Source organism: Anomaloglossus baeobatrachus, chromosome 2, assembly GCF_048569485.1.
Source record: "Anomaloglossus baeobatrachus isolate aAnoBae1 chromosome 2, aAnoBae1.hap1, whole genome shotgun sequence".
NCBI classification, from domain to species: domain Eukaryota; kingdom Metazoa; phylum Chordata; class Amphibia; order Anura; family Aromobatidae; genus Anomaloglossus; species Anomaloglossus baeobatrachus.
In genome coordinates this window covers 251,472,131-251,760,488 of record NC_134354.1, presented here as the reverse complement: position 1 = coordinate 251,760,488, position 288,358 = coordinate 251,472,131, and the positions used below count along the sequence as shown (strand labels likewise).

The 288,358-nt window shown below is 45.1% G+C and overlaps 1 protein-coding gene across 2 annotated transcripts; it reads left to right on the top strand.

Annotated features, from left to right (window-relative positions):
• Positions 1-56,352: 56,352 nt before the first annotated feature.
• SLC6A17 (solute carrier family 6 member 17) lies at positions 56,353-177,806 on the top strand. 2 transcript variants are annotated; one of them, XM_075335742.1, is made up of 12 exons: positions 56,353-56,432; positions 92,165-92,547; positions 109,040-109,197; positions 122,910-123,036; positions 126,525-126,706; positions 133,578-133,688; positions 133,775-134,016; positions 138,600-138,792; positions 153,570-153,762; positions 160,133-160,292; positions 163,980-164,142; positions 167,818-177,806. In XM_075335742.1, exons 2-12 carry the CDS (start codon positions 92,265-92,267, stop codon positions 168,184-168,186), a joined length of 2,181 nt encoding a protein of 726 aa, XP_075191857.1. In that variant the 5' UTR covers positions 56,353-56,432; positions 92,165-92,264; the 3' UTR covers positions 168,187-177,806. The 2 variants fall into 2 exon arrangements, with proteins under 2 accessions (XP_075191857.1, XP_075191856.1); XM_075335741.1 differs by lacking the exon at positions 56,353-56,432 and adding an exon at positions 56,448-56,588.
• The last annotated feature ends 110,552 nt before the right edge of the window (positions 177,807-288,358 follow it).

Genomic DNA, 288,358 nt, shown 5'->3' with positions numbered 1-288,358 from the left:
GCTGGACTGCATCCTCCCCGCACTCTCATGGCTGTCCATGAGCTCCTCTGCCTCCTCCTCAGGGCCTGTGCACACCACACAGGTCCTCCGGGAATGTGCTTAGGGTGAGTGCATGCCTGCACCGCTCTTAAGGGGCCAGCATGCCATTTCCTGGATGTGCCCCTCAACTTATGGCTTAGAGGCACTAGGTACTTAAGGCACACTAAGGGAGGTACCTGAGCAACATCTGCTAGCTAGTTGTCAGTTTCCGTACTCCTGTCCCATTATATATACCTGTGTCTGCCTTCCTATACTCATCTGACCCTGTCTGCTCCAGCCATCCTATCTGTCTGATCCATCCCGACTACACATGCCTGCATCAGAGACTGTACCAGTCTGCACTTGTGTCTGTCCCTGAGTTCCAGGTCCTGTGGGTCAGCTGCCACAATCCCAAACACTTCCCTTTGAGTAGCACCTGGCGTCTACTTCATTGGTCACTTAGTAAAGCCCCTCCCATGTCAGGGTAAACCTGGGATTCTCCTGTAGTCTAGTGGGTCCACTCCTATTACTGCTCGCCCAAACACTGGCGAGCATTACAGTAATAAAAGTGCTAGAATAGCTCAGCCAATCACCTGACCTGAATCCAGTAGAACATTTATGGAAGGAACTAAAGCTCAGAGTTCATAGAAGGAGACCATGTAACCTTCAGCATCTGAAGAGTGACTGTGTGGAAAAAGTAGCCAAAATCACACCTGAGCAATGCATGCTACTAATTTATCCATACAGAATCCTGGATTCTTGAAACTGTCATCACCATCAAAGGCTTTTGTACAAAGTATTACATTTCAGTAAGCGTGTCCAATACGTTTTCCCTCTGTCACTTCTCATTATTACACATCACTTAATTTATGGACATGTATGGTTTGATTTTTTTGTATGTGTGAATTGGATGGGCTGTTACCGACATCTGGGGGGTGATTTATGTCAATTGCACCTTTAGAAATATATTTACTTACAAAATTTGTGATGTGTTCATTACATATTTCACCTGCTGTACATAAGAAAGCAGAAAGCAGAAGGTAAGGTCCTGTATGGCAGGTATATGCCATTAAGAAGGCTGGTTATGGTAATGCAAATCTCAGGAAGTCTTTACCAGTAACACTAGGCTACTGTGAGCGTTTTGACTTGACTAGATTTTGGGTCCAGGATTTAGGAGCTCCCAAATGAGTACTTTATGCAAGGTCAAAGTAATGAACCAATTTGAACCAATCTTGCCTCAGAAGGTTTTACACTAGGATTTAGCTTTCTAGGATCTACTGTTCTCGAGATATTCACCAAAAAAAGTAATTCGCTGCCCATTGCTTGCATGCTTAAGTCAGCTACCAGCTTCTGCTCCAGCTGCAAAAGAGTACACCATCCGTCATAGGAGTGGGGGAATGTGAGTAGAATTATTTAATTTTTTTTATGCGTTACAGAACAGCAGCAGAATGCGTGATATATATACCAGGATGGGAGACATATTTACCAGGAAGGAGTCCAGTATGGGGGACGTATATAACAGGAAGGGGGACATACAGTATATACCAGAATGGGCCAAGATTGGGGTCATATATACCAGGGTGGGATACATATATAAAAGGATGGGGGATATGTATACCAGTATACCAGAATAGGCCTTGCAGCAAAAGCAAGCAATATACACAGTATAAACTTCAAATTGCTTTATTAACAATAGATTTAGGTAAAATGAATTAAATGGAACCACCCAGATGACGGATGGAATAATACACATGGGGGATATGGCACTAGTGGTGAAAAATACACACCAACATATACCAGCAGGATAGTAAGACGGATAGTTGTTAAATATGTGCTTAGCAGTAAGAGTCACAGTCAATTCGGTAATATGAATTGTGCCTTGCAATCTTAACCTCACTGTCCTTATACATAATAACTTCTTATTTATATATCTTGCAATAGACTGACTGTGACTCTTACTGCTAAGCACATATTTAATAACCATCTGTCTTAGTATCCTGCTGGTATATGTTGGTGTGTATTTTTCACCACTAGTGCCGTGTCCCCCATGTGTAATTATTCCATCCGTCATCTAGGTGGTTCCATTTGATTCATTTTACCTAAATCTATTGTTAATAAAGCAATTTGAAGTTTATACTGTGTATATTGCTTGTATTGGCTGTAAGATTGGTGTTATTTTATGTAGCAAGCTATTGTTGATTTTGTGGTGTTGGTGTTAGGATTTAGAATGCTACAAGAGCCCATACATCTAACCAACATGGAGGGGGAGGCCAGGTCCACATTTTGCACAGGGGCCCATCATACTCTGGGTATACCACTATGGGAATAACCGTTCATGAAGTATTGCAAATGGATGTTTATCATCATAACACAGCCATTTACAATCTAACAATTGCTTCTGTTTTTCAATGCCGATTTGACAATTCACATTTGCTGTTGCTTCAGGTAAAACATTTCTGTACACATGGATTAGTTCTTCTGTATACATGCACCTACTGGGCGCATGATTTCTTATAGCTTCTCATAATTCTCTCCTGGATGTCTGCAGTAATGACGGGTGTCAGATTATGTGGCTGTCTTTTCTTTTTTGGCCATGGATCTAGTCTCACACCACCTTTGCACCAACATACATACTGCATTTTGTTGGAACGGGACAGCTCTGGAATGGTCCTCTGTTTCGGTGATGAGCCTGTTCGTACATACTTCAGACCACCACCAATATGTGGCTGTCTTTTCTTTTTTAGCCATGGATATAGTCCTATACACCACCTTCGCACCAACCATACATACTGTTTTGTTGGAACGGGAAGCTCTGGAATGGTCCTCTGTTTCGGTGAATTAGCCTGTTCGTACATACTGCAGACCACTACCAATATGTGGCTGTCTTTTCTTTATTGGCCATGGATCTAGTCTCACACCACCTTTGCACCAACCATACATACTGCATTTTGTTGGAACGGGACAGTTTTGGAATGGTCCTCTGTTTCGGTGAATGAGCCTGGTCGTAGATGCTGCAGACCACCACCAATATGTGGCTGTCTTTTCTTTTTTGGCCATGGATCTAGTCTTACACCACCTTTGCACCAACCATACATACTGCATTTTGTTGGAACGGGAAAGCCCTGGAAAGGTCCTCTGTTTCGGTGAATTAGCCTATTCGTACATACTGTAGACCACTACCAATATGTGGCTGTCTTTTCTTTTATGGCCATGGATCTAGTCTCACATCACCATTGCACCAACCATGCATACTACATTTGGTTGGAATGGGAAAGCTCTGGAATGGTCCTCTGTTTCGGTGAATGAGCCTCGTCGTAGATACTCCAGACCACCACCAATATGTGGCTGTCTTTTCTTTTTTGCCATCGATCTAGTCTCACACCACCTTTGCACCAACCATATATACTGCATTTAGTTGGATGGGAATCTCTGGAATGGTCCCCTGTTTCAGTGAATGAGCCTGTTCATACAAACTGTAGACCACCACCAATATGTGGCTGTCTTTTCTTTTTTGGCCATGGATTTAGTCTCACACCACCTTTGCACCAATCATACATACTGCATTTTCTTGGAACGGGAAGCTCCGGAATGGTCCTCTGTTTCGGTGAATTACCCTATTCGTACATACTGTAGACCACTACCAATATGTGGCTGTCTTTTCTTTTTTTGGCCATAGATCTAGTCTCACACCACCTTAGCACCAATCATACATACTGCATTTTGTTGGACGGGAATCTCTGGAATGGTCCTCTGTTTCGGTGAATGAGCCTGGTCGTAGATACTCCAGACCACCACCAATATGTTGCTGTCTTTTCTTTTTTGGCCATAGATTAATAATTTTATTATTAGGGCATACACCATACAGTGCCATAGATTAGTCTAAATTTTATTTGCCACTTGAACCAATAGAAGAAGCAGACCACTGATGTAAAAAAAGATATTTAATGCATGTTATATTGGATACTTACATTGCTGTAATAAATGACATTGGATTTACCAAATGACCTCTGCTGCCTTTGCATTATTACATTAATAGGCATAGATGTAAGGGTTTATCGCCAACGACTGTAAAATGATACATCAGCCACTTCTCATTTTAATCTGCATTCAGTGGAAGTTATTTAAAGAAATGGCTTAGAGATAAATTGAAGAATGCATGAATGAATGAAAAACCAGATCTATATAATGTTCTTACTTACCACGGATCGTACCCTGGGAACATACCCCTGGAATATTTGATTATTTTTAGTAAAAATTGGCAATTAAACGTATACTTATAATGCAAATCCGCTAAGTGTAGTGCCTTGTTTAGTAATTATTTTTTATTGTACATATGTTATCACATTTCTGCATTCAAATTCTGGAATTTTGATTTGTTTCTGTTCTTCTTCACAACAGAGATGCTTAATCTTCATATTCTAATCTGTTTAATCTTCCATGTGCAGAAATCTCCGGCTCTCTGCCGAGGATAATCTGTATGTTAGCTTTTTCGGCTGCTATTTTATCGGGTTTGATGTGTTATGGAAAGCTCCCTGTTAGCTCACTTATTCGCCAGCTGGTGTTTCTCAGACACAGGAGCATCTGAAAGATGCTGATCGGGTTTCCATGGTGACGGATCCTCGGCTCTGGATGCTCGGAGTCAGAAGGGTTGAATTCACGGCACTATTTATAGCTTGCCATCAGGGCACTTATGGAAATAGGTCTGCGGAGGACACGTGTACGGGGGTCTTGTTATCAGTCCCAGGGCACGGTATCTGCAGCCAGTCACATGGGAGCGCGTCTTACAAACCATCATTTCTTTAATAACACACATATTGTGGTAGCGCCAAGATACTCATTAACGTGATAATTGTAGATTTCACGACGAGAGAGCATGAAACCCCTGAAGTTCAGTTTACTCATGCTGTGACTCAATATGTTCATGATCCAGGGCAGCATTTCTGTACACATTATTATAAACCAGCCATTATGTTTCCAAATCAATGATCTGTGAATTTCATTAGCATCGTCAGCTCATTTTTAGGATGATAAAACAGGTAAAACAAATAAATACTATTGCTCTAACAGCAAAAGGTGGTAGAATATGGGCAACAATGATGTATATAAAGACATAGTATTGCTTCCTAACTAGAGATTAGCAAGTCTATTAGAGCAAGAACCCTTTATACTCACCTGTCCACAGCCTCCGCCACAGCTCCTCAGTATTTCATTGTTACAATGCTTTACTTGCTCCGTTCCCATCCTGGAGCCAATCACAGGCCTTAAATTGACCCCATACAGTCATGTGTGGGGGCGACTCACATCATGGCCTCAGCGCTCATTGTTACCCTAACAGAAGTCTGTCCTTGAATGTTAATAGCACAGGTACCTGTGAGCATGTGCACTAGGAAGCTTATTTGCTGTGACCTTGAGATAACCTATACCACATACTGTCAAGTTCTCTCCATGTCACAGCAGTCTGTCAGAAATTTTGAAAAACTGGGTGGACAGCAGTGTAAGCTGCCTCTTCTAAACCTTAGCACTCCTGGTATTTCCAGTATTAGACCAGAAAGACATGGTGGACAGTAGTGTGAGCATCCTCTTATTACCTCTACACTTCTAGTATCTCTAGTATTAGATCAAGAAGACAGAGTGGACAGACGTGTGATCAGCTTCTTCTTACCTAGGCACTCCTAGTATCAATAGTATTAGATCAGAAAGACATGGTGGACAGCATTGTGAGTGGCCTCTTCTTACTGTTACGTCGCCACCGGAGTCTGCTCCAGCGACTTCTGCTCCGGTCACCAGGCGACACCGTGTTCCTGCCATGGATGGTGCTGGTGATGGGAGAGGAGTCGATGCCAGCGGCACCGGTAGACGCAGGCTCCGATCATCCACTGTGCTGGGTTATCTTGGGATCTGCAGTACTACTGGCTGACTGTGGGTGGCGTGTGTCTTCCAGCTGAAGTTGCCAGCGTTCAGCTACAGCCAATGGGAAGACACCACACCCTTCTTAGTTCCCCTCCTGTCTGCTGACCTCTGCCAGAGACAGTTCTCATTTCCTGACTCCTGGTCTACCCTATTCTGCTTTGTGATTCCTGTGTGCTGACTTCTGCGTGTTTTCTGACTACCCTTCTGCCTGCTGTTCTTGTACCTCGCTGCCCGATCCGGATTTGACCTCTGCTACGTTTTCTGATTATGTCCTTGTCTGACGATTCTGTCCCTGTTCTGCTATTCCTGGTTTGACCCTGCCTGACGACTATTCTCATCGGACTGCTGCCTTTCACAGGTAGTGATCTCCAGGGCCCTGTGTAATTCCAATTCCCTGTATAGGAGTTAAAGGGTTTCAGGGTTCGGGGGGTCCTGCTTGGTGAGTTGCTTGCCTCTAGTCTGTCCATTACATCCCACCTGAGTCTGTTGATCCAGGCAGGCGTTACATTTACCTCAGCACTCCTAGTATCTCCAGTATTATATCAGAATGACATGGTGAACAGTGGTGTGAGAAGTTTCTTATTACCTAAGCACTCCTACTATAACCAGTATTAGATCCAAAGAAATGGTGGACAACAGTGTGAGCAGCCTATTCTTACCTACTCCAAAGACATACTGATAGGGAATGTAGATTGTGAGCCCCAATGAGGACTGTGTTGCTGATGTATGTGTAGCATCATGGAATTAATGGTGTTATATAAGTGAATAAATATTTTTAATATTTCCTCAGCACTCCTAATATCTCCAGGATTAGAAAAGAAAGACAGAGTGGACAGCAGTGTGAGCAGCCTCTTGTTACCTAAGCATCACCAGCATTTGATCCAAAAGGCAGGGTGAAGAGCAGTGTGAGCAGCCTCTTCTTTTTGACATTTGTGCTAGTGCAATCATTGGAATATACATGTACGTAGTTAATGAAGGGAGTTCTCCTTCAATTGTGCAATCACATACCTGAGGCTATTTTTCTCATGGTCAACTGAGCTTGTTTTTTCATTACAGATCTTTTGTGTTTATTTCCCCATTATAGGGTACATTATCACAATTGTGTCCCATGTACTTTTTATTATCTCTATTTTATTTTTGTTATACAGATTATCTTACTTGCTATATTGAGGTATTTTTACAGGACCATTTTTTTCCCTTATTGCTTAATAGTTTATACCACTGTTTGGAACTGTCTGTTACAAGTCCTGTGGGTCAAAAATGTATTTTATTTTAAAGAGTACTATGTTATGTGATACATTATTATTGGAGGGGATAGGTTATTACCTTATTCAGGGCATATTGTACTGATTGCTGCCTATTTGCTCTACAAGTGAGCAGTGTGAGCAGCATTGTTTTACCACACCACTATTGGTATCTCCAGCTTTGGATTAGATAAACAGGGTGGAGAGCAGTGTGAGCACCATCTTCTTACCTCAGCACTCCTGGTTTAAAGGGAATCTGTCAGCAGGTTTTTGCTACTTAATCTGAGAACAGCAGTGGGACTTATTCCAGGGATGTGTCATGTAGCGCCCCTGAAGCCATCAGGGAGCTACAAGGTACTGCACCCCCACCGGGATGCAGGGCCTACCCTCTAGGGACTCGGAAGCCCAGTGCCAGTAACACACAAACACTCCAGGTAATCCCAGTTTTCCCCAACAATCCCACACAGAATGGTACAAGGCTAGGGTCAGACCAGTGGATGGCCGCCTAGAGGTGGAGCTAGTCCAGTCCACTAGTTGACCAGGTGGGAGGGGCACACTGTGGACGGTCAGGAAGACAGTAGTCAGTCTAGTGTCGCGGGCGGAGGAGGGGACGCTGCGCTCTCCCAGTGCTCGGGTCCGGCCGCTGCTGCGGCTGCTCGGTGGTGGCTCGAGCGGTGGGCCGGGTCCCGGGAACTCGAGCGGCGTTCCTCGCTCGTGAGTGAAAAGGGAGATTGTTTGGATGGTGGGGGATTTGGTGATTGTCCGTGACGCCACCCACGGTTGTGGTGATATTGGTGACACCACCGCTGCTCTAGACGGGGATCCCGGGAGCGGTGACAGGGAGCAGCTTTGTTGCTAGTTCTCCCCTCCGTGGGTAGGGCTTGGTTGTCCCGGGGCCCGGTAATGGGGTAGGAGTGGATGGCAGGCGGGTTACAGGGCCTGGTGAGGTGCAGGGTCGCAGGGGCAGCGCTGTGCCGCACGGCACGGTGGTACTCACTCAGCCAATGATGAGGACACAGTTCTCGGTAAAACACACAGCTGGATGGACGGGTCCCACAGACGGCTGCGGTGTTGTTTCTCCCGGCAGGTTGATGGTGACTGCCTTTCCCTGCACCTATGTACGGTACACGGTTCCAATGGGTTCCCACCGGTAACCCGCTCCCCAGCTTGGATATGGGCTGGAGGAGCCCCTTTTGCCCGCAGGCTCTGGCCCTGGGAACGGTAGCCTTGGCGGTGGCTGTGTTTCCCTCTCACAGTTGGACTGTTGCCTTCTGTCGGGACTTGGCTGCTGGGAAACCCAGGAGGTTCCCTTCGCTGATGGATTTGGCAAATTCACGGCGACTCCTAGCCTTGCCGGGGTCCGTAAGCCCCTGCCAGATGGTGCTGACTTCTCTTTGTGTACCGATCCGGTACCGCCGGGCCACCGCCCGTCCACGGTCCTTACGGTAAACTCCGATAGGCCACTCCTGCAGACGGTCACCACCGTCTGCCAACCTTGCTGTACCGCCCGGGCCACACACCCGGACGCTGTCAGTTAGTTGCTCCACTACTACTTTCCTCCCTTCCACTTTCACCTCCAAAACTAAACTGTCTGCTTTTCCCGCCTCCAGGACTGTGAACTCCTTGGTGGGCGGGACCAACCGCCTGGGCCACCTTCCTGGTGTGAAAATCAGCCCCTGGAGGAAGGCAACAAGGGTTTGTGTCTGACTTCGGTGTGCCTGACTGGGAGTGTGGGGTGTGTTGGTGTTGTTCTCTGTGGCCCCTGGCTTGTCCAGGGCACCACATTCCCCCTTAGTAAAATGCAGACCGTCTGCGGGCTGCCCGTCCATCACCGGTTTTATTTTCACAACTGAAAAGATAAAACGGTAAAACAGAATACATTTATAATAACATCTTCCCACATCGGGAGGTACTCTTACTTAAAACGTTGCGTAACGGTTACGGCTTCCGCTCTCTCCCACCCAAGCAACCTGGCCCTGATGCTGCCCCTAAGCAAACAGGCAGCACCCCTTGACCCCAGTCCAGCACAAGTTGCCCGAGCGGGTTCTGTCCTTTTCAGGGGACCCACGTCCATGGGGAACCCCTGAAAACCCCAGAGGATCGCCACCAGTTCCGGTGGTGGCTGGGCCCCAGCCTGCTCCACTGCGGGCCCTTTCTCCAATCTGCCTCTCCAGAGGCGGTAACGGTGAAAGCCACAAAACATTTTTATTTACATGCCACAAGTTTGTGGTTGCCCTGCTAGTTCTCGGGCCTGTTCGTAGTAGTTTCTATGCATAATTTGAAAAAGGGGGTCCCAACGGGGACCAGTTGCCTGCAACGACCGGTTCTAATCAAGTTTGTCAATCAGGTGAATCTTCGGTTAATCATTTGAAGAAACTTTAAACAGCACTCTGGTGGTCCCAACGGGGGACAATTGCAATGGTACTCCATTGCCATCACTCGGATTCTTCGGCGTCGGCTGGGGGAGGGGACGCGGTGGACACCCGGGTCTCCTGGCTGCCCCTCAGCTTGGCATCCAGCGCAAACCACCCCCTCTCCCCACAGTGCCGGGTGTACTGTACCAGGTCGCCCGGCATCAGGTTACGGCCGGGGTGCTCCTCCGGCAGGTGGGCATTAACATCCCGCCGGGCTATGAAGACTTCAGCCTCCAGGCCCGGTTCGTATATAAAGCCATAGCCCCGGCGGACATCGAACCGCCTCACCTGCCCTTCATACAGGGGGCCCCAGACACGGAAGGTCGCTTGGCGGAGGCTCTCTTTCTCCCAGATCGTACGGGCCACCAACTCCGCCTTCTTCCTTTCCCTTTCTGCGATCTCCGGGCCCAGCGGTGTCGGATCCCTGTCCCAATACGGGGCTGCTGCGAGCTCCGGCGCACGGGACGGGCCCCGCGAGGCCTTCTGGACACTGCCCACCACTGGCAATCTGGGTGGAAGGTCCCGTGGTGACTTGGCCTGGAGTGCTGCTTTGCAGCGGCAACCCGGCGCAACCTCAGCCGAGGTGTGTGGGATGGGCACAGGGGCTTTCCTCCGCTGGGCCTTCTGCACGGAGCGGCCTGTCGGCTCCGGCTCGGGGGGAGTCTCTGTAAATGCCTCTGGCTCGGGCTTTTGTACTTTCCAGGGCAGCACTTCCGGTCGGTCACGGGCTCCGGCTACAGGTCGATCCGCCTGGGCGGACATGCAGGGTACCGCTACCGGTTGCGGGGGTAGCGGGCCTAGTGGCGGGGTCACGGCAGCCGATACGGGTAGTGAGGGAGGTAGCAGGGCGAGCGGGTTCAGACCGGGTCCCGCAGCCACGATGACCGACCCACTAGGGGTACCGGGGCGTGGGTCACTCACCCTCCCTTCTGAAGCTCCCTCCTCTTCGCGTCTCCGCACGGTCGCTATAACCTCCGCCATGTCGGCCTCCCACTCCTCCAAGAGGAGCTGCATCTTGACCTGCAGCCGTTGTTGGAGCTGCGCGGTCCGGATCTCCACCCACGCTGCGGTTCCAGGCGCGGGGGCTACGGTGCTACGGGACGGCATATACATCTTGCTGGCGGCCTTTCCCAGGAACAAGATGGCCGCATGGTCCTGGCGTCGCTGCTTTTATAGCCGCACTCACATGCGACCAGTCGCCATTTCGTCCCCCTTAGTCTCTTTCCGGCTCCTCCTCTACAGGGGCGGGGTTTTGGCCTTCGCGCCTCTACTACTCGAGGAGACGCTTGAGCGGGAATTCTTCACGCCCAAGATGGCAGCTTCACAAATTTTTCGGCCGGACACCTCCGGCGGTCACACAAGGCGCACTTCCACCAGTTGGTAGAACGGTAGGATCCTGTTCGTGATGCCAAGTTGTCGCGGGCGGAGGAGGGGACGCTGCGCTCTCCCACTGCTCGGGTCCGGCCGCTGCTGCGGCTGCTCGGTGGTGGCTCGAGCGGTGGGCTGGATCCCGGGGACTCGAGCGGCGTTCCTCGGGAAAAGGGAGATTGTTTGGATGGTGGGGGATTTGGTGATTGTCCGTGACGCCACCCACGGTTGTGGTGATATTGGTGACACCACCGCTGCTCTAGATGGGGATCCCGGGAGCAGTGACAGGGAGCAGCTTTGTTGTTAGTTCTCCCCTCCGTGGGTAGGGGGTTGGTTGTCCCGGGGCTCGGTGATGGGGTAGGAGTGGATGGCAGGCGGGTTACAGGGCCTGGTGAGGTGCAGGGTCGCGGGGGCAGCGCTGTGCCGCACGGCACGGTGGTACTCAATCAGCCAATGATGAGGACACAGTTCTCGGTAAAACACACGGCTGTATGGACGGGTCCCACAGACGGCTGCAGTGTTGTTTCTCCCGGCAGGTTGATGGTGACTGCCTTTCCCTGCACCTATGTACGATACACGGTTCCAATGGGTTCCCACCGGTAACCCGCTCCCCAGCTTGCATATGGGCTGGAGGAGCCCCTTTTGCCCGCAGGCTCTGGCCCTGGGAACGGTAGCCTTGGCGGTGGCTGTGTTTCCCTCTCACGGTTGGACTGTTGCCTTCTGTTGGGACTTGGCTGCTGGGAAACCCAGGAGGTTCCCTTCGCTGATGGATTTGGCAAATTCACGGCGACTCCTAGCCTTGCCGGGGTTCGTAAGCCCCTGCCAGATGGTGCTGACTTCTCTTTGTGTACCGGTCCGGTACCGCCGGGCCACCGCCCGTCCATGGTCCTTATGGTAAACTCCGATAGGCCAAACAAGGGTTTGTGTCTGACTTCGGTGTGCCTGACCGGGAGTGTGGGGTGTGTTGGTGTTGTTCTCTGTGGCCCCTGGCTTGTCCAGGGCGCCACACTAGCAGCGACAGTGAACAAGAGCAGACGCACTGCCTAGGAGTGAACAGTAACCTGGTGCCCAGGAGGGTAGTTACCGGTGGAATACTCCCAGAACTACGCACCAATGGGATACAGGACCCTAAGTCAGGCAGAAGCTCCAGGCAGGCCTGATAATACCTGCACAGTGAGGGGACCATCAAGGACCTCAACTGACCTTGAAGTCCGGGACTCAGAAGCAAAGGGAGAACCGGGGACAGGACCAGAGACTCCAACCCCAAAGGGTTAACGCTACCATCATACGGACTGCAGTGGAAGACCACCAGATGGGGACCCCCAACTGCTCTACGCCACGGGGACTCATCAACCAGAGACAGTTGCAGGGGAAGAAGGCATCAGATCACTAAATTGGCACTGGGACTCAGGGGATCTGAAGTTGAAACAAGCCGGCCTCGGCAGACCAGTTACCACCAGAAAGTGAGTAAAGATCCATTTGCACTGAACCCTTTGAGTGGACTACCTTCTTCCGACACCTGTCATTACACCTACCCTCTGGGGCCTGGCCCTGCTTGCGGAGGGCCTAACATCCAGGCTGCCATTAACACCAGCCCAAGTAGTGGACATTGTGCAGCGGCAGCTCCAACCACATACCCGCAACACCGCAAGTGGCGTGTGAACATTATTCTAATCCTCGGTAAATATTCCCCTTTTCAAAAAGGACCCAGGGCACAGGACTGGGCAACGGCCACCAAAGTGATAATCCCCAGTTATACACCGCCCAGGACCGAGAACCCCATAACCCTGGGTAACACATGTCACATGTTAAGTTGTGTGTTGTAGTTTCAACACAATCAGAATTTTATGAGAAGGGGATTATCACTACAGGACTACATCTCACATGCAGAGCAGTCAGGCCAATTTATGTACCACCACTCCCACCACTGATTAGCAGCTTGCTGACATTCACAGTGTACATAGGAAGCTGCCAGTCATGAGTGTTGACGGAGTTATACACGGAGCAGAAGACTTAGCTCTTGTATATCTACATCAGATAAAACAGGAATTTTATTAAAACTACACCCAGCAGCCCAGTAAGTCATACATCCCTGGACTCAGGCTTTATTGTCCTATGTTATGCTGCTCTCAGGTTATATAGCAAAAACCTGGTGACACATTCCTTTTTACCACTTACAACAGGAAACTTACCGGTACGTCCTATTTTGGCTCCCTGACTTTGATGTGTGCTCACACACTGAGCTTGCATCTTTCCCTGCACATGTCAGCTGATCTGATCAGTTGACATGTGCCTCTAAGGCGGGCTTTGCACATTGCGACATCGCAAGCCGATGCTGCGATGTCGCACGCGATAGTCCCCGCCCCTGTCGCAGGTACAATATCTTGTGATAGCTGGCGTAGCGATAATTATCGCTACGCCAGCTTCACATGCACTCACCTGCCCTGCAACCGTCGCTCTGGCCGGCGACCCGCCTCCTTCCTAAGGGGGCGGGTCGTGCAGCGTCACAGCGACGTCACACGGCAGGCGGCCAATGGCGGCGGAGGGGCGGAGATGAGCAGGATGTAAACATCCCGCCCAACTTCTTCCTTCCTGCTGGCGGCAGGTAAGGAGATGTTCCTCGCTCCTGCGGCTTCATACACAGCGATGTGTGCTGCCGCAGGAACGAGGAACAACATCGTACCTGTCGCGGCACCGGCATTATGGAAATGTCGGAGCCTGCACCGATGATACGATAACGACGCTTTTGCGCTCGTTCATCGTATCATCTAGGATTTACACACTACGACATCGCAAGTGACGCCGGAAGTGCGTCACTTTCGATTTGACCCCACCAACATCGCACCTGCGATGTCGTAGTGTGCAAAGCCGCCCTAACAGCTGTGTTAAATCCTGCTTTCAATCTCTGTTGGGAGATTTAATGACGTCAGCAAGTAGAACATCATTCCCCGCTCCGCGGCCTCAGGGTGCCGATGGATTGTGATGACAGCCGGGGGTCAGCTGATGAGCTGGCTGTGAATGCTGGCTGTGAGCTGGCGTTCATAGGAGATGATGATTTCTACTGATGTCCTGCTCTGTACAGCACAAGCGATCAGACGATCGCAGCTTCAAGTCCTCTAAGTGAACTAGTAAATACAATAAAAAGTGAAAAAAAAAAAAAGTTTAAAAAATATGAAACTCCTCTCACAAAAGTTCAAGTTACCCCCCTTTTGTCCCTTAAAAATAAAATAATAATAATAAAAAAAAGTTACCCATATTTGGTATCACCTCTTTCAGAAATGCCTGATCTGTCAAAACATAAATAAATTAATATGACCAGTAAAGGGTATAATGAGAACAAAAATCAAGACACCAGAATTACGTTTTTGGGTAGTCGCAACATTGCAATAAAATGGTATATCTTAACATATTTATTTTAATTACTTACATAGCGCCATCATATTCTATAGTACTTTATAGACATTCTCAACACTGTTCCCACTGGGACTCGCAATCTAAATTCCCTATCAGTATGTCTTTGGAGCTGGGGCATACCGCTAATGCAACAGATCATGCGGCCGCTATGGGGCCAGTGGGATGAGGGGGCCCGATGCCAGTGCTGGCATCGGACCCTTTACCCCTGCCTGTTCAACCGTATTAGCATACAGATGTCGATAGAATTGAAAGCAATAATGAAAGGAAGAGGTCCTCAGACACTCTCTTCTCCATCATTCACTCTCTGTCTGATCTCTCAGTGCAGCGGGTGAATTATATTATATGGAGGACTATGGGGTGTGCATTATGATATATGGATGACTATGGAGTGTGCATTATACTATATGAAGGACTATGGAGTGCATTATACTATATGGAGGACTATGGGGTATGCATTATACTATATGGAGAACATTATTCCATATGGAGGAGTATGGGGGATTTTTTGTATTATATGGAGGATTATGGGGTGTGCATTACATAACATGGATGACTATGGGGTGTGCATTACTTTCTCTCAGTACAGCAGGTGCATTATTTTATATGGAGGACTGTGGGGTGTGCATTATGCTATATGGATGACTATGGCATGTGCATTGTACTATATGGAGGTCTATGGGGTGTGCATCGTACTGTATGGAGGACTATGGGGTGTGCATTATTCTATATGGATGACTATAGGGTGCATTATACTATATGGAGGATGATGGAGTGTGCATTATACTATATGGAGGATGATGGAGTGTGCATTATACTATATGGAGGACTATGGAGTGTGCATTACATGATATGAAGGACTATGAGGTGTGCATTATTTTATATGGAGGACTAAGGGGGTGTATTATACTATACGGAGGACTATGACATGTGCATTATTCAATATGGAGGACTATGGGGAGTGTATTATTCTATATGGTGGACTTTGGGGTGTGCATTATTCTATATGAAAGACTATGGGGGTGCATTATTATTATTATAGCGCCATTAATTCCATGGCGCTTTACAAGTGAAAAAGGGTATACATAAAAACTAGTACAACAATCCTTAACAGTAATAAACAGACTGGTACAGGAGGAGAGAGGACCCTGCCTGAGAGGGCTCACAGTCTACAGGGAATGGGTGAGGGTACAATAGGTGAGGACAGAGCTGGTTGCGCAGTGGTGTACTGGACTGAGGGTTACAGCAGGTTGTAGGCTTGTCGGAAGAGGTGGGTCTTCAGGTTTCTCTTGAAGCTTTTCACGGTAGGGGAGAGTCTGATATGCTGGAGTAGGGCGTTCCAGAGTATGGGGGAGGCACAGAAGAAATCTTGTATGCAATTGTGGGAAGAGGAGATAAGAGAGGAGTGGAGAAGGAGATCTTGTGAGGATCTGAGATTGCCTGCAGGTAGGTACCGGGAGACTAGGTCACAGATGTAAGGAGGAGACAGGTTGTGGATGGCTTTGTAGGTCATGGTTAATATTTTGAACTGGAGTCTTTGGGCAATGAGAAGCCAGTAAAGGGATTGGCAGAGTGGTGTGGCTGGGGAATAGCAAGAGGAGAGGTGGATTAAGCGGGCTGCAGAGTTCATGATAGATTGGAGGGGTGGAAGAGTGTTGGAACGGAGGCCAGAGAGCAGGAGGTTGCAGTAGTCGAGGGGGAAGATGATGAGGGCATGTACTAATGTTTTTCGCTGATTCTTGGTTAAGGAAGGCACGGATCAGGGAGATATTTTTGAGTTGGAGTCGGCATGAGGTGAAGAGGGCTTGGATGTCCGGCTTGAAGGATAGAGCAGAGTCGAGGGTTACTCCAAGGCAACGAGCTTGTGAGACTGGGGAGAGTGAGCAGCCATCAACTTTGATGGATAGGATTGGTGGAGGAGTTGAATGAGGAGGAGGAAAGACAATAAATTCTGTTTTGTCCATGTTAAGCTTTAGGAATCACGCAGAGAAGAAGGATGAAATAGAAGAGACATTGTGGGATTTTGGTTAGTAGGTAGGTAATGTCAAGTCCAAAGAGTATCATCGGCATAGAGATGATACTGAAAGTCATGGGACTCTATGAGCTGTTGAGAACTATACTTTGTGTATTATTACACAGCACAACAAATAAACACTTTTTGTCTGCTACTTGGCAAAAACCATGTGCGCTATACTAAATCGAATGCGCTGAATCCAAATCTGAAGTTAGTTTTTTTGTAGCACGTCAGGATATTAAGTTATTCCAATTTTTGTGAAAATTAAAATAAGCAATTAATAAAGATACAGAATCGTTATGTCCCACAGTTTCACAACATGTATTATCATTTTTATTGAAAAAGAAGTATAGGTAAATAAACCAAAAAACTTAAAAATCACTTATAGTAGCTTAAGAAATCGCCTTGAACTCAGCAGAGTACTTTTAAAAGTGCTTCAGGCACTTGCTTTTGCGCTTCTGAGTGGTCCTAGTGGCCCGTTGCAAAAACCAGCACTAATCGCCCATCATGTTGGGGTTAAAGCGACCTGGGTATCTTTTTTCCATAGTAGAAATGTCCTGGTGGAATCTCTCACCATGTTCGTCACTGACATTACCCATATTTGGAGGAAAGAAGTCAAGATGTGAATGTAGGAAATGCATTTTCAATGACATTCGGGCACCATGCATTTCGTATGCTTGAAGCATATTGTCTATTAGTTCAGCATAGTTTTCTGCTCTTTCAGTTTTGAACTACTACTATAAATGCATCCCATGCAGTTAGTTCAAGTGGGGTGAGTTCTTTCTTGAAGATTTCATCATGGATTAGTTGGTGGATTTCAGGACCAATAAAGATTCCTGCTTTGAGTTTGGCCTCAGTTTTCAATGCACTAAACTTTTCCTTCAGATACTTAAATCCATTCCCTTGACGATCCATTGCTACTACAAAATTTTTCATTAGTCCTAGTTTAATGTGAAGAGGTGGAAGATAAACTTTAAGTGGATCGACAAGTGATTCGTGTTGAACATTGTGCTTACCAATCTTATGTTCATCTCTATTGGGCCACCGTTTAATTTTATAATGGTTGTTGTCATCTCGACTGTTCCATAGGCACAGAAAGCACATATGCTGCCCCCTTTCCATACTGAGTCTTCACACTGCCCCTCCCCATATTGAATCATCATGCTGTTGACTCGCCCACCCCAGGGCTATGGGACACCCGGTGCCGGGCCGGACTAGTCCGGTGGTAGTCAGTGGTGGCTGGGCCCGGCTCCGTGGCCCTGGTGGGTGTCAGTTGAATATGTGGCTGATGAGTTAAAGTTAATGTTCGTGACGCCACCTGTGGTATGCGGCTATTAAGCCGCCGCTGCTATGGGAGAACTCCGGGGTGATGTTATGGCAGCTATGATGGTACTGCTCCCCACAGGTGGAGCGATGCCCCGGGATACCGTTGGTGCCCGTGAAAGTCTATGGTGTTGTGTGGCTAACACGGTGCAGGGCCGACAGGCGAGGAAAGAACCAGGCACAAACAACAGTCTCTTTACCTTCTCCTCTTTTACTCTGGGAACAGTCCAGTCCTGGGAGACCGTTACAGGTGGTGATGGGGATCCGGTCGGCCTGGAAGTACTTGGGATGATCTTTCTGGCCAGCTGAGTATGAGGCCTACTCCTGTACTTTGCTTTGTGATGATAGGACCCTGCTTCTCTGAATCCAGCAATGGCCCTCTTCGCTGCTGGGACCAATAGCACGTCCCTTCTTTCTGTAGGTGGCTGCGCAGACCCTCTCTCTGGTGCTTCTCCGCTGGAGTCCACACCGGGCCCTGATGCTACAGCTGTACCTTGGATGTTTCTGGGCCAGGGGCTTGCAGCTCTCCTGCCCTTCGGACTCGGCTACCAGGGACGGATTTTATACCCTGGCAACCACAGACTCCGATGTCTGAGTCTCTCTGCTGCCTCTCAGCTATTCCTGCTTCTCTGGGCCAAGCTGCTCCAGCTCCAGGCCCCAGATTCACAGGACAGCTCACTCTGCGTCTGTTCACTTCCACTACTCCCTTCAGACTGACTCCACTTCCTCCCTCTGGTCAGGTAGAGGAAGGCTCCCTGGAATTCCAGGTTCAGAGCTCCCCCTGCTGGCCGGAGGGAGAACTGTGTTGGGTGTTAAACCTGCTGGCCAATGGATCTCCCAATTACCTCCAGGCTCAGCATTAACCCTTTGGGAGGGCAATGCTGTTGTGGCGACCAGGTCCTAGGGCGCCACACTCCCCCTTAGTTAAATTCAGTACTCCCGGACTGTGGAAACAACACATAACATGTCATACATTTCATCCCAATATGGGAGGCACATTCTCTTTAACGTTACAAATTCAAACAGTACTATAAGAGTCCAGTGTGGCTCCCTGCCGGGTGTCCATTACACTGCTCCATGGGGGACCCGCCGCGATAAAACCCCCAACGTAGGCTCTGGGCGTGCGTCAGAGCATTGATGACCCCACTCTATGCACGCCGGACGGGTTTTTCTTCAGGGGTGTCGAGCACACTGGTGCTAACTATGAACAATTTAGGTGTTGGCCACCCATAGTCCAGTGGCCCAATTGTCCATTTTCACAATCAAAGAAAAAGAAAAACATTTTGTACACAACATTACAGACATTTCGCATAACTATTTACATTCCAATAAATACTCTTTCTTTCTCCTTTATACATTTGATTCCCTATACCTTAGAGGGGGTTGTCCCCGAGTGCTGCGTTGGGACCTGCGTAGCTCTGGTGTTTGTCCCTGACTACTTAGTGTGTCTCCTATCTCAGCACTACCGGTAGGCCTAACCCCAATAGGTATGCATGATGATCGCCCATGTGGTCTAAGAGTCGCCAAGGGTATGACAGGTTCACCACTGACAGGGGGTTGATCCTCCTGTTCCACTGCTGGCGTGTCACCTCGTGTCGGGGCGGACGGTTCTTTGGGTGGATCCGGAACCTGTTCTGTTTCTGGCTCGACCAACTGTGGGAACGTCAGGACCGGTACCACTACGGCACCATTTATGCGGGTCCAAGTCTTGGGGAATTTGCCGAGGATTGTTTGTATCATCTCTTCCCCCTCTTCTCGAACTTCCTCCACTTCCTTTTGAACTTTGCACCGCTCAGGGCACGTCTTCAGGCGGTCTCTGGATACTGCTTGACAAGTCTTGCCTTCATCCTTGCTTATGAGGCACACCTTACTGTTGTCAAAGTTGGAGGGGATAATGGTGTAGGGCTCGTTTTCCCACTGATCATCCAATTTATGCGTCCTCCGCTTCTTCTTGAGGACTTGTTCTCCAGGTGCTAAGGGAGTTGCTGGGGCCGTTTGATTGTACTGCTGTTCTTGTCTCGTTCTTGCTTGAGACAGGCTCCTTTCCACGCACTCCTGGACCTTACGGTACCGCTGCTGCCGTTCTGCATCCCAATCCTCTATTTCTTGAACCGCCTCAGGCGACACAGTCCCCATCTCAAAGTCTACAGGCAACTTGCCTGGTCTGGCTCGCATCAGGTAAGCGGGGCTGCAGTTGGTCGAATTCACTGGGATGTGGTTGTACAAGTCTACCAGATCTGGCAACTTTTCTGGCCATTGGTTCCTCTCTTCCAGCGGTAGGGTCTTCAGCATATCAATAACCACATGGTTCATTTTCTCGCACAGTCCATTGGTCTGGGGGTGGTACGGTGTGGTTCGAATTTTCTTACAACCGTACATGTTACAGAACTCTTGGAACACTTCAGCCTCGAATGCAGGACCCTGATCCGTCAGTACCCTTTCCGGATAGCCGTGCGGTCGACAAAAGGATGCCTGGAACGCTCTAGCTGCCGTCCTGGCTGTCTGGTCCTTCACAGGCACTACTACCAGGAAACGAGAGTAATGGTCCACAATGGTGAGGGCGTACACATAGCCTGACCGGCTTGGTGTTAACTTCACGTGGTCCAGGGCCACCAACTCCAGGGGCTGCTTCGTGACAATTGGCTGTAGGGGAGACCTTTGGCTGGCATCATCCTTCCGCCTCAAGTTACACGGGCCACAGTCTCGGCACCATTTCTCGATCATCTTTCTCATGTGCACCCAGTAGAACCGATCACGGAGTAAGGCCTCCAACTTCTTCCACCCGAAGTGCCCGGCGTTATCATGATACGCTGCTAGGACCATTGGAGCATCCCTCTGCGGAACCACTATCTGCCAGACAAGTTCATTTGTTCGATAGTTGACATATCTCTTGCAGAGCTTGCCTTGGTAGGTGAACAGTCGTCCCCTCTCTTTCCACAACTGCTGGGCTTCTTCTGGAGCATCTGGGCCAAGATGAGTCTCAGCTTGTGCTAGCTTTTCTTTGACCAATCGCACAGCCGGGTCACCGTTCTGTGTCTCTTCCCAATTATGGTGGAGTAATGGGTTAACCGAGACCTCGTGTTGGCTCGAGCGCTTCACTCCCACAGCATGCTCACACTGGGAAACACCCTGATGATGGAAAGCCGGTAACTCTATCTCTTCGAGTTCATCCAGGTCTTCTCCAGATTCGGGTAAGTGAGGCATTCTGGACAGCGCATCAGCATTGTTATTCTTCTTGCCAGCCCGATACTTGATGGTAAAGTCAAAGTTAGACAGCCGGGCCATCCACCGCTGTTCCAACGCACCTAACTTGGCTGTTGCCAGGTGTGTCAACGGATTGTTGTCCGTGAAGATGGTGAACTTGGCCGACGCCAGATAGTGCTTGAAGCGTTCAGTCACTGCCCAAACAATAGCGAGGAACTCCAGCTTGAAGGAACTGTAGTTTTCTGGATTCCTTTCTGTGGGCCGAAGCTTCCTACTGGCGTACGCTATCACCTTCTCTCTGCCTCCCTGCACCTGGGACAACACGGCTCCCAGGCCCACGTTGCTGGCGTCTGTATACAGTACAAACGGCTGGCTGTAGTCAGGGTAGGCCAGAATTTCTTCTCCCGTGAGAGCCCCTTTCAGCTGGACAAAGGATGTTTCTAGTTGGCTGCTCCATTCAAAGGGAGGGCTCTGCTTCTTAGCCTGCTTTGGCTGGCCCACCAGGAGATCTTGAAGGGGCGCTGCTATCTTGGTGAAACCATCAATGAACCTTCGGTAGTAGCCCACCAGCCCCAGGAACTGCCGCACCTCCTTTACCGTGGTGGGTCTTGGCCAGTCCTTGATTACGGTGACTTTCTCCGGATCAGGTGCCACACCTTCTGCGCTGACCACATGACCCAGGTACTGTACCTTTGGCTTCAAGAGGTGACATTTGGACGGCTTGATCTTCAGGCCATATTTTGACAAAGACTCAAACACTTCTGCTAAGTGCTTCAGGTGGTCTTCATAAGTCTTGGAGTAGACTATGACGTCATCCAGGTACAACAGCACGGTTTCGAAGTTGTGGTGGCCCAAGCAGCACTCCATCAACCGTTGGAATGTCCCTGGGGCGTTGCAGAGCCCGAATGGCATACAGTTGAACTCGCAGAGGCCCATTGGCGTCGTGAATGCAGTCTTCTCCTTGTCCGCCTCTGCCACGGGAACCTGCCAATACCCACTGGTGAGATCCAAGGTGGAGAAATAGTTAGCTGACTTTAAGGCTGTTAGTGACTCCTCTATTCTGGGTAGTGGATAAGCATCTTTATGTGTAATGCGGTTAATTTGCCTGTAATCTACACACATTCTCATTGTACCATCTTTTTTCTTTACGAGCACTAGTGGAGCTGCCCAGGGGCTACAACTATCTCTGATAACCCCAGCCTCCTTCATTTCCCGTAACATTTCTTTGGCACGCTGATACTGTGCGGGGGGTACAGGGCGGTATCTCTCTTTAACGGGAGGATGATCACCCGTGGGGATTTGATGTTTAACCCCTTTCACCTGCCCAAAATCTAGGGGGTGTTTGCTGAAGACCCGCTCGTACTCCTGTACCACCCGGTAAACCCCATGCTTTTGGTGTGAGGGGGTGGAGTCGGTGCCCACATGTAAGTTTTGGCACCAGTCTTCCAGCTGCCCCTTGGAGCCATTGTCTTCCGCCTGGTCGGACGGGATCAAGGGTTCCACTGCTTTGATGGTGTTGTTGCTGACAGTGTACAATTTTGCTACAGTGGCGTACCGGGGCAATTTGGCTTCCTCCTCCCCACAATTCAGGACACGGATGGGCACTCTCCCCTTGCGGACGTCTGCTACCCCTCTGGCTATCAGGACTCCAGGCCTGCTGTCTGAATACACCGGTTCTACCAAGGCATGGTAATCCTGACCCTTGAGGCCTATTGCTGCCCGACACCATATCAACATTTCACTTCTTGGGGGTATTGCAATGGGGAGGGGGTCACTTACCCTCACACTGCCAATTTCTCCTCCGGCCAGCTCTACCTGCTGCCTCCTCATCAGGGCTCTGATCTCCCTCTGTAGGGCACGCTGCTGCCCGGAGCTGGCAGTTTCAGACGCCTGTTGCAACAAAATTATCACTTCGGCAACACAATTTTCTATCACATTTGTACCAATGGTTACCAATGGGTCAGATTCTTTGCGATCAATATCTACAATTATCATCCCCTGACATGGCAATTCTACCCGCCCCACTTTAATGGTTACTTCTTTGTACCCAATTTGAGGTAAGGGCTGACCATTACTGGCCACAATTGTTAAATCATCATCTGGGCCATGGTCAATGTCTGAATCAGCCCAATATCTTTTGTACAGTTTGTAGGGGATGGTTGTTACCTGGGACCCCGTATCCAGGAGGGCATTCAAAGGGATCCCATCCAGCACAATAGGAAGGACCGGTCGTCCTCCCACATACTTGCTGCGGCTGGGTGTTGAGCCGGGCTTCCTTACACCTGGGGGTCGGCTCCTGGCCCCAGGCTCGGCCCATTTAAAGGACAGTATCGTGCAATGTGGCCCGCCTGGCTGCAGCGGCGGCAGATCGGTTGTCCCGTTGAATCATACCGGTCTGTGTCTCTGCCTCGGGTCGGCGGAACCCTCCTCTGTCGCATCCATGGGACGTCATCTGGGCTGGAGGCCAACTCGATTCTTGCAGGCGATGGGGTCACTTGTAGAGACTGCACGGTCTTGGCAAGGGCAGCTACAGTCTTGGTCAGCTCCTGGACCTGCTGTCTGAGCTCTGCAGTGGGATCCTTATCCAGGGACTGCGCCTCAGCCCCTGCAGTGGCTCGTGTTGCAGGCACCACCCCGGGGTACGTGATAGCAAGAGGCCGGAGGGGTACTGGGTCATTCGGTGTAGATTCTCTCAGTACCCGGATGGCCTGGTCCTTAAACTTTGCAAAGTCCAGAGCAGGGTTCTGCAGGACCATGATACGCAGCTGGGTCCTGTGGGCATCTGACAGGAGCCCCTCTATGAACTGCTCAGTTAGGAGTTTGTGTTCCTCACGTACACTCTCTGGGTCCACTTGTTTAACCGCTTTCAGGGCCTCTTGCAGGTTTAGGGCATAGTCCCTTATGCTGTCTGTGGCCCGCTGCTTGCACCCAAAGAATCTCATCTTTATCTCTGCTGCGGTGCGGGTGTCAAAAGTACTCTTTAGCTTGGCCAGTATCTGGGTTACTGTCCCTTTATCTGTATCAGGCCAGGACTTCACTTCACGCTGGGCTGCGCCGGCTAGCTGTCCCATTAATATGCCCACCTTCTGGCTCTCAGTCAGCGGATACACCCGGAACAAGCTGTGCAGGCTTTCTCTGAAGTCGCTCAAGGTATGGGACTCCCCGGAGTACTGCGGCAGCCATTCTGCGCCCGGTATGTACGGCATGGTGATCGGCATTACCGGCGCTACAGCGGGGGATGGGGCGACGGCGACAGGGATCGCTTCGGCTGGTGCTGCGGCGTCTCGGGCTATGGCAGCCACCTGCCCTCCCTCTGCGTCGGACATCTTCCTCCCCCTTAGTGAACCTTACCAGGCTCCGTTCACTTTTCAAATTTCCTTCTGGGTCGCGCGGGGTTAACAGCGCTCTGCTCTGATGGCGCGCTCCCTTCGCGCTCTTTGTCAGGCACGCCCCCCTTCTTCCTGCGCTCAGTGAGGCTAATGGCGGCGGCAGTTTTCAAACAGTGAAACACGCAGTAATACAGTCTTTAAAGCGCAATTCTTCAGGCGCACAGTACCCGGTGTGACCGGGCACGAAATCCTGTTCGTGACGCCAAAGTTGACTCGCCCACCCCAGGGCTATGGGACACCCGGTGCCGGGCCGGACTAGTCCGGTGGTAGTCAGTGGTGGCTGGGCCCGGCTCCGTGGCCCTGGTGGGTGTCAGTTGAATATGTGGCTGATGAGTTAAAGTTAATGTTCGTGACGCCACCTGTGGTATGCGGCTATTAAGCCGCCGCTGCTATGGGAGAACTCCGGGGTGATGTTATGGCAGCTATGATGGTACTGCTCCCCACAGGTGGAGCGATGCCCCGGGATACCGTTGGTGCCCGTGAAAGTCTATGGTGTTGTGTGGCTAACACGGTGCAGGGCCGACAGGCGAGGAAAGAACCAGGCACAAACAACAGTCTCTTTACCTTCTCCTCTTTTACTCTGGGAACAGTCCAGTCCTGGGAGACCGTTACAGGTGGTGATGGGGATCCGGTCGGCCTGGAAGTACTTGGGATGATCTTTCTGGCCAGCTGAGTATGAGGCCTACTCCTGTACTTTGCTTTGTGATGATAGGACCCTGCTTCTCTGAATCCAGCAATGGCCCTCTTCGCTGCTGGGACCAATAGCACGTCCCTTCTTTCTGTAGGTGGCTGCGCAGACCCTCTCTCTGGTGCTTCTCCGCTGGAGTCCACACCGGGCCCTGATGCTACAGCTGTACCTTGGATGTTTCTGGGCCAGGGGCTTGCAGCTCTCCTGCCCTTCGGACTCGGCTACCAGGGACGGATTTTATACCCTGGCAACCACAGACTCCGATGTCTGAGTCTCTCTGCTGCCTCTCAGCTATTCCTGCTTCTCTGGGCCAAGCTGCTCCAGCTCCAGGCCCCAGATTCACAGGACAGCTCACTCTGCGTCTGTTCACTTCCACTACTCCCTTCAGACTGACTCCACTTCCTCCCTCTGGTCAGGTAGAGGAAGGCTCCCTGGAATTCCAGGTTCAGAGCTCCCCCTGCTGGCCGGAGGGAGAACTGTGTTGGGTGTTAAACCTGCTGGCCAATGGATCTCCCAATTACCTCCAGGCTCAGCATTAACCCTTTGGGAGGGCAATGCTGTTGTGGCGACCAGGTCCTAGGGCGCCACACTGTCCCTTCTCTATAATGAGCATTATACTATATGGAAGACTATGGGGTGCATTATACTACTATACAATGTATACACCCATATCCTGTCCACCGCTATTAACTTGAGAACGGCGGCAGCTATAGGCATAGATTTGGTGTCTAGCTATAGTAAAGTAGCCATGCGGTATGCAAGGAAACCACCTATAGTGCCATGAGTTAGCATTTTTATCTCAAAAACGGAACGAGATAGAGAAAAAAGGTGAATTAAAAAATTGTAGGCCATGATCAATTCAATATCAATCAACACACTGTATGTAGGACTATTGTACCGCCCTGCAGGCTTGGCTGCGACCGCCGAGCTGCTTGGATCCGTGCTCGCACTGCGGGTGGTGGCTCGAGCCTCTCACGGGATTTGGGGTGTTTGGTTTGAAATGATAGTTCGTGACGCCACCCACGGGTTGTGGTGATTGTAGACACCACCGCTGTGGTGAAGGTGTGGGGGCCCCTGGGAGCGGTGTAGTAGTGCAGCTAGGTGTTGACCCCTCCGTGGGTAGGGGATGTTGGTCCAGGGGTCCGGTGGGCTGGGGCCCGGGTGCAGGGTGTAGTGTTGCGGTGCAGCGCGTCGCGGTGCCGGATGGCACTGGTGTACTCACTCTGACACAAGACACTGGGGTCGCTGGTAAACCAAACAGAGTGATGAACGGGGCCCGCAGCCGCCTGCAGCTTTTCCCAGATTAGGTTGGTAATGTCCACCTTTCTCCTGCACGTCTGTATGTGAATCTTGACTCCTGTGCCTAGGCACCGGTAGTCCGCTCCCCAATGTGTATCTGTCGTAGGAGCCCGTTTGCCCGCAGACGCTGGCCCTTTGGATCTCTGGCCCTTGGCGGTGGCACTTATCCGAAATGGTGTGGCTGTTGCCTTCAATCGGGACTTAGGTGGGAATGAACCCCTGAGGTCCAGACCGCAATCAGTTAATTTGACTATGGTGGTGGCTTCTAGCCTAGTTCGGGGTCTGAGTACCCTGCTTTGTGCTCCGGTATCCAGTTGGCTCCCCGGTTCGGTTCCGGCAGGCCACTACCCTGTTCCGGTCCCTTACGGTTCCACCGGTTGTCTTCCTGGTCTCCTGCAGGCGGCCACTACCGTCTGCCTCCTTGCCAATGGTGACTGGGCTCCAACCCAGCCACCAGAGCAGTCCTTGGCAGGCCTGAGCACAGGTCTGCTTCTGGACTTGAACTTGACTCCTTCCAGAGCCTGAGCTTGACTTCAACTCCTTTGTTTTCCTGCCTCCAGGCATGTGAACTCCTCGGTGGGTGGAGCCAACCACCTGGCTCCACCCCCCCTGGTGTGGACATCAAACCTGGAGGGTGGTGACAAGGCTTTTAGTTTGACTGCTGTTACCTAACTGGGAAGGGGTGTGTGTAGTGTTGTTGTGTCTACCTGGGACGACCTGGATTCTATATGGAGGACTGTGGTATGCATTAGATTATATGGAGGACTATGGGGGAGTATTATGTTATATGGAGGACTATGGGGTGCATTATATTATATGTAGGACTATTGGGGGTGCACTATATGATATTGAGGACTATGGGGTGTGCGTTATTCTATATGGACGGCTATGAGGGGCCCATTATATTATATGGAAAGCTGTTTAAGAGCCATTATACTGTATGCAAGCAATTGTGCAGTGTGAAGGATTGTGTGGGGTCCATTATACTGTGTGGAGTGCTGTGTGGAGGCCAAAATACTGTTTGGATGGCTACTGGGAGTCATTATACAGTGTGAAGAGGTGTGGGGGCCATTATAGTGTATGTTATCCTATTATACTGTACGGAGGGCTGTGGGGGGGGTCACAGTTGGGGGATCACACTTTGTTGGGGTCACCATACTTGGCAGGGTAGTTGAGGGGTTATACAGTAGGGTCTTCATACTCAGTGTGTGGAGGCTACTGTGGAGGAAATCACTATGGGGTTATTGTACAGTATTTGTGGGACATTTTTGTTGGCTACCCACTATGCGTGCAATGATAGGTGGTTTTAGAGGCTTCAATTGAAGGAAAATTACTTTGTAAGGGCTGTAAAGTTGTGGGGTATGCTCTTCTGTGACCTAGCCAAAAAATTAACTATTTTGAGGGGGGAAGCCCCAATTAGAACTAGTACTATGGGGCCCCATGATTTCTATGTATGTCCCTGCTTTGGAGTGTATGAGTAAATGATAGTATCTACAGCAGGGGTCTCAAACTCGGCTGAGTTTAAGGGCCACACATAGAAAGAAAAATTATTTGAGGGGCCGCATTCTTTGCTGGACCCAGTGCCATTTTTAGAGATCGCATATTTTTTTCTATGCACCTTTGGGTCACGTTTTTTGGACATTTTTCGCTCGTTTATTATAACAAACGTGCACTTTTTTATTTCAGTTTATATAAAAAGTATTTATTAATGGGAAAAATAAAATCATTCTTTATTTTGAATTTTTTTTTTTTTACATTTTATCCCCTTCTTGTAAGTAATATCATTTTTCAATTACCACCATATAGTAATTTTGGCCAATATTTTGTAGTAATATTTCCATCCTGGTCCTCATCTTTTAGTAATGTCCCTATCCTATGGTAATGTGCCCATATTGTCCCCCGTGTTAGTAATGTGCCCATATTGTCCCCCGTGGTAGTAATGTGCCCAAATTGTCCCCCGTGGTAGTAATGTGCCCATATTGTCTCCCATGGTAGTAATGTGCCCATATTGGCCCCCGTGGTAGTAATGTGCCCATATTGTCCCCCGTGGTAGTAATGTGCCCATATTGTCTCTTTGTAGTAATGTGCTCATATTTTCCCCTGTGATAATGTGCCCATATTGTTTATTTATAGTAATGTCCCATATTGTCCCCTTGTAATAATATGCCCATATTGCCCCCTTGTACTAAGGTGCCCATATTGTGCCCTTGTAGTAAGGTGCCCATATTGTGCCCTTGTAGTAAGGTGCCCATATTGTGCCCTTGCAGTAATATAAGTATATTGCCCTATTGTACCAATGTCCCTATCCTGTAATAATATCCCCTGTTGTGACATTGTTCACATACAAAAAGAAAAAAAAAAAAAAGATTCTTCTCACCTCTCCTCCGTTCCCTCAGTGTCTTCCTTACCTGCTTCTTGCAGGACTCAGGCATCTAGATCCCGTGAGGGCTGTGACGATTGCTGTCCGGTACACGGGACCGCCGCCATCAGCGCTTTCCTTCTGGGGAACGATTTACGGCACTGCTGCTCTACTCACATCATTACTAATAGCAGCCGCACCGGCAAATCAGAATATACCCCCGCTAGCTGCTAGCCTCTGACTGGCCGGCAGCAGCTGCCATTAGTAAAGCGGTGTAGAGACGTGCTGCAAGTTTTACTCACCAGAAGGAAATCGCTGACGGCGGCGGCCCCGTGTATGTACTGAGCGCAATCGTCATGGGGTGTAGGTGTCTGCGGGCCGCAACAAGCAGCCTCATGGGCTACATGCAGCCCGCGGGCCATGTATTTGAGACCTCTGATCTAGAGGAAATGTGGCGCCGCTGAGGCTTCAGTCGCCACATAGTATTGCACCCAAATTTCGGTGTAATGCTAAACCCGGATCCTAAAGAGGTCAGTCCCGGTTTCACCACATTACACACTCAAATACAGGTTGCCCTGTTCCCACCGGGGACTGGCCTAGGGTAAATGTGGCATTTACAGGATGCCCTCACACAGGGGCCCTAGTCCCACTAGTTTAGGACCTGGGGGGGCGGGGGAATGTGCAGCCATCAGGGGGAGTCAGGAGCCAACACAACAGTTAGGGAGTTCTCCAGCAGGAGAAGAACGGAGCAGTCGCATCTTACAGGTTCTCCGGTGGGAAAGAGCAGAAGTTCACACGATTGCTGTGGGGAGAGTGAACCTGCTCCCCACGGAATCAACGCCACACAGGGCGGCAGGACCCTAGGGAAGATCATACTCCATGTTAGTTTTCCAGAATCTGCCTGGACGGGGAAAGTTTCAAGCTTCCTGACCACAAAGCGCCCTAGAGAACAGTGCCATATAGGATCCGGATCCTAAGATAACGCCAGACCCCACATCGTAACCGTGGCACCTGCATATAGGGACAAGAGTTCTACTCGTGAAACCCAGGGTGCCCTCGTACCTTCAAGCCAGGGGGATCCACAGACAGGCGTTACAAGGAGGAAACCCACCGAACACCCAAACCAGACTGATCTCTAATGGGTTCGGGTTCGACAGAGCCAATCATAGCAAGTGACTAGTATAACCCAGGTGAGCGTCATAGTACTAAAAGTGAGTAAACAACCTGGAACTGCAGCCATAGACTGTCTCTTCATTACAGTCACTGCCGCTCCACCCTTCGGCGCCCGCCATTACTACTCCCCTCATCATCTTCCCCGGAGCCTGCTCCTCCTGTGGGGAGTGATACCATCCATAGCTGTTACCATCATCTGCCCTGAAGGACAGCAACAGCAGCGGCGGCCCATTCCCTCGTTGCCATGCCACAAGTGGCGTCACGACATTCACCTCACTACTTACCCCCATCATCCTTCCCCAGCCATCTTCTGTACGCCTCGGGGCAACTTCAGTCGACGGCCTGGTAACAAGTAGGTTAACCGCCTGCCACGTGGGGCACTACAGAAACACACGCAAACAAGGGGAGAACATGTATGTTACCAAGGATCACAGCGCTGCAAAGCAACAATGCTAGCCACTGAGCCACCATGCTGCCCTGCAAAGTGATGGTATATAACGGTATTGACTCGCCCACCCCAGGGCTAGGGGACACCCGGTGCCGGGCCGGACTAGTCCGATGGTAGTCAGTGGTGGCTGGGCCCGGCTCCGTGGCCCTGGTGGGTGTCAGTTGAATATGTGGCTGATGAGTTGAAGTTAATGTTCGTGACGCCACCTGTGGTATGCGGCTATTAAGCCGCCGCTGCTATGGGAGAACTCCGGGGTGATGTTATGGCAGCTATGATGTTACTGCTCCCCACAGGTGGAGCGATGCCCCGGGATACAGTTGGTGCCCGTGAAAGTCTATGGTGTTGTGTGGCTAACACGGTGCAGGGCCGACAGGCGAGGAAAGAACCAGGCACAAACAACAGTCTCTTTACCTTCTCCTCTTTTACTCTGGGAACAGTCCAGTCCTGGGAGACCGTTACAGGTGGTGATGGGGATCCGGTCGGCCTGGAAGTACTTGGGATGATCTTTCTGGCCAGCTGAGTATGAGGCCTACTCCTGTACTTTGCTTTGTGATGATAGGACCCTGCTTCTCTGAATCCAGCAATGGCCCTCTTTGCTGCTGGGACCGATGGCACGTCCCTTCTTTCTGTAGGTGGCTGCGCAGACCCTCTCTCTGGTGCTTCTCCGCTGGAGTCCACACCGGGCCCTGATGCTGCAGCTGTACCTTGGATGTTTCTGGGCCAGGGGCTTGCAGCTCTCCTGCCCTTCGGACTCGGCTACCAGGGGCGGATTTTATACCCTGGCAACCACAGACTCCGATGTCTGAGTCTCTCTGCTGCCTCTCAGCTATTCCTGCTTCTCTGGGCCAAGCTGCTCCAGCTCTAGGCCCCAGATTCACAGGACAGCTCACTCTGCGTCTGTTCACTTCCACTACTCCCTACAGACTGGCTGCACTTCCTCCCTCTGGTCAGGTAGAGGAAGGCTCCCTGGAATTCCAGGTTCAGAGCTCCCCCTGCTGGCCGGAGGGAGAACTGTGTTGGGTGTTAAACCTGCTGGCCAATGGATCTCCCAATTACCTCCAGGCTCAGCATTAACCCTTTGGGAGGGCAATGCTGCTGTGGCGACCAGGTCCTAGGGCGCCACACTCCCCCTTAGTTAAATTCAGTACTCCCGGACTGTGGAAACAAAACATAACATGTCATACTTTTCATCCCAATATGGGAGGCACATTATTTTTAACGTTACAACTTCAGACAGTACTATAAGAGTCCAGTGTGGCTCCCTGCCGGGTGTCCATTACACTGCTCCATGGGGGACCCGCCGCGATCAAACCCCCAACGTAGGCTCTGGGCGTGCGTCAGAGCATTGATGACCCCACTCTATGCACGCCGGACGGGTTTTTCTTCAGGGGTGTTGAGCACACTGGTGCTAACTATAAACAATTTAGGTGTTGGCCACCCATAGTCCAGTGGCCCAATTGTCCATTTTCGCAATCACAAAAAAAAACATTTTGTACACGACATTACAGACTTTTCACATAACTATTTACATTCTAATAAATACTCTTTCTTTATATAGTTGATTCCCTATACCTTAGAGGGGGTTGTCCCCGAGTGCTGCGTTGAGACCTGCGTAGCTCTGGTGTTTGTCCCTGACTACTTAGTGTGTCTCCTATCTCAGCACTACCGGTAGGCCTAACCCCAATAGGTATGCATGATGATTGCCTATGTGGTCTAGGAGTCGCCAAGGGTATGACAGGTTCACCACTGACAGGGGGTTGATCCTCCTGTTCCACTGCTGGCGTGTCACCGCGTGTCGGGGCGGACGGTTCTTTGGGTGGATCCGGAACCTGTTCTGTTTCTGGCTCGACCAACTGTGGGAACGTCAGGACCGGTACCACTACGGCACCATTTATGCGGGTCCAAGTCTTGGGGAATTTGCCGAGGATCGTTTGTATCATCTCTTCCCCTTCTTCTCGAACTTCCTCCACTTCCCTTTGAACTTTGCACCGCTCAGGGCACGTCTTCAGGCGGTCTCTGGATATTGCTTGACAAGTCTTGCCTTCGTCCTTGCTTATGAGGCACACCTTACTGTTGTCAAAGTTGGAGGGGATAATGGTGTAGGGCTCGTTCTCCCACTGATCATCCAATTTATGCGTCCTCCGCTTCTTCTTGAGGACTTGTTCTCCAGGTGCTAAGGGAGTTGCTGGGGCCGTTTGATTGTACTGCTGCTCTTGTCTTGTTCTGGCTTGAGACAGGCTCCTCTCTACGCATTCCTGGACCTTACGGTACTGCTGCTGCCGTTCTGTATCCCAATCCTCTATTTCTTGAACCGCCTCAGGCGACACAGTCCCCATCTCAAAGTCTACAGGCAACCTGCCAGGTCTGGCTCGCATCAGGTAAGCGGGGCTGCAGTTGGTCGAATTTACTGGGATATGGTTGTACAGGTCGACCAGATCTGGCAGCTTCTCTGGCCATTGGTTCCTTTCTTCCAGAGGTAGAGTCTTCAGCATATCAATAACCACATGGTTCATTTTCTCGCACAGTCCATTGGTTTGGGGGTGGTACGGTGTTGTTCTGATTTTCTTACAACCGTACATGTTACAAAACTCTTGGAACACCTCCGCCTCGAACGCAGGGCCTTGATCGGTCAGTACCCTTTCCGGATAACCGTGAGGCCGGCAAAAGGATGCCTGGAACGCTTTAGCTGCTGTTCTGGCTGTCTGGTCCTTCACAGGCACTACTACCAGGAAACGAGAGTAATGGTCCACAATTGTGAGGGCGTACACATAGCCTGACCGGCTTGGTGTTAACTTCACGTGGTCCAGGGCCACCAACTCCAGGGGCTGCTTCGTAACAATTGGCTGTAGGGGAGACCTTTGGCTGGCATCATCCTTCCGCCTCAGGTTACACGGGCCACAGTCTCGGCACCACTTCTCGATCACCTTTCTCATGTGCACCCAATAGAACCGATCACGGAGTAGGGCCTCCAACTTCTTCCACCCAAAGTGGCCTGCGTTATCATGATAAGCTGCTAGGACCATTGGAGCATCCCTCTGCGGAACCACGATCTGCCAGACAAGTTCATTTGTTCGCCAGTTGACGTGTCTCTTGCAGAGCTTGCCTTGGTAGGTGAACAGTCGTCCCCTCTCTTTCCACAACTGCTGGGCTTCTTCTGGAGCATCTGGACCAAGATGAGTCTCAGCTTGTGCTAGCTTTTCTTTGACCAATCGCACCGCCGGGTCACCGTTCTGTGTCTCTTCCCAATTATGGTGGAGTAATGGGTTAACCGGGACCTCGTGTTGGCTCGAGCGCTTCACTCCCACAGCATGCTCACACTGGGAAACGCCCTGATGATGGAAAGCCGGTAACTCTATCTCTTCGAGTTCATCCAGGTCTTCTCCAGATTCGGGTAAGTGAGGCATTCTGGACAGCGCATCAGCATTGTTATTCTTCTTGCCAGCCCGGTACTTAATGGTAAAGTCAAAGTTAGACAGCCGGGCCATCCATCGCTGTTCCAACGCCCCTAACTTGGCTGTTGCCAGGTGTGTCAACGGATTGTTGTCCGTGAAGATGGTGAACTTGGCCGACGCCAGATAGTGTTTGAAGCGTTCAGTCACTGCCCAAACAATAGCGAGGAACTCCAGCTTGAAGGAACTGTAATTTTCTGGATTCCTTTCTGTGGGCCGAAGCTTCCTACTGGCGTACGCTATCACCTTCTCCCTGCCTCCCTGCACCTGGGACAAAACGGCTCCCAGGCCCACGTTGCTGGCGTCTGTATACAGTACAAACGGCTGGCTGTAGTCAGGGTAGGCCAGAATTTCTTCTCCCGTGAGAGCCCCTTTCAGCTGGACAAAGGAGGTTTCTAGTTGGCTGCTCCATTCAAATGGAGGGCTCTGCTTCTTAGCCTGCTTTGGCTGGCCCACCAGGAGATCTTGAAGGGGCGCTGCTATCTTGGTGAAACCATCAATGAACCTTCGGTAGTAGCCCACCAGCCCAAGGAACTGCCGCACCTCCTTTACCGTGGTGGGTCTTGGCCAGTCCTTGATTACGGTGACTTTCTCCGGATCAGGTGCCACACCTTCTGCGCTGACCACATGACCCAGGTACTGTACCTTTGGCTTCAAGAGGTGACATTTGGACGGCTTGATCTTCAGGCCATATTTTGACAAAGACTCGAACACTTCTGCTAAGTGCTTCAGGTGGTCTTCATAAGTCTTGGAGTAGACTATGACGTCATCCAGGTACAACAGCACGGTTTCGAAGTTGTGGTGGCCCAAGCAGCACTCCATCAACCGTTGGAATGTCCCTGGGGCGTTGCAGAGCCCGAATGGCATGCAGTTGAACTCGCAGAGGCCCATCGGCGTCGTGAATGCAGTCTTCTCCTTGTCCGCCTCTGCCACGGGAACCTGCCAATACCCACTGGTGAGATCCAAGGTGGAGAAATAGTTAGCTGACTTTAAGGCTGTTAGTGACTCCTCTATTCTGGGTAGGGGATAAGCATCTTTATGTGTAATGCGGTTAATTTGCCTGTAATCTACACACATTCTCATTGTACCATCCTTTTTCTTTACGAGCACTAGTGGAGCTGCCCAGGGGCTACAACTATCTCTGATAACCCCAGCCTCCTTCATTTCCCGTAACATTTCTTTGGCACGCTGATACTGTGCGGGGGGTACAGGGCGGTATCTCTCTTTAACGGGAGGATGATCACCCGTGGGGATTTGATGTTTAACCCCTTTCACCTGCCCAAAATCTAGGGGGTGTTTGCTGAAGACCCGCTCGTACTCCTGTACCACCCGGTAAACCCCATTCTTTTGGTGTGAGGGGGTGGAGTCGGTGCCCACATGTAAGTTTTGGCACCAGTCTTCCAGCTGCCCCTTGGAGCCCTTGTCTTCCGCCTGGTCGGACGGGATCAAGGGTTCCACTGCTTTGATGGTGTTGTTGCTGACAGTGTACAGTTTTGCTACAGTGGCGTACCGGGGCAATTTGGCTTCCTCCTCCCCACAATTCAGGACACGGATGGGCACTCTCCCCTTGCGGACGTCTGCTACCCCTCTGGCTATCAGGACTCCAGGCCTACTGTCTGAATACACCGGTTCTACCAAGGCATGGTAATCCTGACCCTTGAGGCCTATTGCTGCCCGACACCATATCAACATTTCACTTCTTGGGGGTATTGCAATGGGTAGGGGGTCACTTACCCTCGCACTGCCAATTTCTCCTCCGGCCAGCTCCACCTGCTGCCTCCTCATCAGGGCTCTGATCTCCCTCTGTAGGGCACGCTGCTGCCCGGAGCTGGCAGTTTCAGACGCCTGCTGCAACAAAATTATCACTTCGGCAATACAATTTTCTATCACATTTGTACCAATGGTTACCAGCGGGTCAGATTCTTTGCGATCAATATCTACAATTATCATCCCCTGACATGGCAATTCCACCCGCCCCACTTTAATGGTTACTTCTTTATACCCAATTTGAGGTAAGGGCTGACCATTACTGGCCACAATTGTTAAATCATCATCTGGGCCATGGTCAATGTCTGAATCAGCCCAATATCTTTTGTACAGTTTATAGGGGATGGTCGTTACCTGGGACCCAGTATCCAGGAGGGCATTCAAAGGGATCCCATCCAGCACAATAGGAAGGACCGGTCGTCCTCCCACATACTTGCTGCGGCTGGGGGTTGAGCCGGGCTTCCTTACACCTGGGGGTCGGCTCCTGGCCCCAGGCTCGGCCCATTTAAAGGACAGTATCGTGCAATGTGGCCCGCCTGGCTGCAGCGGCGGCAGATCGGTTGTCCCGTTGAATCATACCGGTCTGTGTCTCTGCCTCGGGTCGGCGGAACCCTCCTCTGTCGCATCCATGGGACGTCATCTGGGCTGGAGGCCAACTCGATTTTTGCAGGCGATGGGGTCACTTGTAGGGACTGCACGATCTTGGCAAGGGCAGCTACAGTCTTGGTCAGCTCCTGGAACTGCTGTCTGAGCTCTGCAGTGGGATCCTTATCCAGGGACTGCGCCTCAGCCCCTGCAGTGGCTCGTGTTGCAGGCACCACCCCGGGGTACGTGATAGCAAGAGGCCGGAGGGGCACTGGGTCATTCGGTGTAGATTCTCTCAGTACCCGGATGGCCTGGTCCTTAAACTTTGCAAAGTCCAGAGCAGGGTTCTGCAGGACCATGATACGCAGCTGGGTCCTGTGGGCATCTGACAGGAGCCCCTCTATGAACTGCTCAGTTAGGAGTTTGTGTTCTTCACGTACACTCTCTGGGTCCACTTGTTTAACCGCTTTCAGGGCCTCCTGCAGGTTTAAGGCATAGTCCCTTATGCTGTCTGTGGGCCGCTGCTTGCACCCAAAGAATCTCATCTTTATCTCTGCTGCGGTGCGGGTGTCAAAAGTACTCTTTAGCTTGGCCAGTATCTGGGTTACTGTCCCTTTATCTGTATCAGGCCAGGACTTCACTTCACGCTGGGCTGCGCCGGCTAGCTGTCCCATTAATATGCCCACCTTCTGGCTCTCAGTCAGCGGATACACCCGGAATAAGCTGTGCAGGCTTTCTCTGAAGTCGCTCAAGGTATGGGACTCCCCGGAATACTGCGGCAGCCATTCTGCGCCCGGTATGTACGGCATGGTGATCGGCATTACCGGCGCTACAGCGGGGGATGGGGCGACGGCGACAGGGATCGCTTCGGCGGGCGCTGCGGCGTCTCGGGCTATGGCAGCCACCTGCCCTCCCTCTGCGTCGGACATCTTCCTCCCCCTTAGTGAACCTTACCAGGCTCCGTTCACTTTTCAAATTTCCTTCCGGGTCGCGCGGGGTTAACAGCGCTCTGCTCTGATGGCGCGCTCCCTTCGCGCTCTTTGTCAGGCACGCCCCCCTTCTTCCTGCGCTCAGTGAGGATAATGGCGGCGGCAGTTTTCAAACAGTGAAACACGCAGTAATACAGTCTTTAAAGCGCAATTATTCAGGCGCACAGTACCCGGTGGAACCGGGCACGAAATCCTGTTCGTGACGCCAAATGTTGACTCGCCCACCCCAGGGCTAGGGGACACCCGGTGCCGGGCCGGACTAGTCCGATGGTAGTCAGTGGTGGCTGGGCCCGGCTCCGTGGCCCTGGTGGGTGTCAGTTGAATATGTGGCTGATGAGTTGAAGTTAATGTTCGTGACGCCACCTGTGGTATGCGGCTATTAAGCCGCCGCTGCTATGGGAGAACTCCGGGGTGATGTTATGGCAGCTATGATGTTACTGCTCCCCACAGGTGGAGCGATGCCCCGGGATACAGTTGGTGCCCGTGAAAGTCTATGGTGTTGTGTGGCTAACACGGTGCAGGGCCGACAGGCGAGGAAAGAACCAGGCACAAACAACAGTCTCTTTACCTTCTCCTCTTTTACTCTGGGAACAGTCCAGTCCTGGGAGACCGTTACAGGTGGTGATGGGGATCCGGTCGGCCTGGAAGTACTTGGGATGATCTTTCTGGCCAGCTGAGTATGAGGCCTACTCCTGTACTTTGCTTTGTGATGATAGGACCCTGCTTCTCTGAATCCAGCAATGGCCCTCTTTGCTGCTGGGACCGATGGCACGTCCCTTCTTTCTGTAGGTGGCTGCGCAGACCCTCTCTCTGGTGCTTCTCCGCTGGAGTCCACACCGGGCCCTGATGCTGCAGCTGTACCTTGGATGTTTCTGGGCCAGGGGCTTGCAGCTCTCCTGCCCTTCGGACTCGGCTACCAGGGGCGGATTTTATACCCTGGCAACCACAGACTCCGATGTCTGAGTCTCTCTGCTGCCTCTCAGCTATTCCTGCTTCTCTGGGCCAAGCTGCTCCAGCTCTAGGCCCCAGATTCACAGGACAGCTCACTCTGCGTCTGTTCACTTCCACTACTCCCTACAGACTGGCTGCACTTCCTCCCTCTGGTCAGGTAGAGGAAGGCTCCCTGGAATTCCAGGTTCAGAGCTCCCCCTGCTGGCCGGAGGGAGAACTGTGTTGGGTGTTAAACCTGCTGGCCAATGGATCTCCCAATTACCTCCAGGCTCAGCATTAACCCTTTGGGAGGGCAATGCTGCTGTGGCGACCAGGTCCTAGGGCGCCACAGTATGCCAGATCATAAGTCTGTCTACTCAGTTGTCAGGCAATTAAGGCATAGCGAAGTATTTGAATGCCATGAACAGTGTTAATTGTGAAATTTAAATGGTTAAATGACTGATCTCTGCCTTTATAGCAGGCTTGAGGTTGTATATCACAGATGATGCCCTGCAGTGGAAGTGAGGTCATCAGGCTAAGTAAGATCATCCTAAGGCAACAAGACCAGTGGGCTACTAAAGCAACCAGCACATACAGTGCCTACAAGTAGTATTCAACCCCCTGCAGATTTAGCAGGTTTGATAAGATGCAAATAAGTTAGAGCCTGCAAACTTCAAACAAGAGCAGGATTTATTAACAGATGCATAAATCTTACAAACCAGCAAGTTATGTTGCTCAGTTAAATTTTAATAAATTTTCAACATACAAGTGTGGGTCAATTATTATTCAACCCCTAGGTTTAATATTTTGTGGAATAACCCTTGTTTGCAATTACAGCTAATAATCGTCTTTTATAAGACCTGATCAGGCTGGCACAGGTCTCTGGAGTTATCTTGGCCCACTCCTCCATGCAGATCTTCTCCAAGTTATCTAGGTTCTTTGGGTGTCTCATGTGACTTTAATCTTGAGCTCCTTCCACAAGTTTTCAATTGGGTTAAGGTCAGGAGACTGACTAGGCCACTGCAACACCTTGATTTTTTCCCTCTTGAACCAGGCCTTGGTTTTCTTGGCTGTGTGCTTTGGGTAGTTGTCTTGTTGGAAGATGAAATGACGACCCATCTTAAGATCCTTAATGGAGGAGCGGAGGTTCTTGGCCAAAATCTCCAGGTAGGCCGTGCTATCCATCTTCCCATGGATGCGGACCAGATGGCCAGGCCCCTTGGCTGAGAAACAGCCCCACAGCATGATGCTGCCACCACCATGCTTGACTGTAGGGATGGTATTCTTGGGGTCGTATGCAGTGCCATCCAGTCTCCAAACGTCACGTGTGTGGTTGGCACCAAAGATCTCGATCTTGGTCTCATCAGACCAGAGAACCTTGAACCAGTCTGTCTCAGAGTCCTCCAAGTGATCATGAGCAAACTGTAGACGAGCCTTGACATGACGCTTTGAAAGTAAAGGTACCTTACGGGCTCGTCTGGAACGGAGACCATTGCGGTGGAGTACGTTACTTATGGTATTGACTGAAACCAATGTCCCCACTGCCATGAGATCTTCCCGGAGCTCCTTCCTTGTCCTTGGGTTAGCCTTGACTCTTCGGACAAGCCTGGCCTCGGCACGGGTGGAAACTTTCAAAGGCTGTCCAGGCCGTGGAAGGCTAACAGTAGTTCCATAAGCCTTCCACTTCCGGATGATGCTCCCAACAGTGGAGACAGGTAGGCCCAACCCCTTGAAAAGGGTTTTGTACCCCTTGCCAGCCTTGTGACCCTCCACGATCTTGTCTCTGATGGCCTTGGAATGCTCCTTTGTCTTTCCCATGTTGACCAAGTTTGAGTGCTGTTCACAAAAGTTTGGGGACGGTCTTAATTAGTCAGAAAAGGCTGGGAAAATAGATAATTAATCCAAACATGTGAAGCTCATTGTTCTTTGTGCCTGAAATACTTCTTAATACTTTAGGGGAACCAAACAGAATTCTGGTGGATTGAGGGGTTGAATAATAAATGACCCTCTGAATAAACGTTTCACAATTTAAAAAAAAAGAAATAACATTCTTTTTTGCTGCAGTGCATTTCACACTTCCAGGCTGATACAGTCCAAATGTCACAATGCCAAGTTAATTCCGAATGTGTAAGGGTACCTTCACACTTAGCGATGCAGCAGCGATCCGACCAGCGATCTGACCTGGTCAGGATCGCTGCTGCATCGCTACATGGTCGCTGGTGAGCTGTCAAACAGGCAGATCTCACCAGCGACCAGTGAACAGCCCCCAGCCAGCAGCGACGTGCAAGCGACGCTGCGCTTGCACGGAGCCGCCGTCTGGAAGCTGCGGAGACTGGTAACTAAGGTAAACATCGGGTATGGTTACCCGATGTTTACATTAGTTACCAGTGTGAGCAGGGAGCAGGGAGCCGCGCACACTGAGCGCTGGCTCCTTGCTCTCCTAGCTACAGTACACATCGGGTTAATTAACCCGATGTGTAATGCAGCTACATGTGCAGAGAGCAGGGAGCCGCGCACACTGCTTAGCGCTGGCTCCTTGCTCTCCTAGCTGCTGTACACATCGGGTTAATTAACCCGATGTGTACAGCAGCTACATGTGCAGAGAGCCGGAGCCGGCAGCACAGGCAGCGTGAGAGCTGCAGAGGCTGGTAACTAAGGTAAATATCGGGTAACCACCTTGGTTACCCGATGTTTATCTTGGATACAGCTTACCTCAGCTGTCAGACGCCGGCTCCTGCTCCCTGCTCGCTTCATTTGTCGCTCTCTTGCTGTCACACACAGCGATCTGTGTGTCACAGCAGGAGAGCGGCTTTGAAGAAAACGAACCAGGGCTGTGTGTAACGAGCAGCGATCTCGCAGCAGGGGCCAGATCGCTGCTCAGTGTCACACACAGCGAGATCGCTAATGAGGTCACTGCTGCGTCACAAAAAGCGTGACTCAGCAGCGATCTCGGCAGCGAGCTCGCTGTGTGTGAAGCACCCCTTAACCTGCTAAATCTGCAGGGGGTTGAATACTACATGTAGGCACTGTAAATACTGTGCCATATGGTTAGTAGCTTCTACCACAACAGAGTCCATTGTGTTTGGGAGATGTGTCATCACCCTGCCCCCTCTTACCCCATCACCATTGACTGTAAACTGCTGTATATACGTTCTGGTGGAATGGGCCCTAGAAATGAACTGATTCTAAGATACATGGGGTGTAAGCGTAATTGTTACACAACGATCATCGGTTATGTATAAGGCTGCTTTCATACATCCGGTTTTTGCAGTGCGGCTCAATCCGGCTTAAAAACCTATGCAACGGATGCGGCGAAAAAAACGGATCCGTTGCATAAGTTTTTCCATGCGGCTCGGCCATTTTTTGCCGCAGGACGCCGCATCCAACATCCATAGGCTTGCACTGTAAATCGCGCCGCATCGCGCTGGATCTGGCGCAATGCGTTTTTTTGGCCACACAAAAAACGTGCCAGGCAACGTTCCATCCGGCCGCCGCATGGGCTAAATATGCCGCATCCGGCAAAAAACGGACGCAACGCAAGGCCATGCAGCACAATACGGCGCTAATGCAAGTCCATGCGGAAAAAACGCAACCGGCGTAAAAAAAAAAAAACAACAGAAAACGGTTGTGTTTTTTCTGCAAAGCGCCATATTGTGTGCTCAGCAAAAAACGGATGTGTGAAAGCAGCCTTAGGCTATGTGTCCACGTTGCTTTTTACCTGCTTTTTTGCTGCTTTTTCAACTGCAGCGTTTAATGCCAAAATGGATGTGTTCTGCTTTTCAAGCAAAGTCTATGGCAATTTGGGTTTCTTGTGCCCACTATGCAGTTCAAACTGCTGCTTTTTCAGGCAGAAATTTGGGCAAAAACTCTGCTTTGCAGTGCAAAACCCAAATGGCAAAAACAATTGACATGTCAATTGTTTTTGCCATTTGGGTTTTGCACTGCAAAGCTGAGTTTTTGTCCAAAGTTCTGCCTGAAAAAGGCTGCAGTTTGAACTGCATAGTGGGCACAAGAAACCCAAATTCCCATAGACTTTGCTTGAAAAGAAGTCATCCATTTTGGCATTAAACGCTGCAGTTGAAAAAGCAGCAAAAAAGCAGGTAAAAAGCAACGTGGACACATAGCCTTAGAAGGGTTTTAAAGGGCCTGTCCACTTTCTAGACAAGTACTTTGTAAATTAAAGGGGTATTCCCATCTCCGAGATCCTATCCCAATATGTTTTAGGTATAATAATAATAATAATAATAATAATAATAATAATACTATTAGCAAATACCTCCAATTAGAAATGTAGTATAGTTCTGATTCACTAAAGGGGGCTTTACACGCTACGATATCATTAATGTTTTGTCGTCGGGGGTCACGTTTTTAGTGACGCACATCCGGCGTCATTAACGATATCGCAGCGTGTGACACTGACCAGCAACCTTAAGCGACCTCAAAAATGGTGAAAATCGTTCACCATGGAGAGGTCGTCCCAAACTCAAAAATCGTTAAGGGTTGTTTATCCAGGTGGTTCATCGCTCATGCGGCAGCACACATCGCTATGTATGACACCGCAGGAGCGAGGAACGTCTCCTTACCTGCCGCCGGCCACAATGCGGAAGGAAGGAGGTGGGCGGGATGTTACGTCCTGCTCATCTCCGCCCCTCCGCTTTGATTGGCCGGCCGCTTAGTGACGTTGCGGTGACGTCGCTGTGATGCCGAACGTCCCTCCCCCTTGAAGGAGGGATTGTTCGGCAGTCACAGCGACGCTGCCGACCAGGTAAGTATGTGTGATGCTGCCGTAGCGATAATGTTCGCTACGACAGCGATCACAAACAATCGCATGCGCGACGGGGGCGGGTACTTACACGCTCGCTATCGCTACAAATTGCTAGCGATATCGATACCGTGTAAAGCCCCCTTTAGTCTCTTACCTTATGTAGGGCATTGCAGGACCTTAGGTATCCATGGTTACAACAGCAAATACCTTCACTTACAGTGGGTATAGAAAGTATTCAGACCTTTTAAATTTTTCACTCTTCGTTTCATTGCAGCCATTTGGTAAATTCCTTGGACAATTCCTTTGACCTCATGATTCTCATGTGGTCTGACATGCACTGTGAGCTGTGAGGTCTTATATAGACAGGTGTGTGCCTTTCCAAATCAAGTACTATCAGTTTAATGAAACACAGCTGGATTCCAATGAAGGAGTAGAACCATTTCAGGCCTAAGGCCTCTGCCACACGTACGTGACAAAACGTAACGTTTTTGTCACGTACGTGTAAGGCTGGAAACACATCTATGCGAGTAAAATCGGTCCGACTGGGCTGAAAAAAACTCGGCTGATTTTAGTTCACGTTAGGTCCGAGTGCAACGCAAGTGCGATGCTTTTTTTGAATAAATTAATGATTTTGCTCTCGTGTGCGACGCGTGTGTGTCGCGATAGCGATGCTAGTTTCCTGCAACATCTTAACTACATTAAATTGATTACACATGTGTCATTTATTTTACCTTTGGGAATGGGATGTCACATTCATCTGTTGAATATTTAATGAGCGTAGTTCCTGCTACACTCGCAAATGTGAACGCTGGTGCGCGTGTGTGATCCTACTTTTAATCCCCTTCCATAGGAAATCATTGGGACAAATGGTGCGAGAAACTCGCAAAAAAGCAGCATGCTGCGATTTTTTTCTCGGTCCGATTTGGACTGAGAAAAAAATCGCAAATGCGAGCTGAATCATTGACTAACGTGTCCGATTCCAATGCGAGTTTTTCTCGCATTGCTCTACTGCAAGAAACTCGCAAGTGAGAAGCAGCCCTTAAAGGGGTGGTTTTGTCCCCGTGTGCCGTGTTTATGGCACGTACGTGTTCTCCGTGTGTTATACGTAATAACACACGGAGAACGGAAAGCCCCGCCTTACCTGCTTCATCCGGCGCTGTCTGTGGTGCTGAATGACAGTGTCCGGCACAGGCCACGCCCCGTTGATGCTGCTTCCGGCCCCCAGTGAAGAAGAAGCGTTGTTCAAATTCACTGGGGGTCGGATGCAGGTGACAGCCACAGCAGAGACTGCAGGGCTAGTGGAGGTGAGTATGTGTTTTTATTATTTTTACACTGACACGTGTCTTTCTCCGGCGCATGTCACATTGGCCCGCATCCACACTACATCCGTGTGGTACAGGTGCGGGCCGTGTGACACCCGTGCTGCCGGAGAAATACGGACATGTCAGCGTTTTTAAAAAACGGACACACGTAAGTACGGAACGGACATACGTTCCATTCCTGAATACTTATGTGTGTCCAAAACAATAACAATACATAGGACCACGTGGGCCCGTGTCTCCGGTACGTGAAAAAAAAGGCACACACGTACCGGAGGCACGTGAGTGTGGCAGAGACCTAAGACACACATCCGTGCCGCCGGTACGTGTTTGGCAGTTTTTTCACGTACCGGCGGCACGGAGACACGTGGACCTATGTTTTCATTATTGTTTGGACACACGTACAGTCATATGAAAAAGTTTGGGCACCCCTATTAATGTTAACCTTTTTTCTTTATAACAATTTGGGTTTTTGCAACAGCTATTTCAGTTTCATATATCTAATAACTGATGGACTCAGTAATATTTCTGGATTGAAATGAGGTTTATTGTACTAACAGAAAATGTGCAATCTGCATTTAAACAAAATTTGATCGGTGCAAAAGTATGGGCACCCTTATCAATTTCTTGATTTGAACACTCCTAACTACTTTTTACTGACTTACTAAATCACTAAATTGGTTTTATAACCTCATTAAGCTTTGAACTTCATAGGCAGGTGTATCCAATCATGAGAAAAGGTATTTAAGGTGGACACTTGCAAGTTGTACTCCTATTTGAATCTCCTATGAAGAGTGGCATCATGGGCTCCTCAAAACAACTCTCAAATAATCTGAAAACAAAGATTATTCAACATATTTTTTCAGGGGAAGGATGCAAAAAGTTGTCTCAGAGATTTAAACTGACAGTTTCTACTGTGAGGAACATAGTAAGGAAATGGAAGAACACAGGTACAGTTCTTGTTAAGCCCAGAAGTGGCAGGCCAAGAAAAATATCAGAAAGGCAGAGAAGAAGAATGGTGAGAACAGTCAAGGACAATCCACAGACCACCTCCAAAGACCTGCAGCTTCATCTTGCTGCAGATGGTGTCAATGTGCATACAGCGCACGTTGCACAAGGAGAAGCCGTTTCTGCAAGCACGCCACAAAGAGAGTCACCTGAGGTATGCAAAGGCACATTTGGACAAGCCAGTTACATTTTGGAAGAAGGTCCTGTGGACTGATGAATCAAAGATTGAGTTGTTTGGTCATACAAAAAGGCGTTATGCATGGAGGCAAAAAAACACGGCATTCCAAGAAAAGCACTTGCTACCCACAGTAAAATTTGGTGGAGGTTCCATCATGCTTTGGGGCTGTGTGGCCAATACCGGCACCGGGAATCTTGTTAAAGTTGAGGATCGCATGGATTCAACTCAGTATCAGCAGAATCTTGACAATAATGTGCAAGAATCAGTGACAAAGTTGAAGTTACGCAGGGGATGGATATTTCAGCAAGACAATGATCCAAAATACTGCTCCAAATCTACTCAGGCATTCATGCAGAGGAACAATTACAATGTTCTGGAATGGCCATCCCAGTCCCCAGACCTGAATATCATTGAAAATTTGTGGGATGATTTGAAGCGTGCTGTCCATGCTCGGCGACCATCAAACTTAACTGAACTGGAATTTTGTAAACAGGAATGGTCAAATATACCTTCATCCAGGATCCAGGAACTCATTAAGAGCTAAAGGAAGCGACTAGAGGCTGTTATTTTTGCAAAAGGTGGATCTACAAAATATTAATGTCACTTTTATGTTGAGGTGCTCATACTTTTGCACCGGTCAAATTTTGTTTAAATGCGGATTGCACATTTTCTGTTAGTACAATAAACTTCATTTAAATCCAGTAATATTACTCAGTCCATCAGTTATTAGATATATGAAACTGAAATAGCTGTTGCAAAAACTCAAATTATTATAAAGAAAAAGGGTTAACATTAATAGGGGTGCCCAAACTTTTTCATATGACTGTAGATATTTTGGAATCGAACGTGTGTCCATTCCGTACTTACGGGTGTCCGTGATTTTCTCACGCTGACATGTCCACGTATTCTCCGGCAGCACGGGTGTCACACGGCCCGCACCCGTACCACACGGATGTAGTGTGGATGCGGTTCCGTGTGACACGCACCAGAGAACACGTGTCATTAATTTAAAAATATAAAAAACACATACTCACCTCCACCAGCCCCGCAGATTCTTTCGCTGCAAAATGTTCGTGCCGGCCGCCGCTCGTTATGAGCGTGTAAAGGAGGTGGGCGTGCTGTCACGGGTGCTAATCTCCGCCCCTCCGCTCGGCTGGAAGCAGCGTCAGCGGGGAGTGGGCGGGGCTGGAGCCGAAGATCAGAACCCTGGACAGCAGCGTGGACCATGTGAGTATGCATATAACCGGTTCTCCGTGTGCTATCGCGAATAGCACACGGAGAACACACGTGGACCGCACGTACCCAAGAGACGTACTTACCACACGCAACACGCAGGGAAAATACGTGTCTCGCGGCACGTGCGTATTTTTAACGGATGTATGTTGGAGGCCTCAAGAAGGACCACAAGGAAATGTGTCGTGGGCGGAGGAGGGGACGCTGCACTCTCCCACTGCTCGGGTCCGGCTGCTGCGGCTGCTTGGTGGTGGCTCGAGCGGTGGGCCGGATCCCGGGGACTCGAGCGGCGTTCCTCGCCCGTGAGTGAAAAGGGGATTTGATTGTGGGGATTTGATATTGTCCGTGATGCCACCCACGGTTGTGGTGAGTTCGGTGACACCACCGCTGCTCTGGACGGGGATCCCGGGAGCGATGACAGGGAGCAGCTTGGATGTTGGTTCTCCCCTCCGTGGGTAGGGGGGTTGGTTGTCCCGGGGCCCGGTGAGGGGGTAGGTTTGGATGGCAGGCGGGTTACGGGGCCTGGCGAGGTGCAGGGTCGCGGGGGCAGCGCTGTGCCGCACGGCACGGTGGTACTCACTCAGCCAATGATGTACACAGAGTCTCCGGTAAAACAAGCGGCTGGATGGACGGGTCCCACAGACGGCTGCGGTGTTTCTCCTCCCGGCAGGTTGATGGTGACTGCCTTTCCCTGCACCTGTGTAGTGTAAACGGTTCCAATGGGTTCCCACCGGTAACCCGCTCCCCAGCTTGGATATGTGCTGAAGGAGTCCCTTTTTCCCACAGGCTCTGGCCCTGGGAACTTTAGCCTTGGCGGTGACTGTGTTTCCCTCTAACGGTTGGACTGTTGCCTTCTGTCGGGACTTGGCTGCTGGGAAACCCAGGAGGTTCCCTTCGCTAACGGATTTGACAAATTGCACGGCGACTCCTAGCCTTGTCGGGGTCCGTAAGCCCCTGCCGGATGGTGCTGGCTTCTCTTTGCGTACCGGTCCGGTACCGCTGGGCCACCGCCCGTCCACGGTCCTTACGGCTAGCTCCAATAGGCCTCTCCTGCAGACGGTCACCACCGTCTGCCAACCTTGCTGTTCCATCCGGGCCACACACCCGGACCAACTTCAGACTCCTCAACTGCCACTTCACTTCCACCACTCAACTCCACTGCCCACTAACTATCTGCTCTGCTTTTCCCGCCTCCAGGACTGTGAACTCCTCGGTGGGCGGGACCAACCGCTTGGCCCACCCCCTGGCGTGGACATCAGCCCCTGGAGGGAGGCAACAAGGATTTTGTTTGACTTATGTGTGCCTGACCGGGAGTGTGGGGTGTGTTGGTGTAGTACCTGTGACGTCCTGGCTTGTCCAGGGCGCCACAAATGGATAGCATGTGACTTAAATATGAGTGTCTGAGCAAAGGGTCTGAATACTTATGACCATGTGATATTTCAAGTCTTTCTTGTTTAATAAAATTGCAAAAATATCTACATTTCTGGTTTCTTTATGACAAGATGGGGTGCAGTGTACATTAATGAGAAAAAAATTAACTTTTTTTTGAATTTACCAAATGGCTGCAATGAAACAATGAGTACAAAATTTAAAGGGGTCTGAATACTTTCCGTACTCACTGCAGAAAGGTAGTATATCTCCTACTATAGCTGTGTCTCTTACCTCATGTGCAAGGCTTTGCAGCTTAGGTATCCATGGTTACGTCCACTCACTGTCTCTGGAGCAAATTCTGAGGGCACCAGGTCTCTGATGTTACCTGGATATTGTGACCATGAAACTTTCACACCACTAATCTGATTAAGGCTATGTGCCCACATGTTTGGTTTTTTTTATGCGTTTTTCTTTGCTTCTTTTAACCAATAAAAGCAAGGAAAAAGCATCCCAGCAAAGTCTATGAGAATCCTGACTTGCTGTGCACACATTGCTTCTTTTTTCCTTGCAGATTTTGTTGCTGAAGAAAGAAGCAGCATGTCAATTGTTTCTGCGTTTCTATAATCCCCTGCAATGCTTTATCACAGGGGTGGGGAACCTTTTTACTACCGGGGGCCATTTGGCAATTTCTACGAACCTTCGGGGGCCGCATCAAATTATCAATGTGAAAATAACCCTGCTATATATGGTCAATTAACTCACCCTTACTGTGGTGGCTGGAGCTGCTTCTCTTTGGTGCGGCTGTGATGTTTGATGATACTAATCATGTTGCTTCTGACAACTGCTTTTCCAGGTTTGTCTGGGTGTGGAGCGCAGTCAACTCTTTGTATATACATTACAGGAGACGCTGGAGGAACATACCTCACTGGAGGGGCTGAGGGCATATACATCACATAGGAGACGCTGGGACTGACGTATACACATCAGATAGGAGACGCTGGGACTGACGTATACACATCAGATAGGAGACGCTGGGACTGCTGTTTATACATCACAGGAGATACTGGAGGCACATATATCACATGAGGAGCTGGGGACATATATATACCCCCTGTCATGTAAATGCCCCCAGCCCCTCCTGTGTTGTGTATGTCCCCAGTGTCTCCTGTGATGTGTATGCCCCCAGCATGTCCTGGGCATACACATCACAGGAGACGCTGGAGGTAAACACAACAAGAGGGGTTGGAGGCATAAACAACGCAAGAGGGGCTGCTGGGGCGCACACAACGCAAGAGGGGCTGCTGGGGCGCACACAACGCAAGAGGGGCTGCTGGGGCGCACACAACGCAAGAGGGGCTGCTGGGGCGCACACAACGCAAGAGGGGCTGCTGGGGCGCACACAACGCAAGAGGGGCTGCTGGGGCGCACACAACGCAAGAGGGGCTGCTGGGGCGCACACAACGCAAGAGGGGCTGCTGGGGCGCACACAACGCAAGAGGGGCTGCTGGGGCGCACACAACGCAAGAGGGGCTGCTGGGGCGCACACACATCACAAGAGGGGGGGGAGACATCACTAGGGGTGGGCAGAGACATCACTAGGGGTGGGCAGAGACATCACGGGGGAGGGCAGAGACATCACTGGGGAGGGCAGAGACATCACTGGAGGGAATGGGAGCACGGACAGCACTTTTAGAGCAAAGACATGACTGGGGGACACACAACACTGGGGGTTATACACAGCATTAGGAGGGCACGGGGCAGGCTGCACAAAGCACTTGCAGAGCCCTGACATCACTGCGGGGACACAGCACTGAGCGTTGCACACATCTCTGGAAGGGGGTGGTACACAGAATTGGACGGTCACAGAGGGCAAGCGCCGGGCACACAGTGCGGGAGTGCGGGCGCCAGGCACACAGCGGCGGTAGTGCGCGCAGCGGGCACACAGCGGCGGGAGTGCGGGCAGCGGGCACACAGCGGCGGGAGTGCGGGCGCCAGGCACACAGCGGCGGTAGTGCGCGCAGCGGGCACACAGCGGCGGGAGTGCGAGCAGCGGGCACACAGCGGCGGGAGTGCGAGCAGCGGGCACACAGCGGCGGGAGTGCGGGCAGCGGGCACACAGCAGCAGGCACACAGCGGCGGGCAGCAGGGGTGCGGGCAGCGGGCACACAGCGGCAGGCAGCGTGGGTGCGGGCAGCGGGCACACAGCGGCAGGCAGCGTGGGTGCGGGCAGCGGGCACACAGCAGCGGGCACACAGTGGCGGGCAGTGGGGGTGCGGGCAGCGGGCACACAGCGGGGGTGCGGGCAGCGGGGGTGCGGGCAGCGGGGGTGCGGGCAGCGGGCACAGAGCAGCGGGCACACAGCGGCGGGCAGCGGGCACACAGCGGCGGGCAGCGGGGGTGCGGGCAGCGGGCACACAGCGGCGGGCAGCGGGCACACAGCTATAGTGCTGTACAGGAGGAGGCGGCACTATCTGTACCTACATCTTGTACAGGGGGGAGGAGGCAGCACTCTCTTCACCTAGATCCCGTGGAGGGGGAGGCGGCACTTTTCACAGAGGGGCGGGCACACACACATGCTGAGCATGCTGACACTGGACAGCGGCAAATGTGATGAGGCCGGCAAACTACAAGACAGCGCCAGACCCAGAACTGCAGCCCCCGGGAATCTGCCCGGGGGCCGCATAAAAGGTCATCGCGGGCCGTATGCGGCCCGCGGGCCGGAGGTTCCCCACCCCTGCTTTATCACTACAGTGGATTATAGCGCAGCACTTCACGTCACACACCGTACTTACAGCATGGTGTGTGAGGCTATCCGTAGCTCAGTAACCCAGGGTTGTCATGGTGATGACCGAGGGTTGCTATGGCAATGATCAAGTCCCTGTGTTCGCATTCTAAGGACCCGATCACCAGGAAGAAGTAAGTGATCCCTCTCCCTGCCTCCTGAATGCTGCAATCGCACTGTGAGAGCCTGGTCCGGCTGTAATATGAGCCGGAGACCCAGTGGTGTTGTCAGGGGAACAGCGCAGGACCCCCGCGATCACCATGACTATCAAACGCACAATAAGAAGCAGGAAATAACGCAAGTGAAAAAATAATGCACATGTGGTGCCCCTGAGGCCTCAGTTGCCACAAGGTACTGCACCTCACTTAAGGTGCGGTGCTCAACCCGTATCTAGAGGAGGTTGGTACCGGTTTCACCACTTACACAACTCAAACACACAACCAGGTTGCCCTCCCCACTGGGGATCGGGCTAGGGTAGGGTCCTAAGGCAATCTCCAAACATGGGGGGCAGCCACCCACTAGTGATAGGGACCCGGGGAGGAGCAGCCACCAGGGGGAGTCAGGAGCCAACACGACAGTTAGGGAGTTCTCCAGCAGGAGAGGAAAGGAGCAGATGGTCTCACCGGTGGTTCTGGTGGGACACAGGAGTTCATGCGGTTGCCAAGGGGAGAGCTTCATTGCTCCCTCGGGACTGGCACCACACAGGGTGCAGGACCCTAGGGAAGATCATTTTTCAAGCTGGATTTCCAGAATCTGCTGGGACGGCGAGATTGCACGTCTCCCTGGAAAAACACAGTGCCTTAAGCACAGTGCCATATAGGATCCGGGGCTTTGATCAGAGTCGGGCCCCATTGTGGAACCACGGCACCTGCAAACGGGACGGGAGTTTTTCACTTGGGACTGACTGGGGTCCCCAAGAAGCTTTAAGCTCAAGGATCCACCTTACACGGCACTAGGAGGAAGGGCCCACCGACCACCACACCGGACTGACCTCCAATGGGATCCAGGGTTGACGGGGCCCATCACAGCGGGTGACCAATACTACCCGGGCGTGCGGCATAACAGTGAGTAAAAACAACCTGGACCCGCAGAGACAGTGTGAGCTTGTTATTGGAGCCCAAGGAGTACAGACTTACTGGGACCACCTGAGGCGCAGGGTGTCAGCAATGGCAAACCCTGGCCGTAATGGGGCAACACCGGTGCGCCCTGTCTTCTGGAGTGCTCGGGACATGGAAGGTGGCTCGGGCGAGCCAGATACTGCGGAGGGTGCAAATGGACGCCATCTGTGGCTGGGAGGCATCCATGATGGGAGCGGTGGGAGTCATGCGGGCTCACGAAGAACGGGAGCCATCAATCCTGGAAGAGGAAGAGCCTGTAGCGGAGGCTGCAGGGACCCCGATCACCCCTGCAATCGGTGACACCTTCCAGTCGCCATCAAGCCGTCCACAACCCTTGGCCGTAGGTTCACCTGACCTGGCCGCCGACGCCCAAGCATCAGAAGACCCGGCTACCCACACCCAGGCAGCCGAAGACAAGGCTACTGACCCCCAGGCAGCTGAAGACCCAGCTACCTTCCCCCAGGCATCTGAAGACCCGACTACTGACCTCCAGGCAGCCAATGACCTGGCTGATTACCTACAGGCGGAAAAAAACCCAGCCACCTGGAACCTGGCCGCCTTTGACCCGGGGCCAGAGACGGAGACTTTGACCGGTGAGCTAGAAGGCGCTCTCCAAGGGATTGCATGGGGGGAGTACCCTGCTGTCCAGGAAACCCCCTCTGCCATGTCAAGCGGTGAGAGGGATGACAAGTGGACTGTTTCACAAGCCATGATTGCCCATCTGGCTGCTGAAGACCGACAGCGCCAAGAAAAGATGTCAGAGGCCCGCAACTTGGCAGCAAAGCAGCGGCTCCTGAAGGCTAGTCCTGCGGTCCAGGGACTGCTACGGATGGGGATCTGTTATGATCTGGTCACAATGGATGATCACAAAAAATCCCATCAGCAAAAAAAACCCCACAAGAGTAGTTGGAACTTGAGCTGACCGCAATCCCCTATCTATCGGACAACACTAGAAGTAGCCGTTGAGCGTTCCTAAACACACCTAGATGCCTCGTCACAGCCAGAGAAACTTACTACACCTCACAGATAGAAATGAGGAAACCTATCTTGCCTCAGAGTAGTCCCCAAAGGAATAGCAAGCCCCTAACATATAAAGCCAACGGTGATGTAAGAAAACACAATAAAACAGATAGTAAATATAGATTAGCAAAGGCGAGGCCCAACTCCCTAGATAGAACAGAACAGGACAGAAAACTGATTGCGGTCAGTGTAAAACCCTGCGGAAAAATACCAATCTCGTGATATCAAAAAAATCTTGAGACCATACGGTCTCTACCCCACTATATCAGGTACTTTTGTAAATAATGGGAGAAACAAAATACCAAAAAAACAAAAGAAATACAAAAGAGCAAATAATCAAGAAGAACAGGGAGAATCTCCCTTTTCTTGCAGTGGGACTTACAGAGGGGGAACCCCCATGCTCGTCAAAACAGAAAGACAATTCTTCTCCTGCAAGAAAACAGACTTTAAGCAAAATGAAATGAAATACAAACACACTTAGGTGTGGATCAGGCAATAAAGCAAAGAACTTGCAACTTAGCTGGAAAAGGACAGGCACAGGTTAAATGGAAGGTCAACTCCAAGCCAATTCAGAGAAAGAGGAACAACATCTATAACCGGCCCCAGCCAGCAGACACTGCTCTTCTATATAGCCCAGGCTGATCTGCAATTGGGCTTCCTAAACTCCCAACTAACTCCCACACCTGATGAGTCACATTCAGCTTTACCTCCAGTCCTGACCACCAGAGGGAGCTCCAAACCATCACCCCCTCGCATGACATTGACAATAGGGATCGTTACCCCTTTTGACCTAGGGTGGGGGTGGGGCTTCATCTTGGAAGAGGGACTGTCCAAGGAAGTTTTTCTTTCCCGCCGAGATGTTGAATCCCATCTCCGTAAGGGTCACTCTGGTAGGAACCTGTATCCTGGACACAAGGTAACCTACACCCGCCACAGGATAGAGCAGGGCTGGTACGTCCTGGATGTAGGACTATGTCGTTTGGAAACTGCAGCTTTAGTGTCAACGCCTGCTCCAGAGGTATGTCCAGATCCAGTTCCCGCTTCCTGCCAAACCTCTAGTACACTCGGCAAACAGGACAGACTCTGGGAGAGAGCTCTTTGGGACCGGCCGGTCAGGAGCTCCCTTACCCCCAATGATGGAATTGTTACCCTTTAACCCTTTAATCATGGTTGATTTTTGCTTTATCTTCGGTTTATTTTTGCGTCTTGATAACGGTTGATTTTTGTGTTGAATGGATAACCGGGCCACAGAACTGACAGTGGTCAAAACTGATTTGTATATAGTTGCACCAGTTGTGCACCCTACCAGAATTAGGGTGGCTCGTAAGCTTAAAATATTGAAAGAACTGTCTGTTGACCAGGAGCAGTGCACCGTCGGTTGGCACAAAGGGACTCGGACAATTTTGAATTCTTTTATCGTGACATAGTAATCATGTTTTACCTGTTTAATATGTATACAAGTTTTATAATGCTGACCAGAATATTTTATATTTGCACTAGTTTCATAATGATGATTTTCTGAACAAGTTTGTAAATGCTGAGAATTTTATGCTGCTAATGACCAGTGTTTGAAAAATGCTTTTCTTACCATGCGGATCAGTGAACCGTATGGAGTTAATATGTTTTGCAACATTTATGTAATATGCCTCCCATAAAGGGAAGAATGTTACCTGTTATATTGTGTATTGAAAAAAAAAATTGCAGTGTACTAACTTTGCTTAGTTGCAGCCCAGGAGTACTGCCATTTGCTGTGGGGGAATGTGGCACACCTGAGGCCTCAGTCGCCACAGCGTACTGCACCTCACTTAAGGTGCGGTACTCAACCCGGATACAGAGGAGGTCGGTACCGGTTTTACCACTTACACAACTCAAACACACAACTCGGTTGCCCTCCCCACTGAGGACTGGGCTAGGGTAGGGTCCTAAGGCAATCTCCAAACATGGGGGGCAGCCACCCACTAGTGAGAGGGACCCGGGGAGGAGCAGCCACCAGGGGGAGTCAGGAGCCAACACGACAGTTAGGGAGTTCTCCAGCAGGAGAGGAAGGGAGCAGACGGTCTCACTGGTGGCTCTGGTGGGACACAGGAGTTCATGCCGTTGCCAAGGGAAGAACTTCATTGCTCCCTCTGGACCGTCACCACACAGGGTGCAGGACCCTAGGGAAGATCATTTTTCAAGCTGGTTTTCCAGAATCTGCCGGGACGGCGAGATTGCTCGTCTCCCCGGCCAACACAGTGCCTGAAGCACAGTACCATATAGGATCAGGGGCTCTTATCAGAGTCGGGCCCCGTTGCGGAACCTTGGAATCTGCAAACGGGACGGGAGTTTTCACTTAACACAGGCTGGGGTCCCCAAGAAGCTTTAAGCTCAAGGATCCGCCTTACACGGCGCTATCAGGAAGGGCCCACCGACCACCACACCGGACTGACTTCCAATGGGATCTGGGGTCGACGGGGCTCATCACAGCGGGTGACCGGTAAGCGGTACTACCCGGGCATGCTGTATAACAGTGAGTAAAAACAACCTGGACCCACAGAGACTGTGTGAGCCTGTTATTGCCAGCGTCGCCACCCTGCAACTTGGCGCCTGCCGTTACTACGCCCCTCATCATCCTCCCTGGGGCCTGCTCCACCTGTGGGGAGGGCAACCATCTTTGCTGCTACTACCATCCGCCCCGGAGGACAGCGACAGCAGCGACGGCTAATCCCTGGCCGCGTACCACAGGTGGTGTCACAACAACAACCCCCATCATCACCTCCTATCCCCCATTTATTGTGGACACCTCAGTGCATGAAACCAGGCAGGCCACTGCGACTTCCCAGATCTCCACACCGGCCCGGTGACGAGTAACAGGTACCGTACCGCACCTGAGCCCCTGGGTTCCACACACATCCCCCCCAAAAATGTGTGTTTTTTCAGCTGCTTTTTTTCCTGCCAAAGCATGCGTTTTTATGAGCAGATTTTCTGCACACAAAAACGCAATGTGGGCACATAGCCTGAGGATTCCCTCTCTACGCTCAGTGTTTATTATGCCGCCGCTCTTATTGTGTATATATCTGTGTTTCTTCACATACTTTCTTACACCTTGCCTGATGAACAGACCTGAGGAGTCTTGGAAGCTTGCTTTATCATTTCTATGTTAGCCATTAAAAGGATTCATAACGACAAGATTATTTCGTTTTTCTCACTGAGAACCATCTTGTTCATTGTTCTGCCCCCAGAGGCTCAGTAGTGGCCACATCCATGAATGACGGCCATTAATGTCCCCACACCTTTCTCTGGCCACTGTTATAGGTGGCTGTCATAGACAATGAATGGGGACGTGTGTCTGTGCTCATCCATGCTGCAGAGGACCCCACTCCAGAGATCAGTGCTACTCCCAGCAATCAGATATGTGGAAATATCTTTATACATCCCCTTTAAGTAAATACAAGGTCACCTATATCTGAATAACCAGTTTAAGAAGCGGTAGCTCATGATTGAGGTGGCAGCAGAATTCAGATCGCTGCTCCTGAGTACATGCAGGCTGTCACATCCCAGCAGGGCTGCAGCCCCGTGACTGTCCTCCCCCCATCCCCTCCATTCACAAGTGACAAGCATCTCTGGATGACTCAAGCCTGGCGTCAGCAGCCTCCATCACTGGCGTCTTCGGGCAGGTAAGCCGATCCTCAGCGCTGGGAGTGCCCCCGGTGCTGACGTCACGCCTGCGTGCTCCTAGTGAATGGATCTGGTCCCTCTCCTCCGAGCTGGCGCACAGTCCCTCCTACCTGCATTAATCCAGGCGCAGCCGTCCGCGCAGCATCACATGTCGGGTAAGGGCTCGCGTTCTCCTCCGGGCTGTGCCCTGCTGGTGTGTGGGGTGAGGGCACACACCTGGCAGTGTGCTGATATGTCTGCCGTCCCCAGGGTGACACTGAGGGATGCCCTCACCTGCACGGGGCTCGTCCTCCTGCACTGGTACCAGTACGCCTGGTATGGAGGGATGGGGCATGTGCCACCTGCAGGCCTGGGCACCAGCCCATGACACCTTGGAGCAGGGATGTGCCCAGCCTCGCCTCTCATTGTGTGACCTTGAGTGCTATTCTCAGCTCTCTGAATATTTAATACCGCTGCCATGGCATTGGCATTGGGTGACATTTGCAGCAGTCTGGGCAGTGGGGTCTTATATGTTATATGGTGCTGGGCTGGAGGTTAGTACAGCTGTGCTAGAAGTTCTGGCTATGGCATCAGCATGGGCACTGTGCCCCTCCTGTATCACCTGTAGCTGGCAGCAGACTGGTGGGCACAGAAGAGGGTCCTGGTGCAGGGACAGTATAGGGGCCCTTTGCAGCCCATTAGCTCCTCATAGAGCACAGTTCCACCTGCTGTGGGGTGCACATCAGCCCCCCAACACAGGATGCACCTCTGATATGTCCGCCCCTGTGTAGATACAATGTATGTGGGAAGAGGTAACGTATCCCCGTCTCCTGGTCGTCCTCTGTATGACTAACACCCGCAGGCCTCCGGGATTTGCTTTCCTATCATGCCCACGTCACGGGCTGTGTTTTCCTATAGTGGATTTTGCTGCCCTTTTTAATAGCAAGTTAATGGATGCTATAGCATTCACAAGAGCTGCTTTGTGGGTAAATGTGGCCCCTGTGCGGGGAGCTGCTTTATGCGTAGTTGTTGCCCCTCACCTCTGAGGCTCCTGTGTGTTTGCACCAATGAAATGCCCTCCTCTGCTTTGTGAACACACGTGGCCCCTCACCTCTGTGGCCCCTGTACGGGGAGCAGCTTTGTTCGTACACGTGGCCCCTCACCTCTGTGGCCCCTGTACGGGGAGCGGCTTTGTGGGTACACGTGGCCCCTCACCTCTGTGGCCCCTGTACGGGGAGCGGCTTTGTGGGTACATGTGGCCCCTTACCTCTGTGGCCCCTGTACGGGAAGTGGCTTTGTGGGTACACGTGGCCCCTCACCTCTGTGGCCCCTGTACGGGGAGCGACTTTGTGGGTACATGTGGCCCCTCACCTCTGTGACCGCTGTACGGGGAGCGGCTTTGTGGGTACATGAGGCCCCTCACCTCTGTGACCACTGTACGGGGAGCGGCTTTGTGGGTACATGTGGCCCCTCACCTCTGTGGCCGCTGTGTGGTTGCACCAATGATATGTTCTGCCTGCTTTGTAGGTAGATGTGGCTCCTATTTTGGTTCCTGTGTGGTTGCACCAATGATATGCCCCCCCCCCCTTTGTGGGTAAATGTGGCCCCTCACCTCTTGGGCCGCTGTACAGGGAGTGGCTTTGTGGAAACATGTGGCCCCTGACCTCTGTGGCCGCACCTATGATATGTTCTCTCTGCTTTGTAGGTAGACGTGGCCCCTCTTTTCTTTTGGTTCTTGTGTGCTTGCACCAATGATATGCCCCCTCCCCCCCGCTTTGTGGGTAAATGTGGCCCATCACCTCTTTGGCCCATGGGCTGGGAGCTGCTTTGTGTGTAGATGTGGCCCTTGGATGGTTACACCAATGATATGTCCTACTGCTTTGTGTGTAGATGTGACCCCTGTGTGCTTGCACCAATGATATGTCCCCCCTGCTTTGTGGGTAGATGTGGCCCCTCTTTGGCCCCTGTGTGGTTGCACCAATGATATGTCCCCCCCCCAACTTTGTGGGTAGATGTGGCCCCTGTATAGTTACACCAATGATATGTCCTATCTGCTTTGTGGGTAGATGTGGCCCCTGTGTGGTTGCACCAATGATATGCCCCCCTGCTTTGTGTGTAGATGCTGTCCCTCTGTGGCCCCTGTGTGGTTGCACCAATGATATGCCCCCTGCTTGTGTGTAGATGTGGCCCCTCTGTGGCCCCTGTGCAGGGAGCTGCTTTGTGGGTAGATGTGGCCCCTCTGTGGCCCCTGTGCAGGGAGCTGCTTTGTGGGTAGATGTGGCCCCTCTGTGGCCCCTGTGCAGGGAGCTGCTTTGTGTGTAGATGTGGCCCCTCTTTGTCCCCTGTGCAAGCAGATGCTTTGTGTGTAGATGTGACCCCTCTGGTCCCTGTGCAGGGAGCTGCTTTGTGGGTAGATGTGGCCCCTCTGTGGCCCCTGTGCAGAGAGCTGCTTTGTGGGTAAATGTGGCCCCTCTGTGGCCCCTGTGCATGGAGCTGTTTTGTGTGTAGATGTGGCCCCTCTGTGGCCCCTGTGCATGGAGCTGCTTTGTGTGTAGATGTGGCCCCTGTGCAGGGAGCTGCTTTGTGGGTAGATGTGGCCCCTCTGTGGCCCCTGTGCAGGGAGCTGCTTTGTGGGTAGATGTGGCCCCTCTGTGGCCCCTGTGCAGGGAGCTGCTTTGTGGGTAGATGTGGCCCCTCTGTGGCCCCTGTGCAGGGAGCTGCTTTGTGGGTAGATGTGGCCCCTCTGTGGCCCCTGTGCAGGGAGCTGCTTTGTGGGTAGATGTGGCCCCTGTGCAGGGAGCTGCTTTGTGGGTAGATGTGGCCCCTCTGTGGCCCCCTGTGCAGGGAGCTGCTTTGTGGGTAGATGTGGCCCCTCTGTGGCCCCTGTGCAGGGAGCTGCTTTGTGGATAGATGTGGCCCCTCTGTGGCCCCTGTGCAGGGAGCTGCTTTGTGGATAGATGTGGCCCCTCTGTGGCCCCTGTGCAGGGAGCTGCTTTGTGTGTAGATGTGGCCCCTCTGTGGCCCCTGTGCAGGGAGCTGCTTTGTGGGTAGATGTGGCCCCTCTGTGGCCCCTGTGCAGGGAGCTGCTTTGTGGGTAGATGTGGCCCCTCTGTGGCCCCTGTGCAGGGAGCTGCTTTGTGGGTAGATGTGGCCCCTCTGTGGCCCCTGTGCAGGGAGCTGCTTTGTGGGTAGATGTGGCCCCTCTGTGGCCCCTGTGCAGGGAGCTGCTTTGTGGGTAGATGTGGCCCCTCTGTGGCCCCTGTGCAGGGAGCTGCTTTGTGGGTAGATGTGGCCCCTCTGTGGCCCCTGTGCAGGGAGCTGCTTTGTGGGTAGATGTGGCCCCTCTGTGGCCCCTGTGCAGGGAGCTGCTTTGTGGGTAGATGTGGCCCCTCTGTGGCCCCTGTGCAGGGAGCTGCTTTGTGGGTAGATGTGGCCCCTGTGCAGGGAGCTGCTTTGTGGGTAGATGTGGCCCCTCTGTGGCCCCTGTGCAGGGAGCTGCTTTGTGGGTAGATGTGGCCCCTCTGTGGCCCCTGTGTGGTTGCACCAATGCTATGATATGCTTTAGGTGAATGTGACCTGTGGTGATATGTGTACCGTGCAGCAGGATCTGTGGGAGCTGCCCCACTGCAGAATTCAGGGCAGCGTATTGGGAAGTTATCCCATTATACACACAGGGATCTATCCCATAATATTACATGACATTGCAGGCGTATGAGCCCAGCCCGGTGCCTAGGAGTTTCTGAGTTATGGGCTCCGGTGTCCACCAGGCCGTTTGATAGTAAATTCATGGCCTATAATTCAGTAATTGCTTTGTTGCCTGGTGACTGTCATAGACTTGTACACGTTTGATGTACAGCGTGTGCGACTCCAGCTCACAGCCGTGGTCCTCGTGTGTTGGTCTGTAGCCTGGGAATCCATGTGCTTTTCACTATGGACAGATATATGGAATAATTCAGTTATTAGTAGCGGACAGTCATCGTTTCACTTGTGCAGCCAAGCGGCTCCTGGAGATCTGCCATGATTAATACTACAAATGAAGTGTTCTGAGTGTCTGAAGAATTAACACATTGTTACAAATACATTGGTTTTGTTTTCTTTTTATGTGTTCATATATTTGCTAATAGCTCCACAATTCCCTAGAGGAGCCTGGTAGAGACTCGCACATTGCATGCAGATTGCTTTTATGTGTATGGATCCAGTATGGTGCCCTTATCTCACTTTGGGGAAACATAATACCTTTGTAATAAGACATTATGCATGCCTCCTCCTGTGGCCACCTCTGTGCCTCTTCCTGTGCCTGCTCCTGTCTCTTCCTGTGCTTCCTCTTGTGACTTTTCCTATGCCTGTACTTGTGCCTGCTCTTGTGCCTACTCCTGTGCCTCCCACTGCGCCTACTCCTGTTCATTCTCCTATGTCTCCTCCTGTGCCTCCTCCTGTGCCTGCTCCTGTGCCTTCTCTTGTGCCTCCTCCTGTGTCTCTTCCTGTACCTCCTCCTGTGTCTCCTCCTGTGTCTCCTCCTGTACCTCCTCCTGTGCCTTCTCTTGTGCCTCCTCCTGTGTCTCTTCCTGTACCTCCTCCTGTGCCTTCTCTTGTGCCTTCCCCTTTGCCTGCTCCTGTACCTCCTCCTGTGTCTCCTCCTGTACCTCCTCCTGTGCCTTCTCTTGTGCCTCTTCCTGTACCTCCTCCTGTGTCTCCTCCTGTACCTCCTCCTGTGCCTCCTCCTGTGCCTCCTGTGTCTCCTCCTGTACCTCATCCTGTGCCTTCTCTTGTGCCTCCTCCTGTGTCTCTTCCTGTACCTCCTCCTGTGCCTTCTCTTGTGCCTTCCCCTTTGCCTGCTCCTGTACCTCCTCCTGTGTCTCCTCCTGTACCTCCTCCTGTGCCTTCTCTTGTGCCTCCTCCTGTGCCTGCTCCTGTGCCTCCTGTGCCTGCTCCTGTACCTTCTCCTGTGCCTTCTCTTGTGCCTCCTCCTGTGTCTCCTCCTGTGCCTCCTCCTGTGCCTTCTCTTGTGCCTCCTCCTGTGTCTCCTCCTGTACCTCCTCCTGTGCCTTCTCTTGTGCCTCCTCCTGTGTCTCCTCCTGTACCTCCTCCTGTGCCTTCTCTTGTGCCTCCTCCTGTGCCTCCTGTGTCTCCTCCTGTACCTCCTCCTGTGCCTTCTCTTGTGTCTCCTCCTGTGTCTCCTCCTGTACCTCCTCCTGTGCCTTCTCTTGTGCCTCCTCCTGTGCCTGCTCCTGTGCCTCCTGTGCCTGCTCCTGTACCTTCTCCTGTGCCTTCTCTTGTGCCTCCTCCTGTGTCTCCTCCTGTGCCTCCTCCTGTGCCTTCTCTTGTGCCTCCTCCTGTGCCTCCTGTGTCTCCTCCTGTACCTCCTCCTGTGCCTCCTCCTGTACCTCCTCCTGTGCCTCCTCCTGTGCCTCCTGTGTCTCCTCCTGTACCTCCTCCTGTGCCTCCTCCTGTACCTCCTCCTGTGCCTCCTCCTGTGCCTCCTGTGTCTCCTCCTGTACCTCCTCCTGTGCCTTCTCTTGTGCCTGCTCCTGTGCCTGCTCCTGTGCCTCCTGTGCCTGCTCCTGTACCTTCTCTAGTGCCTTCTCTTGTGCCTCCTCCTGTGTCTCCTCCTGTGCCTGCTCCTGTACCTTCTCCAGTGCCTTCTCTTGTGCCTCCTCCTGTGTCTCCTCCTGTGCCTGCTCCTGTACCTTCTCCAGTGCCTTCTCTTGTGCCTCCTCCTGTGTCTCCTCCTGTACCTCCTCCTGTGCCTTCTCTTGTGCCTCCTCCTGTGTCTCCTCCTGTGTCTCCTCCTGTGCCTTCTCTTGTGCCTCCTCCTGTGCCTCCTGTGTCTCCTCCTGTACCTCCTCCTGTGCCTTCTCTTGTGCCTCCTCCTGTGTTTCCTCCTGTGCCTGCTCCTGTGCCTCATTTTTTGCCTGCTCCTGTGGGCATCATTTTACCTTTTCATGAAGTAATTCTGTTATATTACCATGTATATAACGCTATCCTTGAAAATGCCATAGGACAAGTGACTGAGGCAGAGTGGGGGGTTGGGAGGCAATCTAGCAAATCAATGTTCCTGGGAAGACACCAAGGCCTCATTTTCACTTCAGTTTCCGTTTAAACCTCGGCACTCTAGACGGGATGGTGGCTGGTAGGGGCTCAGCCCTAGTATACTGCACTCTGAGGGCTCATTCACACGTCCGATGCTGTCGTACGAGCGCTATCTGTGGTTTTGACGTATAGCTTTCACCCCTGTGATACTCTTATAGGGCCATTCACAAAATTCCAAAATTTGTAAAAAAAATAAATAAATTGCGCTTTTGGCTCCATTTTCCAAGACCCGAAGCGTTCTCATTTTTCGGGATCTGGGGCTCAGTGATGGCTTATTTTTTGCACCCTAAGCCGGCGTTTTTAATTATACGGCAGATGCGATGTTTTGATCACCTCTTATTGCATTTTATTGCAATATTGCGGCGACCCAAAAATTGTAATTCTGGTGTTTTTTTTCTCCTCATTACTCCCTTTACCAATCAGATTAATTTATTTGATATTTTTGATAGATCGGGCATTTCTGAATTGAGCAATACCAAGTATGTGTATATTTTATTTATTTTTTAATTGTTTTATTTTCAATGGGGCTAAAGGGGGTGATTTGAACTCTTGTGCTTTTTTTTAATTTTTGTTTATTTGTAAAAACTTATTTTTTCACTTATTATTGCATTTACTAGTCCCCTTAGAGGACATGAAGCTGCGATCTTCCAATCGCTTGTGCTGTACATAGCAGTGCACCAGCACTACCCTGTATCGCAGAAATCATGACATCCTATGAACGCCGGCTCACAGGAAGATCATCATGACAGACACAATGGTCATCAGCTGACCCCTTTCTGTTATGATGAACCTATCGGAACCTCATGATCACGTCACAGGGCCGCCGATGGGAGCGGAGAATGGGTCGCTTTCCATTGTCATAGACTGACAGCAGGATTTAACTAGTTAACAGGTGCGGGCAGATCTCCGATCCACACTCTCGTATTAGAGGCACATGTTAGCTGATTGGATCAGCCGTCATCTGCAGGGAAAGATGCGGGCACAGAATGTGAGCCCCTATCAAAGTCAAGGAGCCGATATAAGACATTCCTATGGTCCTTCTGAGGTTGGGGCAAAGAGGGAATGTGCATGTTGGATTTCAGCATGCCCCATCATTTGTTCCCTGACAGAGTTATCTGAAAGTGGCTTATATCTATATATCTTCCATTGAGATATTGGTGGAGTTGGATGGGATGGTTCCGCCTAAGATAAGCCCAGATAATTTCACCTGCACATCTTTGATGGTGTATAGAACATTTACTTGTGAAACTAGAGTTGACAGTCCCATAAATAGTAGGTGTTATATGACACATCATTGCATAAAGCTTTACATAACGGAACCCGTGGAGCACAAGCCAGACTAGTCATGAGCAGATCACATCAATGGAGTTTATTCATAAGCTGTAATTCTCTAATCAAACAGTGGAGAGAAGATCAAATATGGGAAGCCACACAATAGAAAGTAGTCAGAATTACAGACACGGGGAGCTGTAACCTTGACTTTCGAGAAAACATGTTGTGGCAGATGCAGCTCGCACACCAGCAATATTGATCATCTGCTCGGGATGCACACAGAGAGGTTGGTGATTAATATGGCATCCGCTGTGTTCAGTATAATTAATAGATTTTTTTTACCAGTTGCCATACGATTAAGAGTTAATTTATTTAAAGTAGATGTAAAAAATTGTGACTAATATCTCATTCTAGTGTCGAAGCTGTAGCTCCATTATTCTGATACAGTGCTCCAAATTTCCTATTTAGTCATAAATTAAATGGAATCTTTCACTAGTTTTTGCTGCTTCATGGGAGAACAGCCTAACGTAGTGGCAGAGATCCTGATTCCAGCAATGTGTCACTTACTGGGCTGCTTTCTGTAGTTTCGATAAAATCACTGTTTTATCAGCAGGAGATTACCAGTAGAGCAAGTTCAAATTGCCACTCTTTTGTCCCATGGAGAATAAAACAATAAAAAAATATACACATATTTGGTATTGCCGCCATATGAAATTTCTGATCTATCAAAATATAAAATCAATGAATCCAATCTGTAAACAGTGTAACAAGAAAAACCTCAAAATGCCAGAATCACGATTTTCATGCAGCCACAACATTGCAATATAATACAATAAGAGGCGATCAAAACATTGTATCCACCCACAAATGGTATCCATAAAAACGTCAGCTTAGGGCGCAAAAAAAGCTACAACACAGCCCAAGATCTCGAAAAATAAAACCGTTAAAGTTTTCTGAAAATGGCGCAAAAAGCAAATTATTTTTATTTTTTTATTTCTTTATTTATTGTTTTTTTTACAAATTTCTGAATTTTCTTTCACCATGTAAAATGAATGGTTTCATTCAAAAGTACAACTCGTTCCGCAACAAAAAGAACCCCATCATACCGCTATATTGATGGAAAAATGAAAAAGATATGACACTTGGAAGAAGGGGAGGAAAAAATGAAAATGAAGAAATGGCAATAGGCGGGGTAATGAAGGGGTTAATGGACAGCACTTGGACAAATGTTATTCAATAGGGCAGAGCGGAGATGATCTTTATTTTATCATACTTATTCAGCATGCTGCAGTTTGACTCTGAAATCGGATGAGACTCCACCATTCTAGTCTATGGGTGTGAGAAAATAATCTGATGCCACAGTATAGCTTTTGATTTTTACGCATATATTATAATTCTATAAAGTAAGAAACTTTAAATTCTCCTGTAAATGATTAATCCCTGCTGAGAAAAAAACCCATAGTATACGGATTGCACATGGACGACAAGTGAGGAAAAAATTGTCCTTTTGTTCTGGATGAAATTCGGCCCATTTTTTTTATACTGTCATGGGATCCCAGCCTTAGAGATGTTGTATTTCAGCAGCCCCATGAAATATTAAGTTATATATAGAACATCTTGCCATTTCTTATCCCTCTTTCTGTCGTGCTTACAGTGTCATCATACACTAATGTGACATCTAGTACTGTTTGTCCTGGATCTTGGTTCAACGTAATTTTAGAACCATCAAAACTACCTGGACATTTAAATAAGCAAAGTAATGAAAGAGGGAAGAGGCCAAGGTCAGCTAGATTTGTTTTTCTAGGTAAAATAGCTATGAACCAAGATTTCAGGTGCCACGTTAGTATCAGAAATATGAAAAGTATTTTGTTGGAATCTTGGCGAGGTGGCAAATGCAGAGCACCGTTTTGCTTTGCTGGGTGATTGCTGGAATCCCATTAAATGGATATTGGCCAATAAAATCATGTCAGATTGTCGTGTTTCATATCCATGTGAAGGTAAAATCATGATAGAAAATATGATGCTAATGTTCCTCACCTGTGAGTCCCAGGGGCAAAAATATACAGGAACCTGAAATTTCATAATTTTCTGAAGCTCTGAGCACAGCCCACAAAACATCCCCATTTTGAGGTCATAGAGGAGAGGGGGATCTGAGGTCATAAAAGTCAGCTCCCACATTTTTGCCTTGTTCATTTCTGGAGGACACAGATAAGCTATTCTGCTGTCCATTTGTATTCTCAGAGATCCTCCCTCCATAAACCCGGAAGTCGTATGAGGCACGAGCTTAGTAAGTTTCATGTTTATCTCTTTTATATTTATGTAATTGTCTATACAGTATTGTATTGTTCCTTTTGTAAAATCTTGTATATTTTTTATAAGCACTGCCTACTCTTTCAGATTAAATATATAAAATTGAATAGCTTCATTCCTTTTGCTCTGAATCACAAACCCAAATATGCCTTAGGCTATGTTCACACACTGCATCTTTTTTCTGAGTGCATCTTGACTGCATCTTTTTCCTGTGGTCTCAAAAAATGCAGCTTGCGGCCCAAAAAACGCATGACGTTTTGCTGCGTTTTGTCGTATTTTTGTTAATGTGTTTTTTAAAGTAGAAACAATGATAGAATATTATAATTGATAGATAGCCAGAATAGATGGATAGAGAATAGATAGATAATAGATAGAACATATAGAATAGATAATAAGAAAGAACTGATAGAAAGAAATAACAGAACAGCTTGATAGAGGGATAGCCAGCTTGGCCAGCTGTTTTTTCTTTATTTTTTGGGATAAAAAAATAACGTGTGGTCACCACCATTTTTTAAATCCAGCACAGGAACAGCAGCAGCTGCAGGCTGCAACCTTTAGCTGTCTTCTCTTCATTGGCTGGTTATGAATAATAGAGGGAGTCAGACACTTTTTTAAATTATTTAATAAATAAATAAATAAAATAACGTGGGGTCCCCCCATTTTTTATCTCCAGCCAAGGTACAGCAGACAACTAGGGGCTGATATTAATAGGGTGGGAAGGGCTATCTTTATCTGGCCCTTACCAGCCTAACATTAGCCTAAAGCTTCCCCGGAAGTAGCGCATCCTTAAGATGCGCCAATTCTGGCACTGGGCCCAGCTCTTCCCATTGCCCTGGTGCGGTGGCAATCGGGGTAATAAGTAGTTAATAACAGCCCACAGATGTTACTAAGCCCTAGCTTAGTGATGGCAGGCATCTGAGACACCCCCGTCACTAATCTGTAAGTGAAAGTAAATAAACACAAACACCCAAAAAATCCTGTATTTGAAATAAAAGACAAAAAAGCCCACTCTTTCACTACTTTATTAATCCCCAAATACCTCTCCAGATCCGAGGTAATCCACACAAGGTGCCACGACGCTTCCAACACTTCTACATATCTAAAGTTCACAGTGATCGCCATAGAACAAGACTGACCACTGTGAGCTCCATGCAGCAACTGAAGTGAGCCGATCGATATGTGGTGACGTCACACAGGTTACATGCGGCCACAGCTGTGGAGTCCTCCACCTGTACCCAAGTGACTGAAGTGAGCCGCACGATCAACGGGACATCACTCAGGTCATTTGCTGTAACAGGTGGAGGCCGGGGCCATGCTATGGTCGCGACTAACCTGAGTGACGTCACCGCTGAGCGCGGCTCACTTCAGTTGCGGCCTGAAGTTCACAGCTGACAGTCTTGTTCTATGGTGCTCACTGTGTGCTTCAGATATGTAACAGTGCTGGAAGCGTGGGATCTCGTAGATTATGTCGAAGCTGGAGGATGTGATGGGGTTATAAAGTAGTGAAAGAGGGTGCTTTTTTGTCTTTTATTGCAAATAAAGCATTTTTTCGGTGTTTGTGTTTATATCATTTCACTTACAGATTAGTGATGAAGGGTGTCTCGGGTAAATGCCTTCCTTTACTAAACTAGGACTTGGGGTCAGCTATGGGTTGCCATTAACTCCTTATTGCCCCGATTGTCACCGCGTCAGGGCAATCGGGATGAGCCGGCAAAAGTCCCGGGACTGTCGCATCTAATGGTGTGGCAATTCCAGATGGCTGCTGGCTGATATTTTTAGGCTGGGGGCTCCCAATAATGTGGGTTTCCCCAGCCTGAGAATACCAGTCCTCAGCTGTGAGGCTTTATCTTGGCTGGGTATCAAAATTGAGGGGGGACCGCACACTGTTTTTTTAAATTATTTATTTATTTTATTGTACTGTACGATATAGACCCACCCACCGGCAGCTGAGATTGGTTGCAGTCAGACAGCTGTCACTCAGCATGGGGACGCATCTGACTGTAACCAATTACAGCCACCGATGGGCAGGGGAAGCAGTGCATATTCAATGAAGGTAATGATTGGCCTGGGAAGTGAATGACCAGCCACAGCAGCAGTGTGACAGCCACGCTGGTGATTCAGTAAGTATGAAGCGCTTACTCCTACCCCTTTGCGCCAGATTCTGGTCTCCATTGACTTTATGGGAACCGGCATCTAGCCAGATAGGGATCAATCCACCATCGCCCCCGAGTCAGCGGGGGATTGAACTGCCAGTCCTCCAAAAAAAAGATGCACTGTGCAGACAGCAAAATAGAAATCTCATAGACTTTGCTGTGAGAAGAAAAACGCATGTATTTAGGTGCCTCTTTGTGACTTCAAAAATGCACCAAAAACGCAAGATGCAGCGTGTGAACATATCCTACACTATCTAATGGGTGTCCAGACTAAATATAAACAACTGGTGGTGGCAGCGAGTATTTTGCTTGTATTAATGTGGGGCTTGGCAGAGATCATATCGGTGGTATATATATATTCCATGAGCTGGAACTGGTTATATACATACAGTACCCTCAATGTGGGACCCTCATTAATAATCATATTAGCCAAACAGCTGTGGCTTCATTTACTCATGGTCTGTCAATTCCGTAATTGTCCTGATGCTGAGGGGATGCTAGAGAGCTGTTTTGTGACAAATTCATGAACAGAGGTGGGATGGTTGTGTGAGTCCCCCCGACTATTCATGACACCCAGAAATAAAGTACATCAAGTCAATCAATAGATCTTGGAATAATAATAAGCGTCACAATTTGATGTTGTTTTTTTGTTTAAAAATGTTCTTGTGCTGTGGAAATCTTATGAATGTGCCCCTGCTATGTGCTGTGTAATGGCTGTGTTTGACTATACAAGGACATGGTCTAACCATACCACATCTCAGGGGAGGGGAGGCTGTAAAAGAATATTCAGACATTACAACATTGGATCACAAATAATTCTTTCTTTGGGGTAAAACATTTTTTAAAAACAGGCAGGGAAATGTTTTACCTCACAAAAAAAAATCAGCTATAATCCCCCCTGCCCAGGAGATGTGGAATGATCACACCATGTCCCTGTACAATCAGACACGGCATGACACAGTATATAGCAGGGCACATATATAAGACAATGTCAGCAGAGGAACATTTTTTTTTAAACCCATGCAATTGTGGAACTTATTCTTACTCCTGTCTCGATGACTATGGAATAGCGGGGATCCAGGATTCTTAAGCTGTCCCTCTAGCTAGGGGGCCTTATGCTATCCTTAATCTCAGGCATACTCCTGATGGTGGAGAGGCCTGAATCTCCTTCCTGGCCCTGCTACTGACCAGTCCTGATCTAATTCACCTTCCCCCCAAGGAGGGATGGGAGAGGAGTGTGATGAAACCTACAGATAAAGACAGACAAGGAAAAACCAAACTCTGTCACCTCTGTCACCTGGCAAGCACACACATAGGTAAAGACAATAACACATTCAGGAGGGAAAACAAGAGCATGAAGGAAGCTAGAAAACAACAGGGGTAAACTTCACAAGAGTACCAAGCAAAAAGCAGAACTTTCCCCAGAAAGTCTGGGACAGCACACCTCACAGACCAACATAGAATAACTATAGCTGGCATGGGTGAAAGGATTCAACTAGCATAAATAGTAGGGGAGCAAATGTGATAGGTCTCCCCACAACATGTGATCAATGGAACAAGCAGACCAGCAGAGATTTAAGCGGGCTTTACACGCAATGACATCGCTAACGAGATGTCGGGGTCACGGAATTCGTGACGCACATCCGGGCTCGTTAGCAACGCTGTTGCGTGTGAAACGCACGAACGACCGTTAACGATCAAAATTACTCACCTAATCGTTGATCGTTGACACGTCGTTCTAATCCAATTATCGTTGCTGTTGCAGGAAGCAGATTGCTCGTTGTTCTTGCGGGAGCACACATCGCTATGTGTGACACCGCAGGAACGAGGAACATCACCATACCTGTGGCCGCCGGCAATGAGGAAGGAAGGAGGTGGGCAGGATGTTCCGCCCGCTCATCTCCGCCCCTCCACTTCTATTGGGCGGCCGCTTAGTGATGTCGCTGTGACGCTGCACAAACTACCCCCTTAGAAAGGAGGCGGTTCGCCGGCCACAGCGACGTCGCTATCCAGGTAAGTACGTGTGACCCTTCCTAGCGATGTTTTGCGCCACTGGCAGTGATTTGCCCGTGACGCACAACCGACGGGGGCGGGTGCTTCACCAGCGACATTGCTAGCGATGTTGCTGTGTGTAAAGCCCGCTTAACTCTTGCTAGCCTGCCTAGGAATCAGCACAAAGCCGTTCGATGGCCGAGTCTACCTGTGTTGATCCCAGACACCAGAGAAACCATTGAGCGAAGTGTCTGCAATCTGAACAGAGCTCAACACCACCATGACAGTTGGCGTAAGTTTGTGCAAAACTCTTTTTGAAAATTCCAAGATCTTTTGAATAAAATGAACTTTACAATTAACTTTGTTAATGGGAAAACACCTTTAAAGAAGACTTGTTACCAGGTCAAAAGTGGGCTAGTTTGCTCTTGTTTTAATCATGCTGCTCCCATGACAAGTACAGTTTTTTTTTTAAAAAATAATAAAATTTAGTTTGCAAATTTTGGTCTTTACAAGGGGGTGTGTCTCTCTGGAAAATTTGGTGACAGTTTTTTTAAGCTGATCTGCATAACTACCCTGAGAGCAATGACCTTTCGGTAAAGATGATAAAAATTTGCAATTAATGAAAAGGTCTACACTACAGTTCAAAAGTTTAGGGTCACTTAGATATTTCCTTATTTTTGAATGAAAAGCAATTTTTTTTCAGTGAAACTAACATTAAATTAAACAGAAGTACACTCTATACATTGTTAATGTGGTAATTGACTATTCTAGCTGCAAATGTCTGGTTTATAATGCAATATCTATATAGGTGTATAGAGGCCCATTTCCAACAACCACCACTCCAGTGGTCTATTGATACATTGTGTTTGCTGTGTTAGAAGGCTAATGGATGTTTAGAAATACCTTGAAAACCCTTGTTAAAGTATGTTAGCACAGCTAAAAACAGTTTTTCTGATTAGAGACGCTACAAAACTGACCTTCCTTTGAGCTAGTTGAGAATCTGGAGCATTATATTTGTTGGTTCCATTAAACTCTCAAAATGTCCAGAAAAAGAGAACTTTCATGTGAAACTCGGCAGTCTATTCTTGTTCTTAGAAATGAAGGATATGCCATGCGAGAAATTGCCAAGAAATTGAAGATTTCCTACAACGGTTACTACTCCCTTCAGAGGAGAGCACAAACAGGCTCTAACCAGAGAAGAAAAAGAAGTGGGAGACCGCGCTGCACAACTGAGCAACAAGACAAGTAAATTAGAGTCTCTAGTTTGAGAAATCGACGCCTCACAGGTCATCAACTGGCAGCTTCATTATATAGTACCCGCAAAACGCCAGTGTCAACATCTACAGTGAAGAGGCGAATCCGGGATGCTGGCTTTCAGGGCAGAGTGGCACAGAAAAAGCCATATCTTAGACTGGCTAATAAAATAAAAAGATTAATATGGGCAGAAGAACACAGACATTGGACAGAGGAAGATTGGAAAATAGTGTTATGTACAGACAAATCGAAGTTTGAGATGTTTGGATCACACAGAAGAACATTTGTGAGAAGCAGAACAACTGAAAAGATGCTGGACGAGTGCCTGAAGCCATCTGTCAAGCATGGTGGAGGTAATGTGATGGTCTGGGGCTGATTTAGTGCTGGTAAAGTGTGAGATTTGTACAAGGTAAAAGGGATTTTGGATAAGGAAGGCTATCACTCTATTTTGCAACGCCATGCCATACCTTGTGGACAGTGTTTGATTGGAGCCAATTTCATCCTACAACAGGACAATGACTACACCTCCAAATTATGCATGAACTATTTAGGGAAGAAGCAGGCAGCTGGTATTCTATCTGTAATGGAGTGGCCAGCCCAGTCACCAGATCTCAACCCTATTGAGCTGTTGTGGGAGCAGCTTGACCGTATGATACGCAAAAAGTGCCCATCAAGGCAATCCATCTGGTGAAGGGGCTTCTGGAAGCATGGGGGGAAATATCTCCAGATTACCTCATCAAATTAACAGCTAGAATGCCAAAGGTCTGCAAAGCTGCAATTACTGCAAAAGGAGCATTCTGTGACAAAAGCAGAGTTTGAAAGAGAAAATTATTATTTCATGTAAAAATCATTATTACTAACCCATTCAATGTCTGGACTATATTTTCTACTAATTATGCAACTCATTTGATAAATAAAACTATGTCTTTTCATGTAAAAGACAAAAATTGTCTGGGTGACCTCAAACTTTTGAACTGTTGTGTATATCTATTGTACCATATAGTGGATTTAAAATAAAAAAAGAACAAAATACTCAGGGGACCAGCAGGAATAAAAAAAAGAGGAAAGTCTATCAACTTTTGACCTGGTCACATGTCCCGTTTAAGCAAACTCTACATGTCTGCAAGGACCTATGTTTTTTCCTGCAGAGTATTGAACTATAGCATCAACTTTTTTTCATTACAATAAATAACATCACGCTCTCCCCAGCACCCAAAGTTAGGTGCCTCGGAGTGACCTTTGACTCTGCCTTGTCCTTCATACCACACATCCAATTCCTCACCACCTCCTGCCGTCTTCAACTCGAAAATATTTCCAGAATCTGTCCTTTCCTCAATTCTCAATCTACAAAAATGCTAGTGCATGCTCTCATAATCTCCCGCCTCGACTACTGCAACATCCTCCTCTGTGGTCTCCCTGCTAACACGCTTGCCCCTCTCCAGTCCATCCTTAATTCTGCTGCCCGAATGATCCACCTCTCTCCTCAATACCACCCTGCTTTTCCTCTCTGCAAATCCCTCCATTGGCTCCCAATCTTCCATCGTATCCAATTCAAACTACTAACACTGACCTACAAAGCCATCCATAATCTGTCTCCTCCGTATATCTCTGAACTAATCTCTCGCTACACTCCAAAACGTAATCTTCGGTCCTCCCAAGATTTCCTTCTGTCCTCCTCTCTGATTCGCTCCTCACACAACTGACTCCAAGACTTCTCCAGAGAATCCCCAGTCTCCTGGAACTTGCTGCCTCAACACGTCAGACTATCTACTACACTTACAAACTTCAAACGGAACCTGAAAAATCACCTGTTCAGAAATGCCTATAACCTTCAATGACCCCACTGCCCCACCACCGAGCGGAGCTGCCGCCCCACCACCGTGCGGAGCTGCCGCCCCACCACCGTGCGGAGCTGCCGCCCCACCACCGTGCGGAGCTGCCGCCCAACCACCGTGCAGAGCTATACCCCACCTACTGTCTCCTCCCCAAAATCCTTTAGAATGTAAGCCCGCAAGGGCAGGGTCCTCTTCCCTCTGTACTAGTCTGTCTATTGAAACTTGTATATGTATTCTGTATGTAACCCCCTTCTCATGTACAGCACCATGGATACAATGGTGCTCTATAAATAAATAATAATAATAATAATAATAAATAGTAGTACATCCTGGTGCCATGTCTTCCCCATGTAATTAGAAAATCTCAGTATTGATAAGCCGTGGGAGTAAATGCTTTTTGTGTTATTACGAAAACGCAAGTGAATCCTCATCCATGGGATAGGGGATGGCTTGCTGATTGCTGCACACCTTAACTTTTGATTGAGTGAATGGACCAATGCTACAGTATCTTGCTGTGCTGCTACTAAGTAGATAGTGTGCAAGGTGGAACAATTTACAACATAAAATAGGTACAGTAGCCGCCACAGGGCTGAAGGCGAGTATGCAAACAAGGCTGTCGGAACGAAGTGCCTCGATTTAAAATGTTTTTGGGTAAATTGTAGGGCCATCGTCATGCACTTGCATTGAGCACACCAGGAACAGTCTTGTTGAACAGCGCTTGCAATGTGAAGATTCACTAGTCTGCAGTGACATAGAGTGACACACAGGGTGACTGCAGACTTGTCATTTTAGACCGGACAACCCATGGAAACAAGGTAGACTGTGGTAGACGTTTCTAATGACTAAATAGCTCACAGGCAGAAGTCACCACATGTACCCTCTTCACCCTGTTGTTGAGTTAACGGGAACGTATGATGTCCCTTATGCCCTACAACCCAGCAGCATTCACATGTGTATGCCAAAATTCCCACCTAACTAGCCCTGTATAATGATATGTATTAAAATCAATATTTAAAAAAAAGCGTTTATAAAGTGCGCTGTTCCTATGATAGCTAGGCCTGTGACTAGTCGAAGTCGCATTGTTTCCTCAGACTAGTCGGCCATCTTTCCATGTTATTATACCCCTGTAGGTGGGATAACATTATTTCCATGAGCCGCCATCCCTCACCTCCTTGAAATCTTGCACGTGTGCGCATCTTATTTTGGCAGCGTCAGTGTGCCTCAGAAGCCAGGTGTACACGCGGTGGCTTCAGAGAAGTGTGACGCCCTGGCAAAACCAGGTAGTCACAAATAGGCCCCCGCATAACACCTTCCCTCACTTAGGAAACACACAGCCAACCAGATACCCTAGTCACCCCCCTTAGGGAAAGATAGACACACCAGTGGGTGTGACCAGGTGGTTGGGACACGCCCACCCAGGGTTCCAGACAGCCCAGGGTGGGAAAACAGTTAGTCTAGTCAGATTAGTCTGAAGTTCAGTTTGGAGAGGAGTATGGGCTGGAGCGAAGTGTAGCTCCAGCAGGAAAGTTCAAGTCGAACGGTACCAGGGTAGGAGCCCTGGTGTCACTGGCTAGGAGGCAGACGGTGGTCTCCATCAGCAGGAGACGGGAAGACGGCTCGGCAGAACCGAGGTGGACCGGGACAGGGTTGTAGCCTGCCGGTACTGACACAGGGAACCGACCCGGAAACCGTAGCACAAAGGGGGGTACTCGGACCCTGAAGCCAGAACCGGCAACAAGCAGACTGGTTAATTCACCGATTGAGGCCAGGACTAGAGGTCCTGTCCCACCCAAGTCCCTCATAGAAGACAACAGCTCACCGACAGGGAATAAGAGGTCACCGCCAGGGCCCATAGATCCCACGGGCCAGCGTCTGCGGGCACGGCTCCTTAGGCCACATCCAGCCAGGAGCGGACTCCTGAGTTTCACACTAGGAAGTCCACCTTACACAAAATAGTGCAGAGGAAAAGGATAGAAACCACCAGCCAGGTGGGGGACCCGAATGCAACCGGCCGCGGCACCGGCCACGATCACCTTGGTTTACCAGAGACTTGTGTGGTTTATTAAGTGTGACTCCCTGCGGTCGCTATCCCATGCACTGTCATCGAGTCCCGGGGCCACCATCCCTACCCACGGAAGGTTAACAACTGGCTGCACAACATCTCCCCCGGGTGCCCCACAACAGCAGCGGTGGTGTCCCACTTCACCACACACTGTGGGTGGCGTCACGAACTTACTACAACCTAGCCCGTACATCTGCGTCCCCCCATTTATTCGGCGTGTCCACGAGACCCCCGGGTCCGGAGACCCTCGAGCCACCACCTCAGAAGGCCCGGATCTGAGCAGCGCTGGCTGCTGGCACGGGGGCGGCACAGAAGTGCATGATCAGAAGTGCAGCAGTTGTTCTTCCAATCATGTGCAGTGAAATGTGCCATGTGCAGAAGTTGTTCTTCCAATCATGTGCAGCTGCCGAAATGAGCCATGCGCGTGCACAAGATGGCTAGGAACTGTGGTGACACCGGCTCTTGGAAATCATGTTATCACGCCAACACTCGCGTGATAATATGGAAAGATGGTTGATTAGTCTGGAGAAACAATGCCTCTATGCCCCTTCTACTAGTCAAAAGCCTAATTACCATAGAAACAGCACATTTTATAAATGCTTTTATTAAACATTGATTACAGTAAATAGTGTTATACAGGGCTGGTTAGGCAGGGAACTTTAGCATACACTTGTGAGTGCTGCTTGATTGGAGGGCAAAAGGGACCTCTTATTTCTCCAATACTGAATGGCCAGTGAGCACTGGTGAATACTGTCAGTAGCCTCTGCCTGCCCTCCACAGAGGGAGGCTGTGCTGACCTGAAATTTCAGACATCAGCAAAGTCTCTGGAGGTTGCTACAGACTACTATATTTACTTTGAGGCGCCACCTTCTCTTACAGCGAACAGAACGGAGCGATGTCATTCTCCAATGAAACCTTTTCTCATAAACCCAGGACTTCAAATAACACAAAAACTTTACTGATCCTTCAATGACACTTAGGAATAGAAGCAGCAGCAATTCAGATGGAAACTATTATTTATGATAGCACTATTTATTCCTTGGCACTTTACATTCGAAAATGGGTATACATATTATAAACAAGTACAATAATTATGAACAATACAAGACACAGACTGGTACAGGAGGTGAGGTCACTGCCCGCAATGGCTGACAGGCTATAGGGGATGGGTGAGGCACAGACTGGTACAAGAGGAGAGAGAACCCTGCCCTCGAGGACTCACAGTCTACAGGTGATGGGTGAGGCACAGACTGGTACAGGAGGAGAGAGGACCGTGTCCGCAAGGGCTCACAGTCTACAGGGCTTTCTGCCATGTTTTTTCCATCTTCTATATAAGAAAGTCCTTGGTTACCCCTCTCCACACACAGCAGTTTTTAATTGCAATGAGATAACACACAGTTAGGGTCACAGAACTAGGGACCCCAAAATAGAGATATACCTTGGCGAGGTATTGGGGCTCGGTTCATTGATCAATGCGATTGCTAAATATCTTTTTTCCTAATAGTCTTGGCAGATATGCATTTCATGATTCACATGTTCACTTTCCAGTTAGCAAATTGCATTTTTCATTATAATTGTCAGCATGCTTGTAGCATTATACCATTATCATATTATTGGATGCGCAGCCTTCATCTTTATTGATTATGTATTTTGTGGCTTCCACTCTGTATACATATATACATATTGGTGCTCACTTCAGTTATCCTTTAGTATTAGAAAATTAGAAAGAGTGAAAAATTGTATCTATAGGCTAAGTTCACACAAGTATGTAAAAATATCGTCAATTTTAATTCAGAAAAACAGATGCGTTTTCATCTCAATTGTCGTTCATATGTAATTTGTCCATATACATCAACATTAAATAAAATTTACTAGACCAAATACAGTTTAATTGAATAACATTGGTCCTAGGGCTGTGTGTGATGTCAGTCTTTTGTGGACATTTTCTGTGACCGAAAATACAATCTTGTGAACTTAACCTTATTGTATCTCAAAGGCAGTGGAATAGGGATTTCCTGATGTGTGTAGAAGATAATGGAGGGTCACAATCTAAAAGGCTTTTTGTAAATGTAATTGTGGCCCGTTAACACCCATGAACCATCGGTTGCTGCTTAACGGATGACACCTCAGATGTAGACATAAAGTTACTTTATTGAGGTAATACCACTACCTACCAAAAAACACATAAACAAGGAGTAATTGTGCATACGATAAAATAACAATTTTTATTAAGACTAATTCATAGACATAATTCTGTGCATAGAACACAACCAAAACAATACATTGAAAATACTTAGAAAATATTTACACATTTAGTGAATCATGAAATCTGTATTGAAAAAGTTTTCAGCTTTCTGTATACCAATACAATATATGGATATAGCTCAATATATTATAAAAGCTCTCAGCTCATAATATATAAATAAATAATCATAAGGTGCAAATAATCACAGTATAGCAGCAATCAAAATATAAGGTACATACAATAAAGTGCATAAGATCTCATTACTTATTTGCTGCTACTAGTTTGCATTTGCACATCTATCCAGCCAAGTATCAACTTTTACCTCATATATAGGAATATACAGTGCCTACAAGTAGTATTCAACCCCCTGCAGATTTAGCAGGTTTACACATTCGGAATTAACTTGGCATTGTGACATTTGGACTGTAGATCAGCCTGGAAGTGTGAAATGCACTGCAGCATAAAAGAATGTTATTTCTTTTTTTATTTTTTTTTTTTAAATTGTGAAAAGTTCATTCGGAGGGTCATTTATTATTCAACCCCTCAAACCACAAGAATTCTGTTTGGTTCCCCTAAAGTATTAAGAAGTATTTCAGGCACAAAGAACAATGAGCTTCACATGTTTGGATTAATTATGTCTTTTTCCAGCCTTTTCTGACTAATTAAGACCCTCCCCAAACTTGTGAACAGCACTCATACTTGGTCAACATGGGAAAGACAAAGGAGCATTCCAAGGCCATCAGAGACAAGATCGTGGAGGGTCACAAGGCTGGCAAGGGGTACAAAACCCTTTCCAAGGAGTTGGGCCTACCTGTCTCCACTTTTGGGAGCATCATCCGGAAGTGGAAGGCTTATGGAACTACTGTTAGCATTCCACGGCCTGGACAGCCTTCGAAGGTTTCCACCCGTGCCGAGGCCAGGCTTGTCCGAAGAGTCAAGGCTAACCCAAGGACAACAAGGAAGGAGCTCCGGGAAGATCTCATGGCAGTGGGGACATTGGTTTCAGTCAATACCATAAGTAACGTACTCCACCGCAATGGTCTCCATTCCAGACGAGCCCGTAAGGTACCTTTACTTTCAAAGCGTCATGTCAAGGCTCGTCTACAGTTTGCTCATGATCACTTGGAGGACTCTGAGACAGACTGGTTCAAGGTTCTCTGGTATGATGAGACCAAGATCGAGATCTTTGGTGCCAACCACACACGAGACGTTTGGAGACTGGATGGCACTGCATACGACCCCAATAATACCATCCCTACAGTCAAGCATGGTGGTGGCAGCATCATGCTGTGAGGCTGTTTCTCAGCCAAGGGGCCTGGCCATCTGGTCCGCATCCATGGGAAGATGGATAGCACGGCCTACCTGGAGATTGTGGCCAAGAACCTCCGCTCCTCCATCAAGGATCTTAAGATGGGTCGTCATTTCATCTTCCAACAAGACAACAACCCAAAGCACACAGCCAAGAAAACCAAGGCCTGGTTCAAGAGGGAAAAAATCAAGGTGTTGCAGTGGCCTAGTCAGTCTCCTGACCTTAACCCAATTGAAAACTTGTGGAAGGAGCTCAAGATTAAAGTCCACATGAGACACCCAAAGAACCTAGATAACTTGGAGAAGATCTGCATGGAGGAGTGGGCCAAGATAACTCCAGAGACCTGTGCCGGCCTGATCAGGTCTTATAAAAGACGATTATTAGCTGTAATTGCAAACAAGGGTTATTCCACAAAATATTAAACCTAGGGGTTGAATAATAATTGACCCACACTTTTATGTTGAAAATTTATTAAAATTTAACTGAGCAACATAACTTGTTGGTTTTTAAGATTTATGCATCTGTTAATAAATCCTGCTCTTGTTTGAAGTTTGCAGGCTCTAACTTATTTGCATCTTATCAAACCTGCTAAATCTGCAGGGGGTTGAATACTACTTGTAGGCACTGTAGCTGCATATATACTTTAAACATTTCAGTTATCTACATAGTGGAGTTGCTGGATAGTGCTGCATGATCAATGCAGTGCACCTTAGGTCAGCCCACCCAGAAACATGAGCTTAAGTCTATAAGGAAAGAGCCTCATATATAGAACGTGGAGTTATTTTACCCATATTGGCTGCTGTATGTTAGCTGAAGTCAGTCTGCCTGTACCCCAATGCACATTTCGCAATGAATGCTTCCTCAGGGGGCTGCTGTTAATCAGTTATGATCCCCCTTACATAATAACACTCACCACATAATCTATCAGTAGCGGTGAGACACCGGCGCATGCGCACTGCCATCCACCCCCACCCCGGGCCTGCTGCTAGTCAACGGAACTTTCGCATGCGCAGTGGCCGAAAAAATTCAGCTAGTGAGCACATGCGGTCCTAGAGACAGTGGCGCAGCCGAGAGGAGAGGCAGAGAACAGCAGGCACGTGCACTACACCGCCACCTGGATGTAAACATAGGTATTAACCATGTGTTTCACCATTCAATTCATTGAAGTATCAGATGGAAAAATACCCTCAATTTCCCTTTATTATTTGGGCAAAAGATATTATATTCCATAATTGAAGTATGATTACATTTGTCACATTAGACATACATGTGGATAGATTATAATAAATTGATAATTATAAAAGGCCACTTATTGTATCTCAATACATTATGCAGGGATCATTTCAATTGAGAATGGATATCTTCAATCGTGATAATGATTCAGTACTTCAGAGGGTGGAGTCATCAATCTCCATAGGGGATTGCTCTGGGGTAACTAGATGTTAGGTGCAGTTTGCACACTACGACATCGCAGCTGCGATGTCGGTGGGGTCAAATCGAAAGTGACGCACATCCAGCGTCGCAGTCGATATCGTAGTGGGTAAATCCTTTTTGATACGATTAACGAACGCAAAAACGTCCAAATCGTATCGGTGTAGTGTCGGTCATTTCCATAATTTCGGAAGGACCAATGTTACGATGTTGTTCCTCGTTCCTGCGGCAGCACACATCGCTGTGTGTGAAGCCGCAGGAGCGAGGAACATCACCTTACCTGCGTCCTGCGGCTCACGCCGGCTATGCGGAAGGACGGAGGTGGGCGGGATGTTTACGTCCCACTCATCTCCGCGCCTCCGCTTCTATTGGCCGCCTGCCGTGTGACATCGCTATGATGCCGCATGACCCGTCCCCTTAATAAGGAGGCGGGTCGCCGGCCAGAGCGACGTCGCAGGGCAGGTGAGTGCATGTGAAGCTGCCGTAGCGATAATGTTCGCTACGGCAGCTATCACTAGATATCGCACCTGCGACGGGGGCGGGGCCTATCGCGCCCGGCATCGCAAGTATCGGCTTGCGATGTCGTAGTGTGCAAAGTGCCCCTTACAGAAAAGTGCATCACTAAAAACAAACTTATAAAAAAATGATTAAAAACATTGAAAAATATATATGAATCCAATGGAGAAAGCAATTAACCATTAACACATAAGGCTAGAAAGAAGGCTGATGCTAGAGAACCAGGATATTCACTATCATACAATTAGTCATGTGCCTAGAGTATTAGCTATGAATCAATAGGTGTACATACTACCAGAGGAGAACAAGCCTCCCTACAGGAAACAAGCAAAGTAATTTGCCTCATTAAATCCATGTGAAGTTCTTGTTCCCAAAATGGTTATCCACTTGCATTCCTGCTGTAATAATAGTCGCTTAATATTACCTCTACGTATCCCTGTCTGAACATGCTCAATGCCTCTAACAACGTACGAGGGTCACTTGCATGTTTCATCTTAAAATGACGGGGCAATGTTTTAAGTTCATCCAAATTAGTTATAGATTTGGCTGCGATGATATCGCGTACGTGTTCCCTGGCTCTAATTCTCAATTGACGAGAAGTTAGCCCAATATAAATTAGATCACAACTACAGGTCAAATAGTATACCACCTATGTGGTGGCACAAGTGATATACTCACAAATCTCATACTCCTTGATACTCTCAGTTGATTTAAAACTCTTGGCTCTGCAAATATTGGCGCATGCCATACAGTCCCCTCATGGATAACAACCTCGCAAGGGGGCACGTATTCCAAAAGGGGCACCTGTAGTGATGACATAATGGCTTTTAACTAATGGATCTTTAAGATTTTTACTTTTTTTAGAGGGTAATCCAAAAGATATTTCCTGAGGGTAGGCTCAGTCTGAAGTACAGGCCAGTGTTTCTTTAAGATATTTTTTGATAGTATACCATTGTGAGTTATATGTGATAATGAATCTCAATTTATCATCTATTTTCTCTGACCTATTAGATGGTTGGAGTAGAGATTCACACGTGGATTTTTTTGCTTGATTATAGCCATTTTTAATGCACCTTCTACTATATCCACGTGACTGAAATCTACCCCTCAGATCCTCAGCCAGCTCCTCAATTTTTTGTTCAGTAGAGCAAATCCGCTTCATTCTCAGGAATTGCCCAAAAGGGATGGCTTTGATGGTTAAAGATGGATGACTTGAACCAGCATGCAACAGGGAAAGGGAATTAACTGCAGTGGACTTCCTGAACACATCCGTTTGCAGCTGTTGATTACGATCTACTTCAATTTTAATATCCAGAAAGTCCACTGCCTCCCTGCTGCATGAATAGGTTAATAATATAATCATTAATGTTAAATTGTCTCATGAACTGCTGAAGGTCATCCTCACTCCCTTGCAATAGAAAATACAATACAGGCGCAATATGAGAGGCACCCGTGGAAATTATTCTGGGTATACTAGAATATTATCTGCTCACCTTTACAGGTTGTGCGCCCCTGCACAACCGCATTGGTGTGTGAAATTTCAGGGATTCCTCCTCTGCTCCAAATGCTGTGATCGCGTTTGCTGTGTGATATATAACTGATGAAAGCAACTTTGATTGCTGAAACGCGTTGTGATAATAGGAGTCCAAACAATAAAAGTACAATATTTAAATTACTGGCATATGGTTCATAAGCGCTATATCAGACCAAAAATACCTTTTCCTATATCCTCACTCCCTTGCCATATGAACAGTATATCATCAATATACCTTAGCCATAAGGGGATATGGTCCGCAGCCTACGCACCCCCGTCCCCCCACAAACCCCTTTCCAGTAACCCAGGAACAGGTTGGCAAATGAGGGTGTACAGGCCATCCCCATAGCGTACCCCGTTTCTGCAGGTAATACTGTTCTTTAAAGATGAAAAAATTATTCGTGAGGATGAACTCCAGTAGCTCAATGACTAACTCACATAATTGGCCATCCCAGTTGCTTGTCCTGAGAAAAAAGCGGACTGCCTCCCCCCTAGTTTGTGATCAATACACGTATACAGTGACTCGATGTCTGCAGTTACTAAATACATATCAGGTTCTAGATGAATCCCATTTATTCTTGTTAATACGTCTGTAGTGTCATGGAGGTATGATGAAATAGCCGTCATCTTTTCCATCAACAACCAGCAATTTCTTATGTTTCGCCTACACCCTACTGCACTTATTGAAGTTGTCATTGTGCCTAACCAGCACAAAGTGTACAGCATTATTATGCAACTAAATGAAAAGGTATATATTCCATCTCAATTGTTTATTTTAATGTAGTAAAGTGAGAAAAATAACCAAACAACTCAAAATGCACAAAAATAAATTTCTTATATTTAAAAAAAAAAATAAAAAAAATCTTAGTGACCAGGATAGACAACTTTCTTTTCATTAACAGTCACAAGACTTTCATCCATGGAGTCTGACAATTTCTTAATACATTCCCAACATTGGATATACTGAGTATGTGAGCTCTGGGTCACCCAGCCTCGGAAAGCCTCAGCAATCATGCCAGGAGCATGATTCCTGATGCTTCTGTCAGTGTAGAACTGATAGTATAATGTATTGCAATGATCGTGCATTGCAATACATTATATCAGTGATCAGGGGAATAAAAAGTAATGTCCCATATAGGGACTAAATAAAAAAGTAAAAAAAAAATTGTAAAAATATAAAAAAAAAAAAAAATAAAGAACAAATAAATATGATTCTAATAAATATGTATATTTATAGTATGTAAGAGAAATAAACAAAAATAAATAAAAATGTTTACATATTTGGTATTGCAGCATAACAACCCGTTCTATAAAACTGTTACACCAGTTAACCCGTTCACTGAACACAGTAAAACAACTAAGTACAAAACATAGGAAAAATAATGTATTTTCATCATACAGCTGACAAAAAAAGCAGAATAAAATGGGATCATTTATATATAAATAAAAATGGTTCTGCTGAAAACAGTCGCTACTTAACCCCTTTAAGTGAACACTGTAAAAAAAAACAAAAAACAAAATGTAAAAAAAAATGGCTTTTCATCATACAGCTGACAAAAAAGTGATGTTAAACACAATCAAAAATGGTATGGCTGAAAACGTTATGTTATCACACAAAAAACAAGCCGCCATACAGCTGTCAGCCCTTTTTCACGTCAGTTCCAGGATTACTTTTTATTGGGCATGTGATTTCCCGGGTTGGTCTTCACCCGCTATTGTAGAGTAGTGGTTTAGTCCTCCGTTACACGGACTGACTATTCATGTGGGTTCTCCCCCTGTGTTTTTTCCCTCACCTGGCTTTGCTGGCACAAGTTAACTAGTAGTAACCCTTGGGTGGTTTTCTGAATCCTTCTACACTTCTTCCACTGAATTATTAATAACACATCTATTTGGATATACCGTATATATAAAGTTTTTTCCTTGTTTATGAAGTCTTATTCCGCGGGCATGAACTTATACTCTATTGTTCTATGCACTCCGTCACTCTCGGATTTCACTATCATCCTGTCCTAATGCTGACTGAGACTCTTGCGTTATGCGGTAGTTGACGCATGCGCACACACTTTTTTCCCACGGGTCTGAACTCTATTCACATTTCTCTTCTGATACTCGCTTCCTGCGCAGCCGCTGTTTGTTTTTTTCCCACGGTGTTGAACTGTATTGAACTCTCACTCCATATGAAAGTCTGGAGCGGTTTCTGTACTTTCAGTGAGGGTTGCACCAGTGGCGAGGGCACCTCCATGTGTGGGCATATGTATATGTATATACATATGTGTATATATGTAGGCATTTGTACAATTAATCAGTTTTCACCCACTTCTGTCACGGTGGATGGGTTTTATTAAAATAGTTCTATATACACAGTTTTTGTCTTGGAGTTCTGTAGTCTTGGTGCAGAATTCTTCTTCTCCATATGGTTAGGATGACTTGTATACACCTTTCTTGGGTTGTCTTTTTCTTTCTCCACATGGCCTGATCTTTCACTATTCCCTTTGGGTGGACGTGCTTGTGCCTCCGCAATTCTGATCCGTACTTACCTATGGTTCTCCGCTTATAAATCTGGGTGAGTTCTAGGCTCTCCCCGGAGGTCTTCACACAAACAGATTCTGTATATACACACTTGCACATCCCGATGCAGTGGATCTTATTATATATATATATTTTTTCTGTCACACACAATTAGATTATGAACATTTTTTAAGTGTCACACAATTTATTATGTCGAGGTAACACCGTGAATGTCTATATGGGACAAGGTTTTATGTTTTGTTCCTTTATTATGTATTCACTTGTATTGCGTCATGTATTGATCACGATGCACCCTTTCCCGCCCGTTTTTTCTATATGGGGCGGTACTCTGACGTCACTGTCTATTTAATGTACACATGTGTCTACCACGGTAGATTTGATGTTGTTTTTTTATGGTCCTGAGGAAGGGGGCAGAGCTCCTGAAACGCGTAGACCTATGCAACAATAAAGCTACATTAATCTGATCCTCAGACTTGTGATCATTGGCGCGGCATTTGAAAACCCTTCCTCTACTTTTCTCTGTTGTCAGCCAAAAAATAAAAAAAGCTTTAGCTCTCAAAATACAGCAATGCAAAAACATTTTTTTTCCCTACAAAATAGTTTTTTGAGTGTAAAAGTGGCAAAACATAGAAAAACTGTATAAATGTGGTATCGCTGTAATCGTAGTGCCCTGACAAATAAAGCTGTCTTATCACTTTTATTGCACAGTGAACAGCGCAAAAAAAACCAAACCAATTCCTGAATTGCTGTTTCTTCTTGATTCTGCCTCACAACAAGTGGAATAGAAAGCAATCAAAAAATATTATGTGGCCTAAAATGGTACCAATAAAAACTCCAACACATCCCGCAAAAATCAAGCCCTCACATGACTCTGTCAGCAGAAAAATAAAAACTATAGCCTTCAAAATTTGGTGATGCAAATAACCTTTATTTTGTAAAAAAGCATTTTTTAGTGTGCTAATAGCCAGGTCTAACAAAACGATATAAACCTGGTATTGCTGTAATTGTCCTGGCCTGAGGAATAAAGCTGCCTAATCACTTATACCACAAAGTGTACAGCATAAAAAAATAGATAAAGCCAATTCTTCAACTGCAGTTAATTTGTTCATTCTGTCTCCCAAAGATGGCAGTATGGTGCTGCTCACATTTATCTTCTGCTCTACCTTGAACGCTTACACCGGGGATTACGTGTAAATTCCTGAAAAATGTGATTCAGACAAAATTCCAACGGAATATTCACTGTAATGAAGCAGAGGGAGTCACTTTGAACTCACATCTAGCCTATGGTCCGGCGGTGTCCATCATTTTATGCCTCTTTTTAGACGTGCACAAAAGTGCAGTCATCAACATTTTTATTCACCTTTGAAATGGCGTACACTGCTGAACAAAGGCTGAATGGAGTCTGGAGTAAAGGGGGCTTTACACGCTACGATATCGTTAATGTTTTATCGTCGGGGTCACATCGTTAGTGACGCACATCCGGCGTCATTAACGATATCGCAGCATGTGGCACTTATGTGCGACCTAAAACGATCGCAAAAGCAGCTAAAATCGTTTGCCGCGGAGAGGTCGTCCTAAAACAAAAAATCGTTTACCTCTCATTAGCGATGTTGTTCCTCAATCCTGCGGCAGCACACATCGCTGTGTGTGACACCGCAGGAGTGAGGAACATCTCCTTACCTGCCTCCACCGGCAATGCGGAAGGAGAAGAGGTGGGCAGGATGTTACGCCCGCTCTTCTTTGCCCCTTTGCTTCTATTGGACGGACGCCGTGTGACGTCGCTGTGGCGCCGCATGACCCGCCCCCTTAGAAAGGAGGCGGATCGCCGGCCAGAGCGACGTCGCAGGGCAGGTAAGCCGTATGACGGAGGAGTTCGATTTTGTGCGCGACGGGCAGCAATATGCCCGTGTCACACAAACGATGGGGGCGGGTACGCACGCTAGCGATATCGGTACCGATATCGCTACCGTGTAAAGCCCCCTTTACTCTGCTGCCTCATTAGTTAATGGATCTGTCTGGGATTTCATCTGAATCATGTATTCTGGAGATGTACATGGAAACACTTATGTAAGTGCTCAGCATAGAACACAGGATTAATGTGAACTGATCCAAAATGTTCTGTATTCTAAATTGCCACCAAATAGAATTCAACTCAACCCACAAAAGCACAAGTCCCACTCAGGTCCGTCATCTGTTAACAAAGTTATATGGGCCTTCCATGTCACTGGCAGCACAATGGCTGTGGAAAAATGCTATGTCTCTCCCCTCAAAAAAGAAATCCAGCAATATATGCGCTCCCAAATCCTAATTTCCCCTTCCTTGTGAGAACCACAATGTGCCTAAACCAAAGTTAATGTCCACATGTTTGGCATAGTTGCAGTGAGGAGAGCCCTCTTAATTAATGAGAAGCAGGTTGCCAGAAGGAAGAGCTAGGCACTACAATGTACTGGGCACGACAAGGACTTATTTGCAATTTTTAATTCTGCAACATTCACTGCGTTTGACTCCATGGGTATTTTCCAGAGACTAAATCATCACTACACCCATACATTGATTGAATTAATTAATTGAATTGATTGAGAGGTGCCGTTTGTAAAATGGGGTCACTTATGGGGGATTTCGGCTATGATAGCACCTCAGGGGTTTTGCCAATGTGACTTGGCACCTGCAAACCATTCCAACTAAATCTAAACTCATTATCCAGGAGACTGCTTCGAGATAGATAAAAGCTAGTCAAAGCTGTTGAAATTATGGTATTCAATAAAAATGATGTACCCATTTCAGAATATGGACAAAGTGAATGTAGCATACTCCTTGTTGGAAAAAGAATACAGAACATGCGATCATTATCCAGTCAGAGTGTGAGGTTAAAGAATGGTGGACTTTAGAAAATGTATATATGAGCTGTATACTTCAGGATTTGGAAATAACATTATCATGTTTTTTTTGTTCTTAAAGAGGTTTTCTGAGATAAAATCGCATCCCTGATATAATTTAAACAGTAACCCGTCCTAGTCACGTGTCAGTACTGGCCACAGACTTAAGATATACATCTCTTGTGTTTCCACTCACAAGAGCTGTACCACTCATACCTCAGCCATCTATGGTGTGTGAAGAAATATTTTAACCCATGTTTTGCTTGATGAGCAGATCTCTAGTTTCATCCCCCTCCTGCATCGGTCTGACAGATTTATAGCAGTGCACAGAGACTGACTGCTCCCAATTGGAAACAAATAAACATTGAGGAGAATCAACCGGTAGATACTCCCTGTTTTGCTCAGTGAGGAAGAGAGATATTTCTTTACATATGACAGCCTGACTGAAGTATGTGTGATATAACTTTTCTGAGTTGACACACAGATCTTGGAAGCTAAATATCTTCAGTCTGCAGCCTGTTCTGATTTGTGACTAGGACGGGCTGCAGTTTGAATCATACCAGAGACGCCACTTTATCTCATTCACGGAGAACCCCTTTAATCAGACTCTTACATTTAGCTTAATCTACTGGGGTCTTAAGTTCACTTAGGATCTTTCACTTGATCAGTAGTAGTTGATGCACACCAGATTTCACAGTACAAACTGCATGCATTATTAAAGAGTAATTGAACTTTTTGATAATTATTTTTTTATGTGGTGTAAACCTATTAATTCTGCACAGATTGGTTGGGATCTTAATCCTGAGACCCCCACTGATTGATGAAAAGACCACTGTGTACAGCTGAAGAGGCACAGAATGGAGTATGGATTGAATAAAAAGTCAAAATCTAGATTTAATAGAAAATCAAGAAGGTGATTGGTCTATTCTGCAACTTCTGTGCGTTATTCTGACATTAACACCATTAATTTAGTTCTTTCTTGGAAATCTTTTTGTAAATGGTAAAGTTTCTTTATTTTTCAGAGTGTGGTCCATATGCTGTTTTGTAGAATATTAACAATGGCACATGGTTCAAGGATGAGATGTCAGTTTTAATTGCTTCAATTTCTCTTTGATCATAGAGAGTTAAGGTCAAATGAAGGGTCTTTCAGATTTTTTTTAAACTACAGACAAATTAGAGGATTGTTTTGTTGGTTGTTAAAGCTCCCCCGGGACACATCCTAGCGGAAACCACTGTCATAGGTCTGGAGGATCTAAAAACAGAATAGTAAGATAGCAGACATGCAGAAATGTGCTGTAATGAAGCTGCAGTCACAGCTGTAAAGGTAGCCATGAGCATATATTGAGTAAAATGTTCTTATTAATGAAAGACATAGTTATGATTTTGAAAGATAATTATATGGTAAATAAAGGCAACAAGAACAAGTGGAATGTACCATAATAATACAGAAGCATGTTAGATCCCACCCAGCCCTTTTGTGTGGGTGCCAGGGCTCCTCTTTTCCCCATTAGGTCCTGATGAATACCATCACTTAAAGGAGGTTGTATTGTTTCCACCCATGTGCCATGATAATTGAGAAATGGAAGTTGGAAATATAATCATCATATCTGGTTATTGATTTTTCTACACCCTTCACAGAAATGTTATACCGGGGCTCAATAGAGCAATTTGTCCCGACATGCTTTGAAAACTGACTATCTGACTGAAATTTTGCTTAATGGTGAAACTGTACCTAAATGACGTAATAACATATCATGGATACATTTCAGAAAATGAAAACTATCCTTGTTGTCAACGAGCTTGTGCCAGCATTGAAAAGAGACGCAGAAATCTAAGCAGAAGCCACACTAATTCTGATGGTGGTATAGCTTTGCTGATCATACACCACATATATCCAAAACTAGGTTTTCACTTGATCTTGTTGAACATTGCACTTGAAAACCACGAGAATTAATAGAGTTGGACGCCCAGCTATAGCAGCCTCCTCTTCTCAAATCAGTTTTTCCACTAGCTTTATGAGTATGTCTAAAGTTGTGTTGGATGTTGGATGGCTTTGAGGTCAGGGCTCCATGCGGGACACTCGAGCACAATCAAACTAAAGAAACCATGTCTTGACGTTACTTCACTTTGTGCACTGACGTTACTTCACTTTGTGCACTGATGTTCATACTGGAACAGTAAAAACTAATGTCACCAAGTTGAAGTGTACAATTGTCTAAAATGTCAAGACGTTTAATCTAGTGATGTACAGATGACATCTCTGAGTCTCTCACCTTCCCTTTAGTTTGCTGTATAACTTAAGCTTTTCACATTTCAGGCACATTCTCAATTTTTACATAAAGTTCCAATCTTGCCGTCCCCTGAAACATTGCCCTGCTGATGCAAAATTAGTGCGGTTTTGCACTTAGCAGTATCCTTTGGATTTTTGATAACCTATACTCTTGATACAGACCTTTCAATGCACCTGCACTTTAATTACCTTTTTTTTTACCCCACACAATAATAGTGCCCCAATAAATCCCTCATATAGTAATATGTCATGCTTAGCTCACCCCACATAGTAATGTTGCCCCCTTAGTGCCCCACACAATAATGCTGTCTTTTTAATATTCACTAAACACTAATAATGTTCCCTCTGTTTCCCAAAAGTAGTAACGATCCTTTTGTACTCTCCAGAGTATGGTTGTCTCTTTTAACATAATAAAATAACATTCCTTTTTTTACTTAGTCCTCATTCGCACAATCAATAGGGCAGCAGTCTACAAGCCTCCTCAAGCCTTCACTGGGGGTAGTTTGGGATGAACAGGCATGATGATGTCCCTTTATTGCCCCACAAGCGCTCGAGTCCTGTGCACCTACTTCTATGGAATCACTCATAGATCACCAAGGAAGGCATAGAGAATTTTGACTGTACTTGGTGGAGCAATAGTACCATAATTTTATATTTGTAGCTCTTAAAAACTAATCTATGAGTAAAATAAAATTATGTGGATTTTTGGATGTTGATATTGAAAGAGTTCCTATCACCCAACTTGAACTGCCCCTTTTAAATAATAAAAAAGTGGGCAGCCCCAGCCTGATGATTAGTACTACTGAGGCATGTTTCTAAGTGTCACCAAACGATATATAACATTACATGTATCTATTAGCTGATCACTTATGTGAACCTTTTTTTAGGTGAATAGTAGAGTAATTGGTGTCCAATGGGACACTAAGTGAAAAATCCAGGGCTTAGATTTCTAGTTGCTTGCTTTTAAATAATCCTAAGCTTGATTATGTCATTATAAAAAAAATATTATGGTTTATATGGGAGAAAAAAATAACATTTTATTTCCTTTAGCCGCTGCTGCTTGGCATTGAGTGTAATTGCCTGGTTTACTATTTACTTTATCCCAAAGTCTTAGTTATTGGGTATGCACCCACACTATTTTTGGTATCTAAATGTCTGCCATTTACCTGCCTATGCCGTTAAAAAGTAGCCTGACTGTACATAAAATAATTGTTTTGATTTTATTTTCTTTAAATCACCATTTACTAATGGAATATTGTTGTAATATTTTAGTGGACTTCTGTTTTACCAAGACTTCCAGAGTAACACGCAAAGCCATATTTGTCTGTCTGCCAAAAAGGAGCATGATGCTATAAACCAGATCAGAACATCTTGTTAATCCATCTGTAACCTGCTGATAGATCACCAAGGAAGGCATAGAGAATTTTGACTATACTTGGTGGAGCAATAGTACCTTAATTTAATATTTTCAGCTCTTGAAAACTAATCTAAGACTAAAATAATGTGGATTTTGGATATTGAAAAAGTTCCTATCACCAGTCTTGGACTGTTCTATTTATTTAATAAAAGAACGGGCAACTCCAGACTGATGATGGTACTATTGAGGCATATTTCTAAGTGGCACCAAAGGATCTATAGTATTTTGTTCTTTTTTCTTTTAACGGACTTCACGGCATGGCAACTTGATGGATAAATTCTCTGTAGGAAGATCAATCTAGTGCAAGTCTACATAGGTCCACCAGGGTCTTCTTCACCGTTATCTTGATAGCATCAAGTCATCAGATGCTGGTCTTCCTCTTTACCTTGTTCCTTCTATTTTTCCAACCATGATGTCCTTCTCCAGTGAGTGCTCTCTTCGTATGATGTGTCCAAAGTAGGCAAGTCGTAGCTTGGTGATCCTTGCTTAGAGTCACTTATCTGACTTTATTTGTTTTGTATTTATTAGGTGATCACTTATGAACTTTATTTTAGGTTATCTGTGACATATTTGAGCATTTTGCAAAAAGTTCATATTCTTCAAGATTTTAAGAATCTGTTTTTTTTCTTCTTTCTAGGTCAATATTGCATGGAAGCAAGTATTAAATAGCTCCTTGTGCTGGATTATTTCTGTGTACCAGCATCTACCTTGGTGATCAGGAACTCACTCATCTCCAAATGCCTAAAAGCAGTAAAGTGACTCAGCGAGAGCACAGCAACCAACATGTCACAGAATCTGTTGCTGACTTATTGGCCCATGAGGAACCAATAGATCATAAAGCCAGTGCACTAAATGTATCTGGCGAAGAGACTAGAGGAAAACCACTGGAAGATATTTCAGAATTAGAGGACAGACCGGCATGGAACAACAAGCTGCAGTATATACTAGCACAAATTGGATACTCTGTGGGTTTGGGCAATGTTTGGCGATTCCCATATCTGTGCCAGAAAAATGGTGGAGGTAAGTGCAGATGCTTGAAAAACAGTATGGCTGATTAATTGTTTTTTTACAGTCTTTTGTATTTATTAGGACATTTGTATGGACTTCTGTTTGTTTGGCACATTAAAGCCTACATTGCATTTTTGTTATTTTTTAAGTTTTACTTAACCAAATCTAAAAATTGATTTAAAAAAAAGAGAGCAAATTTTAAAACTTTCCATTATGCTTCCCTTTCATAAATGCACCATGACTACGTTTTGTCTAAAAATGTTTTCAATAACCTGGTGTCTTGAAATCCTTTTTGCCTTGTTCATTAATTCAAGAAAAGACATGAATAAGGAGGGTTGAAAAGGCCATATACATTGATACCTCTTCAAAACACCACCACTTTGAGAAGACAACCCTCTACCCATACCGCATTTTCTGTTCTTCCATATATTATGAATACTGGTCACAAAGACCTTTTATAATTCACCTATGGTTTTCTTAAATGGGAACTGTACTTTCAAAAAGCTTTGCATAAATGAATAATACAGGTAATGGTAACAAACTTTGTAATGAATCTTATCAGACATATATGCATTGTTCCTCACTTATCAGTCACTTTTTCCCACTCCATCATCTTGCCTTCTGAACTCACTACCCACTTTTAACAAGAACAGCTAAAATCATCATCTTTAGACACAACTGCCATTAGGTCCTGGTGGTGCCATGTCATACAAACCATTATACTCTATTGAGATGGAGTTTAGAAAAGCAGAATGAGAAAACAATCTGAAGAAGAGACAGAGATAGTACTGAGCTTTCTAACAAGTCTTTTACATCATAACAGATCTGGATTCACATCCAGACAGCTCACTAGTGATGTATAATTTCTTCTATGCTACCACTGCTTATTTTATGTGCTAAAAAAAGGAAAGAAGACCAAGAATTCCTCTGTGTATTGTGCTGTGTATTGCAGAGTTCAGAACAGCTAGCATCCTCCCACCAGCTCTGAGTGGATTGTAAATTACAGATAGAGACTTCAGAGGTGAAAATGCAGGATACATGTTATATAATCGCCAGTTGTAGTGGAATTCATCATGAACACACACAGAACAACTTACTCTAAAAAGATACTTGAAAGTGAGGTTAACCTTTAGGCCCTGTGCGCACTAGGCGGTTTTACCCGCGGTTTTACCCGCGGTTTTGCTGCGGAAATTTCTTGAGAAATGCTTGTGATCTTTCTGCAGATATTTCCCAGCAAAACCTATGGGAAAAAAAATAGCTGTGCGCACACTGCGTTTTTTTCTCAAGAAAATTCTTTGTGAAGATTTTCTTGAGAAAATTTCTTGAGAAAATGTGCATGTCACTTCTTTTCCGCAGGTACCTGCAGTATACCCTCAGTATTTCACTCCATTCACTGTAATGTAATCGCGAAATTCCGGGGGTATACCGCAGGTAGCAAATGATATGCGGTATACCCCCGGTATAGCCGCGATTTATCTGCGGTAATGCTCATCGCTGCCTGCGGTTTTGCAGGAAGTGATGTCATTATGACAGAAGAGGAAGCGGAGCAGAGTAAATACAGATGTCACAATCCCTGGACGCCGCACAGAAGCACTTCCGTGTGACCTCCAGGTGCCCGTGCAGTCTGTGTCCCGCTCCGGCCCCGCGGCTGCCTGCCCTGCAGTGTGTCAGTGTCTGCCCGCAGTATCAGCAGCTTGTCACGCTGCAGTGCTGGCAGACACTGACACATAGCAGTGCGTGCAGCCGCGGGGATGACGGGCGCTGCTGTCAGGAGGTGAGATGAGATCATTACCTGCTGTGACGATCTCCTGCCTCCTGACGTCACCGCTGTCACTGCCGTCTATGCCCGCGGCCCGAGGCTGTAACTGGCGGTGACGTCACGGGCTCTCGCGATACTGCTGAGAACGCGGCGGGCATAGAAGGCAGTGACAGCGCTGATGGCATGGCAGCAGGAGATCATCACAGCAGATAATGATCTCATCTAACCTCCTGATGGCAGCGCTCGGCATCCCCTGCAGTGATCTGTGTTGACCTATTGATGTTAGCTCAAGTCACTGCATTACTCTCCCAGCCAATGGGGAACATTCTGTTCATCATTGACTGGGACAGTGACTATGGTATGGATCGTCGTGGGAACCCCCCTTATTGGATTACGCCGGACCCGGATTTGATTGTTCTTGTCAATAAATTGGTGAAAGAGGGAATGTGGGGAGTGTTTTTTCAAATAAAACTTTTTATGTTGTCTATTTTTTATTTCTTACTGACTGGGTTAGTGATGTCGGGTATCTGAGAGATGCGTGACATCACTAACCCCAGGGCTTGATGCCAGGTGACATTACACATCTGGCATCAACCCCATATATTACCCTGTTTGCCACCGCACCAGGGCAACGGGATGAGTTGGGGCGAAGCGCCAGGATTGGCACGTCTAATGGATGCGCCACTTCTTGGACGGCTGCAGTCTGCTATTTTTAGGCTGGGGAGTGTCCAATAACAGTGGACCTCCCTAGTCTGAGAATATCAGACCCCAGCTGTCCGCATTACCTTGGCTGGCTATCCAATTTGGGGGGGGGGGGGCATGTTTTTTGTTTTAAATTATTTATTTAATGTAAAATAACAGCGTGGGGTGCCCTCTGTTTTGGATTACCAGCCAAGGTGAAGCTGCCAGCTGTGGTCTGCAGGCTGCAGCCGTCTGCTTTACTCTAGCTGGCTACAAAAGATGGGGGGACCTCACGTTATTTTTTTTTAAAATTATTTATTTATTTTTTGGCTAAATACAAGGTTAGGCACCCTTTAGTGCCACATGAAAGTCACTAAAGGGTGCCAGCTTAGAATATCAGGGGGGTGGGACATTATATAGGTCTTTCTCATCTATTTATCTATATATCCATCTATACATCTTTCCCTCTATCCATTATCTGTCTATCTATCGATTATCTATCTATTATCTATATTATTTATTGCAGTTCATCATAAAAAACCGTAGGGACCAACCTGCGAAAAAACCGCGGCAAAACCGCAGCAAAAACGCATGCGTTTTTCACACGGTTTTGGTGCGTTTTTTTACCGCAGGTGCGGTAATCTTCAACTCCCAGATGTTTCTCAAGAAATTTTCTAGAGAAAAATCACTTTTCTAGTGCGCACATAGCCTTATAGCGGTTTCACTGCATTTAGACCGAAAGATTAGATATAATATATCACCTTTATTACATGGTTTTAGGCATTCAGACTATTAAAATGTTCATGGTTTGTGGTACATCAGTGCTTTTCGGAGGCGTGGGGAGTTTGATAATTAAAGCGTTATTCCAAACCAAATTGCTAGCATAGGTAGTCACTTAAAAAGTAACCATCATTTTAATTTTTATTACATAAATCAATAGTACACATGACAATAAGAAACTTTATAATATATCTTGTGAGCAAAATACACACCTTCTATGCCATTGGAACTTCAAATTAATAAGATTTGTTTTACAAGCGCTTGGGAAATCATTGCAGCACACACGCTTTGTGGTGTACTGAATGTTTCTGCTTTATTACCTCATGTGATCATTTTATATAGTATCCCAAACAAAGAAGTAACTCCTCAGAACTATACACCAATAAGAACCACATGGGTGTGTGTATAAAAATGTGAAACTTCCCCGCCCATCAGTGCCAGCTGAACCCTATGCCATCATTCAGTTATAAGACAAGATGGTTTCTATAAGAACAAAATGGCTTGTATTCTCTGTCTTATCATATAAATCAATTTCTTTTTTCTCAATTGAGTAAAATCTCTAAAATCTGTATTCAGTGAAGAAGTTGGCACTTTTGAAATTGTACAAGGTGGGAGATGCTTGAGGCAAGTTCTCCTGAAAGGACAGTTACAGTTCACCATAGAGCTTTGACACCAACTGCCATTTCCTATTTCAGTAATGAAAAAATGCGTCTCCACTGAATACAGATTTTATCCCTGAATTGAGAATTTTGAGAATGAATGATCAGTCCAGGAGGAGAATGAAGCAGATTGCACTTACTACGATAAGTAAACTATAATTATTATTAAAAAAATATATAATTCGTCAGCAGCCGCTTAATTGCTTACAGTTGGTGTTCAGGGAGCAAATATGCAACGTTATACTGTAAGAAATCTAGAAAAAAACTGAATGTATTTACAAATTACCAAGTGCAAGAATAACCATTTGTTGTATACTGAGTCCACACAGAAAAGTCTCCAGAATCACAGTGCACATACAGTAGCGTTCACTGCATACAGTAGCTCGTAGCTTGATATGCTATGGAAATGGCAGCTCTTCTACATTATTCAAAGCCTTCAGTCAGTAGGTGATACTGAGAAACTGTGCTAGAACATGTAGGATCATTCACCCAATAGGTTAATAAAATTAATTCAGAATACATGGAAGATTTTTAGTTGGGAACTGATTTTTTACAGCGTTGTAGTAATAAAACTACAATAATTAAAGGGAATCTGTCAGTATGATGAATCCTCCTATGGTGTCTACATGGGCATGCTGGTCATAGAAGGTTGAATAAACCAATCCCTTAGGCGGGCTTTGCACGTTGCGACATCGCAAGCCGATGCTGCGATGTCGCACGCGATAGTCCCCGCCCCCGTCGCAGGTACAATATCTTGTGAAAGCTGGCGTAGCGAAAATTATCGCTACGCCAGCTTCACATGCACTCACCTGCCCTGCGACCGTTGCTCTGGCCGGCGACCCGCCTCCTTATTAAGGGGGTGGGTCGTGCGGCGTCACTGCGACGTCACACGGCAGGCGGCCAATCGGAGTGGAGGGGCGGAGATGAGTGGGATGTAAACATCCCGCCCACCTCCTTCCTTCCGCATATTCTACGGAAGCCGCGGTGACGCCGGTAGGAGATGTTCGTCGCTCCTGCGGCTTCACACACAGCGATGTGTGCTGCCGCAGGAGTGAGGAACAACATCGGACCGTCGCGTCAGCGTAATTATGGATTACGCCGACGCTGCACCGATGATACGATTACGACGCTTTTGCGCTCGTTAATCGTATCATCGAGCCTTTACACACTACGATGTCGCATGCGATGCCGGAAGTACGTCATTTTCAATTTGACCCCACCGACATCGCACCTGCGATGTTGTAGTGTGCAAAGCCCGCCTTAATGTCTGCGATCCAATGTCATTCCAGAGGAATCCACATTTTCTTAATATGTAAATGAGCTGTTAAAATCTTTGAGCTGGACACAGAGACGTCCCAAGAATCTCCCTCCAAAGCTTATGTTAAATGAAAGGGGGCATTATCAGTGTGAGACATGTAATTCAGGAGAGCAGACTGTCAGTCATTACATGTCTCCAACTGGTAACACCCCATTCATTTAAAATTAGCCCTGGGGCAGATTCTCAAGATGATCTCTGTCTGGTCGAATAATCTTAACAGTTTCTTTACAGATTAACCTCCTCCTGACAGTTGAAATAGGTTTACATCATGGTCAGGAAGAAGTTCTCGCAAAATGACGTAAATGTATGTCATGGGGATCATGCGATGTCAGAAGCTGTGCCCACACGATCGCCGCTGGTAGCTCGCTGTAAGTTATAGCCAAGCACCAGCTGTCACAGCTAGGGACAGTCCTCGCCTTTTCCTCGGCTGTTTAACCCCCTAAATGCTGTAATCAATAAATCAATATTGATCCTAGCATTTAGGAGACTGGGAGAGGTAGTGCCACTCCCTCTCCCACACATCATCATGACGACCTTCAGATCAGTCATCTATGGTAAGACTGTTGGGCCATGCAAGGAACATGGTCTAAGAGGCGTCTGTTTTGTGGCCCAAAATGGTACCTGTGTGACTAGTGTCCTATGCAAACCTCACCTGTGTACATGTCTAATACCAGCAACCACACTCCATGATATGATAGATTGCGAGTGGTTGCGTCGTTGGTATTCTGCACCAGAGTTGCTCCCGCCCTTACCATGGGGGGGGGAGGCTGCTGAATCCTGCTAGTGCATAAGCTATTTGACCCTTAGTAGGCTAATGGCTGTTTTTGGTGAGTTGTTTTTTTTTTTTTTACTTTTTTAAATCCATGTCCTTTTTTTGGGAATTGTGGCCCAAAATGGTACCAATAATAATTCCAACCAATCCCACAAAAAACAAGCCTCACATGACTGTTGGCAGAAGAATAAAAAAAAACTATAGCTTTCAAACTTGAGAGATGCAAAATAACCTTATTTTGTTCAAATTGGTACAACTTGGGACTACTTAAGATAAGAACTGATGGTTATTATTTGGGACACTATGCCTCAATATTTTCCCAATTTGATCATATTGGTTGAAGTTTATCTCTATCATCTATGTTAGATTCTGCTGTTGGTTAATTTTTGGATATTTAATCCTTGTTAATACTGTCACTACGAGACTTGTTAGGGTTTTATCAGGACCTGAAGGGTTAGACGACGGTGAGCGGGGGCGCTAACTGCGCAGGCTCTAGGGTGCCAACCTCCGCGGCAAGGAAGGGGCAAGAATAAGGCGATTTGAGGGAGAGCTCCCTTGCACTTTTTCTCATTTTTTGTCAAATTTCTGTATATATTGAAACAATAGGTGTTGGGATTTACCCCCCCAGGCAGGGGCTCTTGTTTAATCGTGTATGCCAAGGAAATGGCGTCCCTCATCCATCGAGCTAAGGTATATTTCATCACCTGGCGACCTCGTCTAAAACCCTGAAAAGCAATAAATAATGCCCTGTCCTGTCTCCAAGGGACCATCCTAGAGAGGTACGTGAGAATGGTTTCCTTGACGTCTAGGGTGTGAAAACGACATTCCTCCGGCGTGGTAGGGTCAGGGAAAAAGGAAGGGAGAATAATCTCCTGACTCCTGTGAAACTGGGAAGCTACCTTGGGCAAATAAGCTGGGTCTGTCTTGAGAACGATCCCATCCGGAATATCCAAAGGAAGGGAGGATCTATGGATAGGGCCTGAATGTCGCTGATGTGACGTGCAGATGTAAGGGTGACTAACAGGCAGGTTTTGAGGGATAGCAATTTATCTGACGCTGAGAGGAGAGGTTCGAAGGGTGCAAGGGTTAGGGCATCCAGTACCAGCGTGAGATCCCAGGGGGGTGGACTGGCTATACGGACGGGCTGGCTGCAGTCGCATGCCTTAATGAAACGCATGACCCACCGATTACCTGCTATGTTGGTATTATAGAGGGCGCCCAGGGCAGAAACATGAACTTTTAAGGTACTGACCCAGAGAACCATATCCCGACTAGACTGGAGAAACTCAAGAATAGAGGAGATCGGGACCACAGCTGGAGAGGAGTCAGGGAATGAGGTAAGAAATTGCTGCCATACCCGGCCATACTGTCTGGTTGTGACTGGTTTTCTACTGTGCAAGAGGGTGTCAATAAGACAGCTGAAAAAAACGTGGGCGGCTAGTAACTCCCTTTCAAATTCCACGCCGTCAAGTGGAGACCCTTGATGCGTGGATGAAGGAAAGGACCTTGTGGCAGGAGATCTGGTCTGGATGGGAGAACCTAGGGGTCAGAGACCGGCATAATCGTCAGGAGGGAGAACCATGGCCGCATGGGCCAAAAAGGAGCTATAAGGATTATTCGTGCCTGATGCTCCCTGATCTTCCGGAGGACCGTGGGTAGGAGAATCAGAGGAGGAAAGGCATAGGTCAGGCTGTACTGGCAGGGAACCTGAAGGGCATCTAGGACCGTCGGCTGATCCGCCCTGTTCAGGGACCCAAACTATTTCAACCTCCTGTTGTCTCTGGTAGCAAATAAGTCTATAACCGGCTGGCCCCAGCAGTGCACTATCTGAGTGAAAACGTCCTGATGCAAAGTCCATTCGCCCTGACGGAGAGTGTGACGGCTGAGGAAGTCTGCTTTCACGTTGTCCACCCCCCGGATGTGTACTGCTGAGAGGGACAAAAGATGGTTTTCGGCAAGTTCCAGCACCTGCACTGCTGTCTTCATTATGGAACATGACCGTGTCCCCCATTAGTGGCTGATGTAGCCTACTACTGTCCGGTTGTCCGTACAGAGTTGCACGTGGGTGCCCCTGGGGAGTGGAAGTAAGGACATTAGTGCTCGACTGACTGCCAGGAGCTCCTTCAGGTTGGAGGAGGCGTTCATCTCTTGACTGAACCAGAGACCCTGAGCCATGGCATCCCTCAGGTGAGCCCCCTACCCCCAGGGGCTGGTGTCGGTAGTGATCAGACAGGTGGGGTGAACATGCCATTCCTTGCCACTGGTCAGGTTTGTGTCCGTCAGTCACCAGCTGAGGGAATCTCGGGTGGAGGTGGTCAAGGTTAAGCCTGCTTTAAATTTGTTGAACGTGCCGCACAAACGATTAACCCCCGTCACACGTACTTACCCGACCATACAACCTCGCTGTGGGCGGCGAACGTCCACTTCCTGGAGTGGGAGGGACGTTCGGCGTCACATCGACGTCACGCGGCAGCTGGCCAATAGAAGCGGAGGGACAGAGATGAGCTCATCAGAGATGAGTAACCATCCCGCCCACCTCTTTCCTTCCACATTGCCGGCTGGAGCCGTGGGAGGCAGGTAAGATCTGTTTAATGTTCCCGGGGTGTCACACACTGCGATGTGTGCTGCCTCGGGAACATTAAACAACCCGACGTGCAATTCGTCAGCATTCAATGACGTGTATGCGATGCACGTTTTAACGTTCAATCGCAATCGCACGTACCTGTCACACACTACAATGTACCTTACAATGCCGGATGTGCGTCACTTACGACGTGACCCCACCGACACATCGTAAGATATATTATAGCGTGTAAAGCGGGCTTTAGAGGAGAATCGAGCGACCCTTGAGTTGACCGTGCAGCTGCCAGGATTTTCCACTGCAGTTGTCTGGTGTGAAGCTGAGCCCACTGTACTGCGGGAATACATGAAGTTAGTGACCCTAGCAGATACGTGGCGGTCCGGAGGGAGAGTGACGGGTGACCTTGTGCGTGTTGAATGACCCCTTGTAACCTTGCAACTTTGTCTGGAGGTAGAAAGCAACGCTGTTGTATGGAATCCAGGTGCGTGCCTAGGAAAGACTGAAAGGTGGCAGGTGTGAGTCTAGATTTTTTCAGATTCAGCATCCACCCAAGACGTCAGAGGGTTGACATAGCATGACGTAGACGGGATGAACATTGTGCCGCCGTGTTTCCCACCACCAGGAGGTCATCTAAATATGGAATGATTAAAGTCTGGTGTTCGCGAAGGTGAGCTGTGACCTCAGCCATGACTTTGGTGAATATCCGTGGGGCGAGCGAAACGCCGAAGGGCATGGCCTTGAACTGAAAATGGTGAATGGAGTGGTTAATCATGAGTGCTACACGGAGGTATTGTTGAAAATGCGGGTGGACAGGTATGTGGTAGTACGCATCTGTTAAATCGAGGACCGCCATGTAACAATCGGGAAAGAGCAGTTTCATAGTGGACAGGAGGGATTCCATTTTAAACGGCCGGTATCTCAGGAAGAGGTTAAGCTTCTTCAGATTAATAATGGTTCTGTATGATCCATCTGGTTTGGGGACCAAGAAAAGGGAAAAATAGAACCCCTGGCCTCTTTGATGTAACGGGACTGGTGTCAGGACCTGTTTATCCACGAGAGTGAGAACCTCCAACACCAATGCGTGTTGTTGTTCCGCTGATCTCCTGGTGGATATAACGAAAAAGGACTGCGGAGGGAGGGATCTAAATTCCAGCCAGAGGCCCTCCGATATCAGGTCCAGAATAAAGGAGCTGGAAGTGATGGTCTTCCATATGTCCCCGAAGAAACGGAGCCTGCCTCCAACTGTAAAATCCTGATTATTGTTTGGGATACTTCCGAAGGAAGGAAGGGTTGCCAAACAGGGCTCCCTTGGACCCAGAAGTGGGATGGTCAGATCTGTCCCTGCGTTCTGGTCTGACGGGTTGGAAACGGCGCTTGTGAAACGGGTGCCTAGAGGGAGGAGTAAATGTGTTAGGGAACCCTTTCTTACTGTCTCCAGCTTTGGTGAGGATGTTATCCAGTTGGGGGCCAAATACGAACTCACCCTCACACGGAAGCGTACACAGCCTTGATTTTGAGGATGTGAACCCCCTTCCATGATTTCAGCTACAGAGCTCTCCGGGCCACATTAGAAGACCCTGCTGACCGGGCTACCAGGCGGACAGAATCAGCTGATGCGTCTGCCAGGTAATTTGCTGCATCCTTGATCAGAGGCAGGGAGGATAGGATCTTATCTCCGGAGGTTCCGGACTTAAGGGTACTTTACACGCTCCGATATCGGTACCGATATCGCTAGCGAGCGTACCCGCCCTCGTCGGTTGTGCGTCACGGGCAAATCGTTGTCCGTGGCGCACAACATAGCTAACACCCGTCATACGGACTTACCTTCCCTGCAACGTCGCTCTGGCCGGCGATCCGCCTCCTTTCTAAGGGGGCGGTTCGTGCGGCGTCACAGCGACGTCACACGGCAGCCGTCCAATAGCAGAGGAGGGGCGGAGATGAGCGGCTGGAACATGCCTCCCACCTCCTTCCTTCCTCATTGCCAGTGGACGCAAGTAAGGAGATGTTCGTCGTTCCTGCGGTGTCACACGTGTGGTGCCGCAGGAACAACGAACAACATTGTACCTGCTGCAGCAACGATATTAAGGAAATGAACAACGAGCAACGATTTTTCACGTTTTTGCACTCGTTGATCGTCGCTCATTGGTGTCACACGCTGCGATGTCGCTAACGGCGCCAGATGTGCGTCACTACCGACGTGACGCCGACGATATATCGTTAGCAATCTCGCAGCGTGTTAAGCACCCTTTAACACTAGAAGTCCCAGTAATTTCGAGCCTCCTGGGTTCCAAAGGTAGAAATGTTAGATAACCCCTCTCTGGGACTTCTAGTGTTAAGCTGTCACTCCAATTGGTCTATCCAGACCGAGAGTGATCTGGCCGTACATGTGGCAGATATGGCCAGCTTCAGTGCCCCTGCTGAAGCTTCCCAGGTCCGTCAAAGAAACGCATCTGATTTTCTACCTAGAGGATCTCCCATATCTTCAAACGACAGGGCAGATTTTTTGGATGATTTTGCAACGGCCACATCGACCTTTGGTACCTTGCACCACTGCGATAGGTCCTTGTTGTCAAAAGGGTATCGCCGTTTTGAAGAGGATGGGAGGAAACCCTGGTGGTCTTGCTTCTGCCACTCCTTACGGTTAAGGGATTTGAGGGCCTCATTGACTGGGAAGGACTTCCGCTTTTTCTGGGTTAGACCAGCGAGCAAAGTATGGTCCTCAGATTTGGGAGTTTTCTCCTCTGCAATTCCCATAGTCGAGCGTACGGCTTTTACCAGGCCATCCATCCTGTCTAAGGAACAGCATGCCTTCCCTGCTTCATCAGAGGAAGATGGCAAAGAAGCCAAAGGCGAGTCCCTGTTGCTACTGTCTGAGCCAGAAGATGGGGGGGAATCAAGACGTTGGTGATCTTTCTTGTGCTTCCTGGGCCCTTTAAGGGACTTTAAAGAAGCCTGAATCTTTGAGCAGATCAGTTGCCGTAGATCCAGAGGGGGGACTGCTGAACCGGGGCTTCCTCCTTTATAGCTTGTATACATGACCCACAGAGGCGCTGCTTGTAGTCCTTTGAGAGGGTACAGGCGCACAGGGGGCATTCCTTATTGTTTTGCTTAGAAGCACATTTCCTAGGACCCTATAATATAAACCAGAATGGGAACATCAGTATAGGGGAACATTCACGTAGTCCACTCACCCATAGCAGGTAAAAGCCGGATACCGGCTTTTGAGGCGGAGACGAGGGCTTCGTCTGGTGACCCTTAGAGGATGCGGAGGCGGTGCGTTCCTCCTTCCTCTTGCGACCTGCAGAGTCTCTGGAGTCGCTGGAGTCCTTATGGCCAATATCCCAGGACGGCGAAGGGTCCCGGGATTGGGATGTGCGTGGGCTTCCCATAATGGAGAGGGCCGGAGCACGCTCTAGCAGGTTCCACTCCACCAGTAGTGGAGGATCCTTAAGCCCTCTCCAGGCCACCTCCTCCAGATCCGTTCCCCCGGAAGTGCCTTGTGCATTTACGGGTTACTGCAGTGGAGGTCGCGTTCTGGCGCGGCAGGCCCCGGACACGTCCCCCCTGCGCGCACACGCCGTGCAACCCGGAAGAAGCAGGGCCATGCCACAGGGAGAGCCTCCGGTCCCACCGCGCACAGTATACTCACCGGCAGCCTCCTGCAGGTGTCATTTCCCTGGCGGCCCTATCTGAACCAAGGCAAAGGGATGCGATGCACCAGGAGGACGGAGTCCACGAGGGGAGCTCCACCGACCGTGTTTCCGGATCCGAAGCTCCACTGTTCCCCTGCAAACCGCACGGACGCTTACTGGACCCAGGTACCTGTAGATTCTGATACATTCAGGACAGGAAACCAACTGATGAGGGAGGGGGACCGCCCCTTTTTTATCTGTAGGTTTCCTGTCCTGAAGGGGGCGGATACCTCTCTCGTGGATGCTGTCGTGGTGAATGGAAAAATTGGCCTCGTTAGGAAGGTTTGACTTGGTAAAACAAAAGTGATGAGCTGAATGACAGAGGTTCAACTTATGGAAATTGTGCTAAGCTATACATTATATGATATCCAGAAAACAACCCCTGCCTGCTACTAAAATTCACTATGCAGTCTCTGGAGTCGACAAATATGCCTTTGGCATTAGCTACCCACATTTTAAAGGCAACCTGAAAACTGATACTTGTGGCCTGAACCACAGGCATCATGTTTCAGACTTTGGCTGTATGATCTCAGCTATCTATACTTGACTCTGAAATGCTTCAGCACTTCAGGAAAAAATATACTTTAAAGGGGTTGTCCATTACTACGACAACTACTTCTGATTCCAATCATTTCCCCCAGCTAAAATAAAAGACTCTGTACTCACCTCCCATTCTGGCGCCATTCCAGCGCTGTCGGTAACCCTTGTTTGGGGCTCACGTGACATTGTGATGTCATGGCAGTCCATGTCCTATTACCACCAGCTTCTCTCTCCCCACCTTCGGATCCAATGAGTTAATCAACAGGAAGTGACGCTATGGCTGCCACTCACTTCCTGTTGATTGCTCATTTGGTCCGAAGGCAGGGAGAGAGAAGCCAGCGGGTATAGGACGTGGGGTTTGCGTGACATCACAATGTCATGTGAGCACCAAACCACAGTTACCAACAGTCCTGGAATGGCGCCAGAACAGGAGGTGAGTAGAGGGTTGTTTTATTTTGACTGGGGAAAACAAGTGGAATCAGAAGGGGTTTCCCTAGTAGTGGACAACCCCTTTAAAAGCCACATGCGACTTACCCACACTATTTGGACAGGTGGGTCTCTGGTGGCTTCTCCCCGCTCACTGACGTTGATTGACAGGTCTCTCCTTGCATATGCATATAGTAAGAGACCTATGAATTCACCAGGGACCCACCTGTACGACTAGTTTCCAGTGCTTAAACTATGTTCATCTCTGAAACACCGAAGCGTTTCAGAGTGAAACATACCTGGCTGCGGCTGTACAGCCAGTGCCTGATACATACTGCCCCTGGATCGGGCAGAACATATAATCTGTCAGGTTCCCTTTAATGTGCCCATCTATTTACTAATCAGTCTTTTCAGTTTGAGAAGCTATAGCACATGACCATGTACAATGGTGCAATAGAAATGTGTTTTGTTTTTTTTGTTTATTTCAAGTGATTCATTACAATGCCATCTGGCAGTGTGACTGATGAATCTGGGTTTGCAGAATGCCAAATGGACACTTCCTTCTAATTGTAAAGGTTTGTGGAGAAAAAAAATAGTCTAAGGCCCTGTGTACTAGATAAAGAAAAGCCTATTGTTAGGAAAGGTTGACCAATATAATGTTTATTTATAGCTAATAGACAAAGAAACGGTGGCTCAGTGGTTAGCACTGCAGTCTTGCAGCGCTGGGGTCCTGGGTTCAAATCCCACCAAGGACACTATCTGCAAGGAGTTTGTATGTTCTTCCCGTGTTTGTGTGGGTTTCCTCCCACACTCCAAAGACATACAGATAGGGACTCTAGATTGTGAGCCCCAATGAGGACAGTGTTGCCAATGTATGTCAAGCGCTATGGAATTAACAGCGCTATATAAATGAATAAAATTATTATATTATTATTAATTACCATTTCTTCTTAATCTAATGAAGAGGTATGCCCTCAAGATGCATTACTTTTAAGAACTTTAATAAATTATTCACTTTTATACTGAGAAGCGATAGTGTCCCAGTTTTTTTTTCCTTCTATTTGGTGTTTCTTTAATATTTGTGGGGGCCTCCAAATTCAGCGACAGAAGGAGAAAAAGATCCCATCTACTGAATGCATATAGCAAGGATTTTCTTCACTACAGGGATAAGCCTCTCTTCTCATAGACACATGGGAACTCTAGGTTGAAGTGGGCATTCCTTTGTATGGAGGAGTCGGGAGAGACAGCTGTCCTCCGATATCTATCTAGTGTGTATGGCCAGCTGTAGCTTTAAAGAAGGTGTTTCTAAAAACACCTGAAGGTGTGAGTTACATAGGGTGTGAGGGGATTACAGGGGACCGGGACACAAAGACTGGCCCTTAGGCTAGGGAGCCCTAGTTGTCCAAGAAATACGTCTAATGGTAATGATGTCTGGCCATCTTCCTTGCCCTGCTCCTGGCCATCTCTGATCTAATACCCCCTCTCTCCCACCCCAGGGGAGGAATGGGACAGGTGTAGTTGAACCCACAGATATGGACAAATGGGGAAACCAAAACTCTATCAAACAGCTAACACACATGGAGATATAAGACAATATGTGATAAGGAAGAAATAAAGAGCAGGGAGGAAATAACCAGATGACCTGAAGATTTCCACAGCACACCAAGCAGCATGCAATAAATCACCAGCAACTGGAACACAACAGCACACGGACTGGATTAGCAAAAGCTATAGTCGGCATGTGAGGACAGATTACTCCATCTTAAAAAGGCAGGGAGTAACTGTGATAGGTCTCCTGCAACATGTGATCCAAAAGGTAACCAGCAGGCTGACAGAAATTAACTCCTGCTAGCCCGATTACTAATCAGCACACAGCTGGTCAATGCCAGCTCCTGTCTATGCAACTTAGAAGCACCAGAGAAAGCACAGTGTGGAGTGTCAGAGTCTGTAGTTAGAGCAGCGTCTAATGCCACCATGACACTCAGTGAGTTTAGAGCCAAACACCATGTGACAGTGAGCATGTAAAGCAGGTGTTTATATATCTGTGGGTAGAGTCTTATAGCTTATAATTGGGAAACGGGTTTAGTTATTAATATGACAGTGCCGTTCTCATAACTTTGATTTATCTTTAGGCTGTGGCTAATCTAAAAGCCCACTACACTAGTGTATCTGACTACAAAAGGTTGGAAATGTGTTTGTTTGTTTTTTTAGAAATCTTAAAAACTTGTACAAATTTTAAAATTTGTCATATCATCAGGGTTTTCAATTCTACCACTTGTCTAAAACACTGTTGTCACTATAAATTACATAATTACATGGTTCAGTATGTCTACCTGTGTTAAGGTGAACTCTTAACCAGAGATCACTAGTTGCCTACTGCCTGGCCGAATTGGTATGGACCAAGTGCATGCGTAAAAGAATTCACACCAGACACAGTCGGATATGAAATCTCTTCTTGGTCACAGTAAAAATGGCACCGAACATACTGACTACAGAGTGTGCGTCTCCTGATATAGGCTAGGGGCGTACACAAGTTCAGATATACCCATTTAGTGGGACAGTTCATGGGCTAGCCAATGGGGAGATCCGTGTTGATGTTGATGGGCGGGTCTGACTTCAGTGCAGTAATCCATGGTGTCATCTGATATGTGGGCTGGTCCTTCCATATATGGTGGTCTTCTTACATCTGGACATTACTTGCATTCCAGGCAAGGTGTGGAGAACAGGAAATGGCAGCCATCTTTATATCTGTGTCATGTGTATGATCTGAAACCTGAATTATGTAAGGCAAATCAACATATTTCTCACAATCCCTTGTCAAGAGGTTAATTAAGTATTTGATGGAAAGGTCCTCCTCAACACCTGGTCTTCATGGACTCTACAAAGTCAATAATATTTTGGGTCCAGGTCTGCCAATCCTTTTCTATTGTTTTACTTCAGTTAACTTATTCTGCATAAAAAAACCCCAAAAACGTAGTCCGTCTTGTCCTGCAAAGGCCGATGAAAAGAACAGCACATTGGATTCAAGTACACATCAATTATTAACAGAAGTAGAGTGAAAATTTGTGTTGTTGTGTAGTAGACCATGCAATTTAATAAGGTCACACTACTAGTATCACACATGTTTATGCCCTAAACTTGCCATTTATCTGTATATAAGCCAAAGCCATCTAAGATCAAAATGCAGTTTCTAGAATAAGATTGTGAATTTTGTCTTTCTTTACCTTTTTGTTGATGTATAATTTTATTTTTGTCGTTTGCTTTGTTACTAACGGGTTTGTTCTTTATTACCACAGGAGCATACATGGTCCCCTACCTGATCCTACTCATTTTGATTGGCATTCCTCTCTTTTTCCTTGAGCTGGCTGTGGGGCAGAGAATTCGCAGAGGTAGCATCGGAGTCTGGAATTACATATGTCCCCGGCTTGGAGGAATTGGCTATGCTAGCCTTGTTGTAAGCATTGGCTTCCAATAGTTATATTTTACCATATTCTTTTAGGTCAGGGTACCGTATTTTTCGGACTATAAGACGCACCTGACCATAAGACGCACCCTGGTTTTAGAGGAGGAAAATAGGAAAATAAAATTTTAACCAAAAAATATGGTCATGACACACTGTTATGGGGCGAGGATCTGCTGCTGACACTGTTATGGGGGTAATGTCCCCAAATTCTCTACTAAGGTACCCCATTCTGATAAGGATCCTCCTGCCTTGTATATGATCCTGCTCATATACCCCCCCATCCTGCTAATAATATACCCCCCATCCATCCTGCTAATAATATACCTTCCATCCTTCCTGCTCATGATATACCTTCCATCCATCCTGCTCATGATATACCCCCATCCATCCTGCTCATGATATGCCCCCATCCATCCTGCTCATGAAATGCCCCCATTCATCCTGCTCATGATATACCTTCCATCCATCCTGCTCATGATATGCCCCCATCCATCCTGCTCATGATATGCCCCCATCCATCCTCCTCATGATATGCCCCCATCCATCCTGCTCATGATATGCCCCCATCCATCCTGCTCATGAAATGCCCCCATCCATCCTGCTCATGATATGCCCCCATCCATCCTGCTCATGAAATGCCCCCATCCATCCTGCTCATGATATACCTTCCATCCATCCTGCTCATGATATGCCCCCATCCATCCTGCTCATGATATGCCCCCATCCATCCTGCTCATGATATGCCCCCATCCATCCTGCTAATGATATACCCCCATCCATCCTGCTCATGATATGCCCCCATCCATCCTGCTCATGATATGCCCCCATCCATCCTGCTCAAGATATGCCCCCATCCATCCTGCTCATGATATGCCCCCATCCATCCTGCTCATGATATGCCCCCATCCATCCTGCTCATGATATGCCCCCATCCATCCTGCTCATGATATGCCTCCATCCATCCTGCTCATGAAATGCCCCCATCCATCCTGCTCATGAAATGCCCCCATCCATCCTGCTCATGAAATGCCCCCATCCATCCTGCTCATGAAATGCCCCCATCCATCCTGCTCATGATATGCCCCCATCCATCCTGCTCATGATATGCCCCCATCCATCCTGCTCATGATATGCCCCCATCCATCCTGCTCATGATATGCCCCATCCATCCTGCTCATGAAATGCCCCCATCCATCCTGCTCATGATATACCCCCATCCATCCTGCTCATGAAATGCCCCCATCCAGCCTGCTCATGAAATGCCCCCATCCATCCTGCTCATGAAATGCCCCCATCCATCCTGCTCATGATATGCCCCCATCCATCCTGCTCATGAAATACCCCCATCCATCCTGCTCATGAAATGCCCCCATCCATCCTGCTCATGATATACCCCCATCCTGGTACATGGCGTGTATCCTGTGGCACAGGAAAAAAAAAATAAACGTTTATACTTACCCTTCCTCACTCCCTGAAGCACCGATCTCTGTCTCAGCTGCAGCGCCGCTGTGTGGAGCCGTCACCGTGTGTCGAGCCATCACTGTTGTCTGCAGCATCGCGTCTTCCTGTCTGTGCCGGCGGTCAGCTGATCTGGACACTAGCGGCGCGCACCGCGATAACGTCATCGCTGTGCGCGCCGCTAGTATCCACCAGCTAGTGTCCAGATCAGCTGACCGCCGGCACAGACAGGAAGACGCGATGCTGCAGGGGGGCGGCTCCACACACGGTGACGGGTGAGTACACTGATTCACTGCACCCCGCGCTGATAATGATGCACGGGGGGCAGTGAATACAGCCGCACATGATCACTCCAGGCTGTAGTTGCCAGGGGTGATCACGGCCGGCTGCTAATTATGCACACCCCCCCCTTCCCGCCCATCACCCCGCCCACCTGTCAGTGCCGGTTTCGCTGAGAGATGATGGGCGGGAGGATGGGCGTGCATATGTAATGAGCGGGCCCACGTGGTCACGGCAGGCTGCTACAGCCTGCTCGTGCCGCCGATGACCCGCTCCACCGCGGCACCCTCATTCTCCGCACCCACAACCTTATAGTCAGACCATAAGACGCACCCCCCACTTTCCCCCAACATTTGGGGGGAAAAAAGTGCGTCTTATGGTCCGAAAAATACGGTATATGATAAAGTAGAAAGCGGTTCCTCTGTGCTGCCCATGTAACCAAACTATGAGTTGAATAAAAATGTAACAGGTTTATTTGTCTACGTGTTTCAAGGCGATCTGGCCTCTTCTTCAGGATAAAACCATTTAGGTCAGGTTCACACATTTGGATCAGTAGGAAACAAAATTACAGCATCAATCGGTTTACAAATGTGGTTTAGATACCATTAGCTGTGCCCATCAGGAATTGTTGTAGTACCTGAAATGAGCTTCCACTACAATCATAATTACGGTATGTTATTATTACTGCTGTTTTTGTAGCTTTTTTACCCCATAGATTTGTAAGATAAGAAAAATGGCATACAAATATGGGCAGCAAACAGATACAACCTATATGGCATCTACGTGCTGTCTTTTCACATCATGGACCCTTTTATTAAAATATTCTTGACATTGGTCAGTGAACATGAACAAACTAGGGTATGCCCACTTTTTTTTTGCAAACCATTGGACTGGAAAAAAAATGTGAAAGTAGAGAACAAATCTACAGTGTATCTGTGTGCTATCCATTAGAAACATACAGTCCCTTGCGAAAGTATTCGGCCCACTTGAATTTTTCAGCCTTCTCCCACATTTCAGGCTTCTAACATAAAGATAAAAATTTTAATGTTATGGTGAAGAATCAACAACAAGTGGGATGCAATTGTGAAGTTGAACGAAATGTATTGCTTATTTTAAACTTTTATAAAAAAATAATAACCTGAAAACCTTGTGGTGTACAATATTATTCGGCCCCTTTAAGTTAATACTTTGTAGCGCCACCTTTTGGGGCGATTACAGCTGCAAGTCCCTTGGGGTATGTGTCTATCAGTTTTGCACATCGAGAGACTGAAATTCTTGCCCATTCTTCCTTTGCTAATAGCTGGAGCTCAGTGAGGTTGGATGGAGAGCGTTTGTGAACAGCAGATTTCAGCTCTTTCCACAGATTCACAATTGGATTCAGGTCTGGACTTTGACTTGGCCATTCTAACACCTGGATACGGTTATTTGTGAACCATTCCATTGTAGATTTTGCTTTATATTTTGGATCATTGTCTTGTTGAAAGACAAATCTCCGTCCCAGTCTCAGGTCTTTTGCAGACTCCAATAGGTTTTCTTCAAGAATGGTCCTGTATTTGGCTCCATCCATCTTCCCATCAATTTTAACCATCTTTCCTGTCCCTGATGAAGAAAAGCAGGTGGCCCAAACCATGATGCTGCCACCACCATGTTTGACAGTGGGGATGGTGTGTTCAGGGTGATGAGCTGTTTTGCTTTTACCCCAAACATATCGTTTGGCATTGTGCCCAAAATGTTCGATTTTGGTTTCATCTGACCAGAGCACCTTCTTCCACATATTTTTTGTGTCTCTCAGGTGACTTGTGGCAAACTTTAAATGACACTTTTTATGGATATCTTTGAGAAATAGCTTTCTCCTTGCCACTCTTCTATAAAGGACAGATTTGTGTAGTGTACGACTGATTGTTGTCCTATGGACAGACTCTCCCACCTCGGCTGTAGATCTCTGCAGTTCATCCAGAGTGATCATGGGCCTCTCAGCTGCATCTCTGATCAGTCTTCTCCTTGTTTTAGATGAAATTTTTGAGGGACAGCCGGGTCTTGGTGGATTTGCAATGGTATGATACTCCTTCCAGTTCAATATGATCGCTTGCACAGTGCTCCTTGGAATGTTTAAAGTTTTAGAAATCTTTTTGTAACCAAATCCGGCTTTAAACTTCTCCACAACAGTATCACGGACCTGCCTGTTGTGTTCCTTGGTCTTCATGATGCTCTATGTGCTTTAAACAGAACACTGAGACTATCACAGAGCAGGTGCATTTATACGGAGAGTTGATTACACACAGGTGGATTATATTTATCATCATCAGTCATTTAGGACAACATTGGATTATTCAGAGATCCTCAATGAACTTCTGGAGTGAGTTTGCTGCACTGAAAGTAAAGGGGACGAATAATATTGCACGCCCCAATTTTCAGTTTATTCTTTTTTACAAAAGTTGAAAATAAGCAATACATTTTGTTCAACTTCACAATTGTGTCCCACTTGTTGATTCTTCACCATAACATTAAAATTTTTATCTTTATGTTTGAAGCCTGAAAGGTGGGAAAAGTTGAAAAATTCAAGGGGGCGAATACTTTCGAAAGGCACTGTAGATAGCTCATGTACGTGGAAAACAGACCAAAGGCATGACCGAAAAAAGGAATGAAAAGTAATTGGTATTTTTACATTTTGCAATTTTTTATGGTAAATATGGATTTCTGCACATAACACAGCATCCATTATTTGTAGTAGGGAAAAAAAATATGTAATTTTGACTTTTTTTTTACATGTTTTACATGTCACATGGAACATGTAAAAATAAATGTCAAAATTACATATATTTTTTTTATTTCACAAAATATTAGATATCAGTTACATATGTTCAGTTTGTTTCTTATAATACTTACCTATCTTAATCTTCTGTTGTTTCCAGAGTTCCGTTAAAGTAGTTCTCCCATAAATTTAGTGCAATTGCATTACACGTTTTATTATAGACGTTTATTTTCTATTGTATATATTGTATTGTATGTATTGGAACACCACAAAAAAAAAAAAAGAGAAAAAGGGCAATTGGACATAGTTTTACACAAAACTCCAAAAATGTGCCAGACAATATTGTTGGCACCCTTAACTTAATATTTGGTTGCACACCCTTAGGAATATCTAACTGCAATCAATCGCTTCCTATAACTGTCAACAAACTTCTTGCATCTCTCAGCTGAATTTTAAGAACTCTCCACAGGTGTTCAATTGGATTTAGATCCAGACTCATTGCTGGTCACTTCACAACTCTAAAGCACTTTGTTTCCATCCATTACTGGGTGCTTATTGGTTTGTTTGAAGTAATCGTCCTGCTGGAAGACCTAGGCCACAAACCCAGCTTTCTGTCACTGGACAGTACATTGTGACCCAAAATCCTTTGGTATTCTTCAGATGTCATGATGCCTTGCACACAGTCAAAGCACTCAGTGCCAGGGGAAGCAAAACAACCCCAAAACATTTTTGAACAGCCACCATATTTGCTTTAGGTAATGTGGTCTTTTCTTTGTAGGCCTCATTCTTTTTTCAGTAAACAGTAAAATTATTTGTTTTTCTTGGTCTCCTCTGTTCACAAGACAGCAGGATTATGGCTTACTCACATAGATTTTGCAGTCTAGCTTTTATGTCTCTGTGTCAGCAGTGGGGTCCTCCTGGGTCTCCTGCCATAGCAATTAATTTCATTCAAATGTCGATGGATAGTACCAGCTGACACTGATGCACCTTGAGCCTGCAGGACAGCTTGAATTTCTTTGGATCTTGATTGGGGTTTCATATCCACCATCCGGACAATCCTGCATTTCAACCTTTCATCAATTTTTCTCTGCTGTCCATGTACGTGGAGATTAGCTACAGTGCCATGGGCTGTAAACGTCTTGATTATGTTGCACAACATGGGCAAGAACATCAAGATCTCTGGAGATGGATTTGTAACCATAGGATTGTTAATATTATTCAACAATTTTGGTTCTCTGGTCCTCAGACAGGTCTCTTTTCCTCTTTCTGTTTTCTATGCTTAGTGTGGCACACACGCAATGCAAAGATTGAGCCAACTTCTCCCCTTTTTATCTGGTTTTAGATGGCATTGTCATGTTGCCCACACATGTTACTTGCCACAGGTGAGTTTGAACAAGCATCACATGCTTGAAGCAAAGTTGTTTACCCACAATTTTGGAAAGGTGCCAACAGTGTTTTTGGCCCATGCGCAATCAAAGATTGCTCCATATGGCCTCCTCTCCTTTGACACCCTGCTGCACATGCACACCTTATATAATGCTTGTTTTTCCCCCTCCTTTTAACTCTTGCTAATCCCACTGACCTTTTCTCTCAGTCTACCTCTTTTGCTTTCCTTTTTCATAGACTGCTTGTGAGAGACTGCCCCAATTTCCCTTTCTCTCTTACATACTGCTATTAGTGCCCCTATCTCCCATCTTGGTTTTTTCATTACACTCCTCCACAGCCGTAGCTTGCAGTAGCAGACTTTTCTTCTCCACTTACTTTTTTTAGGATAAGCCTCTCCCCTTTTAGGGGTGCTTCACACACAGCGAGCTCGCTGCCGAGATCGCTGCTGAGTCACGCTTTTTGTGACGCAGCAGTGACCTCATTAGCGATCTCGCTGTGTGTGACACTGAGCAGCGATCTGGCCCCTGCTGCGAGATCGCTGCTCGTTACACACAGCCCTGGTTCGTTTTCTTCAAAGCCGCTCTCCCGCTGTGACACACAGATCGCTGTGTGTGACAGCGAGAGAGCGACAAATGAAGCGAGCAGGGAGCAGGAGCCGGCATCTGACAGCTGAGGTAAGCTGTATCCAAGATAAACATCGGGTAACCAAGGTGGTTACCCGATATTTACCTTAGTTACGAGCCTCTGCAGCTCTCACGCTGCCTGTGCTGCCGGCTCCGGCTCTCTGCACATGTAGCTGCTGTACACATCGGGTTAATTAACCCGATGTGTACAGCAGCTAGGAGAGCAAGGAGCCAGCGCTAAGCAGTGTGCGCGGCTCCCTGCTCTCTGCACATGTAGCTGCATTACACATCGGGTTAATTAACCCGATGTGTACTGTAGCTAGGAGAGCAAGGAGCCAGCGCTCAGTGTGCGCGGCTCCCTGCTCCCTGCTCACACTGGTAACTAATGTAAACATCGGGTAACCATACCCGATGTTTACCTTAGTTACCAGTCTCCGCAGCTTCCAGACGGCGGCTCCGTGCAAGCGCAGCGTCGCTTGCACGTCGCTGCTGGCTGGGGGCTGTTCACTGGTCGCTGGTGAGATCTGCCTGTTTGACAGCTCACCAGCGACCATGTAGCGATGCAGCAGCGATCCTGACCAGGTCAGATCGCTGGTCGGATCGCTGCTGCATCGCTAAGTGTGAAGGTACCCTTAGTTTGGCCATGTAAACTAAAACAGCATGAGCTAACAGGAGCCATTTCAGTCTGCTCCCTCCATCTCTATCCTTTGCAGGCAGGACCTTTATGATGTCACTATAAGACATGGAACCTATTCTAGTTGCAGTTTTGCCACTATTTACGCAAAATCACAGAAAAAATTATGATGTTTTTCAGAAAAAAAAAAAAAAATCTAGGGATCAGGTGATATCTTTTTAGAGCACCTTACTGTGTCCTGGCGGTACACGAATAATGTAAGGGCTTTGTCCTGGCTCCACTATACCCCCAGCAGGTGTACCATATGGGATGTGGAAGCCATCACCATGTAAAAAAAAAAAAAAAAGTATTTCCTTTAACCGTCTAATAACTAGCTGTTAGGGACTGTGGTAATTATTCCCTTAGCTCTCTAATATTGCTGGATTAGGATATAGGAGAAGCGGGCACACTAGTGAAGGATTTGTTAGAGGGTCATGATTGATGACCTCTATAATGATCACCTCACTCTTGACTAATTAACTACAAAGAGCTGACATACGATTTTACACAGATATTATTTTCTATTTCTGACAGTAGCCTTATTTTCTTTGAGTTTACTTTTTTCATTATATATTTTACTGTCATTACTTATATTATATTATTTATATTACTTGCCATATTTTTCGGACTATAAGACACAACAGACTATAAGACACACCTAAGTTTTAATGGCGCTCCATACTGGCGGAGTCCATGTGACCTCGGCCATGACACCTCCAACAGATTACATTATTGGCTGGGACCTTGGACTCCCCCACATGTGGCTCTTGTACCTTTTTTGTAGGTGTCAGCCTCCAGTTGAACCCCCCAGTATGGAGCTGGTCAGTTCCGTTGCTTCCCCAAGCAACTGTGTACCACCTGGTACCTTTCCACAAGTCCGACCAGGTCATTGGCATTCAGGGGATCTCTCTGGGCAACCCAAATTTACACCGGTTTCAGGAGGGAGTGAATGAACCGGTTAATTACAGCCTGATCCACCAAGTGGGCTGCAACCATTTTTGGATCAGATGCAGTAAATCTGGGAGCGAGGGGGTTTGTCACCATGATACGCCCATTGATGGATCCATTGTGCCCTGACAGTCATAGTTACATACAGGCGCACCAAAATTTCATCTTTTAATTTCTCATACCTTTTGTGGCTCTCTGGTTAAATATGGCGCCAGTACCTCTGCCCATTGTCCCAGCAGGAGTTTCTCTCATTTGTCAGCTCTTTCGAACACTGTCAAAAATATCTCGTCTTCATCCCTCGAGGTCATCTTTTGCTCGTCTTACCACCTTACCATCTTACATCTAGGTTCACATCACTCAGTCTAATTATCTCAGCGAAACATACCTCCCGTCTTGTATTTTACTAGTGACCACCTTACATACTGTATATATACAAATATACTGTACGACATTTATGACATATACTGTATATATATATAGCTATATGTAGTTGCGTTAAGTAAAAAGCTGGTTGCAATTCCCATACACATAGTTTGCTACTCCATTCACATGTATGTGAGTTCCCAGCTCCACTTCAAACTGCACTCAAGGGTCCAGTTCTCAAGATAAATGCAAGACCCATTGGTGGGACCTCCGTTTATAAAGCCAGCTTTACACCTTACAATTAGGTGTGCGATCTCGTATGCGATGTGACACGCCCAGGTCGCATATGCGATTGAATGAGATTGCACGTAGGTCGTTCATTTGCTGTCACACGTGCGTTAGTAGTCTATGTTAAATTGATCAATTTTGTGTGCGATCCTTTAGATCATGTGTTCTGTGACGTATGCATTGGGCACCCTTTTTTTTTTTTTTATTTATTGACTTGCCAAGCGTGTGTAATGTGTAGGGATGCGTTTTTACTATGTCATCTGCCATTCAGCTCTGCTACATGGCCGCTGACAGCAGACACAGACAGCCATGTAGCAGAGCTGAATGGCAGATGACAGCAGACACAGACAGAGCCGCACTGTCAGAATGAACTCGGGTGAACCTCACCCGACTTCATTGTCATGCTGCGGCTCTGTCTGTGTCGCGTCCTGATTAGCGGTCACCTGTGAAGGACTCACCGGTGACCGCTAAACTCCTGAGTAAGTGAATTGAGCAGCCCTCTCTCATACTCACCGATCCCCGATCCCCGGAGCTGCACGGCATTCACACTGCTCTGGCGGCTTTTACTGTTTTGAAAAAGCCGGCCGCCCATTAAACAATCTCGTATTCCCTGCTTTCCCCGCCCACCGGCGCCTATGATTGGTTACAATGAGACACGCCCCCACGCTGAGTGACAGGTGTCACACTGCACCCAATCACAGCAGCCGGTGGGCGTGTCTATACTGTGCAGTGAAATAAATAATTAAATAATTTAAAAAAACGGCGTGCGGTCCCCCCCAATTTTAAAACCAGCCAGATAAAGCCATACGGCTGAAGGCTGGTATTCTCAGGATGGGGAGCTCCACGTTAGACTGACATGGACAGAGAGAGAGGGACAGAGATAGTGACGGACTGACAGAGATTAGTGAATGACAGACATTGTGAGGCGCTTCAGAATGCAGCTTTTCAGCTGCGCTCTGAAGCAGACCTTTTTTAAGCTGCGGTGCAGAGCGCACATAGCCTCAGACATCAAAATCGTATGAGGGATGTCACACGTTTCAATTGACTAGGTTCATACAACAAAACGTCCAATGTATGAGGAATAAACGACGTGTATGCGATCACCGTATTTTCGTTCAATCTTGATTGCACGTAGGTGTCACACGCAAATACGCCACGAACGATGCAGGATGTGCGTCACTTACAACTTGACCCCGACGACTGATTGAAAGATTTATTGAAGCGTGTAAAGCAGGCATTAGACATTCACTACAATGCAACCATATCTTTTCATTTAAAAGATTTGACCGTGTCAAACATTTCTGTAATTATTATTGCTTTTGATATCTTAGATTTTCATTTTAGAGATTTCTATAAGCTATATATCAATTTATGAGTTAATGTATGAAGGTAAAAGCTTTTAGAATTAATTTTCATAGGTTGAAAAAAGACCTAGGTCCATCTAGTTCAACCGTTCTTGTAGGTAAGTATGAAACGAAAGTAAAACAAGTTTTGAGTTACTGCTTTTCATTTCATTTCCATGTTTGACCAGAAGATCATGCCGGGTACTCATTGGCAGATGAACATCAGCTCTGGCAGTGTGAACGTTACCCAAAATAAGTTGTTGTCCCTATAACTGGGTACAGTTGAAAACTGTATAATTAAACAAAGAAAGTGTGACTGTCCCCTTAGGTTCTCTCATGATCACTTATTGAAGATACAGTCATGGCTGAAAATGTTGACACACTTGAAATTGTTCCAGAAAATGAAGTATTTGTCACCAAAAATGATTGCTGTGTTACGCTCACCGAGGAGCGGCGAGCGTCCGGAGGTGGACCCACTGGACCGTGCACCGGACTCCCCCGAGAAGGTGACCAGCAGCGAACCCCTATACAGGGACTGTGCGGCGCCTCCCCAGAAGGCCTAAATGCATGGCAGCCAGGAACTGGTAGTGGGAGACTCTGTAGGGCCCGGTGTAGCAAGGTTGTGACGTCCACAGCCGGCAGAACACGGAAACGGCACTGGAGATGTTCACAGCAGGTGACGTCCACAGCAGGTACAGTACAGGTAATGTTCACGGCAGGTAGGACCCGGTGACGTCCACTGTAGGTATGAGCGGTGACGTCCACTGTGGGTATGGCCGGTGACGTCCACTGCGGGTATGTATAGATAGTGTCCGCGGCAGGTATGGCACGGTGACGTCCACGGTAGGTATAAGCGGTGACGTCCCCAGCCGGAATGGTATAGATGGCACTACGGTGAGACAAAGGATTAGAACCAGGTATCAATGCACGCATATCAAATAATAGCACAAATGGCTCTGGACACTGGCAATGCACTAATAGAGGCGTTGCTCGGGTGCCTGCTGCCAGGGGAGGTGAACTTAAATACCATATGGCAACAGGTGACCTCTGAGGTCACTTCCAGGTAATTGGGCGCTACCACTTTAACAAAGGGGGCGTGGCCTCGCGCGCAGCCTAGAATCAGACACTGCAGAACTGTGTGTGCTCTTCAGACAGGAAGAGGCTGAAGCAGCCCCAGGAGCATGATGTCTGACCCGGGAGTGAACAGGAGCAGAGTCATGAGACCGGTAAGAGGAAGGCCGTCGCTGCCTGGGGCTATGACTGGGAGTGCAAGTGGGAGCCATGCTGGGACTGGGCACATGTGAGGGAGCGCGCCCCCCACGGGGTCTGGTGGGACCAGGCGTTACATGTTGTTACATATGTTATACATGTTTATTTCCTTTCTGTGTATTGGGGTCATTGTCCCGCTTGAAGAGCCATGACCTAGGAGGCACACCCGCTTTCTCACACAGGACTCTACATTGCAACCCAAATTCCTTTGGTAACCTTCAGATTTCATGATATCTTGCACATTGTCTAGGCACCCAGTGCCAGAGGCAACAAAACAACCCCAAAACATCTTTGAACCTCCACCATATTTGACTGTAGGTACTGTATTCTTTTCTTTGTAGGCATCATTACATTATCACTAAACAGTAGAATGGTAGAATAATGTGCTTTACTAAAAAGCTCTATCTTGGTCTCATCTGTCCACAAGATGCTTACCAAGAAGGATTTTGGCTACTCACATACATTTTGGCAAACTGCAGTGTAGCTTTTTTATGTTTCTGTGGGATCCTCCTGGGTCTCCTGCTATAGTGTTTTATTTAATTCAAATGAGGACAGATAGTTTGTGCTGACACTGATGAACCCTGAGCCAGCAGGACAGGTTGAATTTCTTTGGAACTTGATTGTGGCTGCTTATCCACCATCCGAACTATCCTGCATTGCAAACTTTCATACATTATTTTGTGCCATCCACATCCAGGGAGATTAGCTATAGTGCCATGCGTTGTAAACTTCTTGATTATGTTATACACTGTGGACAAAGGAACATCAAGAACTCTGTAGATGGACTTGTAACCTTGAGATAGATAATATCTTTCAACAATTTTGGTTCTCAAGTCCTCAGACAGTTCTCTTCTCCTCTTTATGTTTTCCATGCTCGGTGTGGCACACACAGACACACAATGCAAAGAATGAGTCAACTTCCCTTTTTATCTGGTTTCAGGTGTAATTTTCATATTGCCTACACCTGTTATTTGCCACTGGTGAGTTTGAACAAGCATCACAGGCTTGAAACAAAGTTATTTACCCACAATTTTTGAAAGGTGCCAACAGTTTTGTCCAACCCATTTTTGGGGTTTTGTGTGAAATTATGTCCATTGTTCCTTTTTTGATGTTTTTGTGTTGGTACAATACACACAAAGGAAATAAACAAGTGTATAACAAAATGTGTACAGTACTTGCAATAATTTTCTGGGAGAAATACTTTATTTTCTGAAACAATTTCAAGGGTGCCAATACTTTTTAACCAGACTGTATGTGGATGAAATATATGCAAAAAAATATACCACTCCCACCTAAACTGTCATCATAGCCTAACAAAATTAGCTGAGACTATATATACTTCAATAAAGAAACATTATTTTTTTTTAGTTCTTGTACAAGTTACCTTTGTTACAGCAGAAAATGTACAAAAATGTGTTATTCCAAATATTAAAACAAAAGTTTTGCTTTAAAAAAAACAATCTGTCAGTAAGTTTTTGCTATGACAACTGAGAGCAGCATGATGGAGGAGAGAGCCTGATTCCAGTGGAGGAGAGAGCCTGATTCCAGTGATGTACCACTTGCTGGATGGCTTGAGGCAGTAATGATAAAATCCCTGCTTTGTCTGCTGTAGATTTTGCAGTGCTATGAATGCAGAGCTTTGTATATCTCCGCCCACACCCCTGATCGTCAGCTTTCTGTATATACACTGCACATTGTCAGTGGTAAGGGCGGGGTTGAACAGATTAGCTGGACTGCCTTGCTTAAGACACCTAGTCTTACCATGATAAGCTCCTGGTGATAAAACACTGATTATACTGAAACTACATCAAGCTGCTGCCCCTACATTATTTTGCTTTCAGATTATATAGTCAAAAGCTGCTGAGAGATTCCCTTTAACCACTACATGTACAAAACTTCTAATGTCCTGTTAATTAATAACAAAACACTTGTTGTTAAGAGGTTAATATATGGATTACATTTTGTGGACAAGGTGCCATTTTTGAGGTTTCAAAAGCCGTGTAAAAAATGTATGCAGGTCTACCGTGATCACAGCAAAAAGAAAACATGCTTTGCGCTGTAGAGTGTGAACGCAGCCTAAGGCTTTAGACACATTTTCATAAAATGGTTAAGAGTAACCGCCATCAATTCTCACATTGTACAATTTCCCATTGCTAATGGTCAGTTAGAAAGATGAATAAGAACACTTGCTGAACAATTACATGAATTCATTACAGTAATTACACAATGTGAGTTGGCAGAACATATAATTACATTTGTCATGGCAGAGAGATAATTCACTAATCTGTATATAATAAGGATATTTTTCACATTGTCCTTAGGTCTGCTTCTTTGTCGGGCTTTACTATAATGTGATCATTGGATGGAGCATATTCTACTTCTTCCAGTCCTTCCAGTATCCTCTGCCGTGGTATGAATGTCCAAGTGTGAAAAACGGCTCTGTAGTCCGTAAGTTGATGATAATTAGAAGCTATATACGCTGTTGTTATTTTTGATGTTATGGTGATGTTCATACCTTTGCTAAATACTTTAAAGGGGATCTTTTTATTATTTGTATTTATATTAAACTGTAAACAGTGCCTTAAAGTATTCATATCCTGTGAATTTTCCACATTTTTTCACATTACATCTACAAACTTAAAGAGAACCAGGCTGTGTTCAGGATTTAACCTATTAAATAAAGGTATGGCTGTAATGTCTCTTTTATACTGATTTATGGATAAGCGTAGTGTTTAAATCCGTAGCCTGGTTCTTGTTTTATTTACCTTTAACGTCATGGTGCAATATCCTCTTGGTGCATCAGGGCAGGACTGTTGGTGAGGTCTTCGTCTCTGTCGAGGCTCCTCTGTATTTGTATGATCCTCCTTTCAAGTCAGTATGATTGGAATGATACCAAACTTTAAAAACAAATTCTGAATTTCGTAAAAAAAAAGGTTTGCCTGCTTAGCCATTTTCTAAGAACTGTAGCCATTTTCCAGTTTATGGCGCAGCGTGAGCGTGACTTGTTTTTTATGTGGAGACCCGATGATTTTATTGATGCTATATTGTGTTAGATACAATGTTTTGACCACTTCTTATTGCATTTTTTGAGGAGTTGTGGTGACCAAAAAACGTAACTTTAGCATTTGTATTTTTTCTCTCTTTACAGCATTTACCGATAGGGTTAATTAATTTTATATTTTGATAGATTGGACTTCTATGGACGCAGCAATAGCACATATGTGCATTTCTGTATATTTTCAAGATCTTTATTATAAACTAGCTGTACTACCCCGTTTCACCTGGGTTAATAACTGCTGTTAACAAAATAGAATGTATTAACAAAAATGTATTCTGCACACAAACAACGCAAAACAAATAGATATAAATGTAATTATAATGTCTGTCTCCCCCTCTGTATATATATCTCTGTCTCTTTCTCTATCTCTTTGTCTGTCTGTCTCTTTCCCTGTCTGTCTCTGACTGTCTCTGTCTCTTTCTCCATCTGTCTCAATCTCTTTCCCTGTCTGTCTATCTATCTCTTTCCCTGTCTGTTTATCTATCTCTGTCACTTTCCCTGTCTGTCTCTTTCCCTGTCTGTCTCTTTCCCTGTCTGTCTCTTTCCCTCTCTTTCCCTGTCTATCTCTTTCCCTCTTTCCCTCTGTCTCTTTCCCTGTGTATGTCTCTTTGTCTGTTTCTTTACATGTCTTTGTCTGTCTCTTACCCTGTCTGTCTCTTTCCCTCTCTTTCCCTGTCTGTCTGTTTCCCTGTGTCTGTCTCTGTCTTTGTCTGTGTCTGTCTCTGTCTCTTTGTCTGTGTCTGTCTCTTTACCTGTCTGTGTCTGTCTCTTAACCTGTCTCTCTCTTTCCCTCTCTTTCCCTGTCTGTCTCTTTCCCTGTCAGTCTGTCTCTTTGTGTCTGTCTCTTACCCTGTCTATGTCTGTTTCTTACCCTGCCTGTGTCTGCCTCTTTCCCTGTCTGTGTCTGTCTCTTTCCCTGGCTGCATTGTGACATGCCAACATTCCATTTAAGGGCGTGGCTGCGCATTCTTCTGAAGTTCTGGCTCGCTGTGGCTCCCAGCTCCATTCGCTTTAATGGAGGCAGGAATTTTGGTGAATAACTGTAAAGCGCGAGGTTAAAATTTCCCCTCAAAACATAGCCTATGACGCTCTCGGGGTCCAGAAGTGTGAGTGTGCAAAATTTTGTGGCTGTAGCTGCGACGGTGCAGATGCCAATCCCGGACATACACACATACACACACACACACACACACACACACACACACACACACACACACACACACACACACACATTCAGCTTTATATATTAGATGGTCAAAAGAGGGGTGATTCAAATTTGTATGTTTAATTTTAATATATATGTTCCATTTTTCACTGTATTTGTTAGTCTCTTTATGGGAACCGAACGCATGATTATCTGATCGCTTGTGCTATAAACAGCAATGCCACATTATAGATGTATAGATTACAAATCATGATCTCTTATAAGGGTGACTCCAGCAGACCAGAGGCACCAATGAGTGGTTAGGTCAGACGATGGCAAAATTCAGCTCCTGAACTCTTTTCATCTATCCCGTACATGTATGGTGATGGTCCTTAAGACATTAAATGAATTAAAAAAACTATAAAAGTTTGGTACTAACCTGAAGAATCATAATAGCATGTATTTTTTCACCATTTAACTTCTCTTGGAATTCATTTCTTGCTTTTCAGTACATTATATGCTAAAGTGAATGATGTTATTCAAAACTACTACTAGTAGTGCAAGGAGCAGTAAATGTCACCACTCACTATACAGTGAGTGTACCGTGATCACTTCCCCTTCATCTCGGCCGGTAGCCTGATCTGCAGCATGTTTGTGTGGCGTATATGTGCAATCAATGTGCCGTAGAATGAGTAAGTTCACTATGTAAATAAGCAATGACATTTAGGCTAGGGCCCCACTTTGCGTTTATCTACTTGCAGTTTAGAACGCACGTTTTTGACTTAATTGATTTGACCAAAGTGGCCTTTTCCATAATTTTAGCGCTAAAAACGCATGAGTATTTGCCGCATTTTTTATGCGTTTTCAGTGCTTTTTACATGCGTTTCCACCTGCTTTTTGCCAGATGCGTTATGTAAATCTTGACACAGCTAAATAAAGTTTAAACAGTCAAAAATAATGAAAAAAGAGAAAAAAAAGGATTAAATACATAATTTCATAAATTATAAAGAAAATAGAAATATATAATGAAATTATAGCGGTAATATAGTATTTATTAGAAAAATAGCAATAAATTCAAAATTTTCTTTAATTTAATTGTCGGATTATGTGTGTGTGTGAAAAGGAACATATGAAATCATTAAATTAATGTGCAAAAAGCATGCGTTTTGTAAGTCCAAAACGCATGTTTTCTGCACAGAAAAAGCAGGTAAAACACAGGAATTTGTAGGAATCTTGGTTTTTGACCATTCTCATTGACTCCAATGTTAGCAAAACGCACCCAAAATGCCCAAAACAACTGACAAGGTGCTTCTTTGAACGCATGGTTTTTGCCACAGAATATGCAAATTAAACGCAGCGTTTTAAAACGCAAAGTGGGGTCTGGAAATCACATTTATCCATTGAATATCATGGAAACGCAAAACGCATGCCATTTGGCATGAAAAAGGTGCTTCTCACAACACTGCAGAAACGCAGGTAAAAACACAAAGTGGGTCCCTAGCCTTACAGCCTCTTGCACTGCCACTATATCTAGAAACACCAGCCGCAGGGAGAATTAAATGCATTTTCTCCCTGTAGCCGCTGCTCCAGTAATCCTGCCAGACTTTATTTAAATGCTATTTACCTGCAGGTTATAACTATAGTATGGTGTCTAGAATATCAGAACTTCTCGTATTAGCAAACCAAGTGACAAATAATACAATGCTGAAACCAGCTATTGCTATGTTTTTCCAGTGGTGGAAGCGGAGTGTGACAAGAGCTCAGCTACAACGTACTTCTGGTATCGGGAAACTCTGGATATCTCAAACTCAATATCAGAAGGAGGAGGTCTAAACTGGAAGATGACCATATGTCTATTGGCTGCATGGTTTATTGTGGGATTGGCTATGATTAAAGGCATACAGTCATCTGGCAAGGTAAGACAATGCAACTGCTGGAGAAGAAAGACCCTTTTTGGCCGTTATTAATGCAATATATAATGTGTAGATTATGGGTGAACAGATTGTTATTTCTACAATGTAGGTAAAGCATCGAACAGTAACTATCATTTTAATTATTATTTCCTAAATCAATAGTTTACATGAGAATCAGAAACTTTCTATTATAGCTTATCATTTCAATCTGCTTCTTTCTCCTACTGAATTAATCTTTCACTCTCAATTCATGGGTAAAATCTGTGACATTTGTAATTAATGAAGACAGATTTTCCCATTACTGAGATAGATGACCATTGATGCTTCTAAAATTCTATGAAGAAAGGAGGGATGAGCTAGAGGTGGTTAAACACACGTTCTCCTGAAACCACAGTTTATGTTTTCCTTAGAACTTTGTGATCATAAACCGTTAACTCCTATCCTAGTGGATATGATATATATATATATATATATATATATATATATATATATATATATATATATATATGCACATTTATATTTGCATGTGTGCCCCTTATGCAAATTATCTATCTATCTATCTATGTCCCCCCTGGAGTGTACATGTCCATCCACGTCCTCCATAAATATCCCCACATACATCCCTCATACAATGTTCCTCCACACTTAATAATATCCCCTACCTGTTAATAATGTTCCCCAATCTGTTAAGATATGCCCTGGTCCAGAAATGTCTGGGCATATCAAAGAAGATGGACAAATGTCCATCAGATAAGAGGCCATATTTTGACATGGCAAATTACCATGTCAGAAGATGGCCACAGGATGCCAAAACAAAAAGATCAGTGTGGTCCTTTTATCTAAGCAGGAGCTGCTGCCTGCAGGAGTCCAGGCAGTTGCAGTGATATAATCATATCACTTCAGGCGCATCGCACTTCAACCCATCTTGCCACCGAAGCGTGCATGGGCATGAGCAGGGATGGGCACGCTGGAGTGATGACGGTATATCACCGCACGGTTTATCAGCGCGCACCGCTGGATTTAAATATTCCGGCAGGAACGGTGTTCACTCTCTGCTCTTCCCTCTTTTCTCAGTCTCTCCGCCGTGTCCTGGCTGGCAGTTCTCTCTCTCTGTTCCGCTGCCCACATTTACCTCTTTCATTTAGCCTAGCCGCAGCGCCACAGTACCTTCTAAGCCCTTCAATCCCGCTTCTTCTCTCTCACATCCACCATCCATCTCCCTTTCGGTCCTCCTTCTTCCCTCTGCTATGGACCACTGCAAAACCACCATCAAAGGTCTCCTCTCCTGCAGGCCATCCCTCCATATCGCCGTTATCTCCTCTCTCCCCGGACGGCAACCAGCCCAGGATCGTCTTTAACAGCCCATCATCAGACCAGGAAGCATACTGGGCTAAGTATCCTACCCCTGCTCTGCTATTAACTTTCGCTACTGCTGTCTGCTATTAACCCCTTGCAACCCCTGTATTAACCCCTTGCATTCATATGTACTGCTATTAACCCCTTAATTATATAGGCACAGTTATTATTAGGTGGGTGGGCTGTAATTGTTGCTATTATTGTGTGTTTATATTTAGGTAACGTGGGTGGGAAACACTAATGGCGTATTAGTATTGTTGTGCTATTACATTATTGTGCTATCTGTGTGGTATTTGATTATATACATATACTTATCTATCTATCTATATATATACTGTAATCTTTTGGGTGTGTATAATAAAGATCGTATTTTGCTACATGGTTTTGTCTCAGTTTCCGAAAACAGAATTTTACCTGTGAAATGAGAGTGAAGATCAGTCCAGTAGGAGAAAGAAGCAGCTTTGTCTGTTGAGATAAATCACAGTTGTTTATTTTCATGCTTACTATTGATTGATAAAATGAAAATGACGGTTATGACTTTAGTACAAAATTGAAAAGGGTTTTTTAATTCTGCATTATTTGATCAGCACAACACCTGTCTATTTGCTGATTTAGGACATATGAATACCTCGTAGACCCTGTCTGTCTATGCATTATATGGTACATAGGGTTCTGCAAGTTTCCATTCTGCTTTACATTTCAATTCCTCAACGTTGTTAGGATCTCCTCATAATGGCAGTGGATCCAAAACATTTGTGTTTGTATCTGGAGATTTGAATATTGATAAGGAATCTAAATTATATAGCTGAAAACTACATCTATTAGAACAATTCCATCCTTTCTCCATAGTTTTCTATAGTATTATCTAGATACATTGGACATAGATGAAATCATGGAGTCTTTATTGTTCAGCTCGAACAGGATTACATTGAACTAGAGCTGGGCGAATAATGAATTATTCGAGGTTTGATTATTCGATTATTCGAGCCGAATAATTTCTATTATTCGTGTATTCATCACAAATAACAAACCCAATGCAAGTCAATGGGAAACTCAAATAATTTTCAGGAGGACCTTTGAAGTCGGTCTGGGAGGGCTGTAAAAAGGCTTCAATAGATGTAAAAGTAATGAAACTGAATGGGAACAGCATGGGGAAGCTGCCGTGATTCATTTCTGACTCACAGCTAGTTTCTGGGAATAATATTGTCAGAGTATTACAGGGATTAACCCCTTAATGTATATGTACATCCTAGGACCCCTACCCCCACTTACTACGGGATCCAGCAAACCTGTGAACAGGCATGGGTGGATCAGAGATTCACCTGCACCTGTTAACCCCTTAGATCACTCTGTCAAACTCTGACAGCGCTATCTAAAGTGCTCCAGGGAGGGACCGCACTGTTCCCCATTGCCATCAGTACGGGGCGCCAATCTGTTGCCCATGACCCCTGTTGCTGCCATGACTCACTTCCTGTGAATGCTGGCAGAGCGCCGGCACTCACAGGTTCTCAGCATTTCTGCTGATCAAAGCTCTGATCAGAAGAAACGATCAGAGTGTACAGCCATAAAGTCTCTAAGAGGTACTAGTAAAATCAATAAAAAAAGTAAAAAAAGGTTAAAAAATAGAAAAAATACCTAAAAGTTCAAATCACCCCCCTTTTGACCCATTGAGAATAAAACAATAATAATAAGAAAATAAAAAATAAAATACACATATTTTGTATAGCCGCGTTCAGAAATGCCTGAGCTATCAAAATATAAAACCAATTAATCTGATCGGTACACGGCGTAGAGAGAAAAAAATTCTAAACGTCAAAATTACGGTTTTTGATTGACGTAACATTGCATTTAAATGCAATAACAGGTGATCAAAACATTGTATCTACTCAAAAATGTAATAATTAAAAACACCAGCTCAAGACACAAAAAATAAGTCATCACTGAGCCAGAGATCCCAAAAAATGGGAACGTTATGGGTGAAATTGGTGACAAAAGCGCAATTCTTTTTTGGACATATGTATGAATTTTTTTTCACCACTTGGATAAAGGTGAAACTATACATGTGTGGTATCAGTGTACTTGTACTGAACGTTAGAATCATACTGCCAGGTCAGTTTTACCATAGTGAACACAGTATATAAAAAAAACAATTATGCAATTGCACGTTTTTTGCAATTTCTCCACTCTTGGACTTTTTTCCTATTTTTCAGTTCACTATATGGCAAAACTAATGATGTAATTCAAAAGTACAACTTGCCCTGCAATAAACAAGCCCTCATATGGCAATATTGACAGAAAAATAAAAAAGTTATGGCTCTTGGAAGAAGGGGAGGATAAAACAGAAAGCGGAAAGTCGCCGGGGGTTGAAGGGGTTAAACCAAACCAGTTGTGCAGCACTGCAACATAAAATTTCAGGTTTAAAATTATAAAATTCACATTGCAGTAAGCAAGCATACTGTTAATATTTTGCAGGATTCCCCTAAGTTGTTAAATAATCACAGGTAGCATTTTGATGCAAAAAAATTTGAAAAATTTCTTCTGAATAGTGATGTGCGATCCCGAACTGTAAAGATCGGGGATCGTACCATTCACATAGTGATTCTGTACACAATCCCAATCACGAGTTTTCCTGGGAAGCTCGTGTTACAGATCATGTCCAGTTTGGGTCCAGGGGCTCTAAAAAAAAAAGTACATTATTAAAAAATATTCTGATTATACTTACGGGTCTCGCGACGCGTCCTATAGACAGCCACTTCTGCTTCCGCAGCAATGCGTACATACTTTACTCTTCATGGTGGCAGGTGGAGGATGGATGCGCTCTACGCATGATCCGGTTTACCGAGGCTTCTGATCATGTGCACTAAACTGATGTCGGGTGTAAGCTTCCCGGCTTCAGTGAGGTACAGTGCACATGACCGGAAGTGCTGAGGACTCCAGATCATGCACAGGGTGCATCCATCCTCCGCCGACACGCGTAAGGTATGTGCGCGTCTCCCACAGGGGTGTGCTACCATGCAATATAAGCGGATTAGCCAAGGGAACAAACGCCCTCGGGATAAGTCCCCGCGCTCATTAGCATATAATATACAATCTTTAGAAATACTTTTTCTAGAGATCTGTTTATTTATGCTTACTGTATACAGGGACGGTTAGGCAGGAATCTATATATATAATTGCCTTATTCTGTCTGTCTTGCTCCAAAATTGTGTCACCGTGACAGTGTCACCGTGACAGTGTCGTTAGCGTGACAACTGTCGGATTGGCCGCTGGGCTCGGCCTGGCCCCGCCCCCCCGCATGGATTAGCCGCTCGCCCCGGCCCTCCGCACGCATCGCCCGCTCCAGCGTACACCGGCTCCCGGTACACATGTGCATGGAGCCGGCATACGCTGATGCCTCGCCCGCTCGCCCCCGCCACACGTTGGCACACTCGGCCCCGCCCCCGGCGGACATAACCTTGCGATGCTGGGATCGTGACGGAGCCGTTGTACGCTGGTAACCTTGATACACATCGCGTAACTATAGGAAGCACTTCCCTTAGTTACCCGATGTGTATCATGGTTACCAGCGAACACGGCTCCCTGTACACATGTGCAGGGAGCCGGCATACGCTGTGGTCAGTAATGAAGTGTCATGCAGCGGTGAAAGAGTTAAAGACACTGCAAGACACTTGATTATAGGCAGCGGGCACCCCCAGAAGAGAGAAGACAGAAGAAAGAAGACCCCGCAGTCATACTCACCAGACGCCGACCGGGAGCAGGTGAGCGCATCAAGGTCCTGCAGCGGCGGAACACACACAGACGCACACACATAAGAACAGACACACACATAACAGATCACACTCACTCACTCTCACACACACATCAGATCGCATCCACACACTCACAACATCCAGTGATATCGCTTACTTCTCGGCGGCGATACTGTGCGTGCAGTGACTTTCCAGGACCTGCCGGAGGATCACATGGCCGGAAGCATGTGGTATCTCCGGATGTTGTGAGTGTGTGAGCGCGTATGTGCGATATCGTCAGTGTGTGTGTGCGTGTATGCGATCGGATGTGTGCGTGTATGCGATCGGATGTGTGCGTGTATGCGATCGGATGTGTGCGTGTATGCGATCGGATGTGCGCGTGTGTTCTGATGTGTGAGTGTATGCGATCGGATCTGTGAGTGTCGGCAGAAGGCAGAGTAGCACGGCGTGCAGCACAGCTGCTGGAACCGCCCACCGGAGGGCACAGGGAGAAGTGGGGTGTGAGTGTATGCGATCAGATGTGTGCGTGTATACTGTCTGATGTGTGACTGTGGAGCACGATGGGGAGTGCGCAGCATGGGGGATGGAGCACGATGAGGGGTGCGCAGCATGGGGGATGGAGCACGATGGTGGGTGCGCAGCATGGGGGATGGAGCACGATGGGGGGTGCGCAGCATGGGGAATGGAGCACGATGGGGGGTGCTCAGCATGGGGGATGGAGCACGATGGGGGGTGCGCAGCATGGGGGATGGAGCACGATGGGGAGTGCGCAGCATGGGGGATGGAGCACGATGGGGGGTGTGCAGCATGGGGGATGGAGCACGATGGGGGGTGCGCAGCATGGGGGATGGCGCACGATGGGGGGTGCCTACATGGGGGATGGAGCACGATGGGGGGTGCGCAGCATGGGGGATGGAGCACGATGGGGGGTGCGCAGCATGGGGGATGGAGCACGATGGGGGTGCACACCTCCCCCCAAAACACACACACAGCGCCACACGCACACCGCACAACACACCACACACACACTGGGAACCACAAACACCGCCCTACACAGACACCCACACACAGACAACGCCGCACACACACAACACCCAACACACAAACACCGCGGCATACACAAATATATGCACATACCGCGCAACACACACACTGCACAAAACATACCTCCCCCAAAACACACACGCACTCCACACCCACACAAACCGCGCAACACACACAGCACCACACACAGACAACACTGCAGACACACTGCGCTCCACAAACAACGCAACACACACAACTCAACACCGCTCTGACACACCCCCACACCCAGACAACACCTAGAACATTTACAGTGCCCTACACAAACACTGGCAACTACACACAACAACATCGATATATATAACAAAAAACATACATTAACTACACAATAAGTTCTAGAATACCCGATGCGTTAGAATCTGGCCACCTTCTAGTCACTTATATCCACCCACAACTGCTCGTGGGTCTGGGTACATATTACACCTGACAGGTTCCCTTTAATCCTGATGCAGGAGGTAGGTCTCAGACTACCACAGACTCCCTGCAAACAATGTAGTTAAACCATAGTCAGATATCCCAACTTTGCTTTAATGGAAGTAAGCTATGAAGCAAGCAAGCACTGAAGCAAATAAGTTGGTAATGAACTGCACCAAACATTCATAGCTGCAGTCACTATTTCTGAGATTACAAATAGCCTTCTACTTCCCTTTAACAAGTTACTAGATGCATTTGTTTTCTCATTACAGGTAATGTACTTCAGCTCCCTCTTTCCGTATGTGGTTCTGATATGCTTCCTTGTCCGTGGATTATTACTAAGAGGATCTGTTGATGGTATCCTTCATATGTTAACACCAAAGGTAATGTTCTCTGTTTATTCCAGTAATATGACTACCAAGATTCAGAATTCCAAGAAGGAGTCTGACATGGTTATTTTCTGCCGTAGGTTGAGAAGATGCTGGATCCACAAGTATGGAGGGAGGCAGCAACTCAAGTTTTCTTTGCATTAGGTCTTGGGTTCGGTGGGGTCATTGCTTTTTCAAGCTACAATAAGCAAGATAATAATTGCCAGTTTGATGCAGCTCTTGTCTCTTTCATCAACTTCTTCACTTCTGTACTGGCCACTTTGGTTGTATTTGCCGTCCTTGGGTTCAAAGCCAATATGATGAATGAGAAATGTGTAGTACAGTAAGTATCTAGACTAAATTACTCACAAATTACTTGCAAACCTTGTATACTTACATATATTTATATATCTAAAGCTCAAATTCATCCTACTTCAATTTACAAAATTACCTTTAATATGTCCGCAAGTAAATACATTTTATGTGTGACAAGAACCAGGCAGGGAAATAGAGATTGTTCTTAATGTTCCATACTGTAAAAGCTAATAAATAAGCTTGGGATTTTTGTGTATCTGGATAGAATTATTATTATTATTTATTATTATAGCGCCATTAATTCCATGGCGCTTTACAAGTGAAAAAGGGTATACATAAAAACTAGTACAATAGTCATTAACAGTACAAAACAGACTGGTATAGGAGGAGAGAGGACCCTGCACGCGAGAGCTCACAGTCTACAGGGAATGGGTGAGGGTTCAACAGGACAGAGGCGGTTGCGCAGTGGTGTACTGGACTGAAGGTAAATATTGTAGGTTGTAGGCTTGATGGAAGAGGTGGTGTCAGGCTACCACCAGGGGGAGCTGAAGCCCTGCAGGAAAAGACACTACACAAAGGTGAATCAGCATGGAGGTGGACACACAGTGTGTGCTGGAGCACTGCCCTGCAGAGTCAGCCAGAATACAGAGGCCACGGGGCATGCGGGGGATGGTCAGGCAGGCCAGGTCATACACAATACGGTGAGAAAGAAGACTGGAGGAACGAGCAAAAGCGGGGTCGAGGTCAGGCCGAGGTCAGTACCAGATGAAGCAACCGAGTAGGGAGGTAGGAGAAGGGGGAACAACTGGGGCTATTGTGGTAAGGAAGGAGGTGAGATGGAACACAGACAGAGTACAGGGGAAGGACGGATCAGGAAACTCTTACAGGGACCAGCAATCACAGACAAAGCAGTGCTACACTTACAGCTTATAGATCTGAAGTTGCGTGCAGGTAGGTACCGGGAGACTAGGTCACAGATGTAAGGAGGAGACAGGTTGTGGATGGCTTTGTAGGTCATGGTTAATGTTTTGAACTGGAGTCTTTGGGCAATGGGAAGCCAGTGAAGGGATTGGCAGAGTGGTGAGGCAGGGGAATAGCGAGGGGAGAGGTGGATTAAGCGGGCTGCAGAGTTCAGGATAGTTTGGAGGGGTGCAAGAGTGTTGGAAGGGAGGCCAGAGAGCAGGAGGTTGTAGTAGTCGAGGCGGGAAATGATGAGGGCATGTACTAATGTTTTTGCTGATTCTTTGTTAAGGAAGGCACAGATCCAGGAGATATTTTTGAGTTGTAGTCCGCATGTGGTGAAGAGGGCTTGGATGCGCGGCTTGAAGGATAGAGCAGTGTCGAGGATTACTCCAAGGCAACGAGCTTGTGAGACTGGGGAGAGTGAGCAACCATCAACTTTGATGGATAGGCTTGGTGGAGGAGTTGAATGAAGAGGAGGAAAGACAATGAATTCTGTTTTGTCCATGTTAAGCTTTAGGAATTGCGCAGAGAAGAATGATGAAATAGCAGAGAGACATTGTGGGATTTTGGTTAGTAAGGAGGTAATGTCAGGTCCAGAGAGGTAGATCTGAGTATCATCAGCATAGAGATGATACTGAAAGCTGTGGGACTCTATGAGCTGTCCCAGGCCGAAGGTGTAGATGGAGAACAGCAGGGGTCCAAGAACTGAACCTTGGGGGACACCAACGGATAGAGGGTGGGATGAGGAGGTGATGTGAGAGTGGGAGACGCAGAAAGTTCAGTCGGTTAGGTATGAAGAGATCCAAGATAGGGCCAAGTCTATGATGCCCAGAGAGGAGAGAATCTGTAATAGGAGGGAGTGGTCTACTGTGTCGAAGGCAGATGTCAGGTCCAGGAGAAGGAGGACAGAGTAGTGTCGCTTGGCTTTTGCGGTTTGTAGGTCGTTAGTGACTTTGGTTAGCGCAGTTTCAGTAGAGTGATGCGGTCAGAAGCCAGATTGTAGCTGGTCAAAGAGGGAGCAGGAGGAGAGGTATGAGGACAATTCAAGATGGATATGCTGTTCCAGTAGTTTTGAGACATAGGAGAGAAGGGATATGGGGCGGTAGCTAGACACAGAGGATGGGTCAAGAGAGGGCTTTTTAAGGATGGTGTGATCGAAGCATGTTTAAAGCATGAAGGGAATACACCAGTTGATAGTGATAGGTTGAAGAAATGGGTTAGGGCTGGGATGAAGACTGTGGTGCTGTTGGGGATGAGGTGCGAGACGGGAGCGGGTCAAGTGCACAGGTGGTTAGATGTGATCTTGAGAGTAGATTGGAAAGATGATCTTCTGTCATGGGGGAGAAGCTGGATTTGGAGGAAGAGGGCTGAGTAGCTATCATGAGGGGCTATGTGGATTGTGGGCCAAAGCTTGCTCTGATGTTGTCAATCTTCTACTTGAAGATAGAGGCAAAGTCTTCAGCTGAGATGAGAGGAGAGGGAGGTGGTGCTGGGGGACGGAGGAGAGAATTGAAAGTGTTGAATAGTTATTTAGGGTTGTGAAATAGAGAGGATATAGGGGATGAGAAGTAGGTTTCTTTTGCAGCAGTGAGTGCAGACTTGAAAGTGGTGAGGGACTCTTTATATGTAATGAAGTGCTCAGTGGAATGAGACCTCTTCCATCTGCGTTCAGCAATTCTGGAAGCCCGTCCCAGTTTTTTAGTCTGGCTCGTGTGCCAAGGTTGCCTATTGATTGTGCGAGTTTTGGTATCTGCCTATCAGTCCAAGTAAGGCTGGCAACTCTTAATAAATTTGATTAGCAGGTCCCAGGGGAATCTTGGTCTTCTCCTGAACCCCTATATAGGGATTTGGACTAGAGCAGGGCCCCTGGGTTACAATTACAGAGTGACTGCTGGTCATTGGTGCGGTGCCTGCAGGCAAAGAGATGTGTTGTCACTTCAAGTTGATTCCAGGTGACAAAATCAAGAAACAGTCGAGTAGTGAAATACAAACTGTAGACTGGACTCAAACAGGCAGAATTAGGGTATGTGACCACAATCAGGGCTCGCTGCGGTCAGAACGCAGCAAGCCCTGACTGGGGGGTGGGGGTGCCGTGCGTCTCCTCCGCAGGAGAACGCAGGAGACCGCAGCTGTCAGTACCGATGATCAGGGTTCTGTGCGCTGCGGTCTCCTGCTTGTGTTCTCCCTACGGAGAATACAGGCAATGCTGCAGCAAACAATTGACATGCTGTGGTCTGGAAAGACGCTCCGCAGGTCAGTGTTTGCTGCGGAAAAGACAAGCATAGTGGGCACGGGATTTCTAGAAATCCCATCCACTATGCTTGTGCTGTACACCGCAGCGGTTTGGACGCAGCTGACATATGCTAAGTCCAAACTGCTGCAAATACTGATCGTTGGCTTGCACCCTAAGAGTTGAGTTGCAGGAGTGTGAACCAGGAAAATTATAACTTATAACTGGCAGCTAAAAATAGAGAGTGGCCTTTCCCAAGACTCACAGCAGGGAGCTGAATACAAAAAATAACCAGCATCCTGCCACAAGGTTTATACACTTTCTTTGGGTAAGACCACAAGTCCCATCAAGACTAAAGCGGGCTTTACCCGCTACGATATCGTTAATGAATTATCGTCGGGGTCACGTTGTTTGTGATGCACATCCGGCGTCATTAACGATATCACACTGTGTGACACTTATGTGCGATCTTAAACGATCGCAAAAGCGGCCAAAATCGTTTGCCGTGGAGAGGTCGTCCTGAAACATAAATTCGTTTTCTTCTTATTAACGATGTTGTTCCTCATTCCTGCGGCAGCACACATCGCTGTGTGTGACACTGCAGGAGCGACGAACATCTCCTTACCTGCGTCCACCGGCAATGCGGAAGGAAGGAGGTGGGCGGGAGGTTACGTCTCGCTCATCTACGCCCCTCCGCTTCAATTGGACGCCTGCCGTGTGACGTCGCTGTGACACCGCACAAAGCACCCCCTTAGAAAGGAGGCGGTTCGCTGGCCAGAGCGACGTCGCTAAGCAGGTAAGTCCGTGTGACGCTGCCGTAGCGATAATGTTCGCTACGGCAGCGATCACAACATATCGCACATACGATAGGGGCAAGTGTTTTTGCGCTCGACATCGCTAGCAATTGCTAGCGATGTCGCAGCGTGTAAAGCCTGCTTAATATTAAGCAGGTTTGTGTCTACATTCTCCAATGCAGTTGACAGTACAAGAGCAGCTCTGCTTAGTGGCAAAGGTCTAAAGGCCCTGTCACACACAGAGATAAATCTTTGGCAGATCTGTGGTTGCAGTGAAATTGTGGACAATCAGTGCCAGGTTTGTGGCTGTGTACAAATGGAACAATATGTCCATGATTTCACTGCAACCACAGATCTGCCAAAGATTTATCTCTGTGTGTGACGGGGCCTTTAGAAGAGGGTTCAGACACGCCAGTAACACTAAATCTTCATAGCTGATTACTAGACCTGTTGCTATCACACCCAGCTGGTAGACAGTCGCGAGCCACACAACAGAGGCCCGTGAGCCACATGGGGCTCTCAAGTCACAGGTTGGGGACCCCTGTCCTAGAACTTTTAGGTTGTTTTGATAAGACTGCTCCGTCTTGTTTGTTTTCATGTAAAATATACTTTGTTTCCTCTTAGAAATGCAGAGAAAATCCTCGGTTACTTGAATTCAGGAATTCTGAGCCATTTCCTTATACCACAGCATATCAACTTTTCTCACTTGACAACAGCAGACTATGCAGACATGTATGAAGTCATTAAAAAAGTAAAAGAAGATGGTTTTCAAGACCTCCACTTGGATGCCTGTTTACTGGAAGATGAACTAGATCAGGTGTTTATAGTATTTGTACCTTACATGTTTATTATTATTATTATTATTATTATTATTATTATTATTATTATTACATGTCCCTGAATTCAGCCTTATCCATGATGTATAATTTAGGATCACATTCACATCACGTTTGAACCATTCAGTCAATGTGGCAGGTTTATGAAAACTATCTAAAAGAAAAATGTTTTTGTTGTCAATAGCATCCAATCATAGGCCACCTTTAATTTTTTTTTACACCAGTTTAAGAAATGAAAGCAGAAAACTGATTGACTGCTGTGGGCAACAAAAAAAATGTTATTTTTTTTTTTTTACAGAGTGTTTTTTTTTTTAAATGAGGGAATTTTTTTTTCATAACTATATGATATAAACTGAGCATGGATTGTTGAGTCTTTCTCAACGAGAAGCGTTGCTTAGTACTGTGGCCATAGCTCCCAACTGTCCTAGATTCAGCAGGACTGTCCCTCACCCTATACATAGCTCTTCTTCATCTCTGCACACATTCAGTTAAAAAAAAGTACCGTATTGTTCGGACTATAAGATGCACTGGACCATAAGGCGCACCCTAGTTTTAAAGGAGGAAAATAGGAAAATAAAATTTTTAAGCAAAAAATGTGGTCATGACACACTGCTTTGGGACGATGATCTGCTGCTGACACTGTATGGGGATAATTTAAAAAAAAACAAAAAAAAAACGGCGTGCGGTTCCCCCAATTTTGATAACCAGCCAAGATAAAGTCTCACAGCTGGGGGCTGGTATTCTTAGGCTGGGCAGACTTACGTTATTGGGAGCCCCCCAAGCCTAAAAATATCAGCCAGCAGCCACCCAGAATTGCTGCATCCATTAGATGCGACAGCCCTGGGACTTTTCCCAGCTCATCACGATTGCTCTGATACGGTGGCAATCGGGGTAATAAGGAGTTAATGGCAGCAGCCCATAGCTGCCACTGAGTCCTAGCTTAGTGATGGCAGGCGTCTATGAGACACCCCCTCACCACTAAGCTGTAAGTTAAAGTAAATAAACACAAACACATAAAAAAATTGTTTAAAAGAACAGAGAGTCCTCAGTGGTTGATACCTTTTAATGGCTAACTGAAAAGATGGTAATAATTGCAAGCTTTCGAGACTACTCAGGTCTCTTCATCAGGCATGGTATAACACAAAATCTGAAGAGTCACGTATTTATACACAACAGGACTATAAGAAAAATATGTCGCTGTCCAGTTGTGCGCGTTTCTTCAGAAGTGTCTTTAGTTCCATAAAGATGCGGTACATTCTGGTATCCTCCATTTTGATACAAGTAAAATATATCCTTTATTTGACATTATAGATAAAAAAACACACTCTTTTACCACTTTATTAACCCCTAAAACACCCAGGTCTGATGTAATCCTTATGATGTCCCACAACGCATCCAGCTATGCTACATCTGACAATCACAGAGAGCAGCCATAGAACACGACCGCTCTCTGTGAGGGTCAGGCCACAAGTGAAGTGAGCCGCCAGGATCAGCAGTGACTCCAGCTGTCACCGCACATCACCTGACTGAAGTCACCACGGATCTCGCGGTCACTTCAGCCGCGGACGGATTTGCGGTACCAGCTGGAGGACTCCCGCTGTGTACTCACCTCTCCTCACTCCACGCAGCATCGCTCGCTTCCTGTCTGTGTGCCAGCTGACCTGTGTGGAGCCGTGTGTACAGCGATGACATCATCCCTGTGCTCACCGCTCTCCACACAGATCAACTGGCACAGACAGGAGGACACCGCGATGCTGCAAGGGAACGGTGAGTATACCATACTTATTCACTGCCCCCCGCGCTGATGATGATGCACAGGGAGCAGTGAATACAGCCGCACATGATCACTCCAGGCTGTAGTTGCCAGGGGTGATCACGTGGGCCGGCTCTTTAGTATGCGCGCATCCCCCGCCCATCATCCCGCCCACCTGTCAGCACTGGCTTTAGGGCTGAGAGATGATGGGCGGGATGATGGGTGTGCATATCAAATGAGCGGGCCCACAAGGTCAGGGTAGCGCTGCTACAGTCTGCTCCTGCCTCTGATGACCCGACCCGCTCCACCACCACCGCACCCGCCTTCACCCGCTCCACCACCACCGCACCACAGCCATCGGACTATAAGACGTACCCCCCACTTTCCCCCAAACTTTTGGGGGGAAAAAGTGCGTCTTATAGTCCGAAAAATACGGTAATTCTTTTTTCTTGTGATCTGGATCCACAGGACTTAACCCACAGCCTGTATCATTGCAGGCAACAGCAAATGCTATGAGCCACTAGATGCACTGATAACATTGCGGGTATTTATACTTCAAGCTGCATACAGTAGTAGGCTCTGAACCTACAGAGCTTATGCTGGTACATTGAGATTCATCTGTAAATACCAGTGTACTTCTTTATCCCTGTGTTCCTGAGGGAAAATAAAAATAAGATTTTTATTCTCTATAATATTACTAAAAGTTAATGAAAAATAATTAAAATAATTATAATTTTTGATGCACTTAGAAAAAAATCACAAATAGAAAAAAAAAACAAAACATAGACACATTTGATCAGAGGGAGATTATGCTGGTACATAGAGATACATTGTATATAGCAGTTTATTTTTATGTCCCTGTATGGTAGGGGGAGAATAAAAGTAAATTTAAAAAAAATATTAATAGTAATAATAAACATTACAAATCAGCAATAACATGAATATTTGTGACCTTATAATCATAACAACCCCTGCAACACAGCAATCAGATTATTTACAGTGATTAGTAAACGGCTTAAACATTGTCATGATTGATTTGTTTTTTATTCATTAAATCCATTAAAAAATGGGTTTCTTCTACTGCTTTTTTTCGGCACGTTTTCTGCAGCAGTCCGCACCACATGACGCAATATCAGTCTTCTCTAATTATTGCGTGTCTGATATGTGTTTTTTAAAAAATGTTACCCCTTATTTGATGCATTTTTAGTGGAGATCTGAAGCAGTGATTTTACTGCTTTTTCAGCAGTACATAATAGGTTGATTCTGCACTTACAAAAAGCAACAGCTTTTTTGTTTTCAGGCTCCACATAGCAGCTAGAGATGAAAAAGCACAAAAACTTCATAGTTCAGCAGCGTTCGAGGCAGGAGTTTTCATGTAATCACATCTACTTTGCACATTATTTATGCAACGTTTGAACACAGACAGACACGGAAAGGCATGATGTCATATAGTGAAGCTTACGTATCAATAAGAAAGTTCTGGCTGCTATGACTATGAATGAATGAACAAAACAATAACTCCATAGGTTGCATAACTAGAGATGAGCAGGATGCACAGTTGATGTTGCGTCAACCCTAGCTAATCAAAAGCCATGTCAGGGACTCCGGAAGGTAAGAGATACATGGGACTCATCCAGCTGCCGGATACCACTGACCTGAACGCTCGAGCAGAGTCCTGTGAATTGATCCTCTAATCTCTAGTCCCAACCATCCCGGATACAGTGGGACAGTTCTGAATTTGGGTCTATGCACCTACAGTCTCGGTCACCTACTGAATGTCCCTCACTGTCACCATCCCCTCTGACAAATCTTCTTGCCATGGTGTAAATGAATGGTAAATGGATGTGACTTGGGTTGTGGCTAGGTGCATGATCAAAATTTACCATGGTCCACACCACACGCCACATGATTTGTCCCTCTTTCTGTTCTATAAAAGTTGGAAGGTATACTGAAGCTCACGAGGGCCTAAGCAGGTGACTCAACTCCACACATGCTCACCTCCCACTTTATAGCCATGTTGCAGGGTGCACATTATAGGTCCTCTGTAGTTTGGACTGAAGTTACTAATTTAGAGGTAGATCATTCTGCTTAGATTTAGATGCCTAAACTCACTGAAGGTGAACTTCCATAACTAGTGTCAGGGACTGTGATCTCGGAGTTCCCGGCTCTCTGATCTGTGCTGTAAATTAGTGAGAAATATGGTTCTGCACTGACCAGAGAGCACCGAGCTCCTAGTCATTAAATCACTGATATTAATTTTGATAGAGCTGTGTCTCAGAAATTAGAAACATCTTAATTTAGACTGCTCTGATCCCTAGGAATTATTTAAGCAGTGATAGTCTAGGCTGCTATGTCCAGCTAGATATCTTCCCCAATGTGCAATGACCTCAGTTATAAACTGATAATTGAGGCTGACATTTGTAAAGGCTCTTTTCACACTGTCGTTTCTGTTCCGTTTTTTGTAACAGATTAGTGGAATGAAAAAGAGGTGTAAATGGTGCCTGAGCATTTGTACAATGAGGTATTCCTGCTACGCTCACTTACGCATCTCCAGGAGAGCGGTGCTGGCGGCATCATGTCTATAAATATCTACCAGGTCACATTTATCCCAATGAATAGGACAATTGCACGATATCTGTCAGGTATCTGTAAATGTGACATCAAGGCGCCATGTTCCCCCTGATGCAGAAGTCCTCAGAGCTGAAATGCCCTTGAAATTATTGCTTATTCTACATATATGACCCTGGCTGAAACAAATGTTTGTCACATTTACAGAGATAAATGCTTATTCACATTATTTTACCATTTCTCTTCCATCACATGGAGAGAAATATCCATGTGAGTATGCCAGAAATGAGTGTCATACAACAGACCCTTTAGACTATATTATGGTGCAATTGGTTTTGGTCATGATGGCCGGCATTTTGCCACAACAAATTTGGTTGCATGCTGTATTATTTGTTTTGGGAAAAATGGAAGAATCTGTGGAGTGTCCAATGCAAATGTCTAATAGGGAACCTGTCATTAGATTTTTGCTCCCTTAACCAACAGTATGTCCTGCACCACTTGGGTTTAGGGTACTAAGCATGCCACTGTCAAAACTCATATAATGGCAACATGCAAAAAAGATGATAACATCAAGAGCATTCACAGACAAAGCGAAGTGTACTCTGAGATAGCGTCGTCTGCTCATGCTCAGGATGCCGATAGACTCTTGTCTGGTATTTTTGATGTCACTTACAGAGCTACTTGCTGTAGGTGTGCTGTTTCTATTTGTCTTAGTTAAAACTGTTATTTAATGTTTTTCATGCTTGTCTCTGCTGCCATCTACTGGTCAGACCTTTCGGCTCCTCTGTTTCTTTTGCCCAGCCCATGGGAGTGTCTGATGACCCTCTTGCATCACTTCCTGGCTTGTTCATTCCAGCCAGAGTTTTGTGAGAGCAACATCCCTTATTGGAGCTACTAGGAGCAAAGTCTTCTGACCACGTAGTAGCTTCAGAGGCAAGCATCGCTGGAGAATTACAATGCCAAGTACTTGGATTACTGCACTCTGCATGTCCTAACCTTTGGAAAAAATAAACCACCATTGTTTCATCTCAGCATGTGCATGTTTCACTCTGGAGCGCTCTGGTCCTGTCTGCCCTACCTATAGGAAAAACGAAGGTAAGACTCTCACAACTTCTCACAACTACGCACCTTCCATTGCCTTTAAGTGGGGACAGAACAGTCAGAAGACTGCTTAAGAGCTCAATACCCCGGCTACAGATCCCTAAGAACCCTGTAACTTCCCATGTAATCTGCCTAGCAACAAGCCTTGTGCACTAGTCTGCCTGCACAGTGCATGCCTGGACAAGCCTAAGGGGAAGCTCTCCCATCTGCCACGTCCTGTGTCACCTCTGCTTGCATTGTAAAGGGACAGTTTATGCACCTGCTGTTTCTCTCTTGCTATACTCCTTCTATAGACTTGCAGTACATTATACCTCATTACTGCACATTGCTGGACTGCGAACCCCAAGTTTTGCTAAAGACACCTTGGGAATCTCATCAAGGAGTCCTTGCAGAGCTGCACAATGATTTTTGGACCCCTATTCAAAAGTCAAGTTTCTTAAAGAGACAGTACACCTTAAATCAAAATGGCCGAAAAAGACCTTGGACAGTCCCCCACTGCTGAAACAGAGCAAATACAACCTGATACTGTCCATTATGAAGCCCAGGAGGCAGAGCCCACACTTTCAGCAGACCAAGTTGTCCGACCGAAGCGCTCTTCCAAACCCACGATAAAAGTCACTGAAAACTATCACACTATGAAAGATGAGTCATGTGAACACCTGGAAGAACAGTGGGAACGAGTCACCTATTACATGTCAAGACTTGAATCCTCATCAGGTGATGCCACATGCTTACAAGCCGCTCTGGAACGGCTGAACACAGCTCATGAAAGATACAAGAGACTGTCAACAAGGTACATTACCTTTCTAAAAGACTCTAAAATTGATGAAGCTCTTTCAGACCTGAGCAAGGCAGAAGAGGTAGACAAGGAAAGAGATGCCAAGGTGCAAGATGCCATAGACAAGGCCGAACACCGTATCTCTCACCAGCAAGAAACCAGATCACACCGATCAACCTCATCTAGACGTTCCTCTCGGTCATCCGGGTCATCATCCTCAAGAAGCTCAGCCCTGAGCGACAGGATACTAGAGACCCACATAAGAGCAGAGGAATCCAAGGTGAGACGTTCCTTCACAGAAAGAGAAGTAGAGAAAGAAGCCAAAAGGGCAGAAGCAGAAGCCAAAAGGACAGAAGCAGAAGCCCTTGCAAAAGCAGAAGCCGCTAAAGCAGAAGCCACAAGGGCAGAAGCGGAGGCTCGGATAAAGATTCTTCGGTCACAGATGGAAGAGTAAGTTGCGCTAGCTAAAGTGAGACTACTTGAGCAAGCATTGATCCAAGGTCCTGATCCAGCTGACTCGCCACCACTGGAAGCAGACAATCCAGTTGATCGCACAAGAGACTATGTACTGAATCAGTTACCTGTAGCAACCCCAGTTTGCAGTACCGTCCAAGCCGACAACACCGAAACCTCCAACTTACCTCTACCAGTGCCAGTGCCACCTAAAGCACCCGAGCAAATTAATAACAGTCACCAAGAGGTGCCCTCTCAAACACAGTCACCACGGCAAGATGGCAACCAAGTGTTTCCTGACCCACTTCCACAGCTCAAGCAGCGGTCATCAGAATCTACAGAGGCTAAACCACAGCTCAACCCTGCAGCAACGTCATTTTACCCGGGAACATCTCATCCATTCACGCCAGGCAGCCCATACGCCCCAGGGGCATCACGAGTCGTCGTGGCAACAAGTGGTGAGAAATCAGATATGTCTGAGTTTGCCAGGTTCATGGTGAGCAGAGAGCTAATCAACACTAGTCTCACGAAATTTGATGATCGTGCAGAGAGCTACAGGGCCTGGAAAGCAACTTTCAAGGCAGCCATCGCCAATCTCAACTTCACTGCAGAACAGGAGCTCGACCTCCTGATCAAGTGGTTGGGCCCAGGCTCTACAAACCGTATCAAGAGCCTCAGAACAGTCTTTGTGGGACAAGCAGAAGCAGGTCTCGCTGCTGCATGGCAGAGACTGGAACGCACCTTTGGCAGCGCAGAAGCAATAGAGAAAGCCCTATTCAAGAGACTGCAGGACATCCCAAAGATCAACCTTAAAGAAGTCCACAAGCTTCAAGACCTAAGTGATCTGCTCATGGAGCTGGAGCTCGCCAAAAGAGATCCTCGTCTGTCTGGGCTGTGCTACCTGGATACAGCCCATGGAGTGAACCCAATCGTGGTGAAGCTGCCATACAGTCTGCAGGAGAAATGGGCAACGTCAGTCTCAAGGTACAAAAGAATGCATGACGTCACCTTTCCCCCATTTATGCAGTTCTGCAAGTTCATCGACGAGCAGGCCCAGATGAGGAACGACCCCAGCCTCGACTTCCTAGAGTTCAACACTTCGGCAGCTGCAACATCATCATCAAGGTATGAAGGTGCCATACACAAACGCAGAGACATTAAGAACACTGTGAGTGTTAGGAAGACTGAGCTACCACCACCTGTAGCACGCACAGATAAACAGAACACCATCTCATCACGAGATAAGTCTTTCAATCAAGAATGTCCCATCCATAAAAAACCGCATTCACTGAACAAGTGCAGAGGGTTTAGATCAAAAACCCTACAGGAGCGCAAGAAAGTCCTCACAGAGCTTGGGATTTGTTTCAAATGCTGCGCATCACTTGAGCACATGGCCAAGGACTGTAAATACATCGTCAAGTGTGAGGAGTGTCATAGTGAAAAACACGTTTCAGCCATGCACCCAACCCAGCTAGCTAGAGACACACCGGCTGCAGTCACCACCACTCCCACTCCAAGTCATGGCGGGGAGCCCAAGAATCAGACTGACACCACCACAGCAGTCTCCTGCTCATGCTCAGAGGTATGTGGAGAGGGCCAAACACAGAAATGTTGTGCCCGAATATGCCTCATCAAGGTTTATCCCGAGGGACATCTAGAAAAGGCAATGAAAGTGTATGCCATCATAGACGACCAAAGCAACCGGTCCCTAGCAGGAACCAAATTCTTTGAAGCCTTCGGAATTAATGGACCATCAGAACCCTACACCTTGAACACCTGCTCGGGTCGCATAGAGACTAGCGGCAGAAGAGCCCAGGGATTCATTGCTTCTCCTATCAATGGGAAGACTGAAATACCTCTACCAACGCTTGTTGAATGTGACCAAATACCCAGCCACAGGAATGAAATTCCTACCCCAGAAGCTGCATTTCATCAACCACACCTAAGACACCTCGCTAGTGTTATCCCACCTCTGAACAATAACGCAGAGATTCTACTCCTGCTCGGCAGAGACAATCTAAGGGTACACAAGGTGCGACAGCAGTGTAATGGGCCTGACTATGCACCATACACCCAGAGACTGGACTTGGGATGGGTAGTCATAGGCAATGTGTACGTTGATCGATAAGAAATTGATTCCTTCAAGACTTATGTGCATGGAGATGGGCGCACAACCTGCTTAAAGCCATGTCCTCATCACTATGGAGTGAAAGAGAAGTCTCCAGACACAATACAGCTACCTGACATCGCTTCTTCTCTGCATATCGACAATTCGGGAAGATCAGTCTTTCACACAACCAAGGACGACGATAAAGTAGCCTTGTCAGTAGAGGACAGAGAATTCATCGGAATAATGGACTGTGAGTTTTCTAAAGACAAAAGCAACCACTGGGTGTCTCCATTACCCTTCCGATCTACCAGGGTAAGACCCTCAAACAACCGAGATAAGCTCAGACTAGGTGTAACTCTCTTCAGCGTTCCATGAACAGCAAGCCTGAAATGAGAGAACACAGCGTCGCCTTTATGGACAAGGAAGTCTGCAACAACCTAGCAGAACCTGTACCATCTGAACTGAATCCAGCAGATCACGCAACTAGACCTATGTCTATAAGTTCTTTTGCTAACTCTTCTTGGCTTACAGGTCCAGAGTTCCTGCTGAGACAGTCAGAAGAGGGTGTCCAGGAAGCCTTCAGCATCCTAGATCCAGACAACGATCCAGATGTCCGAGCTGAAGTCAATACCCTGGCCACCAGTGCAGAAAAAACTTCCAACCTCGGTTGCCAACGTTTTGAACGTTTCTCCAGCTTGATGAGGCTCGTCAGGACTGTCGCTAGGTTAGTGAATATCGCCAGATGCTGTCGTACTGACCTTAAAAACAAATACTGTCATCGCTGGCATGTCTGCCACAAAGCCCTTTCTGCTGAGGACATCTCCCATAGCGAGTCCCTCATAATACGCCACCTCCAACAGAGTGAATTCGCCATAGAATGGAAGTGCTTATACAACAAACAGCAGATTCCATTAAGAAGTCCTCTCGCCAATTTAAACCCAGTCATCGACAGTTTCGGCTTACTGAGAGTTGGCGGTCGTTTGAACCAGGCTCATCTTGGAGTTGCAGAACAAAATCCTCTCATCATTCCCAACAAACACCATGTTACAGTCTTGCTGATCCGACACCACCATGAAAAGACTGAACACCAAGGCAGGCAAATTACAGAAGGTGCTTTACGGTCTGCAGGCCTGTGGATTGTTGGAATGAAGAGACGTGTAGCACAAATACTACATGATTGTGTGCACTGTCGTAAAGCGAGAGGAAAACAACTGTACCAGCAAATGGCTGACTTGCCTACAGACAGACTTTCTACAGAGCCACCTTTCACCTACGTGGGCCTAGACGTTATCGGACCATGGATGGTGTCCACACGCAGAACTCGCGGACGCCAAGCAAACAGCAAGCGGTGGGCTGTGTTATTCACCTGCATGAGTGTTCGAGCCGTTCACATTGAGGTGTTAGAGTCCATGGATACCTCCAGCCTAATCAACGCCTTGAGAAGGTTCCTTGCCATCAAAGGACCAGTGAAACAGCTGAGGTCTGACCGTGGAAGCAACTTCGTCGGTGCATGTAGAGAACTGAACATCGACACCAAACCTATCCAAGATCAGCTGGCAGGGAAAGGTTGCACCTGGATCTTCAATCCCCCTCACAGTTCTCACATGGGAGGCTCCTGGGAGAGGATGATCGGGATTTCACGCAACATCTTGAACTCCATGCTAATGGACGTCAATTCCTCAAGACTCACACATGAGACTCTAGTCACTCTTTTAGCTGAAGTCTCAGCCATTATCAATTCAAGACCCCTTGTGCCGGTGACCATGGATCCAGAAACACCAACCATATTGACTCCTACTATTCTTATTACCCAAAAAACTGACAACCCGGTAATGCCCAGCGGAGAGTTCACCCACGCGAACACTTATCAAAAACACTGGAAACGGGTTCAATACTTGGCTGACTACTTCTGTAACCGATGGAGGAAGGAATACCTCACCATTCTTCAAGGAAGAAAGAAGTGGCGACATCCCAAGCCTAACCTCAAGGAAGGAGACCTAGTCCTCATGAAAGATCAGACCACAGAAAGGACTGACTGGCCTATGGGACTAATTACTAGGATACTGCCTAGACAGGACGGCAATGTTCAGAAGGTGGAGCTAAAGGTCATCAGGAAAGGTAAGACGAAGACCTTTGCAAGGCCAATCCACGAACTTGTTCTGCTTTTGGCCATAGAGAGCGTCCCTACAGGATGAACGCTACCGGACCTGAACTTTGAGCCATCCTTCTTGTTTTGGACTCAATTGAGCTTGTTTTTGCATTTAACATGCCTTTCCTTTCAGGTTGTATTATGGACTCAATAGTGAAATCCCCAAAGTGAATTTCAGACGGGGAGTGTGCTGTTTCTATTAGTCTTAATTAAAACTGTTATTTAATGTTTTTCATGCTTGTCTCTGCTGCCATCTACTGGTCAGACCTTTCGGCTCCTCTGTTTCTTTTGTCCAGCCCATGGGAGTGTCTGATGACCCTCTTGCATCACTTCCTGGCTTGTTCATTCCAGCCAGAGTTTTGTGAGAGCAACATCCCTTATTGGAGCTACTAGGAGCAAAGTCTTCTGACCACGTAGTAGCTTCAGAGGCAAGCATCGCTGGAGAATTACAATGCCAAGTACTTGGATTACTGCACTCTGCATGTCCTAACCTTTGGAAAAAATAAACCACCATTGTTTCATCTCAGCATGTGCATGTTTCACTCTGGAGCGCTCTGGTCCTGTCTGCCCTACCTATAGGAAAAACGAAGGTAAGACTCTCACAACCTCTCACAACTACGCACCTTCCATCGCCTTTAAGTGGGGACAGAACAGTAGGTTTGATAAAATCACTATCTTATTAGCATGAGATTATCACAAGAGGACTAGTAAACCTGTTGCCATGTAGTCCTTCATAATCAAGAGCTCTGTAACCTCACCTCCACCACTCAATGGCAGCTTTCTGCCTATGCACAGTTTACACAAAAAGCTAATCAGTGGTGAGGGCAGGGTTATACAGGGCTTAGCATTCATAGAACAGGCAAATCTATAGCCAATAAAACACTGTTTGTATCCAACTGCAGCAAAGAACCCAGTAAGTGATACAATTAAGTCCAGAAATATTTGCACAGGGACAAATGTTTTGGCTTTTTACCAAAACATACAGTTATGCAATCAATATGGGCTTAAAGTGCAGACTCCCAGCTTTAATTTATGGGTATTCACCTCCTAGTTGGAGTAAAGGCCCATTTACATGCAACGACATCGCTAACGAGATGTCGTTGGGGGTCACAGAATTCGTGACGCACATCCGGCCTCGTTAGCGACGTTGTTGCATGTGAAACGTACGAGTGACCGCTAACGATCAAAAATACTCACCTAATCGTTGATCGTTGACACGTTGTTCATTTTCAAAATATCGTTGCTCGTTCTGGACGCAGGTTGTTCGTCGTTCCTGAGGCAGCACACATCGCTACGTGTGACACAACAGGAACGACGAACAGCCCCGTACCTGCGTCCTCCGGCAATGAGGTGGGCGTGTCTTTCATGCAGCTGCTCTTCGCCCCTCCGCTTCTATTGGACGCCTGCCGTGTGACGTCGCTGTGACGCCGCATCAATCGCCACCTAAGAAAAGAGGCTGTTTGCCGGCCACAGCGACGTCGCTGGGAAGGTAAATCCGTGTGACGGGTAATAGCGATATTGTGCGCAACGGGCAGCAATTTTCCTGTGACGCACAAACGACGGGGGCGGGTGCGATCGGCAGCGACATCGATAGCGATGTCGCTGTGTGTAAACCAGCCTTAAGGGTTTAGAAATTACAACTCTTTAAAATGTAGCTGCCTCTTTATCAAGGAAATAAAAGTAATTGGTCGATTATCTCAAAAGCTCTTTAGTGAGCTGCATAGGCTATTCCCTTATGAATCCATCATCAATGAAGCAGGTAAACGGTCTGGAGCTGATTCCAGGTTTGGCATTTGCATTTGGAAACTGATGCTGTGAACCCACTACATGCGGTCAAAGGACCTCAATGAAAGAAAAACAGACCATAATTAGGCTGAAAGAAAGACAAAATCCATCAGAGAGATAGCAGGAATGTTAGGAGTGGCCAAATCACCAATTTGGTTCATTCTGCAAAAAATAAAAAACGCACACTGGTGAGCTTAGAAACTCATAAAGGCATGGACACACATGGAAGAGAACAGTGGTGGATAATGGCAGCATCCCTTCCATGAACAAAATCCCCTTCATAACGTCCACTCAAGTGAAGAACAAAACTTCATAACAGTAAATACAGAGGGTTCACCACAAGGTGAAAACTATTAATCAACCTTAAAAATAGAAAGGCCAGATTCGATTTTGCCAAAAAATATCTAAGGAAGCCAGCCCAGTTCTGGAAAGGTATTGTTTGGACAGATAAAACTAAGATCAACCTGTACCAGAATGATGGGAAGGAGAAAGTATGGAGAAGACTTGGAACAGCTCATGATGCAAAGCCCACCACATCCTCTGTAACATGGTGGAGACACTATTGTTTATTGATGATGTGACTGAAGACAGAAGCAGGCAGATGAATTGTGAAGTGTACAGGGCTTTACTTTCTGATCAGAGTTAACCAAATGCTGTAAGGGTGATTGGACGGTACTTCACAGTATAGACGGACAATGACCCAAAACTTACTGCAAAAGCAATCCAGGAGTATTTTAAGACAAAATGGGATATTCTGCAATGACTGAGTCAATGCCCAGATCTGAACCCCATCTATCATGCATTTTATACTGTATATTTAAGGCAAAACTTAAAGTAAAAAGACTCAGCAACAACTAACTGAAATCAGCTGCAGTAAAGGCCTGGCATAACATTGCAAAGGATGAAACTGTATGGTGTATGGTGACGTTCATGGATTCCAGACTTCAGGCGGTCATTGCCTGCAAAGTAATCTCTACAAAGTATTAAAAATTAACATTTTATTTACAGTAAAGTTAATTTGTCCAATTACCTTTGAGCCCCTGAAATTAGTAGTCTTTGGAGAAAAATTATTGCAATTCCTAAACGTTTCATAGGATATTTTTGTATAACCTCTTTAATTAAATCTGCGGCAGCTGTGTGGAGTCTGCGTTGGCTGTGCAGGTTCTGCGGCAGCTGGTGCTGGGACGGTGGCTGGGCTGGTGCTGTGGGGCGAGCGATGAGGACTTCGAATGATGCCACCCGGAGTTGGCACCTGTGCAGATGGAGCTTTTGGCTTAATCTCTCATCTGCACATGCAGATTGATTTTCCCAGGATATTAAGGAAAATGGCACTTGGAGGATGGCGCCCGAGGGTAGCGCTTGCACGAATGAGACCTCAGCTTGCCATTGAGCCAAGAGCTCAATCTGCGCTGACTTCGGGCGCCAGTTCTTTGAAGCCCCCACTGCCTGCAGCCGCTGCCACAGCTCGAGCCCCAGCATAGCTGTCTCAGCACCAGCACAGCTGCCCCAGCCACCGCTGCCGCAGTGCCGGCAAAGCTGCCCCAACACCAGCACAGCCGACAGTTTCTGGTACACCCACTGCCCCTGCCTCCTGTGACTTCGCTCTACCATCACTGCCGCCCCCTCTGGTAAGACACCACCGGATTATAAGACCGACCCCATTTTTTCCCACCTTTCTTTGCTCTGAACTGGTGTGCGTCTTATAATCCGGTGCATCTTATAAACCGAAAAATATGGTAACTGGAATCAGGGTCTCTATGCCTACATCATACTGCTCTTGGATGGATTAGTAAAACCCTGGGGACAGATTCCCTTTAATACGTCCCCAAACCATACCTTTTTATCCTTGGTTGTTGTTTTTTTAGGAAAACATGACAATTTGAAATAAGTCTAATAGGACATCTCATAAATAGTGATGAGCAAATAGTAACTATTCATGTTCGGATAATGTACCGAATACCGAGTATTACTCCAGTATACTCATAAATGAATGTATTTTGTCAGTAGAGTAGGGAATGTGCACTTTGAGTAACGTGACTTTGGATTTTTATATGTTTGCAGGCAGTACAAGGGACCGGATTGGCATTTATTGCATTCACTGAAGCAATGACCCATTTCCCAGCTTCTCCTTTTTGGTCCGTCATGTTTTTCTTTATGTTGATTAATCTTGGTCTGGGAAGTATGATTGGCACAATGTCTGGTATTACTACTCCTATTATTGACACATTTAAAGTACGAAAAGAAGTCCTTACTGGTAAGTGGCTTATTTTTACTGTACCCGTGCATAGAAAGACCTCCTCCATTAATTGTGTGGAAAATATGTAAAACTTGTTGCAGATGTACAAATATTATACAAGCTGCGCATGGGGCTTAAGGGTGCTGTACACGCTGCAACATCGCTAGCGATAGCTAGCGATGTCGTGCACGATAGCACCCGCCCCCGTCGTTCGTGCGACATTTGGTAATCGCTGCCGTAGCGAACATTATTGCTACGGCAGCGTCACACGCACATACCTTTTCAGCAACCTCACTGTGACCGACGAACAATCCCTCCTTCAAGGGGGAGATGCGTTCGACGTCACTGCGGCGTCACTAAGCAGCCGCCCAATAGCAGAGGAGGGGCGGAGATGAGCGGCCGGAACATGCCGCCCACCTTCTTCCTTCCTCATTGCCGGTGGACGCAGGTAAGGAGATGTTCATCGTTCCTGCGGTGTCACACATAGCGATGTGTGATGCTGCAGGAACGACGAACAACCAGCGGCATGCACCACCAACGATATTATAAAAAGGAGCGACGTGTCAACAATCAACGATTTTTGATGCTTTTGCGATCGTTGATCGTCACTCCTTGGTGTCACACGCTGCGATGTCACCAACGGCGCCGGATGTGCGTCACTAATGACGTGACCCCGACGATATATCGTTAGTGATGTTGCAGCGTGTAAAGCACCCTTTAGGCCTCGGTTCTACTCGCAGTTTGCAAGGACGAGTGCAAGGCGATAAAACATCAGATTACACTCACACCAGTGCAAAACTATTAGTCAGTGTCCATCTGTGATTGATTTGTCATGCCATATCGGCCTGAGAAGTGAATCGCCGCATGCTGTGTTTAGCAGCGACTCTCAGCTCACACACCCCATACCAGTCTATAGGAGCGTGTGAAACATCGCACTGTACTCACATGTAATCCGAGTGCAGTGTGATATACACGGAGGCAGGCCAGGGAGGAGAGGGGAAGAAAGTGTTCCTTCCCTCTTCTCCGCAGCTGTGACCCAATCACAAGATCACATCACAGTCGCATGACCCTCGGCTGACAGTTGCAGCAGAGGGTCATTAGCATATTGCTTCCGATGCTTTCGGAAGCTATGCGCAAGTGGAACCGTACCCTTATCATAAGGAAAACAGATTGGAGCCAAATAAAGATGGTTTAGTGTGTTGTAAAGTCGGATAAAAAAATAAATTGAACTTTGGCTTCAAACATAGATGAGAGCTTCCACTTCCACTCTCTGTGTTCTGATGTGACCTGATCTTTGTTATGTACCAAAAACTGATCCGCGGTGCGCATTTCAAATCCGCAACATATCAACTTGTATTGCCTTTATGCTGAGTTTTCTCTGCAGATTTTCCTCATAGACTTGCATTAGATGCGAAAAATCCATAGATAAAGGATGCACATAAGTCTCTTTAGTGCTGTTCCAAATTAATTAGGCTGCTTTATTTTTGATACTTCCGGTCTTTGGCTTTGACAAATCTTCATTGATACAGTCAAGTGCGGATTACACGCGTCTTCAGTATGGAAACACACTAAAAATGCATGTGCATTTTTTGCCTGCTGTTCCTAATACATGTCTATGGGGAAACAGTGCTCCTAAAACTCCACACATCTCAGAAATTGAAAGGAAAAACTAGATCCAACTTGATTAAATATATTATATTATATATCCAATATTGATTAAAAGCGATATTTTAATGAACAAACAATAAAATTGAAAACAAGGGAAGTGGTAAATATACAATAAAAACCAGACACGTTTTGAACGACTAGCGTTCTTAAACTTGCTTTACAAAAACTTTTTATACCCAACAAATTGACATGTTGCAGCCTTGAAAAGCGCACCACAACTCTGTTTCTCAGTAAAAATGAATCACGTGGGCAGGAGATTTCTATAAATTCCATCCACCTTACTGTAAATGTAAGACGCTGCGTTTTTAATTACATGAAAATACGTAGCATAAAAAACTCACCATGGGCACACGGCCTAAGATTACACTGGTCAACCCAAAATGTTATTTTTCTTGTATCTGGTTTGAAAATGGGTGGTTTTAACTAATTTTGGGGTCCTGATTTCAGTCAGATTTTTTCTATCACGTCACATTAAATAGATACACAGCATTTTTAGAAAGACGATAAGAAACTATTAGGCCTACTTAGAAGCTACACTATCAATGTCATAAAGTCGTAATGATGACTCAAAGTCACAATAATAGCAATAGCACTTACAAATTATACACTTTCAGCTTAATTGCTATCAAAATTCAAATTCTAATGTCATGTTGTTTGGGCAAAATGGGCTGATGAGACTTTCCTTTTGTATGTGGTCTCATCTGTCTCCTTACACAACATCCAGCAGTAGTCGCCCATCATTGCAGGATTCCAGTGGCCTTGGTAGCGTTATTCCATGGTAAGAATGTCCAGGTGAAAACGCTCACCTTGTTCATCACTAACAGAACCCACGTTTTCTGGAAAAAGTCAAGGTGCGAATGTAAAAAATAAAATATCAATGATAGTCTACAGCCCATATCTTTGTAGTTTTTCAATAACTCATTGACTATGGAAACATAGTCATCATCTTTATTGTTACCCAAGACGCCATCAACAACTGCTTTGAAGGAGGACCAAGCAGATGACTCATGCTTCTTTAGTTTTGACTCGAACGTTTAATTCTTTAGCAATTTCCTGATTTGAGGTCCCATGAATATATCTTCCTTTAACTTAGCTGCACTTAATTTTGAAAACATAGCAACCAAATGATTGAAAGCCTGACCCTCTTTATGAAGAGCTTTTACAAAGTTCCTGATCAATCCCACCTTTATATGTAGAGGCGGCAGAATTATTTTGCTTGGATCAACCAGTGGGATATATTTGACATTTTACATTTTCTTTTCCAGGAATATACAATTTCCTTACAGAATTTAGTAAACCTAAAAGCAGAGCAACAACTTTTAAATCACAGCAAATCTGCCATTCAAGATCTTTATATTTCACAATTTTGTTTTTGTTTGCTTTTGTTGTAAACTTTCCACACACAAAGCAGAAGTTATCAGGATGGGTTACTCAACAACGATGACGTTGAGCATTTGCCATTTTGCTGTAATTAAATTAGACAAGAATTGTAACCTTTTCCTATCCTGAGTCCCCTAGGGAGGAACATTACAAAAATTATGTTACACTCCTTTGTCGGGCCACTGCCTTGTTTATCATTCACATGTGAATAAATTGATTTCCTGTTGATATATTTTACAAAGTTCATTCATATTGCACAATTCTGTTTTGACGCTTTTGCCCTATTATAATAGGATTTCGATGAGCAGAACAGGAAATTTTATTGAATAGGAAAAGGTTAAAAGGGTCTCACCAACGCTAATAAATACACCAGAACTCCATGATTGCACATTTATATACCATTCAGACATTTCACTCATTCCCAAGCTTTACATATCATTGCGCAATACCATTTCATTGAGCAATACCACGGAAGCCCGCTAAATCACATTACGCAATATCAATCATATAGGACACCTGCCCTCTAGTGACTGTTTGCAACTTTTTACACTGGATATTACACAAAAATGAATACTATCACATGCTTAGTCGGTGATTCAATCATTTCAAACAAAAAACAAAAGAGGGATTGTGGTGACAAAGCAAGTACACAAATTACATTTAAAAAATCTGCAATATCTAAAAAAAAAATCTTACGTGATACAACATTTCTGATGGTATATTTGGAATCTGGAGGCAAAAATAAATATGATTTGGTATATTACAAACCAAATGCAATTTTATTGTTGACCCGTGTTATGTTTATAATGAGCCTTTTGAGGTGTTTTTGGAACGGAAATTGAGCGGAAACTCTCCAAATCCTCCTCAAACATTTGAGTTTTTGCTCAGTTTCCACTCCAAAAACTCAGCAAAAATACTGAGTGCCTATACTGGTAAATATCCAATTTGTATGAATCAGCTCACCGTATAAAAGCTCAATCCCGATTCCGTCCTGGAGCACGGACAGGCACTGCCACAGCCCAATGAAATGCAGAAAAAAGAGGATGTCCATCTCTTCAGGCAAAGAATCACGTCTTTATTTCATCATGCAGACACAGAGAATGACATGACCAGCACTACGCGTTTCAGGTGAAAACACTCACCCTTAATCATGAACATCAGGATCATGATTAAGGGTGAGTGTTTTCACCTGAAACGCGTAGTGCTGGTCATGTCATTCTCTGTGTCTGCATGATGAAATAAAGACGTGATTCTTTGCCTGAAGAGCTGGACATCCTCTTTTTTCTGCCTATACTGGTACTGAATACCCTAAAAATGTCCTAAATTTTTTTTTTGAAAACGTGTTGCCTATCAATTCCTTTAGGCTGTGTGCTCATAATGGGTATTTGGTGAGTTTTTGACGCTGTATATCTTCACTCTTTCAAAATCGCAACTTTTTATGGTTCTAGCAAATTGGATGGGATTTATAGAAATCTCATACCTTCTGTGTTTATTTGTTACTCAGTGTAAAGTGTCCCGCTGTGTACATATGAAATCCCCAACATGTGAATTTCTCCTGCGGGTATCCTGAGTTTTATGTGCAGAATTTCCCCATAGACTTGTATTAGATGCAGAAAATCTGTAGGTAAAAGACTCACGTGCGTTTTTAGTAAATTTCCATATTGGAAACGCATGAAAAACGCATGTAATTCGAACATGACGTCCCCAAACCATACCTTTTTATCCTTGGTTGTTGTTTTTTTTAGGAAAACATGACAATTTGAAATAAGTCTAATAGGACATCTCATAAATAGTGATGAGCAAATAGTAACTATTCATGTTCGGATAATGTACCGAATACCGAGTAAAGTCTTGTCAAAAGCCAACTATTAGGAACTATCAAATTCAAAACAGCTTTATTTAAAACATGACATACTAACAAGAGACAAAAACTGCAGCATCAAAAACACGTTGACCAAAAAAAACACATTAAAAAACTAATCTCATTTAGTTAATAGTGCAATATAGGTAATACTGCAACAAAAAAAGCCCACTAAATATTCATTGTGGGAATGTAGCCTTAAAGGGGGTATTCCCCTCTCCAAGATCCTATCCCAATATGTGGTATTTGTAATAAAAATAATATTAGCAAATAACTCCAATTATAATTGTAGTATAGTTCTCCTGATTCACTATATTGCTTTCCTCATGTACAGGGCATTGCAGGATCTTAGGTATCCATGGTTATGACCACACGTATAGTTAGTTAGTTACTTGTGGTCGTAACCATGGATACCTAAGGTCCTGCACATGAGGTAATCGATACAGTGAATCAGAAGAACTATACTACAATTATAATTGGAGTTATTTGCTAATATTATTATTATTATTACTACACCTACTACATAGGGGATAGGATCTTGGAGATGGGAATAACCCTTTAAGTTTACATCCTAGGAGACATTGCTTCCGATCCATACAATTTCAAATAGCAAATTTTAATAGATGTTTCTGATTTGCTAAAAGGGAAAATAAGGTTCTGTTGGAATTTTTAAATGCTTATAATCTCAGTAATAGATATCATGTTGAATATGAATGTTTAGGTTAATACACCTGATTTATAGGAATTTAGTGGCCCAGGCGACACTGTATATTTGCTCCTATTGTAAATGGTAATGTTTTGTCCTTAGGCACTTAAATATACTTTGACAATATAAAATATTGTGTTGATGTATTCTTTTCTAGATTTTTTTAACCCTTCCCAGTGTGGTAGAATTACAGCTATGCAGACTCGTATTAACAATGACAACACTAGACAACCAGTAGAGATGAACCAGTACAACTGGGAGGTGATGAACACCTACTGTACCTTATGTCATACAGATATGTGTAAAGTTTCCTCTTTAGACAATGCCTGTGTGACTGCCATATAAGCATGTTCACCACCCAGACCATACAATGTATATATGTCTACAAGGAGGGACAGAACCATTACCATTTATGACTCCTGATGCACATTATTAATAATGGATATTTACAGCCATGCAATCCAGAATTTCAGTCCATCTGCTGGAGTATTTAGCCATGGCATAGCTTCTCCGCTGTCTAGAGGATTATTTCTATGCTTCAGTCTGTGGAGTGCAGACCTTTGGCTTAGCATGTTTAGTACGAATGTCAGACTCAATTGATTTACCTTTTACAGCAAAACCATGTGGATCCTGAATGTGGAAGTTCTGCGGCCAGCTGAACTGTCCCGATCCGCTGTGGGTTGCATGTATGACTTGCATGTTGATACTGTTACATTCATGCCCCATGAACATCATTTCACTGTATAATTTTTTCTTTCTGCTACTACTTGTAGTCAGCTGTTGCATTATTGCCTTCCTGCTGGGCTTGATCTTTGTTCAGCGCTCCGGAAATTATTTCGTCACCATGTTTGATGATTACTCCGCCACACTACCACTCACCATTGTGGTCATCCTGGAAAACATTGCTGTAGCTTGGGTGTATGGCACAAAGAAGTAAGAATCCTTCCTCTTCATGTTTGTCAGACGCCCCCATCCCCCCATTCTTCCATACCGAACCTTCTATCTTCAAGTAGGTTCTTTCTGACCTGCAGAACACACATAAAAAAGCAACAAAGCAGAAAAAAAATGTTTTGTTTTTTTTTTAATTAGCACTGTATATGCTTTATGTATAATCTGGCTCCAACATGAAAGCTAAAAATCATTGCTAAAATCTACTTCCCCATTGTGGCATAAAATTTTAATCAAAGGGATAGTCCAGGACTAAGATATTAATGACCTATTTTAGGCTGAGGTCCATGTCCTGTAATCATCCATTAGAACGGATCCTGCAGAGATGTGTTGACAAAATAATGTCTCTGAGCCGTTTTTTTTTTTGTAACATTGGAGTCTAGGGAGGACAGACCAGTTAATGCATTGCTATTTATCTTCCATTTGAAACGGATAGTTTAAGAAAAATATGGATCTGTTACAAATGTAAGAAAAACAGATGGCCATATAGCAATCAGTTAACGGATCCGTTCTCCATTGACTCCAATGTTAAAAAGACGCATCCGGCAGACATCAGTTGTAAAACAACAGACAAAAATGTTGCGTTTGCAGAACGTTTCTCCCAACGGATCTCTTCAAGATCCATTCTAATGCATGATTACAGGTTATGTGAACCCAGCCTTAAAAGGAACTTGTCAAAAACTTTTACTCCTTCTCCCCAAAACCATTAATATGATTGTGTAGCTCTGTAAAAGATAAATCAGACAATCCCTGTATGACTCTGAAGTACTGCTCCAGAAACAAAAAATTACGCTTTGAAATTGTCCCTGGAATGCATTGGGGCGTGACAATGCACTTCTAGCTTCTCAGCATCATTCTGTATTTCCTACTAGCAGAACCCTCCCATGGCTGATTGACAGGTCATTTGTTTTGGTGCATGGCTACTTATCTGTCAATCAGGGCTACATACATCCTTTAATAAGGCAAGTCAGCCAAAACACAAATATATTTTGAATGTAGAGAAAGGATTGCCAACTTTGGGGCTTGACAATGCCCTTCGAACTTCTCAGCCCCACGCTATATCTCCTACCTAGCAGGAACCTTCCCTGGCTGATTGACAGATAAGTGGCTGTGTACCAAATCAAACAACCTGTCAATCAGCCAGGGGAGGGTGCTACTAGATAAAAATACAGTGTGATGATAAGAAGCATTGTCAAACTTAATTGCAAACTGTTATATGACCTCCAAAGTGATGCAGCAAGTGATGAAGCTGGAGCAGCACTTTGGGGACCTATTGACTGGCTTATCTTTTAAAAGGGCTACAAAATCATGTTAATGCTTTAGGGAAGGGGGTTCTGGCAGGTTGCCTTTAACTTGCTAGTAAGTTCAATAGGAGTAGAGCTGCAGTACCAGAGAATGACCTCTACATAGTGTAGAGCAGAACACCACATCTCCTTACACTATTTTTCTCCAGCCATTGTGAACCTGCTGACAGCTGATTGGTGGAGGTGCCAAGACCCCATCGATCTAAAGTTACTGTCTTAAGCAAAGGCCTTCAGTATCTTAGTCCTGGAAAACGCCTTCAAGACATAAATTATGATTGACATAAATCTATTTTAACATACGTATATAAAGGATTCGTGTGTGAATGCTGAATAACATCGGCAGCCATTCGTAATTTTACAGAACTGTCTTGAAGAAGAACCCAGCCATGTGTTGTGCCCTCCTCTGTCTTTATTCAACTGCGTAAATCTTGTTTGAAAAAGTAATTTTTAGTTTTCAGTTTTGTACCTTTAGTTAACTATATAGATGGCGCACACTGGAGTTTTGTTGTTTTTTTTTTTAAACTATTGAAAAGGAAAATTATTGCATTACCCATAGCAATTTGGAATCTTGATCACATTTCTAGGTCATATAGAAAAGGAAAGGGGTGCCTGGGGTTCAAGAGCCGCGTTGTCAGGTTGTCCGCTTCCTGAGAAGGGCAATAACATTTATATTGGTATCCCAAGAAATCGCAGAACTATAAGCTATAAATGTCTGTCAGGGCAGTTTGACTTTTTAGAGATCCGACCTTGAAGGTAAACACTTTTAGCATTTTGCAACTCCTATATACCATAATGGAGAATGAAGAGAGCAGCCATAAATATCTCAAATCGATATACACTGTTAAAAAAACCTACTCGGTAAAGCTCTGTTGAATTTTCTTTTTATTTTACTAGAATTGGCTTAGGCTCTGGGAGGAAAAACTCATAATTAATGTGACTCTAGGGTCCCATTTACTCAACATCGGCAAAAATAAATTTCCTTTTGGGTACTGGCAGACCCATATATGTGGGCATACTTTTATTCTGTATATAGGTAATCCTTAATTAGAGGTCTAAAATGGTAACTGTTTTGCCTGGAATGCTCCTTTCCAGTTTGTAAAGGGAATCTGTCATCAGGTTTATGCTTGCCAGTGTGATGGTAGCATAAAATAAGGACAGGGAGCCTGCTTCCAGTGATGTGACATCTACTGGGCTCCTTGCTGTAATTTTCTGAAAAGCACTGTTTATCTGCTGCAGGTCTGCTAGTCTTCTCAATGATGAGCTCTCTCAAACCCTGCCTGCACTATTGATTGACAGCTTTCTGTCTGCACTGTATATAGACAGAAGTCGACTAATCAGTGGAGAGGGGCCTAGATGAATATCTAACACTACATTGCAGGAGCACACCATGGAGAACATATATAATTAGCAATATGTGAGAATTTATTACTTAGCTTTTAATAATATTCATAAAGGAGCATATGTCGATTGGTACAAAAACATAATAGAAGGCACACACATGGAAAAAAGGAAGAAAAACACAACAAAAACAATAGATTATTGTCAACTTTCTTACCCCTTTTTCAGAATACCTCCTTTTTAGACAATAAGGAAGTTTTTTGTTGTGTTTTTTTCCTTTTTTTCTAAGTGTGTGTCATCTATTATGTGTTTTTTTTTATACCAATAGACATATACCGGTACTCCTTTTATGAATATAATTAAAAGCTCAGTTATAAATTTTCACATATTGACAATTATATATATTTAACTAGTGAGTCTTAATTGAAGAGGGTCGATCACTAGACCTGTTTTTGCTAATAATCATCATTGAGAAGACTAGCAGAGCTGCAACAAACACAACTACGGCAGGAATCCCAACAAGTGATCATTGTTCAATTTTCAGGTGGTAGTTTTTAGCATTTGTGCTGCCTCGCAGTGCTCACATGACAGTCAGCCACACAACCCTGCGTCACAATAGTGACAGCTGTGTGCTACTTCTCTCCATTAATCTTCTTTCTGGCATATAAAATACTCAGACACTAACAGCGGGCACTCGCATGCATCTGAACTGATATCTATAATCAGTTTTTCAGTTCAGAAACAAATCGCATTGTTGAAAACTATGGGTGGGGGTTGCACAGAATAGCATCGTATGACACGGGTTATCTATGAAATCACCAGATTTTCCTTTGCAGTAGTTTTTTATGGTACATTAATTTGTTTCCTGTTCAAAATCCATTAAACCACCTAAACCTAAAACCACCATGTACAAACTTTCTACTTATAAATATGTCCATTATGTGATATATGTTGTGTTTATATGTTTTGTCTCTGTCAATAGTGAGGCTTACTCTTCTGGAAAATAGAATTTCTCTGTGTGCATTTTCAGATTCATGCAGGAGCTCACGGAGATGCTTGGCTTCCGTCCATACAGTTACTACTTTTATTCATGGAAGTATGTTTCCCCAATTTTTATGGCGATTCTGCTGTCGGCTAGTGTAATTCAACTAGCTTTCAGCCCACCCGGATACAGTGCTTGGATCAAAGAGCTGGTAAGAATTATTGCGGACTTCAGTTTACTGATAGGTGTTTTGTTATACAAAGTAAAAGAAGGAAAAATTAGGTACAGTAGAGATAAGAACATAGACTGGAGAGAAGCAAGAAAGCCCGATATTATTTGTAGGAAGTAGATATTTGTGGTATGTATGTGTCCCTAGAGATCAACCAAGTTTTTTCACAAATCTGGGTCTGGCTGTGAGATAACTATCTGCAGCAGGTGCCACCCCCCTACTGGCCTCTCTGCAGTAGGACACAGGCTGTACCACAAGGTTCTTGGTTATGAAACCACTGCCAAACATATGATGCTGCGTGTAAATTTGGAGCTGTATACATGTTTGCCTAAACAAATGTAGTATGATATGACACTAATTTGCGATAATGGGAAATCATGTAATGTAAGGTCAGGCTGAGACGTTAAAACTAGAAGACACACCTTGTTTCTTTATCTGACATTGAGCATACAATGTTAAATTTTCGAATATCATTTATTACTTGCTATTGTTGATGGGCGGACCCGGACTGTAAAAGTTTGGATCCGCACGGTTTCAAAAGAACCCTGGCACCGAACCTGGAGTTATCAGGGAACTCCGTCTAAGGCTGGACTCACACAAACGAATGGCATCTGATGCGAGAGCATCAGATGCGATATGCTAATGACCCCCGGCTCAGGCACTGCTGCGAGCGTGAGCCGAGTGTCATGCGACTGTGACCCGATCTTGCAATCGGGTCACAGCTGTGAAGCTGAGGGTGGGCACAGCAGAGGAGAGGGAGGGGTTAATCTCCCCATCTCCTCCATTGTCAGCCTGTGCATATATCGCACTGCACTGAGATAACATCTGAGTGCAGTCTGATGTTTCTCTCGCACCCATCTTCTTGAATGGGTGCAAGTGATACGGCTCTTGCAGAAAATCCCAGCATGCTGCGACTTTTCTCGCATCCAGAACCTGGATGCCTGAAAAGCTGTCCAACTGCTCTCCCTCATTGACTAACATTGGTCAGAGTGCAATGCGAGATTTTCTCGCATTGCACTCGTCCGTTTTTCACGCTCGTGTGAGCGTGCCCTAAAGATCCATATCTGGCAGCTCCGGTAATAAAAAAAAAGAAGAAAACAAAAAGAAAAATATAGAAAAAAAGGGGAATGCAGGCACGCCATACTTACTGAGTTTCCCGCAGGGCTGTAATGCTACTTCCAGGGCTGCTCATTATCCTTCATACATATTCACAGCTTCCCCCACCCACTGGCAGTCCCCGCATCTCTAATTGAAGTCAGGCGCGGCCCCACCCTTTGTGACAGCATGTCCGACTGCTTTCAATCGGAGATGCTGTGTGTGTGTTTATATTGGTTTAAAAATAAATAAATAAAAAAAATTATAAAAATAACTCTACACCAAATTTCAGTACCACATTTGCACCTCCTGGCAGAAAACCGCAATTAAACAGCATCAAAACAGTTTTTGTGCATTTTTTGGCCAAGAGATGCAGATTTGGTGCTGAAATGTTTACACCATATTCCTGCACCCAATCTACACCTCCTGGCAAAAATCTGCATAACTAACCCATCAAAACCATTTTATGTGTTTTTTTGCCAAGAGGTGTAGATTGGGTGCACGAATATAGTGTATAAATTTCAGCACCAAATCTGCATCTCTTCGCAATAAAAAATAGAGGTTTTCTGCCAGGAGATGCAGGTCTGTGAACTCAGTGACCTCACGTCTGACGTCAACCAATCAGAGACACGGGGACTACCGGTGGGTGGGGAAAGCAGTGCATATGCATGAAGGATAACTAGTTGCCCCGTAAGTAGCCTTACAGCCACGCTGATAATGGTAAGTATAAAGTGCTTGCTCCAATCCCTCTATCCCTTCGAACACCATTGTTAAGCGCCTGGTTTGGGTCCCCATAGACTTATATGGGGACCAGTGTCTGACTAGATATCCGGGATCAATGCCGGGCCCGAACCATTTTTTTTTTAAACCTAGTTGGACCTGCCAATCCCAGGTATTTGTGAGTCCCCCCATCACCACTTGCTATCCATGAATGAGAGGGTTCATTGTTTATAAGGGTATCTTTGTTCTAAGATTATGTAGCGCCCCTGAGACTGGTCACTACAGGGTATTGTATTTTATTTATTTTATAATGTCCTTCCATCCTGGGCGGGAAGAGGTTAAAATCTGGTAAGTTTTATTTTTGCATCACACAGCTTCCAAACACAGACAGCAGGTGCCTCACACAGAGACAAACGGAATTTCCGGTGACCATAACAGCGGGCTGGAACATTCCTCAGGTAGGAGCATGTGCGGGAGTGAGTTACAGAACAGACATTAAGTTTCACTTTACCTCAGAACGACTTGAGGGATCAGAGTGGATGCACAGTGTGCAGCTCCCGTAGGGAGCTTCCTTAGGGAGGCAGAGCAGCAGAACAAAAAGGTCCAGACCGATGCCTAAACCCTTCCCTCACCTTGGACCGGGCTGGTGGATGGCTGAGGACCCCTAAGCTGAGAGAGCGGATCCAGATGGGTACTGGATGCCGCCAGTTAGGAGGTTCCCAGTCCATTAGCCGGCAGAGACCTGGAATGGGAGAGGAGAGCCACACGAGAGCACAAAAGGAGGGAGCCCACAGACTGCCCTACCAGACTTCGACCTCTGCCCTGCCTGGGATCGATAGGAGCTCATTACAGTAAGGATTTGCATCCTAGGTGCAACACAAAGACCAGTGAGTAAAAGATCTGAAACCCGCAAACCAGTGACTCTGACTATGTTTGTCATCGCCTGGAGCTCCGGCGATTCCCAGTTGCCCGTTCTCCCTCTCGGGGGCTGCTCCGCCTGTGGGGAGCGATATCATCCCGGCTGCACCCAACATCTTCCCGAGCAAGGCACCCTGCAGCGGCAGCATTATCCCTGGCTGCACACCACAGGTGGTGTAGTCGACCTCATCCGTTCCACTCTTGGAGGATGAAAGGTCGGAGGAAGGGTCCAGCGGAGGAGGCCGGGACCCCAGTCACCACGGTAACTGGTAACTGCTTCTCCAGGAACAATACTTGCTTGCCCCTTTTACTGTACACCACAGGGCCACGGAACCGGGTCAGGCCACTACTTCTGCAAACCACTGGCCTGTCGACAGGTATGCCAGGTTAGGATTGAAGTTCCTATCTTGGGCTGCATGGGAAGTCATAATTACATCACAATTCTCTGTCATCAGTATTACTTTTATGTTCTTGCACTGCTGCTTGCATGAAAATATTACTACAAATTTCCAGTAAAATTACATATTCACAGAGGAAGAGGAGTTAAACTCTATTGCCATCTATTGGAAGTAATAATCGTAAATGTCAATATTGGCACATGACTTAGGATAAAAGCCGAACCAGAATCTCTATCTGCAGACATGTGTTTCACGGTGTTGCCTCTCCTGAGTGCAAAGCAAGAGATCTGATTTGGCTGAATGTCTATTAGACTCCAGTAATCTGGGGAAAACATTTCTATTCTTTTGTCCTACGATTCACAATAATGTTGCTGTCCCCGAAATAACGGCAAGAGGCATCACATTTTGTTTTTTGGCTGGAGTTGCATGTAGTAATAATTGCTGCCTCTATAGTGTTTGCTTTCTTTTTTTATGGCTGTCAATTGTCTCTGGGATTTAATTTCAAAATACCATTTTTCTTTTTCAGGCTGCAGAACAATATCTGTTGTATCCTACATGGGCTCTGTCTTTACTTATTTGTCTTATAATACTCGCAATCCTACCAGTGCCTCTTATCTTCATTCTTTGGCAATTTCAATTAATACCTGATGGCTCCAACAGATTATCTGTGTCATACAAGAAAGGCCGCATGATGAAAGATATCTCCAATTTAGAAGATAATGACGAAACTCGCTTTATCCTGAGTAAAGTGCCTAGTGAGACCCCATCTCCGATGCCATCCCACCGCACATACTTGGGCCCGGAAAATGCTTCTCCTTTGGATTTGGGTGGAGGATCAAATGGGCGGTATGGAAGTGGATACCTAATGGCAACTACTCCAGAATCAGAATCGTGATCCTACTCTATGGCATATCCTACCATATTGTCAAATGCAATTAAACATTATGTTTTGTAAATTATAGCACTTTCTAAAACACTTCCCTGCAAAAGCCAGACGAAGCAATGGATTGCTTGTGTCCGAAAGCAGACGAGGATGTTTCATCCCAATGCATCTCCACTACATCAGAAAATGTCATCCGTACTGTGGTGTTCTCCAAATCATGGACTTCAGGCAAATTTACTTCTGTTTTTGTGAATTTATCTATCCAGCTACAAATATACATATGTCTGAGAAGCTAGCGGGTGTATAGCACATTACACAGGTATGATACATTATCATTCCATCCGGTAAATTATTGGAAGCGTTTGTACATGACTACCAAGCACACCTGCGGGTCCAGATAACCTATATAATTTATTAGCACAACCAATATAGAATCTATTTAGGTCTAAATAACATAATACATGAAGAAAAAAAGAACTATTATTTTTATATACTTTGGAGCAAATCAATTTTAAGAAGTTTTCCAAATTCCAGCCATAGTGCGTAAAAGGAAACCATTAAATTCCTATTTATTTTTCTCCTATTTATTCTTAGGTTTAATATTTCAGATGCATCTTTAAAATGAAGTCTTTGAAACGAAACACATATATTACAAATATATTTTATTTATTATTATGCTGGATTATATAGCACCTCTTATTCCACAGACATTATCATCACTAGTGATCATAGCAATATTGCAGCACTAGATGTATTCTGAGTTTTCCTGTGAGCCCAGCATGCTGCTTTAGTTATATGTCTCTCTATGGAGTAAGGCCTCATTCAGATGTCAGTGTTTCATGTATGTCTTCTATTTCTATTCTGCTTCACAGATGGAAACAACAAAACATATTGATTTATCTAGATTAGAGTGTGAGCTTCATGCGCAGAAGTACCAGCACTTACATGCCTTGGCTGCTATCAGTTAGGGTATTAATGGTTATCTGAGGTATGTTGTGCCACACTGAATGTACTTGGATGCAAAATCATCAAGATCCACTGCTGGCAGCTCCCTTCAGATTACTGACCAATTACGTCTTAGATTTGCTCTATAGGAGACAAGTCTGGATAAGCCGCAGGCCATGGTAGCACATTTAGGCCACTAAGGCTGCCCACAGTAGCATGAGCAACACATAGCCTGGCGTTACCATGTTGAGAAAGTGGATCTTGATGATTTGTGTACTCCAGTGCATTCAGCATGGCAGAACATTCCTCCGAGAACTATTAATAACCTCATTGATAGCAGCCAAGGCATGTACATGTGTGTATTTCTGCACTTGGCGCTCATACGCGATGCTGAATAAATCAAGATGTTTTGAAAATGTTTCCATATTTTCATCATTTGCATATCATTAACATGTCTATGATCCTGTGATTTCTACAGTTAGAAGAATTTTCCTTCTTGATGTTGCAATCCCAATGTATATAAGAAAACGGATGCTGCATTGGTAAAAATTGACACATGGGCTGAAAATTGAAAAAAAAAACTGGTCAAGCACATTGATGAAAAATTTCTTTTTCATTTTTTTATTTATTTTTTTAAATGTCTCTACATCTGAATAAGGTTTTACTATGGCGTTAACGTTTAGCTTCCGTCTTTCCTTTAGGACTCATGGCATTACATTGGCATTAGACTGTACTGGGGCACTTAATACATAGCCATAGGCACTCCATGTGCCACTGTATGCTTTTCTACTTCTTCACACAGTAGGGAACGCAGAGAAGCAATCTCTTGGCAAATTCTTTAAAAGTCCTCATAGTTTTTTACTTTTTAAATTTGGGCAATTATTTCTAGATGAAAGTTTTCTTTAAAGGAACTCTCCAGTCAAAACGGACACTGTGTTCTGCGAGTGGAGAACCTTTGGGTTCTGCATAACATGGGGATTAAAGGTAATATATATATATATATATATATATATCTGTGCCGCCTTGCACGACCCCCTCAACCGTAACCGGGGTAATAGTTCTTTCAAAGCAATTGTTATTGAAAGACCAAATTGGCCTAAAAACAGATCTGGCACAAATTTCAAGTATCCTGCATGAGACACGCACAAACACACACACACACACACACACACACGTATATATATATATATATATATATATATATATATATATATATATATAGTAATGTTTTCTAGTTTTGTGTTGTTGTTTTTCTTCTTGTACATATGCACTTTAACTTGATGGACATATTATAACTCAGGGTCCTTACATTTTTGGTTGCCCATATAAATTACACACTGTGGAATGGAAAAGTATGATAAATCAGTATTTATAGTGCTTTTTGTTTCTTCTTATAAAAAGAACCTGTGAGCTCTCTTGATATGTCTGTTTTAGTGAATATGAACATTTAATCTTATCATCCAGCATTGAACCATCCATCTATTTTTCCTCCTGGAAATACGGTATATAAATAAATTGCCAACTAGGTATTAGTATTCCTCTTGTTAATAGGTTGTGTCTGTACAGTCTAAGGGGGGCTTTACACGTTGCGACATCGCTTCTGAAATATCGTTGGGATCACATCGTTAGTGACGCACATCCGGCGCCGGTAGCGACATCGCAACGTGTAAATCCTAGGTGCGACGATAAACGATCGCAAAAGCGTCGAAAATCAGTGATCTGTGTAGCGTCATTCATTTCCATAATGTCGGGTCGACCGCAGGTACGATGTTGTTTGTCGTTCCTGCAGCTCCACACATCGCTGTGTGTAAACCCGCAGGAGCGACAAACATCTCCTTACCTGCGTCCCGACGGCAATGCGGAAGGAAGGAGGTGGGCGGAATGTTATGTCCCGCTCATCTCCGCCCCTCAGCTTCTATTGGCCGGCCGCTTAGTGACATCGCGGTGACGTCGTGGTGACGCCGAACGCACCTCCCCCTTGAAGGAGGGATTATTCGGCAGTCACAGCGACGTTGCCAAGCAGGTATGTGCGTGTGAAGCTGCCGTGATAATGTTCACTACGGCAGCAATCACCACATATCACATGTACGACGGGGGCGGGTACTATCGCGCTCGGCATCTCTAGCCGATGCTAGCGATGTCGCAAGGTGTAAAGCCCGCCTTAGGCCAGGCACATGTTCAACATGTGGTCGTGGGTTCTTCTAACCTCTATAGCTCATATGCATATACATGTATCCTAAATCAAATGATTCATATATGATGCTGCTTGGTTAGGATTAGCCATGTTCAGATAAGATTTGAAGTTGCCGGTTTTATTATCCGCAAAATTATTCTTGGTAAATTTCATATCCGATTTTTTTGTTCTGGGGTCTCTCCAGACCCAAGAGCATCATAAATGTACTATGGAAAACAATAAAACAAGTTCTTATAGACTTCATTCTTCACCGTTACCAGTCCGGTCCTCGTCACATCTTCTGATCCCTGCCACACTGGCTGAAATTCCCGGTACTCTCTCACAGTGATCTGGTGCTTTCAGCTCTGATGAAGACCAGTAGGGTTCTGCGTAAGCACACAAAAGGTCACGACATTCACCATGACCTTACGTGCGCATGCATAGATTCGACTTGGTTCAGTGTGAGAGGCCTGGGGACTGGATGGGTAATGGTGAGGACCTGATGGGCCAAAAGGTGAGCGGTAAGGTGAATATGGATATTTCTACTTGTTTTTTAACCTTTTTATGGCCATTTATAATTCAGAAAAATTACAGCTTTTATCCACCACTTTGCTGGAACTGCACAGAAGTGAATTACAAAAAAAATCTGCATTTGGACAAATAAGGATTTTTATAAAAGTCAAGTAGAATTCAAATCAACTTGAATTTATTCACTCATCTCTAGTTAGGGTAGAGATATATGAAATCGTTGGTCAGGGTATGCATAGATTAGGCTGTTAGGTCAGGATAGACATATATGAAGCTGTTATTTAGGGATTAATAGATGTATCTGAGGGTGTTGGGTCAGGATAGACATGTATGAGGCTGTTGGGTCAGAATAGGCATATATAAGGCTGTTGGGTCAGGATAGATCAATATGATGCTGTTGGGTCAGGATAGACAATTATGATGCTGTTGGATAAAGATAGGCATTTATGAGGCTGTTGGATCAGGATAGGCATAGATGAGTCTGTTGGGTCAGGATAGACATATGAGGCTGTTGGGTCAGGATAGACAAATATGACGGTGTTGGGTCAGGATAAACAATTATGATGCTGTTGGATCAAGATAGGCATTTATGAGGCTGTTGGATCAGGATAGAGATATATGTGGCTGTTGGTTCAGGATAGACAAATATGAGGCTGTTGAGTCAGGTTAGACATATATAAGGCTGTTGGGTCAGGATAGAAATATATGATTGCTTTTGGGTCAGGATAGACATATATAAGAGGCTGTTGGATCCGGATAGGCATATATGAGGCTGTTGGGTCCGAATAGGCATATATGAGGCTTTTGGGTCAGCATTGGTATATATGAGGCTGTTTCATCATGATAGGTATATATAAGGCTGTTGGGTCAGGATAGACATATATTAAGTTGTTGGGTCAGGATAGATATATATGAGGTTGTTGGGTTAGGAACATTAGACATACAGTCTGTCTTAGGAAATTGAATGTCGGACATGTGAAACCAGCCTAGTATCATTAACACTACATAGATTAGCATGTGTAAGGAAACCCTCTACTAGCAAAAGAGAATATCAACACCTAGTTCCCAGATGATTCATACAGATTCAGGGGGAATAAAAGAGAGATGGATCAAACTGAGTTCCAAGTAAAATAGCTCTTCAATTGTTTTTTTTATTTGTTTTTTTTTTATTTTATATCCTAAATGTGGAAAACAAGTATTTCGTAAAGCAGACGTCTCTGGAGCTGAAAGGTGCTTATTTATAAGTCAGTTTATGGCTATACTTTGTGGAATATAGCGTGTGTTGTTTTTTTAGTCGTTCTTGATGTTACCAGCAGCGCAAGGACAGATATCCTGGCAGCTGAGCATTGTGAATCTCACCTACTGTCTGCAGTACATTCTTAACATATATTTATTTTACGGTCAGGCAGAAGAAATTACTTTACATCTGACCTTCAACCTCGAGATTGGTACCAAATGTTAATATCTGTAAACAGAATATTTTCCTATTCTAATAATGAAGCCGCTAGGACTTCAAATTAGTAAAACTGCATACTCTGAATTAAATGTATAATGACTATATATTGTTACATTGTATATTATATTGTACATGTCTGTGTAAATTTTGTCTCTCTAGTAACCTGTGAATTAATTTGTATATATTGCTGTATACTGTACATTAGCTTTACTTTTCCGGTGAGTTGGACGTGACCGTAGCTTCTACAGAACTGCTTGTTGCCTTGTGGCATTTACTATGTGTATACAGTTGGATGCTAGCGCTAGGGCTAGTTAACACTGTGTGTTATGGTTAGAATAATCTATGTGCCTGTATATTTTAGAGCCATGTAGAATGTATCCCTCTTTGGAAGCAAAAGAGAGGCAGAATGCACATATCAATTGGATGAAGCCTGCTCCAAACCTTATTATAGATAATATCCAGCCACATCCTTGCCACCTGATCTCCTGCAAACTCCGGCAATTAATAGCCTGGGAGAAAGCCAGTCCTATGTAATGGGCCAATTAGAGGCATTTCTAGAGCTCGGTATAATGCCTCATCAGTCTCGGAGGGCAGCTCAGACGATATCTAATCTGCCCTAAAAATACAAAGGTTTAAAATAGCACACGAAAAAAAAGAAGCACAAAGGAAACTGGATGAGATGCTTTCCTTCCCGACAAAAAGCACATTGTTTTGTAAATTCACCATTCCATAGAATGCCACTGTCACCCCCACTGTGCCCAGCTGTAAGGTAGACCGGGTACCATAATTATAGCATAATGTACGACGTTGGCTTTGTAAATAAAAAGAGACAAAAATACATATAGCAATAAATATAATAGACTGATGTTAAAATAGGTGAAGATTATATAGAAACTAGATTCACCAGCACTTTCGGCTGCTGCACATTTGATTACTGTTATATACTGCAGTAATAATCATTATAATCAAGTACTGTTACAATTAATCACAAGATGATAGTACGATAAAGACATCTGTTCAAGCAGTGAAACTGTTGTCGAGCAATAATAGGAGAAACGTATAATGGTTACCATCACCAACTGGACTAACGTTTATGTGGACTTATGTTCAGACTTCCATATACCTTAAATGGTCGTCCAGGATTTTAAAAGCAGAAAAATTAAAATATAACCCTCAATATTTACCTATTCACAACTCCACCACCAAGTGTCAATGCTTCCTGATGTTCTTTGTTTATTTCCATGCAATGATGGCATTATGTACATTCACATGACCGCTGCAGCCAGTCATTAGTCTTAAAAGTCTTATGTCATACAGTTGAAACCAGACGTTTACATACACTATCTAAAAAGACGCATATCCATGTTTTTCTCACCATCTGACATGAAATCAGAATAAACCTTTCCTGTTTTAGGCCAATTAGAATTTCCAACATTATTTATATTTGCCAAATGCCAGAATAATGAGAGAGAAAGAGAGAGAGAGAGGGGGGGGGGGGAGGAATGTTTTAAGACATTTTTATTACTTTCTTCAAAGTCAAAAGTTTACATACACTGAGTACTATGTCTTTAAACAATATGGGACAGCCTATATGGTGATGTCATGTCTTTGGAAGCTTCTGATAGGTTTATTGGCAACATCTGAGTTAATTAGAGACACACCTGCGGATATATTTTAATGCACACCTGAAACACACTGCTTCTTTCTGTAGCATCATTGGAAAGTCAAAAGAATTCAGCCAAGATCTCAGGAAGAGATGTACTTGGCAGTATCACCACTGGGGACAGTAATTAAATGTACATGATATCATCAATGCCGGAAAGTAAATCAAGGCCGGTAAGGACCAAAGGAGCTTTAGACTGGACTGTACCTGAAAGTATTAGTTATTTGTTTTATTTCAGAAGTTGTCTTGCTTTTCTTTCCCCTTGAAAAAAACATCTCATTAGCAGCATACATGCGTCACTCAGCCTTTCCTCCTTTCTGAAATGTTGGGCCCGGTTCATCAAAGCTTTTATGTCATTATTCTGAAAGAAGAATCTTGGAAAAATCACATAAATTTGGCGCAACTGGAGGCTGCACTGAAATTATGTGACTTTTGTCATTGTCATGTCCAATAACATGGCGACCACTGCTCATCAAATTCATGAGAAGTGGCTGCGTTGGCATGGAGCGTATAGACGTGCGTGACATGTGCAGTGCTCCTGATTCACTAAGAGGCTTACTATATTTCTATCTGATGAAGAAACTTGTTCAACTCTGAAACACGTGGCTTAAGAAAACTGCTCATTTGTTCATCATCTCCATTGGGTATCTTCTTGTCCATCGGACAGATTTATATCACTTTCTACTAATCCATGAAGAGGCCTATGACTCCTCAGGCACGTTTGACTGCAATGTCCGTCTTGATGTATTGGGCCCATTATCTGATGAGTAACTCTAGATTGGTAAGATGCTATTAAGAAGCTTTTATCATTGTAGAGATGCCTGCGTGTAATATGGAGGTAAAATATTGATGGGACTTAGACTGGGGTTATCCTAATTAATCTAAATAGGGTTATCTTATGTTATAGTTCCGCTATTAAGAGAGTTGCATAAATAGTACCGAAGGCATTAATATTGCAGATGGATCATCAATGTTTTTCAATGTGACAACCCACTTCCAACTGAATTCTACTTTCAAAGAACTGATGCGTCTTTCCATTAGGGGCCTTCTATTTTTACAGCAACATGAGCGGCATGGGTGTAGAACATGGCAAATTGTTAGATCTGTCTTTCGTCTTCTGTCAATCTCAGTCTGGAAAATAAAAGCAGCGACTGACACTGCAAAATGGGGAACTGATTTGAACTAGCTTTATAAATCTCCTACTGTATCTTTTTATTCACTATTCTCATTGTTTTATCTGATAATGGATTATGGTAATTGCAGAAGGTATTAGGAATTCCTCACATAATAAGTGCAGAATGTTTCCCAATAGCACTTCTCAAGGATGATTAATTCCATGTCAGATAAGTTTTACCTAATGCTTGACCTGTCGCCACGTTTGGATTGTGCCCCAACTATGGCAGCATATCAGCTGTGTAGGATTTCAGCATCTATGGTCTCTGGCTGCCCGTGATAATGGTAGACACACTAATGGTTACAAAACCATAAGCATTGAGACTATGGCCCCATTCCACCAAGATCAAGGTATTTTGTACACCAGTCTTGATGAAGTGTGTGCCGGTGTAAGATATACCAAATTCTTTAGGAGGCGTGTGCCTCTTAGTGAATTCACCACGTCATTCAGTTGCCGTATGCCAGCGCAAGAAATGTTTTCCAGTTTGGGACTGGAGTATATTTCTTTGAGAATTTACACTGTTTTTTTTGGCAAAAATTATGATGAATTTATAGGACATGCTTGGCCAAGCCCCTTCAAAAAGTTGGCAGTCTGGGCTGGGACGGGTGTAAAAATACCAGAAATCAAACATTTTTGTGCAGTGATGCAGTGAAACATTTTGTGACACTTCAGGCAGGTTTACACCGAAAAAAACAAAAACTTTGATAAATTGGGGCCATGGTGTTCACCTGCCAAGCAATGAAATGACCAAGTAACTGTACTATTGAGCTCTTTAGAATCTTGTAAGCTAATGTAATAACTAATTGGGGCTATTTCTATGTATGGATACATGATATTACCACAAAACATGTTTAGTCGTAGAAAATGAAGACTAACATCGAGCAAAACCCTAAAAAAATTCACCATGAATAAAACTATTGATATGAAATGATGTCTAGAAGAACTAGAATGAAGGGGCGCATTAGCAATAATTTCATAGTTTATGTCTTCAAGATTAATATAGGTAAATATATATCTGAGAAAAACTGTAACGAATGCACAATATATAATCCTTAGCACAATGGAAGCACACTGTTTATACGTTATTTCTGTAGATTAGATGCACATACATATACGAGAGCGTTGTATCATAATAATATATGATAGAGGACTACGTCTTCACTCCAGATGCTGTATTCCAACTCTTGTCATTTAAGGCTGGTCACATATTACCTACCTCTAATACTGTGAGGAATATTGTGGATGCTGACTTGGATTGGGACAAAAAATATTGCTGGCACATGTCCAACCTTTTTATATGGTGTCATGGGCAAGTCCTACGAGGTTTCAGTGTAATGAAATGGCAGGCCCAGTTTCAATAAGAGGGAAATTTGCTTCATGTTGTATATGTATATTATGCAGAATCTTAACACCCAATGTGGTATATATATTAACAAGTCTCCTGCACTGAGAAATAGCTACACCTTGTGGCTAAGACATATTGTGATCGTTGAGGAGTGTATTTGACATTATGTTGTGTCACTCCCTAATGAAGCATATTACATGTATCTGTTGTCAGATACAACTTCTGCTCATTGTGTGTAATAGATGACGTCTACGAGTGTTCTCCAGTGCTCTGTTAGTGTGGACATCAAAGTGTGTAACAAATCATACTGTACTCATGTACATGGAATAAACTCTGATCTTACAAGAATTGTGCTTCTTGAGTCATTATTGTTTCATAAATTAATATTGTGTCTATCGCTAGTGTATATAGCATCTGGGCAGGCGACATCATCACTATGGCGGTACTTCCTGCAAGGACTAGGTGCAAATTGAGTCATCTGTTCAGCAGAAACCGTTTAGTTCCTGCTACAGAGTGGAAGGCTGGGAGTGATTGGTAGATACAATCATGGCCAATAGTGTTGGCACCCTTGATATTGTTCGGGAAAATGAAGTATTTCTCCCAGAGAATTAATGCAATTACACATTTTATTATACACTAATTTATTTCCTTTGCATGTATTGGAACAGCTTAAAAATATAGAGGGGAAAAAAGGCAAATTGGATATAATTTCACACGAAACCCCAAAAATGGGCTGGACAAAATTGTTGGCACCCTCAACTTAATATTTAGTTGTACACTCTTTGGAATAAATAACTGCAATCAATTGTTTCCTATAACCATCAACAACAAGATCAACAAGGAGCGTGCGAGGTGCTGAAGTAAAGTGAGGCGATTGAAGATAAGTGTGGCATAGTTTTAACACAATCTCATAGTGGTGATAACTGTAACTGTTTAATTTCATTAGGGAATTGTTTGCCTGTGTTTTTCTGTGGTACTGTGAAAAAGCAAAAAAAAAAAAAAAAGTGTGTCTAGTGATTTAATCAGTAGTATTAGCCACACCTGTTTCTAGAAGCTTCTAGCAGCTTCTGGTAGTCCTTGTAGAACTATATAAGCCAGCCAGAGCAAGCGAGCTGCTGAAGTAAAGTGAGGCGATTGAAGATAAGTGTGGCATAGTTTTAACACATTCTCATAGTTTGACACAAGAACATAGTTTGAATTTATCCTTATACGTTTCCCGTTGTTTGTTTTTCTACTTTACTGTTTATCCCCATTTAATAGGTGCTCCATGGACAATGCTACCAGGTGTGTATCTTGTCAGATGTATGCATGCCTTGAGCAGCCGTTCAAGGGTGAATATGTCTGCACTCGATGCAAGCATGTTGCGTATTTTAAGCCAAGGTAACTGATCTAAATAAGCAGCTTGCAACACTCAGGGGCATTGCAAACCTGGAGAGGAGTTTAGAGCTCACTGAGCTTTCTCTGGCTGGGGCCAGTGATATGGAGGAGGGTGGAGGTGGAGAAGATCAGGACCCAGAGGTAGGTAGCTGGGTAACAGAAGAAGAGGTAGGGGGAAAAGTGTCAGGGAGCCTAGTCCTGACCTGGTACAACCTAGTAAATATGCCTGTTTGGCTGATATTAGGAATGAAGGGCCAGGACAAGGATCACTACAGCAGGACGTTGCTCCTAGCAACCAGGAAAACAACTGCTGTAGGAAGGAGGGAAATAGGAGTGCAGCAAAGCCCAGACAGATAGTGGTAGGGGACTCTGTAATTAGGCGGACAGACAGGTTCATCTGTCGCCAAGACCGTGAATGCCGAACAGTGTGTTGTCTGCCAGGTGCTCGGGTCAGGCATATTGCGGATCGGATAGATAGATTGCTGGGTGGGGCTGGGCAAAACCCAGCGGTCATGGTGCACATTGGTACTAATGACAAAGTTAGAGGCAGGTGAAAGGTCCTTAAAAATTATTACTGGGAACTAGGAGAGAAGCTGAAGTCCAGGACCTCCAAGGTGGTGTTTTCAGAAATACTACCGGTGCCACGAGCGTCACTAGAAAGACAGCGGGAGCTTAGGGAGATAAATACGTGGCTTAGAAATTGGTGCAGGAAGGAAGGGTCAGTCGGCTACAGGCTCTATGGCAGGGATGGGCTGCACCTCAATGGGGAGGGTGCAGCTGTGCTGGGGGAGAAAATGGTCAGACGGATGGAGGAGCTTTTAAACTAGGATCTGGGGGTGGGGGAGAGTAGTGGAGCAAAAAAGGGGATAGATAGAGCACATAGAGACAGTGAGATGGTAGGGGTCAATGAAGGAGTAGGGGGGATGGGACATGCAAGGAACGTAGGGAGTTTAGGAGTAATAAAGGTGTTAATAGTATTAAATGTCTACTGGCAAATGCAAGAAGTCTTGCAAACAAAATGAATGAATTGGAGACTCTTATGTCAACCATGGATTATGATGTGGTGGACATTACGGAAACCTGGCTGGATGAAAGCAATGACTGGGTGACAAACATACAGGGTTATAGTACATTTAGGAAGGACAGGAAAGACAAAAAAGGTGGTGGGGTGTGTACATTTATCAAATCTAATCTAAAACCTGTGTTGAATTATGACATTGGGGGGAACTGCAACAATGTAGAGTCAGCATGGGTAAATGTACATGGGGAGGGGAATAATGTAAAAATGCTAATTGGAGTTTGCTATAAGCCACCTAACATACCTGAACAAATAGAGGGTGAAATGCTGGAACAAATTGAAAAGGCAGCTAATATTAATAATCAGGTTCTTATTATGGGGGATTTCAACTATCCAGACATACAGTGGGACATAGAATCTTCTGGTTCTGCTAAAAATTATTATCTACTATTCAAGACAATTTCCTCTCTCAGATGGTAGATGAACCGACAAGGGGAGATAATCTGCTAGATCTGGTCCTGTCAAATAGACCGGATACAATTTCAGATCTACAGGTCCGGGAGCACTTGGGCACCAGCGATCATAGTATGGTAAGCTTCAACATAATATTCAATTGAACATTTCAAAGGGGAAATGCTAAAACCTGGAATTTTAGGAAAGCTGATTACAACAAATTAAGGGAAGAGCTTAAATGTGTAGATTCAAAAAGAGAAACTTTCAGCTCACCCATTCCATGTGCTCAGATTTCCTTCTGCTGCTCGGGCTGCAGGTGCTGCTACCTGTGTAATGAAGAGGGAAGAGTTCTGCCCAGCGCAAGGAGAAGAGATATGCCAGTATGGGCAGAACTCTTCCCTCTAAATGTGTAGATTGGGACAAAGTCATGATAACTGGGGATACTGAACATAAATGGGGTAAGTTTAAGGATATACTACTAGAGTCCTGTAAAAAACTTATACCCTCTGGTAATAAAATGTCCAGGAATAAAAAGAAACCACTATGGATAAATAAGACTGTACAAAGTATAATAAAACAAAAACAAAGGGCGTTTAAAATCTTAAAGGCTGAGAATACAGAAATAGCATTTCAGAAGTATAAAGATATCAGTAGGAAATGTAAAAAAGAAATCAAACAAGCAAAACTAGCTACTGAAACAAAAATCGCCAATGATATTAATATAAATCCTAAAATCTTTTATAAATACATTAATGCCAAAAGTAAAACAAAGAATAGTATTGGCCCCTTAAAATATAATAACATGTTAGTTATAGAGGACAAACAAAAGACTGAGATATTAAATAGGCATTTCTCATCTGTGTTCACCAAGGAACTGACTGTACCAGGGATCATTCAACAAATGAAAAATCAAAGTTCACCACCCGATATAATTAATTTAATACAAGATGAAGTACGCCTACGTCTGAGTAAATTAAACATTGACAAATCCCCAGGGCCAGATGGCATTCACCCACGAATATTGAGGGAATTGAGCTCCGTAATCGACAGACCGCTGTATCTCATCTTTTTAGATTCTCTTGTAACAGAGTTGGTGCCTCAGGATTGGAGGATTGCTGATGTGGTACCGATATTTAAGAAAGGTAAGAGGGTAGATCCAGGCAACTACTGTCCAGTAAGCCTGACATCAGAAGTATGCAAAGTTTTTGAGGGCATATTAAGGGATGACATGCAAAAATATATTGCAGAAAATAATATAATAACTGACAAACAGCATGGATTCATGAAAGATAAGTCGTGTCTAACCAATCTGTTGGGGTTCTATAAGGGGGTAAGTGCAAACCTGGATACTGGTAATGCAGCTGATGTGACTTATTTGGACTTTGCAAAGGCATTTGATACTGTACCACATAATAGCCTTATACTAAAGCTCCAGAAGCAAGGACTAGGGGAAACTATATGCAACTGGGTAAGGAATTGGATAAAAGATAGAAAAAACAAAGAGTAGTCATAAATCGAACATTCTCTAAATGGGCTATAGTCAGCAGTGGGGTGCCGCAGGGATCTGTGCTAGGACCGATTCTTTTTAATCTCTTTATTAATGACCTTGTGGGTGAGATTGATAGTAACGTGTCAGTCTTTGCTGATGACACCAAACTATATAGGATATTAAAAACTGACCTTGATAGTACAATATTACAAAAAAATCTGGATAAGATGTCAGACTGGGCAGATACTTGGCAAATGAGATTTAATGTTGCTAAATGTAAAGTAATGCACCTAGGACGGAGTAATCCTATAACTGCGTATACATTAAATGGAAGTAAACTCGGGACTACAGAACAGGAGAAGGGCTTGGGTATTCTCATTACAAATAAGCTGAGCAGCAGCACTCAATGTCAAGCAGCAGCTGCAAAAGCAAACAAGATTCTAGGGTGTATAAAAAGAGAGATTAGATCCCGGGATCCCAATGTATTGTTACCCCTCTACAAATCACTTGTAAGGCCACATCTGGAATATGGGATCCAGTTTTGGGCTCCGCATTTTAAAAAGGACATTCAGAAGTTAGAGTCAGTTCAAAGGCGGGCAACTAGACTACAACAAGGAATGGAAGGCCTCACATATGATGACAGGTTGAAAAAGTTAGATATATTTAGCTTAGAAAAAAGACGTCTCAGAGGAGATTTCATTTATATGTATAAATACATGTGTGGTCAATATAAAGGACTGGCACATGACTTATTTATTCCAAAGACAATACTAAGGACCAGGGGGCACCCACTGCGAGTGGAAGAAAAGCGATTCCGACAGCTAAATAGGAAAGGGTTCTTTACAGTTAAAGCAGTCAGACTGTGGAATGCCCTACCACAAGAGGTAGTAATGGCAGATACTATAACAGCTTTTAAAAAAGGGCTGGATGATTTCCTCATCACACAACATTGTTGGTTATAAATGACTTAGTGAACAAATGTAGAATTGGTGGAGGAAGGTTGAACTAGATGGACCTAGGTCTTTTTTCAACCAAAGTAACTATGTAACTATGTAACAAGGTTCTTACTCCTCTCAACTAGAATTTTGGACCACTCTTCTTTTGCAAACTCCTCCAGGTCTCTCATATTTGAATGGTGACTTCTCTCAATAGCAATTTTAAGATCTCTCCTCAGGTGTTCAATGGGATTTAGCTCTGGACTCATTGATGGCCACTTCAGAACTCTCTAGCGCTTTGTTTTATCCATTTCTGGGGCTTCTTGAAATATGTTTGGGGCTATTGTCCTGCAGGAAGACCCATGACCTAGGACGCAAACCCAGCTTTCTGATACTAGACACTAAAAATCCTTTGGTAATCTTCATATTTCATGATGCCACAGTCAAGGCACCCAGAGGCAACAGAACAATCTCAAAACATATTTGAACCTCCACCATATTTGACGGTTGGTACTGTGTTCTTTTCTTTGTAGGCCTCATTCCTTTTTAAGTAAACAGTAGAATGATGTCCTTTACCAAAAAGCTCTATCTTGGTCTCATCTGTCTACAAGATGCCTTCCCCAAAGGATCTTGGCTTACTCATGTACATTTTGGCATACTGCACTCTGTTTTTTTTTTTATTTCTCTGTGTAAGCAGTGGGGTACTCTGGGGTCTCCTGACATAGTGTTTCATTTCAATAGAATGTGGCTGGATACACCATCTGGTCTATCCTGCGTTGCAATTTTTCATGAATTTTTTTCTGCTGTCCATGTCCAGGGAGATTAGCTACAGAACCATGGTTTGTAAACTTCTTAATTATTAGTATAAGTCACTAACTCAAGGTCAGTCAATTGGTCACCTAATTGGTGATTTCAAAGTCTCTTAGTGCCCGGTTACCATCAACAATACGTGTTCACGTTCCCTGAAGAAGAGGGTGAAACGCGCGTCAGAACGGGAGAGGTGGCGCTATCACGGACACTTTATATTGGTTAGTAATGCTGCATGACTGTACTGCCAAATGTCTATTGTTGATGGTAACCGGGCACTAAGAGACTTTGAAATCACCAATTAGGTGACCAATTGACTGACCTTGAGTTACTCTCCGGCTTTCAGAGGCATGGTGGCGGACTAGCCCTGTATGTTGTACTGCATTTTGTTGCACCTATTACTTATCACTCTGTATACCGGTCAGTAACGCTGCAGCACTTGTACTGCCTTATGTTTAATTCATTGCAATAGAAGGCTTTGAGAGATATTGTAGGTTTCAGTCAGGTCACCAATTTACTGCCTATGGGGTACCTTCCTGAATTCAGGGGCATGGTGGATAACTTATCTAGCATGCTAGGTCTATGCAGCTGTGCTATATTTACTACTATTAACTTTACAATTGTGTCCCTTGGTGGTATCCACCTCGGTTGTGCATACCTTGCTTATTTTTATCATGTGTGTTATTTCTGGTAATAATAAAAATTTACATGTTTTGGAATAAAGCCACTGTGTCGTGCAATTAATAAACTTCTTAATTATGTTGCAGACAGTTGACAAAGGAATATCACGATATCACGATCTCTGGAGATGGACTTGTAGCCTTGAAATTGTTGATATTTTTCAATTTTGGTTCTCAAGTCCTCAGACAGTTCTCTTCCAGTTTCTGTTCTCCATACTTAGTGTGGCACACACAAACACACAATGCAAAGGTTGAGCCAACTTCTCCCCTTTTTATATGGTTTCAGGTGCAATCACATGCTTGAAACAAAGTTGTTTACCCACAATTTTGGAAAGGTGCCATCAATTTTGTCTGGCCCATTTTTTATATTTTGTGTGAATTTATGTCCAATTTGCCTTTTTAGCTTTTTTTTATTTTGTGTTGTTCCAATAAACACAAAGGAAATAAACGTGAATAACAAAACGTGTAATTGCAATAATTTTCTGGGAAAAAAATACTTCATCTTCTTGAACAATTTCAGGTTGCCAATACTTTCGTCCATTAGTGTATATACAAAATCTATGCTGTCCATGGTCATATTGGAGCGCAAATGGAATCCAATGGGAAAACCTCTTTGTCATCATATGAAATCTGACATATACGGTAGTAGAGAAATGGCCCACACATTAGGGGGTGTACAATGACGCACATCCTTAAGTAGACTGCCTTGCTTTTGTATCCATTTAAAAAAAAAAAAAAAATACACTGTCTGAATGAATGCCAGATGGAGTACACCATGACTCCATCTGTCTAATTATATTGCATGGCTCTGTCAGGTGCCGTATCTGAATCTCATTGTTCAGGGATTTAGAAACAAAATGCAAAGAAATGCTAAGTGGTCAAAGGACCGAGGCAGGTATACAACGTTAAGCTGGTGTCACACATAACGACGACGACAACGACGTCGCTGCTACGTCACCATTTTCTGTGACGTTGCAGCGACGTCCCGTCGCTGTCGCTGTGTGTGACATCCAGCAACGACCTGGCCCCTGCTGTGAGGTCGCCGGTCGTTGCTGAATGTCCAGCTTCATTTTTTGGTCGTCACTCTCCCGCTGTGACACACACATCACTGTGTGTGACAGCGAGAGAGCGACGAAATGAAGCGATCAGGAGCCGGCACTGGCAGCTGCGGTAAGCTGTAACCAGCGTAAACATCGGGTAACCAAGGGAAGCCCTTTCCCTGGTTACCCGATGTTTACGCTGGTTACCAGCCTCCGCTCTTGCTGCCAGTGCCGGCTCCTGCACTGTGACATGTGGCTGCAGTATGCATCGGGTAATTAACCCGATGTATACTGTAGCAAGGAGAGCAAGGAGCCAGCGCTAAGCAGTGCGCGCGGCTCCTTGCTCTCTGCACTGTGACATGTAGCTGCAGCACACATCGGGTTAATTAACCCGATGTGTACTGTACCTAGGAGAGCAAGGAGCCAGCGCTAAGCGCGGCTCCCTGCTCTCTGCACATGTAGCACAGCGACGTTATGATCGCTGCTTCTGCTGTGTTTGACAGCTAAGCAGCGATCATAACAGCGACTTACAAGGTCGCTGTTACGTCACCGAAAATGGTGACGTAACAGCGACGTCGTTGTCGCTGTCGCTTAGTGTGACACCAGCTTTAGTATGTTTAAATATGTTGTACATAGCTACACTGTGTGCAGTATTATTAAACAATTTGTATTTTTGATGATTAATCTTATTGCACAACTACAGTGCTGTTAGTGAATCCAAAAAGTTCATAAATCTGAATCTTTTAAAAAGTAAAAGTGAGGCTTTGTCTTTTGTAGGAGAATATCTATATATGCAGAATTATTGCTACATATATAAGTAAGCAGGGTCTAACATGCACAGTCAATGAATCATTGACAGGTCTCATGTACTGCAGGACAAGTGTACTGCAATACATGAGACAAGTTATCAAACTAAAAAATATTCATGTCCTTAGTGGGACTAAGTGAAAAAGTAAAAAAACAGCAAATAAATATGCAAAAAAAGATAAGAAAAAAACCAAACAAACTCGTTTTGACACTAAAAACTAATCTTTTGTGTTCAGACAAAGATAAAAAAAAGTACACATAATTGGTATTGCCGCGTCCGGAATGACCAGAACTATAAAACTGTCACATTGTTTATTCCATATGGCCAACAAAGTAAAAAGAATAAAAATTACGCCAAAAATGTCACTTTTATATCATACTGAAACACAAAAAAAGTGAATAAAAAGCGATCAAAAAGGCATATGTATAAAAATGTATAAATGAAAACTGCAAACCGTCCAGCAAAAAATCTAATATGGCTCATTCGGCAAAAAAAATAAAAGTTACAGCTGTCAGAATATGGCGATACAAAACCAAATTAGTTTTTGTAAAATATTGTTTTTAACGTGTACATCGTGTGCAGAAATATTAGGCAAGTTGCATTTTAGAGGATTTTTTTTATTATTCATCAACAACTATCTTCTCAATCAACCCAAAAGACTCATAAATATCAAAGCTTAATATTTCTGCAAATGGCATCTTGGCAGCTTCATGCTTGATTTTCCTCAATTCATGGGCAGTTATTTTGCGCATTTTTTGCCCAACACGCTTCTTGCAACTCTGTTGGCTATTTGCCATGAAACGCTTGATTGTTCGATGATCACGCTTCAAAGATTTGGCAATTTCAAGACTGTTGCATCCCTCTGCAAGACATCTTACAATTTTGGACTTTTCAGGGCCCGTCAAATCTCTCTTCTGACCCATTTTGCCTAAGGAAAGGAAGTTGCCTAATAATTAAGCACACCTTATATAGGGTGTTGATGTCATTACACCACACCCCTCATTACAGAGATGCACATCACCTGATTTACTTAATTGGTAGATGGCTCTCAAGCCTATACAGGTTGGAGTAGGACAACATGTATAAAAAGTATTATGTGATCAAAATACTTATTTGCCTAATAATTCTGCACACAGTGTAGAAGTAGCAAAGCATAAAAAAGTGATATAAGTCTTGTGTCACTGTAACCATACTGACCCAAAGAATAAATTGATCTTATCACTTTTATTGTATGGTGAACTGCACACACACATGGTCTTTATTCTTTCTGCATCTGAAAAATCAGAATAAAAAGCAACTAAAAAATGTTGTATATCCCAAAATGGTAAAACAGAAATTTCCAACTCATTGAGCAAAAAAAGCCCTCTGTGGCCTGTAAGACACACTGATGGAGCTGCAGCTGTGACAGCAGTGACATCAGTGAGTTCACCTGAGGTCACAGCTGGCTATTCCCAGAGTACCCTAGCTGTGACCTCAGATGAACTCACCTGAGGTGAACTCATTGAATTTAATTCCGGTTATCTGGCATTGAGTTCAATGGTACTGCATTACCAGATTAATGACTTCAATGGTGTCGGGTTACCTGATTATCCAACACCATTGAACTCAATGTCGGATTACCGGAATGTGCACACATTCTGGTAATCTTCAATTGAGTTCACCTGAAGTGAGTTCACTGAGTTCACGTAAGGCAAGTTCGCCTGATTTAACAGCTGTTGTTTCCCACAGTACCTCAGCTGTTACCTCAAGTAACCTCACCTCAGGTGAACTCAATGAACTCACTTTTGGGTGTATTTTTCTGCCAGGAGATGCAGATTAAGTGCAAATACTCAATGTGTGCACATAGCCTAATCCAGCATTGAGTTCAATGAGTTCACCTGTGTTCACAGCTGAGGTACCGTAGGAACAGCCACCTGTGACCTCAGGTCAACTTACTGACGTCACCACTCTCACAGCTGTGGTTCCATCAGTGTGTCCCACAGACTGCAGTGATTGGTCGCATTTCTAATGTGACCTCTCACTATGACCTGAGGATGTAGTAGAGCTGGGATGATTGTGGGACGTCATGGTGTGGACTATGTCAGACCTGCAGGGGTGTTTTGTGGGTTAATAAATTGGAGATAGAGGGTGTTTTTTGTTTTTTACATAAAGGATTTCTTCTGTGTTTTGTGTTAATTTCTTTTTACTTACACTGTTAGTAATGGGGGGGATCTCATAGACCCCTACTTATTACTAATCCCGGGCTTTGTGGTAGATGTGATTTTTTGACAAATCACATCCATCATTAGCCATTTATATTACCCCGATTGCCACCGCTCCAGGGCAATCGGCATGAGCCAGGTAAGCGCCAGGATTGGATGTGAAAATTCTGGGCTGGCTGGAGGCTGCTATGTTTAGGCTGAGGAGGTCCCTATAACTATGGGCCTCCTCAGCTTGAGAATACCAGCTCCCAGATGTTTGTTTTTTGTGCGCTGGGCAACAAAATTTGGGGAGACCAATAAAACCGTAATAAATAAATTAAAACTATAAAAACATAAAATAAAGAAATAAATCACAAAAAGGAAGAAAAACTCATTTATTACATGGAATAAGGGTACCCAAAGTGACTATCCATCTGTGCCATGAAGTTTTTAAAGTCTCCCCCTCTGATACCCCAATATACAACATCAGGACCCCTCAAGGACTTAAAGGGAACCTGTCAGGTCTAGTGATGAGCGAGTACTAAAAAGCTCGGGTGCTCGAGGCTCGGGCCGAGCATCCCAAGGTACTCGTGTACTCGGCCCGAGCACCGAGCCCAATGTTATCCTATGGGAGACCCGAGTATTTTTGTGAAATGACCCCCCGGCAGCATGTAGAAACCCTAAAAATGTCACAAAAGTCTCAGAAGAGTGCTCAAATGACATGGCAACAGCATGGGGAAGACCCCTTGAAGCATTTATCACTCAAAAGTCACAGCTGTGAACAATTTTGTCCGAGTTTTACGCCATTTTTACGGACTCACCAGAAAACCTTCCAAAATGACACCAAAATGAATTTTCATGGCGGAAATGTTAAGGGCACATACCCAATAGTGAGATAGAGCTGGTGTATGTTACTTTTTGAGATTAATACATGAAAGATTTTACGTGAAAACCTTGTGTGGCACTCCGATGTCCAAAACGCACGTTTTGTGCTTTTTACTAACGATGTCGGTCATTTTTTTTTTCATTCTATCTCCCGTCGGTTGGTCTCGCTCTGTCTGTCTCTCTCTGTCTTGTCTGTCCCCCTCTCACAGTCTGTCGGTCAGTTCCCCCCCTCTCACTTACCGTTCCCCGATCACCGGCGCGGTGCTGCACGGCTGTTCACTAAACTCCGGCGGCTTTTCCTCTTTTGAAAAAGCCGGCCGCTCATTAATCAATCTCGTATTCTCTGCTTTCCTGCTTTTCGGCGCCTATGATTGGTTGCAGTGAGACACGCCCCCACACTGAGTGACAGCTGTCTCACTGCACCCAATCACAGCAGCCGGTGGGCGTGTGTATACTGTGCAGTGAAATAAATAATTAAATAATTAAAAAAAACAGCGTGCGGTCCCCCCAATTTTAATACCAGCCAGATAAAGCCATACGGCTGAAGGCTGGTATTCTCAGGATGGGGAGCTCCACGTTATGGGGAGCCCCCCACCCTAACAATATCAGTCAGCAGCCGCCCAGAATTGCCGCATACATTATATGCGACAGTTCTGGGACTGTACCCGGCTCTTCCCGATTTACCCTAGTGCGTTGGCAAATCGGGGTAATAAGGAGTTAATGGCAGCCCATAGCTGCCACTAAATCCTAGATTAATCATGTCAGGCGTCTCCCCGAGATTCCTTCCATGATTAATCTGTAAATTACAGTTAAAAAACACACACACCCGAAAAATCCTTTATTAGAAATAAAAAACACTAACAAAGTCCCTCATTACCAATTTATTAACCCCGACAAACCCTCCATGTCCGGCGTAATCCACGGACCTCCAGCGTCGCGTCCAGCTCTGCTGCATGAAGGTGACAGGAGCTGCAGAATACACCGCCGCTCCGGTCACCTCCACGCAGCTAATGAGATGAGTATAGCGATCAGCTGAGCTGTCACTGAGGTTACCTGGATCCAACGGTGGATGCAGCGGTGGCCGCGGGTAACCTCAGTGACAGCTCAGCTGATCGCGCTACTCACCGCCGCTCCTGTCAGCTCCATGCACCAACTGAGCTGAGTATAGCGATCAGCTGCTGTCACTGAGGTTAATCGCGGCCACCGCTGGATCCAGCGGTGGCCGGGAGTTACCTGACTGACAGCAGCTGATCGCGCTATTCCCTTCATTAGCTGCGTGGAGGTGACCGGAGCGGCGGTGTCTTCTGCAGCTCCTGTCACTTCCATGCAGCAGAGCTGGACGCGACGCTGGAGGACTGTGGAGTACGCCGGACATGGAGGGTTTGTCAGGGTTAATAAATTGGTAATGAGGGACTTTGTTAGTGTTTTTTATTTCTAATAAATGATTTTTTCGGGTGTGTGTGTTTTTTAACTGTAATTTACAGATTAATCATGGAAGGAATCTCGGGGAGACGCCTGACATGATTAATCTAGGATTTAGTGGCAGCTATGGGCTGCCATTAACTCCTTATTACCCCGATTTGCCAACGCACTAGGGTAAATCGGGAAGAGCCGGGTACAGTCCCAGAACTGTCACATATAATGTATGCGGCAATTCTGGGCAGCTGCTGACTGATATTGTTAGGGTGGGGGGCTCCCCATAACGTGGGGTTCCCCATCCTGAGAATACCAGCCTTCAGCTGTATGGCTTTATCTGGCTGGTATTAAAATTGGGGGGACCGCACACCGGTTTTTTTAATTATTTATTTATTTATTTTACTGCACAGTATAGACCCGCCCACCGGCTGCTGTGATTGGGTGCAGTGAGACACCTGTCACTCAGCGTGGGGGCGTGTCTCACTGCAACCAATCATAGGCGCCTGTGGGCGTGGAAAGCAGGGAATATGAGATGGCTGTGTACAGAGCACAGCGCGCCCGCCGGTATAAAGGCTCGGTCACACTGTGCGGGCCGGCCAATCACTGCAATTCCACAACTAACAGGGCTGTGGCATTGCAGTGGTCTGCCAGCCAATCCCTGCATGAGGGCTGGCTCTCAAAAGAGCGCCAACATGCAGGGATGAAGACCACGAGTACAGCACGAGTATCGCGAGATTACTCGGTCCCCGCCGAGTAGCCCAAGTACAGTGATACTCGTGCGAGTACCGAGTAGTAACAAGCATGCTCGCTCATCACTAGTCAGGTCCCATATGCATTCTGAGCTATAAGCAGGGTGTTGTGTGGCCTATTAACCGCTTCCTACCTATTCCTGTGTTGTAATATTGGGGAATATGAATATAATAAAAATCGTTTTATTACTTACATATTCACTATGTAAATGAGCAGGGTCTCTAGCCCCATGGGCGTCACATCGCTCTGTGGGCGTTTGCATGCATTTCGTGGTATCACACCCCTGTGGGCGTGATACCATGGATTTACATGTGCGACGTCACCATCAGGGTCTTCAGATTCCGCGTGTGAGCACTTTCCATTCCTGCAACCGTTATCAGGTTGCTCGCTTCTCTGCTTCAGATGCGTCCTGTGCATGCTCAGAAGCGCATCTGAAGCAGAGAAGCAAGCACCCTGATGACGGCTGCAGAAATGGTAAGTGCGCACGCACGGGATCTGAAGACGCTGATGGTGACGTCGCAAATGTATATCCATGGTATCACACCCACAGGGGCGTCATACCACAGAATACATGCAAACGCCCAGAGGGCGATGTGACGCCCATGGGGCTACAGACCCTGCTCATTTACATAGCGAATATGTAAGTAATAAAATTATTTTTATTACTTTCATATTCCACAATATTACAACACAGGGGTGGGTAGGAAATGGTTAATAGGCCACACAACACCCTGCTTATATCTCAGAATGCATATGGGACCTGACAGGTTCCCTTTAAAATTAGAAACAAGAAAAGTCCTGAAGTGATGTGGCAGTGCCTTTAGGGTAGAGGGATCAGCTACTGACCTTGCAGCGCCGATATCGTTGACGTGCTCCTGTGTCCTGATCCGGAGTTCACGCGAGGTGAGTCATACATAGATCAGGGGACACCGAGCGTGATATAATAAATAATGTACATGGTCCCGCATTAAATATCATGGTTGATAATGAAATGAAGTGTCCCATCAGAAGAATTTAAACTAGGCTCCCGATGTATGTTACCACATGTAAGGCAGTGGCCACAAGGGAAACATCCCCATCTTGTCCTAGTTGAGCCAAAGGGATTTGGTGGCTGCGGAACATAATGACTATGTACAAGTAAGTCCCTGAGGTTTCTGGATCATCTTAGTGTCATAAAGGGAACAACAGGCAGGCATTTTTGGAGTGTTCCGATTTTAAAATTGTCAAATGTTTTTGAAGGACATAATGTATGGTGTTCCATTTGTGGTTATAAATGGAAATTAATCTAACTTCCCTTCTCTGTCCTCCATACTTTTAACACTAGAACTACTGAGGTAGTCATTTTGACTACTTTGCACCATGTATTTCTATATAGGTGTCACGAGTCCAGTAGTTCTAGTGTTAAATGGTTGTAGTCATTGCCTATGTAAGGCTTTTTGACCCTGTTAAATCCATTTTTGATACACCTCCAGCTGTACCCCTCTCCTCAAAGTTGGTCCTCATGTCATCCACTTGTTTCATGAATCTGGACTCAGTGGAAAAGATCCGCCTCATCCTGAGGAACTGGAGGAACTGACCAACTGAGACAGTCTTGTTAGTAGAGAAGCTGTGTGATGAGGAAGCATACAAAAAAGCAGAACTTGACTTCCAAAAAACTTCTGGTGCAACGAGAGGCCAGATGGATAGTCACTTTGGGTACCCTTGTTGCACATGGACTGAATGAATCTTTGAGTTTTTCTTTCTTTTTGTGATTTATTTATTTGCTGTTTTCATAGTTTTAATTTATTTGGTACAGTTTTTTTTATTAGGTTCTTATTTCTAGATGCATCTTTTCTTGATTCACTACTTTTTCAAACATATGGTACCCTAAAATACCTCCGCCTGCCTGTATGGACAAATTCCTTCAACTGTGATATACACTCATACCGCCTGGACTTATTTATGAAGATTGGTTGACACAAGTTGTATTTAGCTTTTTGTATTTTTCTGTAATTTTTGCTCCAGTGCAATTACATTATTTAATTTTGTCCTTTCTATCAGGTCTTAGTGTCCCAATTAGTTAAAAGGGTATTTATTCCCTTCAGGCATTCTCTGTGACATAATATATTTCATCTACAATGCTCTCTTGCCAGCCTTATCTATCTAATCGATATTCGATTATTTTCATACAGATGGTGCTGTGTGCATGTGTGCCCTGCACGGTGCCTTGGAGTCCCCCTTGGTTGCGTCTCACTAGTTGGAATGCAGACAAGTTGGCAGGGGTGATGGGTCTTCCTTCCCTGCATGTGCTCTCCACGACCTGACAATGCCGAGAGATTCCCTTGTCCATTGCCGAGTTCATGTACGCCATCACAGTTGCTGTGAGGACAATGGCATGATGGATGCACCCACATTTATCATGACGTCATGGCATGGGTCTCATGACCGGACATCAGGGCCTTCCTAAGGAGATGCAAGTATCTGCGGGTCAGCAACTTGAGGAGATGTGTAAAAAATTATTGCAGAGAGGCTATCCAAAACAGGATCTTGATAGGTATAAGGAAAGTGCCTTGGTACAATCACATGGGGATTTATTAATTAGCAAGCAAAAAGAGGCTAGTCCTAGGAAAATTCCCTTGGTCTAAATTTTTAATCCCTTGAGTAACAAGATTGTGGGCATAGTCAAGAAGCACTGGCCATTGTTAGCTAGGGGACATCCTGAGGTGGAGGAATTTCTCTCCTCACCTCTTATCTCATATAAACAAGGGCGTAACCTGGGGGATCATCTAGAACATTCTGACGTAGATTTTCTTAAGAAAAGTGTACAGACCACCTTTGGACAACCGAGAATGGGGAGTTTTCCCTGTCTCAGTTGTGCTTGTTGTGGGAACATGATTAAGGGCTATATGTTTTCTCACCCACAGATTGGCAAAACTTACCACATTGGTGAGAGATATACGTGCACCAGATCCTTTGTGATGTACGTTGTCTCCTGCCAGTGTGGGTTGCTGTACATGGGTGAGACTACTATGGAGGTTAAGGCAAGTATTAGTAAACATAAGAGTACCATTAGGATAGGTATGGTTGAGCTTCTTATTCCTAGACATTTTAGGGATAGGGGCCACAATATTAGTCAGTTGAGATTTTATGTCATTGATGGGGTGCCACCACTTAGGAGAGGAGGAGATAGGTTAGGGATTTTAAAGAGAAAAGAGCTTAGTTGGATTTTTTGAGTTAGATTGCCTCCAATCAAAGGGGCTGAATGTCGAATATCATCAACATGGTTGTCTCTTTAATTGAGTTCTGGTGGATTACATGTTTTTAATCACCTTTTTTATGTGTATTTATTTTTTCTAATTTCAGTTAAGTGATCTTTGGTGGGCTAGTAGGAATGTTTTTGGGAGGATGGAATGGGGCAATGACAGGCTGGTATATAGTACTTCCTGGTCTTTCCCCCCTTCTTTCCTCCTACACTCTTATGACAGATACGAGGCGCTGCTGATATGTCTTTGGCTTTACCCAAGAAGAAATGAGATAGGATGATGAAACTTTACATTTATTCCACATACTCTCCACTGATGTCAACACATGTCTTACATCGGTATTCCAAGTTCTGTAAACCTAGCAAAAAGAAGGATTTCGGTTGTACCTCAAACCAGGCATCTCTAGCAGCCATGGCATCAGAAATGGTGTGAAATTTGGTACCCTTGAAGTGTTTCTTCAGGTTAGGAAGGAAATGATAGTAGGAGGGAGCTTGATCTGGTGAATAAGGTGGGTGGTCAACCACCTGGATGCCCAGCTCTGACAGTTTTGCCATGGTCGTTAGTGCAGTGTGAGCGGAGGCATTGTCTTGCAGGAACAAGATTCCTTTGGACAGCTTGCCTCGCATTTTGGCCTTCAGAGTTGCCTTCAATTGGTCCAAAAGTTCAATGTAATACCTTGCATCGGTGGTGGAACTCTTTTGAAGTTAGTCCACTAACAGTACGCCCTCCTTATCCCAGAACACAGACGCCATCACCTTAGTGGCTGATTTTTGCACCCTGAACTTCTTTGGACAAGGAGAAGCATTGTGCCTCTACTCTTTTGACTACTCCTTGTTTCAGAGTCACAGAAATAAATACAGGTCTTCCCCATAGTGACCAGTCGATCCAGGAAGTTCTTATCAGTCTGGATACGCTGACAAATGGACCGGTAAGTTTTCACTCACATGCTTCTCTGATCTGTTGTCAAACATTTGAGGACCCACTTTGCAGATAGCTTCCTCATGTCCAAATGTTCATGGATAATGACACAAACACATTCACGGAAAATCGCCATGATGTCTGCTATTGCATTAGCTGAAATTCGTCGATTTTCCAATATGAGGTTGTGCAGAGCATCTACGATCTCCGGAACAACAACCACTCTCGGTCATGCAGGACATTCCTCATCATTGGTGCTGAAGTGGGCCATTTTAAATTTGGCAACCCAGTTCTTAACTGTGGAATATGAACGGCATTGATCCCCCAATGTCTGCGACATATCACCATGCATATCCTTCATGGACTTTCCTTCCAGAAACAAGAATTTTATCACTCTTCTGCTCTCAGTTGCTGTGAATATCACATTAGACTCTGCCATTTGATTTTCCCGCATGCGTAGACCAATCAACAATTTTGAAAACATATATTAGACACATAAGGCTTTCATGTGATTTAACATTCATTACCATAGAAACAAAAAAACATCACAAAGCCAAAGACTTATCAGCAGCCCCTCGTAGTAGCTATATATACTGTTTTTTGTGCTATTCCATAGTTCTGGTGTTTTTTGATAAGGCCAATAGTATATTAATATCTTTATGCCCTATGTAGAGTTTTATTGCCCTATAAGTGGAATGGAACGTGGCTCTTAGGTATAAATCCTTTTGGTCTTTTATTCATCATCTCATAGAGGTCTTTGTTTCGTATATATACAGTATGTCTGTGATTTTATATAACCGTTTATTTGGGTTTTTGTTGTGAACAATATACTATGCATGGGAGCTTTTCTGGTTGCTTACATTTTTAGCCATGTAACAAATATATTTCCTGAATTGGATTTGCAATATACAGTGCCTACAAGTAGTATTCAACCCCCTGCAGATTTAGCAGGTTTACACATTCGGAATTAACTTGGCAATGTGACATTTGGACTGTAGATCAGCCTGGAAGTGTGAAATGCACTGCAGCAAAAAAGAATGTTTTATTTCTTTTTTTTTTTTTTTTTTTTAAAGTGTGAAAAGTTTATTCAGAGGGTCATTTATTATTCAACCCCTCAATCCACCAGAATTCTGTTTGGTTCCCCTAAAGTATTAAGAAGTATTTCAGGCACAAAGAACAATGAGCTTCACATGTTGGGATTAATTATCTCTTTTTCCAGCCTTTTCTGACTAATTAAGGCCCTCCCCAAACTTGTGAACAGCACTCATACTTGGTCAACATGGGAAAGACAAAGGAGAATTCCAAGGCCATCAGAGACAAGATCGTGGAGGGTCACAAGGCTGGCAAGGGGTACAAAACCCTTTCCAAGGAGTTGGGCCTACCTGTCTCCACTGTTGGGAGCATCATCCGGAAGTGGAAGGTTTATGGAACTACTGTTAGGCTTCCACGGCCTGGACAGCCTTTGAAAGTTTCCACCCATGCCGAGGCCAGGCTTGTCCGAAGAGTCAAGGCTAACCCAAGGACAACAAGGAAGGAGCTCCGGGAAGATCTCATGGCAGTGGGGACATTGGTTTCAGTCAATACCATAAGTAACGTACTCCACCGCAATGGTCTCCGTTCCAGATGAGCCCGTAAGGTACCTTTACTTTCAAAGCGTCATGTCAAGGCTCGTCTACAGTTTGCTCATAATCACTTGGAGGACTCTGAGACAGACTGGTTCAAGGTTCTCTGGTCTGATGAGACCAAGATCGAGATCTTTGGTGCCAACCACACACGTGACGTTTGGAGACTGGATGGCACTGCATACGACCCCAAGAATACCATCCCTACAGTCAAGCATGGTGGTGGCAGCATCATGCTGTGGGGCTGTTTCTCAGCCAAGGGGCCTGGCCATCTGGTCCACATCCATGGGAAGATGGAAAGAAGGGCTACCTGGAGATTTTGGCCAAGAACCTCCACTCCTCCATCAAGGATCTTAAGATGGGTCGTCATTTCATCTTCCAACAAGACAACGACCCATAGCACACAGCCAAGAAAGCCAAGGCCTGGTTCAAGAGGGAAAAAATCAAGGTGTTGCAGTGGCCTAGTCAGTCTCCTGACCTTAACCCAATTGAAAACTTGTGGAAGGAGCTCAAGATTAAAGTCCACATGAGACACCCAAAGAACCTAGATAACTTGGAGAAGATCTGCATGGAGGAGTGGGCCAAGATAACTCCAGAGACCTGTGCCGGCCTGATCAGGTCTTATAAAAGACGATTATTAGCTGTAATTGCAAACAAGGGTTATTCCACAAAATATTAAACCTAGGGGTTGATTAATAATTGACCCACACTTTTATCTTGAAAATTTATTAATATTTAACTGAGCAACATAACTTGTTGGTTTGTAAGATTTATGCATCTGTTAATAAATCCTGCTCTTGTTTGAAGTTTGCAGGCTCTAACTTATTTGCATCTTATCAAACCTGCTAAATCTGCAGGGGGTTGAATACTACTTGTAGGCACTGTATGTGAATCATTACGCATTTTGGAGTCCATTTTTGGGATTAAATTGGTATTTTTTTTATAAAATACTTAGTTTGGGTTTTTCATATTCTGACCCTGGATGAGGTAATATGCTAACCCGTTTATCCATTATAGGCTGTTTTTATTATTATACCAATATTTAGACTTTACTGGACTGCCAGGATGCGTTTTGATATGTGCGTAGTATATTTGTTCTGTAGTGTCTGTTTTATTTAAGTCTCCCAATGTGGTTATGTACCTGGATAATGGTTTTCTATTTTTGATAACTGCTATAAAGATGTTTTCGGATATACAGGACCTTTGCATTCTCTATCTGCAAGGACCTTGGTCTTCTTTTTCTGACCAATGAGGATAGGATGCCAAAGCATGCGCAATAGCGCTTTCATATTTGATGAACTGCTGGATCATGTCTATCTGCAAGGACCTGATATTTACTCCTGGCTGTCCAATGGAACCAAGACGCCGGCGCATGTGCAATAGCGCTTATGCCCAATAGGACTGTTGAATCACATTTTTATTTTGTGGACATACTATTGGTCGGCGGTTGCCATGGATGTATGGACGCTGGTGGCTGGGACTTTCCTCATGGAACGTTTTCTATACATGGTATCTTGTGTCTAACTGTACGGGGGATTATATATGCGGTTGTTTTTCATGTACAGTGGTGTAACTGCTGCAATTTTTAATGTGATCTTGTAATATGGGTTGCTCATGTATTTTTTCTATGAAACATTACTGTGATTGGTTAAGCATTGCAGGGGTGGGGAATCCCCTAATTGGTGGTTTGTTATGAGCATGGTCTATTTAAATCTGGGTGTGGGAGCTTTTCAGACATGCTTGATAAAGCCCAATTGTAGGGCGAAACGTTGCTGTCTGGATGGAATAAACAATTTTTTTGAAGATTACCACTGGGACGCTGTTTATCATTATACTATGTGCTGATTACCAAGAGGAACCCTTGGATTTTGACCTGCATCCATTTTCCTTATGAAGGATTCCAACTGAGGTGCTGCAAACAACCTGGTTTTTGCTAGCTGACTGCAATCAATCAGAGGTGCTAGGACGGCCGGTGGGTGGGGAAAGCAGTGCAAGTGTCTGTGGGTCAGTAGCTTGGTATAAAAATAAATGAATAAATAAAGCAATCAGCGCAGGGTCCCCATATTCTGATGCCAGCACAGATAAGCTGCAGCCTCAGCTGTCGGGCTTTATCATGGCTGTGTATCAAAATAAAACTGGAGTCACACGTCCAAGGGACTCTCATGACATCACCCGACACGGCTTGCCGCTCTCCGAACATTAGCGTGCAGGTACATAGAAACACATGTGTAGACCCGCTCCTGTCAAAACAGTGTGCGGCTGTGCCAGGTGATGCGATGCAAGACTCGCACAAGTCACTAGCAAAACACTAGCGACAGGGTAGGCAGTAACTCCTAGGAATAGAGGGACAGTTTATGCCATGTTTCCAGCTTGGATATGCAATAGTTGTAGGCAGCATCGGACTGGCTACCAGAGGAACCTCCAGTAATACCAGTTACCTGCACTGAACTTCGTAGCTCAGGTGAGAGCAGCCTGGACTGAACTCGGGGTTTGCAGGAGTGAACCGCGAGCACTGAGTGATTGATTCCTCGGCGATTGCGGTGCAGTTCATGACAGCTTCAGACAGGCCGGGCTGTAATCCGGAGCTCAGGTGACAGCTACAGAGTGCAGCCTGGCCTGTTTGCAACTGTCATGAAATGACCCACAATAGCTGGGGAATCAATCACTCGGCGCTTGCGGTTCAGTCCAGGCTGCACTCCGGAGCTCAGGTGAGAGCTCCGGAGTTCAATGCAGGTAACCGCGGCCAGGTCTGGTATTACTGGAGATTCCAATGGTAACCAGTCCGACGCTGGTTGTAGGGCACAGGGCATAATGTCTCCATCCTGTAATAATTTCTGTTGTCCTGGCCCCTTCCTGTAATAATGAGCCTTCTCCTAGCCCCCATCCTGTATTGTCTATTTCTTAATACTGTCCTCTGTTCTGGTCCCCTTCCTGTAATAATAATCTGACGCCCTGGCAAAACCAGTTAGTCACACATAGGCCCCTGCATAACACCTTTTCCACACAGGGTTAAATCAGCCAACCTGAAACCCTAGTCACCCCTTTAGGGTAGGACAGACACACCAATGGGCGGGACCAGACAGATAGGGAACGCCCACCTAGGGGTCTAGAGAACCCAGGGCGGGAAAACAGTCAGTTGAAGTTGAAGTGAAGTCTGTAGCTCAAGTGGAGTTCAGATCTGTATCAGGGTCTGAAGCTCAAGTTAACAGGCGTCAGGGTTGGAGCCCTGGCATGCTGGCTAGGTGGCAAATGGTGGTCAGTGTCTGCAGGAGATGGGAAGATGGCTGCCGGAGATCAGAGCTGGACCGGGGCAGCGTTGGAGCCCGCCGGTACCGACTCCGGAGAACTGACCCGGAAACCGTGCGCACAGAGGGGGTACTTGGACCCTGAAGCCAGGACCGGCACTGACGGCCTAGCTAATTAACCAATTGAGGGCAGGATTTTAGGTCCTGTCCCAACCTAAGTTGCGAAAAGTAGACAACCACCCACCGAGAGGGATAGGGCAACCGCCAGGGCCCATAGATCCCAAGGGTCAGCGTCAGACAGGCACGGCTCCCAATCAAAGGACCGGGAGCGGACTCCCATGTTACACACCGGGAAGTCCAACACACCGAGTTCAGAGGAGAGAGACATTGACCACTAGCCCGGGTGTGGAACCAGATACACCCGTCTGCAGCAGCCGGCCACCATCACCTTGGTTTATCACAGGACTTGTGTGATTTATTCGACCGTGAGTAACATCCCCGGCCTGGTCGGGTGCGCCGGTCCCTGCAGTCACCATCCTCAGCACAGAGACACTGGGCCCCGGGACATCCATCCCTACCCACGGAGGGGTTAACAACTAGCTGCCAGCCCAATGTCCCCGGGAGCCCCGCAACAGCAGCAGTGGTGCTACACCTCACCACACACCGTGGGTGGCGTCACAGACAGTTTACAACAAATCCCGTACAATTATGTCCTCCCTTTTATTCGAAGTGTCCATGCGACCTCTGGGTCCGGAGAACCCCTCGAGCCATACCGTAGATCCGGATCCGAGCAGCCCGACGGCTGGCGTGGGGGCGGCACAATAACCCCCGTCATGGTCCCTTTCCTCTAATAATAGATGTACACTTTTCCAATATAACAATGATTTAAAACACATTTGTTGCATTTCTGAAGAAGAACATGGTGAAAGTGATTCAGCGGCTAAGTCTGTCTCATGATCTAAACACGATTGAACGCCTATGGGGAGTTCTAAAGAGACAGATTGAGCATCACTCTCCATCCAGCATTCAGGCTCTAAAAGAGGCCGTTATTCAAAAATTGAACAAGATAGATGTAATATGTTGAAAACTTGTTCATTTCATGCTTAGAAGACTTGATACTGTCCTTAAAAATTGTGGAGGTCATACAGCGTACTTGACATAGTAGTTTTTGATGTGGAGTGTGTTAACTTTTGTAATTTGAGTAAAACAGAAAATGTTGTAATTAAAGTTATATTAACCTTACTTTCATGTTATGGGTTAACCCCTTAAAGACTGAGGACATACCGGTACATCCTAAATCATCAAGGGGTAATGCTGTGTTGTGATTTCTGCACTTGTCATCTGATTTCAACAGCTGACATGTGTGCCTTGCAGGCACATCAGTTTTATCATATAGTGAACATGGTGAATAAAATATCCCAAAAACCATCATGCAATCGTACTTTTTTTTTGCACTTGGAATTTTTTCTTGCTGTTTTTCAGTACAGTATAGTATATGGTAAAACTTATGGTTTAATTTCAAAGTACACCTCGTCCAGCAAAAAATAAGCCCTCATATGGCAAGATTGACAGAAAAATAAAAAAGTTACGGCTCTCAAAAAGAAGGGGAGGGGAAAAAAAAACCCAACGGAAAATGGAAAATCGCCCTGGGGTGAAGGGGTTAAAAAATGGATTAAACTTGTCAAAATTTTAGCTTTTTCTTGTGTTCAGTGGGTTATTGATTAAAATCTTACTTTTCAAAGAGCGGGTACTCATTAATATATTTATCATTTTGTCTTCAAATTATGCCAATGGTCATACCTATTGCCAATCACCCTTATCCCCTCCCCTTAAGCCCTCAAAACCACAAAATGCTGTCTTTTTTGGTATATTTGAACAATTCTTTTTTTGCTGTATCATACATCTACTATATACTATGTACTGGGATGATAAAGGGGATCTGTTACCCTGAAATGTGTAACCACTGGATAGTTTTTTTTAATTTTACAAATAAAAAGGTAACTGTATCCCTACTATCACTTACCCTGTTCTGCACATTTCTAGATCCATATAGAGATCCAATCAAGAACAATATTTATTTTGGATATCTACATGTGGAAATGAATATATTTTCCCCTAAAAGCATTGCTTCTAGGGGAAATATTTCTATATAAAAGAAGTTTGATTTTAAAGCACTGAACAAAGGCTGTGTTGCTTAAACTAACTACATTCACACATCAATGCGATCAAGGGGGGTAACTACCGCGGTCGCAGGGGTCACCATTGTTGCCAGGCCCGGCAGGTTAGGGGCCCGCAGCCGCCCGGCAGATCAGCAGCCAGCTCCTTTCAGTGAGAGTGGAGCTGCGCTGATCTGTCGCAGACCACGCGGCCGCTATATGACCCGCTGCCGCTGACAGCCCCCCGGTGTCAGTGGTGGCAGCACAGGGCCCCCGTCATCACGCACAGCAATGATGAAGCATAGAGCGGCATCATCATTATCCCCCTGTGCCTGTGTGGTGACTTCACTCATGAGCGACTGCTGTGCTGAGAGCACAGAGCGCAAGGCGGGAGGACGCTGATTGGAGCAGCGGGGGAATGGAGGGCAGAGGTGAGGATGGAGCAGTGGTGGAAGTAGGAGGGAGGTAAGAACAGCAGCGGGGGAACTAGGAGAGGGGTGAGCACTTTTTATATATATATATATATATATATATATATATACTAGAAGGTGGCCCGATTCTACGCATCGGGTATTCTAGAATTTACGTATTGTGTAGTTCATGTATGATTTTTGTTATATATATATATATATATAGAGAGATGTTGTTGTCTGTAGTTACCAAGTGTTTGTGTAGGCGCTGTACATGTTCTGGGTGTTGTCTGGGTGTGACGGGGGGTGAGAGCGGTGTTGTATGTGTGTTGCGTGTGTTGCGTTGTTTGTGGAGCGCTGTGTGTCTGTAGCGTTGTGTGTGTGTTGCGCAGTTTGTGTGTGTGTGGTGTGTTTTGGGGGAGGTATGTTTTGTGCAATGTGTGTGTTGTGCGGTATGTGCGTATATTTGTGTGTGCCGCGGTGTTTGTGTGTTGGGTGTTGTGTGTGTGCAGCGTTGTCTGTGTGTGTGGGTGTCTGTGTAGGGCAGTTGTTTGTGGTTCCCAGTGTGTGTGTGTGTGTGTGTGTGTGCATCAGCCTCTCTTCTCTCAGCCTACCTCTCCCAGCCTCCCTCCTCCCAGCCTCCCTCAGCATCAGCCTCCCTCTCCCAGCCTCCCCAGCATCAGCCTCCGCCAGCATCAGCCTCTCTCCTTCCAGCCTCCTCCAGCATCAGCCTCCCTCTCCCAGCCTTCCCCAGGATCAGCCTCTCTCCTCCCAGCCTCCGTCCTCCCAGCCTTCCCCAGCATCAGCTTTCCCCTCCCAGCCTCCCTCAGCATCAGCCTTCCCCAGCATCAGCCTCTCTCCTCCCAGCCTCAGCCTCTCTCCTTCCAGCCTCCCCCAGCATCAGCCTCTCTCCTTCCAGCTTCCCTCAGCATCAGCCTCCCCTTCCCAGCCCTCCCCAGAATCAGCCTCTCTCCTCCCAGCCTCCTTCCTCCCAGCCTCCTTCCTCCCAGCCTTCCTCAGCATCAGCCTTCTGCTCCCAGTCTCCCCCAGCATCAGCCTCCCCATGCATCAGCCTCCACCAGCATCAGCCTCTCTCCTTCCAGCCTCTCTCCTTCCAGCCTCCCCCAGCATCAGCCTCCCCTTCCCAGCCTTCCCCAGGATCAGCCTCTCTCCTCCCAGCCTCCTTCCTCCCAGCCTCCCTCTCCCAGCCTCCCTCAGCATCAGCCTTCCGCTCCCAGTCTCCCCCAGCATCAGCCTCCCCAAGCATCAGCCTCCACCAGCATCAGCCTCCACCAGCATCAGCCTCTCTCCTTCCAGCCTCCCCCAGCATCAGCCTCTCTCCTTCCAGCCTCCCCCAGCATCAGCCTCCCGTTCCCAGCCTTCTCCAGGATCAGCCTCTCTCCTCCCAGCCTCCTTCCTCCCAGCCTCCCTCAGCATCAGCCTTCCCCTCCCAGTCTCCCCCAGCATCAGCCTCCCCAAGCATCAGCCTCCACCAGCATTAGCCTCTCTCCTTCCAGCCTCCCCCAGCATCAGCCTCCCCAAGCATCAGCCTCCACCAGCATCAGCCTCCCTCGTCCCAGCCTCCCCCTCCCAGCCTCCCCCAGCATCAGCCTCTCTCCTCCCAGCCTTCCCCATGATCAGCCTCTCTGCTCCCAGCCTTCTCCAGCACGCCGTGCTCCTCTGCCGACACTCACACACCCGATCGCATCCACTCACACACACCCGATCGCATCCACTCACACACACCCGATCGCATCCACTCACACACACCCGATCGCATCCACTCACACACACCCGATCGCATCCACTCACACACACCCGATCGCATACACTCACACACACAGACACTGACGATATCGCACATACGCGCTTATACTCACAACATCCGGGGATATCACATGCTTCTGGCCATGTGATCCTCCGGCAGGTCCTGGAAGATCACAACAGCACAGTATCGAGGCCGAGAAGCAAGCGATATCCCAGGATGTTGTGAGTATGTGGATGCGATGTGATGTGTGTGTATGTGTGTGCTGTTATGTGTGTGCTGTTATGTGTGTGCTGTTATGTGTCTGTATTTTCCGCCGCTGCAGGACCTTGATGTGTGGATGCGATGTGATGTGTGTGTGAGGTGTGTGTGAGAGTGAGTGTGAGCCGGTGTACACTGGTAACTATGATACACATCGGGTAACTAAGGGACCTTAGTTACCCGATGTGTATAATGGTTAACAGCGTTCATGGGCTCCGTGAAGATCCCAGCATCGCAAGGTTATGTGTGGCGCTGCCGGGATCCTGACGGAGCCGGTGTAGAAGCAAGCGATATCCCAGCATGTTGTGATGTGTGAGGTGTGTGTGAGAGTGAGTGTGAGAGTGAGTGTGATCTGATGTGTGTGTGTACTCACCTGGGAATCGGGGCTCCGTGTCAGTTGGGCCAGAGCGAGCGTGCATTGCGTGAGGGGGGCGGGGCCTGCAGAGAGCCGGGGCGAGAGGCCAATCCGTGTGGGGGGGCGGGGCCATGGCGAGCCCAGCGGCCAATCAGCTTTGTGTCACCGTAAGGACACAATTTCGGAGCATGACAGACAGACAGATAGACAGACAGACAGACAGACAGACAGACAGAATAAGGCAATTATATATATAGATATTTCTTTCCCTCAGCACCCAGCTTTCCCATATCAGAGCATGGGAAAGCTGGGTGTTGAGAGAAGATGTATAGCAGAGCATGGGGAAGCTGGGTGCTGAGGACAAGGTGGATATCAGAACATAGGAAAGCTGGGTGCTGATAGAGGGATTTCAGATCATGGGAAACCTGGGTGCTGTGGTTAAGAGCCAAGTGTCAGCATCATTATCCCGTAGCCCAAGTGTCAGTGTCATTATCCTGTACCCCAAGTGTCGGTGTACATGGAGAGGGTGGGGCCCAGGTCTGAACTTTGCATCGGGGCCCTTCAAACGCTAGTTACGACACTGCATGCGATGTCCAATTTTCTTCTAAAGCACCCTGACCCATGGAGTTTCAATGATCCATATGTACATCATTTGTAAAACGGATCTGTGTCTCTGGTCTATGGGATGCAGAGCAGGTTCTCTTCTCATCTCATTTGCAGATCAAACTCAGCCATTAAAATCAACGGAGATAAAATGAATGAAACATAAGAGACAGATTTTGTACTCCAGTTTTCTATCCAAGCGTATAATTCATAACTAATCAATTGCTAAAAAGGATAAAATGGATAAAAACAGGTTTAATCGATCACTGTCGCAGAGAGTGCGAACGTGACCTGACCCATGCTGGAGAGGGGCCTGTTGACTCCAGTGCCTATTTCAGCTGGACAAATATTCAGCTGAAATGTATTGTGGCACAGAGAGCCCCTGACTCTCTGCACTGCAATACACACTGCTGGCCAATCAGTGACCAGCAGCTGACATTAGCGTGCCCATCACGGGTGACACATGGTAGTGAAGTCATGTGCTTCCTCTCACAGGCACGTCAAATTCATTGGCCGGCTTCAGAACTGGCTATAGAAGAGGATGATGCTCTTATAGGAGTGGACGAAGGTAAGAAGAATCGTTTAATTTTTTTTACATTTTTTGGAGAAAAGCCGAAGAGCAGAGACATTATTCATAGAAGAGGCCCAGGATGGAGGACATTATACCAGGAAAGGACTCAAGATGGAGGACATTATACCAGGAAGGGACTCAAGATGGAGGACATTATACCAGGAGGGTGGACATTATACCTGTAAGGAGCCAAGGATTTACGACTTTATTTATGGAAGTGGCCCAGGATGGAAGACATTATATCAGGAAAGGGCCCAGGATGGAAGACAGTATTACAAGAAGGAGGCAGGATGGACAACATTATTACAGGAAGGGGCTAGATGGGTGACACTATTACAGGAAGGGGCCCATGATTGGGGTCATTATTTCAGTAATGGGGACATTATTACATGGAGGGCAAACACATATGTCTTCATAGGATCTGGAACAATAATTTTGTACCAGGGCCCATGCTACTCTAATTATGCAACTGGATAGAGAATGTTCAGGTAGTCTACTTAGTTCAGTGAAAAAAAAACAGAGGAGAAAAAAAATGGATGCAACTAAGATGACACCTGAGAAAAAAATTAAAATTGTTTTCTTGCTCCATGTCATATTTTTTTTCCAATTATCATGTTACTTTTTCTCTTCAGACACAAGAGGGCAGTGTTTCACACCTTTTTTTCCTTTTGAACAATAACTAAACTTCTGACAAGGTGATACTAGACTTAGAGAGGACACCATTTATATTCAGAAAGTTTGAACAAAGCATAGTTTGTCCAAACGATAATGATAGTGGATTTTCGATTTACTGTGCATAGTATGTATATTGCATATGCAGGACGCAATACAATTCAGCATAGACATTTTTCAAAGAATACATTTAACCGATTTAAGGACTTTTGGGGCAAAATGATACACACATATAGAAAATCAATGTATATTTCATTGTAAAAAAAAAATTAGACAAGTGGATTCTGAGAAAATTTGTGTACAGCTTAGTCAGCTCATCACTGAGTTTCGGTTTTGCATTACACACAGGTTTGCAAAAAGAGATTAACGACAGATCTAAAAGTATCTTTTTTTAAAAAAAGAAAGAAAAAAAAGCTCTTTCAGAATTGTTTTTAAATCTGTGGATTAGGACACGCATATAAAATACTGATAGCATACAGACAGCACAATGACCATTCCATGGCAAAGTGTTAGTGCACATGAACAAAAATTGCAGTATGCACTACTTGGATCCACATTGGATCAGACTCAACCCATTATATGTCATTGAGTGCTCAAAAAATGGATTACATATGGGCGACTATGCCAGGTGGGGGTGGGGGCCCAGCGCCTACTTCAGCTGGATGTTCTTCCGAGGATGCACATCCAGCTGAAATGCATTCCAGCACAGAAACCCGTTGGATCCCTGCATCACAATACATTTTGCCAGTCAAACAGAGGCCCGGCAGCTGATGTCTAGGCATTGGCGTCGCATAACAGCAACATCTTGAGTAGCCATAGCGGGCACGCCGACATCAGCTGCCGGCCACTGTATTGGCTACTAGGGAGGATGCCACATGACTTGGGAGGAATGGAAAGGGAGTAGTGTTTTGTTTATTTCTTTATGTATTAGATGTCCATATAACAAGGAATGGGACATATTTGCCAGGATGGAAAACTTATTAGGAAAGGGCCCAGAATAGGGACATATATGCCAATATGGTGGACATATTTACCAGAAAGTTGTCCACTATGGGGGACATATTTACCAGGAAGGAGCCCAGGATGGAGACATATATACCAGGATAGGGGACATATTTACCAGGATGGGCTCAGGATGGGAGACATATATACCAGGATGGGGAACATATATAGCATCCGATCCCTGTATTGCAATACATGCACCTAGTCAAACAGAGGCCGGCAGCTGATGTCATTAGGCATCAGCATTGCATGGCAGTGACACCATGTGTCACCATAGCAGGCACACCGACGTCAGCTGCCAGCTACTGTCCTAGCTACAGAGGAGAATGCAGCGCAATGTGGGAGCAGGGGAAAGTGAGTAAAGGTTTTATTTAAAAATACATTACACGCATAATGGGGAACATATATAACAGGAAGGGGCCCAAGACGGGGATATATATACCAACATGGGTTACATATTTTCCAGTATGGAGGACACATTTACCAAGAAAGGGCCCAGAATGGGGACATTATACCAGGATGAGGGACATATATACTAGGATGGGGGACATATACAGAAGGATGGGCTAAAGATGGGGAACATTTATACCAGGATGGGAGACATATATACAAGGATGAAGGACATATTTACCAACAAGGGAGTCATATATACCTAGATTGAGTACAGATTTACGAGGAAGTCGCCCACAATGGTAGTCATTTACCAAGATGGGGGACATATACCAGAATGGGGGACATATTTACTTACTGCAGTAAACTCAATAGACTTAAGTGTACCTTCAACCTTAAAAACTACCTTCAACCTTAAAAACTATGAAATTATGAAACTATTTACTAAGTGATTACAGACAACAGGAGAAAAGCAGGTTTAAATACCGCGCCAAACCACAGGAGTCCAGATGACGTTAGTAAATCTCTTTTCTTTATTTTCACAGGTCTACGCGTTTCAAGGACATATCCGTCCTCTTCCTCAGGACAAATGCAGAGAATACTATAGCGAAAAGGAGGCTACAGGCTCTCATATATGTATTAGAAAAAGGCCACGTATGCACTGATTGCGTCATCAACCTCCTCGTGACTCATAGGCACGTGGAGGAGTGAATAAAGTTCAGAGTATTGACAGAGGAAAAAAAAGGGGAGAAGAAAAAAAAGAGAAAAAGGAAGAAAAAAGGAAAGAAAAAAAGGGAAAGAAAAGAGAAGGAAAAAGAAAAAAGAGAAGAAAGAAAGAAACAAGAAGAAGGGAAGGGATGGGAGGAGAGGGGGATAAAGAAGAAGGAAAAGAGGGGAAAGGATGGAAAAAAATGAAGAAAAGAGAAAAATGAAATAAAATGCGGTGATTAAGGCACAAAAATATATATCACTATAAATCAATGTAAAAACGTACGGATACACAAAATGATGTATGCATACATTAATATGAATGTGTATAATGAATTTAATAAAATTGATGGATATGGACACAAAAATGTGTTTTGGTGATCATTACTATCTTTAGGATTAATAAATATATTACCAAATTGGTATGGGAAAAAAATGAAAAATGCACAATGGGAAGAAAATGGATGAGGGATCAACGTGAGAAACATTATAGTTATAAAGAGTGATAAAAAATGAAAGGAACCAGTGAGATGGGCTCGCTATACCAGAGGGGTATAAGCGGCTCTGCGATGGAAACATTTAAAAAGAAAAAAGTAACAGGGCGGGAGCGATGACAACCCGCTGGGGGAGTGAATAGAGGTTGACAGCGTGGGAAAGTGTGATGTGCGCCTGCGCGGAAGGTGAAGTGAGGTGAGAGCGTGTGGGAAAGAAAAATCAGTGAGCGCCTGCGCGAAAAGGTGACTAAAGGTTGATACCGTGGGAAAAAGAGCATTGCGCTTGCGCGAGAGGGAAAAAAAGGGGGGGTTGAAGCCGTGTAGATGATAATCCGCGGTCAGCGGCTAGGGACTAAGATGGTGATAAAATGAAAGGAAATAGGAGTGGGTATAAAGAATAGTTCAGAGGAAGTTTTCACATCACAAAAAGGATGTGTGAGACCAAAGGGGGAAGAGACCAGGGAAGTTGAATAAATGGGAACAGGACTCTGGGCCAGGAGAGAAAGAATGCGTTCACTAAATTAGTGGGATCCCTTTCCAAAAAATATATATAGAACAAAAATGCTTGAGGGAGCATCAAAAAGACCCGGAGAAATGTGAGATGTATAATATATATATATATATATATGTATATATATATATATATATATATATAAAAATGTTATATTACTATAAAGAAAAAATTGTTTTATTAATATAAAGAAAAAAGGGGGGGAAGGGAATTAAAATTTAATCAATATGGTAAAAATCATGAAAAATTATATAATGAAAATTGTAGATATGCGCATATGTATATGGAATGGTCAACCAAAAAGAAAGGGAAATTAAAAAGGAAATTAAAAATTGCTAGCAAAATAGTATATAAAAAATAGTGAGAGGGGTTCCCGACAACGGGTAGTCTTATGGGTTCATGAAGATATAGTGAGAATATATATGTTTATAAAAAAATATAAATAAATGAATGTAAAAAATAAATCTATATAAAAAGGGTAAAAACACGTGTGGATGTGGGGGACTGTGCGAAAGGGATGTATATATGTATATTCATGTAAGAGTGAACAGGGTAGAATAAGATGAAATGCGTGTGCATAAGTGAAAGGTGTGCATTAATTGGGCCAAAAGTACATAACAAAGCATATAAATGGCAAATGTATAATAAAAATGTATATAAAAATATATAAAAATATTGATAAACAAGATTACATGATATAAAAGCGTAAGAGTGTTAAAAATATATATATATATATATATAATGTTAAAAGTGCAATAAAAATTTTGTTTTATATATAACAATGAAAACTAGAACGACAAGTCAGTTATCAAATTCAAGCCCATTGGCTTCAAAGTATCCAGTTTATGTATCCAGAAGGATTCTTTTTTGTTGAGAACATCCATTCTGTTGGGACTATTAGGAGGGATTTGCTCAATGGGCGTAATAGTAAAAGCCATGGTCTTGTTGTGGGACAAAGTGCAGTGTTTGGAAAGTCCATGGAGCATGTAGCCAATCCTGATGTTATGCCTGTGTGAATTCAGGCGGTTGTGAAGAGCTTGACATGTTTTACCTATGTACTGTTTGCCACAATTACAGTCAATGAGATATATCACAAAATTTGATTGGCAGGTGAGATGAGTTTTAATTGGACTTGAAGCTTTGGAGGACTTGAAGCTCGTGCGTTTATGGCAAATAGTTTTGCAGCATAGGCAATTTTTTAAAACGCATCGATAAGACCCTGAAGGGGCAATAGGGTTAACAGTTCTCGGGGGGGCAGTTCTGAGGCAGCTGGGGGCTAAAACATTCTTTATGCTAGGGGCTCTTCTGAATGTGATGCCCGGGATGGGGGGGAGAATAGTCTTTAGGAAAGGATCATTCAGCACTATACTCCAATGCTTGGTGAAAATATTCCTGATTTTTAAGTTGTCACTACTGTAAGTGGTCAAAAAATTGAGATTAAAGGGACTCTCATTATTTCCAAGGACAGGGGTAGTGAGGATTTTCGGTGTGATCAAGTCCTTTTGTTCCAGAATGGCAGAATTGTGATATGCCCTTTGGATGAGGGTTTTAGGATATTTCTTTTCCAAAAAACGATCCCTAAGGATTTTCACCTGATAGTTAAAATCATCCAGACGGGAACAATTTTTCCTGATGCGTTTATATTGATTAGCTGGAATATTTTTCAGCCATTTAGTGTAATGTTCACTGCTGTAGTGGATGTATCCATTGGCATCCACTTGCTTGAAATATGTTTTAGTCAATATTTTATTATCGGAATGGAAAATAGTGAGATCCAGGAAATTGATTTCAGACTTATGATAAGAGGAGGTGAAATCAAGACCCCAGTTGTTCTGGTCCAGATGTTGCAAAAAAGAGTCAATATTGCAGTGCTTATTGTCCCAAATGAAAATCAAATCGTCTATGTAACGTTTATACAGAATTATCTCACCCTTGAAAGTGCTATTCTGGATATATAATTGCTCAAAAATTCCCATGAAGAGATTAGCGTAAGCACATGCTGCTCTAGAGCCCATTGCTGTGCCAAGTTTCTGATGATAGAGTTTATCTTCAAAAGTGAAGAAATTATTGTTTAGTACAAATTCCATTGCTTCTAGTATAAAAATTTTTTGGGCAAGCGGAATATTACCATCATTTTCAAGAAACAGGGATAAACATAGTAGACCAAGGTGATGCGCTATGTTGGAATATAATGCTGACACATCTATGGTGAGAAATAAAAAGGACTCTTCCCATTCAATGTTGTACAGGGACTTGATGAGGTGGGTGGAATCTCTCAGATAACTGTCTAAATTAAGTACATATGGCTGCATAAGTTGGTCCAAATAAGCGGCCAGATTGGCACTAAGGGAATTGATGCCAGATATTATCGGCCTCCCAGGAGGGTTTAAGAGATTTTTATGGATTTTGGGTAAGTGATAAAAGAAGGCCATGTTAGAATTTTTTATTTGGAGGAATTTTTTCTCTTGGGAATTAAGAATATTCTGCATTACTGCTTTTTGTATTAAATCATGGTAGGCCTGGATCGCTGTATCATATTTGCTGCTGTTGACCACTTCATAGTAGATGGGATCCGACAATATTCTGTACGCTTCTGCCAGATAGTCATTTCTGTTTTGAATGACAATGTCCTTTGTCAGCTGCTCGGATGATGATGCCCCGATTATCTTTAAGGTCGGCTAAAGCTAATTTCTCATCTTTGGTGAGATTGTTTTGTAGATTTCCTTTGGCGTTCATGACCGTTTTAAGATCCATTAGAACCAGATCACTGAAGGTTTTGATGTGGTGGCCTTTATTCTCAAGGGGGTAGAATTTGGATCTGGCTTTACAAGTGGTATGGAGGAAAGGACTGGGTTCAGTGGTAGACTGAATGTCATTACCTTTTATTAAAAAATGATACTTTAATGTCAGTTTACAGATATAACTCTGGACATCCAAAAAAACGTCAAAATCGTTGGACCTTTTAGAGGGGCAAAAGGAAAGACCTTTATTTAGTAAGCTGATTTCACTTTTCTGGAGCGGGTGACTAGAGAGGTTAAATATATTATTAGTGGGTGGTGGACCAGAAGGGATTAAATTTTCATTTTTTCTTTTTTGTTTGTGCTTGATTCCTGCTCTAGTCCCTCTGTAGGATTTTTCCTTTTTCTTGTTGAAGGTTTTGGTACCAGAAAATTTGTGATGAGATTGGGGCTTTTGGCTGGGGGCAAAAAAGGAACCAAAGGGGTGACTTTGTTGGAATTGTCCAAAGTGATGATCTCCCCGATAGGGGGAGGGTCAGGTACACTGACCAGATTAGAACAACTCGGTTGGGGATCATCATGGATGGAGAGATCCATCAGATCCGTAATATCGCTGTTGTGAGTAGATGAGTCGTCAGTGTAGATGGTGACACTGGATGCTGCATCTAACAGTGCTCTTTTCTTTTTGATCTCCTCTATCTGTAATCTGATAGAAGCTAATTGCTGGCGGGTATTTTCAGAGTTAACTGGGCAGGAGGTGGTATTGGGATTTGTGTTTAGAACAGCAGCAAGGTTAGGTGGATGGTATGTGATAGCTTCTTTAGTTTTGGAGCATGCTTCTGTATGGGCCCGAGAGAAAACCTCATCAGCCAGAAGATCAATTTTATCAGGTATACGATTTGGTGGGACTGAGACCTCTGTGTTGGGGGGCCTGACAAGGGACATGGGGAGTAGAATACTCTCCTTATTATTAGTAGGTACAAGGATTTTCTCAGGTTTATTTCTATTTATTCGATATTTACTGTTAGAAAAATTTCTATAGGAAGTGGAGCTGAATCGCCTATTGCCCCTGGCTGGAAGAGTCAAGGAGTTATTGGAAGAATCAATATTAGACTTGTGTAGTTTATCAAGTCTGTCTCTTTGCAGTTTTTTGGACTTTCTGATAATGGTATCATGTTCTAGTTGAGCAAGACGTGTGTTGATACTAGAGTTCAGATTTGTATATTCAGGGTGCAGTTTGAACCGTGTGAGGTCCTCATAAAGATCATTGATGAGTTGGGTGGAAACATCAGCAATGCATGTTCTTTTTGTGTGTAAACATTTAAGCATACCTTGCATGCAGGTGTAAAACAATCCATCCCATTCTGCGGAGAAAGACGTATCCTGGGGGTAAGGGGAGATTCGGTGGATATTAAGTCCTCTAGGGCACAAGTTTTCATCCATGTAGATGGATAAAAATCTGGCATCCAGGTTGAAATGTAGCTCCTCTTTGATGGCATCTTCTAGACGGTGGAAAAGCTTCCTCATAGATGTGTCAGCATTATATTCCAACATAGCGCATCACCTTGGTCTAATATGTTTATCCCTGTTTCTTGAAAATGATGGTAATATTCCGCTTGCCCAAAAATTTTTTATACTAGAAGCAATGGAATTTGTACTAAACAATAATTTCTTCACTTTTGAAGATAAACTCTATCATCAGAAACTTGGCACAGCAATGGGCTCTAGAGCAGCATGTGCTTACGCTAATCTCTTCATGGGAATTTTTGAGCAATTATATATCCAGAATAGCACTTTCAAGGGTGAGATAATTCTGTATAAACGTTACATAGACGATTTGATTTTCATTTGGGACAATAAGCACTGCAATATTGACTCTTTTTTGCAACATCTGGACCAGAACAACTGGGGTCTTGATTTTACCTCCTCTTATCATAAGTCTGAAATCAATTTCCTGGATCTCACTATTTTCCATTCCGATAATAAAATATTGACTAAAACATATTTCAAGCAAGTGGATGCCAATGGATACATCCACTACAGCAGTGAACATTACACTAAATGGCTGAAAAATATTCCAGCTAATCAATATAAACGCATCAGGAAAAATTGTTCCCGTCTGGATGATTTTAACTATCAGGTGAAAATCCTTAGGGATCGTTTTTTGGAAAAGAAATATCCTAAAACCCTCATCCAAAGAGCATATCACAATTCTGCCATTCTGGAACAAAATGACTTGATCACACCGAAAATCCTCACTACCCCTGTCCTTGGAAATAATGAGAGTCCCTTTAATTTCAATTTTTTGACCACTTACAGTAGTGACAACTTAAAAATCAGGAATATTTTCACCAAGGATTGGAGTATATTGCTGAATGATCCTTTCCTAAAGACTATTCTCCCCCCCATCCCGGGCATCACATTCAGAAGAGCCCCTAGCATAAAGAATGTTTTAGCCCCCAGCCGCCTCAGAACTGCCCCCCCGAGAACTGTCAACCCTATTGCCCCTTCAGGGTCTTATCGATGCGTTTTAAAAAATTGCCTATGCTGCAAAACTATTTGCCATAAACGCACGAGCTTCAAGTCCTCCAAAGCTTCAAGTCCAATTAAAACTCATCTCACCTGCCAATCAAATTTTGTGATATATCTCATTGACTGTAATTGTGGCAAACAGTACATAGGTAAAACATGTCAAGCTCTTCACAACCGCCTGAATTCACACAGGCATAACATCAGGATTGGCTACATGCTCCATGGACTTTCCAAACACTGCACTTTGTCCCTCAACAAGACCATGGCTTTTACTATTACGCCCATTGAGCAAATCCCTCCTAATAGTCCCAACAGAATGGATGTTCTCAACAAAAAAGAATCCTTCTGGATACATAAACTGGATACTTTGAAGCCAATGGGCTTGAATTTGATAACTGACTTGTCGTTCTAGTTTTCATTGTTATATATAAAACTAAATTTTTATTGCACTTTTAACATTATATATATATATTTTTAACACTCTTACGCTTTTATATCATGTAATCTTGTTTATCAATATTTTTATATATTTTTATATACATTTTTATTATACATTTGCCATTTATATGCTTTGTTATGTACTTTTGGCCCAATTAATGCACACCTTTCACTTATGCACACGCATTTCATCTTATTCTACCCTGTTCACTCTTACATGAATATACATATATACATCCCTTTCGCACAGTCCCCCACATCCACACGTGTTTTTACCCTTTTTATATAGATTTATTTTTTACATTCATTTATTTATATTTTTTTATAAACATATATATTCTCACTATATCTTCATGAACCCATAAGACTACCCGTTGTCGGGAACCCCTCTCACTATTTTTTATATACTATTTTGCTAGCAATTTTTAATTTCCTTTTTAATTTCCCTTTCTTTTTGGTTGACCATTCCATATACATATGCGCATATCTACAATTTTCATTATATAATTTTTCATGATTTTTACCATATTGATTAAATTTTAATTCCCTTCCCCCCCTTTTTTCTTTATATTAATAAAACAATTTTTTCTTTATAGTAATATAACATTTTTATATATATATATATATATATATATATATATATATATTATACATCTCACATTTCTCCAGGTCTTTTTGATGCTCCCTCAAGCATTTTTGTTCTATATATATTTTTTGGAAAGGGATCCCACTAATTTAGTGAATGCATTCTTTCTCTCCTGACCCAGAGTCCTGTTCCCATTTATTCAACTTCCCTGGTCTCTTCCCCCTTTGGTCTCACACATCCTTTTTGTGATGTGAAAACTTCCTCTGAACTATTCTTTATACCCACTCCTATTTCCTTTCATTTTATCACCATCTTAGTCCCTAGCCGCTGACCGCGGATTATCATCTACACGGCTTCAACCCCCCTTTTTTTCCCTCTCGCGCAAGCGCAATGCTCTTTTTCCCACGGTATCAACCTTTAGTCACCTTTTCGCGCAGGCGCTCACTGCTTTTTCTTTCCCACACGCTCTCACCTCACTTCACCTTCCGCGCAGGCACACATCACACTTTCCCACGCTGTCAACCTCTATTCACTCCCCCAGCGGGTTGTCATCGCTCCTGCCCTGTTACTTTTTTCTTTTTAAATGTTTCCATCGCAGAGCCGCTTATACCCCTCTGGTATAGCGAGCCCATTTCACTGGTTCTTTTCATTTTTTATCACTCTTTATAACTATAATGTTTCTCACGTTGATCCTTCATCCATTTTCTTCCCATTGTGCATTTTTCATTTTTTTCCCATACCAATTTGGTAATATATTTATTAATCCTAAAGATAGTAATGATCACCAAAACACATTTTTGTGTCCATATCCATCAATTTTATTAAATTCATTATACATATTCATATTAATGTATGCATACATCATTTTGTGTATCCGTACGTTTTTACATTGATTTATAGTGATATATATTTTTGTGCCTTAATCACCGCATTTTATTTCATTTTTCTCTTTTCTTCATTTTTTTCCATCCTTTCCCCTCTTTTCCTTCTTCTTTATCCCCCTCTCCTCCCATCCCTTCCCTTCTTCTTGTTTCTTTCTTTCTTCTCTTTTTTATTTTTCCTTCTCTTTTCTTTCCCTTTTTTTCTTTCCTTTTTTCTTCCTTTTTCTCTTTTTTTTCTTCTCCCCTTGTTTTCCTCTGTCAATACTCTGAACTTTATTCACTCCTCCACGTGCCTATGAGTCACGAGGAGGTTGATGACGCAATCAGTGCATACGTGGCCTTTTTCTAATACATATATGAGAGCCTGTAGCCTCCTTTTCGCTATAGTATTCTCTGCATTTGTCCTGAGGAAGAGGACGGATATGTCCTTGAAACGCGTAGACCTGTGAAAATAAAGAAAAGAGATTTACTAACTTCATCTGGACTCCTGTGGTTTGGCGCGGTATTTAAACCTGCTTTTCTCCTGTTGTCTGAAATCACTCTGTTTTTGCGGGACTGCTGCCTTCCACGTTACTTTCATGCTGTCAAAGGGGTTGTGACTGGCACAACCGCATCAGGTGAGTGTTCCTGTTACACATTCACCTCCCATTGTCATACCGGGTAAGACCCTATTTGCGCCTTTCTTCCCACAGTTTTTTCGAAACTATTTACTAGGAAGAGGCCCAGTATGTGGGACATTACTACATAATGATGGGATGGAGGCAACACTTATGTCTTTATAGGACTTAGAATGCTACAAGGTCCCATACATCAGACCAGTATGCTACAGGAGGGGGGGAGTTAGATCCAAATTTGCTTCGGAGTCCATCAGATTCTAGTTACGCCACTGCATATAGGTTACCATTCATATGTCAAGCGGCTTTCCTGGATCCATGATAATTATTAAAATATAGAACTGAATTTTGCTATTTTTTATTTAATAAATGGTTCATGTAAAATCGGCTGTTTTTTCTGGATGAAAAACATATGATTTTGCATATGTTCGTCTTAATTCAACCTTAGAATAGTACATTGGGATTAGTTACGAATAATCCCAAATAGAGATGAGCGAACCTCCCAAGGTTCGGTTTGGTTCATGTTCGCTGCAATTACCTGCGTTTGTAGAACAGTTCTCCAAACAGTTTGACGACCATATCATTGAATTCAATGGGAAGCAAAAACAAAGTAATAGGCAATACCTTTAGGAAGGCCCAAAAGCTTCCACAACAGCTCAAACCATTTTATAGTGGAGCCACACTGTTGTGGCACAGCCATTTGCTTCCTAGACTATTAACATAAGAAATATGGAGGTGGATTAGTGACAGGTGTAGGCTTGGTGGACTGGGAGCCCTCATACCTCATGCAACAGCTCAAACTGGTTTCCTGCTAAGCCACACTTAGCTGGCACCATTATTAGCTTCAAAGACTGTTTCTGCTAGACACATTTAAGGATAATAAGAGAGGTAGATGAGTGAAAGGTAGCTGCATACTTGCCAGTGTTGGAGCTCTACTGCTACAGGCAACACACCATAAGGAAACCCAACTATGAATCCTCACACCATTTCCCAATATTAGGGGCAAACACCAGGAAAGTGGCATCAATTTTTCCAGACTACAAATAATATAATGGTGCAGCAGTCAGGCATGGGCCATGCATGAGACAGGGTCTGGGCCAGCATTCACAGCTTTCAAATTAAGTTAAAATTAAGAGGTGGGTTAGTGACAATTATACGCCTGGTACAATGAGACCCTTGGTGCTCCAAATAATACACAACTTGGAGACACAACCTGGAGTCTCCACATTTCCAAAAATTAGGTGTCAGTAGCAGGTAAATAAGTGACAGGTGTTGGCCTGGTGCTTTGAGACACCTGCCACTGCAGGCAACACACAACAAGGAGACCCAAATAAGAGTCTCCATTTCTGAAAAATTTGGCTTCTCGTGACTTAGTAGGAAGCTAAAGGAGAAGGAATAGAAGGAATATTTGGTGCTTCATACATAAAAAAAGTCAAATTGTAAAATTAACAGTGGTGGACACACTGTTTGATTGTTGAGCCCTCAAGGCACTTATTAATAACATCAGCAGCAATAGCAACAACAGCGACAGAAGCCATAACAAAGGTGTCACAGACTGCAATAACACAAGATCAACGCAGTACACTGAAAACTACACCATCACCTACTCTTCACAGTCTGTGACTTGAGTGGAAAAGCCATTGGAGATCCATGACTTGTTCATCTTTATGAAAATTAGGCAGTTTATATTTACTGGGGACAGCCGGATGTGCTTATCTGTCAGGACACCACCAGCAGTGCTGAAGACATGTTCCCAGAGAACGCTGGCTGCCGGGCGTGACACAACCACCAAGGCATCACTGGTGAGCTAAGGCCACTCTTCCATTTGCGAAGACCAAATGCAAAAGGGTCCAACCCCCCTCATGATGGCATTGATATTGAGCTCTAGATACTCCTGCACTATCTTCTCCAGTCATTCACTATGTGGCAGACTTATACTCTATTCTGCTGGTGCACGGGATGGTCTAAAAAATGTGTGCCAAACCTCACAGAAATTGGTTAGGTCACTAAAACGGCTGCTGCTGCTAATGTTTCTGCAATGACGACTCAACGTTCCCGGGGTTGGAACACCGATGCACACTGTGTACCTCATTGCTGTCTTGGAGAAAATCAGTCTTAAGATTGTGTATCCCTTTCCAGGGGGAAGCATATGGCAAAATGTACTTTTGTACCATGCATCTAACAGAGTAGCAACCCAGTAGTCAGCACTATTTCTAATAATAACAATTCAGGAATCATGTTGCAGATAATGCAGTAAAAAGTCGCTCGTGTGTCGTGTGTCGGGCGCTTCTGTGAGGTTCAAGTCCATGATGGGTTGGTGGCGTGGTAACACTTGAGCTTGCTTCCTCCATCCTCTCCACCAACCACGGACAACAGAGAAGCGATCAATATTGTTTTCATCTCCTGGCTGTTGTACATCCAATACCTCTTCTTCCTCATCCTTCTGCATTTGTTCCTCAACTCCTGCACCTCCACTAACAGTTTGTCTGGTACCATAGAGCCCCATCATGGGGGACTGCCATGGTCATCAGCTTTCGGAAAATGTCTGTATCCACCAGGTGAAAAGGCAGCATTTCCATGGCCAACGGTTTAGATATGGTAAAGTTCAAGCTCTTAGCTCTGGAATGTGTAGGAGGAAATTATCTTTTATGCAGCCACAACTGCAGGGCCGAGGACTGGCTGCTGTGTTGAGGGTGGAGTAGGGTGCACATGACAAATTGGTGGATTGTGAAGGACGTGCAGGCGGAGATGTTATGGTGGATTGAGAAAGATTTGGTGCGCTCGGTGTCTGAAATTATTTATAAACCCCAGGCATGTCCACTTCCGGAAGAGCTGGCGGGCTCTCACACACCCGGACTATAGCGGATAACCAAGCAGAGGTTCTGCAGCTGGAGACCTATGTGAGAACTCTTGCCATGATGATGGAGGAGGAAGAAGCAGCAGGTGCGGTTGATAGGGTGGCCAGTGGTTGTCAAGGCCTGCTAGGCCACGTTTTAGTGTAATAAGAGTCCCAGAATAACACCTGTTGGTTGCGCATGTGCCAATTCATGCATGTAGTAGTCACTTTTTTGGAATTTCTGCCTCTAGTGAGTAATTTTTTTACAAAGTTGGCAGATAGCGCAAGTTGGTTCATCCTTTGCCGTCTCAAGAAAGGTCCAGGTTAAGCAACCCTTGCTGCCCATGCAAACTTCAGACCTGTGACCGCTGCTAGCTACAGCCAGAGTTGTGGCTGAGGATGAAGTGCTTGTCGTGGTGCATCACTTCGTGTTTGTGCAGGAAGTTGCAATATAACCTCCTCATCTTCCTCCTCCTCTGCTGAGCTACTCAGCTGTGTTCCTGTGGGTTCACACCAAGTAGGATGTAGAACCTCATTGTCATCCTCTGTGTTGTCCATCTCTTTGCTCTGACAGTCACTCTCCTCCTCTTCCTGGTCTGACAGCGCAGTACAGTATGCATGCGCCTCAGGGATCTGAGTCTCAGCATGATCACCTCCATCCCCAGGGGTTATTGCCTGGTGACAAGAGTCTGGATTCTACTCAGACTCAGATCCAACTGACAATGCTTTTGAGCATCAGTGGAGATGCTTTCCTCCTCTTAAGTCTGTGAATCTTTGGAGCAGATGTCTGATGTCCATGGAATAGAATGTGTGAAAAGCTCTGCAGACTCACCTATCTGTGGTTCACTACAGACAGTTGGCAGTTGGAGAATTGTGACATAGGAGAAAGCAAGCTTAATTTGGGTGCCACCTGTGAGAACTGTACTGTGTGTGATGTTGAGGTGGAGGAAGAGGAGGAAAGGCCACATGATGCAGCATATGCCATCCATTTACAACCTATAACTGACCCATTATCCCACATTTTTCATATGTATAATTCTCTATGATAATAAATTATTCTAAGCAGAATTGCTTATCAATAATTTTTATTTAGTTCAAAAATTAAACGTCACACAGTGCACAGAGGTGAAAAAGTAGCTAAAAATTCTTTAAAAATACAGTCAGAGGATATTTACAAAACAGGGTAGCATGATCCACACATCTCATAGATATCACTGGTTCATATTGTAGGTGAGAACATTTCCTTCAAATATAGGTATATAGAAAGTGCCTAATACAGTGCAATGTCCACATAACTCTCAGCATATATCAATCAAAGTTGCATATAAATATATATATAAAGTGCTTAGTGCAGAGCAGCATGGATTGTAAACATTTACACATAGTCCTGTGTTGCCGCAGTCAGCAGCACAGGAAAGAACATTATCAAGCTCACCACTGAACCTTGTTCCAGGGGTAGAACAATTAATACTTAGTGAAAACCCACCAATGTGGGGATGGGAGTTATGTGGATCACGTCACCCTGCATCTCGACGCGTTTCGACTAGAGCTTCGTCCTGGAGGTGCAGGTATGGCGCAAGCGGCATCCTTATATACATACTTATTATTATCGCCATGTAACACCTGTATCGTTGGCGCACACGTCCCATCCGCCTCCCCGTTCGCCGTCGCGCCCGGCGTCCGGAAATCGCCACTGCGCATGCGCACAGTAATTCGATCTCATTGGACGCCGGGCGTAACATGGAAGGAGGAGGTCAGGTGACACGCGCGCGCACATACAGTGCTTTAACATTCCTCCATCTTACATTAGGGCAAGTAAAAGGGCAGAGATAGAGTCCAGCCACAGCGATTAGATTTAATCGCTTCATATTGTATATTAGTATATTATTCATAGTGTGTATAGGGCATAGTCCTTCTTTCTTATTTTGTTTTATATACGTAATTATAACGTGGCTGAAGTCCATCTCCGCCCCCTAAGGGTGCATACATGTATTGCATTTTCCCTGTAATATTGAGCATTATATTCATCCATATGGATCCATTCTGTATTCTTTTTTGGTTCTTTTTAAATAGGGTGTCACTCATAACGAAGAAGGATGTCTTGCCACCATAATCCTGTTAATAATACATAATCATAACAAACATAAATTTAAAAACACAGTTAAAATAGAGAATAGAGAAACAGGCTGCATATCACCACCCCATGTTGCTATAGTGTCATAGAAATGGTTTGAAGCTAATAGCGTCATTTAATCCATTTGGTTTAGTAGTATTTAGCACTGTTATCCAACGTGCCTCCTTTTGGGCTAGATTTTTCTTTATATCACCCCCTCTGGCTCCCAATTGTACCCTATCTATGCCTCTAAATTTCAGCAATCTCCAATTATATTGATGCTTATCTCTGAAATGTCTTGGGATGTTTTTTAATTTTTCAATGTCCTCTGGTTTCTTTGCTTTGGCTGCATTTTTGATATCTCGAATGTGTTCCATGACACGAACTCTAAATTCTCGGGACGTCAATCCCACATAAATTAAACCACAGGGGCAGTATGCCCAATATATCACCCCAGTCGTGCGACAGTTGATATGGTGCACTATGGTGTATGTGGTTGAGTGGGTTGAGTCATGGAACACCTGAGATCTCTCTACTTGGGTACATGCACCACAGTCTCCACAGGGGTATGTACCCCATCTAGGCTTTGTATTAAGGCCCCACAGATTTTTTTGTGGGGGAATGTAGTGACTTCTCACAACCATATCTTTGATTGTTTTGGCTCTTTTGGATGTGACCGCTGCTTTTGATGTTAAGATTGGGGCTAGGTCATTATCCGTGAGTAATATGGGCCAATATTTATTTAATATGTCACACATCTCTCTCCATTGGGCATGGTATGGAGTTATAAATCTCACCTTTTGATCTGCCTGCTCTTTCTTGGTTGATTTTAGAAGCTCCATACGTGATGTCTCTTTCGCTCTTTTGTATCCTCTTTCAATATCCTGATTCCTGTATTGGCGAAAGTGAAATCGTTTTTTTAGATCATGAGCTTGTGCCTCAAAGAGGATGTCACTTGAGCAGATGCGTCGTGCCCTTAGGAACTGACCTGTAGGGATCCCTCTAATTGTCTGTGTTGGGTGAGAAGATTTCGCGCTTAGTAATGAGTTAACAGCTGTCTTTTTTCGGTATATGTCCGTCTTCAGACATCCATCTCGTTCCTTGAATATCTTGATGTCCAAAAAGTCAATATTTTCTTGACTGTAAGTATAAGTAAGTCTGATGTTATGATCATTCTTATTTAGTTGATCCATAAACTGATTCAGCCGGTGAGTCTCCCCTTCCCAAATCAAAAAAATGTCATCTATGTAGCGCAGCCATAAATGGACTGCGCCACATGATTCAGATGGAAATTGTATGGACCGCTCCCACCATCCAAGAAAGAGGTTCGCGTAAGAGGGCGCACAAGACGCCCCCATCGCGGTCCCCCTCTCCTGGAGGTAGTAGCGGTCCTTAAATAAAAAATAATTGTGTGTTAGAATGAATTCCAACAGTTGTATTAGGAGACTCACCAGCTGATCATCTAAATTGGACATTTTTAAAAAATATTCTACCGCAGTGATCCCATCTTTGTGTGCAATTGAGGTGTATAATGATTGCACATCAGCTGTTACCATCATCATGTTTGTCTCTAAAGTGATATCTTGAATTCCATTAAGGAATTCTGTCGAATCTCGAATGTAAGATGGCAGTGTGGTCACTATAGATTTTAAATAGTGATCCAGAAATTTGCATACTGGTTCGCAAAGGCCTTCATTTCCGGATACAATTGGCCTGCCAGGTGGTTGTAATGGGTCCTTATGTATTTTGGGCACAAAGTATATTGTAGGTACCCTTGGAAAATCTAATATGAGCCCCTCGAGAACAGATTTGGGAATTATACCCTTCTCGAAGGCATCATATAGAATTTTTTCCAATTCATTCCTGAATCTATGTGTGGGATTTCCTTCCAATCTCTTATAACACTGCTTGTCATTTAGCTGTTTCATAGCCTCATATTCATAGGCCTCTGTGGACCAGATCACCACGTTTCCACCCTTGTCAGCCTGCTTAATTACTATGTCTTTCATAGATTTTAATTCATTTAATGCATGTCTCTGTTGTTTGTTAAGATTGTCATGTGTACGTTTCACAGGTAGATTTTTAAATTCCTGGATGACCATTTTGACAAACATCTCTATTGTTGAGCAGGCTGACAGGGGTGGGAAGGCGGTTGATCTCTTTTTGATATGTAAGGGAAAATCATCACTATTACCCCCTTCCTGTTCCTTTAATAAGGACTCCAGGATGTGTAATGCCTCTCTCTCTTCTTTGGAGAAGTCATCTGGGATCCCCGTATCTCTTCTAGCAAAAAACTTCTTTAAAAGTAACTTTCTCCCAAATAATTGGATATCCTTGATTCCAGTGAACAGGTCAAAGCTGTTATCCAACGTGCCTCCTTTTGGGCTAGATTTTTCTTTATATCACCCCCTCTGGCTCCCAATTGTACCCTATCTAGATCTATATAGAGGCATAGATAGGGTACAATTGGGAGCCAGAGGGGGTGATATAAAGAAAAATCTAGCCCAAAAGGAGGCACGTTGGATAACAGTGCTAAATACTACTAAACCAAATGGATTAAATGACGCTATTAGCTTCAAACCATTTCTATGACACTATAGCAACATGGGGTGGTGATATGCAGCCTGTTTCTCTATTCTCTATTTTAACTGTGTTTTTAAATTTATGTTTGTTATGATTATGTATTATTAACAGGATTATGGTGGCAAGACATCCTTCTTCGTTATGAGTGACACCCTATTTAAAAAGAACCAAAAAAGAATACAGAATGGATCCATATGGATGAATATAATGCTCAATATTACAGGGAAAATGCAATACATGTATGCACCCTTAGGGGGCGGAGATGGACTTCAGCCACGTTATAATTACGTATATAAAACAAAATAAGAAAGAAGGACTATGCCCTATACACACTATGAATAATATACTAATATACAATATGAAGCGATTAAATCTAATCGCTGTGGCTGGACTCTATCTCTGCCCTTTTACTTGCCCTAATGTAAGATGGAGGAATGTTAAAGCACTGTATGTGCGCGCGCGTGTCACCTGACCTCCTCCTTCCATGTTACGCCGGGCGTCCAATGAGATCGAATTACTGTGCGCATGCGCAGTGGCGATTTCCGGACGCCGGGCGCGACGGCGAACGGGGAGGCGGATGGGACGTGTGCGCCAACGATACAGGTGTTACATGGCGATAATAATAAGTATGTATATAAGGATGCCGCTTGCGCCATACCTGCACCTCCAGGACGAAGCTCTAGTCGAAACGCGTCGAGGTGCAGGGTGACGTGATCCACATAACTCCCATCCCCACATTGGTGGGTTTTCACTAAGTATTAATTGTTCTACCCCTGGAACAAGGTTCAGTGGTGAGCTTGATAATGTTCTTTCCTGTGCTGCTGACTGCGGCAACACAGGACTATGTGTAAATGTTTACAATCCATGCTGCTCTGCACTAAGCACTTTATATATATATTTATATGCAACTTTGATTGATATATGCTGAGAGTTATGTGGACATTGCACTGTATTAGGCACTTTCTATATACCTATATTTGAAGGAAATGTTCTCACCTACAATATGAACCAGTGATATCTATGAGATGTGTGGATCATGCTACCCTGTTTTGTAAATATCCTCTGACTGTATTTTTAAAGAATTTTTAGCTACTTTTTCACCTCTGTGCACTGTGTGACGTTTAATTTTTGAACTAAATAAAAATTATTGATAAGCAATTCTACTTAGAATAATTTATTATCATAGAGAATTATACATATGAAAAATGTGGGATAATGGGTCAGTTATAGGTTGTATATGCTTAATTGAGGATCCAGTCTAAAGAAATATATTGTTGAAATGGACCTAAGTGTTCTTTTGGTTAAAATATGCCATCCATTGTTGCACATGCTCTTTCTGGCCTTTATCTTCAAGTCGTACAGCTGTGCAACTGCCAAAGAAAAGGAGTTGAGTAGCCTGTCCAGTAACAGGAGTTGTCAGTTGTCTTTGGCGAGGACAAGCTGGTGTTTGTTCAGTTGAGTTTTCAGTAACATTAACTATTCCACCTTCCAGCACGACTTCAGGATGTTCCACACATGTTTGATGTACCCTTCCCCTCTTTTAACCAGCTGTTTCACAACCCTAGGCCCACACCTGTCAGTCACCTGTCACAAATTTAACAATCAGTATTGGTTTGCTGTGATGACAGTTTGTGGCTGAACCACACAAGTAGCAATCACTATTAAGATGATGAAATGGTAATTTTGGGCTGGATCACAGAAGTAAAATTCACTATTTAGATGATGAAATGGCAATTTTGGGCTGGACCAGAGAAGTGGAAATCACTATTTAGATGATAAAATGGCAATTTTGGGCTTGACCACAGAAGTACAAATCACTATTTAGTTAATGAAATAGCCATTTTGGGCTGGACTACAGAAGTAGAAATCACTATTTAAATAATGAAATGGCAATTTTTGGCTGGACAACAGAAGTAGCAATCAGGATTTAGATGATGACATGGCAATTAGTGGTTTGACCACAGAAGTAGCAATCACTATCTAGATGCTGAAATGTCGATTTGGGGGAGGCAGCAGGACCACAGATTTAGCTATTAGAATATGATGCTAAAATGTCAAATGCTGGCAGGATCACAGAATTAGCAATAAGAATTGTTGCCAGGAGCACAGAGGTATTATAAATTTGTATTTATCTACATTTATATGCACAAGCAGCACCATCCCCAATCTGTCGCAGTCTCAAAATGGCGCCAACGCTATATGTCCACTTCATATATGCAGAGGGACATGGGACTTAGGCAGTCAATGACACTTGTGTCTGGACATTGTGGATGGTTTCTGCACCCTGATTGACTGCTGGAACATCCACACATTAAGTTAAAAAGAAAAAAAACAGTCTGCTGCTCCTCTGACCTCTACCCACCCCTTCCGCTCATCAAACACCTCCCCCGCTTATTATACTGCACCACTGTCCTAGCCCAGGTCATAATGACATAGAAGGAATGCATTAGTGCAACTGCAACAGTTACCGAACAAAGCAGAAGATTGACTATTTTAGAGAAAAGTGCTCCGGCTTCCAAACACGAATCTGAATGGGAAGGCTCGTGCCGAATTTGAAATTGGAAAACCGTTTCAAACAAGTTCGCTAATCTCTAATCCGAACATGAATAGTTACTATTTGCCTATCACTAATGCCATGGTCTAACAGTGTAGACATAGAAATGTCTAGTCCACTCAAACACCAGTCAACACCAAAGACCCTGTGACTCTCTAAACTAGTGGCCTAAACTGATGTGGCCTAGCCATGGAAGATGTCACCCTAGAAGAAGATGAGATGTGACGCCCCTGCTCAGACGATGGCTCTCCCTGAATATCCCTATCAGACTTTGTTGTGATAAGTATCCAGATAAAAGTAAACCTTTATTGATAGTCAGAAATGATAAAAGCAATGGTATAAGATGGGTTAGATAGTATATCACGAGCCAACAGTCTGATAAAGCTATAGTTGACATGTGAAGATAACTTAGGAATAGTCACTGGAATGAAGACAGCACAATAGGGTCTTACTTGAGCTTTTGCTGCTTTTCTGTTATGCATTTTTCTCTTTATTTGATACATTTTGGCAGAGTTGTGAAGCTTTTTTAGTAGTACAGAAAAGCTTTGATTGTAAAATCTTAATTGTGATCATAAATACACTACACTGCATTGGGTACATATACAGTATATCTCCTGACATTACATATGTACTGTATTTCTGTATGTAATTTTGGTAAAGGATTGTATCCTGCAAGTAGAAGTACCCTAGATGGACAAAAATAGGTGCAAGGAAACATATTAATAACCATCACATGACACTCCGGGGGGAGGTCATCACTCACTCAAGGGTATACAGGGAAGCAGGACACATGCGATCTGGCCTGCAGCATCTTCAAACTAAGGCATAAAAGCTGACTGAGATTTCAGGATCCCAGCAAATATGTGTGAGGAGAGAAACAACCTTCTGCTCATTTAATAGAGAAATGGACTATTTTGTTTTAGTACTTACATATTCTATATTTTATTACAATAAGAGCAATTCATTGAATCCCTATGGATTTTTTTTATAAGAATTATCGTGATATTTTCATTGGAGTATTGCTTCTGATGAACAAGTCCTTGAACTTAAATACATATACACAGAAAGTATATTAACAATGGTGAGGCCATATTGACACCTATCTCGAAGCTTGAAGGTGGGTATGACAAGTGAAGACTCAACCACAAATTTCAAGCTTCTACTATGGATGAACCTAGAACCATGTGAGAAGGACTACATGTGTCAGCTGTATTGAGAAGTACTACATGTGTCAGATGTTCTGAAGATCAGAGCCAGCAAAGTCACAAAGGAGCAACAAGCTAAGTTATCTCCAGGGAAGAAAATTAATTTTCTTTTTTTTCTGAAAGTTAAGTTTTACATCTTCAGATAAGTCTAAATTAGAGGTTTTTTGGCTTAGCTTATATGCAGAATGTGAAATGGAGAATATAAAGTGAGATTCTATACTGATGTCTTTTAACAGAGAAAATTAAAGTTGAAAAATATTTTACATCTGGCTGATGTATTTCATAAGTTTGTGTCAGATAAATCCAAACATTTTGTAGAAACTGTAATGTCAGGAGATACTAGTAATAGTGATTGTAATGTCAGTGATTTTGTCTGTAATGAGGAAAGTCAACAAGAGGGCGGGAGTCATGTGTCTGTAGTCTCTGCTGAAGGCAACCTTGTCTCCAAGGACATAGGAAATGACGAAGAAAATATGGAGATGTGGGAGTAGTCAGAGGAAATGATAGGGAAAAAAATGGAGAAGGAGGAGGAGATAGAGAAAACTACTAAGAAGGTCACAAAAAATAGAAGAGGCATAGCTAAAAGTAAAAGTCCAGAAAAACTTATTACATTTATGCAAAATGATTACGGCATATAAGCTTCATGTGAGTAGAATTTCAGAAATATTTGAGAGTTGTGCTGAAAAGTTTGATTTAACCAATGATGAGAAAAATCGAATTTTCAACATGTGGCTGACTTTGACTTTTTCCAGACGCCTAACATTAAAAAAGTCTTGTCATAGTGAGTCACATGAGTGGTCAAATGATATTGACAGACAAAAAGATATGATTTGGTAGGAAAGAAACGATCATTCTCCAAATTTTAATATGCTAAAGGAATTACGAATTGGACAAAAAAATGTACATTTACTTTTATGTCTGTATTTGAACGAATGTACAGAATACTTGTTGAAAATTTCAGATCACAATTAATGTTTCAGACATTTGTGATTAAATTCAGGTTTTTTAATTCTGAAACGTGCTATTGCATGGCAAAAAAATTCCTTATATGACTGTATAAGATTTTTTGATTTTGTAAGAAATCAGCAAAATCAGTAAAAATGGAAATTAATTAATTGTATTAAATTGATGCAGGAAAGATTGATGCAGGAAAGTTCGATGCAGGAAAGCTTGTTGCAGGGGGTTTTTTTTTTATAAGATTTTACCCTTTCTTATAAAAAAAAAAACCCCTGCAACAAGCTTTCCTGCATCGAACTTTCCTGCATCAATCTTTCCTGCATCAAACTTTCCTGCATTAAACTCTCCTAGTGATAAAATGTATGAAATTCCTAAAAAAAATCACATATTAGCTATATGATCTTATGATCTGATTAAAATCTCATCTGAAAATCGTATTTCACAGGAAAGAAAAAATTGATTTTCTCTCTCTCAATAGACAGATGAATTCCAAGGGAGTTGACATCCAAAGACAGGTGGTTCCTAGAAATTGAAGAACTTACTGACATGGAATATAAATGTTCTGAGCTCTTAAAGCTAACCGTATTGACGAGAATTGAAAGAATTGAGTTTGCATTTGGTTATGAATATTCAGATTTATTCATATACAGTATATTTGTGTAGTTATATAGTTTTTATAGGTTTTTGCATCTATATATGTATATTATTTAATTGAAACGTTAGATTCAGTATAATTGTATCTACATATCTATAGTGATAAAAATTAGAGTTTAATTAATAAATTATATATATGTATATAACTGAAAATAATAATATTTTAAACTTAACAAGAGGTAATAAATACATAAGATATTTGAAGTGTTCAACTTATTTAATGTGACATTAAATTCTTATTCGTTCTATCTCCTTAGAGTCTCAATTCAAAGCAGAATTTGCTGAAATATCTTTCTTATGAATTTATCCCTTTTATTACACAGGAAATTGTTATAACTTCATGAATAAATTATTTATATATATATATATATATATATATATACATACACAAACACACTTAATATTTAAAAAAAAAACCACAAAAAAAAACACAACAAATAACTGGTATGATAGGTAAATGTAATTTCTATTTGGGGAATATTTAAAGAAATATTTCAAATTAAAGCTAGTGTTTCCATAATGCACATTAATAATTATTTTCACCATGTTTTGTTAAATGTATGTATATGTATGCATATCATCATATGTGAAATTAACATTTTACCCAGAAGACTCACATTCTATCATAATTATTTCAAATGTTTTTACTGTTACAGAATTTTATATTATTTTCTTATAATGGTAACACAGATTGGTAAACATCTTTTTGAAAAAAAATAAATATGAAGCTATGAAGATTTATATATAAGATTTACAAAAATCATTTTTCGCTGTAATTTTGATATATGAAAAATTTCATAAAATCATATTTCATTAAGGGGAAATGTGTTTTTGATCACAATTACATTATGAAGTTTAACTGATACATATTCGTCACAAAATTTTGATAAAGAATAAATATTAATAAGGTATAATGATTTGACTATTGGGTATAAAAAAATGAAGTATGGTAATAATAAGTCATTTTTACGCTAAAGAGTATTACTTACAAAATTACATAACTTAATTATTTTGATAATTCGATGGTTGGACACATATGGAAATCATATGGAATATTGGTAATAATAAAGTTATGTGTTACCAAGAAGATAAATCTGTCATCCACACATTAAAGCCCTTATTTTTTTTTCTCAGTTTTATTGTGATTATTTTTATTCAATTTTTTTTCTATTTGAATTGAGAAAACACATCAATTTTAATGGAGTAATGTCTAGTGTAAGAATATTATTTTATTAAATATGATTGATCATGAGATTAACCCAATAAAAAAAGAAAACGTTTCAATTCTCTGAGCAAAAATGCAAAAATATATAATTCACTGATATATTCTTCATTCATTCTTATATATGGCTATACATTTTTTATATTATTAGGCTATTAATAAATAAATAAATATATATACTGTATATATATATATATATATATATATATATATATATATATAAAAAAATAAATACAATTTCAGTAATAAAGATGGAAACGCTTGTTACATCTAAACACGTTGACACCTCTGGGTTGAAAAGGTAATTACATCAGTGACATAAGGATGTTATATCACATGAAAGAAGTTATATCACATATATTATTGTCCAGAATTGGTATATTATTTTAAACATCAATTGCATTAATCCTCTGATGATAACAATAATGACACAGTATTACTGATTGATATGGTACGCTGTCATATTATAGGTTAGGAAAATTGTCAGTTTTTGGTATATAGTTAGGGAATGAAGTCCACACAATCAAGATTCCAGAATAATAAAAGACATTAATGTTTGATAAAGACTTATACTATTCCTATATCCAAGTGATTCTACAAAAATTGCAAGAAGAAAAAGCTGATATCCAGAGGTCCCAAAGGTAAAAGTCCTAAATAAGACTGTCAATTACAATTCCCTCCCACCACTGACAATCAGGACTGCAGCGGGTGATGATCCTATGATGACAAAATGGATAATGTTATTATCAAGTTTCAGTGATTTTTATCACTTGCAAAACTTCAGAATATGGTATTGTCAGGAATCTGCAACCATGACATATGTTCTGTACAGTAGGAATATTCTAAGTTATGGTTGCTATCGAGAGCAGGGAAGTGTCACAGTTAACCCTTGCTATGATGACCAAGGACATCAAAACATCTGTTCCAGAAATGACATGAGGCCAGCACAGATGATTCCAGAAATATCAAAGGTGACCTGTAAGTCCAACTAACACTGTACAGATATCAGAAGCTACAGTATGTTTCATTTATGGACTTTGCATTCTTATGAACTTCTGATTTATGTAATTTAATTAAAATATGGACTTTACAATAAAGAATAAAATTTGTGGACTGAATATGAATGCAATTGTGTATCGCCCTCCAGGCTCCTCCCGTCAGTTCCTGGATCACTTTACCACCTGGCTTCCTCACTTTCTATAATGTTACATTCCCACTCTCATCATGGGGAACTTTAACATCCCTATTGATGACCCACTATCGCCATCTATCATCCATTTTCTTTTTCTAACCTCTTCTTTTGGCCTCATTCAGCTCACTAACTCTCCTACACATGAGAATGGGAATACGCTGGACCTGGCCTTCTCCCGACTCTGTACTCTACTTGACTTTACTAATTCACCTGTCCCACTCTCTGACCACAATCTTCTCTCTTTTTCTGTCAAGAACTGTTTCCAAACTCGGGACACCCCTATTTATTGCACATACAGAAACCTAAGTGCCATCAACACCCGGCTGATTATGAACAATATGCAATTATCCTTAGCTCCCATCTCCTCCCTCTCCTGTGCAGACTCTGCATTATCACATTATAATAAGACATTGCAGAGCTCCCTGAACAAAGCTGCACCAGCTACATGCAGAAAAAAACGCACAGGCAGCGGCAACCCTGGCACTTGCTTCAAACACTTTTCCTCCAGCGCTGTTCAAGGTGTGCAGAGTGTCTCTAGAGCAATTCCCTTTCCACAGAAGACTTCGTCCACTATAAGTTTATGCTCAAAACCTATAACTCCGCTCTCCATCTGGCCTAAAAAGTCCACTTTACCACCCTCATCACATCACTAGCCAACAATCCTAAACAACTCTTTGAAATCTTCCACTCCCTCCTAAGCCCTAAAGCACAAACCCCGATCACCGACCTCAGCTCTGATGACCTGGCCACCTTCTTCTTACAAAAAAATCAACCACATTCATCAGGACATTTTTCAAACCCCACCCAGAGCCTGGATCCCTCCCCTTCCACACCTCAAGCTCACTTTCAATATTTAAGCCTGTCACAGAAGAAGAAGTCACCAGGCTTATCGCTTCTTCTTGCCCAACAACTTGCACCAGTGACCCTATTTCCTAACATCTCCTTCAAGCTCTCTCCTCAGCTATCACTACCTATCTAACCAAAATATTTAACCTCTCTCTTTCATCAGGTACTTTTCCCTCACCCTTTAAACATGCCATCATAACCCGTCTACTTAAAAATCTTTCCCTCAACCAAAACAGACCGGTCTCTAATCTCCCCTTTATTTCTAAACTCCTGGAACGCTTGGTCCACTCTCAGTTAATCTACAATCTCTCTGAAAACACTCTTCTTGATACCTTACAATCTGCTTTCCGGTCTTTACACTCCCCCGAAACAGTCCTCATCAAAGTCTCCAACGATCTATTAACAGCAAAATCAAATGGCCACTACTCTCCACTGTTTCTCTTAGATCTCTCAGCCACTTTTGACATTGTGGATCACCTACTTCTCCTCACCATGCTCTGCTCTATTAGCCTCAAGGACACTGCTCTCGCATGGTTCTCCTCCTAATATCTCTCTGACCGCTTCACTGTTTCCTTTGCTGACTCTTACTCCTCTTCTCTCCCCCTCACCTGTGTGGTTCCTAAAGGCTCAGTCTAGGGTCCCTTCCTCTTTTCTCTATACACCGCTCCTATAGCACAAACCATCAGTAGATTTGGTTTCCAGTATCATCTCTATGCTGATGACACTGAATTCTACACATCACCTCCTAACATCACCCCTGCAGTATTACAATATACCATGGATTGTCTGTCCACTGTCTCCCAAAGTATGTCCTTCTGCTTTCTGAAACTGAATCTCTCCAAAACGGAATTTCTTGGGGTTCCTCCCTCTAATAACCAACTTATACCTAACATCTCAATTACCTTCAATGATTCAATCATTACTCCCAAGCGGCATGCTTGCTGCCTTGGGGTCATATATAACTCAGAACTTTCCTTCATTCCCCATATACAATCACTCACTTGCTCATATCACCTGCATCTTAAAAACATCTCCAGAATCCATCGTTTCTCACCTTTGATACTGCAAAAACCCTTACTGTTGCTCTTATTCATTCTCGCCTAGACTATTGCAACTCTTTACTGATCAGTCTCCCACTAACTAAAGTTTCTCCGCTCCAATCCATCCTGAATGCAGCAGCCAGAGTCGTATTCCTATCCAGCTGCTTCACTGATGCCTCCACCTTGTGCCAGTCACTGCACTGGTTGCCTATCAACTACAGAATACAAACCAAACTTATCTTTCTCACCCACAAAGCTATCCAGAGTTCTGCACCACCTTAGATCTCATTCCTCATCTCTATCTATCATCCTACCCGCTCCCTCTGTTCTGAAAATGATCTTAGACTAACATCATCGATATCTGATCCTCACACCTCCGTCCCCAGGACTTTTCTCGTGCTGTGCCAGTTTTCTGGAATGCACTACTCCAAAGGATGCAACTGATATCAAGCCCTCAAATGTTTACGCATACATTAAAAACACATCGATTCAGACAATCTTATCATCTTAACTCAATAACCTAACTATCCCTTGTTCCTACCTTTAAAATGCTATTCATAACCTTCTCCCTCCTATTTCTGTCCTCACATCCTCCCTACAACTAATAGCATGTAAGTGCAACTATAAGGTCACTGTCTGATGACAGGATCATGCAACTTTATACAAATTCAATAAGTTATCATAATAATGGCCGACCAGACATTACAAGCACATGTTTCCTTTTGTGTCCCCCTATTTCCCCATAGAATATAAGATTGCCAGCAGGGCCCTCATTCCTACCGTAGCTGCTGAACTATGTGTGATTTTGTTTTGTTTTTGTCTGTATAAACCCCCCTTGATTGTAAAGTGCTGCAGAATATGTTGGCACTATAAAAATAAACTTTATTGTTATTAATTATTATTATAATATATCTCACCTGCAACAGGGGAAATGTAAAATCCTAATTTTGATCATGAATACACTGTGTTGGGTACATATATAACTGCTGACATTACATATGTATTTATATGTATGTAACTTTGGTGAAGGATTGCATCATGAAAGTGAGAGTTCCCTAGATGGACAAAAACAGGTCCAAGGAAATCGATAAATAACCCATCACATGACACTCAGGGGGAAGTATCACTCACTCGAGGGTCTACAGAGAAGCAGGACATATGTGGTCTGGCCTGGAGCATCTTCAAACTATGGCTTAAAAAGATGATTGAGATTTCATTCACGATCCCTGCAAACATGGGTGAGGAAAAAAACAACCTTCTACTCATTTAATAGAGAAATATACTATTATTTTAACACATTAAATTCCTATGTTTTCAGAAGAATTATTCTGATAATTTTTATTGCAGTATTGCATCTGATGAACAAGTACGCAAACCTCAAAATACACCGTGTGCAGAATTATTAGGCAAGTTGTATTTTAGAGGATTTTTTTTTATTATTGATCAACTATGTTCTCAATCAACCCAAATGACTCATAAATATCAAAGCTTAATATTTTTGGAAGTTGGAGTTGTTTTTTTTTAGATTTGGCTATCTTAGGAGGATATCTGTTTTTGCAGGTAACTATTACTGTGCAGAATTATTAGACAACTTAATAAAAACCAAATATATTCCCATCTCAACTGTTTATTTTCCCCCGGTAAACAAATATAATTGCTCAAAATTTAGAAATAAACATTTCTGACATGCAAAAACAAAACCCAAAAAAATTAGTGACCAATATAGCCACCTTTCTTTCTGATTACACTCAACAGCCTACCATCCATAGATTCTGTCATTGCTTGATCTGTTTATGATCAACATTGCGTGCAGTAGACACCACAGCCTCCCAGACACTGTTCTGAGAGGTGTTCTGTTTTCCCTCCCTGTAGAACTTGCATTTTATGAGGGACCACTGGTTCTCTATGGGGTTCAGATCAGGTGAACAAGGGGGCCATGTCATTATTTTTTCATCTTTTAGACCTTTACTGGCCAGCCATGCTGTGGAGTAGTTGAATGCATGTGATGGAGCATTGTACTGCATGAAAATCATGTTTTTCTTGAACGATACTGACTTCTTCCTGTACCACTGCTTGAAGAAGTTGTCTTCCAGAAACCGGCAGTAGGTCTGGGAGTTGAGCTTCACTCCATACTCAACCCAAAAAGGTCCCACAAGTTCATCTTTGATGATACCAGTCCATACCAGTACCCCACCTCCACCTTGCTGGCGTCTGAGTCGGAGTGGAGCTCTCTGCCCTTTACTGATCCAGCCTCTGGCCCATCCATCTGGCATATCAAGAGTCACTCTAATTTCATCAGTCCATAAAACCTTTGAAAAATCATTCTTAAGATATTTCTTGGCCCAGTCTTGATGTTTTATCTTATGTTTCTTGTTCAAATGTGGTCGTTTTTCAGCCTTCCTTACCTTGGCCATGTCTCTGTGTATGGCACACCTTGTGCTTTTTGATACTCCAGTAACGTTGCAGCTCTGAAATATGGCTAAACAGGTGGAAATTGGCATCTTGGCAGCTTCACGCTTGATTTTCCTCAATTAATGGGCAGTTATTTTGCGCCTTTTTTGCCTAACACGCTTCGTGCGACCCTGTTGGATATTTGCAATGAAATGCTTGATTGTTCGGTGATCACACTTCAAAAGTTTGGCAATTTCAAGATTGCTGCATCCCTCTGCAAGACATCTCACAATTTTGGACTTTTCAGAGCCCGTCGAATCTCTCTTCTGACCCATTTTGCCAAAGGAAAGGAAGTTGCCTAATAATTAAGCACACCTTGTATAGGGTGTTGATGTCATTACGCCACACCCCTCCTCATTACAGAAATGCACATCACCTGATTTACTTAATTGGTAGATGGCTCTCAAGCCTATACAGCTTGGAGTGGGACAACATGTATAAAAACTATCATGTGATCAAAATACTCATTTGCCTAATAATTGTGCACACAATATATATACACAGAAAATATATTTAACAATGGCGAGGTTTTTTTGGGTTTTTTTTTACATACTTTTTTCAAGGTCCATATAGAAGCCTATAAAGAAGAAAAGCACCAAAACTGCACAGTACAACAACATCTTTAGATTCACCAAGGACAGGAGTTCTCATGAAATTACTTTGCAAATGAGACTCTATGTGGGAGACTGACTTCGGGCAGGTAGTAAGACATGTGATACCAGAATTCACTTAGCTAACCAGTTTTGTTTATTTTTATTTTTCACACCATTATTACAGACATGGCCTTCCTTCCTCTCTCTGTGGAGTACTACTCTTCATGCTGTCCCACGCGATCTTGGATAGCATCCTCAATACTTCGGGGTCTGTGTCTCCTTCTACCTTAATACCGCATGCCTTCATCCACTTCTGGGCTCTGACTGCTCTCTAGTCGGGCAACTCTCTAAGACCGCTGGGGTGCGCTGTAGGCTCAGGGTTCCCTGGCTGGCCCTAGCACTGAGGCCTTGTCTTTTCACTTTGAACACAGTTCTTGACTGACTCCCTCTGGAGCTCCTCTTCCCTATTTCTGACTCCTCCGATAACTACTTTAACCCTATCTTATCTAACAGACCCTTTAAACTCGCTCTACCTACGACTAATCCTACCGCTAAAACAACCTTTGGTAACCTGTTGAATAATCCTAGTTTTGCTATATCCTAAGAGCATTCCTTTCTAAAACACCTAAATATCTACATGTGCATTTATAATTTTATAATATACGACCGTAAATACATAAAACACAACATATTTACATTATGGGGCACTGCACACCTATTACACATCTATGAAAGAATGAACAAAAAAAAATAATCTATAGGTCCGAACTAAAGATGAGTAGGACACACAAATGATGTTGCACCAGCCGTGGCTAATTAAAAGTCGTGTCAGGGACTCCGGAAGGTAAGAGATTCGTGTGCCTTCTGTCCAGCTGCCAGGTGCCCCAGACCTGGACTTTGGAATCAATCCACTCATCTCTAGTCAGAAGCTTACTGGATACATGGGACAGTCCCACATGTAGGTCTAGACCCTGCAGTCTTGGGTGTCTGCTGAGTGTTCTTCACTGCCACTGTCCCCTCTGACATTTCCTCCTGCTAGGTTGAAAGAAATGGTAAACGGGTGTGGTCAAAATTTGCAACGACACACTATTTGCTCTGCATAATTTGTCCTTCTCTCTGTTCTTGAAAAGTTGAGAAGTATGCATCTGGGGTGTGGGAATTCTTCTCCACATTGCTGGAGGACTAACCTATCACAGTGTGCAGGTCATGATGTTAAAAAACAAGCTGTGTATATCCTGGGACACATCAACTAGGAAATCCTTATCTCTAGACTCAACCGGTATTATTTGTCCTTGTGATTGTTTTTCTGGTAGTCAATACAGAACTAGAAATAGTGACACTGCCTGTTTGCTGTTATGAGCCCCACTATCATCCTCATCAACTGCTTTCTGTGCTCTTCCTTGTCTTATTTCATTAGGCCATCAATTAGCCTTTTGCATGAAACATACAAGCAGTCATTCATTTGTGTGGAAACTGAACTCCTATATCTCCAAATTTACCACAATTGATGCCAAACCACCTGAATTGTATTTTGCTTTGTGAAAAAAACTGTGTGTACTAAGACTCAATGGAAGTTATCTAGCTGCCATTTTTTATTGAATAAAGCCCCCTCTCTGCTTTATACTTTCAAGATGCAGAGACTCATTGCACTACACCATCAACATCAGCAGTTATGGCTAGGGATTTTGCCTGCTTTTATTCCCCATTTAGTTAATGTGTGTATGGCGGCAATGCATGACCAAAAGTGGTCTCATTCTGACTCTATGGCCAGGCTGTGAGTGTGGGGCTCAAGAGACACTGTTTCTATAGATATCCGTATTTACCAGTAATCACACGAAGTGATTTCATTAAATATTAGTGATGAGCGAGTACTAAAAAGCTCGGGTGCTCGAAGCTCGGGCCGAGCCTCCCAAGATACTCGTGTACTCGGCCCGAGCAACGAGCCCAATGTTATCCTATGGGAGACCCGAGTATTTTTGTGAAATGACCCCCCGGCAGCATGGAGAAACCCTAAAAATGTCACAAAAGTCTCAGAAGAGTGCTCAAATGACATGGCAACAGCATGGGGAAGACCCCTTGAAGCATTTATCACTGAAAAGTCACAGCTGTGAACAATTTTGTCCGCGTTTTACGCCATTTTTACGGACTCACCAGAAAACCTTCCAAAATGACCCCAAAATGATTTTTCATGGCGGAAATGTTAAGGGCACATACCCAATAGTGAGATAGAGCTGGTGTATGTTACTTTTTGAGATTAATACATGAAAGATTTTACGTGAAAACATTGTGTGGCACTCCGATGTCCCTGAGAAGAGACGTACATGAAGGCCTCTTGAGTCTAATGTGCCCATTTTGAGGAAGTGAGTCTTTGTAGTATTTTCCTTTGCCAGGGCAGTCCAAAATTGTGAGGTTCACCAATGCCCCTGCATACAGACGTGCATGAGGGCCTGTAAACCTGAAGTGCCCATTGTAAGGAAGTGGGTCTATTGTAGTATAGCCCTTAGGCAGGGCAGCCAAAAATTGGGAGGCTCCACGTTGTCCCTGGATAGAGACGTGCATGAGGGCCTGTAAACCTGAAGTGCCCATTGGAAGGAAGTGGGTGTATTATAGTATAGCCCTTAGGCAGGGCAGCCAAAAATTGGGAGGCTCCACGTTGTCCCTGGATAGAGACGTGCATGAGGGCCTGTAAACCTGAAGTGCCCATTGGAAGGAAGTGGGTCTATTGTAGTATAGCCCTTAGGCAGGGCAGCCAAAAATTGGGAGGCTCCACGTTGTCCCTGGATAGAGACGTGCATGAGGGCCTGTAAACCTGAAGTGCCCATTGGAAGGAAGTGGGTCTATTGTAGTATAGCCCTTAGGCAGGGCAGCCAAAAATTGGGAGGCTCCACGTTGTCCCTGGATATAGACGTGCATGAGGGCCTGTAAACCTGAAGTGCCCATTGGAAGGAAGTGGGTCTATTGTAGTATAGCCCTTAGGCAGGGCAGCCAAAAATTGGGAGGCTCCACGTTGTCCCTGGATAGAGACGTGCATGAGGGCCTGTAAACCTGAAGTGCCCATTGGAAGGAAGTGGGTCTATTGTAGTATAGCCCTTAGGCAGGGCAGCCAAAAATTGGGAGGCTCCACGTTGTCCCTGGATAGAGACGTGCATGAGGGCCTGTAAACCTGAAGTGCCCATTGGAAGGAAGTGGGTCTATTGTAGTATAGCCCTTAGGCAGGGCAGCCAAAAATTGGGAGGCTCCACATTGTCCCTGGATAGAGACGTGCATGATGGCCTGTAAACCTGAAGTGCCCATTGTAAGGAAGTGGGTCTATTGTAGTATAGCCCTTAGGCAGGGCAGCCAAAAATTGGGAGGCTCCACATTGTCCCTGGATAGAGACGTGCATGATGGCCTGTAAACCTGAAGTGCCCATTGTAAGGAAGTGGGTCTATTGTAGTATAGCCCTTAGGCAGGGCAGCCAAAAATTGGGAGGCTCCACGTTGTCCCTGGATAGAGACGTGCATGAGGGCCTGTAAACCTGAAAAGCCCATTGGAAGGAAGTGGGTCTATTGTAGTATAGCCCTTAGGCAGGGCAGCCAAAAATTGGGAGGCTCCACGTTGTCCCTGGATAGAGACGTGCATGAGGGCCTGTAAACCTGAAGTGCCCATTGGAAGGAAGTGGGTCTATTGTAGTATAGCCCTTAGGCAGGGCAGCCAAAAATTGGGAGGCTCCACGTTGTCCCTGGATAGAGACGTGCATGAGGGCCTGTAAACCTGAAGTGCCCATTGGAAGGAAGTGGGTCTATTGTAGTATAGCCCTTAGGCAGGGCAGCCAAAAATTGGGAGGCTCCACGTTGTCCCTGGATAGAGACGTGCATGAGGGCCTGTAAACCTGAAGTGCCCATTGGAAGGAAGTGGGTCTATTGTAGTATAGCCCTTAGGCAGGGCAGCCAAAAATTGGGAGGCTCCACGTTGTCCCTGGATAGAGACGTGCATGAGGGCCTGTAAACCTGAAGTGCCCATTGGAAGGAAGTGGGTCTATTGTAGTATAGCCCTTAGGCAGGGCAGCCAAAAATTGGGAGGCTCCACGTTGTCCCTGGATAGAGACCTGTTAGGTTCTTAGTGCCTCCGTGCTTGCATTTAAAAACCGCACGTGTGTGCCTGTTGGTGGCAGCTTTCCGCTGCATTTGTGTGAGTTTTGCAAAAACTTGGATATAACGCACAAGTCTAGTGAATACACATCAGCACAGCATTGCAAAATGCGCAAGGGCGTTGTCAACGAACAAGGAAGTGGACGTGATGGTGGTGCAGGCAGAGACCGAGGTTGTGTGCAAGCTCTAATTTCGCCACAACAAAGGGCCACATCTAGTCGCTCGCACGTCCTGTCCCAAATTCTTGGGGACCGCAGCAGTACACCGCTCTTGAACCAAGACCAGTGTCAACAGGTTGTTAGTTGGATAGCGGATAATGCTTCCAGTCAGATTGGCACCACCACAAACACTCTGTCTTCCACACGGTCAAGTGTCAGTAGCCGTGATACTGCACCGCACATTTCAGAACCTGATCCTCCTTCCTACCACCAGGCCGAGTACACGTCCACGGACATTACTGATCCCACACTTGGACACTCGGAAGAGCTGTTCGTTCACGTTTCCATTCACAAATTCTGGCCTCTCGCCAGCTCCTGTTGAAGTGGGCCATGACGAGATTGTATGTACAGATGCCCAAATATTTGAGCAGCCACGTTCTCACGAAGTTGGCAACGTGTCTCAACAAGGGGTGGACGATGATGAGACACAATTGTCAGGAAGTCAGGAGGAGGAGCAGGGTGCGGAAGAGGAAGACGACGTGGTGGATGATCCAGTAACTGACCCAACCTGGCAGGAGGATATGCAGAGCGAGGACAGCAGTGCACAGGGGGAGGGAGGCGTAGCATCCCAACAGGCAGTAAGAAGCAGAGTGGTGGCCCCAGGCAGACGTCAGGCAACTGTTCCCCGGAACAACACGACACAAGGTGCCTGTACAAATGTTAGGTCTTCCCGAGTCTGGCTGTAATACTATTGTATGTATTGAGGATTTCGATTGCGTTAGGGCAATGACAACCAGAGACGAGTTCTTGGTGCAAGACGTTTATAATATGCAACCAGCAAATATGTACATAAACGGAACAAAAACACAGTAGAACATAAATACAGGAAATACCTTCCAGGGACGGAGCGAAAGGGAATTCCCGGGACCGCGCACCGGACTCCCCCAGGGAGACCACCAAGAGCGAACCCCTATACAGGGACTGTCTGGCAATCACCCCAGAAGCCCTAAATGCGCAGCAGCCGGGACACAAAAGGGCAATAGGTAAGTCCAAAAATGTCCGTACGTGATGTGAGTCCAGAGTGGTATTAAACGGAAGGAACCGGGCAGAAGTGCCGACCAAAGACGGCAAACGGAGTCCGGGCACAGCTAGATGATACCAGATGAAGTCCAGAGTCGGTGTCGGTTGTTTTCCAAGAGGATCCGAATAACAATCAGGAACCAAAAGCAGCAGGGCAGGAGCACACAGGAAGCAGTATACTCAGGCACTGGACTAAGCTTTAGGGGCGGCTTTTAAACAGATGGACAGGAAGTAGGGCAACAGAACAGAAAACTCCATGTTAACAAAGGGCAAGCTCTTTCAAAAGAAAACTGGAAAACCCGGAACTCTGACACTGGCAGTTTTTTAAGTTGGCTCCAGATGATTCTAAAAAGGCCATTTGCAACACCTGCCATGCCAGCATCAGCAGGGGTACCAAAACTAGCAGCCTGACCACCACCAGCATGATCAGGCACATGTCAGCCAAGCACCCGACTTTGTGGGAAGTACAACAGAGTCGAGGAGCAGTGCTTGCTGATGTCACTGCTACGTCTTCGCTGGTTGTGCATGCGAGCCAATCCCCTGTCCATGCTGCCTGCGAACAAGCCTCCTCCACTCCTGCACCTGCAGTTGCCTACGCAGAAAGAACACCATCATCAAGCACGTCCTTGTCCCAGCGCAGCGTTCAGTTATCCATTCAGCAAACCTTTGAACGCAGGCGCAAATACACTGCCAACACCCCACATGCCACAGTTCTAAATGCTAACATTTCGCGACTGCTTGCGCTGGAAATGTTGCCTTTTAGGCTGGTTGAGACAGAAGCATTCCGCGACATGATGGTGGCAGCTGTCCCACGTTACTCGGTCCACAGCCGCCACTATTTCTCCCGGTGTGCCGTCCCCGCATTGCATAACCACGTGTCACAAAACATCACACGTGCCCTGAACAACGCTGTTTCAGCCAAAGTCCACCTAACCACAGACACGTGGACAAGTGCATGTGGGCAAGGCCGCTACATCTCGTTGACGTCACACTGGGTTAATATTGTGCAAGCTGGGACCCAGTCTGAGCGAGGGACGGAACACGTCCTTCACACACCAAGTTTTGCAGGCCCTACCTCAGTCAGGGTTTCACACACACTCTACAGCTCCGGAATGTCATGCTCCTCAGCCTCCTCCTCCTCCTGCGCATCCTGATCCACTTTACCCTCCACACCAGTCCCAAGCTGGAAGTGTCGCGGGCGGAGGAGGGGACGGTGCGCTCTCCCACTGCTCGGGTCCGGCTGACGCTGCTCTACGGCTGCTGCTGCTCGTTGGCTCGAGCAATGGCCGGATCCCGGGGACTCGAGCGGCGCTACTCGCCCGTGAGTGAAAAGGGGTGGTTTGGGTTTTGGGGATATTGTCCGTGACGCCACCCACGGTTGTGGTGATTGTGTGTGGACACCACCGCTGCTCTGGACGGGGATCCCGGGAGCCTGTGACAGGGAGCAGCTTTGTTGTTATTTCTCCCCTCCGTGGGTAGGGGGGTTGGTTGTCCCGGGGCCTGGTGATGGGGTAGAGATGGATGACAGGCGGGTTGCGGGGCCTGATGAGGTGCAGGGTCGCAGGGGCAGCGCTGTGCCGCACGGCACGGAGGTACTCACTCAGCCCAATGATGATGACACAGTTCACGGTAAAACAAGTGGCTGGATGGACGGGTCACTCGAACGGCTGCGGTTGTTCCTCCCTGCATGTTAGTGATGACTGTCTCTCCCTGCACCTAAGTTAAGTGTTGGTAGTGATGGTTTCCCAACGGTAACCCGCTCCCCGACCTGGATATGGGCTGGAGGAGCCCCTTTTGCCCACAGGCGCTGGCCCTGGGAGACGGTTGCCCTTAGCGGTGGCGGTGTCTCCCCTTCACGGTTGTACGGTTGCCTTCTATCTGGACTTGGCTGTTTGGAAACCCTGAGGTTCCCTTCACTAACGGATTTGGCAAATTCACGGCGACACCAAGCCTTGCCGGGATCCGAAAGTCCTCTGCCAATGGTGCTGGCTTCTCTTTGTATACCGGTCCGGTACGGCCGGGTCACCACCCGTCCACGGTCCTTACGGCAGACTCCAATCGGCCTCCACTGCAGACGGTCACCACATCCTGCCAACCTTGCTGTCCTGTCCGGGCCACACACCCGGACCAACTTCAGGCTCTTTGCTGTCACTTTTCTCCTCTCTACTACTTTCCTCCTTCCACTTCCTTAGCTTAACTCTCACTGCCTGTGTTTTCCCTGCTCCTCGGTGGGTGGAGACCAACCGCCTGGCTCCACACCCTGGTGTGGACAACAGCCCCTGGGGAAGGCAACAAGGATTTTGTGTTTTGACTATGATATGCCTGCAGGGAGTGTGGGGTGTTTAAGTGTTGTGCTCTGTGGCCCCTGGCTTGTCCAGGGCGACACAGAAGCACTGCAGCACTGCCTCGGCGAAGCGGCAACAGGCAGTGCTGAAGCTAATCTGCATAGGTGACAAACCCCACAATGCAGAAGAGGTGTGGACAGCTCTGAAACAGCAGGCAGATCACTGGCTCACAACTCTGAACCTAAAGCCAGGAAAGGTCGTGTGTGACAATGGCCGGAACCTGGTGGCGGCTTTGAGACGAGGCCAGCTGACACATGTTCCATGCGTGGCCCATGTGCTCAACCTCGTGGTTCAGCGGTTTCTAAAGTCATACTCAGAGCTGTCTGATCTGCTGGTAAAAGTTCGCCGCCTGTCTGCACATTTTCGAAAGTCACCTACTGCTTCAGCCGGCCTTGCCGGCTTAAGACGCCGTTTGCATCTTCCGGCACACAGACTGGTGTGTGATGTCCCCACGCGTTGGAATTCAACTCTGCACAAGTTGGTCAGGATATGTGAGCAGAAGAGGACAGTTGTTGAGTACCTGCATCACCTAAGCCGTCGGGAAATGGGTCAAACTCCACACATAACACCTGAGGAGTGGAGATGGATGTCCGACCTATGCACCATCCGCCAAAACTTTGAGGACTCCACCAAGATGGTGAGCGGCGATGACGACATTATTAGCGTCACCATACCGCTTCTCTGCCTTCTAAAATGGTCTCTGCTCAAAAAACAACCATGATGCATTGCAGGCGGAGCGCGATGAGTTTGAGCAAGAAACAGTAGTGGGTGTGGGTGATGATAACACACAGCCCAGCCTCGTCTCATCACAACGTGCAGTGGAGGACTATGACGAGGAGGAGGATGAAGACATGGAGCAACTCTCTGGCCAAATTGAGGATATGACATGCAGTCATATCCTCGGTTCAGCGTGGCTGGCCAGAGGACAGGGTAGATGATGAGGAGGAGGAGGAGGAGGACAGCATGTTCAGTCATCGTGTTGGTCAGGATACTGAAGTGATGGCTGTTAAGAGTCTGGCACACATGGCTGACTTTATGGTAAGCTGCCTGTCTCGTGACCCTCGCGTTAAGAACATCTTGGCCGACAATCATTACTGGTTGGTAACACTGTTAGACCCACGCTAAAAGGAGAACTTTATGTCTCTTATTCCCGAGGCGGAGAGGTCAGGCAAAATGCAGCAGTTCCAGAAGGCCATAGTCACGGAAGTAGGCAAAGCATTCCCCTCACAAAACGCTAGCGGCATAGGTCAGGAATCACTGGACAACCAAGGCGTACAGCCGAGAGGGGCACAAGTCCAATCCGCCAGAGGTAGGGGAACAGTCTTTAAGATGTGGGACAGTTTTCTCAGCCCCTCACATACCACAGCCCCTGAGGTGAGGGGTAGTGACACAAGAAATCCTAAGTTTGCCCAGATGCTCAAGGAGTACCTTGCAGATCAAACAACTGTACTCCGACATTCCTCTGTGCCTTACAACTAATGTGTATCCAAGCTGGACACGTGGCATGAATTGGCTCTCTACGCCTTGGAAGTCCTGGCCTGCCCTGCCGCTAGCGTTTTGTCAGAGCGTGTTTTTAGTGCCGCAGGTGGAATCATTACAGATAAACGCACCCGCCTGTCAACTGTAAATGCTGACAGGCTGACTCTGATCAAGATGAACAAGGGTTGGATTTGGCCAGACTTCACCACACACACCAACAGCAAATTACAGCGGAATTTAAAGTTTGTAACGGGAATTTGCCATGTACCTCCACTCACCCATGGTAACACACTTCTGGACTTTGGCTAATCGCTGGACTGCTCCTCCTTCTCCTCATGCGCCATCATGGTGACCGTTACAATAGTTAAGCCGTTGTTTCAGGTATACCCCCAGTGGTAAATTTTTTCGCCCATTCTTTCTGAATGGGCATTACAACGACAGGAGACCCGCTCCTTTGCAATGGGAACAATGTTTTGAGGCCCTCATGCACATCTCTATCCAGGGACAATGTGGAGCCTCCCAATTTTTGGCTGCCCTGCCTAAGGGCTATACTACAATAGACCCACTTCCTTACAATGGGCACTTCATGTTTACAGGCCATCATGCACGTCTCTATCCAGGGACAATATGGAGCCTGACGCTGCCACCGACTGCCACACACATGCTGTTTTTAAATGCAAGCACGGACGCAATAAGAACCTAACTGGTTTTTAGGAGCGACAATTACTGAGAAGTCTGACACTATCAGACACTGCTGACTGACGTGTATTATACACTAGACTTGTGCGTTATATAATTGTTTGTGCAAAACGCGCACCTGTACGCTGCCACCGACAGACACACACGTGCTGTTTTTAAATGCAAGCACGGACGCAATAAGAACCTAACTGGTTTTTAGGAGCGACAATTACTGAGAAGTCTGACACTATCAGACACTGCTGACTGACGTGTATTATACACTAGACTTGTGCGTTATATAATAGTTTGTGCAAAACGCGCACCTGTACGCTGCCACCGACAGACACACACGTGCTGTTTTTAAATGCAAGCACGGACGCAATAAGAACCTAACTGGTTTTTAGGAGCGACAATTACTGAGAAGTCTGACACTATCAGACACTGCTGACTGACGTGTATTATACACTAGACTTGTGCGTTATATAATAGTTTGTGCAAAACGCGCACCTGTACGCTGCCACGACAGACACACACGTGCTGTTTTTAAATGCAAGCACGGACGCAATAAGAACCTAACTGGTTTTTAGGAGCGACAATTACTGAGAAGTCTGACACTATCAGACACTGCTGACTGACGTGTATTATACACTAGACTTGTGCGTTATATAATTGTTTGTGCAAAACGCGCACCTGTACGCTGCCACCGACAGACACACACGTGCTGTTTTTAAATGCAAGCACGGACGCAATAAGAACCTAACTGGTTTTTAGGAGCGACAATTACTGAGAAGTCTGACACTATCAGACACTGCTGACTGACATGTATTATACACTAGACTTGTGCGTTATATAATTGTTTGTGCAAAACGCGCACCTTTACGCTGCCACCGACAGACACACACGTGCTGTTTTTAAATGCAAGCACGGACGCAATAAGAACCTAACTGGTTTTTAGGAGCGACAATTACTGAGAAGTCTGACACTATCAGACACTGCTGACTGACGTGTATTATACACTAGACTTGTGCGTTATATAATAGTTTGTGCAAAACGCGCACCTGTACGCTGCCACCGACAGACACACACGTGCTGTTTTTAAATGCAAGCACGGACGCAATAAGAACCTAACTGGTTTTTAGGAGCGACAATTACTGAGAAGTCTGACACTATCAGACACTGCTGACTGACGTGTATTATACACTAGACTTGTGCGTTATATAATTGTTTGTGCAAAACGCGCACCTGTACGCTGCCACCGACAGACACACACGTGCTGTTTTTAAATGCAAGCACGGACGCAATAAGAACCTAACTGGTTTTTAGGAGCGACAATTACTGAGAAGTCTGACACTATCAGACACTGCTGACTGACGTGTATTATACACTAGACTTGTGCGTTATATAATAGTTTGTGCAAAACGCGCACCTGTACGCTGCCACCGACAGACACACACGTGCTGTTTTTAAATGCAAGCACGGACGCAATAAGAACCTAACTGGTTTTTAGGAGCGACAATTACTGAGAAGTCTGACACTATCAGACACTGCTGACTGACGTGTATTATACACTAGACTTGTGCGTTATATAATTGTTTGTGCAAAACGCGCACCTGTACGCTGCCACCGACAGACACACACGTGCTGTTTTTAAATGCAAGCACGGACGCAATAAGAACCTAACTGGTTTTTAGGAGCGACAATTACTGAGAAGTCTGACACTATCAGACACTGCTGACTGACGTGTATTATACACTAGACTTGTGCGTTATATAATAGTTTGTGCAAAACGCGCACCTGTACGCTGCCACCGACAGACACACACGTGCTGTTTTTAAATGCAAGCACGGACGCAATAAGAACCTAACTGGTTTTTAGGAGCGACAATTACTGAGAAGTCTGACACTATCAGACACTGCTGACTGACGTGTATTATACACTAGACTTGTGCGTTATATAATTGTTTGTGCAAAACGCGCACCTGTACGCTGCCACCGACAGACACACACGTGCTGTTTTTAAATGCAAGCACGGACGCAATAAGAACCTAACTGGTTTTTAGGAGCGACAATTACTGAGAAGTCTGACACTATCAGACACTGCTGACTGACGTGTATTATACACTAGACTTGTGCGTTATATAATAGTTTGTGCAAAACGCGCACCTGTACGCTGCCACCGACAGACACACACGTGCTGTTTTTAAATGCAAGCACGGACGCAATAAGAACCTAACTGGTTTTTAGGAGCGACAATTACTGAGAAGTCTGACACTATCAGACACTGCTGACTGACGTGTATTATACACTAGACTTGTGCGTTATATAATTGTTTGTGCAAAACGCGCACCTGTACGCTGCCACCGACAGACACACACGTGCTGTTTTTAAATGCAAGCACGGACGCAATAAGAACCTAACTGGTTTTTAGGAGCGACAATTACTGAGAAGTCTGACACTATCAGACACTGCTGACTGACGTGTATTATACACTAGACTTGTGCGTTATATAATAGTTTGTGCAAAACGCGCACCTGTACGCTGCCACCGACAGACACACACGTGCTGTTTTTAAATGCAAGCACGGACGCAATAAGAACCTAACTGGTTTTTAGGAGCGACAATTACTGAGAAGTCTGACACTATCAGACACTGCTGACTGACGTGTATTATACACTAGACTTGTGCGTTATATAATTGTTTGTGCAAAACGCGCACCTGTACGCTGCCACCGACAGACACACACGTGCTGTTTTTAAATGCAAGCACGGACGCAATAAGAACCTAACTGGTTTTTAGGAGCGACAATTACTGAGAAGTCTGACACTATCAGACACTGCTGACTGACGTGTATTATACACTAGACTTGTGCGTTATATAATAGTTTGTGCAAAACGCGCACCTGTACGCTGCCACCGACAGACACACACGTGCTGTTTTTAAATGCAAGCACGGACGCAATAAGAACCTAACTGGTTTTTAGGAGCGACAATTACTGAGAAGTCTGACACTATCAGACACTGCTGACTGACGTGTATTATACACTAGACTTGTGCGTTATATAATTGTTTGTGCAAAACGCGCACCTGTACGCTGCCACCGACAGACACACACGTGCTGTTTTTAAATGCAAGCACGGACGCAATAAGAACCTAACTGGTTTTTAGGAGCGACAATTACTGAGAAGTCTGACACTATCAGACACTGCTGACTGACATGTATTATACACTAGACTTGTGCGTTATATAATAGTTTGTGCAAAACGCGCACCTGTACGCTGCCACCGACAGACACACACGTGCTGTTTTTAAATGCAAGCACGGACGCAATAAGAACCTAACTGGTTTTTAGGAGCGACAATTACTGAGAAGTCTGACACTATCAGACACTGCTGACTGACGTGTATTATACACTAGACTTGTGCGTTATATAATAGTTTGTGCAAAACGCGCACCTGTACGCTGCCACCGACAGACACACACGTGCTGTTTTTAAATGCAAGCACGGACGCAATAAGAACCTAACTGGTTTTTAGGAGCGACAATTACTGAGAAGTCTGACACTATCAGACACTGCTGACTGACGTGTATTATACACTAGACTTGTGCGTTATATAATAGTTTGTGCAAAACGCGCACCTGTACGCTGCCACCGACAGACACACACGTGCTGTTTTTAAATGCAAGCACGGACGCAATAAGAACCTAACTGGTTTTTAGGAGCGACAATTACTGAGAAGTCTGACACTATCAGACACTGCTGACTGACGTGTATTATACACTAGACTTGTGCGTTATATAATTGTTTGTGCAAAACGCGCACCTGTACACTGCCACCGACAGACACACACGTGCTGTTTTTAAATGCAAGCACGGACGCAATAAGAACCTAACTGGTTTTTAGGAGCGACAATTACTGAGAAGTCTGACACTATCAGACACTGCTGACTGACGTGTATTATACACTAGACTTGTGCGTTATATAATTGTTTGTGCAAAACGCGCACCTGTACGCTGCCACCGACAGACACACACGTGCTGTTTTTAAATGCAAGCACGGACGCAATAAGAACCTAACTGGTTTTTAGGAGCGACAATTACTGAGAAGTCTGACACTATCAGACACTGCTGACTGACGTGTATTATACACTAGACTTGTGCGTTATATAATAGTTTGTGCAAAACGCGCACCTGTACGCTGCCACCGACAGACACACACGTGCTGTTTTTAAATGCAAGCACGGACGCAATAAGAACCTAACTGGTTTTTAGGAGCGACAATTACTGAGAAGTCTGAGACTATCAGACACTGCTGACTGACGTGTATTATACACTAGACTTGTGCGTTATATAATTGTTTGTGCAAAACGCGCACCTGTACGCTGCCACCGACAGACACACACGTGCTGTTTTTAAATGCAAGCACGGACGCAATAAGAACCTAACTGGTTTTTAGGAGCGACAATTACTGAGAAGTCTGACACTATCAGACACTGCTGACTGACGTGTATTATACACTAGACTTGTGCGTTATATAATAGTTTGTGCAAAACGCGCACCTGTACGCTGCCACCGACAGACACACACGTGCTGTTTTTAAATGCAAGCACGGACGCAATAAGAACCTAACTGGTTTTTAGGAGCGACAATTACTGAGAAGTCTGACACTATCAGACACTGCTGACTGACGTGTATTATACACTAGACTTGTGCGTTATATAATAGTTTGTGCAAAACGCGCACCTGTACGCTGCCACCGACAGACACACACGTGCTGTTTTTAAATGCAAGCACGGACGCAATAAGAACCTAACTGGTTTTTAGGAGCGACAATTACTGAGAAGTCTGACACTATCAGACACTGCTGACTGACGTGTATTATACACTAGACTTGTGCGTTATATAATAGTTTGTGCAAAACGCGCACCTGTACGCTGCCACCGACAGACACACACGTGCTGTTTTTAAATGCAAGCACGGACGCAATAAGAACCTAACTGGTTTTTAGGAGCGACAATTACTGAGAAGTCTGACACTATCAGACACTGCTGACTGACGTGTATTATACACTAGACTTGTGCGTTATATAATTGTTTGTGCAAAACGCGCACCTGTACGCTGCCACCGACAGACACACACGTGCTGTTTTTAAATGCAAGCACGGACGCAATAAGAACCTAACTGGTTTTTAGGAGCGACAATTACTGAGAAGTCTGACACTATCAGACACTGCTGACTGACGTGTATTATACACTAGACTTGTGCGTTATATAATTGTTTGTGCAAAACGCGCACCTGTACGCTGCCACCGACAGACACACACGTGCTGTTTTTAAATGCAAGCACGGACGCAATAAGAACCTAACTGGTTTTTAGGAGCGACAATTACTGAGAAGTCTGACACTATCAGACACTGCTGACTGACGTGTATTATACACTAGACTTGTGCGTTATATAATAGTTTGTGCAAAACGCGCACCTGTACGCTGCCACCGACAGACACACACGTGCTGTTTTTAAATGCAAGCACGGACGCAATAAGAACCTAACTGGTTTTTAGGAGCGACAATTACTGAGAAGTCTGACACTATGAGACACTGCTGACTGACGTGTATTATACACTAGACTTGTGCGTTATATAATTGTTTGTGCAAAACGCGCACCTGTACGCTGCCACCGACAGACACACACGTGCTGTTTTTAAATGCAAGCACGGACGCAATAAGAACCTAACTGGTTTTTAGGAGCGACAATTACTGAGAAGTCTGACACTATCAGACACTGCTGACTGACGTGTATTATACACTAGACTTGTGCGTTATATAATAGTTTGTGCAAAACGCGCACCTGTACGCTGCCACCGACAGACACACACGTGCTGTTTTTAAATGCAAGCACGGACGCAATAAGAACCTAACTGGTTTTTAGGAGCGACAATTACTGAGAAGTCTGACACTATCAGACACTGCTGACTGACGTGTATTATACACTAGACTTGTGCGTTATATAATTGTTTGTGCAAAACGCGCACCTGTACGCTGCCACCGACAGACACACACGTGCTGTTTTTAAATGCAAGCACGGACGCAATAAGAACCTAACTGGTTTTTAGGAGCGACAATTACTGAGAAGTCTGACACTATCAGACACTGCTGACTGACGTGTATTATACACTAGACTTGTGCGTTATATAATAGTTTGTGCAAAACGCGCACCTGTACGCTGCCACCGACAGACACACACGTGCTGTTTTTAAATGCAAGCACGGACGCAATAAGAACCTAACTGGTTTTTAGGAGCGACAATTACTGAGAAGTCTGACACTATCAGACACTGCTGACTGACGTGTATTATACACTAGACTTGTGCGTTATATAATAGTTTGTGCAAAACGCGCACCTGTACGCTGCCACCGACAGACACACACGTGCTGTTTTTAAATGCAAGCACGGACGCAATAAGAACCTAACTGGTTTTTAGGAGCGACAATTACTGAGAAGTCTGACACTATCAGACACTGCTGACTGACGTGTATTATACACTAGACTTGTGCGTTATATAATAGTTTGTGCAAAACGCGCACCTGTACGCTGCCACCGACAGACACACACGTGCTGTTTTTAAATGCAAGCACGGACGCAATAAGAACCTAACTGGTTTTTAGGAGCGACAATTACTGAGAAGTCTGACACTATCAGACACTGCTGACTGACGTGTATTATACACTAGACTTGTGCGTTATATAATTGTTTGTGCAAAACGCGCACCTGTACGCTGCCACCGACAGACACACACGTGCTGTTTTTAAATGCAAGCACGGACGCAATAAGAACCTAACTGGTTTTTAGGAGCGACAATTACTGAGAAGTCTGACACTATCAGACACTGCTGACTGACGTGTATTATACACTAGACTTGTGCGTTATATAATTGTTTGTGCAAAACGCGCACCTGTGCGCTGCCACCGACAGACACACACGTGCTGTTTTTAAATGCAAGCACGGACGCAATAAGAACCTAACTGGTTTTTAGGAGCGACAATTACTGAGAAGTCTGACACTATCAGACACTGCTGACTGACGTGTATTATACACTAGACTTGTGCGTTATATAATAGTTTGTGCAAAACGCGCACCTGTACGCTGCCACCGACAGACACACACGTGCTGTTTTTAAATGCAAGCACGGACGCAATAAGAACCTAACTGGTTTTTAGGAGCGACAATTACTGAGAAGTCTGACACTATCAGACACTGCTGACTGACGTGTATTATACACTAGACTTGTGCGTTATATAATTGTTTGTGCAAAACGCGCACCTGTACGCTGCCACCGACAGACACACACGTGCTGTTTTTAAATGCAAGCACGGACGCAATAAGAACCTAACTGGTTTTTAGGAGCGACAATTACTGAGAAGTCTGACACTATCAGACACTGCTGACTGACGTGTATTATACACTAGACTTGTGCGTTATATAATAGTTTGTGCAAAACGCGCACCTGTACGCTGCCACCGACAGACACAAACGTGCTGTTTTTAAATGCAAGCACGGACGCAATAAGAACCTAACTGGTTTTTAGGAGCGACAATTACTGAGAAGTCTGACACTATCAGACACTGCTGACTGACGTGTATTATACACTAGACTTGTGCGTTATATAATAGTTTGTGCAAAACGCGCACCTGTACGCTGCCACCGACAGACACACACGTGCTGTTTTTAAATGCAAGCACGGACGCAATAAGAACCTAACTGGTTTTTAGGAGCGACAATTACTGAGAAGTCTGACACTATCAGACACTGCTGACTGACGTGTATTATACACTAGACTTGTGCGTTATATAATTGTTTGTGCAAAACGCGCACCTGTACGCTGCCACCGACAGACACACACGTGCTGTTTTTAAATGCAAGCACGGACGCAATAAGAACCTAACTGGTTTTTAGGAGCGACAATTACTGAGAAGTCTGACACTATCAGACACTGCTGACTGACGTGTATTATACACTAGACTTGTGCGTTATATAATTGTTTGTGCAAAACGCGCACCTGTACGCTGCCACCGACAGACACACACGTGCTGTTTTTAAATGCAAGCACGGACGCAATAAGAACCTAACTGGTTTTTAGGAGCGACAATTACTGAGAAGTCTGACACTATCAGACACTGCTGACTGACGTGTATTATACACTAGACTTGTGCGTTATATAATAGTTTGTGCAAAACGCGCACCTGTACGCTGCCACCGACAGACACACACGTGCTGTTTTTAAATGCAAGCACGGACGCAATAAGAACCTAACTGGTTTTTAGGAGCGACAATTACTGAGAAGTCTGACACTATCAGACACTGCTGACTGACGTGTATTATACACTAGACTTGTGCGTTATATAATTGTTTGTGCAAAACGCGCACCTGTACGCTGCCACCGACAGACACACACGTGCTGTTTTTAAATGCAAGCACGGACGCAATAAGAACCTAACTGGTTTTTAGGAGCGACAATTACTGAGAAGTCTGACACTATCAGACACTGCTGACTGACGTGTATTATACACTAGACTTGTGCGTTATATAATTGTTTGTGCAAAACGCGCACCTGTACGCTGCCACCGACAGACACACACGTGCTGTTTTTAAATGCAAGCACGGACGCAATAAGAACCTAACTGGTTTTTAGGAGCGACAATTACTGAGAAGTCTGACACTATCAGACACTGCTGACTGACGTGTATTATACACTAGACTTGTGCGTTATATAATTGTTTGTGCAAAACGCGCACCTGTACGCTGCCACCGACAGACACACACGTGCTGTTTTTAAATGCAAGCACGGACGCAATAAGAACCTAACTGGTTTTTAGGAGCGACAATTACTGAGAAGTCTGACACTATCTGGACTGTTTTACACTGTGTACACCAGCCCCAGATATGATGAAGGCTGGTATACGGTCACCACTAGGAATGGCTATATACCCTGCCTGCCTGCCTGCCTGTATACTGCTACAATAGTCCTGACAAGGACTCTTCTGGTCACTAGCCTGTATTCCGACCTGGCTATACCCTGCCTGTATACAGCAACAATAGTCCTGAGAAGGACTCTGCTACTGTACTCCGACCTGGCTATATCCTGCCTGCCTGTATACAACTAGAATAGTCCTGAGAAGGACTTCTGGTCACACTGTTTGCAGCCCTGCTCCGGAACTAACTATAAAGGGCCGCAAAGCTTTCCCTGAATCAGCGACACTCTCCCTGCACTGACTGTCTGGATAGCTGTGAGCAGAGCACAGCGCGCCGGCCGGTATAAAGGCTCGGTCACGCTGTGCAGGCCGGCCAATCACTGCAATTCCACAACTAACAGGGCTGTGGCATTGCAGTGGTCTGGCAGCCAATCCCTGCATGAGGGCTGGCTCTCAAAAGAGCGCCAACATGCAGAAATCAAGACCACGAGTACAGCACGAGTATCGCGAGATTACTCGGTCCCCACCGAGCAGCCCGAGTACAGCGATACTCGTGCGAGTACCGAGTAGTTACAAGCATGCTCGCTCATCACTATTAAATATCTTAACTGGACTGCAGGAGGCACGTATGGATATTCCAGAAGAAGATTAAATTTCCAGCTAAATTCTTGAAGTTATGCACAATTATAATAGGTAAAAAGATAATTCCTAACAAGCCCTGTGTAGAGATGATGCTTAAAGGGAACCTGTCAGATCCAATATGCACCCAGAACCACAATCAGTTCTGGGTGCATATTCTAATCCCTGCCTAACCGTCCCTGTATACAGTAGCATAGATAAAGAGATCTTTAGAAAAAGTATTTCTAAAGATCTTTTTTTTCGTATACTAATGAGTGCAGGGACTAGCCCACTGGGCGTTAGTTCCCCCATCAGTTGCCGCCATTAGCATGTTAGTACGCCCCTGTGGGCATGCGAACATGCTAATGAATATGCAGCGTCACAGGATGATCTCACTCACCTCCCCGCTGTCATCACGTCCGACGCTGGATTTCGGCTCAGTGCGCATGACCCCAGAGTTTTGCTTACTGCTTCAGTTTGAAACTGGGATGGTACACCTTGCTTCATAGTGCGCATGACTGAAACTCCGGGTTCATAAGCACTGAGCTAAAATCCGCCATCTGACGAGATGACTGCGGAGAGGTGAGTGAGATCATCCTCTGATGCTGCGCATTCATTAGCATGTTAGCACACCCACAGGAGCGCACTAACATGCTAATGGAGCCTACTAGCCAGGGGAACTAACACCCAGGGGACTAGTCCCCACGCTCATTAGCATATGGTAAAAGATCTTTAGCAATACTTTTTCTAAAGATCTCTTTATCTATGCTAATGTATACAGGGACAGTTAGGCAGGGGATTAGAATATGCAGCCAGAACTGCTCGTAGTTCTGGGTGCATATTACACCTGACAGGTTCCCTTTAACTGAATATGGCTGAATAACTCTGACACAGGAGCAAGAAAGGAGGTGTTACTTATATCCAAGCTACAGGGAGAGACACCAGAACATTTTTTAAAGGGCAAGTTGATTAGCAGTGTAACATAAACCATACAATGACAATACAATCATGTTTAATTAAAGTTGTTTGAGATGACAAGCGTTGTTGGTTACTTGAGATACCTCCAGAACAGGTGATCAACCTACTCCAAATTCTCCTCAATGTATATTTTCCATCCCCACTAGCAATAGGACATAATGTATCAAATGATTCCAAGTCAGCTATGAATGAGCAACCTAATAGGCATCAATGCCAGATACATCATTGCTGCCATAACACATTAGCTACACATCATACAATTTGATTATCCAACATTTTTAAAAAAGAAACCTTCTGAACAAAGTTGTGTTCACTGTCGGAAGTGTGTGTGGGCACTTCAAATATGTTAGGACTTGCAGTTTTTTTTAATTGTTGTCTTCCATGACTCTAAATTTTGGTTACATTTTTAGTGAAGATAATTTTTGGGGGACAGCATCTAGAGTAAACTACCAGGTAATATCCTATTCAGGACTAAGCTCCTCCAGAAAGATGGGAAAAATTGTTTTAAAAAGATTGCAGAGCTTCTATGACTCGCAATTTTACTCAGGTCTCCGTTTACACCATTTTGTCCAAGTCTGTTTTGTTTTTTTGAGGGGGTAGAATCTGGTGGGATAACATGCTCTAGTAGGACACAAAGGGCAAAAATTGTTGTAATTTGTCAATCAAAAATTTTTAGTATTCCATTAATGCAATTTTCTCATGAAATTCTATATATTGCTGGCTCTATAGCTTTAACATCAATTCTTCCATACACCTTCTTCTTCACATTGTCATCTGCTGGTACTACCGTGTTTCCCCGAAAATATGACCTCCCCCGAAAATAAGACCTAGAAGGGGTTTTCAGGGAGGCTTAAATATAAGACATCCCCTGAAAATAAGACCTAGCCGGGGTCCAATAATGAAGTGTCCATGCAGCGGTACAAAAGTTAAAGACACTGAGAGACATTTCATTATAGACAGCGGATACCCCCAGAAGACAGAAGACAGAAGATCCCCCGATCATACTCACCAGACGCCAACCGGGAGCAGGTGAGCGCATCAAGGTTCTGCGGCAGAACATACACATCAGATCACATATACACACACATCAGATCTCACACACACATACACATACACACACACACTCACCACATCCAGTGATATCACTTGCTTCAGGACATCCGACGCTGTGCACTGTGCAGTGAGATTCCAGGACCTGCATCACATGGCCGGAAGCACGTGGTATCTCTGGATGTTGTGAGTGTATGCTGTCTGATGTGTGACTGTGTGTTCTGATGTGTGAGTGTCAGCAAGAGGCAGAGGAGGACGGCGTGCAGCACAGTTGCCTGGAGCGCACACCGGAGATCACAAGGAAGAATGATGAGAAGTGTGTGTGTGTGGGTATGTGTGGGTGTGTGCTATCTGATGTGTGTGTGTCAGTCAGATGCAGGGGAGGACAGCATGCTGCACAGATTTCACAGGGCGGAATGATATGGAATCTGATGTGTGGGTGTCTGTGTCTGTCTATATGAGTGTATGCTATCTGATGTGTGTGTGTGCTATCTGATGTGTGTGTGTGTGTGTGTGTCTATATGAGTGTATGCTATCTGATGTGAGTCTCTGATCTGATGTGTGTGTCGGCCAGACGCAGGGGAGGCGTGCAGCACAGAGATCACAGGGAGATCTGGGAGCCATACAGACTCCTGGGGCTGGTAAGTATGATGATCCTGGGAAGGGGGGGGTCTGCTTTTTGTTGGGGGGGTAAACTTACTCCCAACCATGTCTCCTCGAGAATAAGACACCCCCTGAAAATAAGACTTAGTGCTTTTTTTGGGGCAAAAAAAAATAAAAGACAGTGTCTTATTTTCAGGGAAACAGGGTAGGTCACATTGATAGAGAGGGTCATCACTCAAGGAATTAAACCCTGATTCTTTTTTTCCCGAAGTCTGGACACCATGCTAGGTACTGGAAGTGCCATCCAAACTGTGTGCACATAAGGATGGTGCCTCAAGAAAGAATAATCTTTATTAAGTCTAGGACCATCAGTGCATCTATTAGAAAGTAATGGTCAAACAGTTTAGGTGTGGGCCATAGCCCTGGGCAGATTAATTCTGAATTGGCCCCTGTGCCGGAAATTTGAGTTCTTGTCATGGATTTACAGGCAGCGACAGAATGGCCTGCATGGTCCTAAAAGACTAACAGAGGTAATTTTTGGACAGGTATTTCATTTTAAAAACCATTAAATGTTTGCCTGTGCTGTATGGACCTAAACAGAGGTCATTGGTTACCTAAGATAGACAACCATTTACCCATAGCTAGATATGTTGAGGTCACTTGGATATTACATAGTGCTCAAAAGAGGTTTAATACAGTCGTTGCAATATTTAGATTTTTGGCAACTGAGCCAGACAACAGATTGGGGAACCCAACTAACTCTTGGCCCTTTTTCTAGCTTTTTCATGCTTTCAGCTTTTGGAAAGTCTGGGATTTCCCATTACCAAATTTCCTGTAGCCACATCGGATTATATGGAAAATATATCTTTCTTCAGCAACCTCTGACAATCAGCATCTTAACAGCATGATAACATTTTTAAAATCTGATATTTTTGCATGTAATGGGGTGCACGTCATCTCGCGCATGCATTGTTAATAACAATATTAAGAGCTGTGTTTTGGAAAAACTATAAAGCACATGCTGCTGAAAGAACCAGCAAATGGAAGATTTCAATATCCTGGTTGTAAGTAGCATGGGGAGCACTTATACACTGGATTTCTAATGCATTTAAATTGGTGTATCGACGCAATGATAACATTTACACTAATATTTATTGTCATAATGGACTGCACACAAATTTAATGCAAACCGGCTAGATAGACTGAGTACATAAAACATTCGGAAATATTACTGTATATTTCTAAGATTTACTTAGAATGAAAGCAATGCACTCAACCAAACATTAATATTTAATGAATTTCTATTATTTCCCTGTTACAAAAACTGCAACTTCTCCAACAACCACTCTAAGGCCTGATATAGCTCCGAGAACTGTGGTGAATAGGACACACCATTATAGTTATATCTTATATAGTTATAAAAAAAAATATTTTTCATGCATTTGTGAAGACACAGAAATATAAACTTGTGAATATATAGCATGAAAACATACACACTGTGCAAATATAAAATCCTTGCATAGACAGAAAGTACTGGCCCATTTATAAGTGATACTCTATCCATTATTATGTTATATTAATCTAGTTTTGCAATAACATTTTGCACTGAAGCCTAAATTAACATATAGAAAAAGACACAAGAATAAGAATTAAAGAGTAATCATAGAATGGTAAAGTTAGAAAGGACCTCAAGGGCCATCGGGTCCAACCCCGTGCGAGTGTAGGAGGTTTTCCTAAATCATCCCAGCTACAGTCATATGAAAAAGTTTGGGCACCCCTATTAATGTTAACCTTTTTTCTTTGTAACAATTTGGGTTTTTGCAACAGCTATTTCAGTTTCATATATCTAATAACTGATTGACTGAGTAATATTTCTGGATTGGAATGAGGTTTATTGTACTAACAGAAAATGTGCAATCCGCATTTAAACAAAATTTGACCGATGCAAAAGTATGGGCACCTCAACATAAAAGTGACATTAATATTTTGTAGATCCTCCTTTTGCAAAAATAACAGCCTCTAGTCACTTTCTGTAGCTTTTAATGAGTTCCTGGATCCTGGATGAAGGTATATTTGACCATTCCTGTTTACAAAACAATTCCAGTTCAGTTAAGTTTGATGGTCGCCGAGCATGGACAGCACGCTTCAAATCATCCCACAGATGTTCAATGATATTCAGGTCTGGGGACTGGGATGGCCATTCCAGAACATTGTAATTGTTCCTCTGCATGAATGCCTGAGTAGATTTGGAGTGGTGTTTTGGATCATTGTCTTGCTGAAATATCCATCCCCTGCGTAACTTCAACTTCGTCACTGATTCTTGCACATTATTATCAAGAATCTGCTTATAGTGAGTTGAATCCATGCGACCCTCAACTTTAACAAGATTCCCAGTGCCGGCTTTGGCCACACAGCCCCAAAGCATGATGGAACCTCCACCAAATTTTACTGTGGGTAGCAAGTGCTTTTCTTGGAATGCCGTGTTTTTTTGCCTCCATGCATAACACCTTTTTGTATGACCAAACAACTCAATCTTTGTTTCATCAGTCCACAGGACCTTCTTCCAAAATGTAACTGACTTGTCCAAATGTGCTTTTGCATACCTCAGGCGACTCTGTTTGTGGCGTGCTTGCAGAAACGGCTTCTTTCGCATCACTCTCCCATACAGCTTCTCCTTTTGCAACGTGCCCTGTATTGTTGCCGGATGCACATTGACACCATCTGCAGTAAGATGATGCTGCAGGTCTTTGGAGGTGGTCTGTGGATTGTCCTTGACTGTTCTCACCATTCTTCTTCTCTGCCTTTCTGATATTTTTCTTGGCTTGCCACTTCTGGGCTTAACAAGAACTGTACCTGTGTTCTTCCATTTCCTTACTATGTTCCTCACAGTGGAAACTGACAGTTTAAATCTCTGAGACAACTTTTTTTATCCTTTCCCTGAACAACTATGTTGAATAATCTTTGTTTTCAGATCATTTGAGAGTTGTTTTGAGGAGCCCATGATGCCACTCTTCATAGGAGATTCAAATAGGAGAACAACTTGCCACCTTAAAAACCTTTTCTCATGATTGGATACACCTGCCTATGAAGTTCAAAGCTCAATGAGGTTACAAAACCAATTTAGTGCTTTAGTAAGTCAGTAAAAAGTAGTTAGGAGTGTTAAAATCAAGAAATTGATAAGGGTGCCCATACTTTTGCACCGGTCTAATTTTGTTTAAATGCGGATTGCACATTTTCTGTTAGTACAATAAACCTCATTTCAATCCAGAAATATTACTGAGTCCATCAGTTATTAGATATATGAAACTGAAATAGGTGTTGCAAAAACCCAAATTGTTATAAAGAAAAAAGGTTAACATTAATAGGGGTGCCCAAACTTTTTCAAATGACTGTATATCTATCTTAGAGAATTCAGCTTTTTCCGAACCAGGACTAAGTCATTTTCAAAATTCTCATTTTCGGGTAGTATGTGTAATTGGTAAAGACAGATTTTTAAATGTATACATTACTAACAAGGACATAGTAGTTGCCACTAGAGATGAGCCACCCCCCTGGCGTTCGAGTTCGGTTCGTTGAACGGAGGCCCCGTTCGACGAACGTTCGACGAACCGTTCGACGAAAAACTCGAACCCAATTGAAAACAATGGGAGGCAAACACAAATACATAAAAACACATTATACATGTACACATACAGTTAATAAACATTGTCATAACACTTACAGGTCCCCTCGACGCGTCCTTCATTCTGTCTCCCACTGCTTTTCCTTCCAATAATCGCTGCATCCTCTCGGTAACCAGCACTAATGATAGGACCTATCGTGACGTCAAAATAGCATGTGACCAGTCACGTGTCTATTATCTCAGTGGCTACAGACTGGTCACATGGCTAGACGTCATTGCTAGGTCCTGTCAGTGCATCTCTCCGGTACGCGGTGATCGTTCAAGCATGTCCATGTTCCGGCGAGATGCTCTGGCACATGGTCGAGTCCCCGTTCCTGCATGTGTGCGCTCTCTACAGAGTCAGCCCACATGCAGGGACTAGCTGTCACAGCCGGTAAATAGTGGCACCGGGAATCACGTGATCGGAGCACCGTTGCTATGGTGACCCGCCTGTCAGCGGTGACATCACCGCTTACAGCACGCAGCTTCTGCTCACTCACTGAGTGAATAGACTGCACGGGAAGCAGCAGCGTCTTCCTCCCATGCTGTGCTGTCTGATGTAGCAGAGCTGCATGGGTTAAGGGAGAAAGAAGACAGAAGACCATGGATCGTGGACAGATGAGAGGGAGTAATAAACATGGAGTCTCTAAGTGTGTCTGTGTTTTTATTTCTATCAAAGTATTTCTTCTCTGTGTGGTGTCTTTTTTTTAACCCTTTATTAGAGATTCTTAATAGCCGGGTCAAACTTGCCTGACATTAAGAATCTCTGGCTTAACACTAGCTAGTAAAACAAAGCTAGTATTAACTCATTATTACTCAGCAAGCCACCCGGCTTCAGGGCTGCTGGAGGAGTTGGATACAGCGCCAGATGATGGCGCTTCTATGAAAGCGCCATTTTCTGGGGCGGCTGTGGACTGCAATTCGCAGCAGAGGAGCCCAGAAAGCTCGGGCTAACCTGTGCTGCGGATTCCAATCCCCAGCTGCCTAGTTATACCTGTCTGGACACAAAAATGGGGCGAAGCCCATGTAGTTTTTTTTTTTTAATTATTTCATAAAATTCATGAAATAATTAAAAAAAGGGCTTCCCTTTATTTTTAGTTCCCAGCCGGGTACAAATAGGCAGCTGGGGGATGGGGGCAGCCCGTAGGTGCCTGCTGTACCTGGCTAGCATACAAAAATATGGCGAAGCTCACATCATTTTTTTTTTAGTTTTTTGGCAAAAAAAATAAAAAATGCTTCCCTGGATTTTCCATTGCCAGTGAAGCTAACACCAAGCAGTGAAGGGTTAGCAGCCAGTAGCTGCTTGGATTACCCTTAGCTAGCAATACAAAAAATGCAGCGGGAGCCCATATATATTTTTTTTTAATTATTTATTTAAATAACTAAAAAAAATTGGACTTCCCTGTATTTTGATTGCCTGACATCACAGTACTGTAAAAATAAATCATTAAAAAAATGACGTAGCACTCCACGGTATTTTTGATTTTCAGTGCAGATAAAGCAGACAGCTACGGGTTGCCACCCCCATCTACCTGGCGTTACCTTGGCTGGCAATCAAAATACAGGGAAGCCCATTCATTTTTTTTTATTCTCTGGACTGTCTAGAATATGGGGGGACACGCTCAGGGAACGTATCCCCCATTTTTTAGGAGTGCAGACCTTCCATGTGAGGAGTGTGGGTGCAATGAATCCACTCTTCCTGAGTCCACAGCAGCAGAGTCTATGTCGTAACTGTTGCTACCAAAGCTGCAATGCCCTGCTCATGAGGTAAGGGCATGCCTAATCAGGAGAACTATTCTACATTTCCAAATATTGTTATTTTCTGATAATATTTCTTTTCCACCTACTATATATTGGGGATAGGATCTTGGAGATGGAATACCCCTTTAAGTCCAGTTATCCAGCTGAATGAATACTAAACAACAGAGCTCGCTATTTAGACATGCTTTCTTGTGGCGTATAATGGACTCTCATATTTGGTAGTCGTTCAGCAGGGCAACCATTTAATCAAATATCTCCATTTGGAAATGTAGTATAGCTCTCCTGATCAACTATGTTCCACCTCATGAGCAGGGCATTGCAGTAGCTTACAGATGCATGGTTACTGCCACTCACTGTGTCTGAACACAGGAAGTTGAGCTGACAGTCGCTCTGTGCATGCGGCAGCGTCTATTGTGAAGGAGGGGGTCGCGGGGGATCAACGCTGCACAGGTACCGTGGGACACCGGGGAACACCGGTGGGGTTATAGGGGGTGACCTGGCAGGGCCTGGGGAGGATGCGACAGAAATCAGAGGAGTAGGGTGAATGCGGCCGGAGCTCTGCTGTGCGCACGTCCATCTTGGATTTCCGGGAAGGGGTCGGGGGGGGGCACTTTGGTGACACCGGGGGACCGGGGAGGAGATTTATCTCCCATCTGACATGTTTGTTCATGCCAGATCGGAGATAAATCATTTTTTACCGGCGCTGTCATTTACTGTAATGTGATCATCGGTATACGGTGTATACTGGTGATCACGTGGGCGGGGAGCGGAAAAACCGGCCTGAATCATGATCTCCAGGGTCTCAGCTGTTCCCTGAAACCCCGGAGATTTTCTGACGCTGGGGGGGGCTATTCACTTATCTCTGCCTGCTGTTTCTAAACGGCAGATCAGAATAAGGCTACATTCACACGACCAATCCGTTTTTGCGGTCAGCAAAAAACGGTCCATTTTTTTCACGGCTGCATCCATGTGGCATCCGTTTCCGTTACGTATACGGTCCGTATGTCATCCGTTTGTCATCCGTGTGCCTTCCGTTTTTTTGCGTACTGCAAAAATACTGAAGGATGGAAAATACATAAATTTACCCAGGATCCATAGCTTTAACCTACATGAGGCGGTCACATGTTCACTCCAGTGGCATTTTCTACTGCTTTTCACAGTGTAGAGCGCTCTGGTGATTTTCTTGTGCTTGTACACTTCATATCAGTCTTTTCTGTCATTATAATGGCAGAAAGACACATAATGTCCCACTCTCCTGCATTTTATAATTTTGCACCCTTTGGTGCCTTTCATGTGGCACTAAGGGGTGCTTAGCCTTGTAGTTAGCCAAAAAAATAAATAAATTTAAAAAAATAATGACGTGGGGTTCCCCCTATTTTTGATAGCCAGCTAGGGTAAAGCAGATGGCTGCAGCCTGCAGACCACAGCTGGCAGCTTCACCTTGGTTGGTACTCCAAAACTGAGGGCACCCCACGCTGTTATTTTAAATTTAATAAATAATAAAAAAAAAACACTTGGGGGTCCCCCCAAAATTGGATCACCAGCCAAGGTAAAGCGGACAGCTGGGGTCTGATATTCTCAGACTAGGGAGGTCTATGGTTATTGGACTCTCCCCAGCCTAAAAATAGCAGGCCGCTGCCGCCCCAGAAGTGGTGCATACATTAGATGCGCCAATCCTGGTGCTTCGCTCCAGCTCATCCCGTTGCCCTGGTGCGGTGGCAAACGGGGTAATATATGGGGTTAATACCAGATGTGTAATGTCACCTGGCATCAAGCCCTGGGGTTCATGATGTCAGGTGTCTATCAGATACCCGACATCACCAACCCAGTCAGTAATAAAAATAAAATAGACGACAAACACATTTTTATTTGAAAAAACCCTCCCCACAACATTCCTTCTTTTACCAATTTATTAGAAAGAAAAACAAATCCAGGTCTGGTGTAGTCCAAGGGTGTCCCATGACGATCCATACCACAGTCAATATCCCAGTCAATGAAGAACAGAATGTTCCATATTGGCTGGGAGAGCAATGCAGTGACCTGAGCTAACATCGATAGATCAGTCCAGTTCACTTCAAGGCATGACAAGTGCTGCTGTCAGGAGGATAGTGAGGTACATTACCTGCGGTGATCGCTGCACTCCTGATAGCAGAGCTATCACTGACTTCAATGACCACCGCCTTCACAACCAAGTATCGAGGGTGCCTGTGACATCACTGCTAGTGAGAGTCTCGGGTGAGAAGAGATGTGACAAGCGGCGGCCATGGAGGACAGTGATAGCGCTGACGTCGGGAGGGCAGAACTTCATCACCGCAGGTAAGGAACTTCACTAACCTCCTGATGGCAGCGCTTGTCATCCCCGCGGCTGCTTTCACTGCAGTGTGGGCAGCTGCGGACACCGTACAGTGCGGGCAGCTGTGGACACTGCTGAGCGGGCAGCCACGGGGCTGGGGCTGGAGCGGGACACAGACTGCAGTGGCATCCGACGGAAGTCACACGGAAGTGCTTCTGTGTGGCTTTTGGGGATTTTTGAACACGTAGCCAAGGTAAACATCGGGTTACTAAGTGTGGCACCCCAGGGTTGCCACAGTAACAACACAAAGGGTTAACTCCCCACACACAACACCAAGACCTCCTGGCCAGAAGGGGGAGACCAAGCTGCTTCCCTGTATATTCTGGTGGAGGGAGGAAATGGTCAGAAGTAGTTTCAGAGTAGTTTCAGTTTGGAAGTTCAGTGCAGAGCACTGAGGAGACAGGATCTGCAGGTTGGAAGCTGGCTTTAGCTCACCTCAGGATCCACTGACCAATTCCAGGCCTAGCTGAGGGTCTGAGGAAAGGAGACAGATTACACAGAGAACATTCCTGGGAGGCAGAGCATTGCTGAGCTCATCCCAGTGGAGCACAAGAACGGATGCTGGATCCGAGACTGCAGGTTACATACTGCATAGTTACCACCAGAGAAGTGAAGATTCCAGATCTTTCACCTGTACCACAGACACAAGCAACATAGGAGAGTTCAGGAACATACTAGGAAGGACTCGAGTTGCCTGTCAGGTCGGTACCTAGGAGCAGAGCACAGCAGAGCCGGCTGCATAGTTCACAGCAGCAGGCCACAGACACACAGTGCAGGCAAGGAAGCCAAAACGGCCCGGCTGGGTGGGAGAAACCCTGAACCCCTCACAGACTCCGTGGACAGTACTCTGCTGAATACCATCATCAGTAAAGGACAAAGAAACTGCAAAACCGTGAGTCTGCCTGTTTATTGTGCTCGTGTCCTGCACTCCCCCCATAGACTACTATCACACTGCCCCGGGGAAAAGGCTCTACCCGTGGGGAGCCGTCCCATCTCAAGCTGCTTTCCATCACCCCGGAGGTTCTGCAGCAGCGGTGGTCATCTCTGATCACATTCCACGGGTGGCGTCACGAACATAACCCCCCTTTTTATTGTGGAACCAGGGAGCACAGACCGGGTCACGACTCCGTGATCCCCTTTCCAGAAGCAACCCCTTGGCCCGGTTCTGGGTATCCCCTTAACCCCTGGCGACACAACTTTGGCGTCACGAACAGGATGCGGACTGGACCCGGCTGCAACCCGGGTGACGTGTGCCTGTAAAGACTTATTGCATCGCATAAAAGACTTGCACTGTGAATTGTTGCAACAAAGAACGGACTTTAAACTTTGCAAAGATACCTGGAAAAATCCCAAAACATCATTGGTAACATTTTCCAGGCGCCATCTTTAATCACGCCATTACCTGCTACGCGCGGGAAAACATCGCGCCTAAACTAAGACTCCGCCTACCGCTTGCAGAGGAGGTGCGCTCGGTGCTGCGACCCGAACGAAAACGCAGAAAAGTGCCCCAGGCTTGCTGTCAAGAAGACTGGTGAAATTAACTAAGGGGGCGCAAAGATGTCGCAGCAGGGAGACGCTGTTGTACCCGGAGGTGCAGCGGCACCTATCATGCCGTTCCTGATGCCGTACACCCCGGGTGCAGTGTGGCTGCCGCAGTACTCAGGTGAGCCCAACACACTTAATGACTTTATCGGAAAGCTAAAAATCTACTACAGCATGTACCCCCTGACAGAAGCTCAGCGTGTTGGTATGCTTATGGGACAGTTAACTGGCAATGCCCAGCGGGAGGCTACATCCTGGCCGGACGATGCAAAGGACACTGTAGAGCATATAATAGCTGGACTAAAAGCAGCTTTTGAATCCACTGCTGGCAGCCGGGCTAAAATGAGGTTCTTTGGATGCAAGCAAAAACCTAGAGAGAGCGCAAGAGACTTTGCCTTAAACTTGCAGGAGGCGCTCAGAGCACTTAAATTAGCAGAACCTGCCTTAGCCCCTGGAGCAGATAAGCTGCTGATAGACCAATTCCTGGATGGACTCTCATCCCCTTCCCACCGGGGACAACTGAGCATGATGGTGATCCAGGATCCAGGACTAACATTTGCCCAGCTAAAGGATAGAGCCATCCGCCTCCAGCAGGTGGAGGAGCCGCAGGATATAGACTCTGTTCAACACCTTACAGTGGCACCCCAGCAGCCAGTAGTGCCGGTGACATCGGCCATGTCAGCGGCTGCTGCTAACCACCTGGAGCCGATCACTAATGAGGCTCTCCATCAAAAGCTTGAAGCCCTTACAGACACTGTTGCTTCCATGGCTAGAATCGTCCAGGAGCTGCGTGGATCCAAGTCTGCACCCAAGATTGAGCTGGCGACCAGCAAGGAGGATGTCCCATGGATGAGGCCTAGGAGATACCAAGCGACGAGAGGACGACCCAGCGACCGCTACCAGCCGGATGGACAGCCCATTTGCCGCCGTTGCAATGAGCCAGGTCACTTTGCCCGTGAATGTGCTTTAAATGGGGATCCCCTGGGGAGGCGGGCCGCTCCTCAGGAATGAACTCTCAAGGTCCCTCACCCTGGCACGACAAGTATGTGGGAGGACGTCCAGTCATCCCCATCGTGCTGGATGGCATTCCGCTCAACGCCTTGCTGGACACTGGTTCCCAAATATCATCAATTCCGCATGTCCTTTATAAGAGGTACTGGGCTGATTCAGACGTTAGCAGTGGTCCATCTAATGTTGCATTGAATATATGGGCTAGCAATGGTGAATTAGTACCACAGGTTGGTTTCAGAGAAATGACCATTAAGATTGGGAGAGTAGAATTGCAGAATCAGGGTATTATCATTGTTGATGTTGACCGACGAGAACGTGAACCAACTATGCTGCTAGGAATGAATGTAATTGAAAATTGTTTTGCAGAGGTAATTACTGTCTTGCAGCAGATCGTCGAGACTGCCAAACCTGGGCAACAGAGACTCCTGCAGAAGGAAATTAAAGCCTTGATGCTGAAGCAGCAGGTAGAAATGTCAGGAGGTGAAATTGGCAGTGCAAGGGTAAGTGACCCAATACCTATTGTAATTCCTCCCAAAACAGAAATGCTGGTCTGGTGTAGAGCTGCAATAGGCATCAGAGGGCGAGACTATCAGGCCCTGGTAGAACCTGTGTACTCAGACAGTAGGCCCACTGTATTGACGGCCAGAGGAATAGTTGAGGTACATCGGGGAAGAGTGCCAATACGCCTTCTAAATTGTGGGGAAGATGAGGTCACCCTACCAAAGTATGCTACCATGGCTAAGCTATATACGGTTGATAACAACGCCATCACCACCGTTGAGCCCTTGAAGCCGTCAAATCAGGCGGAGGACAATGGCTCAGAGGGAAAGCTGGAGGATTGGTGCCAAAAGCTACATGTAGGTACCGATTCTACACCCTCCCATCAAAAGCATGGAGTATACAGGGTAGTGAAGGAATATGAACAAATATTCAGCAAACACCCATTAGACTTTGGGCAGATCAAAGGGGTAGAGCACACTATACCCACAGGTAACCATCCACCCATAAAGGAGAGGTATAGACCAGTACCACCGGCTCACTACCAATGCGCCAAAGACATGCTCAAAGAAATGAAAGAAGCAGGAGTAATAAGAGACAGTTGTAGCCCCTGGGCAGCCCCACTAGTGCTAGTTAAGAAAAAAGATGGGACCATGAGGATGTGTGTAGACTACAGACGGATCAACCGCATTACACACAAGGATGCATACCCATTACCTAGGATAGAAGAGTCATTGGCTGCATTAAAATCCGCTACTTACTTTTCCACCCTAGATCTGACTAGTGGGTATTGGCAAGTTCCTGTGGCAGAGGCTGATAAGGAGAAGACAGCGTTCACCACACCGATGGGCCTCTGTGAGTTCAATTGTATGCCGTTTGGACTCTGCAACGCGCCTGGTACCTTCCAGCGACTGATGGAGTGCTGCCTAGGACATAAGAACTTCGAAACTGTCCTCTTGTACCTGGATGACGTCATAGTCTACTCCAAGACCTATGAACAGCATCTACAAGACCTGGCAGAAGTGTTTGAAGCCTTATCCGGATACGGCATGAAAATCAAGCCATCCAAGTGTCACCTTCTAAAGCCAAGGGTACAGTACCTGGGACATGTCGTGAGCTCAGAAGGGGTAGCACCAGATCCTGAAAAAGTTACCGTGATCAGAGATTGGCCGAGACCCACCAGCGTGAAAGAGGTGAGGCAATTCCTGGGACTGGTGGGCTACTATAGAAGATTTATAAAAGGGTTCACGAAGCTAGCAGCTCCCCTTCAAGACATCCTGGTAGGACAGTCAAAGAAGTCTGCAGCCCGAAATCCTCCTTTCCAGTGGAGTGATGAGAGAGAAGAGTCCTTTAAGAAGTTGAAGTGGGCACTGACAGGAGAAGAGATCCTGGCATATCCAGATTACCATCAACCCTTCATTTTGTACACGGATGCCAGCAACGTAGGACTGGGAGCAGTATTGTCTCAAAAGCAGGAAGGCAAGGAGAAAGTTATTGCCTTTGCAAGCAGGAAGCTCCGGCCTACAGAAAGAAACCCAGAGAATTACAGCTCCTTCAAGTTAGAACTACTGGCAGTAGTTTGGGCTGTAACAGAGCGTTTCAAACACTACCTGGCAGCTGCAGAATTTACCATCTTTACTGACAACAATCCGTTGACCCACCTGGATTCTGCAAAACTAGGTGCGCTGGAACAGCGATGGATAGCCCGACTGTCAAACTACAACTTTGTCATCAAGTACAGGGCAGGCCACAAGAATGGGAATGCAGATGCCTTATCCCGGATGCCACACTCGGGGGACGTGGAAGAGGAACCGGAGGGACTGGAAGAAATTGAGCTGCCGGCCTTTCACCATCCTAAGGTGGGACAGTATCAACCGAGTGTCTACCAAAAACAACAGCAGGCAACTCTCAACCCATTAGCACACCATGGATGGGCTGATACACAAGACAGCGATCCAGCTGTGAAGCTAGTGAAAGAACTGCTTACACAACAAGGTGCATACCCTAATCAGAATGCCCCAGCTGAGACACAACATCTCTGGAAAGAGAGAGGTAAATTGTTCCTGTACCAAGGGAAGCTCTGTAGAAGGCACACCAATCCAAAAACACATGAGTTGGTCTGGCAGATCATCGTGCCCAAGAGAGACGTCAAGATGGTTCTGGAAGCTTACCACGACGGTGCTGGTCATTTTGGTTGGAAAAAGTTGGAAGTGCTCTTAAGAGAAAGATTCTACTGGGTTGGCATGAGAAAATCAATTGAAGATTGGTGTAGAAAATGCGGACCGTGCAACCTCAGAAGAAAGGATCAACAGAACCAGAGAGCTCCACTCCAGTCCATAGTAACCAAGCAACCACTCGAGCTAGTTGCATTAGACCACGTCAAGTTGTCACCAAGCCGGTCTGGCTATGTCTATGCCTTAACCATCGTGGACCATTACTCACGCTTCTTAGTGGTGGTACCCGTGAAAGACCTTACAGCTAGAACAGCAGCTAAAGCATTCCAGACGTACTTTTGCAGACCCCATGGTTACCCAGAAACACCAAATAGGTACACTTCCACTCACACCATTATGCTAAGTACACCCAGTACACCAGCAGTACGCAGGTCACAGCGTAGTACTCAGGGTCAGATACCAGCAAGATATAAGGACTAATGTGAAATTGCATATAAAATGTACATATGTTATAATGTTTATATGAAAAACCGTAACAGTTTAGTGTACAGAAAAGGTGAGAGAAGAGTGGTGTAAGGTGGCAGCACGGAGAGTTACAACTTGATCACATTGTTGGTGGCCCGAGGGCCGTGAGGTCTACTGCACTTACGACCAGAGTAGAGACACCTTTAAGAAGTGTTTGTTGATTGAAATGTTTATCTAATTGCAACGTTAAGACCAAAAGCCCAGTACCTACAGAGACTATACTGTATGAACACTTATATATTTTTGAACATTTTGGACTCTTTTTGAGCTTTAAGGTTTTTGTATTTTTTTCCTTTTGAGACTCTGTATATATACAATTGTTGTGATAACTTGTTTGTTTGTTTCACAGTCCCGGAGTACTGTTCTTCACTAAGGGGGAATGTGGCACCCCAGGGTTGCCACAGTAACAACACAAAGGGTTAACTCCCCACACACAACACCAAGACCTCCTGGCCAGAAGGGGGAGACCAAGCTGCTTCCCTGTATATTCTGGTGGAGGGAGGAAATGGTCAGAAGTAGTTTCAGAGTAGTTTCAGTTTGGAAGTTCAGTGCAGAGCACTGAGGAGACAGGATCTGCAGGTTGGAAGCTGGCTTTAGCTCACCTCAGGATCCACTGACCAATTCCAGGCCTAGCTGAGGGTCTGAGGAAAGGAGACAGATTACACAGAGAACATTCCTGGGAGGCAGAGCATTGCTGAGCTCATCCCAGTGGAGCACAAGAACGGATGCTGGATCCGAGACTGCAGGTTACATACTGCATAGTTACCACCAGAGAAGTGAAGATTCCAGATCTTTCACCTGTACCACAGACACAAGCAACATAGGAGAGTTCAGGAACATACTAGGAAGGACTCGAGTTGCCTGTCAGGTCGGTACCTAGGAGCAGAGCACAGCAGAGCCGGCTGCATAGTTCACAGCAGCAGGCCACAGACACACAGTGCAGGCAAGGAAGCCAAAACGGCCCGGCTGGGTGGGAGAAACCCTGAACCCCTCACAGACTCCGTGGACAGTACTCTGCTGAATACCATCATCAGTAAAGGACAAAGAAACTGCAAAACCGTGAGTCTGCCTGTTTATTGTGCTCGTGTCCTGCACTCCCCCCATAGACTACTATCACACTGCCCCGGGGAAAAGGCTCTACCCGTGGGGAGCCGTCCCATCTCAAGCTGCTTTCCATCACCCCGGAGGTTCTGCAGCAGCGGTGGTCATCTCTGATCACATTCCACGGGTGGCGTCACGAACATAACCCCCCTTTTTATTGTGGAACCAGGGAGCACAGACCGGGTCACGACTCCGTGATCCCCTTTCCAGAAGCAACCCCTTGGCCCGGTTCTGGGTATCCCCTTAACCCCTGGCGACACATAAGCAAAGCACTTTGCTTGGATACCCGATATTTACCCTGGTTACCAGCCTACAGCAGGCTGCCAGCGATGGCTCCCTGCACACGCAGCTGTAAAAAGCCATGCTTTTGGCGATCGAACCGTTCTCGAACCCAACTCGAACTGCCGAACTTTTAGCAAATCGTTCGAGTTCGGACACCCCCCAAAATTACTCGAACATGAAATTGGCGAACCTCAAACATCGCTCATCTCTAGTTGCCACTGATAACATTTTCTGTAAAGGGGAGGAGGAGGAGTAGAGACAAGGTACAGTCATAGCTCCTACCTCTTACCTTACCCAACACAACAGCTAAACTGAGATCCGTTTATTGTGCTTGTTTTAAAAAGATTTAAAATATTTTTTTCTTCTCAAGGCATTCATTCCTGTGAGGTTAATGACATTTGGGACAAGGAATTCCAATGTGACATTACACTTCTAGCTGGTTGAGAACTTTACCCCTTCACCCTCGAGCCTGTTTTCACCTTCATGACAGAGACATTTTCTTTAAAGGAAATCTGTCTAGAGGTTTTGGCAACCTAATCTGCGAGCAAGATAATTTTTCAGATCAGGTATCATGTTTGGGCATACATAGAAAAACAACTTCCCAACCTTACATTCAGGAACAGGAAACTCGGTAGAGACGACTTCCCTTCCTCAACCCCCTCTCTTGGGATGACACCGAGGCCTAGAGTTAGCCTGAAGAGTGGGTAGGATATCCCCTCTTCATCCCGCAAGCACCTTAACTGGGACAGAGGGAAATATGGAGGAAATATACACAACCAGGTCGGCTTCCTCCACATGACCTGGGGGACGCAACTTTTTACATGGTGTTACATGTTTGGGTATAGATGGACAAACCCCAATATAATAACCCTTAGGCCCTGTGCGCACTAGATGGAATTTCCTGTGGATTACCCGCGGATTTGCTGCATGTTTTGCTGCAGAAAATGTTCATAACATCTCTGCAGTGATTCACCAGCAAATCCTATGGGGGAAAAAAAATGCTGTGCGCACTATGCGGATTTTGATAGCTGCATGTTTTGCTGCGGGATTCCCGCAGCAAAAACAATTGCATGTCACTTCTTTTCCGCAGGTCCCTGCGGTTTCGAGGGCTGGCAGATCAATCACCCGCTGACTCTGGGTCGGCGGAGGATTGATCCCCGGTATCTGGCCAGATGCTGCTACTGATATAAAGTTTATGGGGAACAGAATCTAGCCCAAAGAGGTAGGAGCAAGCGTTTCATACTCACCGGTGACCAGGCGGCTGTCACACTGATCCCGCAGCGGTTCTTTCATCTTCCAGAGCTGGCCACTCATTATTCCATCTCGCATTCACTCCTTCCCTGCTCACCGGTGGCTGTGATTGGTTGCAGGCAGACACACCCCCATGCTGAGTGACAGCTGTCACCAATCACAGCCACCAGTGAGCGGGTCTATAGCGTACAGTAAAATAAATAAATAATTTAAAAAAACGGCGTGCGGTCACCCCCAATTTTGATAACCAGCCAGGATAAAGCCTCACAGCTGGGGGCTGGTATTCTCAGGATGGGGAGCCCCACGTTATGGGAAGCCCCCCAGCCTAAAAATATCAGCCAGCAGCCGCCCGGAATTGCCGCATCCATTAGATGAGACAGTCCCGGACTTTTCCCGGCTCTTCCCGTTGCCGTGATGCGGTGGCAATCGGGGTTATGAAGGAGTAAATGGCAGCAGCCCATAGCTGCCACTAAGTCCTAGTTTAGTTCACTAAACTGTAAGTGAAAGTAAATAAGCACAAACACCCCAAAAATCCATTATTTGAAATAAAAGACAAAAAAGCACCCTCTTTCACCACTTTATTAATCCCTAAGACAGCCTTCCAGGTCCAATGTAATCCACAAAATGTCCCACGACGCTTCCAGCTCTGCTACACCTGGCACTCACAGTGAGCGCCATAGACCATGACTGCTCACTTTGAGGGTCAGGCCGCAAGTGAAGTGAGCCGCCAGGATCAGCGGTGACTTCACTGATGTGCTTTGCAGTGACAGATGGAGGACTCCAGGTGGAGGACTCCAGCGGTCACTGCACATCAGCTGACTGAAGTCACCGCTGATCTTATACTCACCTTCTCCTGGGAGACTGCCTCCGGACACTGCTCTCCTGCTTCCAGGCCGGCTCATGCATATGCAGTTATGCAGTGCACAGCTGACCCGCAAACAGCAGAGCGCTGGAGGCAGCCGCGCGGGACAAAAGCACGGCCCGGAGACTTCAGGACCATGATCAGCAGGAGCGAGGAGAACTGTGAAATCCCGCAGGGATCAACCTGCGGCAATTCCACACCAAATCCGCACCAAATTCGCAACAAATACGCAACAATACGCAACATACCGCATGTGGATTTCGGTGCAGATTTTTTGCGTTTTTTTCCTGCAACAAGGCTCCAGCAGCAGCAAGGCTCCAGTGGCTACCAGATCAACCTTTCTCCTCTGTGGCTCATATCAGAATGAGGATTCTATTACCATCATAATGTGATGTTACGTGTGACCATTTAAAGGGAATGGGTGTGGCCACTAACCGGCTGCATATGAGGAGAATAAGCCAGGAGCTACTAGCAGAGAAACTGACTTTAACCTTCACTGCACCAAGGGAACAGAAAACACATTTAAATCCAGAGTCTCAGAAGCCAAAGTGAGACTACGACCCCAAACCTGTTACAAATCTCTTAATGACTGGAGATCATCGTGAAAGCTTCACAGAATTTTAAAACCGTGAAAATGAAACAAATTGATGTTTCCCACAAAAATATTGCTTGAGCACAAACATTGATGGAATGGACTACCGGCATCATGATGCATTTTCGGAGCTCTTGAGGTGCCAAAATAGTAGATATCCACCATAGAGTGACCCTATATTGGAATTAATCTACTGTTTTCCTGGTATGTGAATTTTATAATGTGGTGTCATATGTGAGTTGTGTATAGTATATCAAGTTGGCATATGTAACTTGTGTAGAATACATCAGGTTGGCATATGTGAATTGTGTAGAGTACATCAAGTTGGCATATACTGTATAAGTTGTGTAAAGTATGTCAGACTGGCATATGTAAGTTGTATAGAGTACATCAGGTTGGCAAATGTGAACTGTGCAGAAATATCTTTAGTAGTGCATGAATGTATGGTAGACTTTGAAACATTGTTTAATACACAGGCCCGGTTTGTCGGGGCAGGTGTTGCTTTGTCAAGAGGAATCTTTTCTTATCATCCTTCGGTAGCAAGTTAATTTTTTGTGATCTTCTTTTCTTTGCTGTTCGAAGGTTGCCACTTTGGAAATGTTGCTCTGATACAACACTTTAAGTTCCAGAAGTACCGAGTCCCTCTCCTTCCTGATTTCCAAATATCAGGGCCTTGACCACTACCTCCTAGAATTGCAGAATGGTACCCTCGTGGTGTGCGGAATTTTGTATCATACCTTAGCATTATGCATGGCACTGTAGGGTGGAGGACTTGATCCGAGAGATCAACTCCCCCATGTTTTTATTGTACCCCAGGACACATATTGGATTGTAGAACTGTGTAGATGAACCTTGTCTAGTGGTGGGGGTGCTGCCATCATCATGAATTATGCTCAATAAAAAGACATACCTCTTGTCCTTGAATTTAACCACAAGCATGTTGTAGCTGCATTGTGCTCTGCTCTTGCCCTTTCTGAGCAGCTGCTCAATTAGGCTATGTGCACACGTGTGCGCTCTGCACCGCACCGAAAAGGTGCGCTTCAGAGCGCAGCTAAAAAGCTGCGTTCTGAAGCGCATGGTGCCGGCAGATTCGTGCGCTCTGCATGCTGCCTCTCCCTATAGACAGCATGCAGAACGCACGAAAGAAGTGACATGTCACTTCTTAGAACGCAGTGATTCGGCAAGCAGCCGAATCGCTGCGTTCTAACATGCCACCCGCGCACGGCCCCTGCACAATCTCCATAGATTGTGCAGGGGATGCAGGACGCATGCAGTTACGCTGCGGTGCAGAACGCAGCATAACTGCATGTAATACGCACACGTGCGCACATACCCTTAGGTTATGTGCGCACGTAGTGTTCTGTCCCTGCAGAAATTTCTGCAGCAATTTGAACAGCACACGTGCGCTTCACATCGCTGCAGAAAGAGTCTGTAATGAAAAAAAAAAAAGCCGATTCTATGCGCTCTGAGTGCAGCCCCTCCCATAGACAGAGCGGGGGATGCATGCAGAGCGCAGGAAAGAAGTGACATGTCACTTCTTAGAAAACGCGCGCTTCGGGCAGCAGCCGAAGAGCTGCGCTCTAATATGCCACATGCTCACGTCTCCTGCATAACTTTCATAGATTATGCTGGGGACGCAGGACGCATGCAGTTACGCTGCATGCAGTTACGAGGCAGTCCATAAACAGAAAGTTCAATAGGCGCACAGTACCCAATGGTTGCGGGCACGAATATCCTGTTCGTGATGCCAAATGTAGTGCCCCACAGGGCAGGTGTTGCTCGTTGCTGAGGCGGGGGTGCAGATCCTCCGTGATGTCACGGGTTGACCTAGCCCGAGGCGTACAGGAAGGAGGGTTGGAGGGTGGCAGGGAGGATGGAGGTAGTAGTTGTAGGTTAGGAATGTCTTTTTAAGGATCGTAATGCCACCTGTGGTATGCGTCCAGGGATGGGGGCCGCCGCTGCAGGTGCTGCTCTCCAGGGCTGATGGTGAAGGTCGCAGCCAGGATGGTGTCGCTCCCAACAGGCAGAGCGGGATTACCCCGGGGAGGATGATGGAGGACGGGGGAGGTGGTAGTCCCTGTTGGCACTAAAGCGCTGGGCAACAGTGCGAGTAAAGGAGAGGCAGAGGCAGGGGCTGCGGTTCCAGGTCTTTTACTCACAAGTCGTTCAGGCGCTGCCCCAGAGTACCGATCTCTGCCATGATGGGCTCCAGCCGATCTCGGATAGTCGGCGGTCACCGCCGGTGCCCGTGAAAGTCTGTTAGTGAAGTGTCCCTTGGTTGCTATCCAGAACCCAGGCTGAGCCTCCTGCTCCAAGCCATGGGGCCACGAAGAGAGAGAAACACTAACTCCTGTTGTCAGTGCTAGATGTTAGCCAAAGCTGTGCCCAGGAAGGTTCTGCTGTCAGTGTGATGGCTGCGCCTACTTCTACCCCATGTGGAGCCCGCCCCCCGGTGGTTGTCCTTGCGACTGGGAAAGTCCTATGCTTCGTGATGGCTAACTCCTCTGTCTGCCCTAGTCCAACTTCCTATGAGTAAGCACTCTACTGTTGTTTGTGTTTTGTGAAGGCACCGACAGGTTAACCCCCTCCTAACCCGGTATAGATATTAACCCTGAAAAGTGGTGTAATACCCTGTGATGCCTGATGCCCAGGGGCGCCACACATCAAATCCCACACAATTTTCCCACTCAGTCCCAAGACAGGGGGGCATTCAGGGGGTTGAATCCAAGTGTCCTTCCCTTCATAAACCCTAAAACTGTGGGTGTATCCAGAGGTACTCTCGCACAGCTTGTAGAGTTAAATTATATACCTGGCCTCTTACAGGTATTACCAGAATTTGAGCCTGCTCTTGAAGTGTATTAGGGATCAACCATACAGATGTTCCTATGGGGAATGTACACTTCAGCAAACTTGTTGCTGAAGTGATCAATGACTGACCTAACTTGGAAAGGTTGGTCAAAATTGGGGTCATCTCAGGGTCCACACTGTGCATTATCATTGTAATGCAAAAATTTGAGAATGGCCTTAAAGCGAGTCAGAGGCATAGTCATGTGGAAAACTGGAGTGTTATATTAAACATCAACACTCCAATATTGCCGAAGTTCTGGCTTCTTCTCTAACCCCATGTGAAGAACAAGGCCCCCAAACTTCATCATTTCCACTGTATCCAGAGGAGTCCAATTAGAAAATGATGAAGTGCGGTTTTGGGCAAGAAAGTCTTGGGCGTACAAATTTGTTTTGATCACCATAAGATTTAAAAAAATCTCAGAGAAAAAAACTTTGAAAAAGTCCATTTCTCTGAGGCTGGCAGAGTCAAATGATTGGAGGTGACGTCCATAACCGGTCACTAATGGTAGGTGGGAGGGTCACTAACGGAGGGCTCTAGCTCATTTGCTGTCCTGGGGCGTCTGTGTGGGGGTTCAGTATCACTGGAGGAAAAAGAGTAATAAAGGTGGGATCCTCTCCCTCACTATCAGTGTCAGTGGCAGGGACGGCATATGCCTCCTTGGCTGAATGCAGTCTATAGTATGATTGGCACATTTTATTTTTTATGTGTGTGGTGTGTGTGTAAAATAACCACATTTTATTCAGGTGTGTGACTGTTTGGTGTAAACTTTTATTTATTAGAATGGACGAAAAAGAGAAAAAAAAAACTAGAAGAAAATAATCTAGAAACAAAAAAAAAAAATAGAAAGAAGAATATAAAAATTTTGTAAAATAAAAACGAACTAAACAGATGACAGTACAATTAATTACTAAGTGACCACAACTAAGCTACACTAACCGTAATTGTATGCAGTAAAAAACACTGTAGTCTCCGTACTACAAATCTGAAACTACAATTACTATTCGGACGTCAAAAAATAAATAAATTACTGAGCATCTGCAGCTGTCTGACTGTATTTCTGACAATATTCAGTAAAAAATGCTGTAGTAGACACCGATAACTACGGTGTACCGTATTTTTTCGTTTTATAAGACGCACCGGGTTATAATATGTACCCCAAATTTAGAGGAAAAAAAGGTTAAAATAAAAAGGGGTCAGTTTTATACTCTGGTGGTGTGTTACCGGAGGGGGTGGCAGCGGTGGTGGAGCTGATTCATAGGAGGCAATGGGGGTGCTGGAGTAGGGCGATGCCGACTGCTGTGCTGGTTGCTGTGCTGGCTGTGGAGGCTGTGCTGGCTATTTGGAGCAGGGCAGTGCAGCAGGTGTTCCAAATGCTCTGTAGATGGTGTGGGCTTCAAAGAAATGGCGCCCAGAATCGACACGTGTGCAGATTGAGCTCTCGGCTCAATGACAAGCCGAGATCTCATCTGCACACGCACCACCTACGGGTGCCATTTTCCTTAAGTCCACTGCTGGGAAACAAATGGGCCAGAGGCGGCACGTGCGCAGATGAGCTCTTGAGCCAAAAGCTCCATCAGTGCATGCGCCGACTCTGGGTGCCATTGTTTGAAGTTCTCACTGCCTGCAGCCCCAGCCACAAACCTAGCACAGCTGCTGCAGACCCTGCACAGCTGCTGCAGCATTGCCCCTGCCTCCTGTGACCCCTCTCCACACCCCCTGGTAAGCTACATACGGATTATAAGACGCACCCCTCACTTTCCTCTGAAAGTCTTAAAATATCAAAAATATAGTATTTTTACTGTCCCTAACCTAGTCCTATCAACTAATCAAAATTATTTTACTTAACTTTTTTTTTACACTACTTGAAAAAAAGAACAACAATCGGATGCCGGTCAGTAATGTGCATCACTGATCAGCACTCAGCTGCTGAGGGCACACGCACGGAGGTGGTGCAAAAGGGGGAGAGAGAAATGGAGAGGAAAAAAAAGTCCTGACCAAAAGCCAGAATGGACGCTGATAAGTGCTGAAAATCGTTGTTGCATGTCACATGTTGCTGTATAGCCTCATCCAAATCCTCAAGTGACCTGCATTTGGTAGTACTGATTGGATTGCAAGTACCAGGGGTGGCAATGGTGCTTTTGATAAAGACTCCTACATTATTAGCCTTACTATGGATTTTTTCTCCTATACTAGCCCAGGGGAGCGAAACTTCAGGCCCTAGGACCGCATGTGGCCCTCAATGACTTTTCTGCGGCCGCCAGGCAGATTCCCAAGGACAGTAGTAGCCACATTTTTTAGTCTGCAAGCCCTTTAAACCCAGAGTTGTATAGTGTGCATGCACATACAGGGTTCACTACTGAATGCTGCGTGCACATGCACTAAAAGAGTATGTCCTCACACTGGCCAGTGCCAGCATGAGGACATACATTGTGGGGGGAGCAAGCACATGATATGTCCCACAGATGAAGAGAGTAGCGCCAGCCCCACCCTCCCCAATGCTGTATATTCCCCCTTCTGTCCTCAGTGCTGTATGTTCCCCCCTCTGTCCCCAGTGCTGTATGTGCCCCCACTGTCCCCAGTGCTGTATGTGCCCCCGCCATCCCCAGTGCTGTATATGCCCCCACTGTCCCCAGTGCTGTATGTTCCACCTTCTATCCCCAGTGCTGTATGTGCCCCCACTTTCCCCACTGCTGTATGTGCCGCTACTGTCCCCAGTGCTGTATGTGCCCCCATCATCCCTAGTGTTGTATGTGCCCCCACTGTCCCCAGTGCTGTATGTGCCCCCATCATCCCCAGTGCTGTATGTGCCCCCACTGTCACCAGTGCTGTACATGCCACCACTTTCCCCTGTGCTGTATGTGTCCCCATTGTCCCCAGTGTTGTATCTTCCCCCACGGAGTGCTGTGTGTGCCTCCACTGTCCCCAGTGCTATATGTGCCCCCACTGTCACAAGTGCTGTATATGACATCAATTGTTCCCAGTGCTGTATCCTGTATGTGCCCCCACTGTCCCCTGTGCTGTATATGACCCCCCAGCCCTACTTAGTGACTGCGCTCATATGAGATCTCTCTCTCTCTTTCTCTCTCCTGGCTTGGCATTTATACACACTGTTGTATCTTCTGCTATATGTGAAGAGGTGGGCATTTTTTGGCAATTCAAGTGAATGTTATCACAACTTGTTCAAATTAGCGAGGAATTAATATTATGACATTCACCCTGAATCACATCACAGTGGATTAACTCCATCATGACCAAGGGCGTATACATACATTATTGGCCGTGTCTATTCCTTTAATTATTATTCCCCACACATGTCTGCTGATCTGATCAGCAAACATGTGCAGCTAACAGGTGCGGTGGATCTCCATTCTGCCCGCATCTGTTAGCCCTTTAGATTGTGCTTTAAACTCTGACAGCGCAATCTAACGTGCTCTGCCGGGGATAGCACTGTTTCCCTACACCACCAGTGGCCCTGTGATGTGATCACAGGGTGCCAATGGATTGTCATGACAGCGTGGGGTCAGCTGATGACACATGTCACTGTCATGACTCAATTCCTGTGAATGCCAGCAGGGCGATGACATTCACAGGACAACAGCATTGCTCTGATCAGTAGAAGTGATTGGACAGTGCAGGCAAAAAGTCCCCCGGACTAGTAAAATCAATAAAAATGTAAAAAAAAGTTTGTAAAATATGAACCCCCCACCCTAAAAATAAAAACCACCCCCTTTTACCCCATTGAAAATAAAACAATAATACTTAATGAAATACACATATTTAGTATCGCTGCATTCAGAAATGCCCAATCTATCAAAATATAAAATCAATTATTCTTATCGGTAAAGGGCGTAGCGAGAAATAGAATCAATAAGCTAGAATTAAGTTTTGGGTAGCAGCAACATTGCAATAAAATGCAATAACAGGCGATCAAAACATCGCATATACCCATAAATGGTATAATTAAAAACATCAGCTCAAGATGCAAAAAATAAGCCATCACTGACCCCTAGATCCCAAAAAATCAGAATGTTACTGGTCTCGGAAAATGGTGACAAAAGAGCAATTCTTTTGGTCTGAATTTTACTTCACTTAGATAAAAGTAAAACTATCCATGTTTGGTATCTACAAACTCATGCTTATCTGGGGAATCATAATACTAGGCCAGTTTTACCATGTAGTGAGCATGTTAAATAAAACCCATTTTTTTTTCCCAATTTCACCGCACTTGTAATTTTTTTTTCTCGCTTTCCAGTACAATATGGGGCAGAATGAATGGTGTCGTGAAAACATACAACCTGATCCACAAAAAACAAGCCCTCATTTGGCTATATTGATGGAAAATAAAAAAGTTATGGCTCTTGGAATAAGGTGAGGAAAAGATGAAAAGGAAAAACGGAAAATCACCCGAGGGTGAAAGAGTTAATTTAATAATCTTTTTATCGATACTATTACATTTTTCACTTGCAGTTCCCTGCTTTTATAAAGTCAAAATATTAGATTTTGTGAATATGTGATTAAAGCGACCAGAGCATTTGAAGAGGAATACGTGTAAAAGATCTGTGTGCTGTACTCAGATCTGCAGAAGACTCTGCATCTAAAGCTTATTTTAAACTAGCTGTACTACCCGGCTTCGCCCAAGTTAATAACTGTTGTTATCAAAATAGAATGTATTAACAAAAATGTATTCTGCACACAAAAACCACAAAACAAATAGAAGTGTAATTATTAAAAGGCAAAAACTAAGCTATTAGAAGCATTTCACAAAATATATTTCAACACCACAGATATTCCACACAGAATTTAACTAAATTGGCCAAGTAATGTGCTCCGTCTGTCTCTTTCCAGGTCTGTCTCTTTCCAGGTCTGTCTCTTTTCCTGTCTGTCTCTTTCCCCGTCTGTCTCTTTCCCCGTCTGCCTATCACTGTCTGTCTCTTTTTTTGTCTGTCTCTATCTCTCTGTTTCTTTCCCCATCTGTCTCTTCCTAGGTCTGTCTCTTTCTCAGGTCTGTCTCTTTCTCCATCTGTCTCCCCGTCTCTTTGTCTTGGTCTGTCTCTCTCTGTCTCCCCACCGACATCTTATTACCTCACATATAAGCTTCTTATACTATGAATGTCTTTTGTTCCTATAGCAACCAATCACAGCTCCTACTAATAACCTGTAGTTCCAGGCTCCATTTACTTTAATGGAGGCATGTTTTTTGGAGCGTAACTATAAAGCGCGGGGTTAAATTTTCCTGTCAAAACATAGTCTACGACTTTCCCTGGGTCACATGAGGTGTCTGTGCAAAATTTCGTGATTGTAAATGCGACGGTGCGAATATACTTCTCGTTTCACTTTTTCCCCATTATGTAGATAGAGGCAAAATTGATTGGTAAATTGGAACGCGCGGGGTTAAAATTTTGCCTCACAACATAGTCTATGACGCTCTCGGGGTCCAGACGTGTGAGTGTGCAAAATTTTGTGGCTGTAGCTGCGACAGTGAGGATGCCAATCCCGGACATACACACATACACACACACACACACACACACACACACACACACACACACACACACACATTCAGCTTTATATATTAGATGAAAGGGCTACTACAAGTGTGAGAAATGTAGTGCAGGTGAGCAGACTGTCAGTCATTATATGTCTCACATTTGATCACAGATATCAAGGTATGACTTTATTCGACTTTCTGTGACCTACATACTCAATGTAGGGAATCAGCTCTGGTAGGCGATGGCAGGGACGCAGAAAAGAGGCACACACAGGTTTTCAGTTGAAAAGGGTCAGTGCTGTATTCACACTGAACACAAACATACACAGTCTTATTTCACACAGGGTTACAAAGGAAAAAGTCCAGTTTGGTAAACAGCATAACAACAGTCCAAGACCATATAACTTTGGTTTCCCCACAAAGTCTCCTTCAGCTTTCCAGCCCAACCACCTACAAACTGAGAAGCTCTGGATGTCTATTTATGCTGTGCTAATGATGCACCTTTGCACATCAGCTCAAAACCTGAACTAGCAGAGAAGATCTAGGCCAGGATTAACCTCTTTTCTGCTGCTCACCAGTGCTAAAGGCACATGCTAGGAGAAATATTCCTCCCATTTACCACCATACCCTTTACTGCGTCACATCATGTAGATGGCTACTGGCAGATAGCCTTTAATGTTAATCACACTAAACAAGTTGAAGATCTGGAATGTTTTCCCATTGTACCTACCATATAATACACGGGTCTGCTGATAAGTCCTAGTCTTTGTGATCTTTTTTTGTTTCTATGGTAATGAATGTTAAATCACATAAAAGCCTTATGTGTCTAATACATGTTTTCAAAATTTTGTGTTTGTTGCTCATGGCAACAGTGTTCTACGCATGCGGGAAAACAACATGGTGGAGTCTAATGCGATATTCACAGCAACTGAGAGCAGAGGAGAGAAAAATTCTTGTTTCTGCAAGGAAAGTCCAAGAAGGATATTCATGGTGATATGTCGCAGACATTAGGGGATCAATGCCCTTCATACGCCACAGTTAAGAACTAGGTTGCCAATTTTAAAACGGGCCACTTCAGCACCAATGATGAGGAACGTCCTGCATGAGCGAGAGTGGTTGCTGTTCCGGAGATTGTCGATGCTGTGCACAATCTCATACTGGAGAATTGACGAATTTCACCTATAGCAATAGCAGACATCATGGGGATTTCCTGTGAACATGTTTGTGTCATTATCCATGAACATTTGGACATAACGAAGCTATCTGCAAAGTGGGTCCCCAAATGTTTGACAACAGATCACAGAGTCATGTGAGTGAAAACTTCCCGGTCCCTTTGTCAGCGTTTCCGGACTGATAAGCACTTCCTGGATTGACTGGTCACTATGGATGAGACCAGGATTTATTTGTATGACCCTGAAAACAAGGAGCAGTCAAAAGAGTGGAGGCACAACAGTGGTTCTCATTGTCCAAAGAACGTCAGGGTGCAAAAATCAGCCACTAAGGTGATGGTGTCTATGTTCTAGGATAAGGAGGGTATGCTGCTAGTGGACTATGTTCAAAAAAGTTGCATCATCAACATAAGGTATTACATTGAACTTTTGGACCAATTGAAGGCAGCTCTGAAGGCCAAAAGGTGCGGCAAGCTGTCCAAAGGAATCTTGTTCCTGCGAGACAAAGCCTCCGCTCACACTGCACAAGCAACCAAGGCAAAACTGGCAGAGCTGGGCACCAGCTGGTTGACCACCCACCTTATTCACCAGATCTAGCTCCCTCCGACTATCATCTGTTTCCAAACCTGAACAAGCACCTCAAGGGTACCAAATTTCACACCATTTCTGATGACATGGCTGTTACGGATGTTTGGTTTGAGGCACAACCGAAATCCTTTTTTTTTCTAGGCTTACAGAACCTGGAATACCAAAGTAAGAAGTGTGTTGATATCAATGGAGAGTATGTGGAATAAATGTAAAGTTTTATCATTTCATCGTTTCTTTCTAGGTAAAGCCAAAGACTTATCAGCAGCCCCTCGTATATATGTAGTCTAAATAGTGCACTTGAGATGAGACAATGA

What these genes read in the sequence shown, in the direction of transcription:
- SLC6A17 (XM_075335742.1), top strand. Translation starts at nt 92,265, where the DNA reads ATGCCTAAAAGCAGTAAAGTGACTCAGCGAGAGCACAGCAACCAACAT. An exon ending in TGGAAGATGAACTAGATCAG is followed by an intron (nt 138,793 to 153,569) that starts GTGTTTATAGTA and finishes ATATGTTTGCAG; the next exon opens with GCAGTACAAGGGACCGGATT. An exon ending in TGGGTGTATGGCACAAAGAA is followed by an intron (nt 160,293 to 163,979) that starts GTAAGAATCCTT and finishes GTGCATTTTCAG; the next exon opens with ATTCATGCAGGAGCTCACGG.